The sequence below is a fragment of the Pleurodeles waltl genome, chromosome 3_1, assembly GCF_031143425.1.
Source record: "Pleurodeles waltl isolate 20211129_DDA chromosome 3_1, aPleWal1.hap1.20221129, whole genome shotgun sequence".
Lineage (NCBI taxonomy): Eukaryota > Metazoa > Chordata > Amphibia > Caudata > Salamandridae > Pleurodeles > Pleurodeles waltl.
In genome coordinates this window covers 1,308,037,673-1,308,326,030 of record NC_090440.1, presented here as the reverse complement: position 1 = coordinate 1,308,326,030, position 288,358 = coordinate 1,308,037,673, and positions in this window count along the sequence as shown.

Here is a 288,358-nt window from a genome sequence, read left to right as displayed (position 1 = left end):
CCTCCCATCCAGGATGGAGAACTGAGTCCTCCAAGGAATTACTCTCCAATTTTCTGACAGAGACGATTGTACCACCCTAAGCATCTGACGTTGGGTTGACCCAACCTCTTGGGAAGGGTGCACAGAGCAAATCATTCTTCTCAGGGGTTCCGCTTTGTCTGCCGTTCCTCCCAGTCAATTTCAAACTATTTGTTTGAGGAATGGGTAGTAGTGAACCCCTTGCTCATCCTTGGAAACAATAGAACTTTTTCCAGCATATGTGACAAGAATTTTAGATTATATTGAGGATTCTCCTTTCTCTATCTTTACTACTCCACAAACAGCAGCCAAGCAAAATACATTAAATAAAAATCTACATATCCCAAAAGGCTTTGACCCACACACCAACAATGCACCAATCACATATGGTTTCCTTGTGCAAAACAGAGAGACACCATTTTGATTGCCTCTTTCTTCACAAGATTAACAGTCCAATATAACCACAAAAAAGTCCATAAACAGCAGGAACTGAACCACTGGACCATACAGCGGGATCAACGGAACCTCTCGTAACACTGGAGGCCAACAGCATCAGCAGGAAAGGAGCCTTCCAGAAGACTTAATTCTTGTTTGGGATCAGAGCTTACAATGAGACAAGAAACATGAGTCCAACATTTTTCACAATGGAAAATAGCAAGGGTGGGCAAAAACATGACAGAATGCAGTAATGAACCAAAAAACATCATCAAAGATGACACAACAGTTTACTTGTCCCAGTGGGTTGAATAATACTCGCCTCTGTGTCCCTAATGGAATCTAAATTTCTAGTTGCATATGCTGGAAAAGTTTCTATTCTATGCCAGGACCGGAGGCTTCTGATAGTGCTGATTCAAAACTTACTTATCACAACAGAAAAAAACTGAAAAAGCATGCACAATAGGTTTATAATAAAATGCTTTAAATGCAGAGTCAGATGGCCAACCCGCGGCACATAAAATATCCTCTTTCTGAAGCCTAACACAAAAGCTTTAGAAGCCATAGCACCACAAGCAGAATGAGCTCCATACATAGAGACATCAATAGCAGCTTCAGTCATGACCCAACAGACCCATTGTGCGAGGGTTACAGCTGAGACTGGTCTGAAAGGTTTTTGAGTATCTAGAAGCAAATGACCCAATGGATCTGTTCGGCAAAATACTGTACGATCTTTTAAGCATTTGATTACACATAATTTCTCATTATGAGGAAAAGATGGACAATCAATATATCTGGACATAGTCTTAGTTCTCTTAAATATGATAAAAGAAACACCTTCAGGAGAAAATAACCTACCAGCTAAATCCAGAGCCTTCACATCAGATAGACTCCGACAGGAGACTAAGCAAAGAAGCATGGTCAATTTAGCAGAAAGTTGCTTCAAGGATAAATCTGCATTATTCTGACAGGAATCAAAAAGGGGCAAAACACAATTTACATCCCATAATTGAGCATATCTAGGCTTAAGGGGTGTTTAGCAACTCTAATGCCCTCAAGCAATTTGCACACTAAAGGATGCATACTCACTGGCTTGCCATAAATATGATCATGACCTGCTGATAAAGCTGACCGAAAACTGTTTACTTACCTGTAACATAATCCAGAATACACACTCTGAAAGGCAATTTAGGCTATCTTTCAGGGCTGAGCCAAAGGCATCCACATCCAATTGATGACACCAACCTATCCACTTCTTCCAAGCCGAAGAGTATTGTTTATGGGTGGGTGGAGCCCAAGCCAGTCATCTAAAAGCAGCAGCTGAAGTTGAAATGTCTTCAATCTGCTCAAGTCTCACAATATTTTCCAGACCATGAGAACTAGTTGGCCTTGGAGAAGAAAGGGGTGAGGCGATCCCACCAGATCTGTCAGGAGGTATGGAAATGCTGGAAGAGGAAGAGGAAGTGAGACAGACAATTCCATAAGGGCTGCAAACCAAGGCTGAATCTTCTAAACATGAGTGACCAGAACCCCTGTCACCAATTGCCTGCAGACCTGTGCTGCAACTTTGGGGATCATTGCGAGAGGAGGGAAGGCATAATTCACTTGCTTGTGCCAATCCTGCAAGAAAGCATCCATGGCTAACGCCATGGATGTGGTCTCCAGCCTTAAAACTTGCTTAACTGACAATTCAGTCTGAATACGAAGACAACGATCTGACGCTGGCCAAAAGATTGAAGAATTATTAGAAAAACCTGAGGATGGAGCTTCAAGTCGCTGTAATCCACCAGAAATCTGGAATTCCAATCTGCCACAATGTTGTCTTTGCCCGGAAAATATTCCGCTATGACTGTATCCCTCTGACAAAGACAGGAATGCCAAAACTCCTTAGCGATGTTTGCCAGGAGACGTGACTTGGTTTTTCCCAGACAGTTGAGATGTCCCTGACTGCTGATACATTGTCCATCCAAAAGAGGATGCAACAGTTGCTCATCTTGGGAGAAAGGGACTTTATTGCCAAGGATCCCTCGAGGTGTTCCAAACAATTTATGTGCATACCAACTTTGTGTGAGGACCATCGACCTCCAGTAGAAAAGTCCCCACACTTTGCTCCCCATCCCCAATGACTGGCATCGGGTTCTATGACAATATCCGGGACTGCTCCAAAAAGTGCTCTGCTGTTCCGCGCTTCCATATGCTGAAGCCAACACGAGTTCTTCTTGAGCTATGGGGAATAATGGAACTAGATAATCATACATCAGACCTTTCTGAAAAGTTTATCAGACCCACAATCCGAGCTAAGGAACTCAAAGATACCATCTGATTGCACATAGCCATCTTCCATTCTCTCTTGATAAATTTTAGGCCATATTTATAGGCCCCTAGCGCCATGGAGCGTCACTTTTTGTGATGCTCCTATGGCGCTAAGCACTGCGCTGTATTTACAAGGTGGCGTTAAGCCACTTCTTGTGTCTTAATGCCACCTTGTAAATATGGCCCCTTCCCACGAAGCACTGTGCATGAAGGGGCGTGCAGTGGGTTTTGCTGTGGGCGAGCCACAGCAACACCCATTGCATTTTGACGCTGCCTCAGATTTATGAAATTTTGTCAACCTAAGGCAGCGTCAAAATCTAACGCTGCCCCCAGGGGTGGCGTTAGCAGGGCACAATGAGGAGGAATGCTTGCCATTTTGCTCTTTCTATTGGTGCTGCAGAATGCATCACGCATAGAAAAATAAAGTGCCAGAAATTATTGTTTATGTGCGGGAAGGTGTCCCTTCCTGCACATAAACAATCATTTGAAAATTACACTTTGGCACTTCTGTGTGTGCTGCATTGTGCAGCACACACAGGCATGCCAAAGCGCCATTAGTGATTGTTTATGTGCAGGAAGGGACACCTTCACGCATGCTGCATTGTGCAGCACACACAGACATGCCAAAGCGTCATTAGTGATTGTTTATGTGCAGGAAGGGACACCTCCCCGCACATCAACAATCACACCCCTCAACGCAGGCATCCATGCACAATGGTGCAAGGAGGCCTGTATTGGCACTGGCAGCTAAATTTAGCACCAGCAGAGGGGGAAACTCAGGGGTGCACCGTATTCACTTAAATATTGCGCATCCCTGCATTTCTAAAGTGAAGCAGCACGGCGCTGCCAATTTTGGCGCTGCACCACTTTTCCTTAAATATGGCCCTTCATTTTTGAAGTTGGGAGAAATAACTGTGTCTTAACTGAGTCGATTTAAAACCCTAGGAATTTAATCTGCTGGGACAGGGTCATCATCACTTTTATGGTATTAATCACAAAGCCCAGCTGTTGTAGAATATTTGACATCCAAGATAAAGGCGGGAGAAGCAGAGGCTTCTCTTGCGCCATCAGAAGCATGTCGTTTAAATACATGATCATCCATAACCCATTTCCCTGAGATATTTGACCACTGGTTTAAGAAGTTTTGTGAACGCTCATCGGGCTGAATAAAGGTCAAAGGGAAGACACAGGTATTCAAACCATTTGTTCCAACAGTGGAACTGAAGAAATCTCCGATTGGGGTGGGAGGGGGGAATGGGGATCGAGGGATAGGCATCTTTGAGATCCAGATGCACCATCCAGTTGTTCCCTTGAAGCTGATCTCGAAGCAGATGATTACTTTCCATTATGAAATGGTGGTGCACAACCCACTGATAGAACTGCCTGAGATTGCGAACAAGTCTCAGATCTCCTTTTTTCTGTTCTAGAAAAACATTGTTGAAAAACCTTGTGAATGTGGAAGCACAGGGACAATAGCCGGTTTGATCAGGAGTTCCTCAATTTCTGAGTCTATAAAAATCATATCTTGTAGGGGAAAATTGAGAGGAGGGGGATGATTGAGTTGGACCGGGACCCGTAAAAGTTCAGTGTGATAACCTTGTACAGTTTCCAATACCCACACATCTGAAGAAATCTTGGCCCAATTTTAAACAAAATGACACAGCCTGCCCTCCGAAGGAATGCCAGAAAAGAGGAATTACGTTTGGATTGGACGTTGAAGGCTTGGTCGCCTCTGTTGATGCCTTTATTATAGCTCCCTTTGAATCCCCTGGATCTTGCTGGAAAGAAGCCTTCTTGCGAGGTGTCCTGCCAGCTTCCTCTGAGGCAAAGGCCGTAGCCTTGTTGAGGACCTTAAGGGTTGAAACGGCCAACTGGTCTTCCTCGACCACGGCTAGTCCACCAAAAAATCGGATTAAATACCTTCAAGGAAATTTGAGTTTTATCTAAAGACGCAAAAAGTTTTCATAAATTTGCCAATGTCATTGACGAAGCGATCACCAAATAACTTCCCACCAACTAACAGTCCAGCTTCCGAAGTGGCTAGTTCTACAAGTTAGGATCAATCCATATGAGGACTGATTTGCGATGTACAGAAGCAGGGGACAGGTGGCGTTGCCGAGCAGACAAACTACTCATTGTTCCCACCCCGCCAGGATCTCAGGTTTTGCAGGGGTGCCCATATGCTGAGGATCTAATGCCAATTCTATGATTTTTGCTAAGGGCCCTGATACAACTAACAATTTGTCCTGACATACCCAAAGTGCTGTGTCAGTGCCCTTCTTTTGTTGCTTGGCATATTTCTTAAGAACGTCAGCATGCTAGGATCAATGTACGGAGTTTGCACAGTTTAATTTGGTAGGTCTGACCTAGGGCATTCTGCCCTCAGTCTGGAGCAAACTTCTGCCTCAAAGCTCTTGCAGAGATGTGCCTGCATATACTCTGCCACAGCAGGGTCTGGGACCCAATCTGAGTACTTAGGATGAACAATATCATCAGGATCGAAAGTGAAGGGAGTGTGAGGGAGGGAGTGGGAAAAGGTTGGACAGGAAGAGGAAGATCACTTCTTCTTAGGGGAGTCTGCTATTATCTGACAAGGGAGATGCAGAGGAATCAGTATAAGAATCTGAGGAAGAAAGCTGTGTTTGGGAACGTTGACGTTTGTGCTAAGGGCCTGATTACAATTTTGGAGGAGGTGTTAATCCGTCCCAAATGTGACGGATATACCACCAGCCGTATTACGAGTTCCATAGGATATAATGGACTCGTAATACGGCTGGTGGTATATCCGTCACATTTGGGACGGATTAACACCTTCCTCCAAAGTTGTAATCATGCCCTATATGTGTGTTCCCCAAAAATACCCTAGGACGATTTGGATATAGCATCCAATTGGGGCCATTGGGAAAGTATGGGATCAGGAGGGGTTTGGGAAGAGCCCAAGGGTGTGGAGGGTAGGGGTAGGAACAGGGGCAGAAAGACCAGAAAGTTCCTTAAGGTCCCTAGAAATTGGTTGCAGAACAGAGGAAAGTGTCTTATCTGGGGAGCACTGGACAACGGAATTGATCACTTCCATTAGAGCATCATCATAACAAAAATGTTTATCTTCTGCAGGCCCGTAGGCCTCATAGCCTTGATCTATTGGTTTGTAGTCAGACATCCAGATGTGAGGAGCTAGGCCTCAGCTTTCAAATCCCCAGACGGACGCATGTGTCTACAATCGAGCAGCAAGGCAAATTTAGCCAAAGTCAAAACTATTGCAGCCCAGGAGGACTTTGCCAGACCGGGTCTCAGTGGAAGCTAAAGGAATGGTAAATAGATGAGAAAGTTCCAAAAATCATTTGAGACGCTGTCCACCTAAATGTAGGCTGAATAAATCAGAATTTCAAAGAAGAGTCTGGGAAAATATAAATCTACACATATAGATACATATATATATTAACTGATAAAACAAAGGTTACGGATGTTATAGTTAGGAAATAGAATTTTAAAAAACTTAAAAATTCACTGTAAAAGTTACGTTATAGTTAAGTTCTGAATTTACTCATACAAAACCATAGAAATTCAGCAGTTATTGTTAGAGTTCTTTCAAGTAACTAGAACTTCTGCCCTAAGGTAACTATTACTCGCGCCCTCGTCATGCACAGCTTTTTCTTCAAAAATTTGACTGCTAATGTTTTATTTATAGTTTTAAGAACGTTATAGAAGTTGTCATGATTGCTGTAATGTCTGGAGTAATTAGAATTGCATGGCGAGGGCACGAGATATAGTTCCTTTAGGGTGCAAGTTATAGTTACTTGAAAGAACTCCAATTATAACTACTGAATTTCTATGTTTTTGTGAGAGTAAATTCCTAACTATAACTTTCCTGTAATCTTTGTTTTTTTATTGAAAACAAAATATATATTTTTATATATACACACACTCACGTATATATTTTGAATATTTATATATATATATAATTCTCAACATTGAAAGGAAATGCTCGGACACGTTTGAAATTGCATTTGTTCATTAGTAAGTCTATGCCTCCTACCAACACGTTTCAGCCGTAGCTCTGATCACGGCCGTGAGGCATCATTTTACTAAAGAACAAATGCAATTTCAAACGTGTCCGAGCATTTACTTTCAATGTTGAGGATTTGGTGCGATATTTATGTGGATTTCCGGGTCCACGCTCGGACCGCCACTAAGTTGAGTCTCGGGACTCCGGTACCTGTGTTTGGTGATATATATATTTTTTTATATATATATATATATATATATATATATATATAGATAGATAGATATACATTTATTAAGAAAAACAAAGGTTGCAGGGAAGTTATAGCTAGGAAAGAAATTCACTTTACTTTTGAGTCTCAAAATGGCTGCCAACAGCTCATGGTTGAAATCTTGGCAGCTGATAAGATCTCTGCACGAGATCAGGACTATTTGTAAAGCTTTCGCCCCTCCAGATATACAATATATATTTTTTTTATATTTCAAAAGCTACCGGACAGATTTACACTAATTGACACTAAGCACTTTTTCTTTAACAAGAGCTACCTTTCTGCCAAACTTAGTGTAATTCCGTCCAGCAGTTCAGGCTGTAATCATGTCTAGAATCCCTATGGGAATTAAAATGGGAAATGCACTTTTTTTGACTCCCCTTTTACTCTCCCCCCCCCCCCCCCCCACTTGACCGATCACCCTGAAACTTCCCACGCACAACAAGATTCTCTGGCACACTTTTTAGGGAAAATTTCATGAAGATTTGTCAAACAGCACCAAAGATGTAGGCAAGTCAAAAAATGCATTTTCTATCGTACTAACTATACCAATTTACTTTTCACCCCAGAAGGTGACACTGTGCAGTTACAGTTAGGACCATATTTCCATAGGATTCGTATTTTCTGGTTTGCTTAGAACTTTGGCACCATTTGACAAACTTTCACAAAACTATCCAAATAAAATGGTCCACCTCAGGTCCCCCCAGCAACATTTCGGCATCATCCGTTAAGTGAGGGCTGAGAAAGAGGTGGAGACCCAAAACATGTTTTCCCCATTCATTTTTCCAAAGAAAAATTAGACACAGCTAGAGCCAAAATGGCAGAACGGAGTTACATCAATTTGCGCCAAATTTGGCAGAAAGCAAGATCTTGGTCCAGAAAACGTTCTTATTCTGATTTGGTGTCATTCTGTTTCAGTAGTTTTAGAGAAATTAAAGTTGATACAATATAGATATTTCACACAATGGATGATCCAGGGAGCAGACAGACCTCTAGAAATTATCTGCTTGGCTGCCACCACATCAACAAAGATATGATGACAGCCATTTTATAACTGGGAGACCCAGTCCTCTGTCCTGAGAAAGAGAGTTAAAGTTAAAAACATATATCTAACTGACGCCATCACCATTTACTGTTAATGACCACATTTATTACATTACTAATGACTTGTTCTGTGACATCATTGATAACATCACTGCAACATCTGAAATGAAATTATTGATGACAACACTGTGCATGGCGGGGATGAGATTTATGGTTACTTCAGGGCACGAGTTACAGTTGCTTGATATAAATTTAACTGGGGAATTTCAGTGGTTTTGTTCATTTAAAAACATAATGCATTAACTTACATTTTGCCTAATTATATCATCCGTTCCCAAAGGTGTGATTTCCTATGTTAATAATCACTCAATCAATTAATCTCAGTTGGATAGCCAGGTCTTCAGACCCATTCTGAACTCCTGGAGAGAGAGGGTGAAGTCCGGAGATGGAGGGGAAGGTTGTTCCAGGGCTTTGCGTAAAGGTAGGAGAAGGAGCACACTCTAATGTTGCTTCCGTGAATATGTGAAGTGTGAACAAGGGGGAGGGAGGTGGATTGCAGGCATCTAAAGGTTTGGTGGAATCTCAGGCAGTGCGTGACGTATGCTAGTCCTTGATTGTGCGGGGCTTTCTAGGCGTGAGTCAAAATCTTGAATTGGCATCTTTTGTGGATGGGGAGCCAGTGGAGTTTCTTCAATTGAGGGGTGATATGGGTCTGTCAGGGGAGGTCAAGGATGAGTCTGGCCGCTGAGTTATAAGTAGTCTGCAGTCTCTTCATGGGGTGTGTGGTAATTCCTGCATAGAGTGTATTGCTGTAGTTCAGGTGGCTGGTGATGGGTGCTTGAGTGACCATGCATTTTGTGGAGACTGGGAGGCATTTGAAGATCTTTTGAAGCATGTGCAGCGTGAGGAAGCAGGTGGAGGAGACTGCGTTGATCTGGTTCTTCATAGTGAGTTTGCAGTTCAGCATGATGCCAAGGTTGTGGGTTTGGTCTGTGGGGGTGGGGGAGGGTCCCAGTACAGGAGTCCCCCAGGAGTAATTCTAAGAGGAGGTGTTGTTCCTGAACAGCAATACTTCAGTTGTGTCTGTGTGGAGCTTAAGTTTGTTGATTGGCATCCAGTCAGCGACACTGGTCACGCACAGGTGGAAGTTCGCCATCGTGGTGGAAGGGTCTTCGGATAGGGGGTGGGTGAGGTGGGTGTCATCCATATAGGAGATAATGTTCAGTCCATGGTTTTCTGACAATGTTGGCAGGTCATGTAGGCCTAGAAAAGAGTAGGGCTGAGAGATGAGCCTTGAGGGACACCACAGACAATGTTCTTGGGCTTTGAGGGGAATGGTGGAGTGCAGATTCTCTGTGTTTTTCCTGTGAGGAAGGATGCAATCCATTTGAGGGTCTCCTCTTCAATCCCACTCTTGATGAAGGTGTGGTGGAACACAGTGTTGAAGACCGCTGAGAGGTCGAGGAGGATCAGGGTGCCTGCTTCTCTCTGGTCTAGGAGGGTTCTGAATTTGTCAGTGATTGCTAGTAGGACAGTTTCAGTGCTGTGGTTTGTGTGGAATCTGGATTAGGATGCATCGAGAAGATTGTTGTTCTCCAGGTATTCTGTGAGTTGGCGGTTGATGGCCTTTTTGAGGACTTTGGAGGAGGGGTGTGACTTAAGTGTGTTTCCACTCATCAGGGAAGGTGGCCTCGGTGATGGATGTGTTGAAGATGGTTGTGAGCTTGTTGCTGATGGTCTTATTGCCAAGGTTGTACATGTGGTGGGGACAGGGGTCTGTGCGTGCTCTTGAATTGACGGAATGCATGGTGTCAGTGGTGCTCTGCCAAATTTTCATAGAAAACTTTGCTCACAAATACAGAAAAAAGGTAGAAAGGGATTACACCAAATTTGGCAAAAGGTTAGAACTGTACTCAGAAAGCATGCATTTGTGATTTGGTGTAAGTAGGTTCAACCATTTTTTTAAAATTTGCATTTAAAGTGGGGTCTGGATTGGGCATGAATAAGTTAAAAAGTTTTGTACACATGAACCATTGGAGTCTAGATATGTTCTTACTGGCCAGTTGAAAATGCATAAGACAATCCTGACTGACTTGTCAAAACATGAGCAATATATTGTGCCAGCCATTCCAGAGCTCAAGGACATGGTCTCTGCATTCTGAAAATGAATAAAAATAAACATATGAGGGGGCAGTGGGAGGACATCCTAATCCCCCAGAAGTATGTGGGGATGCACAGAGGGATCCCTCCTTGGTTAGCTGACCACAACATGGACAACATGTGTGGCAGCCATTTCATGACTGGGGAACCTGCTCCCCATTAAAATGCATTGTGGTGAATGCAAGCTTTTGAGGGCCACAAAAAGGAGTTCATATAAAAGAGGGTAACAGTTTGTGGTTTGGGGGGGCACCAAAAAGGAGCTCATACAATTGGTAGGAAACAATTTTAGTAACAAATGTACGTGGTATACTCTTTTTAAGAATTTTTGTAAGTTCTCAGGTGATTATACCTGGTGATAAATGCTGTTTCATGTTTGAGAGAAAACTTTTTTCTTTCACGCTTTTTTCATACAGGTTGTGGAAGGTGTCCCAGAAGCTAAAATAAGAGCATGTTTTCAGTAAATTCACAGTATCTTCCTCAGCTTTGTAAGAATAATATCTGACATACTGTGCAATACATGCACTTCCAACAGCAGCAGTAGCCTTTCAGTTGATTCCCTAGTGTTTTACTGCAGCTTCACCACAGTGTTCTAATGAGCAACTAGAGCGCTTCCATTCTATACTTATAAAAATGTGCGGTACATTTGAATGCCAAAGCTGTCAAACTTACAGCATTTCCTTAAGAAGACAATGATAGGGTTTATTTTTTCATAAAAATTATGGTTAGTGCTATAGAACAGTGGTTTCCAACCTGTGGTCCAGGGACCCCTGGGGGTCCACAAAGCCTCCTCAGGGGGTCCGCGACTGCTTAGAAACTTAACTAATATTAACATATTAGGTCCCCAGCTTTCAGTAATGACTCAGTGGGGGGTCCCTGGATTTAAATTATGATCCATTGGGGGTCCTTGAGTTCCAGTAATGATAACGTGGGGATCTACAGAAGTCAAAAGGTTGGGAACCACTGCTCTAGAAAGCTAAAATGAGGACACATTTACTATGAGTCCCAAATATCTTTCTCATTCATGTTTGTAACACATTTTGACACGCAGACTGACAAATGTATTTCCAACCTCTCTAGTAATCAACTACAGCTTCAACAAAGTGTTCCGAACAAGGGCTGGTGTATAGAGTGAGGCTCAGATTAGCACTACCAGATGCCAGTGAGAGAGCTCAGACATAAAAAATATTTTTAACAATCTACGGTTGTTACTGGACCCTGAGATGATAAATCTTGACGACAAGTGAGAAGGGAAGAAGATGCAAATCTAAACATTTTAATAATCACAATTCTCATAGGCGTTTAGGCCCTCATTACAAACCTGGCGGTCGGTGATAAAGCGGCAGTAATACCGCCAACAGGCCGGCGGTAAACAAAATGTGAATTATGACCACAGCGGAAACCGCCAACACAGACAGCCACTTTAACACTCCTACCACCACGGTGGTAGCAACAAGGACTGTGGCGGTAACCGCCAACAGCCAGGCGGAAGACAATGTACCGCCCACCCTATTACAACAAGCCAATCCGCCAGCTTTTCTGGGGCGGTACCATCACCATCAAAAGCACGGCGGAAACAGATCTCAGAAGGGAAACGACTCACCTATGGACACTCAAGGAAGAATCACGACACCATGGAGCCCGAGTTGCACATCTTCCCCATGCTTGTATACCTCCTCCCACACCAGGAAGACGAATGGCAGTGAAGATGACCACGTTGAGTACAGCAAGCACACAAAAGGGGGGGAGGAAAAAGAGAGTGACACACACACGCAACATGCATCACCCCCACCCCCGCCCCAACACCATACACACAAACAGATGCAACAACATTACATATCCACCCCGTAACCTTCAGGAATAATGCAAGGACAAAAGGAAGTGAGTAAAGTCAGTGTAATAATATAAATTGCGAGAAATACATCCTCAAAGCACAAAACAGAGTATCTACAATATATACAAATGGAGGGACACTGCCCAGTCCAAATTGTCCACAGCTCACAGGGCCATATCACATAGGCCAATGCCCCACTTGACTCCTGCCTCAATATGGAGAGAACACTGCTGGGGCATCAAGTCGAAAAAACACAGGCACCTCAGGGGTATGGGGGGCACCTCAGCTGGAAGATGGTAAAACGGCACTGCTCCTGGAGGGGGCTACATGCCACTGCTTGGTCCTGGGCAGTGCAAAGCCACAGTCTCACAAGTGGGTGGTTTGCCCACTGCTTGCTCCTGGGGTGTGCAAAGCCACAGTCTCTCTAGTGGGTGGTTTGTCCACTGCTTGCTCCTGGGGAGTGCAAAGCCACAGTCTCTCTAGTGGGTGGTTTGTCCACTCCTTGCTCCTGGGGAGTGCAAAGCCACAGTCTCTCTAGTGGGTGGTTTGTCTACTGTTTGCTCCTGAGGAGTGCAAAGCCACAGTCTCTCTAGTGGTAGTTTGTCCACTGCTTGGTCCTGGGGAGTGCAAAGGCACAGTCTCTCTAGTGGGTGGTTTGTCCACTGCTTCGTCCTGGGGAGTGCAAAGCCACAGTCTCTCTAGTGGGTGGTTTGCCCACTGCTTGGTCCTGGGGAGTGCAAAGCCACAGTCACTCTAATAGATGCCTTCTTTCAGTGGTTCTGGAAGGGGCTTTGTGCCCAGTGTGTTACATCCAGGCAAGGAGGGGGTGAGTGGATGCCTTCTTCCACTGGTTCTGGAGGGGGCTTTGTGCCCAGTGTGCTACATCCTGGCAAGGAGGCGGTGAGTGGATGCCTTCTTCCACTGGTTCTGGAGGGGGCTTTGTGCCCAGTGTGCTACATCCTGACAAGGAGGGGGTGAGTGGATGCCTTCTTCCACTGTTCTGGAGGGGGCTTTGTGTCCTGTGATGCAGATCTTGGAGGGTGCAAGGTCACAGTCTCTCACCTTGGTGTCACATCTACAGTTGTTGCAGGGGTCAGGACGCACTACAGCCCATGGAGGCACGACTATACACTACCAGCCAGCAGTCATGGCTGCTCAGTGGTGGCAGTGGCGGTGCTGGTGGTGGTGCTGGTGGTGGTGCTGGCTGTAGTGCTGACAGCTAGGCTGCCTGTGGTGGGGGGAGGCTCCAGCCCTTTCCCCGCAGGCCCGGACGGCTGCCCACTGAGGCTGCTGCTGCTGACAGTGGTGGTGGCAGTGGTGCTGGTGGCGGTGGCAGTGCTGGCGGCTGGGATGCCTGTGGTGGGGGAGGCTCCAGCCCTTCCCCCGCAACCTCGGACGGCTGCCCACAGGGGCTGCTGCTGCTGGCAGTGGTGGTCACAGTGGTGCTGGTGGCGGTGCTGACAGCGGTGCTGGCAGCGGTGCTGGCGGCTGGGCTGCCTGTGGGGGGGGGAGGCTCCAGCCCTTCCCCCACAGCCTTGGACGGCGGAAGTGCCATGGTTGGTGTTGTGTGCCCAGATGCTGCTCCAGCACCAGGCTCCACATACATCCTGGCTGTGGTGTCTGTGCCTGTCTCGTTGTCCTTGGCTGTACCTGTCTCATTGTCCTTGGCAGCTGGTGTACCCTTCCTGTCCTCCCCAGTTGGTGTTCCCTTCCTGTCCTTGCTAGCTGGTGTTCCCTTCCTGTCCTTGCTAGCTGGTGTTCCCTTCCTGCCCTTGACGGCTAGTAGTGTCTCTTTGCTTCTGCCAGCTGGTGGTGCCTCCTTGCTTCTGCCAGCTGGTGGTGCCTCCTTGCTTCTGCCAGCTGGTGGTGCCTCCTTGCACTTGCCAGCTGGTGCCCCCTTTTTGTCCTTGGCAGCTGGTGCAGGCACACTGGCTGTGTGGACGGTTGTCTTTACGGTGCCTCTCACAACAGCAGTGGCTGCAGGAATTATAGTAGCCGTGGACTGGGTGGCTGAGGTGCTAGCCTGGGTCCTGACCAACCTGGCCCGAAGTGAAGGACGGGGGGGGGGGAAGGGCAGGGAATAGGTCAAGGATGGAGAAGAAAAGCTTTTTAGGGACACGGGGCTGGAAGAGGGTGAAAGTTTGGGAGTGGAGGAAGAGGGAGTGGTGGTAGGAGGTGTCTGTTTGCTGTGTTTAGGTGCAGGTGCATGGGCTGGATGCTGTCGTGAGGTGGATGGCTGTTGGGTGTCTGAGTGCTTGCGTTTGTGTACTTTGGGAGGAGGGGGCACAGACACAGTGGGAGAGGACACAGGGGACATGTGCATGGATGTAGGGGTAGTGACTGCCAGTGAGGGGCGTGTAGCGATAGGTGTGATGGTGATGGGGTTGTGGATGAGGATGTAGTGCATGCAGGAGTGAGTGGAGAAGCTACTGGGAGGGAGGTGGACGCGAGGAGGAGGGGGACACAGTGGAGGCATTGGATGTTGGTGTGTCTGCATCTGGATGATGCTTGGGTGAGTGCCTGTGGGATGAAGTGTGGTGCTTATGTTTGCCTGAGCCACTTCTGTGTGTTGATTTGGGTGCATGCTGGTCTGAAGATGTGCTTAGAATAGGCTGGGGTTGAGGGGAACGGGACCGGGTAGAGGAAGTTGGAGGGAGGAGGCTAGAGACAGGGACAATGGCTGCCATCAAGGAGTTGGCCAGAGCCTGGAATAATCTCTGTTGGGCCGCCACGCCAGAGTGAATGCCCTCCAGGAATGCATTTGTTTGTTGCAAATGCCCTGCCAGACCCTGGATGGCATTCAGTATGGTTGACTGCTCAACAGAGATGGATCTCAGGAGGTCAATAGCCTCCTCACTGAGGGCAGCAGGTCTGACTGGGGCAGGGCCTGAGGTGCCTGGGGCGAAGGAGATTCCCACCCTCCTGGGTGAGCAGGCACGGGAAACACGCTGAGGGGCTGCTGGGAGGGCGGTGCTGGTAGGGGGGGTGGCAACTGTACCTGTACTTGTGGTGGCCACAGAGGTGTCCACCACCGCCAGGGAGCTTCTTTCGGAGGAGGTGTCGCTGTCAATACTGTCTCCTCCAGTCTCCGTCGTGGTGCTCCCGTCGCCTTCCGTCCCACTGGTGCCCTCACCATCGGTGGATTCGGACTCATGGGCCATGTGGGATGTAGCTCCTTCCGTCACCTGTGCCTCTGCTCTTCCGCCAGATGATGTTAATGCACACTAGGACAGGATGACAAAACAAAAAGGGGGGAGAGCTGGGGGATACACTTGGTCAATGCCAGCAACAACACCACCGTTGGCGTACACAACACACAGGGAACAGCCCTATGCACTAGGCCATGCACTATCAGTTACAATGCTAGTCCCCAGGCCATGGATAACAATGCCTAATGCCAACAGCAGCAGAGCTGAAACCAACAGGACCCTGCCCAGTAGGAGATGCCCACTAGCATATTTGGGGTTGGAGTGCATCAGACCCTGCCCATCATGGAACCTAACTTGCCATGTTCGTCCTAGCCTGGGGCGCCCACAGACCCACATCCCCCACCCAGATAACAACTCTACACGCACATTTTCTGAATCTGAAACTGTACTAGCCCCCTTGTGGCTGCTGTGATGCCTTCAGGCGCCCATCCAACTCCGGATAGGCCACCACCAGGATGCAGAACATCAGGGGGGTCAGGTTACAACGGGCACCCCTTCCTCGTTGGGAGGCCATCCCCAGCTGGGCCTCCACCGTCTTCCTTTCCCAGCGGTGTAGGTCCTCCCACCGTTTGCGACAGTGGGTGCTCCTCCTGTCAAAGACACCCAGGATCCGCACTTCCTTGGCGATGGCACGCCACATACCCTTTTTCTGATGGATGCTGACCTGCAGAAAAAGATACACAGAAAAAGGTATGAGTCATACTGTCTGGCCTGTTACACTCATGGCCCACCATATCCCTCCCATCCCCTTACGCACATTGACCACCAGACATGCAGCACTCTGCCCAGGACTCCTCAGCCCCCCCCCTTACACGAGGCTTGCACACACAGCACTCCATGCATTCATGCCCCATGCATCGTGCTCACAGTTGGTCGGAGGACCATAAAGTAAACGGTACTGGGGTAGGACCCCATCCACCAGTCTCTCCAACTCCTCTGAAGTGAAGGCAGGGGCCCTTTCCCCAGACACTCGAGCCATGGTCGCTTCCAAACACAGTTCACAGCAGCACTTGCTGTGTAGGTCCTCTCCTGTTGAAGGTCAGGTAGCAAGTGAGTGAACAGATAGAAAATGGTGGTCACGTACACGGCGGTGCATACTGTCACCGTCGGCGTACATCACCATTGGCTACTGGAACCTAGAGGGCCCAATGATAACCAATGAGGTGTTGCACGGCAGTCCTCAACCACCTCCCGCAACAACTCACAACGTGGGCTTACCTCATTTCCACTCTTCCCTCCACACAGGCCATTTCAGCGGGGAACAGGCCATGTCACAGCACACACAGGCACATTAACGGAACTACACGTTCACATACCGTTTCTGTCACAACATGCAAAGCATTTTACTCTGAGTATATGTATAAATATGACCAACTGCTCACCGTTTTTCATCCTAGAGTTCAACCGCTGCAGATGATAGGAGATGGAGACATACCCCTGTGTACAGACCCCTGGTGGACCTGGCAACAATGGAGGACAGGCACAGTATCCTCACCTACAGACTTGATAGGGCCATAATCCAAGAGCTGTGTGCCCAATTGGAGCCAGACCTGCTCAGCTATCCGTCACCCCACTGGGATACCTCCTCCTGTACAAGTCTTCCATTTTTTGGCAAATGGCTCCTTCCAAGCGACAGTGGCCATGGCAGCAGGGATGTCACAGCCTATGTTCTCAAACGTGCTGACCAGAGTGTTGTCTGCCCTGATGAAACACATGTACAGCTACATCGTTTTCCCCCAGGTGGAGGATTTGGCCACAGTGTAGGCTGACTTCTATGCACTGGGACATATCCCCAACATCTTTGGTGCTATTGACGGTACACATATTGCATTTGTGTTCCCCCCCCCGGAGAAATGAACAGGTGTTCAGAAATCGAAAGAGCTTTCACTCTAAGAATGTGCAGATAGTGTGTGCCTGGTGGACCAGTACATCTCCCATGTCAATGCAAAGTATCCTGGGTCTGTGCATGATGCCTATATCCTGAGGAATAGCAGCATCCCGTATGTGATGGCTCAACTCCAGAGGCACCGGGTGTGGATAATAGGTGAGCCCATGGTCCCCACCCAGTGGTTGTTGGTATATGGGTGTGGGGTTGACCCTAAGGGTGAGTGTCTGGCTAACAGGTATCCCTCGGTATTTGCAGGCGACTCTGGCTACCCCAACTCCTCATTGCTACTGACCCCAGTGAGGAATGCCAGGACAAGGGCAGAGGAACGTTACAATGAGGCACATGGGCAAACAAGGAGGATCATTCAGCACACCTTTGGCCTCCTGAAGGCCAGGTTCAGGTGCCTCCATCTGACAAGTGGATCCCTGTGCTACTCACCCAAATAGGTCTACCAGATCATCGTTGCATGTTGCACAACCTGGCCTTGAGACGCCAGGTGCCTTTTCTGCAGGAGGATGAGACTGGAGATGGTCGTGTGGCAGCGGTGGAGCCTGTGGACAGTGACGAAGAGGAGGCAGAGGATGTGGACAACAGAACAACCAGAACAACCATAATTCAACAGTACTTCCAGTGACACACAGGTAAGACACTGTAAGCTCACATTCCATTGCTGTTTTGTGAAGTGAGTTTTTTCTGGGTGGCTGCTGTTCACATTACACAGCCCACTTATTGCACCCGTTAACATGTCTATTTGTAGATATTTGTGCCCTCCAGTGGCTCCTGGTGTATTGACTGCAGCACATTACAGGTCATAACTATGTTTACATCACTGTACTGTCTATATACAATGTCTACAGATTGTTACACAACTACCTCCTTAAATCATTTGACATACTCCATACGTGTTTATTCCAAGGTTGTTTATTTCAGTGCTGAGAAGTAAATGGAGATGTGCAATGGGCTGGGGTGATGTTGGAGGAGAGTCCATGATAGGGTACAGTCTATTGGTATCACAGGTGCATTGTCCAATGGAGCATAGGAAGGGGAGCAATGACAGTTCAAGGTGGACAGGGTGACAGAGTGGGACACAAGGGTGACATTCAGGAGAGTTTTATTCCCTGGCGGGGGTCTTGGCAATGTTCTCTAGCTTCTGCCTGGATGCAGGGACCGTTTGCGGGTGGTTCTCCTTCTGCAGGGGGTGGGGTGCTGGTGGCCTGTTGTTCTTGTGGCGGGGTCTCCTGTCCACTAGCTTTGGCAGAGGTGGAGGGCTGTTCATCGGTGTGGCTAGTGTCAGGGGCCCGGTGATGTGCCACTGCCTCCCTCATGGTGTTGGCCATGTCTGCCAGCACCTCGGCAATGGTGACCAGGGTGGTGTGGATGTCCTTCCGGTCCTCCCTGATCCCCAGGCACTGTACCTCCTGCAGCAGCTGGGTCTCCTGCAACTTCGGTGGTATGCTCCCAGGATGTTGGTGAGTGCCTCGTGGAGGGTCGGTTCCCTTGGCCTGTCCTCCCCCTGTTGCACAGCAGTACTACCAGCTTCCCTGTTGTCCTGTGACTCTGTTCCCTGAACCTTGTGCCCAATGCCACTGACCCCAGGTCCCTGATCGTCCTATGTTTGTGGGGTTGCTTGGGGTCCCTGTAGAGGTGGACACACTGCTGATTGACGTGTCCTGGGGACAGTGGTATGGGCCCGCTGGGTGGGAACTATGCTGGTGTTTCCTGAGGGGGGAGGCTCTGTGGTGGTATGGGACTGTGGTTGGGTAACCGATTGTCCAGAGATCCCAGATGGGCCAGGTTGGTCATAAAGAACCAGGCGTGCAGAGCTGCTGTCATCAATGTGGGCCTCTTCTAGGGAGGGGCTGGATGTTGTCCTGTGGGTATGTAAATTCAGTGTTATTGTTTCTGTGTGTGACATATGGTGCATGGGTGTCTTTCCCTCTATGGTTGTTATTACCAAGGCAGCTTTGGCTTGTGTGAGTTGTAATTTGGTTGGCTAAGTGATTGTCACTACTGTGCATGCTATGGTGATGGGTGTCCATGCAGGTCTGTGATGGGTGTCCATGTATTGGTGTTGCATGCAGGGCCTCGTTGTGGGAGGGGTGGGTTGTGATGGTGGGGTGTGTGGGAGGTGGTGGAGTGATGGTAGTGAGAGTGAGGGTGAAGGTGGGGTTATGTGATGGCATGCAGGTAGGGGGTGAAAGTAGTAAAGATTTGACTTACCAGAGTCCAGTCCTTCTGCTACTCCTGCCAGGCCCTCAGGATGCATAATTGCCAAGACTTGCTCCTCCCATGTTGTTAGTTGTGGGAGAGGAGGTGGGGGTCCACCGCCAGTCCTCTGTACTGCTATCTGGTGTCTTGCATCCACGGAACGCACCTTCCCCTGTAGGTCATTCCACCTCTTCCTGATGTCATCCCTGGTTCTGGGGTGCTGTCCCACGGTGTTGATCCTGTCCACCATTCTCTGCCATAGCTCCATCTTCCTAGCAAACGATGTCTGCTGCACCTGTGATCCGAATAGCTGTGGCTCTACCCGGATGATTTCCTCCGCCATGACCTTTAGCTTTGTCTTTGTGGTGATATGGGTGTAGTGTGTGTGGTGTGTGTGTGTGGGGTGATGTGTTGGGGTGTGTGCTGTGAGGTGCGTGGATGGTGTATGGGTGATGGTGTTCTGTGGCTCTGGTTCTGTAGGTGCTCCTGGCCTGTCTCTCTCTCTGTTGTAAATTGTTGGTTGTGGTAAAGGGGATTGTGGGTAATGTGGGTGAGTGTTTTATAGTGGTGTGGGTGTGGTGTGTGTATGGGTTTCAGGTGTGTGTATTTTGAATTGTCCAATGTGGTGCTGTTTTGTTAGGTTGGTTGTATTTTGAGTGCTGCGCTATGTACCGCCAATGGTCTACCACGGTTGAATGTCCGCTGCGATGATTCGTGGGTCATAATGCTGTGGGCGTATTTCTGTTGGCATAACGGAGTGGATTTTGGTATCGCCATTTTATCACTGATCTTTGGGCTGGCTGACTTGTGTGTGTGGCTGTATAGTGGCGGATTTCTATGTTTGGGTCATAATACGTGTAGCTGTGTACCGTCGCAGTTGCAGTATGTTGGCGGCAGTCAGCATAGCGGTAAGCGTGACTTACCGCCAATGTCATAATGAGGGCCTTAATCTTTAGGAGTCAAAGACAAGAGTTTTAGTTTTAATTTTAGGAGTTTTTATAATCATTTAATTCATAACTCTATTATCCAAGTCAATGCAAATTATAGAAGGAAGCATAGAGCCTGTCCCATAAGATCTGATCCCTAAATAGTCCTGGTTCAGAAAATATTACTCACCAGAAAACCCATAAAGAGTTATAATTTAGGTGTGAGAGCATAAAGTCTAGTGGAGTTTCTAATATAGCGATTCTGGAAGCTTGGGCAAATAGAAATATCAAATTATCAAAGTCAGATAGCTATCAAGGAGCACTTGTCTGGAATAGTAAAAAGAAACAAGTGTCTGAGAGTCAGTCTGATAGCTAATGCTGTTAAATGTCTCTGCTCCTCTCTCTATTTCTGTACCTGGGGACACTTTTATATATTTTTACATTGAAACAAAAGTTAACATTCACACAGATAAAATTATTCCCCGATCCAATGGGAATGCAGGATCTTCATGTGAACAGGACAGCATCCGTCAAGATGGTATTTTTAACAGAGGACACTCTAAATATATAACACATGTAACTAAAACTTAAACAGCATTGCAATATTAAACTTTTCTCAAAGCCTTATAAATCTATGAGAGAAAGAACAGTCATGTAAATACTTGGCTAAAACCTATGCGGTCATTTTCACTCTAACATGTCTCTTTAGCAAAAATCTGTTCATAAAGAAACAAAATTAGGATTAACCTGACACAGCAGTAATTCTTTTACAGGTCAAGCGGCTAAAACACAAAGGCATCAATATTCTTCTTTTGTTAGCATAGAACATTTGCATCATGAAATGTTATGCAAGTGACTATGACTTGGGTCAAAATAAAAACTTGAATGAACTATAACCATTAGGAATTTGCTAAGGGAAACGTCTTTAACAATATGGACGTTTCCCATGCAAGCATAACCACGCATGCCGGAACAATGCATGGCTTTTTCTGTGCCTTAATCACGCATTTGCTAAACTACGCATATGTGTGGTTAAGGCACAGAAAAAGCCATGCGTTGTTCGGGAGAGGATGCAGTGAGGTAAGTGAGGCTGGGGCAGAGTGGGGGTTTGGGTATTTTTTTTTATTTAGGGCTTAGGTTAGGAGACGGGGTAGTTTATTTTTAAAGAGATAGGGAAAGGCTTAAGGAAGGGCAGGAGGAGAGAAGAGGTGGAAGCATCGGGAAAGGATGCGGTAAGGTAAGTGGGCTTGGGGTAGGGTTGGTGGGTAGTTTTTAGCGGTGGGGTAGATTTAGGGCTTAGGGGAACTGGGGTGTCGGGGTAATTTCAATTTTAGGGGCAGGGGTCGGGGGTTCAGGGTAGTTTAGTTTTAGGGGCCAGGGTGGGGGGGTAGGGGTTGTTTATTTTTAGGGCTTAGAGAGAGTGTGGGGGTCGGGGTAGTTTACTTGAGGGGGAAGGTTTAAGGGCTTAGGGTGGGTGGGGAGTGTCGGAGTAGTTTTGTTTTATGGGTCAGGGGTGGGGGGTTTGGTAGTTTTGTTTTTTAGGGTTCAGGGCGGGTGGATCGGGATACTTTAGTTTCTAGAGGCAGGGTGAGGGGTTAGGATAGTTATTTTTAGGGCGCATCGCTGTCGCGCCGCGGCCGTGAGCACGGGCCGCCGCGGCGCAGCACTTTGCTGACACTGCGGCCCGCAAAGAGGCCACGGGGGAAGCCGCGGCTCGAGTCAGGGGTCGCGGCACTCGCCGCACCCCCTTTCTTCATCTGCCGCTTCCAGGGCAGACGCGGCAGGGGAAGAGACTCCGAGTTGGGTCTCAAACCTGCCGCGCATAGCGCATTCAGCGCGCATAACACTCCTTTTAATTTACACATGTTTGGGACACCCAGGTAAACCCTCTTTGCCCTCACTTACCGGTCACACTGGCAAAAGCCGAATGCATGCACATGATTGCCTTTTATGCATGCTTTTCCCTTTCCCAGCATGCTGTTCACATCCTCTCTTCCCTGCATGCATTACTTCTCTTTTCTAGATGCATGTTCTCTATCATTAATCATGACTTTTACCCAATCCAAGATGGTGGTATTTCTACTTCCTGTTTTTCACTTCCTGTCTAGGGGTATATTAGGGGAATCCAGCTTCTTTCTCATTGCGTTGCAACACTCCTGTGGTGGTAGTCACGCTCCGGCTGGTTTCCTCTTGTGAAGCCAGTTATTCTTGACCTGTCTTTCGTCTCCAGTATTCCTGAACTCCAGTATCTTCCGTCCTAACGTCCTTGTGTCCTCCTTCTGTTTCAGGGAGTTCCTGTTGGAGGTTTTTTACCCTTTTTGGGGTTTTTCCTCTGGGACTCCTTCTGGAGGGCACGGACTGTAGTGGCTTACTATTGTCAAACAGCACCGTGGCTACCGGAAGGGGTCACCCCTACCTCGGCCAAAGCGGGACCTGCAGGAACCGGGGCCGTTCACCACCTCTCACCAACCTCGACGGTAAGCCCAGGGTGAATTGTGACAATCGCAGATAGAGGGGTCGGGGTAGTTTAGGTATTAGGGATGGGGTAGTTTTGGGCGTCAGGGCGGGTGAGAGTTGCATGACAGATCCACACGTACCGTTTCACATCCTGCTTTCAAATATGCCTTTACTAGGTATGCTTTTACAAAACTTGTTGAAAAGGCATGCATGGAAACAAAGCTGTCATGGTTTTGACTTGCTTGTTAAGGCATGAGTTTTTCCAGCATGCATGGTTCCATCAAACAACCCCTAGCTAACATAAACGCTTCCTGTCAAGTGCGTGTCGTGCACGTTTAGAATGGAAAACTCTTGTTTGAAATGCAGCGTTTAGTTAGGCCTGTAATTCTTCTGTATAGGTTAATATGTAATGCATTTATCCTATTAAAGAATCTTCAGCACCAGAACGGAAAATAAGCCATACAGCAATGCTCAAAAAAATAACACAACAAGAAGGGAAAAAAGTGGAGACCAGAAAAAAACCTTTAGGCTGTCACGACTTCATTTTGTGCCCTATGTGGGGTGGGCCTCGCTCACTAGGCTAATTTCAACCTTCGCTTGTCCCGCCTCCCTGACCCTAGTACTCCCCGTCATGTTTCCCTTATGGCGCCTTCCAATCTCAATCTCTCTATGATGTCCCTCCCAGGGAGCCTGAAACATTGACCCTCCTGTATTGTTGCTATGCAAGTTCAGGCTAGTTTGCACATGCAGATATAACGTCTATCTGGGATAGTTAAGTTTCCACTGTGAATCATTGAATTGTACCACCATGCACATGGGGTTCTGTTTTACTTGTTTATTGTTGTCAATTACCATCTGTACCTGCCACCTGCTAGCCCTCATATCTGTTGTATTTAACATGTGATCTTCCCCAGATTTATTGGAATATTCCACACTTCTATGTGGGACATAGGCCGTCCTGGAACACTCTGTGCTTCCTATAAAAACACCCCCTCTGAACCTGCATCTTTGCTTGGCCTTGTTCCAGTCCTGCGCAAGCAAGGTCCCTGCACTCACCTCTTGAGTTGTCTTCCTGCATTTCTGTCCATTACAAGCTTCATTCCTGCACTCATCTCCTGAGGTGCCCGGAACTTCCAGCACTGTAGTCTTCCAAGCCTTCCTGATGATTCTGTGATCCAGGAATCTGCAACGCTTCCAGTGTCTGCCTTTGTGAGCCACGAGTTTGTCTCCTTCTGAGTCTCTTGCACTGAGTTTCCAGTTGTTTTGGGATTCCTGTTAAAAGTGCTCTCTTTGCTAAGTTCCTTCCCCTCAGGTTAGTGTGCACTAATTCTTAGGTTAGCAATTGTTTCAAAGACTGTTACCTTTGAAGGCACGAGCACGTTTTCGGATATTGGACATTATTTGAGTGTTTACCATCTTGAGTCCCAGCACTACGGACACTTTCATTGCAACACTCTAAACATTTTTGTACCTGAACTGAAAGTTAGCCTCTCTTTTTTTGACAAATTGTATCTAGTATTTTGGGAGACGTTTCTAGAATTTGAAGCTGTATTCGAGTTTCGAATTGGAATTCTGTATGTTTTGGAGTACCATAAAATCTTGAGTTTATTCTTAAAAGTGTTTTCTGCTTTCTATGTCATGCTACATTTATGATGACGTCTGTAAGTGTATAAATAGTGTAAATAATAGATAGATAATTTTTATCTAAAAAGTATCTATTTTTAATTCGGAACCTATGGGTAACATTATCTATTATTATTTTAGCATATCATACCTGCATTGAGGATACGAGGTACAGGGAGCCCCGATCCTACTAGGCAGTGTACGAGACAGCTGAGCAGTTCCTCAGGGACGCAAGATCATCTTTCTCTTGTTTTATCCCATTCATCTCTTCCCCCTAGAGACAGCAGGTGAACGAAGGCTGGCTTTACCTTTGTTTAGCCCCTGTCTTTGGTGGGATTGGAGGCCTAGCATCGTCCCCGCAGTTGGAACCAGGTGAGTGAGTGACACAGGCTGAGCAGATGACAGGAACAAAAACAGAGTACAAGAAATGGATAATGGAAGAGAGTCCACAGAGTCCAGGGAGCAAACAACAGTACGGAATAATTTGACACAACTGGACTGCACAGTTGAACTTTCTTATATTGTGCACTGCAGGGTATGGGCTAATAGCAAAAGGTTCTGCCATCTTGGATTGGGAAGACTCAAGTGATCAACTGATATTTCAAATAATAAATAAATAATTAAAAACATTTATGTTCGATTACACATAACTGGAAATAGCCTTTTTATTTGTGTAGATTTTTAAATGTAATATTCCCACATACAGTGCATACTGGGAGCCTGTATTCAGGAATTGCAGACTTCCAAAAAGGTGCCAGCTGGGGATGCTACTGCATCCTCAGTCTAAAGCGGTGAGAGTAGAAGCCCCAGAGGGACACTCAGCGTGGCAGCAGAACTCGCAACGACATGAACCCTTTTTAAAAAAAAATATTTTTATTACATTTTTGCTTTAATTCTGCTTCCAACATTTACTAGTCACATTGTACAGGTATATTAAATCAATAACGTTGCTGATACACAGTTTAACACATTAACTTGACAACTTAACTGAGGTCATTCTCGCACATTAAATGAAGAGTACAGAAATGGTTCCTGAACAGTCGCTCGCCAGGATGTAAATAAGGGCACTTTTCCACTACATCAGGTATATACTCTTGTGGAACTGGCGCTTATGTGCTGCGTGGGGGAAGATCTAGAGCGGAGGGGGTGTGCGTGTTGAGTGTGGGGTATATAACTTGCGTTATGATGTGGGAACACAACTCCTCTGTGGGCGATCGTTATGGATCACCCTTGGCATACATTCAGGCGCCGGGAGGTGCCAATCATTCCGGTGATTCTCGTTTAAAGAGTCCCTAGTTGGGCAGGGTGGAAAGCCTTCAGGGCTGACTACTATTTGCAGTTGTTCGTGTGCATTAGTTCAAGGCGGTTTCTCATCGCTTTTGGCGTCTAGTCTATCTATCAGGATCTCCCATGCCTCACTGCCCGTCTGCCGGGGTCCCATTTTTGTGTTCCTTAGCACCATCAACTCTGCGCTGGCCCATCTTAGTGTCGTGTTGTGCCAGGACGTCAGGTCCGGGGCGGTGGCCGACTTCCAATTCATTGCTATCAACCTCTTGTACATTACGAAAGCTAGATCAATAAACTTATGTAGGTGTTTGTGTTTTTTGTCTCTATTTCTCAGGCCTAGTAAACAGGATTTAGGCTCTACTGTGAGTGCCAGGCCCGTCAATTCAGATACCTTTTCCACTATTCCACTCCACTTTACACGTACTAGGGGGCAGTCCCATACCATGTGGTAGAAATGTGCCAGCGGGGCTCGGCACCTTGGGCAAGCTGGGTCCGAGATGGGGAACATACTTTTAATCCTGGCTGGAGAGAGGTACGTTTGGTGAAGATAATTTAGTTGCGTATATCTGAACCTAGGGTTTCTCGATACTCCCTCAGTGTGTAGTAGGGCACTAGGCCATTCCTCCTGTGTGATCGGGAGTGGGAGCACCTCGTTCCACTTAGTTAGTGCCTTCCCCAGTACGGGTACCGTTTCTTTATTCAGTGCTTTGTACAGGTTCGACACTATTTGCAGTTGGCCGTCGTATTGCAACATATGGTGTACTGCAGTGGAGGTCGTGGGTTCCTGTTCTCCCGACCCCCACATCTTCTTTATAGTGTGGCATAGGGCATGATATGTCATAAATTGCCCTGGGTTTACAGCTGTGAGGTCGCGTATTTCTTCAAAGGTCATTAATTTCCCTTCTTCGAAGCAATCGCCAACCTTCTCGATGCCCGCCTCTGCCCACAACGCCAAGGACCTTCCTCTGTCTCCCCCAGCCCAGCCCGGGAGGGCCCCTAGTTGCACTAGAGGGGAGTAGGGGAGCGCTCGGCGTCCACCCTGAATATACCTCTTCCAGCATGCATGCGCCACCTGCAATTGTGGTTTGCCGGCTATTTCCTTCGGGGCTCCGGCTGCCATCCATGCGACCAATGGTGTGCCACTCAGGTTGGCCAACGCCCCTGCCGACTCTGCTAATGTGGGTCTATGTATCCAGTCTAGTACCCACTGGAGCTGGGCAGCCGCATAATAACGCTCAAAGTTAGGGGCACCCATGCCTCCCTCGGCTACTGGGCGCTGTAGGGTGGTGAGGGCGACACGCGTTCTGCCTCCTGACCAGATGAGTTGCAGCAATGCACAGTTTAGTTCACGGAAAAAGCTCTTGGGGACTAGGAGTGGCAATGCAGAAAAATAATATAGGAGCCGGGGGAGTATCAGCATATTTGCTATTGCAACTCTGCCCATTGGTGACAATGGCAGCCTGCCCCAGAAGCGAAGTGATCCCTTAATGGAGGCGAGTGCTCTCCCCAGGTTGCCGTCTCTGAGGTCCTGCGGTTTATGGTATATTTGGACCCCCAGGTATCTAAATGAATCAAAGCACCATCTCAGGCGCCCGGTCAGGGTTGTAGCTCGGTTTGACAGTGTCCGTGCGACAAGGGGAAATACGCCCGATTTTTCCCAGTTTACTACCAGTCCGGACATTGTGCCGAACTCGGCAAGGAGTGTCATTACTGATGGTATTGTCTCACTTCCGTTACGGAGATATATTAAGGCATCATCTGCGTACAGAGATATTATGGCCCGTATTTATACTTTTTTAGCGCCGCATTTGCGTTGTTTTTTGACGCTAAAACGGCGCAAACTTGCAAAATACCTATGTGTTTCGTCCCGTTCCTTAGTATGCCCCATTCCTGCTCCCTCGATCTCAGGCGAGTAGCCAGGGGTTCCATGGCAATAGCAAATAGCAGGGGAGATAGGGGACATCCCTGCCTAGTGCCTCTTGCAATCGGGAAACTTTCGGATACCGTTCCGCCTGTTCTAACACGTGCTTGTGGCCTGGAGTACAATGTCTGCACCCATTGTATACATTTTGGGCCGATTCCCATTTTCCGCATGGTATCGAATAGGAAATCCCACCCCAACGTATCAAAAGCCTTCTCTATGTCCAATGATAGTACCATTTCGTCATGTGCCCCTGGGGGGGTGCTTCCCATCACTCCCAGTAGTCGGCGAGTGTTTAGGAATGTATTGCGCTTGGGAATGAAGCCGTTTTGATCTTCATGTATCAGTGTGTGGATGACAGGTGCCAGCCTGTTGGCCAATATTTTGCCCAGAATTTTACAGTCAGTGTTTAATAATGATAGTGGTCTGTATGATTTGACATCTGTGGGGTCCTGTCCCTGCTTGGGCAGGACAGCTATCACTGCTTCTCTCTGTGTGGGGGGCAGTACCTTGTGTCTCCAGGCCTCTTCGTATACTTTTAATAGATGGGACTTCAGGAGGACCGAATATTTCGCATAGTATTCCATTGGAAGGCCATCCATACCTGGTGCCTTATTTCTTGGCATTTGTGTTAATGCGGCTTCTAGTTCCGCAGCACTCAGTGGGGCTTCTAGTTCTTCGGCGTGTACCTGAGATAATTGTTTTAAATGAGCACCAGATAGGAAAGTTACGAGCTGACCGGGTGTGAAATCCATGCGTTTAGTGTATAGGTTCATGTAGTAGTCCCTGAACACCCTATTTATATCTGCCTGCGTGGAGACCCACTCATTATTGTCTAGTTTTATAGTCCCTATTGGAGTCTGTTGCTGGGTTCCCTTTAGGAGCCAAGCCAGCAGTGTGCCCGACCTGTCCCCCTCAGATTGTTGACGCATTAGATGATACTTATAATCATGTTTGCGGAGGCGGAACTCCGCTTCTTTGTATTTTATGCATGTTTCTTTTAGTGTGGCGTATGGTGCTTCATTACCGGCTATCGCCACTTCGAGTGTTCTCAGTTCCTTCTCCAATTTGCTTATCTCCGAATGTAGGGCGCACCTCACACCCCAAGTGGATGCCATGCAGAACCCTCTTACCTCCCATTCTGCTGCTCTTGTGTTTGCGGAGTCAGAGTTGATTTCCCAGTATTGCTTTAGTGCTGTGCCTAGTCCCTCTGCGTAGGCCTGGTCTTGGAGCGCTTGTGGCTGCAGCCGCCATGTGTAAATTACCTGGCGGGTCCCGCCCCAACCCAGGGTTATTTTGAGCGGGGAGTGGTCCGACAGTGTTGTGGCTAAATATTCTGACACCTTCGTCAGAGCGCATATGTCAGTAGTGCCCCAGAATATATCTATTCTTGTGTGCACCTTGTGTGGCACAGAATAAAATGAGTATTCTCTCTGTCTGGGGTGTTGTATTCGCCAAAGGTCATGGAGTCTCATGTCGTCCGCCCATTTCTGTAGTGGGTTCTTGGTGCTTCTGGATATTACTGCTGATTTAGGAGGAGCTGATCTGTCCAACTCTACGTCAGGAAGACAATTAAAGTCACCCCCCCCCCATATGGTGGGCGCTGCTGGATTGTCTAGTAATGCCGGGGTGAGCGACTCCAAAAATCTCGCATGCGCATTGTTGGGTGCGTATATCCCTATGAGAGCTAATTGTCTCCCATCTAGGTGACCTTCCACTATCACATACCTGCCCCCTGTGTCAATCTTGTGCGAGGTTCTGGCAAACGGGACACCTCTTGCTATCCAAATCAACACCCCCCTGGCATACGCTGAGTGTGTTGTGCCTGTGACCTGCCCACCCCATTTCGTCTGAATCTCTTATAATTCATCTTCCATTAAGTGTGTTTCTTGTAGGATAGCTATGTGGGCCTTTAGGCGCTTGAGGTGTGCATGCACTTGCGCTCTCTTGCTCGGTGTAGACATTCCCCTTACATTCCACGTAATTATCTCATATTGTTGTGCGTGTGCGACAGTTTGTTGAGCCATATTTCCCTGTGTGGTGTCGTGTTCATTTGCTCCCTCTTGGGTCCTATTTCCTTCCAGCTGTCTGCGCATTTTACTAGGTATTTGTCTAGAGCTGGCGAGCGCGTTAGTGTACCCTGCTGGCTGTGTTGACCTTGTCTAACCCTTTTAACTCCCACTATCCCACCTGCCCTGTTTACTAATCTCTCTAACTGATTGCTACCACTCAAACTTAAAGAAAAAAGGAAAAAAAGTAAGAAAAGAACCCCATCTTTGTTGCTTGGTGGGGTCAGTATCTGTTCAGATACTCGTGGGGGGGCACTCATTCGGGTCGGGTGTGTCACCTGTGCGGGGCACACACCCTTCCTCAGACCTGGTCTGTAAATGTGCACGTGCATTGGCGTGAGCACCCCTGGGAGGGCCCTCTCGTTTATCTGTCCCCCCTACCCCCTTTTACTGCCTATTGCGCTTGAACCCCTATGATCACTGGTGAACAGTTTAAAAAGATACTTTTTGGAGCCTATGCGGCTTGTGTTACGATTCCTGCTTCAGCCGCTTCGGGATTCTGGACTCCTAATGTCCTGTCCGGTTTCTGACAGTCTCGCTTTTACTGCATTGTCCAATTCACAGTTCATCCGCTGTTCTTGGAGTGACATCTGGGCCCCTGAGCGCTTCCGTGATTGTTGAGTTTGAGTTGGTCGATTCCGAGTCTGATGCAGATGTAGGGGTCGTCCGGAGTGTCTCAAAGGGGTTTTGCATGAGTATCGGAGTTTCTTTTAGTATTTTCGCTCTTTCTTCTGCCGCCTGCTTCTCACTGGGCTGGCCCCTTGGGGGTCTCTTGCTGCATTTCCTTGTTGCGGTGGTGGTCCATTCCTCCTCTTCAGGTGCACCCTTGTTTGATTGCGCGATGCCTTTGCATGCATCCATGTCCAGGCATCTTCTGGGGAAGCGAACATATGCGTGCGGTCGTCTAGGCTCACCCTCAGTTTAGCTGGGAAGAGGAGAGCATACTTAATGTTGTGCTCCCGGAGTCGTTGTTTGATTTTCACGAAAGAGTTCCGCCTGTTCTGTACTTCTTGAGTGAAGTCCGGGTATGCGTGGATCACTGCATCCTCAAATTGAAATGGACCTTTATTGCGGGAACGCTGTAGTATCAGGTCGCGATCCCGGTAATTCAGGAGTCTCACTATTAGAGATCTAGGAGGCTGACCCGGGAGTGGAGGTCTGCCCGGGATTCTATTTGCTCGTTCTACTGAGAAGAACTTGGAGGGGGAGCCATTCAGTACCTCTTTGATTAGCCATTGCTCTGCTGTTAGTTCCGGGTTTTGTTCAGGGGGGAATTCCGGTATCCCCACTAGGCGAATGTTGTTACGTCTGGATCTGCTGGATGCGGCGTCTTTTTTGAGGGGCTTCTTCGTTTACTGTGCGAGGCATGCCCAATGAGTGATGTGGGATGGCGCTGTGACTCCTGCCGCAGTTATGGAAGGGGGGGTGGGAGGGGGGAAACAGCCCACGCCCCCGGAGACACCCCGGGCCCGCGGGTCTGGCGGGGCACAAGATATTGAGTGTGTGCGCTCCTCGCCCCGTTTGGTGCCCCTCACGATGTCCCCCAATGGGAGGGGGAAACCCAGGGGGTCCGCGCTGTCTGCGTGGGACCGCCTCCGTCCGCTCCCGATTCAAGGACAAGTCTCTGGGTGCACACCTACGTGGAAGGGAGAAGGTGAAGAAAGGTCCGTCCCCGAGTTGAGCACCCCCAGCCGGTCCCCGCTGGGGCCGCGTGCCGTCTCTCGCAATCCCCGCGTGCAGGAGGGGGGGCGGAAAGGGGATGTAGCCGCCCGCCTACGGCAGGCGTGTCGCACTTCACCCTGGTCACAGGTGAGCGCTCCTTATGCCGTGTTCTCCTTTTTACCGGGGCGGCTCCCTCTCACCAGCCCGCGGTCTCCAAACCGAGTGCTGCGGGCCGGCCCAAAACTCCGTAGCCAGTTTCAGCTCCGCGCTTCAATCTGTAGGTAGGGAGGGGGAGCGGCAGGCGGCAGTCGGCAGGAGGAAGCCGAAGAAGTCCGTGCCAGTGTAATGCCATGCTTTGGCAGCGGGCGCGTCGTCAGGGCCGCAGACGCCACCCAAGGAGAGGGGGGGAGAAAGTCCCCCCTCCTCTGCTTGATTTCGCCGATCCTGCTCCCAGCAGGATCGGCCCGAGCTAAGGCGTGGAGCTCCTGCTCCGTTTGTTGCTTGATAGGGAGGGTGGGGGGGGTGGAGCGCCGCCCCCAGCAGCCAAGGGCCCGAGAGGGCCGGACCGGCGCCCTGCCCCCCCGTTTCACCAATGTCCCGGGGTTCCGAGACTTCCAGCCGCCTCGGCCCCCTCCTCACCTGGTCCCGTAGTTGGACTCAGGCGCCACTTCGCCGGGCGCCTCCTTTGTGCCGCTGGAGTCCCGCGACCGGGTCGACGTGACTCCAGCAGTGCTCCGGCAGCGATTCGTCTGTTCCTCGGGTCCGGGGCCGCCCCGGGGGCCGGCACGTACCGCCCTTGTTGATGCCCCCTGCCCGGGGGTGCCCACCAGGATCTGTTAGCCAGGCCCGAGTTGGAGCTCCTTTCTCAAGCGTCCGACTCGGTCGCCATCTTGGCTCCTCCCCCGCAACGGCATAAACCCTTGATGCTGCAGAAGTACACGGCAAGGAGAATTCCTTATGCCCCGCCTCTACTTAGGAGATCCTGATTTATTTGTTTACTTTTTTTCATTGAGGAGAAAGAACTACACTGTAGAAAACTCCAATTGTTACATACATATATAATGCATTATTAAATCAGAAATCACACACCAATAAATTATTACCCCATGTCTTCTAAACCACAAAACCAAATGGAAAAGGGGAAAAAGAAAAGGAGAAGACACAAAAAATGGAAGAAATAAGAGAAAAACGGTCTTAAAAGTACCATAATGTATTTATTTCCCATAGTCCGCAAAAATGCTGTGCCATAACATGACCTCAAACAACAAACTAAACTTCAATATAAACAGTACCTCGTACTAACAGATCGATCAACTGCAAGATTAAGGTTATTCAAGATTTCCTTGTGTCTAACCAATTTGCCACTGGCGTCTATACCATGACTCCCCTGATCCTTGCCCTTTTACCTTTCATTGATACAAACTCCACTCAAAACAGGTACGACAAAAGTCTGGATAGCCAATGATAGCAAGAAGAGGGTTTCGTATTCGACCATGCTGCTGCAATGGATATACAAGCTACTACCACGGCGACAAAAAATGGAAACAGTTTGCACTTGTCCTTTTTATATTGAACATCCACCCCCAATAGCATTAACTGTGGTGTAATGATAATCTGAGTGTTTAGAGTAGATCTCAAGAATTCACTAATTCTGCCCTTTTAAGTGGGTAACTTAATGCAAGTATAGAACACATGGACCAGGAAGGCTTCACTGGCCCCAAAAACGCAGATACTTAGATTTGGATCTTTGCCCTCAACTAAATAACTTCAGAGGGGTATAATATAAGTTGTATATCGTCTAATAATGTTTGCTCTTCAGCCGTGCAGATAGCAAAATCTCCCGCCCTAGGTCCAATGGCTACTGGAAAAATATATTGCATAAAGTAATATCTTGTCTTTTGGCCCAGTTCTCCAACTGCAGATTTAAGTCATCCGTGTTGAGGTCTAAAAGCAGGTTGTATTTTGTCCTCATTTTAGAACCTCCTTCGGAGTCAGGGACAGAACGATCGTGACCTGGCCCAGCTAAAACGTACTCGAGCTCTTGAAAAAAAACACTATTTTGTAAATATTTTTTTTAAACTTTGCTTAGGCAAAGTTCCGTAGGTCTGCAAAGGAGAACATTTAATCAGAAAAAAAATTCCACAGTTTTCCACAAACCTGCCTATTCCCAGACTGCACAGTATTTGTCATGAAACACAAAAGGAAAAAGTGAGGACTGCCAGAGTGGGGCAAGACCAGGCCAGTAAAATCAAAGAATAATTTAATGAACTGGCTGGCCTGGAATCGTATCTTGCCAGTATAATTGTAGAAGTATGGAAGGGCAAGAGGAAGATGAGATTCTCTAAATAAATGCAGCTGCTAAAGTGGGTATCAGTATTTTTAATGCAAGGAGGATTGACCCGAAGCACCAATTGCACAGGGTAGAAAGTTAAAAATATAGTGATAGTGTAGAAAAGCTGTTGGCCTTATGAACACAGCAGAAAGAGTTTCAGAATGCCTATAATGCTATTCAGGACAGGCAAGTGTAGACAGTTAACAATCCAAAGGCTATTATCGGCGTATTTGCTGAATCCTATTATGCACTTTATCAGGAGGATTTGCCCCCAAGGTTGGTCATGATTAAACAATGAGGGTGAACGGGTAGATCTCGATTCACCTCTAACACTGGAGGAACTGAAAGGGGCCTTAGATTCTCTGGCTGGCACATGGAAAGGCAGCAAGCCCAGTTTGGATTCGCTTAGAGTTTTATCGTATATATTTTTCTCTTTTCTTTCTAGGGAGCGGGTCATAACCTTCTTGGATGCTTAGCGAGGATTCTCTCCCCTGCATGTTGGACAACTGCCAACATTGTGGGTTTTTTTTTGTAAAAAATGGAAGCCTCCATTAAATCCTGGCTCTTTAAGATCTTGCTTATTGATAGTGATGCCAAAATAAATTCAAATATCCTGGCAATGCTCTGATTAGGGCCATTGCCAAATTATTCCTCCCATCGCAGCATGGCACTGTTCCAGGTTACAGTATGACAGATCACATTAGGTGGGTAATTACGCTATGTGGTATAGCCGAGATAAGGAAGACTATTGGGCAATTATTCTACTCGATGCCAAAAAGACATTTAATTGGGTCACTTGGATGGACCTCTAGAAGGTCCTTGAAAGGTTGGGGTTGGGGTTTGGGCTTGGTTTCAAAACTGCTATTCAGATGTTATATTGTGGTCGTACGGCTAAATCATCGGAATGGAATCCAACACTATCTCAGTTACTAGAGGTACATGGCAGGCCTGCCCCTTCTTTCCTCTTTTGTTTTCACTTTATATTGACCCCTTGTTGCAAAGATTAGTGAATAATAGCAACTAGTGTGTTGGTAGCCAGTGGATTTACCACCAAGACACAGTCTTCTGCAAATGACATTGCTGTTGTCACTACGGACCCTGAACAAACTATTTCTGAGGAAGAAATGGAGGCTACAGACTTGGCAAAGTCTTGGGCTACTGCTTAAACAAGGGTGCAGCTTAAATTGTGTGCAATGATGATGTTTGCTTTCAAGACAGACAGTGCTGGGAGTGTTGGGAGTTAACATCACAGCCAAGGTAGAGAATATAATTTCATTAAATTGGGATCCCTTATTGATTAAAATTAAGAGAGATCTGGTCTGGATACACAATCTCCAGCTAACATTTATCGGGTGGTGCAATGTTATTAGAATGTTGGTATTAAGGGCTATTCCTTTAGAGTTAGAGCAGGAGTTGAATGTTATTTGTAATAACTTCATCTTGGACTACAAAAAAAGTAACAAGAACACTGGCATATGTAGAGTAGACATTAAATGTAGGGGGTGGTCAGTGGCAAAATTTAAATATTATTATTGTTGGATATCCATGTTTCAACATATGGACTTTGATATCACCTGTCAATGTAGCATGGCACTCAGCCTACATGCACTGCCAACCATACATGAATTAGCACGTGTTATAGAGACTAGAGTGTGTCTGGTACAAGTTCTAGAACCAAGTTATTATTTAAAAGTCAGATTCAAGATGAACAAGGCAGCATGTAACATTTGGGCCAGACTGAAGGGTAAATTGAGTATGGCTCAATATAGTTATTATACCCACCTAGGCACTCCACACTTTATTTTTAATGTTTCATGAGAAAATACTGTGCAGTCTTGGAGGAGCTCCTGGCTCCAGGGAATTTCTGTGACAGAATTGGCTGATTAAATGTGGAGAATGGCCTTGATCTTCTAGTTTCTAAGAGTAGTCACACAGGCTGCAGCCCTTCCAATCAAAAAGATACTGAAGTTTCCTTATGAAATATCGAGAATCACAGATTTTTGGAATTTCATATTCAGGGTGGCCCTCAACAACAGAAGGCTCAGGCTTTTTCTTAACATGAAAGCCCGTTCAACAAGGGTAGGGTTTAAGATGGGACAGTTGAGAGGATGGGTGAATCCTCCATGAGAGAGAAAGTCTCAAACATACGCTACCAAGGTGAGGAAAATTCTGTACGGTTCTAATGTGTAACCTGAGTGCTAACATTCTGTATTTAGGACTTAATTGTGCCACACCTGAACCCTATCTTCACAGAGTCAAAACTATAAAGCACTTCATACAGAGAAGACTGCCTTAATGGAACAAAATGAGGGGGTTCTTTTTGTCATAGAAATTATGGAATAAAATAGTACCAAAAAATATAAAGCTCCAGCTGTGGATGTTTAGTTGTGCCCAATGGGCGGTGGGGGAGCAAAGTCACAAGTTTGGGATGGCCATGTAGGAGTATTGGCCAGATACAGGGACCAAGTTAGGCCCGCTGAACATGAGTAGCTTAAATCCTGGTAGCAGAGTGTTGCAAGATCCTGCATCAAAGATGCAATGCGCAGTCTAGGCAATGTGAGGTTCTGGTGGGCAATGCATCACGCCTGTTCCGGGACCCTGCGAGGCAGCAATGCAAGGTCCTGTGTCATCATCGAAGATGCTGTCGATGAGGGGATTGCGATGCCAAATCCTGCATCGCAATTGCATTATGCACTGGCTAGTTCGGAAGAAGTTGCAGGGCTTGTGGCACAGAGTCCTGCATCTGCATCATCATTGAGGATGCCATTGATGAGTGGCTTGCAAAGCAAAGACTTATATCAAGGATGTGACGCACCGCATCTGTTCCAAGCAGGCTGCAGGCTGTGATGCAAATTCCTGCATGGGGGTGCATCAGGCAGCAGTTTCAATGCAGTTTTGTGAGGCAATGTGTCACTCTGCGGTTCCGATGCAGAGTTTAGGGAGGCAATGCATTGTGCTGCTTTGGTTCTGCTGGAGCCACACCTGAGCTGACAAAGCACATTCAGATCCACTTCCAAGTGTTCAGGACTGGGGTGACACCAATTAGGTGGCAGTCTCACGGCAGACCGAGTGCAGGTGCTGGGTTCAAGTGGGTTGAAGCATGTTCTGTCCCTGAGGATACTGATCAGAAGGCCAGGCAATTGGCCCTTGGTGACAATCTGGTGGTCCTGGGTTCAAGATGGATGTCCAGTCCTTCACTAAGGCAGAAGGGCAACAGAGTAGCAGTCCTTCCTACACAGCAGCAGAGCAGTCCTTCTGCGTCTTCCAAAGGTGTATTGAAGACTTGGGTCTATGGGTCCAATATTTATACCCGGTGCCCACTGTGAAGTAGGAGAAGTTTCTAGAGGTTTGCAACCCCAGCATTGTTTGGAATGTCAAGCCTCCCTGCCCTGGCCCCAAAATGTCTAGACTAGTGTCAAACCCTTTGTGAGTGTACTCAGGCAGAGCAGTTGTAATGTGCAAGTGTGGTAGGTGACAACTTCTCTCCCCATCAAGTCAGAGATGGCCCATCCTGCCAACAACCATGGCCTTTTTGGCTCACTGTCTGGGAGCAAAGACCAATTGCCAGCTACGTCTAGTCATGTGATCCAGGGACAGGCTGCAGGCACTGTTAGACCTGCAGTCCTTGGTGTGGTTTTCCCCCTAATGTTTTGCCTTCAGACCTCAGGTTTTTGCTGACTTCGTTTTTGCTGGCCTCAGGAATCGGCAAACTTTACCATTGCTAACCAGTGATAAAGTTATTGTGCTGTCTCATAGGCCTAGGCGGAACAGGCAGAGCTTCACTCTTCAGAATTCTGCAGAACTCTGTAGAGGGGCGGAGTGGGCAGTTAGCACAAGACTATGCTACAGAGTGGGCAGAAACCACAGCGGGCACCTATAAGTAGGAGCCCATAACTGACAAGGCAGTTGAAGAATTAATGGGGCAAAAAGTGACAGTGGATGACAGCAGGGCAGTCAGCGGAATCCCAGTGGATAACAGTGGGGGCCCTCACAGTGTGCAGAGCAGCAGCACGGCAGCAAAGGGCAATGATGGACAACGCACATGAAATGGAATGTCATCACAGTACAACAGTGATTTTAAAACGTGTGCCTTGCTTTGCAACATAATTGGTTAATTCTCTTGATAAGAGAGCAAGAGAGCTGAAGTGTCGATGTCAGCCAGTGAACCAAGTACACAGGATTAAAGAGTTTGTATAATAAACTGTTTAACTCCTTTAACCTGAGTTTCTTTTTGGAAAAACCTTGGTGACATGTGATTCTATGTCACCTTAGACCAGGGGTCTTCAAACTGGGGAGCAGGCCCCCGTAGGGCGGCATCAAGTGATGCCAAGGGGGCGCCAGGCCCTGGCCAAAAGAAGCATTATGCTATAAACAGGGCTTTGTTTTAAGCTTAAAAAATGAGCAGCACTAAATAGCCTTGTAATGGGCCATCACTAGTATGTTTTGCCATTGATATGCAAGCTGGGAGTGTGTGTCAAAAGGGAAGGGACTCCAAATACTAATTAGCACCCCCACCTTCACTTCTAGGTTAGTAAGGCTTTCCTGGCCAGAATAGTATGTTTGTCATCATGTTTTTGATTGGATTTTTAAAACAGTAGCAGAACTTAACTGCAATAATTAAATACGTGTGGACATATTTAAACATAGAATAAGTGTGAAAAATTCTGAGGGGTCTCCCAACGCGGCGTTAAAATGTTTGAAGACCACTGCCTTAGATCATCTGTGCAAAAACAAGGAGGGACGTAACTAACCCTTGTGTATACCGGTAGGCTCCACTGAATTTAGGCCAAAGGCTGGCAGAAAGAACAAGAGAAAAACGTTTAAAAAAATATGAAGTGAGGGATGTACTGAGGGTGTATGCAGTGCTTTAAATGGGCCGGTACTCACCGGTACTAAGTACCGGCACTTCTGAATTTTCAGCCCTTGAGTACCGGAACTTCTCCATGGCCAAAGAGAGTACCAGTACTCATGGGGCTACAAGGCAACCTCAAAATGGGTGTCTCAGAAAGAAGCGCAAAACTGCAGACAACAAGTCGGCCCGTTTTCGTGCAGCTCTCTGATAATCGAGTGCTAATCTACCCTTAGACTGTGCTAATCAAGCAGCGGCCCCATGCATTTGATTCAGAGCTGCCAGGGAGTTTGGGGGGGCCCAAGTCACGCTGTGACTATTAACACAGTGTCCAGTCAGGCTCAATGGAGTCAATGGCGCTGTAGGTGTGTGAGTAGAGCCATCTAACAGCCATACATCGTAATTGAGGTAAATCTAAGTGAAGGCTTCCTGCTGTACAGCAGAGTAAGCCAGCACTTGTTTGGTGCCATGGTGAGGAAGAAGGTGGTGATAGTAACTCTGTGGCAGAGCGTGTGGGAATCCAGGTTTAATAATGTGGACAGACATCAGCTTATGTGAACATTTCTAAAAACAAAACAACTGAATGCCTGTATGCATGCATGAGTGCTTGCGACTGTGCGTGTTCTTGTATGCGTGAGTGTTGTCTGCAGTGTCCAGCACAGTAACTCTATAGCTGCCAGCCCGAGAAGCCCTGCATTTACACAGTTTGGCTGTGAAGCAAACGTAAAAATGTTCGATTATAGCAAGTGCAACGCCACTCTATCTCTCCAGTGCAGATATGTTTTTTTCTGCAGTGCCTCTACACCACTGTACTTTGTTTTTAATAGTCTGTTTTCTCTTGGGTTAATGGAGTAGCTGGGAGAGGCAGAGATGGGCAACAAACAAATTAACAAGGAGACCCCAGTCAGAGCCGAACCAAGAGTCTGGCTTGGCTTTAAGAGAAATGCAGAAGTCGAGCCTTGAAAACATTAACATTTTAAATACAATTGTAATTTTTAACATGTGGGAGCATTTCACCTTGGTACATAAGCTTATATCCTACCATTGACAGGAGTTTATTAAAAGTGAAAGTAAAGTTAGAAATGGTTGTGCTCCCATCATGATGTCAATCCCACTATTAAAATAAGAAGCAAGGGTGTACATTATATATGGCCTATTTTATTTCCATGAACGAAACTATAGTGGATTAATTCTAACACAAGATGTGATTGTACGGCACACATCGTGAATTTGCGTATTTGAATATACTAGCATGTGAGATAATGAAGAAAAAGGAGGTTGGTGACATGAAATATTTACCTAGGATCACAAAAATTGGGCAAGTGGGGAAAGCTGGGATTGATCCCAGAATTTCTGGTTTCACATTGTGAAACTGAGCCACCAGATGGCTATATTTTAATTTCTCTCATGTTTTATAACAAAGGTCACTGTTTTGTCTTTATAGTTTATACGTACAATTAGAGTTTGAGTGGCAGGCAGATTTTACAGTAGGTAAGGAGCTTTGAAGCAAAGCAATACCATTTAGGAGCAACTTGGTGATGTCTGCTAGGAGGCAGTGAGACAATAGGTTTTACCTTAGATAAACATTTCCAAAAAATGTTATGGATCCAAAAAATGTTATGGAAAATAGCTTGTGCAATTCATATGTAATGTAAGTGTTGTACCATGGGAAGCCCACTTCTATTGTGCTATGCAGCCGTAGGAAAGAAAAATATCTGGAAAATCCAAAGAAGTTCCCATGATAAGGGCCTCTGTTGCCTGCAGAGTTGGGGATGTTAATGCCGACATGTATACTTGGCTTTTTTTCAAAAGATGATGGTGCTTCCTTTCATTGTAGTACTAATTTTCATGCCCAGCGAATATCGCTAAAGGATTTTTCCCTCAATAACAAAATGAACCATGTCAACATTGGGTGATGCCAAGCTTTCAAAGCTAGGATGTGATTACATTCATACAGTGTCCTGAGTAGGCATATCTTTGAAGGCTACAAGTTGGCTTGTGGGATCTGGAACCTGCAGAAGTGAAGGTCGGGTGTGAATTCAGTCACAGACATGTTTTCTTTTTCAATCTGCAATCTAGAAGTAATGTAATAGGAGTTTTCATCAGGCATCCCTTTAAATGTGCCCATTTTGCTGTTTAATGTCCCCTAGAAGTTCGTTCAAAACCAAGGTCTCTTTACTGGAATCTACAACTTCTGTGAAAAAACATCCATTGCCATACTTTGTAAAGGGTGTGATGCTGGTGGGTGTGCAAGAATGAAATTACATTTCATCTTAATGCCAAAAGAGAGGCAATGCCACTGGCTAATGTAAGGGTCATAGAGTGGAGTAACATGCTGAAAGACAACGTGGTTGGTGTAAGGTGATTTGAAGTTTTTTAGCACTGAGTACTATAGATCTATTATAATGCTATTAAACTAAACAGATAAGGCTGTTTTTAAATAGAATGTGATTATGGAGTCTAATTTTCAAGGTTTCTTTCTTAAAAGTGACCAGTGGCGACTGCTATGTATTTAGAGTGGTGGGACGGGCAAAATAAATGTAGCATTCAAATAATAATAATTAAAAAAGGAAATGGCACTTACCTTCTTCACTTGCAATAAACATCCTCCTCACTCTGGTGTCTTCTCTCCTCGAAGCTCTGGACCCAGGAAACTGCATTACTCAGTCCTGGTGCTGCTTTCATGCTGTTAAGCAGCATGAGAGAAGTGTCAGGATTGGAGGGAGTGGACTCTCTCTCAGCACTCTTAAGAGCACTGGAGGCCTGTGCTTTCTCTAACTCAGCGTCTTCAGACAGCTTGGTTAGAGAAGTTTAAAATGCCCATGTCAAACTGGCTGTTGCAAGATGGCCGGCCAAAGGGACATGCACACTTTAAGCATAAGTGCAGAGCTCCCTGCTGCCACTCAGCAGCAATTGCCCTGCCCCGTCCTGAAACTCGGTTCAGGATGGGTTGTTGAAAAATAAAATGGTGATAAATAAACTTTATTACCATTTTATTTTTCAGCTGCTCTGGTGCATTTTTACAGCGGGGTGATGCTCCTCCGCTTTCATAGAGGAGCAGCTCCTGAATGTGACCATACAATACATTACTCCACATAATGTAAACATTCAAAATGTCCTTCATGTGCCTAGCACAGAAGCAATCTATCCACATGTAACATTTGAAAGATAATATTAAATGCACCCTTTTGTATAAAAAATGACAAATGGAATACTCAAAAGATACCAAAAATCCTTCTGTATAATTATGCTCATCTGCACACCAAGAAAATCGCAATCAAATTAAATATGTGCTTCTGGCCACACCCCTTAGAACCACCCATAGCCCCGCCCCCAAGCCCTACCCATAACCCACAACTCAATTTGGTGAGTACCTGCACTTATTTTTTTTCCATTTAAAGCACTGGGTGTATGTATTTTTCAGGAGCGTCAGTACAGCAGCACCGTGAGAAGTTGAACAAGGAATCCCAGTGAAGGCCCTCACTGCCCGCCGGGCACCGGCGTGGGGGCGCGGATGGCGCCGAAGAACAGGCAACACCGCAATACAATACAACAAGTTGCAAGACATTTAGAAAAACCTGAGACAAAAATATTCCTTTCTACTCGAAATGTGGAGATGATTAGCATCATGTTTAGTTTACTCAGTAAAAAAAAAACGTCTATAATAAACACGTTCAGCTAAGCCCATTGGGCGCTTGTAGCCTCTTCACATGTCAAACCTGCACAAAACCTCCTTAGGCCTCTACTTGGCAAATGTGTTCCGCAGCGGGCCTATTCAAGTGGTCCTCGAGCCTGTGAAGTTCCCAGTACTACAAATTATCCCTGCAAATGCTGAGAAAATGTCAAAGCAATTATTTGAGAAAACGCTGCCTCGGCTGTAGATGGACATATTAATGGCAGGTAAGGCACATCCCTGCCGTCCAGTCTGCCTGCTCTCTGTTAGCTCTAAAACCTAGGTACCTCCCTAATCTTTTTATCCGCCTTTAATAATCTCGCAGCCTATTATTCACTGGTCACTATCGCATTCCTTGTGCGCCCAATCATGCAGCTCAGGCGCAGGGCACATGCGGCGCTGTATGTCAATGACCCCAGAAGCACTCAAAAAAATGCGCAAGGGCAATGACCACAACACTTTACTTACAGCAGAGGTTCGTTACTTCAAGTGATGGGTCTTTATTTCTCCAGCAGGTTGGAATGCTTCATCCTCAACGGGTAATGTGGAGCGTTGTTTTCTCGCATGATGATGTCAGAGACAGTACAGGCAAATTGTGGACGCAATCAGTGAAATGAGAATTAACTCCAGGCACCACCGACTTCCTAAGAGTTCCGGGGATTTGTTCTTCTGTATTTTTTGTGCCCTGTGGAGCCTGTTTGGGGAGGGGGTGTATTGCAGATGTTGGGGTCCCAGTGATCTTCGATGATAGCTCTTGTGCTGTTGGGGGCAGTGCTTAATTTGAGCTCGTTGTTTCCGGTGCGGAGCACTGCCACTTATTTTTGAAGGCCAGCCCTTATTTTCTGCCTCAAGCATTTACTGCTAGCAAAGGACACATGGGAAAGACGGAGGGAGAGAAAAACGAAAAAGCGTCACAATGGGAGAAAGCTGCAAGAGACATTTTAAGGGGCAGGCATTGGCTTTAAATGGATTGCAGAGGCCCGAGAAGGCTTTCGGATTACGCTGCCTCAGTATTCAGTGCTCGCACATTTAATTGCAGCAGCCGCCTGTTAAAAAGGATGGCTTTAGGCACCAGCACGTTTTTATTTATAAATTAAGCACTGGTTGGGGGGCATCATTAGTGATGACACTGACAGCCGGGGACTGCCTCGGTGTATCGTCTGCAATAGGCACTGCACGAGTGGGACTTGCAGAAGCCAATTTGACTGGTTGGGGTGGGGTTCTTCTTGGTAGTCTACGTTTTCTTTTCTCATTGTGCTTTTGAAACTGAAAACAAGTGACATTAGCCCGCCCCGGATGCACTTCTCCGCAGAATGTGAGAGGGAGGCCAAAGCTCAAGAACGAGTGAATGAATTTAAATTAGTCTGCTCGTCGAGGCTCCAGGCCCCCGTGTCGAGCAGCAATACAACGTTTATCATTCCCACTTTAATAATAAAGCAGGAAGGAATCAGTGTTTTCTTCTTTTCATACTTGGGTGCCCACTACCCACCCATGGCACACACAGATTTTTATTTTTAAATGGCAGTGCAGGGAGCCTACGTCTGCACGGCCCATGTTTTCTTTTCTGTTTTTTGTTTTGTTTAATTTGAAATGGGTGCCGCAGTCGCACCCGGGGCACCCACAATGTCTATAAGCATTGGCGGCCACAGGTGGAGGCCCATGGCCGCCCGGACTTCCCTGCCACGCACTTCCTGTATTGCTTTGCTCTCACCAGCTGGGATGAGCTTTTGTTTCTCCTCTACTGGCCGACAGCAAAGCTGTGTTCCCTGCACAGGGGACCATGAGCAGGGAGTTTGATTTGTATTCCCTGCCCACATTCTTCTGTGCAGGAAAAAAAATAGTGTCCCCGGGAATGGGGTACATGGGACACTGGCTGACTTTGGACCACAAGGATGGGGACCCCCAGTGCCATGCTGTCCACTAGGGAGGCTGGTCCCAAGCCCCCTCCCCAAATAAGAACTCCTGCCCCGGAGGATGGGGTCTCCAGGGCCACATAATGGTGAGGGAAAGGAATGCTACACTCCCCTTTTCATTTAAAGATTAAATAATGGCTTAAGCCCTGTGGGATGGGTCTCCTAAGAGGCATTATATGACTTGCTGAGGGGACTGCATGCACTTGTCCCCCTAAAAAGATGTTCCTGCCTTTTTTTTAAACATTTCTTTGTGGTAGTACCATCAAAAAGATTTTTAGATTTTAGACCTATATACATATATATATATATATATATATATATATATATATATATATATATATATGTATTGCCAAATTCTTCTGTCTGCACCCAGAAGTATAAAATCAAGTAGCCACATCATTCTACAGTCATAGTGATTTATTTGGGCATGGCTGCAATCCTCAATTCGCCAACTTTAGCTATCTCAAGTAACTGTAACTTATACAGTAAAGTAACTATAACTCGCGCCCCTGCCTTGCATAGTCTTGTCATCAATTATGTAATTTCAGATGTTGCAGTGATGTTATCAATGATGTTATAGAACATGTCAGTTACTTTAGGGCAAAAGTTTTAGATACTTGAGCTATAAATAATGGTGAATTTCCCTGTTGTTGTTAATTTAAAATGGTTTATTTTAACTGACATTTTCACCTAACTATATTGATCCTTTAACCTTTGTTTTTTTTAATAAGGACCTGATTTAGAGTTTGGCGGAGGGGGTTACTCTGTCAAAAATGTGACGGACATTCTGTCCGCCATATTACAATTCCATATTATCGTATAGAAATCATAATATAGCAGATGGGATATCTGTCTCATTAGTGACAGAGTGTCCCATCCGCCAAATTCTAAATCAGACCCTAAATACCTAAGGTTATTTTAAATGCAAAGTAACTTACTATTACATTTCTTAATTATAACATCATTTTAACTTTGGTGTTTTAAGTGAATTTCTATTTTGTACCGTTGGACTGTGCCCAAACCCCACTGGTGCCCAACCCCACCCCCTTCACACAGCTTTTGAGTGTGTGCAACATGAGTTGGGCACAGGGCCTGTTACAATATAAAGGGTGTTATTGTCTGTAAGGCAGACTTACTGAATTTGTCAGAGGGTCTGAACACCAGACTATGAAAGGTGGGCCTATTGGCTTTTTCAAGAGATCAGCATATCAACATAAATAAAGCAAACCTATTGTTTTTGTCATACAAAATCACCAATTAATATAATCGAATGAATATTTCATTAATTCACATATTGCAATCATTAAAAAAGTGTCTGTCGTAAAAAGAGCCACAAAGGGATCCTGCACTATAACTGAAGGGTATAGAGGTCCATATCTGAGTGCTTTAAAAAATATGGCAAGCCCTTCTGGGTTCATGTTTTATTGACCCAAACAACTTAGGCCCATATTTATACTTTTTTTAACACCGCATTTGCACCATTTTTGGGCGCAAAAGCAGCACAAACTTACAAAATACAAATATATTTTTAAAGTTTGCGCCGCTTTTGCGTAAAAAAATGGCACAAATGCGGCGCAAAAAAAATTCTCTAAGAGTTTTGGTAATCTTTCAGCAATACATCCAAGATGCTTTGGCAAGTAAAGTAAGTAAAAAAGCATCAGAGTCAGAGAGTCCTCAAGGAGCAATCATCTTCAAAGAGTGGAAGAACCCGTTTAAGTGTCTGGGTTTCTAAGTCTGCATATTTATGTCTGCTCTACTCTCCCTGGGAACACACATTTATCAGTGGTTTACATTGAAACAAATGTTAAAAGTACTGTAGATGCTCGTCGGTCTTAACCAATAGGAGTTTGAGGTCTTCGTGTGAACGGGGTTGCTTCCATTGAGATGACAAGCTTTAACAAAGAACATTCTAAATACACAGTACATTTAACTAATTTTCTAAACACCAATGAAACAGTTGAGGCTATTCCCATTAGTTCGTGTCCATGTGGAAAGAACGGTTATGTGAGTACAGTATATTTTTTAAATTATATCATTTACATTCTCACACATCTCTCTAGCAAACCTTATTTAGAAGAACCTTTTTTAAGAATAATCTAACATTGGAGTAATTCTTCTCTGAGGTCAAATGTTCATGAAACAAAGCACTAATATTCTCTCTACTCATACACTTGTTACCATAGGACATTTGTGTGATAAAATGTTATACTTATGGTCATGACATGGGTCAGAATCAACAAAAGAGAAAGAGCTAAGGAAATAAGAATTTGCTAACGTTAACATTTTGTCAAGTGCATGTTGTTTTGTAAAATTTGAATGGAAACAAAGTTCAAAGCACAGTGTTTAGTTAGACCTGCAAATCCCTTTGTACATGTTAATATGTAATGCTTTTATTCTTTTTAAAGAATTTCTATCAGTTCCCCCATCTGATTGTTTGGAACCATCACAAACGTTCATTCACATTTTTCTTTCTTTCAATCTTTTATACACTTCCTTAACACGTTCATTAAGTTCTAAATCTCTCTTTAGTCTTGTATTCCACTCACTATTTTTCTTCTTTATTATTGGTATTTTTATTGTCTTGTAAATTGCTAGTGTAGATAGGATGCAGATGACTACTATTAGTACAGGAACTAAGATATATTTTAGAAGTCCTCGTCCTGATGTTTTTATCCAATTACCTTTTTCAGAAACTTCTTTAGTAAATCTCTGTGCTATGCTAGTGGTTTCTAAAGCTTCTAAATCAAGTTTTAAATCAGAAATATTGTATGCATAATCTATAATCTTCTTACGCTTGTCAGGCATGTATATATAGCAATTTTCAATTTCCAGAATCTTGCAGACTCTGCACTTTTCTGTGAGTAAAATGTCTAAAGCATAACGGTTTTGAAGTATCATTGATCCAACTGCTATTAATCTGTTTTTCCACTAATATAGCCCCAGAAGTACTGGTAGCTAATTTGTCTACTACTGTTGAAAGCGTTCTAATTTTCTCATCATTCTGTACTACTTCCACTGCTGGTATAACAGCTACAATATGTCTCCCACTAATTGTGGTGCATCATTTACACTGCATGATTATCTAGTGTAGGTGTCATTGTTAATACATCTAAACCCTGTGTATGATACATTTTAGGAAAAAGCAAACATACATACTTTCCCTTTGTGTCGCTTATCTAATTTTAATCTTGGAACACCCATTTTCGTTCTAAACTCATCTTATTCTCTTCTTCATACATTCTTCAGGATATCTTCATTTTTTGGGGGATTTCATGCAAAGTGTGCATTTCTCTTGTCTCTTGTCTAGCATTAAAATAAAAGCCTTTTCTGGTGGATTCGTTAATCAGGTTAGATTATTTTTACGACCCTTAACAGTGTTTACAGAAAGAAAAAGTTTAAAGTAGTGCAATGCTGTGTCTCTCTCTCATGCTTCTGGATGTAAATTCGCACTTTTCATTAATGGAACTTTTGAAAGAACCATGCCAAAGTTAGATAAAATAGTATTCAAGTGTCTCTGTATATATACTAAGCTTAGCAATATACTGCATGATACAGCATAAGGAAGAGGAATGTGGTGATAGGCTGATTGTTCACCAGCTGAAGAAGGCACATGGCACAGGCATAGCAATCCTTTACTTCAATAGCTCTTGTATACTCTTGTATTAGTCTAGAATAAACATTTGTTGAATAATCTACCTTTTAACTTTTATCTCATCTTCATTGCTATCAAACCTAAATGTTGTGTGTAGTGAATTCAGTTACAGATTTCTCTGTCTCTGGGTGAAATGTATGACTGACAATATTGCTACTTCTAATAAAACTATTATTGTAAACATAACCCCTATAATAATCTTCCATCTATTTCTAGTTAAGCTACACATGTTGGTCTACAGTCAGATCATATAAAAATGATGTGTGTATTACAGCAAAGTTAACATGTATCTTTCAATATGCCATGATTCTTGATTATCTTCTTCTTTTAGGTTAGTTTCTTGCAGCTTTACTTACAGCAGTCTTCGTATATTTGTCTTTAACCCTACTCTGTGTTCTTCTAAAATGTTATCCCTATTCCTCTACTACTGCCTCAGACCTAGGTACTCTCATCTTCTTCTTAATCTTTCTTATTTTGCCATCTTTATTATTTCACTCAGTTCAATTCGCGAATCACTTTCTAATTTCTTGATTTCAAGTATTGTCTCAGCCTGATTTTTGTTTTACTCTCAAGGAGGTTTGTACAGCTCTCTATTCCAATTAAGTAGCTCTAAAACTGGGATGTTTAAGGCTTAACTCACATAATAGGTCCTTTCAGGTGTTGAATATCTTAAGGTATTGTAGGAAGTTGGCTCTGTATGTGCTATTTCAAAGTAAGGAATAGCATGCACAGAGTCCAAGGGTTCCCCTTAGAGGTAAAATAGTGGTAAAAATAGATAATACTAATGCTCTATTTTGTGGTAGTGTGGTCGAGCAGTAGGCTTATCCAAGGAGTAGTGTTAAGCATTTGTTGTACGTACACATAGACAATAAATGAGGTACACACACTCAGAGACAAATCCAGCCAATAGGTTTTTGTTTAGAAAAATATCTTTTCTTAGTTTATTTTAAGAACCACAGGTTCAAATTCTACATGTAATATCTCATTCGAAAGGTATTGCAGGTAAGTACTTTAGGAACTTCAAATCATCAAAATTGCATGTATACTTTTCAAGTTGTTGACAAATAGCTGTTTTAAAAGTGGACACAGTGCAATTTTCACAGTTCCTAGGGGAGGTAAGTTTTGGTTAGTTTTACCAGGTAAGTAAGACACTTACAGGGTTCAGTTCTTGGTCCAAGGTAGCCCACCGTTGGGGGTTCAGAGCAACCCCAAAGTCACCACACCAGCAGCTCAGGGCCGGTCAGGTGCAGAGTTCAAAGTGGTGCCCAAAACACATAGGCTAGAATGGAGAGAAGGGGGTGCCCCGGTTCCGGTCGGCTTGCAGGTAAGTACCCGCGTCTTCGGAGGGCAGACCAGGGGGGTTTTGTAGGGCACCGGGGGGGACACAAGCCCACACAGAAATTTCACCCTCAGCAGCGCGGGGGCGGCCGGGTGCAGTGTAGAAACAGGCGTCGGGTTCGCAATGTTAGTCTATGAGAGATCTCGGGATCTCTTCAGCGCTGCAGGCAGGCAAGGGGGGGATTCCTCGGGGAAACCTCCACTTGGGTAAGGGAGAGGGACTCCTGGGGGTCACTTCTCCAGTGAAAGTCCGGTCCTTCAGGTCCTGGGGGCTGCGGGTGCAGGGTCTCTCCCAGGCGTCGGGACTTTAGGTTCAAAGAGTCGCGGTCAGGGGAAGCCTCGGGATTCCCTCTGCAGGCGGCGCTGTGGGGGCTCAGGGGGGACAGGTTTTGGTACTCACAGTATCAGAGTAGTCCTGGGGTCCCTCCTGAGGTGTCGGATCTCCACCAGCCGAGTCGGGGTCGCCGGGTGCAGTGTTGCAAGTCTCACGCTTCTTGCGGGGAGCTTGCAGGGGTCTTTAAAGCTGCTGGAAACAAAGTTGCAGCTTTTCTTGGAGCAGGTCCGCTGTCCTCGGGAGTTTCTTGTCTTTTCGAAGCAGGGGCAGTCCTCAGAGGATGTCGAGGTCGCTGGTCCCTTTGGAAGGCGTCGCTGGAGCAGGATCTTTGGAAGGCAGGAGACAGGCCGGTGAGTTTCTGGAGCCAAGGCAGTTGTCGTCTTCTGGTCTTCCGCTGCAGGGGTTTTCAGCTAGGCAGTCCTTCTTCTTGTAGTTGCAGGAATCTAATTTTCTAGGGTTCAGGGTAGCCCTTAAATACTAAATTTAAGGGCGTGTTTAGGTCTGGGGGGTTAGTAGCCAATGGCTACTAGCCCTGAGGGTGGGTACACCCTCGTTGTGCCTCCTCCCAAGGGGAGGGGGTCACAATCCTAACCCTATTGGGGGAATCCTCCATCTGCAAGATGGAGGATTTCTAAAAGTTAGAGTCACCTCAGCTCAGGACACCTTAGGGGCTGTCCTGACTGGCCAGTGACTCCTCCTTGTTATTCTCATTATTTTCTCCGGCCTTGCCGCCAAAAGTGGGGCCTGGCCGGAGGGGGCGGGCAACTCCACTAGCTGGAGTGTCCTGCTGGGTTGGCACAAAGGAGGTGAGCCTTTGAGGCTCACCGCCAGGTGTGACAATTCCTGCCTGGGGGAGGTGTTAGCATCCCCACCCAGTGCAGGCTTTGTTACTGGCCTCAGAGTGACAAAGGCACTCTCCCCATGGGGCCAGCAACATGTCTCGGTTTGTGGCAGGCTGCTAAAACTAGTCAGCCTACACAGATAGTCGGTTAAGTTTCAGGGGGCACCTCTAAGGTGCCCTCTGGGGTGTATTTTACAATAAAATGTACACTGGCATCAGTGTGCATTTATTGTGCTGAGAAGTTTGATACCAAACTTCCCAGTTTTCAGTGTAGCCATTATGGTGCTGTGGAGTTCGTGTTTGAAAAACTCCCAGACCATATACTCTTATGGCTACCCTGCACTTACAATGTCTAAGGTTTTGTTTAGACACTGTAGGGGTACCAGGCTCATGCACTGGTACCCTCACCTATGGTATAGTGCACCCTGCCTTAGGGCTGTAAGGCCTGCTAGAGGGGTGTCTTACCTATACTGCATAGGCAGTGAGAGGCTGGCATGGCACCCTGAGGGGAGTGCCATGTCGACTTACTCGTTTTGTCCTCACTAGCACACACAAGCTGGCAAGCAGGGTGTCTGTGCTGAGTGAGAGGTCTCCAGGGTGGCATAAGACATGCTGCAGCCCTTAGAGACCTTCCTTGGCATCAGGGCCCTTGGTACTAGAAGTACCAGTTACAAGGGACTTATCTGGATGCCAGGGTCTGCCAATTGTGGATACAAAAGTACAGGTTAGGGAAAGAACACTGGTGCTGGGGCCTGGTTAGCAGGCCTCAGCACACTTTCAATTGTAAACATAGCATCAGCAAAGGCAAAAAGTCAGGGGGCAACCATGCCAAGGAGGCATTTCCTTACACAACCCCCCCCCAAACGAAAGAGGATGAGACTAACCTTTCCCAAGAGAGTCTTCATTTTCTAAGTGGAAGAACCTGGAAAGGCCATCTGCATTGGCATGGGCAGTCCCAGGTCTGTGTTCCACTATAAAGTCCATTCCCTGTAGGGAGATGGACCACCTCAACAGTTTAGGATTTTCACCTTTCATTTGCATCAGCCATTTGAGAGGTCTGTGGTCAGTTTGAACTAGGAAGTGAGTCCCAAAGAGGTATGGTCTCAGCTTCTTCAGGGACCAAACCACAGCAAAGGCCTCCCTCTCAATGGCACTCCAACGCTGCTCCCTGGGGAGTAACCTCCTGCTAATGAAAGCAACAGGCTGGTCAAGGCCATCATCATTTGTTTGGGACAAAACTGCCCCTATCCCATGTTCAGAGGCATCAGTCTGCACAATGAACTGCTTAGAATAATCTGGAGCTTTGAGAACTGGTGCTGAGCACATTGCTTGTTTCAGGGTGTCAAAAGCCTGTTGGCATTCCACAGTCCAGTTCACTTTCTTGGGCATTTTCTTGGAGGTGAGTTCAGTGAGGGCTGTCACAATGGATCCATATCCCTTCACAAACCTCCTGTAATACCCAGTCAAGCCAAGGAATGCCCTGACTTGAGTCTGGGTTTTTGGAGCTACCCAGTCCAGAATAGTCTGGATCTTGGGTTGGAGTGGCTGAACTTGGCCTCCACCTACAAGGTGTCCCAAGTAAACCACAGTTCCCTGCCCTATCTGGCATTTGGATGCCTTGATAGAGAGGCCTGCAGATTGCAGAGCCTTCAAAACCTTCCTCAGGTGGACCAGGTGATCCTGCCAGGTGGAGCTAAAGACAGCAATATCATCAAGATAAGCTGTGCTAAAGGACTCCAAGCCAGCAAGGACTTGATTCACCAACCTTTGGAAGGTGGCAGGGGCATTCTTTAAACCAAAGGGCATAACAGTAAACTGATAATGCCCATCAGGTGTGGAGAATGCTGTCTTTTCTTTTGCTCCAGGTGCCATTTTTATTTGCCAGTACCCTGCTGTCAAGTCAAAGGTACTTAGAAATTTGGCAGCACCTAATTTATCAATGAGCTCATCAGCTCTTGGAATTGGATGGGCATCTGTCTTGGTGACAGAATTGAGCCCTCTGTAGTCCACACAAAACCTCATCTCTTTCTTTCCATCTTTGGTGTGAGGTTTGGGGACTAAGACCACTGGGCTAGCCCAGGGGCTGTCAGAGCGCTCAATTACTCCCAATTCCAGCATCTTGTGGACTTCCACCTTGATGCTTTCCTTAACATGGTCAGATTGTCTAAAGATTTTGTTCTTGACAGGCATGCTGTCTCCTGTGTCCACATCATGGGTACACAGGTGTGTCTGACCAGGGGTTAAGGAGAAGAGTTCAGGAAACTGTTGTAGGACTCTCCTACAATCAGCTTGCTGTTGGCCAGAGAGGGTGTCTGAGTAGATCACTCCATCTACTGTGCCATCTTTTGGGTCTGATGACAGAAGATCAGGGAGAGGTTCACTCTCTGCCTCCTGATCCTCATCTGTTACCATCAACAGATTGACATCAGCCCTGTCGTGGAAGAGCTTAAGGCGGTTTACATGGATCACCCTCTTGGGGCTCCTGCTTGTGCCCAGGTCCACCAGGTAGGTGACCTGACTCTTCCTTTCTAGTACTGGGTAAGGGCCACTCCATTTGTCCTGGAGTGCCCTGGGAGCCACAGGCTCCAGAACCCAGACTTTCTGCCCTGGTTGGAACTCAACCAGTGCAGCCTTTTGGTCATACCAAAACTTCTGGAGCTGTTGGCTGGCCTCAAGGTTTTTGGTTGCCTTTTCCATGTACTCTGCCATTCTAGAGCGAAGGCCAAGTACATAGTCCACTATGTCTTGTTTTGGCTCATGGAGAGGTCTCTCCCAGCCTTCTTTAACAAGAGCAAGTGGTCCCCTTACAGGATGACCAAACAGAAGTTCAAAGGGTGAGAATCCTACTCCCTTCTGTGGCACCTCTCTGTAAGCGAAAAGCAGACATGGCAAGAGGACATCCCATCTCCTTTTGAGCTTTTCTGGGAGCCCCATGATCATGCCCTTTAATGTCTTGTTGAATCTCTCAACTAAGCCATTAGTTTGTGGATGGTATGGTGTAGTGAATTTATAAGTCACCCCACACTCATTCCACATGTGCTTTAGGTATGCTGACATGAAGTTGGTACCTCTGTCAGACACCACCTCCTTAGGGAAACCCACTCTGGTAAAGATACCAATGAGGGCCTTGGCTACTGCAGGGGCAGTAGTCGACCTAAGGGGAATAGCTTCAGGATACCTGGTAGCATGATCCACTACTACCAGGATATACATATTTCCTGAGGCTGTGGGAGGTTCTAGTGGACCAACTATGTCCACACCCACTCTTTCAAAGGGAACCCCCACCACTGGAAGTGGAATGAGGGGGGCCTTTGGATGCCCACCTGTCTTACCACTGGCTTGACAGGTGGGGCAGGAGAGGCAAAACTCCTTAACCATGTTGGACATATTGGGCCAGTAGAAGTGGTTGACTAACCTCTCCCACGTCTTGGTTTGTCCCAAATGTCCAACAAGGGGAATGTCATGGGCCAATGTTAGGATGAACTTCCTGAACAGCTGAGGCACTACCACTCTCCTAGTGGCACCAGGTTTGGGGTCTCTGGCCTCAGTGTACAGGAGTCCATCTTCCCAATAGACCCTATGCGTTCCATTTTTCTTGCCTTTGGACTCTTCAGCAGCTTGCTGCCTAAGGCCTTCAAGAGAGGGACAGGTTTCTTGTCCCTTACACAGCTCCTCCCTTGAGGGTCCCCCTGGGCCTAAGAGCTCAACCTGATAAGGTTCAAGCTCCAAAGGCTCAGTTCCCTCAGAGGGCAGAACTTCTTCCTGAGAAGAGAGGTTCCCTTTCTTTTGCTGTGTTGCAGTTGGTTTCCCAACTGACTTTCCTGTTCTCTTGGTAGGCTGGGCCATTCTTCCAGACTCCAGCTCTACTTGTTCACCCTGTGCCTTGCATTGTGCTCTTGTTTTCACACACACCAGTTCAGGGATACCCAGCATTGCTGCATGGGTTTTTAGCTCTACCTCAGCCCATGCTGAGGACTCCAGGTCATTTCCAAGCAGACAGTCCACTGGGATATTTGAGGAGACCACCACCTGTTTCAGGCCATTGACCCCTCCCCATTCTAAAGTAACCATTGCCATGGGGTGTACTTTTCTCTGATTGTCAGCGTTGGTGACTGTGTAAGTTTTTCCAGTCAGGTATTGGCCAGGGGAAACCAGTTTCTCTGTCACCATGGTGACACTGGCACCTGTATCCCTCAGGCCCTCTATTCTAGTCCCATTAATTAAGAGTTGCTGTCTGTATTTTTGCATGTTAGGCGGCCAGACAGCTAGTGTGGCTAAATCCACCCCACCCTCAGAAACTAGAGTAGCTTCAGTGTGGACCCTGATTTGCTCTGGGCACACTGTTGATCCCACTTGGAGACTAGCCATACCAGTGTTACCTGGATGGGAGTTTGGAGTGGAACCTTTCTTGGGACAGGCCTTGTCTCCAGTTTGGTGTCCATGCTGTTTACAGCTATGACACCAGGCCTTTTTGGGATCAAAGTTTTTACCCTTGTACCCATTGTTTTGTGAAGAGGCTCTGGGCCCACCCTCCTGTGCAGGTTTTTGGGGGCCTGTAGAAGACTCTTTACTATTTTTAGTTTTGGTTGTCTCATCACCCTTCCCCTGGGGAGTCTTTGTGACCCCTTTCTTTTGGTCACCCCCTGTTGAAGTCTTGGACACCCTTGTCTTGACCCAATGGTCCGCCTTCTTTCCCAATTCTTGGGGAGGAATTGGTCCTAGGTCTACCAGATGCTGATGCAGTTTATCATTGAAACAATTACTTAACAGGTGTTCTTTCACAAATAAATTGTACAGCCCATCATAATTACTTACACCACTGCCTTGAATCCAACCATCTAGTGTTTTCACTGAGTAGTCTACAAAGTCAACCCAGGTCTGGCTCGAGGATTTTTGAGCCCCCCTGAATCTAATCCTATACTCCTCAGTGGAGAATCCAAAGCCCTCAATCAGGGTACCCTTCATGAGGTCATAAGATTCTGCATCTTGTCCAGAGAGTGTGAGGAGTCTATCCCTACACTTTCCTGTGAACATTTCCCAAAGGAGAGCACCCCAGTGAGATCTGTTCACTTTTCTGGTTACACAAGCCCTCTCAAAAGCTGTGAACCATTTGGTGATGTCATCACCATCTTCATATTTAGTTACAATCCCTTTAGGGATTTTCAACATGTCAGGAGAATCTCTGACCCTATTTATGTTGCTGCCACCATTGATGGGTCCTAGGCCCATCTCTTGTCTTTCCCTCTCTATGGCTAGGATCTGTCTTTCCAAAGCCAATCTTTTGGCCATCCTGGCTAACTGGATGTCCTCTTCACTGGGGCTATCCTCAGTGATTTCAGAGGTGTTGGTCTCTCCTGTGAGGGAACCAGCATCTCTGACTATTATTTTAGGAGTCAGGGTTTGAGGGACCCTGTTCTCCCTAGATAGGACTGGTAGGGGGGAATTTTCCTCCAAGTCACTATCCTCTTCCTCTGAGTTGCCACCCTCAGAGGGGTTGGCCTTTTCAAACTCTGCCAAAAGCTCCTGGAGCTGTATTTTGGTAGGTTTGGGGCCCATTGTTATTTTCTTTATTTTACAGAGTGACCTTAGCTCCCTCATCTTAAGATGGAGGTAAGGTGTGGTGTCGAGTTCCACCACAGTCACATCTGTGCTAGACATTTTGCTTCTAAAAGTTGGAATACTTTTTAAGAATCTACAACTGGTTCTAGAATCTAATTCAAACTTTTACAAACTTTTAAACTCTAAAAGAAATGCTAAACAGGATCTAACACAAGGCCCTAGCAGGTCTTTTAAGAATTTAGAAAACTTTTCAAATTGCAAAAATCAATTTCTAATGACAATTTTGGAATTTGTCGTGTGATCAGGTATTGGCTGAGTAGTCCAGCAAATGCAAAGTCTTGTACCCCACCGCTGATCCACCAATGTAGGAAGTTGGCTCTGTATGTGCTATTTCAAAGTAAGGAATAGCATGCACAGAGTCCAAGGGTTCCCCTTAGAGGTAAAATAGTGGTAAAAATAGATAATACTAATGCTCTATTTTGTGGTAGTGTGGTCGAGCAGTAGGCTTATCCAAGGAGTAGTGTTAAGCATTTGTTGTACGTACACATAGACAATAAATGAGGTACACACACTCAGAGACAAATCCAGCCAATAGGTTTTTGTATAGAAAAATATCTTTTCTTAGTTTATTTTAAGAACCACAGGTTCAAATTCTACATGTAATATCTCATTCGAAAGGTATTGCAGGTAAGTACTTTAGGAACTTCAAATCATCAAAATTGCATGTATACTTTTCAAGTTGTTGACAAATAGCTGTTTTAAAAGTGGACACAGTGCAATTTTCACAGTTCCTAGGGGAGGTAAGTTTTGGTTAGTTTTACCAGGTAAGTAAGACACTTACAGGGTTCAGTTCTTGGTCCAAGGTAGCCCACCGTTGGGGGTTCAGAGCAACCCCAAAGTCACCACACCAGCAGCTCAGGGCCGGTCAGGTGCAGAGTTCAAAGTGGTGCCCAAAACACATAGGCTAGAATGGAGAGAAGGGGGTGCCCCGGTTCCGGTCGGCTTGCAGGTAAGTACCCGCGTCTTCGGAGGGCAGACCAGGGGGGTTTTGTAGGGCACCGGGGGGGACACAATCCCACACAGAAATTTCACCCTCAGCAGCGCGGGGGCGGCCGGGTGCAGTGTAGAAACAGGCGTCGGGTTCGCAATGTTAGTCTATGAGAGATCTCGGGATCTCTTCAGCGCTGCAGGCAGGCAAGGGGGGGATTCCTCGGGGAAACCTCCACTTGGGTAAGGGAGAGGGACTCCTGGGGGTCACTTCTCCAGTGAAAGTCCGGTCCTTCAGGTCCTGGGGGCTGCGGGTGCAGGGTCTCTCCCAGGCGTCGGGACTTTAGGTTCAAAGAGTCGCGGTCAGGGGAAGCCTCTGGATTCCCTCTGCAGGCGGCGCTGTGGGGGCTCAGGGGGGACAGGTTTTGGTACTCACAGTATCAGAGTAGTCCTGGGGTCCCTCCTGAGGTGTCGGATCTCCACCAGCCGAGTCGGGGTCGCCGGGTGCAGTGTTGCAAGTCTCACGCTTCTTGCGGGGAGCTTGCAGGGTTCTTTAAAGCTGCTGGAAACAAAGTTGCAGCTTTTCTTGGAGCAGGTCCGCTGTCCTCGGGAGTTTCTTGTCTTTTCGAAGCAGGGGCAGTCCTCAGAGGATGTCGAGGTCGCTGGTCCCTTTGGAAGGCGTCGCTGGAGCAGGATCTTTGGAAGGCAGGAGACAGGCCGGTGAGTTTCTGGAGCCAAGGCAGTTGTCGTCTTCTGGTCTTCCGCTGCAGGGGTTTTCAGCTAGGCAGTCCTTCTTCTTGTAGTTGCAGGAATCTAATTTTCTAGGGTTCAGGGTAGCCCTTAAATACTAAATTTAAGGGCGTGTTTAGGTCTGGGGGGTTAGTAGCCAATGGCTACTAGCCCTGAGGGTGGGTACACCCTCGTTGTGCCTCCTCCCAAGGGGAGGGGGTCACAATCCTAACCCTATTGGGGGAATCCTCCATCTGCAAGATGGAGGATTTCTAAAAGTTAGAGTCACCTCAGCTCAGGACACCTTAGGGGCTGTCCTGACTGGCCAGTGACTCCTCCTTGTTATTCTCATTATTTTCTCCGGCCTTGCCGCCAAAAGTGGGGCCTGGCCGGAGGGGGCGGGCAACTCCACTAGCTGGAGTGTCCTGCTGGGTTGGCACAAAGGAGGTGAGCCTTTGAGGCTCACCGCCAGGTGTGACAATTCCTGCCTGGGGGAGGTGTTAGCATCCCCACCCAGTGCAGGCTTTGTTACTGGCCTCAGAGTGACAAAGGCACTCTCCCCATGGGGCCAGCAACATGTCTCGGTTTGTGGCAGGCTGCTAAAACTAGTCAGCCTACACAGATAGTCGGTTAAGTTTCAGGGGGCACCTCTAAGGTGCCCTCTGGGGTGTATTTTACAATAAAATGTACACTGGCATCAGTGTGCATTTATTGTGCTGAGAAGTTTGATACCAAACTTCCCAGTTTTCAGTGTAGCCATTATGGTGCTGTGGAGTTCGTGTTTGAAAAACTCCCAGACCATATACTCTTATGGCTACCCTGCACTTACAATGTCTAAGGTTTTGTTTAGACACTGTAGGGGTACCAGGCTCATGCACTGGTACCCTCACCTATGGTATAGTGCACCCTGCCTTAGGGCTGTAAGGCCTGCTAGAGGGGTGTCTTACCTATAATGCATAGGCAGTGAGAGGCTGGCATGGCACCCTGAGGGGAGTGCCATGTCGACTTACTCGTTTTGTCCTCACTAGCACACACAAGCTGGCAAGCAGGGTGTCTGTGCTGAGTGAGAGGTCTCCAGGGTGGCATAAGACATGCTGCAGCCCTTAGAGACCTTCCTTGGCATCAGGGCCCTTGGTACTAGAAGTACCAGTTACAAGGGACTTATCTGGATGCCAGGGTCTGCCAATTGTGGATACAAAAGTACAGGTTAGGGAAAGAACACTGGTGCTGGGGCCTGGTTAGCAGGCCTCAGCACACTTTCAATTGTAAACATAGCATCAGCAAAGGCAAAAAGTCAGGGGGCAACCATGCCAAGGAGGCATTTCCTTACAGGTATTCAAACTCTTCTGGATCTTTTGAGAGTTTGTTGTTCTCCTTCTGTGTCACTTACATAATTTGATTCTACTTCTCCTCCACTGTGGTAAGGATCCAACTGACACTATTGATTTCACTTGTTTAGACCATAAGTCTTTGGCCATTTAGCATCACATGCATCTTTCTTTGTTCTTGATTCAGAACTTGTACCGTTTCCTGGATCCTTTTGTCTTTGTGTGGGAATTTCAACTGTCACTCGAGGTTGAGTTCTTGATCTTTTCCCTCTTCCCCAAGAGCTCCAATGCCTCTCTGTGAGATGTCCAAAAATTGTACTTCTTCACAATTTTGCAGATCTTCACCCCTTCCTTCTTGCTGGCTTTGATCACAGACTCTTATCTACTGTATCTGAGTCTGTACAACTTGCGGTGGTGCATTCACCTGTGTTCTCAGTTCTGGCTCATAGAACACTATCTCTTCATAAGTGTCTCTTGTTCTTAGAGTATGAGAAGTATGCACCCAGTCTGGAACTCCAGCACACTTGACATCTGTATTCGTTACCTGCTAGGGGCCTTTCTACCGTGGCTCCAGACCGGACTTTCTCACATGTTTCCTGATCAGCACCCAGTCGCCTGGACTGAGGTCATGGCACTGCCGTTGATACGGATTTGCAGTTACAACTTCAACCTGTGAAGAGATACAATGTATCAGATCAGCGAATCCTTTGTAGTAATCGAGTACCATGTCATCTGTTATGTTCACAAGTGCATTTGCAGGAAAAACAAGTAATCTCATTGCTCTCTTCATGAGCGTTTTGTGGGATGACAAACCAGTATTTCTATCCAGTGTTCTTAACAGACTCAATAACGCAAAAGGTAAATCATTAAGCCATTTCAGTGAACTGGATGCACAATTTTGCGCCAATCCGAATTTAATTGTGCCTCGATTTGTTCAATGAGCCCAGAAGCTTCAGGTCGATAACTGAAGTGTGGCTTTTGTTCAACTTGTAATGCTGCACATAACATTTTAATGATTTCACTGTTAAAGTGAATTCCTCAATTTGACTCCAGGGAAACTAGTATTCTGTACCTTGGAACCAACTCTCTCAACAGTAACCTGTCATTTCTCCTCGCTGAGTAGGCTTCCACTCACATAGAGAAAATGCACACTAGGACCAGGACACATCTCAGCCCCTTAAAAACAGGCATCTCAATTAAGTCTATCTGCATCCTGTTGAAGGGACCTCCTGATCTCCCATCGTAATTTGTATTTTTTTTTCCTACATTCATTTGTTGACATGTTACACATCGATGGCACAGTTGTTCTGCATGTGCTCAACATTTGGGACTAAACCAATTCTGATTAAATGACCTACCTAAATGTGTAGGTCCATGAAAATATCTTGACATTGGGGACAATAGACTGGTAACACTGGTCATCCATCCACAGAAACCCAAATTTTCATCTTTATTCATCCTGCTCTAATCTAGCTCCCTTGCTCTGCTTCAGATACATTTTCCTGCATGGCTTTCAATTCTTCCCAGGTATCAGCTATTTTCATCAGCATAGAAAAGACAGTGTGCTCTTGAGATCCATCTGTGAATGTTCCGTTAAATGTACACGTCACAATCGCATAATAGTATACCACTTCATTTGCATATCTGTTGCCAACTGTGATATAGCCATCGTCGCTCCTGTGTGCTGCACATCAAACAACAGCAATTTCTGTTGGAAGTTGTAAAGCTTCTAGCAATCACCCACCTTGCTCACCGTATCTTATAGGGGAACCTGACGAAGTCATGAAACCCCTTTGTGTACATAACTGACCGAAACCATGGACCTCACCAAAGCCATACTGACTGTCTGTAAATATAGTCACTCTAATTTGTGCTGTCAGGCTGCAAGCTCCAATAAGAACAGTTCTGCAACTTCTGCTGCAGAAAGTCCTTAAAGCCATGACGCTTTTATTATTTCTTGGATGGTAGAGCCAGCATAAACTGCTCTCAAGGAACCTTAATTTGTACTTAAGTATGAAACATCCAAAAAAAGGACATAGTCAGGACTTATCAATGTCACATCCTTTTTGTTGAGTCTTGGCTTGGTGCATAAATTCATGACATCAAGACAGTCATGTTCAAATTAATTAGATACGTCATTTTCTAGAAGAGGGAGCAATGTACTAGGGTTCAAAACTTGACAATGCTTCTTCGTTATATTATTTGAAGCGAGAATCTGCTGCTCATATTTAGTCAATATTGAGTTGGCCATGTACTGGGTTTTTGTACTGGTAAACAAAACCTCAATCGAGAGAAGGACCATAACAGTTAAAGGATGTCCCATCACTATGCTTTAGCATCTCCTGAGACTAGCACTGATAGCAGCCACTGCATTAAGACACCCAGGCAGTGCAGCAGCTACAGGATCAAGAGTGATCTAAAATTAGGCCACTGGCTTTCTGGCATCCCCACACATCTGTGTAAGCACTGAGAGAGTGCAACCCTTCTTCTCACTAACAAACAGCATACAGTTCATTGAATCATCAGGCATTTCCAGTGCTGGGCCACAACAGAGACTTTCTCCCAGCTCTAGGAAAGATTTTATGCATTTGTTGTCCCATGTAATCAGATCAGGCACATCTCTGTGTGTCACTCTCAGTAATTACTTTGCCACCAAGGAAAGGTGGGTATCCACTGTCTACAGTAGCCAACCATTACCAAAAACATCATGACTTCTCTTTGTGTCTTTGGAGGACCCATTCATAAAATGACTTCCACTCTTTCTTGTGACACTTTTCTTGTTCCTTTCACAATGATGTGCCACAAATACTGGACTTCTTTTTGACAATATTGCAACTAGCTTGGGGCCGCTTTATATCCATTCTCAGCCAAGTGGTTTAACAAAGCATTGGTGTCTTGTTTGCAAGATTATCTTGACTCTGAAGCCACTTGTAGATCATCGATGTACTGAACAAGGATTGAAATGCAGGGCATTATCAGTGTTTCCAGATTCTTTTTTAGGATCAGGTTAAATATTGATGGACTTTCCGTATAGCTGTGTGGGCCTCGGCAGCATGCTAATGCGTTCTCTCAAAATGTAAAGGAGAATAAACTATCCTTGTGGAACTGAATCAATAGGAAAGCTTGGCAAAGTTTAGTAAAAGTGAACCATCCTCTGTACATGGAAACTGGTAAAGTATGGTGGCTAGATTCGATACCACAGGACAACATGGTATTAGAATGTTGTTAACCATTCTCAAATCTTCGACAATCCTATATTTTCCCCTGTGCTTTAGTAATCCCATAATCAGTGAGTTGCATTGACTCTCAATTATTTATTTTACGATCCCTATTCGTATCATGTCCTCAATTATTGGCATTACCCCTGTTATTAATTCAGGAGTAATTTGATAAGGTGGGGTTCTCTGAAAAATGACACTCGGTTTGACATTTATTCAGACTGATTCTACTATTTTTATTAGTCCAATATATTTTACAGAGAAACCTCATACGTCTGGATTCACTGTTCCCTTCAAATCTGGTGGTAAATCTTTTGCTGTCATCAGTGGATAATGTCCTACTGTCTCTTGTTGAGCTAATTTTAACTCAACATCCTCATCATGGGTTTAGAACTCAACTCCATGAAGTGTGCAATAGATTGTGCAATTTAGTTTGGACAACAAACCCCTTCCTAAAAGATTCACAGACATTGAATCACAAAGAACAAACTGATGAGTTTCTTCAAATGATCCTATTTTTACAGGAACTTCTTTTGAAACCCGATTTGTGATGTTTATTAGTAACAGTGGAATGGTAGCTACAGTGTCAATCAGAAATGGCACTTGGTGGCCATTTACTTCACCTTCCACAAATTGTCCATTCTGGTCTACCTCTAAGATTGTGCCAAGCACACAACTTGCTTCATCTCTCAGGCATTGTCATTGTCACATGTCTAAGTCCAAGTTCTTGTCATTAAACATGGGAAACTATTGACTCACATTTGATTTTGCATCTGTATTGTATTTTATTTACTTGGGCCAGTTTACTTTGATTAAATTATGTGTTACCTATGTGCTGTTGCACCATAGGCGTATGTGGGACTGGTATCATTTGAGCTTTAGTCTGTATTGGTACCTGCTTCTGTTGTGCAGTCATATCCTGTATCCGCATTTGGTTTCCTCCATGCATTTGATTATTATCTATTATGTTTGGATTACTCCTACAGTTGTACTTCCAGTGGCCCACCCTGTTACAAACATGGCATGGAGTCATTCTCTTCAAGGTGGCAACATCAACACCTGAACTCAGATCAGCAAGGGCTCCTCAACCTCTACCCTATGAAAATGCCATGCCTCCTTGACCACCTTTTTTTCCTACCTGAAATCCAGCTCCTTGCATGCCGCTTTGAACACCTTGTACTGCACCACCATCATCTGCAAATGACGGACTCTGAAAACCTCTCTGTGCCAATGTCGTCTGGGCTAACAGGAACACCTTGCGTTCCTACCTGAAATCCAGCTCCTTGCATGCTTCTTTGAACACCAACACCTTGTACTGCACTACCATTATCTGCAAATGACGGACTCTGAATACCTCTCTGTACCAATTTCGTCTGGAATAACAGGAACTTCTCTCTATGCTTCCTCTGTTTCATCTCCTGCTCATCGCTGCAGTACTTTGCAATTTTTAGTACCTCATCTAAAGATTTAGGGCCTTATTTAGAGTTCAGTAGATGGGTTACTCTGTCACAAACATGACAAATATCCCGTCTGCCATATAACGATTTCCATAGGACATAATGGAATCATAACATGGCAGACGGGACAACTGTCATGTTTGTGACAGAGTAACCCTATCCACCAAACTCTAAATCAGGGCCTAAGTCTGCCAACAAATCACATTATGCTGTATATGCTATCTGATCTTAGGCCTCAGACAGAGCGCAAACTGTGAAGTAAAGAATCCCATGTCCGTAGGTTCAAGATGTATTTGACCTTTATGCTACTGAAATACCTTCAACAATCTCTCTTAATATTCATGCACAGACTTCTTTATTTCCTTCTGAATTCAAATCTACCTCACATGATCTAAATCCTTTGGAGTAATCACCTCATTATACTTAATCATCATAATCATCATAACAGGTGAAGGTGTTCAGCATCGTCAAAGAGTTCTCCAACCCCAGCGCCAGCGCCAACGCCGTCACGCCCTCACAGGATTTGTGCGAATCCCTCGCCACTTTCTTCCATCGCAAGATCAGCGACCTCCACGACAGCTTCGGACACCAGACCCAACCATACACCACTGAACCCGCTTCCCCGGACACCACCCTCAACAACTGGACCCACATCAACACGGAAGAAACCAAATCCATCATGAACTCTATCCACTCCGGCGCCCCTTCGGACCCCTGCCCGCACTTCATCTTTAACAAAGCCGACGACATCATCGCCCCGCACCTCCAGACCGTCATCAACTCTTCTTTTTCTTCTGCTACCTTCCCCGAATGCTGGAAGCACGCTGAAGTCAACGCCCTACTAAAGAAACCTACGGCTGACCCAAGCGACCTGAAAAACTTCCGCCCCATCTCTCTTCTACCTTTCCCAGCCAAGGTAATAGAAAAGACCGTCAACAAACAGCTGACCACCTTCCTGGAAGACAACAACCTGCTCGACCCTTCACAAACCGGATTCCGAACCAACCACAGCACGGAAACCGCCCTCATCTCAGTCACAGACGACATCAGAACCCTGATGGACAACGGTGAAACAGTCGCCCTCATTCTCCTCGACCTCTCAGCTGCCTTTGACACCGTCTGTCACCGCACCCTAATCACCCGCCTACGCTCCACCGGGATCCAAGGCCAGGCCCTGGACTGGATCGCCTCCTTCCTCGCTAACCGCTCCCAAAGAGTTTACCTCCCTCCGTTTCGCTCAGAACCCACCAAGATCATCTGCGGCGTACCTCAAGGCTCATCGCTCAGCCCGACACTCTTCAATGTCTACATGAGCCCCCTCGCCGACATCGTACGCAAGCACGACATCATCATCACCTCCTACGCCGACGACACCCAACTTGTACTCTCCCTCACCAAGGACCCCGCCAGCGCCAAGACCAACCTACAAGAGGGTATGAAGGACGTCGCAGATTGGATGAGGCTCATCCGCCTAAAGCTGAACTCTGAAAAAACGGAAGTCCTCATCCTCGGCAACACCCCGTCCGCCTGGGACGACTCCTGGTGGCCCACGGCCCTCGGCACCGCACCGACCCCCGCAGACCACGCCCGCAACCTCGGCTTCATCTTGGACCCTCTTCTCACCATGACCAAGCAAGTCAACGCCGTGTCCTCTGCCTGCTTCCTCACTCTCCGCATGCTCCGCAAGATCTTCCGCTGGATCCCCGCCGACACCAGAAAAACCGTGACCCACGCCCTTGTCACGAGTCGCCTGGACTACGGCAACACCCTCTACGCCGGGACCACCGCCAAACTCCAAAACCGCCTGCAACGCATCCAAAACGCCTCGGCCCGCCTCATCCTCGACGTACCCCGCAACAGCCACATCTCCGCACACCTGAGACACCTGCATTGGCTCCCAGTCAGCAAAAGGATCACCTTCCGTCTTCTCACCCACGCACACAAAGCCCTCCACAACAAGGGACCGGAATACCTCAACAGACGCCTCAGCTTCTACGTCCCCACCCGCCCCCTCCGCTCCGCTGGCCTCTCACTTGCTGCCGTCCCTCGCACCCGCCGCTCCACGGCGGGTGGGAGATCTTTCTCCTTCCTGGCGGCCAAGACCTGGAACTCCCTCCCCACCAGCCTCAGGACCACCCAGGACCACTCCGCTTTCCGGAGACTCCTAAAGACTTGGCTGTTCGAGCAGCGATAACCCCCCCTTTCCCCCCTAGCGCCTTGAGACCCGCCCGGGTGAGTAGCGCGCTTTATAAATGTTAATGATTTGATTTGATTTGATTTGATTTGTATTGGTATGAGGATCTCTTGCCGGCTCTGAATCTGGCCACTGAACAGCAACCTTACACATGGCCCACAAATCGTTTAGAACAACAATGTCAATGAACGTATTCAGATCAACCCACAACACCTTTGAGATGTCAATAAACCTCTCAACTTGAGTATACCACTGCATTGGGTTCTCTCTCAACTTCAGGATTTTTCTTGTAAATCACGCAAGGTCACCTCTTCTCCAAGGTACATGAACAATGGGTAAGTAGTAGTTCCGTCTTCCCATGGGGGATGTGAAGATTGCTTTCTTTTTACCCCAGCCACCTCTGTCATTTTCTTTTTCTTTTAATGTTTCTGTTACCATTTATTTTCTAATATATCAAATTTGCTCCATCTACATACACATTTTCCCAATTCAGTAATGTGTAATCACATTCCTGATGAACGCTTGTTTTCAACTGATTAATCAGCAAGTTGTAACATGAAACATTTCTGCAATGGGATGGTTTTTGAAAGATCGACTTCATATTTTTCCGCCAATTCAGTTGATTTATCATGTATGCTTATCTTATAATCTCTTTGCACAAATAAATCAATTATATAATTTACATTCTCACACACCTCTCTAACAAAGCCTTATTCATAACAAATATTTTTATCAATCTGATATTGCAGTAATTCTTCTCTCAGGTTAAATGGCCATGAAACAAAGCACAAATATTCTCTCTATTCATTCACTTGTTACCATAGGACATGTGTCACAAAATGTTATATGACAGAGGTCGGAATTAACAAAAGAGAAAGAGCTAAGGAAATAAGAATTAGCTATTTAACATTTTGTCATTTTGCCGGGGCATGTTGTGTAAGCTTGAAATGAAAAATTCACATTTATAAACACAGCTTTTAGTTACGCTTAAAAATCCTTCAGTACAGTTTAATGTATAATACTTTTATTCTTATTAAAGACTCTCTATCACACCCTCCAACATTTTTATGGAAGCCCCCATAATCCCTACTACCCCGCCGGGACACCCTCACCCCTTCCCCCCCCCCACCCAGGTGCAGTGGGAGCTGCCATTACTCTCACTCAACAGTAGACTATTTTCTTCTTGATTCCACCAGGTGGGAGCAATTCAATGTTTCCCAGCCTGCTAGAACGCTTGCAGGGAGAAACATTTGTTTTGCCACCTGCAAAATACTTTCTGCTCCCAATGGGTGTGAGTACAAAAGATTGCTGCGTCTTTGCTCTTGCAGGCAGAGAAAAGACGGTGTCCCAGGGATGGGGCTAGGGGACACTGCAACATGTCGGGCCCCAGGGGATGGGGTCACCTTGGCCGATCACCAGCTCGGAGAGGTGGCTGCATGCCCACTGTCAGGAGATTACCCATTAAATCAAACTTCCACAGGAGCAAATGCCTTTTACCCAACGCCCTCCAACAGATGTGTGCTCAGACTTTACTGATTATCTGAACCCTGCATCCGCTAGGGGAAGGGGGAATGGGAATAGAAAAAGAGAGACCGCCTCCAGATCCAGTTACAGCCTGTGTTTTCCACTTGAAGATAGGATATTCAGTGTGTGCTTCACTAACCTGCACCTTTCTTCTTATTGGGATTTCTTTAAAGGAAGTACCTGCAGTCGGGTGATAAGAGCATAGATAAGTACATTCCTACTGTGCATTCAACTGTTCAGCCATTCACATTCACCCAATTCTATCGTTCTCCTAACATGGATCTTTTGCGAGACTAGCCTCTCTCTAAGAGAACAATGTTAACTTAATATCTTCTTTTCTCCAGAAGTCAGAGGTTATCTAAGGTTCTCTGTAGAACAGTTCAAAGGTTCACAAATATACAATCTACTAATGTCTTTTACAGGAAATGAAAACTCCTTCTGAAGGTTCAGTTTTTTAAATCACAGTCTCTAGGAATAAGTCTGAGCAATGAGGTTTGTTTCTAAGACTGGCAAGTCTGCAAGGTCGAAGAGTTTTTGAATAGATATGTACATACACATATTGGCAACTCTGGAAACCATACAAAAGGATTCCTTACTGCAGTTGCTTGAAGTTCTGTTAAGCCAAAACAAATTCTCCTCAGAAAGCCGACAGCCAGCTGTTGGAAGAAGCATGAAATTCAGCTTCTCCAGAAGGGAAAAAGTAGCTGGTGTGCACACCGTAACAAGAAAAAGAATTAATTACTCAAAACTGGAAAAATTCTCTATGAAACGAAGAGCCTCAGGAACACTGCTCATTCTCCTCAGGGCGACAGTTGAAGTGCACAGCTCCCAGAGAGAAACAGCTGGAGGGAAGCTTTAGCACGAGACTAAGGTAGAAACAATAGAGCGCTGACCTCACAAAGATTTGCGGCCACCATCTTGAGTGGCAGTTAAACCTGAAGAAGCTAGTTCTAAGAGCAGCCTCACCAAGAGCCACCGGGAGAGAGGACGCTGCTGCAACCAACATGGGTACAAGGAAAAGGGGAATCGTTTTTGCTGAGGGAAGAACTTAACAACACTAGCAATAGTTTTACTGACACCCACTCACCTTATTTAAATGTTCCACACTAGGAGCTGGAGTCCTGGAGACACTGCAATAGACAGGGAAGCTGGGCCACCCTCTGTAGGAGGCTGGCCTGGCTTATAGTGGGTACCTTGTGGTACTTACACCTTGTGCCAAGTCCAGTTATCCCTTATTAGTAGATTAGAGGTGTTCTAGCAGCTTAGGCTAATAGAGGTAGCTATAGCAGAGCAGCTTAGGCTGAACTAGGAGACATGCAAAGCTCCTACTATACCACTTATATCATATAGCACTATATCATAAGAAACACAATACTAGAGTTACTAAAAATAAAGGTACTTTATTTTTATGACAATATGCCAAAAGATTCTCAGAGGATATACTCCCTTAGGAGGTAAGTAATATACACAAAATATACACACAAACCAAAATCAGGTAAGTAACCAGTTAGACAAGTAGTGCAAACACTGTAGGACACAATAGAATTCAATAGGAGACAATAGGCCTAGGGGCAACACAAACCATACACTCCAAGAGTGGAATGCGAACCACGAATGGACCCCAGGCCTAGTGTAGTGTGTGGAGGGTCGCTGGGTGTGTAAGAAAACACTAAGGGTGTCCAAGATACCCCACGCCAAGGCCCTGAAAAGTAGGAGTAGGGTACTACTGCCCCAGAAAGACAGTAAAGTCGAGATAGGGGATTCTGCAAGGACAACAACTGATTGCAAAGCACTGAAGACGGACTCCTAGACCTGAGGACCTGTAAAGGAAGGGGACCAAGTCCAAGAGTCACGCAAGTGTCCGGGGGGGGGGGGCAGGAGCCTACTAAACCCCGGATGAAGTTGCAAAATGGCTGCCTCCGGGTGGAAGAAGCCAAAGATTCTGCAACAACGGAAGGTGCCAGGAACTTCTCCTTTGGTCAGAAGATGTCTGTGAGAAAGTAGCCTCTTTCTAGCCTTTTTACCCCCACTTTTGGCCTGTTTGTGAGTATATGTCAGGGTGTTTTCACTGTCTCACTGGGATCCTGCTAGCCAGCGCCCAGTGCTCATAGTGAAAACCCTATGTTGTCAGTATGTTTGTTATGTGTCACTGGAACCCTGCTAGCCAGGACCCCAGTGCTCATATGTTTGTGGCCTATATGTGGTCTCTGTGTGATGCCTGTCTCACTGAGGCTCTGCTAACCAGGACCTCAGTGGTTATTGTAAGAAAGTACCATCTTGCCTGGCATGTTACCCCCATATTTCACTGTATATATGTTGTCTTAGTTGAATGTGTCACTGGGACCCTGCCAGCCAGGGCCCCAGTGCTCATAAGTGTGCCCTGTATGTGTTACCTGTGTTATGACTAACTGTCTCACTGAGGCTCTGCTAATCAGAACCTCAGTGGTTATGCTCTCTCATTTCTTTCCAAATTGTCACTAACAGGCTAGTGACCAATTTTGCCAATTTACATTGGCATACTGGAACACCCTTATAATTCCCTTGTATATGGTACTGAGGTACCCAGGGTATTGGGGTTCCAGGAGATCCCTATGGGCTGCAGCATTTCTTTTGCCACCCATAGGGAGCTCTGACAATTCTTACACAGGCCTGCCACTGCAGCCTGAGTGAAATAACGTCCACGTTATTTCACAGCCATGTTACACTGCACTTAAGTAACTTATAAGTCACCTATATGTCTAACCTTTACCTGGTAAAGGTTGGGTGCTAAGTTACTTAGTGTGTGGGCACCCTGGCACTAGCCAAGGTGCCCCCACATTGTTCAGGGCCAATTCCCCGGACTTTGTGAGTGCGGGGACACCATTACACGCGTGCACTACATATAGGTCACTACCTATGTGTAGCTTCACAATGGTAACTCCGAATATGGCCATGTAACATGTCTAAGATGATGGACTTGCCCCACCAATGCCATCCTGGTATTGGGGAGACAATCCCATGATTCCCCGGGTCTCTAGCACAGACCCGGGTACTGCCAAACTGCCTTTCCCGGGGTTTCACTGCAGCTGCTGCCAACCCCTCAGACAGGTTTCTGCCCTCCTGGGGTCCAGCCAGGCTTGGCCCAGGAAGGCAGAACAAAGGACTTCCTCAGAGAGAGGGTGTTACACCCTCTCCCTTTGGAATAAGGTGTCAGGGCTGGGGAGGAGTAGCCTCCCCCAGCCTCTGGAAATGCTTTGATGGGCACAGATGGTGTCCATCTCTGCATAAGCCAGTCTACACCGGTTCAGGGATCCCTCAGCCCTGCTCTGGCGCGAAACTGGACAAAGGAAAGGGGAGTGACCACTCCCCTGACCTGCACCTCCCCTGGGAGGTGCCCAGAGCTCCTCCAGTGTGCTCCAGACCTCTGCCATCTTGGAAACAGAGGTGCTGCTGGCACACTGGACTGCTCTGAGTGGCCAGGGCCAGCAGGTGATGTCAGAGATTCCTTCTGATAGGCTCCTTCAGGTGTTGCTAGCCTATCCTCTCTCCAAGGTAGCCAAACCTCCTTTTCTGGCTATTTAGGGTCTCTGCTTTGGGGAATTCCTTAGATAACGAATGCAAGAGCTCATCAGAGTTCCTCTGCATCTCTCTCTTCACCTTCTGCCAAGGAATCGACTGCTGACCGCGCTGGAAGCCTGCAAAACTGCAACAAAGTAGCAAAGATGACTACTGCGACACTGTAACGCTGATCCTGCCGCCTTCTCGACTGTTTTCCTGGTGGTGCATGCTGTGGGGGTAGTCTGCCTCCTCTCTGCACTAGAAGCTCCGAAGAAATCTCCCGTGGGTCGACGGAATCTTCCCCCTGCAACCGCAGGCACCAAAGAACTGCATCACCAGTCCTCTGGGTCTCCTCTCAGCACGACGAGCGAGGTCCCTTGAACTCAGCAACTTTGTGCAAGTGACTCCCACAGTCCAGTGACTCTTCAGACCAAGTTTGGTGGAGGTATGTCCTTGCCTCCCCACGCTAGACTGCATTGCTGGGAACCGCATGTTTTGCAGCTACTCCGGCTCCTGTGCACTCACCGAGGATTTCCTTCGTGCACAGCCAAGTCTGGGTCCACGGCACTCTAACCTGCATTGCACGACCTCCTGATTGTCCTCCGGCGGCGTGGGACTCTCTTGTGCAACTCCGGGTGAGTACCGATTCACTCCACTTCGTAGTGCCTGTTCCGGCACTTCTGCGGGTGCTGCTTGCTTCTGAGTGGGCTCCTTCTCTTGCTGGGCGCCCCCTCTGTCTCCTCACGCAATTGGCGACATCCTGGTCCCTCCTGGGCCACAGCAGCATCCAAAAACCCTAACCGCGACCCTTGCAGCTAGCAAGGCTTGTTTGCGGTCTTTCTGGGGGAAAACACTTCTGCACGACTCTTCACGACGTAGGACATCCATCCTAGAAAGGGGAAGTTTTTAGCCCTTGTCGTTCGTGCAGAATCCTCAGCTTCTACCATCCGGTGGCAGCTTCTTTGCATCCACAGCTGGCATTTCCTGGGCATCTGCCCACTCCCGACTTGATCGTGACTTTTGGACTTGGTCCCCTTGTTCCACAGGTACCCTCATCTGGAAATACATCGTTGTTGCATTGCTGGTGTTGGTCTTTCCTGCAGAATTCCCCTATCACAACTTCTGTGCTCTTTGGGGAACTTAGGTGCAATTTGCACCCACTTTTCAGGGTCTTGGGGTGGGCTATTTTTCTAACCCTCACTGTTTTCTTACAGTCCCAGCGACCCTCTACGAGGTCACGTAGGTTTGGGGTCCATTCGTGGTTCGCATTCCACTTCTAGAGTATATGGTTTGTGTTGCCCCTATCCCTATGTGCCCCCATTGCATTCTATTGTGACTATACATTGTTTGCACTGTTTTCTATTGCTATTACTGCATATTTTGGTATTGTGTACATATATCTTGTGTATATTTGCTATCCTCATACTGAGGGTACCCACTGAGATACTTTGGCATATTGTCATAAAAATAAAGTATCTTTATTTTTAGTATATCTGTGTATTGTGTTTTCTTATGATATTGTGCAAGTGACACTAGTGGTACTGTAGGAGCTTCACTCGTCTCCTAGTTCAGCCTAAGCTGCTCTGCTAAGCTACCTTTTCTATCAGCCTAAGCTGCTGACACACCTCTACACTAATAAGGGATACCTGGGCCTGGTGCAAGGTGTAAGTACCCCTTGGAACTCACTACAAGCCAGTCCAGCCTCCTACAGTTATGCTCTCTCTGCTTTCCCAATTTGTCACTAACAGGCTAGTGACTAAATTTACCAATTCACATTGGCATACTGGTACACCCATATAATTCCCTAGTATATGCTACTGAGGTACCCAGGGTATTGGGGTTCCAGGAGATCCCTATGGGCTGCAGCATTTCTTTTGCCACCCATAGGGAGCTCTGACAATTCTTACACAGGCCTGCCACTGCAGCCTGCGTGAAATAACGACCACGTTATTTCACAGCCATTTACCACTGCACTTAAGTAACTTAAAAGTCACCCATATGTCTAACCTTCACCTGGTGAAGGTTGGGTGCAAAGTTACTTAGTGTGTGGCACCCTGAACCGGTGTAGACTGGCTTATGCAGAGATGGGCACCATCTGTGCCCATCAAAGCATTTCCAGAGGCTGGGGGAGGCTACTCCTCCCCAGCCTTCACACCCATTTCCAAAGGGAGAGGGTGTAACACCCTCTCTCAGAGGAAATACTTTGTTCTGCCTTCCTGGGCCAGGGCTGCCTGGAACCCAGGAGGGCAGAAACCTGTCTGAGGGGTTGGCAGCAGCAGCGGTTGCAGTGGAGACCTGGAAAGGCAGTTTGCCAGTACCCAGGTACTGTGCTAGAGACCCAGGGAATCATGGAATTGTCCCCCCAATACCAGAATGGCATTGGGGAGACAATTCCATGATCTTAGACATGTTACATGGCCATGTTCGGAGTTACCATTGTGACGCTATACATAGGTAGTGACCTATGTATAGTGCACGCTTGAAATGGTGTCCCGGCACTCACAGAGTCCGGGGAATTTGCCCTGAACGATGTGGGGGCACCTTGGCTAGTGCCAAGGTGCCCACACACTAAGTAACTTAGCACTCAACCGTTACCAGGTAAAGGTTAGACATATAGGTGACTTATAAGTTACTTAAGTGCAGTGGTAAATGGCTGTGAAATAACGTGGACGTTATTTCACTCAGGCTGCAGTGGCAGGCCTGTGTAAGAATTGTCAGAGCACCCTATGGGTGGCAAAAGAAATGCTGCAGCCCATAGGGATATCCTGGAACCCCAATACCCTGGGTACCTCAGTACCATATACTAGGGAATTATAAGGGTGTTCCAGTATACCAATGTGAATTGGTGAAATTGGTCACTAGCCTGTGACAATTTAGAAAGCAGATAGAGCATAACCACTGACGTTCTGGTTAGCAGAGCCTCAGTGAGACAGTTAGTCCTCACACAGGGAACACATACAGGGCACACTTATGAGCACTGGGGCCCTGGCTGGCAGGGTCCCAGTGACACATACACTAAAACAACATATATATAGTGAAATATGGGGGTAACATGCAAGGCAAGATGGTTCTTTCCTACACAACCCCCCCCAAACGAAGGACAATAAGACTAGCCATGACCTGATGAGTCTTCATTGTCTAAGTGGAAATATCTGGAGAGTCCATCTGCATTGGAGTGGGTACTCCCAGGTCTATGTTCCACTGTATAGTCCATTCCCTGTAGAGATATGGACCACCTCAACAATTTAGGGTTTTCACCTTTCATTTGTTTTAGCCAAAGTAGAGGTTTGTGGTCTGTCTGAACAATGAAGTGAGTGCCAAACAGGTATGGCCTCAACTTCTTCAGTGCCCAGACCACAGCAGAGGCCTCCCTCTCTATGGCAGACCAACGCTTTTCTCTAGGGGTCAACCTCCTGCTGATAAAAGCCACAGGTTGACCCTGGCCCTCAGAATTGAGTTGTGATAAGACTGCCCCTACCCCTAATTCAGATGCATCAGTTTGAACAATAAATTTCTTGGAGTAACATGGGCTTTTTAGGACAGGTGCAGTGCACATGGCCTGTTTCAGCTCCTCAAAAGCTTTCTGATAGCTAGCTGTCCACAATACCTTTTTAAGCATTTTCTTGGAGGTGAGGTCATTAAGTGAGGCTGCAATGGAGCCATAGTTCTTAATGAACCTCCTGTAATACCCAGTGAGGCCTAGGAAGGCTCTCACCTGGGTCTGAGTTGTAGGGGGGAACCCAATCTATGATAGTTTGGATTTTCCCCTGAAGTGGTGCAATCTGTTCTCCACCTACCAGGTGTCCCAGATAAACCACTTTCCCCTGCCCTATCTGGCACTTTGAAGCTTTGATAGTGAGGCCTGCCTTTTGCAGGGCCTCCAAAACTTTCCACAGGTGGACCAGGTGATCATCCCAGGTTGAGCTAAAGACAGCTATATCGTCTAGATATGCTGCACTAAAAGACTTCAACCCCTGCAGGACTGTATTCACCAACCTCTGAAAAGTGGCAGGTGCATTTTTCAAACCAAAGGGCATTACTGTGAATTGGTAGTGCCCTCCAATAGTCGAAAATGCAGTTTTTGCTTTAGCATCCTCTGAAAACTTGATCTGCCAATACCCTGCAGTCAAATCAAAAGTGCTTAGATGCTTGGCAGATGGCAGTGTATCTATGAGCTCATCTGCCCTGGGTATAGGGTGAGCATCAGTTTTAGTTACCTGGTTGAGACCTCTGTAATCTACACAAAACCTCATCTCTCTTTTCCCATCTTTAGAGTGAGGCTTTGGTACAAGCACCACAGGAGAGGCCCATGGGCTTTCAGAATGTTCAACCACTCCCAGTTCAAGCATTTTCTGAACCTCTTGTTTTATGCAGTCCCTGACATGGTCAGGCTGTCTATAGATCTTACTTTTGACAGGCATGCTGTCTCCAGTATCTATAGTGTGCTCACACCAAGAAGTGGTGCCTGGCACAGTAGAAAAGAGTTCAGAAAACTGACCCAGGAGATTTATGCAGTGGTCTTTCTGCTCAGCAGTAAGACAGTCTGCCAAAACTACACCTTCCACTAGAGCATCTTGTTCTGTGGAAGAGAAGAGATCAGGGAGAGGGTCACTCTCTTCTTCCTGTCCTTCATCTGTTGCCATGAGAAGGGTGAGATCAGCCCTGTCATAGTAGGGTTTCAGGCGATTGACATGGAGCACCCTAAGGGGACTCCTGGCAGTGCCCAAGTCAACCAAGTAGGTGACTTCTCCCTTCTTTTCAACAATGATGTGGGGTCCACTCCATTTGTCTTGGAGTGCTCTTGGGGCCACAGGCTCCAAGACCCACACCTTCTGTCCTGGTTGGTACTGAATCAGAACAGCCTTCTGGTCATGCCATTGCTTTTGGAGCTCTTGGCTGGCCTGAAGGTTTTTACTGGCCTTTTTCATGTACTCAGCCATTCTGGATCTTAGGCCGAGTACATAGTCCACTATATCTTGCTTAGGAGCTTTTAAAGGTTGTTCCCAACCCTCCTTTACAAGTGTTAGAGGACCTCTTACAGGGTGCCCAAATAGGAGTTCAAAGGGGCTGAAGCCCACTCCTTTTTGGGGTACCTCCCTGTAAGCAAAAAAAGAGGCAAGGTAACAGGACATCACATCTCCTCCTGAGTTTTTCAGTGAGTCCCATTATCATTCCTTTGAGAGTTTTATTAAACCTCTCTACCAGACCATTTGTTTGTGGATGATAAGGTGTGGTGAATTTGTATGTTACACCACATTCCTTCCACATGGCCTTCAAGTATGCAGACATAAAGTTGCTACCCCTGTCTGATAGCACCTCTTTTGGGAAACCCACCCTGGAAAAGATTCCCAGGAGGGCCTTTGCCACTGCAGGAGCTGTAGTGGTCCTTAGAGGAATTGCTTCAGGATATCTTGTGGCCTGGTCCACTATCACCAAGATAAACCTATTGCCTGAAGCAGTGGGAGGGTCAAGGGGGCCAACTATGTTAACCCCTACCCTTTCAAAGGGAACCTGAGCCAGAGGCAGTGGAATAAGGGGAGCCTTTGGTGTGCCACCAGTCTTGCCACTGGCTTGGCAGGTCACACAGGACTTACAAAAGTCTTTTGTGTCCTCTGACATCCTAGGCTAATGAAACAGGGGGACAATCCCATGTTTTAATTTGACCCAAATGTCCAGCCAAGGGAATGTCGTGTGCCAGAGTTAGGAGGAACTCTCTGTATTGCAGGGGAATGACCAATCTCCTGGGTGCTCCAGGTTTTGGGTCCCTTGCTTCTGTATACAAGAGGTTGTCCTCCCAGTAAACTCTATGTGAGTCACTGACATCTCCATTTTGCTGTTTGACAGCTTGCTGTCTTAGACCCTCTAATGTGGGACAGGATTGCTGTGCCACACTCAGCTCCTCCCTGGCAGGCCCCCCTCCACCCAAAAGCTCAGCAGTGTCTGCTTCCAGCTCCTCTGGTGAAGGTTCTGCACAGGGGGGAAATTCTTCTTCCTCAGAAGTAGAATCATCTGTAGAGGGAGGGGTAGTGGGTAGGGATTTACCCTTACTAACCATAGCTTTAGGGAGCACTTGGTCCATTGTTCCAGGATCCAAGTCGCCCTGTCCTTTTTGCTTTTTGGCCTGAGCCCTGGTTAAAGCAAAAATATGCTCAGGAATGGCCAGCATTGCTGCATGAGCCTCCAACTCCACTTCTGCCCAAGCTGATGTCTCTAAGTCGTTCCCTAGTAGACAGTCTACAGGTAAATCTCAGGCAACCGCAACTTTCTTTGGACCAGTAACCCCCCCCCAGTTGAGATTCACAACAGCCATGGGGTGGCTAAGAGTGTTGTTATGAGCGTCTGTCACTTGGTACTGGTGACCAAGTAGGTGTTGTTCAGGGTGTACCAGTTTCTCTATTACCATGGTAACACTGGCACCTGTGTCCCTGTAGGCCTGAACCTCAACACAATTTATTAGGGGAAGTTGCTTGTACTTATCCATATTAAGGGGACAAGCAACCAAGCTGGCCAAATCAATGGCACCTTCAGAGACTAGCACAGCCTCTGTGGTCTCCCTAAAAAAAACAACCCCAACTAAATTATCAAAAGTGAGCCCAGCTACTCCCTTGGATTGGCTATTAGAAGGTTTGCTCCCACCACCACTTCTATTACTAGGGGCACTAGAGGTTGCAGTAGGGGTTGTGGTAGTGGGAGGCTTGGTGCTTTTCTTTGGATAAGTGGCATCAGTTGTCCAATGGCCTTTTACTTTACATAAATAGCACCATGGTTTCTTTACTTGATTAGAAGAGGATTTGGACCCACCACCCCCACCAGAGTGTTTTTGTGGGCCTGATGAAGACTCATTTTTAGATTTGTCCCCACCCTTGTCTGAAGACTTACCATCCTTCTTCTTGCCATCCTTGTCACCCCCTGTATGAACTTTTCTGTTCACTCTTGTTCTGACCCATTTGTCGGCCTTCTTTCCAAATTCTTGGGGAGAGGTCAGATCTGAGTCCACTAGATATTGGTGTAACAAATCAGACACACAGTTATTCAGAATATGCTCTCTCAGGATCAGATTATACAGGCTTTCATAGTCAGAAACTTTACTGCCATGTAACCACCCCTCCAAGGCCTTCACTGAATAGTCAACAAAGTCTACCCAGTCTTGTGAGGACTCTTTTCTGGTTTCTCTGAACTTAATCCTGTATTGTTCAGTGGTTAAGCCAAATCCATCCAAGAGTGCATTCTTCAAAACTGTAAAATTATTGGCATCACTTTCCTTCACAGTAAGGAGCCTATCCCCACCTTTTCCACTGAAAGATAGCCATAGGATAGCAACCCACTGCCTTTGAGGGACCCCTTGTACCACACAGGCCCTCTCAAGTGCAGCAAACCACTTATTAATGTCATCCCCATCCTTGTAAGGGGGAACTATCTTGTGCAGATTCCTAGAATCATGCTCTTTCACAGGATTACTATCTGGAATACTGCTGCTGCCACCATGGGGTCCAAACCCCAACCTCTGTCTCTCTTTTTCTAAGTCTAGAGATTCCCTGTCTAGAGCCAGCTGTTGCTGTTTAAGCTTCAGCCTGGACTCTTCCACTCTCAATCTATTGAGTTCCCTTTCTAACAGTCTGTCATCAGGGTGGGTGGGCTGGGCATGCTTTGACACAGAAGGATGGTGTGAATGAACAGAGGGAGACCTGTCCCTAACAGATGGCACCCTAACAACTTGGCCTAAAGGAATGACATCCCTACTGTGATGAGAGCTCACATTAGTACCAGCTGTGCTAGGGGGTCTGCTAAGGGGCAGGTTGGAAAGATCTGCCCCTTATTCTGACCAATTTCACCAATTCACATTGGCATACTGGAACACCCTTATAATTCCCTAAGGGTAGGGATAGGCTCCTTTCTGTTAAGGAAAGTGATGCCAATAATTTTACAGTTTTAAAGAATGCACTCCTGGATGGTTATGGCTTAACCACTGAACAATACAGGATTAAGTTCAGAGAAACCAAAAAGGAGTCTTCACAAGACTGGGTAGACTTTGTTGACTATTCAGTGAAGGCCTTGGAGGGGTGGTTACATGGCAGTAAAGTTTCCGACTATGAAAGCCTGTATAACTTGATCCTTAGAGAGCATATTCTGAATAACTGTGTGTCTGATTTGTTACACCAATATCTAGTGGACTCAGATCTGACCTCTCCCCAAGAATTGGGAAAGAAGGCAGACAAATGGGTCAGAACAAGAGTGAACAGAAAAGTTCATACAGGTGGTGACAAGGATGGCAAGAAGAAAGATGGTGAGAAATCTCAGGATAAGCATGGGGATAAGGGTAAAACCAAAGATCCTTCTTCAAATCCTAAACACTCTTCAGGGGGTGGGGATAAAACAAATTCTTCCTCTTCTTCACAACCTGCACACATTAAAAAAGCCTTGGTGCTCTGTGTGTAAAAACAGAGGCCATAGGCCAGGGGATAAGTCCTGTCCAGGTAAACCCCCTGAGCCTACCACCACTGATACATCAAGCTCTAGTGCTCCTAGTAGTAGTGGTAATAGTGGTGGGACTGCTTGCAACAGTCAAACTAAGGGTGTAGTTGGGTTCCCTTATGGGTCCATCATAGAAACTGGGGTAGTCAGTCCCAAGACAGTTTCTGTCACACCTAGTGGCATTGGCCTTGCCACAATGGCTGCTTGTCCCCTTACAATGGATAAATACAGGCAGACAGTTTCAATAAATGGTGTTGAGGCCCAGGCCTACAGGGACACAGGTGCCAGTATCACTTTGGTGACTGAAACCCTAGTGGCTCCTGAACAACACATCATTGGACAACAGTATAAGATTATTGATGTCCATAACTCCACTAAGGGGGTCATTACAACCCTGGCGGACGGTGGAAAAGGTGCAGTAATACCACAAACAGGTCGGCGGACAAAAAAATGGAATCATGACCCTGGCGGAAACCGCCAACAAAGACAGCCACTTTAACACACCGTCCGCCACGGCGGTACAGACAAGCAGCGCAGCGGTTACCGCCAACAGACAGGCGGGAGACAATGTACCGCCCACAGTATTACAACAGGCCAATCCGCCACCTTTTCCGGGGCGGATTCACTGTGGATAAAAACACGGCGGAAACAGCTTTTGCTATGGGAAAACGCTCACCTCAACACATCCCACGAGGAACGACGACTCCATGGACCCGGAACTCCAAATACTACCTGCTCTTGTCTTTCTGCTCGTTTACGACCAACAGCGACATAGGTGCAGAAGATACTGGTGAGTACTGCATCTACGACATGGGGAAGTGAGGAGGCAAAAGTCAGGGGGACACCCATCAAACACCCCCACCCCCACCCTCGCATATTACAACATACCCACCAATGCAGTCAAAACTATCACATTAACAACCCACAATCCCCCGGAAGAATGCAAAGACAATGCAAATTTCGGTCAAACATTGTAAGGTGCCAATATACATGTCATACAAAAATATACAGATATATATCTCTAAATCACTCATAATTATATATACAATACAAGAAGTAGTGCAGATATGTACACAACAATGTCCGTGCACCAACAGTCCAAAAATGCATGGGCAAGGCCCACAATAGATAACTGACCAAAATCCGAGAGAACACTGCTGGGGCATCAGACAGAAATACTACAGGCACCTCAGGGGGAAGGGAAGGGGGGGCACCTCAGCCGGGTGACTGCAAAGCCAAATCCACGACGGGGCCCCATGCCCATTGATGTATCCTGGGGAGTGCAAAGCTACAGTCTCTCAAGTCTCTACAGTGGGTGGTTTGCCCACTGTGCCATCCTGGGGAGTGCAACGCCACAGTCTCACAAGTCTCTACAGTGGGTGGTTTGCCCACTGTGCCATCCTGGGGAGTGCAAAACCACAGTCTCACAAGTCTATACAGTGGGTGGTTTGCCCACTGTGCCATCCTGGGGAGTGCAAAGCCACAGTCTCTCAAGTAGATGCAGGTCTCCACTGGTTCTGGAGGGGGACTGGTGCCCAGACTGGATGAGTCTCCCTGTGAAAGTTCCTGTCCTGTCACTGTCCCAGCTGCACATGGGATAAGGATGCCTGATGTGGCGGTCCATTCATTCCTACACGGTGCATGCCCTGTTCAGCGGTGCTTTGCCATGGCGGTCTTTGCCCTGTTCAGTGGTGCTTTGCCATGGCGGTCTCTGCCCTGTTCAGCTGTGCTTTGCCATGGCGGTCTTTGCCCTGTTCAGCGGTGCTTTGACATGGCGGTTCAGGACTGTTCAGCGGTGCTTTGCCATGGCGGTCTTTGCCCTGTTCAGCGGTGCTTTGACATGGCGGTTGAGGACTGTTCAGCGGTGCTTTGCCATGGCGGTCTTTGCCCTGTTCAGCGGTGCTTTGCCATGGCGGTCTTTGCCCTGTTCAGCGGTGCTTTGCCATGGCGGTCTTTGCCCTGTTCAGCGGTGCTTTGACATGGCGGTTCAGGACTGTTCAGCGGTGCTTTGCCATGGCGGTCTTTGCCCTGTTCAGCTGTGCTTTGACATGGCGGTTGAGGACTGTTCAGCGGTGCTTTACCATGGCGGTCTTTGCCCTGTTCAGCGGTGCTTTGCCATGGCGGTCTCTGCCCCATTCAGCGGTGCTTTGACATGGTGGTCTTTGCCCTGTTCAGCGGTGCTTTGACATGCTGGTTCAGGACTGTTCAGCGGTGCTTTGCCATGGCGGTCTTTGCCCTGTTCATCGGTGCTTTGCCATGGCGGTCTTTGCCCTGTTCAGCGGTGCTTTGCCATGCGGTCTTTGCCCTGTTCAGCAGTGCTTTGCCATGGCGGTCTCTGCCCTGTTCAGCGGTGCTTTGACATGGCGGTCTTTGCCCTGTTCAGCGGTGCTTTGCCATGGCGGTCTTTGCCCTGTTCAGCTGTGCTTTGACATGGCGGTTCAGGACTGTTCAGCGGTGCTTTGCCATGGCGGTTCAGGACTGTTCAGCGGTGCTTTGCCGTGGCGGTCTTTGCCCTGTTCAGCGGTGCTTTGACATGGCAGTTCAGGACTGTTCAGCGGTGCTTTGCCATGGCGGTCTTTGCCCTGTTCAGCGGTGCTTTGACATGGCGGTTGAGGACTGTTCAGCGGTGCTTTGCCATGGCGGTCTTTGCCCTGTTCAGCGGTGCTTTGCCATGGCGGTCTTTGCCCTGTTCAGCGGTGCTTTGACATGGCGGTTCAGGACTGTTCAGCGGTGCTTTGCCATGGTTGTCTTTGCCCTGTTCAGCGGTGCTTTGACATGGCGGTTGAGGACTGTTCAGCAGTGCTTTGCCATGGCGGTCTTTGCCCTGTTCAGCGGTGCTTTGCCATGGCGGTCTCTGCCCTGTTCAGCGGTGCTTTGCCATGGCGGTCTGTGCCCTGTTCAGCGGTGCTTTGACATGGCGGTTCAGGACTGTTCAGCGGTGCTTTGCCATGGCGGTCTTTGCCCTGTTCAGCGGTGCTTTGACATGGCGGTTGAGGACTGTTCAGCGGTGCTTTGCCATGGCGGTCTTTGCCCTGTTCAGCGGTGCTTTGCCATGGCGGTCTCCGCCCTGTTCAGCGGTGCTTTGACATGGTGGTCTTTGCCCTGTTCAGCGGTGCTTTGACATGGCGGTTGAGGACTGTTCAGCGGTGCTTTGCCATGGCGGTCTTTGCCCTGTTCAGCGGTGCTTTGCCATGGCGGTCTCTGCCCTGTTCAGCGGTGCTTTGACATGGTGGTCTTTGCCCTGTTCAGCGGTGCTTTGACATGCTGGTTCAGGACTGTTCAGCGGTGCTTTGCCATGGTGGTCTTTGCCCTGTTCATCGGTGCTTTGCCATGGCGGTCTTTGCCCTGTTCAGCGGTGCTTTGCCATGGCGGTCTTTGCCCTGTTCAGCAGTGCTTTGCCATGGCGGTCTCTGCCCTGTTCAGCGGTGCTTTGACATGGCGGTCTTTGCCCTGTTCAGCTGTGCTTTGCCATGGCGGTCTTTGCCCTGTTCAGCGGTGCTTTGACATGGCGGTTCAGGACTGTTCAGCGGTGCTTTGCCATGGCGGTCTTTGCCCTGTTCAGCGGTGCTTTGACATGGCGGTTGAGGACTGTTCAGCGGTGCTTTGCCATGGCGGTCTTTGCCCTGTTCAGCGGTGCTTTGCCATGGCGGTCTTTGCCCTGTTCAGCGGTGCTTTGCCATGGCGGTCTTTGCCCTGTTCAGCGGTGCTTTGACATGGCGGTTCAGGACTGTTCAGCGGTGCTTTGCCATGGCGGTCTTTGCCCTGTTCAGCTGTGCTTTGACATGGCGGTTGAGGACTGTTCAGCGGTGCTTTGCCATGGCGGTCTTTGCCCTGTTCAGCGGTGCTTTGCCATGGCGGTCTCTGCCCCATTCAGCGGTGCTTTGACATGGTGGTCTTTGCCCTGTTCAGCGGTGCTTTGACATGCTGGTTCAGGACTGTTCAGCGGTGCTTTGCCATGGCGGTCTTTGCCCTGTTCATCGGTGCTTTGCCATGGCGGTCTTTGCCCTGTTCAGCGGTGCTTTGCCATGGCGGTCTTTGCCCTGTTCAGCAGTGCTTTGCCATGGCGGTCTCTGCCCTGTTCAGCGGTGCTTTGACATGGCGGTCTTTGCCCTGTTCAGCGGTGCTTTGCCATGGCGGTCTTTGCCCTGTTCAGCTGTGCTTTGACATGGCGGTTCGGGACTGTTCAGCGGTGCTTTGCCATGGCGGTTCAGGACTGTTCAGCGGTGCTTTGCCGTGGCGGTCTTTGCCCTGTTCAGCGGTGCTTTGACATGGCGGTTCAGGACTGTTCAGCGGTGCTTTGCCATGGCGGTCTTTGCCCTGTTCAGCGGTGCTTTGACATGGCGGTTGAGGACTGTTCAGCGGTGCTTTGCCCTGTTCAGCGGTGCTTTGCCATGGCGGTCTTTGCCCTGTTCAGCGGTGCTTTGACATGGCGGTTCAGGACTGTTCAGCGGTGCTTTGCCATGGTTGTCTTTGCCCTGTTCAGCGGTGCTTTGACATGGCGGTTGAGGACTGTTCAGCGGTGCTTTGCCATGGCGGTCTTTGCCCTGTTCAGCGGTGCTTTGCCATGGCGGTCTCTGCCCTGTTCAGCGGTGCTTTGCCATGGCGGTCTGTGCCCTGTTCAGCGGTGCTTTGACATGGCGGTTCAGGACTGTTCAGCGGTGCTTTGCAATGGCGGTCTTTGCCCTGTTCAGCGGTGCTTTGACATGGCGGTTGAGGACTGTTCAGCGGTGCTTTGCCATGGCGGTCTTTGCCCTGTTCAGCGGTGCTTTGCCATGGCGGTCTCTGCCCTGTTCAGCGGTGCTTTGACATGGTGGTCTTTGCCCTGTTCAGCGGTGCTTTGACATGGCGGTTGAGGACTGTTCAGCGGTGCTTTGCCATGGCGGTCTTTGCCCTGTTCAGCGGTGCTTTGCCATGGCGGTCTCTGCCCTGTTCAGCGGTGCTTTGACATGGTGGTCTTTGCCCTGTTCAGCGGTGCTTTGACATGCTGGTTCAGGACTGTTCAGCGGTGCTTTGCCATGGTGGTCTTTGCCCTGTTCATCGGTGCTTTGCCATGGCGGTCTTTACCCTGTTCAGCGGTGCTTTGCCATGGCGGTCTTTGCCCTGTTCAGCAGTGCTTTGCCATGGCGGTCTCTGCCCTGTTCAGCGGTGCTTTGACATGGCGGTCTTTGCCCTGTTCAGCGGTGCTTTGCCATGGCGGTCTTTGCCCTGTTCAGCGGTGCTTTGACATGGCGGTTCAGGACTGTTCAGCCGTGCTTTGCCATGGCGGTTGAGGACTGTTCAGCGGTGCTTTGCCATGGCGGTCTTTGCCCTGTTCAGCGGTGCTTTGACATGGCGGTTCAGGACTGTTCAGCGGTGCTTTGCCATGGCGGTCTTTGCCCTGTTCAGCGGTGCTTTGACATGGCGGTTGAGGACTGTTCAGCGGTGCTTTGCCATGGCGGTCTTTGCCCTGTTCAGCGGTGCTTTGCCATGGCGGTCTTTGCCCTGTTCAGCGGTGCTTTGACATGGCGGTTCAGGACTGTTCAGCGGTGCTTTGCCATGGTGGTCTTTGCCCTGTTCAGCGGTGCTTTGACATGGCGGTTGAGGACTGTTCAGCGGTGCTTTGCCATGGCCGTCTTTGCCCTGTTCAGCGGTGCTTTGCCATGGCGGTCTCTGCCCTGTTCAGCGGTGCTTTGCCATGGCGGTCTTTGCCCTGTTCAGCAGTGCTTTGACATGGCGGTTGAGGACTGTTCAGCGGTGCTTTGCCATGGCTGTCTTTGCCCTGTTCAGCGGTGCTTTGACATGGCGGTTGAGGACTGTTCAGCGGTGCTTTGCCATGGCGGTCTTTGCCCTGTTCAGCGGTGCTTTGCCATGGCGGTCTCTGCCCTGTTCAGTGGTGCTTTGACATGGTGGTCTTTGCCCTGTTCAGCGGTGCTTTGACATGCTGGTTCAGGACTGTTCAGCGGTGCTTTGCCATGGCGGTCTTTGCCCTGTTCAACGGTGCTTTCCCATGGCGGTCTTTGCCCTGTTCAGCGGTGCTTTGCCATGGCGGTCTTTGCCCTGTTCAGCAGTGCTTTGCCATGGCGGTCTCTGCCCTGTTCAGCGGTGCTTTGACATGGCGGTCTTTGCCCTGTTCAGCGGTGCTTTGCCATGGCGGTCTTTGCCCTGTTCAGCGGTGCTTTGACATGGCGGTTCAGGACTGTTCAGCGGTGCTTTGCCACAGCGGTTCAGGACTGTTCAGCGGTGCTTTGCCATGGCGGTCTTTGCCCTGTTCAGTGGTGCTTTGACATGGCGGTTCAGGACTGTTCAGCGGTGCTTTGCCAGGCGGTCTTTGCCCTGTTCAGCGGTGCTTTGCCATGGCGGTTCAGGACTGTTCAGTGGTGCTTTGACATGGCGGTCTCTGCCCTGTTCAGCGGTGCTTTGCCATGGCAGTTCAGGACTGTTCAGCGGTGCTTTGTCATGGCGGTTCTGATACTGGACATTGGTGTGTGGCATGACGATCTCCACACTGGACATTGGTGTGTGGCATGACGATCTCCACACTGGACATTGGTGTGTGGCATGACGATTTCCATACTGGACATTGGTGTGTGGCATGACGTTCCATCATTGGCCAGCGGGGCTGTGGCATCCTGTCCCCTCCTGGGCTGTGACTCCGGCGGTGGTCTCTGGACCAGTAACGATACTTGGGCCCTCCTGGGCTGTGACTCCGGCGGTGGTCTCTGGACCAGTAACGATACTTGGGACCTCCTGGGCTGTGACTCCGGCGGTGGCGGTGGTCTCCTGACCAGTGACGATACTTGGGCCCTCCTGGGCTGTGACTCTGGCGGTGGTCTCCTGACCAGTGACGATACTTGGGCCCTCCTGGGCTGTGACTCCGGCGGTGGCGGTGGCCTACTGACCAGTGACGATACTTGGGCCCTCCTGGGCTGTGACTCCGTCGGTGGTCTCCTGACCAGTGACGATACTTGGGCCCTCCTGGGCTGTGACTCCGGCGGTGGTCTCTGGACCAGTGACGACGGTGCTGGCGGTTGTGTCTGGACCGCCGGAAATGATGGCGCACTTCTCCGCCGTGACACTCACAACAGGCTGGGGAGACTTCCTCTGGACCTTCCCCACCTTCTTTGGAGTTACAGCTGACTCACCAATCGCCTTGGATCCCATTTCACTTGTTGTCCCACCAGGAGTCTTGACACGGTCCCGTCATCCACTCCCCAATTTCAGAGCCTTTACAGGGGGTGGGCTGCCAGTGCCTTGGCTCCGGGTCCTACTGCCTGCCCTGGTGGACGGTGCACTCCAAAAACCTGGAACACGCACCACTGGTACTGGAGGCTTTTTGGCTGAGGCACTACAACGGGACTGATGAATTGGAGGGGGGGGGGGTGGGTGCAAAAAGGTCAATTTGACATAGGGACAGTTTCTGACGGACACTGGGATGGGTAGCTGGAGGGGCCCTGGGAGTGGAGGAAGGGGAGGTGGTTGTAGGAGGTGTCACTTTAGGTGTTTTGGGTGCAGGTGCAGGTACTGGAGGCTGTCGTGAGGTGGATGGATGTTGGGTGAGTGATTGCCGGCGTTTGTGTACTTTGGGAGGGGGCGTCACAGACACACTGGGAGAGGACACAGGGGACGTGTAAATGGCAGTGGAGGTGGTGAGTGCAGGTGAGCGGCTTGTGGTGCTGGGTGTCCTGGTGCGAGTCCTAGTGCCTGTAGATGTGGTGCATGCAGGTGTGTGTGTAGACGAGACTGGGAGGGAGGAGGGAGAAGAGGAGGGACACAGTGGAGACAGTGGATGTTGCTGTGTCTGTATGTGGGCGAGGCTTGCGTGAGTGCCTGTGGTGTGTGTGGTGCCTATGTTTGCTTGAGCTACTTGTGTGTGTTGACTTGTGTGCATGCTGGTCTGTAGGTGTGCTTGGGATAGGCTGGGGTACAGGGGATTGGGTCTGGGTGGAGGAAGTTGGAGGGGGGAGGCTGGACACAGGGACAATGGCTGCCATCAGTGCTGAGGCCAGAGATTGCAGGGTTCGCTGACCAGAATGAATGCCCTCCAGAAATGCATTACCGTGTTGTAACTCCCTTTCTACACCCTGGATGGCATTCACAATGGTAGACTGCCCAACAGTGAGTGACCTGAGGAGGTCAATGGCCTCCTCACTGAGGGCAGCAGGGGTGACTGGGGCAGGGCCTGAGGTGCCTGGGGCGAAGGTGATGCCCACCCTCCTGGGTGAGCGGGCACGGGGTGAACGCTGAGGGGCTGCTGGGAGGGCGGTGCTGGTAGGGGAGGTGGCAGCTGTACCTGTAGAAGTGGGGCGCACAGATGGTGCCGCCAACACAAGGGAGCTCCCATCGGCGGACGAGTCCATGTCGCTGCTTGGTGATCCGGTGGCCGACGTGAAGCTCCCCTCGCCCTCCGTCCCACTGGTGCATTCAGAGTCTGTGGTGTGGCCCTCCATGGCTATGTGGGATGCAGCTCCCTCGTGCTCCGGTGCCACTGTACCTCCGCCTGATGATGCTGATGTACAAAAGGACAGGGAGAGCAGGAAAAGGGGGGGGGGAGACAGAACAAAGAGAGTTTTAGTGCATGGCATACCGCTACCGTTGGCGGACAAGACAGACGCAGCAGCCCCATGCATTACGCCGTGCTCCTGCCCTCTGCACATGCAATTTCTGGGATATGGCCTACATGGCAATGCTGGAAATCTGCGCACATGGATGCCACAGGGGCAACTATACCTCAACTTGGCACTCTTCTGAGGTGGGGTAGAGTGCCACATGGCACACATTATGGAGGGGCCTTGCCTACCTAACTCGCCCTGGCCTAGGGACACCCACAGCCCACCTCCCCCCACCCAGACCCCTCCACTGCACGCAAAGTCCACAGAATGAGGTTGTACTCACCCCCTTGTGTCTGCTGTGATGTCCTTAAGCGCCCATCCAACTCCGGGTAGGCCACCGCCAGGATCCGGATAATCAGGGGGGTCATAGTGCGACGGGCACCCCTCCCAAGTTGGGAGGCCATCCCCAGCTGAGCCTCCGCCGTCTTCTTGCTGCAGCGGCGAATGTCCTCCCATCTCTTACGGCAGTGGGTGCCCCGTCTGTGGTGGGCCCCCAGGGTCCGGACCTCCTTGGCGATGGCACGCCAAATGTCCCTCTTCTGGTGGGCGCTGACCTACATGACATGCACAAGGAAAGAGGAACAGTCATTACCAACTGCACCGTCGTTGTGAGTGGCCCCCTCCCTACTCTGGCCATGTGGGCCTTTCATTCCCATGCTTTACTGTAGTATCAACTCTGCCCCCTTCCCTCTTCCACCCAGCCCTGTCCACCCCGGCCTAGCCCATACAACGTGCTCCCTGTGTACTAACCTGTTGGTCTGGAGGACCGTAGAGTAGCATGTACTGGGGGAGGACCCCATCCACAAGTTTCTCCAACTCCTGTGCAGTGAAGGCAGGGGCCCTCCCCAGACGCAGCAGCCATTGTCGCTTCCAGACCGAGGTCACAGCAGCACTAGCAGTGTAGGTCCTCTCCTGTCGAAGGTCAGGTATCTAGTGATTGAACAGATAGAAAATGGCGGTGACGTGCGCGGCGATGCACATCATCACCGCCGGCGCACCTGTTCATTGGCTCCTGGGACCCATAGGGTCCAATGTTAACCAATGCAGCATTGCGCCGCGGTCTACGACCGCCTACCGCGACGGTGTGCAACGCCAGTGCTGTTACCCCACAATCCCATTGTCCCAGTTTAGAGGTCAGGCAGCCGCCATTTCAGGGGCCCACATGGCTTCATTTACTACTGCGTCACACATACCGAGGCCTACACTCAACACACATCCAGGAAGGGTTTATTGTCTGGTGTAGTCTTGTGTGTGACTTTGGGTACCTACCTGGAGGAATAGTGACTGTTTATTCGCTGTTGTCCTTCTTAGGCACCATCAGCTGGGACATATGAGAAGATGGCGGAATCCTCCGGTGTACCGACCGCTGGTGGACCTGTTGACAATGGAAGAGAGACATTTAATCGTCACCTACAGGTTTGACCGTGCCACTATCCATGAACTATGTACCCAGTTGGAGCCAGACCTGATGTCACCAATCCGCCATCCGACTGGAATCCCCCCTGACGTGCAGGTGCTGTCAGTGCTCCATTTCCTTGCAAGTGGGTCTTTTCAGACAACTGTGGCCATGGCATCAGGGATGTCCCAGCCTATGTTTTCCAATGTCTTGTCCAGAGTGTTGGCTGCCCTGCTCAAACACGTAAAGAGATACATCATTTTCCCTGAGGTGGAGGATTTGCCTACAGTGAAAGGTGACTTCTATGCTCTTGGACATATCCCCAACGTCATAGGTGCCATTGATGGGACCCATGTAGCTCTGGTCCCCCCGGCAGGAGTGAACAGGTGTACAGAAACCGGAAGAGTTATCATTCGATGAATGTCCAGATGGTCTGTTTGGCAGACCAGTACATCTCGCAGGTAAATGCTATGTTCCCTGGCTCTGTGCATGACGCCTACATCCTGCGCAATAGCAGCATCCCTGATATGATGGGTCAACTCCAGAGGCACCGTGTATGGCTATTGGGGGACTCTGGTTACCCCAACCTTTCCTGGCTACTGACCGCAGTGAGGAATCCCAGGACCAGGGCAGAGGAACGCTACAATGAGGCCCATGGGCGGACTAGGTGGGTGATCGAACGCACCTTCGGCCTCCTGAAGGCCAGGTTCAGGTGCCTCCATATGACAGGTGGTTCCCTATTCTACTCACCGAAGAAGGTGTGCGACATCATCATCGCCTGCTCCATGCTCCATAATTTGGCATTGCGACGCCAGGTGCCTTTTCTACAGGAGGATGATCCAGATGACGGTGTTGTAGCAGCTGTGGAGCCTGTGGAGCCTGTGGACAGTGATGAGGATGAAGCTGAGGAAGAAGAAAACGACAACAGGGAGTCAGTCATACAGCAATATTTCCAGTGAAACACAGGTGAGTACATTTTCAGGTTGAACATTATATTAACTTTCACACATCTACCTCTATCCTGTACCGACATTTCACTAACTATTTGTTAACTGAGTTGTCCCCTTCCATTTCAGTTTCACAAATGTGGTAACCTACGTGTCAACTGCTTGCATCCTTGAAGGGCTTGTGATGTGTGACATTGGTATGTTAGCCTTCCAATGGGTAACCCATTATGACACTGTCATTGATAATACAAAATTACAAATCATAGACTGACTCCATTTTATTTAGTGTTTCAAGGGTGTTTATTTAAGTGCTAAAAAATGAAGGGGGTTGTGAAATGGGGATGGGTGATGGTGAAGGAATGTCCATGGCAGAGTCCAGTCTATTAGTCTCACAGGTACATTGCACATCTGGCCATTGGAAGTGGAGCTGGGGCAGTTCCGATTTGGACAGGGTAACAAAGTGAGACAGTGGGGGGACAATCAGGGTGGTCTTATTTCCTGGTGGGGGTCTTGCCATCTTGCTCTGTCCTGTTCCTGGATCTCAGGGCCTGCTTGCGTGGTGGTTGTCCGTCTGCAGGGGATGGGGTGCTGGTGTGGTGGTCCTGTGGCGGGGCGTCCTGTCCACTAGCGCCAGCGGAGGTGGTGGGCAGTTTGTCGTCCTGACTAGTGTCAGGGGCCCCTTGGAGTGCCACGGTGTCCCTCAAGGTCTTTTGAATGTCCGTCAGCTCCCCTACGATGGTGCCCAGGGCAGAGCCGATGGTCCTGAGCTCCTCCCTGAACCCCAAATACTGCTCCTCCTGCAGACGCAGGGTCTCCTGCAACTTGTCCAGGACCGTCGCCATCGTCTCCTGGGAGTGGTGGTATGCTCCCATGATGGAGGATAGGGCCTCGTGGAGAGTTCGTTCCCTTGGCCTGTCCTCCCTCTGTCGCACAGCAGCCCTCCCAGTTCCCCTGTGTTCCTGTGCCTCCGTCCCCTGGACCGTGTGCCCACTACCACTGCCCCCAGGTCCCTGTTGTTGTTGGGGTGTTGGGTTAGCCTGGGTGCCCTGTAGTGGTGGACACACCGCTGATTGACCTGTCCTGGGTAGGGAGGTTTGGGCCCGCTGGGTGGGTGCTGTGCTGGTGTTACCAGAGGGTGGAAGCTCGGTGTTGGGCTGTGGCTGGGCAAGGGGAACCGACTGTCCTGAGGCCCACGATGGTCTGGGCTGGTCATTAAGATCCAGTAGGGCAGAGCTGCTGTCGTCACTGTGGGCCTCTTCTGGGGGTGGAGTGGTGTTGTCTGGACCCTCTGGTGTGGTGACGTTCCTTCGGGTTCCTGCGGGGGTATAAGTACATGATTATTGCATGTGTGTGTGTGTAATGGTGTGCAATGGTTGGGTGTGCGTGAACCCCAGTGCAGGCATTCCTGTGTGTGGGGTTGTGTGCTGATGGTTGGGGGTGTTCTGGGTATGTGCAGTGGGCATGCTTTAGTGATGGGTGTCCATGCTTAGTTGTGTCATGCAGGTCTTGGGGTTGGGATGTGTAGTTGGAGTTATGGGTACATTAGTGAGGAGTTTGGGTGATAGGGGAGGGTGTGGGGGTGGGTGTGTGTGGTAGCATGCAGTTAGAGTGGGGGATATGATAGTGAAGATTTGACTTACCAGGGTCCGTTCCTCCAATGACTCCTCCGAGGCCCTCAGGATGCAAGATGGACAAGACTCGCTCCTCCCATGTTGTTAGTTGAGGGGGAGGAGGTGGGGGTCCACCCCAGTCCGCTGTACCGCGATGTGGTGCCTGGAGACCGTGGAACGCACCTTCCCCCGTAGGTCGTTCCACCTCTTCCTGATGTCCTCCCTATTTCTTGGGTGCTGTCCCACTGCGTTGACCCTGTCCACTATTCTTTGCCATAGCTCCATCTTCCTGGCTATGGATGTGTGCTGTACCTGTGAGCCAAATAGCTCTGGCTCTACCCGTAGGATTTCCTCCAACATGACCCTGAGCTCCTACTCGGAGAAGCGGGGGTGTCTTTGGCGTGACATGGGGTGTTGTGTGTGATGTGTGGGGTGGTGTATTTGTTGATGAGTGTGGTGAGTATAGTTGTAGGTGGTGTTTTGTGCGTGGATGTTGTGTGGGTGGTGGTGTTGTGTGCCTCTGTGTGATGGGGTTGTCTATTCTGTGCTCTCTCTCTCGCCTTCTCTCTGAATTTTTGGTTGTAGGGGTTTGTGGGTGATGTGGGTGTGTGTTTTATATTGTATTGGATGTGTGGGAGTGGTGTGTGTATGTATATCAGGTATGTGTATTTGTAATTGTCCAATGTGGCGGTGTTTTGTAGATGTGTGTGTATTTTGAGCGCGGCGGTGTGTACCGCCAATGGAATACGGTGGTTGAAAGACCGCCGCATGGATTCGTGGGTTGTAATGGCATGGGCGTGTTTCTGTTGGCGTGGAGGTGGAGGTTTTGTTTCCGCATGTTTATCGCTGACCTTTGGTGTGGCGGGATTGTGTGGGTGTCTGAATTTCGGCGGAATCCGAGATGTGTGTCATAATAGCTGTGGCAGGCTACCGCCGCCGCCGCGGTGTATTGGCGGTCTTCTGCACGGCGGTAAGCGCCTTATACCGCCAATGTTGTAATGACCCCCTAAGTTTCTTCCCTTAGCTATAGTTCAACTTAGTTGGGGTGGAGTTACTGGCCCTAAGCAGGTGGTAGTATCACCTAGCTTACCTGCAGATTGTCTCTTAGGTAATGACCTAGAGGCCTCAGGTTGGGCTGATGTAGAGTTTTATACCCATGCAGCCATGCTGGGTATCCCTGAGGAATTGTTCCCTCTCATTTCTACTGAAATGAAAAAGCAAAGGAGAGAAGGCCTGAAAACTCAAGATCCCTCTCCAACAACAGGTAAAAAGGGTATCACTGTATCCCCTAACCACCTTGCCATTCAGGATACCATTCCTGTGGTGGGAGAAACCTCTCCTGGGGTGGCACCTGTTCCAAGGGAACCATCAGCTAGCATAGCTGTACTCCCTGAGGTGGAAGTACCTCTCTGTGGGATAACTCATATTGGTGAGAAAAAGAGCACCATTTTAGTTAACATGGAGCATCCCTCCAACCCTCCCAGAGAAACTTTAGTGCAGAAACCCTGCACTACCTCACAACACTTAAGACAGCATCCCTGCCCTAGTGTGGAGCTCATAGGACAGCATCCCTGCCCTGCTCCAACCCAAGAGAAACAGCATCCCTGTTCTCTCTTCTAGCCATATGGACAAAGTTTTTGCCCAGCTATGGCTTTTCTGAGACAGAATCCCTGTCTGGCATTCTCATCACTAGACATAGGTTCAGTGGACAAATCCCACTGCTCTAAACTAAAACTTACTGATAGAAACTCAGAAAATATATCTTCACATTGTTGCTTAGCTAAAAAACTTCAAACAGGGTGGTTTACATCCCCACAGGGAAGTAACCATGTAGTGGATGATAAAGGGAGTAACCAGTCTATTGCAGAGCTACTCTCTACTTATCACCACTTAGACAATAAAGTCTCAACTGGCCAAGGTTAGCCTTATTGTCCTTCGTTTGGAGGGTGGGGGTTGTGTGAGAAAGTAGCCTCTTTCTAGCCTTGTTACTCCCACTTTTGGCCTGTTTGTGAGTGTATGTCAGGGTGTTTTCACTGTCTCACTGGGATCCTGCTAGCCAGGGCCCGGTGCTCATAGTGAAAACCCTATGTTTTCAGTATGTTTGTTATGTGTCACTGGGACCCTGCTAGCCAGGACCCCAGTGCTCATAAGTTTGTGGCCTATATGCATGTGTTCCCTGTGTGATGCCTAACTGTCTCACTGAGGCGCTGCTAACCAGAACCTCAGTGGTTATGCTCTCTCTGTACAAATTGTCAATAACAGGCTAGTGACCAATTTCACCAATTCACATTGGCATACTGGAACACCCTTATAATTCCCTAGTATATGGTACTGAGGTACCCAGTGTATTGGGGTTCCAGGAGATCCCTATGGGCTGCAGCATTTGTTTTGCCCCCATAGGGAGCTCTGACAATTCTTACACAGGCCTGCCACATCAGTCTGAGTGAAATAACGTCCACGTTATTTCACAGCCATTTACCACTGCACTTAAGTAACTTATAAGTCACCTATATGTCTAACCTTTACCTGGTAAAGGTTGGGTGCTAAGTTACTTAGTGTGTGGGCACCCTGGCACTAGCCAAGGTTCCCCCACATTGTTCAAGGCAAATTCCCTGGACTTTGTGAGTGCAGGGACACCATTACACGTGTGCACTGTACCTAGGTCACTATGGTAACTCCGAACATGGCCATGTAACATGTCTAAGATCATGGAATTGTCACCCCAATGCCATTCTGGCATTGGGGAGACAATTCCATGATCCCCCGAGTCTCTAGCACAGACCCGGGTACTGCCAAACTACCTTTCCCGGGGTTTCACTGCAGCTACTGCTGCTGCCAACCCCTCAGACAGGTTTCTGCCCTCCTGGGGTCCAGCCAGGCATGGCCCAGGAAGGCAGAACAAAGGACTTCCTTAGAGAGAGGGTGTTACACCCTCTCCCTTTGGAAAAAGGTGTCAGGGCTGGGGAGGAGTACCCTCCCCCAGCCTCTGGAAATGCTTTGATGGGCACAGATGGTGCCCATCTCTGCATAAGCCAGTCTACACCGGTTCAGGGATCCCCAGCCCTGCTCTGGCGCGAAACTGGACAAAGGAAAGGGGAGTGACCACTCCCCTGACCTGCACCTCCCCTGAGAGGTGCCCAGAGCTCCTCCAGTGTGCTCCAGACCTCTGCCATCTTGGAAACAGAGGTGTTGCTGACACACTGGACTGCTCTGAGTGGCCAGTGCCAGCAGGTGACGTCAGAGACTCCTTCTGATAGGCTCTTACCTGTGTTGCTAGCCTATCCTCCTTCCTAGGTAGCCAAACCTCCTTTTCTGGCTATTTAGGGTCTCTGATTGGGGAATTCTTTAGATAACGAATGCAAGAGCTCATCAGAGTTCCTCTGCATCTCTCTCTTCACCTTCTGCCAAGGAATCGACTGCTGACTGCTCTGGACGCCTGCAAAACTGCAACAAAGTAGCAAAGACGACTACTGCAACCTTGTATCTCTGATCCGGCCGCCTTCTCGACTGTTTTCCTGGTGGTGCATGCTGTGGGGGTAGTCTGCCTCCTCTCTGCACTAGAAGCTCCAAAGAAATCTCCCGTTGGTCGACGGAATCTTCCCCCTGCAACCGCAGGCATCAAAAGACTGCATCACCGGTCCTCTGGGTCCCCTCTCAGCACAACGAGCGTGGTCCCTGGAACTCAGCAACTCTGTCCAAGTGACTCCCACAGTCCAGTGACTCTTCAGTCCAAGTTTGGTGGAGGTAAATCCTTGCCTCACCACGCTAGACTGCATTGCTGGGTACCGCGTGATTTGCAGCTGCTCCGCCTCCTGTGCACTCTTCCAGGATTTCCTTTGTGCACAGCCAAGCCTTGGTCCCCGACACTCTAACCTGCAGTGCACAACCTCCTGAGTTGTCCTCCGGCATTGTGGGATCTCCTTTTGTGACTTTGGGTGAGCTCCGGTTCACTCCTCTTCGTAGGGCCTGTTCCGGCACTTCTGCGGGTGCTGCCTGCTTCGGAGAGGGCTCCTTGTCTTGCTGTTTGCCCCCTCTGTCTCCTCACACAATTGGCGACATCCTGGTCCCTCCTGGGCCACAGCAGCATCCAAAGAACCTAACCACGACCCTTGCAGCTAGCAAGTCTTGTTTGCGGTCTTTCTGCGTGGGAACACCTCTGCAAGCTTCTTCACGACGTGGGACATCCTAACTACCATTTTCTATCAGCCAAAGCTGCTAGACACCTCGTCTACACTAATAAGGGATACCTGGACCTGGTGCAGAGTGTAAGTACCCCTTGGTACTCACTACAAACCAGGCCAGCCTCCTACATAGATAAAAGAGAGAAAATGTTTCAGGACTTTTTAGGGAAACTGAAAAAAAACCTTTTTCAACTTTTTAGAAACATTTAGAAAGTTTAGGAGTACTTTTCAGCACTTAGCAGACAGTGTAAGAGAAGAAAAGCAAAACATTTTGGTTTGGTGTACATACACTGAACTTGTTTTGTATATTATTCTCTTATGAAAAGTACAAAATGACAAAGTGGTAAGTAGTTGCAAGTACTTATCTCACCGCTGCACAACCAATGTAGGAGGCTGGCCTGGCTTGTAGTGGGTACCAAGGGGTACTTACACTCTGTGCCAGGTCCAGTTATCCCTTATTAGTGTAGAAGAGGTGTTTCTAGCAGCTTAGGCTGATAGAAGGTAGCTATAGCAGAGCAGCTTAGGCTGAACTAGGAGACATGCAAAGCTCCCACTATACCAATGGTGTCATATGCACAATATCATAAGAAAACACAATACACAGATATACTAAAAATAAAGGTACTTTATTTTTATGACAATATGCCAAAAGTATCTCAGTGAGTACCCTCAGTATGAGGATGCCAAATATACACAAGATATATGTACACAATACCAAAAATATGCAGTAATAGCAAAAGGAAGTAATGCAAGCAATGTAAAGTTACAGTAGATTGCAATAGGAGCACATAGGTATAGGGGCAACACAAACCATATACTCCAAAAGTGGAATGCGAATCACAAATGGACCCCAAACCTATGTGAGCTTGTAGAGGGTCGCTGGGACTGTAAGAAAACAGTGAGGGTTAGAAAAATAGCCCACCCCAAGACCCTGAAAAGTAGGTGTAAAGTGCACCTATATTCCCCAGAGAGCATAGAAGTCGTGATAGGGGAATTCTACAAGGAAGACACCAGCAAAGCAACCAAAGTGGATTTCCAGACTAGAGTACCTGTGGAACAAGGGGACCAAGTCCAAGAGTCGCGACAAAGTCGAGAGTGGGCAGATGCCCAGGAAATGCCAGCTGAAGGTGAAAAGGAGCTGCCACCGGATGGTAGAAGCTGTGGATTCTGCAAGAACGAAGAGGGCTAGAAACTTCCCCTTTGGAGAATGGTTGTCACACGTTGTGTAGAAGCTTGCAGAGGCACGCAGAAAGACCGCAAACAAGCCTTGCTAGCTGCAAGGGTTGCGGTTAGGGTTTTTGGATGCTGCTGTGGCCCAGGAGGGACCAGGATGTCGCCACTTGGATGAGGAGACAGAGGAGGTGCCCAGGAAGTCAGGGAGCCCTCACAGAAGCAGGCACCACCCACAGAAGTAACGGAACAGGCACTTCGAAGAAAAGTGAACCAGAGCTCACCCGAAGACACAAAAGGGAGTCCCACGACACCGGAGGACAACTCAGGAGGTTGTGCACTGCAGGTTAGAGTGTCAGGGACCCAGGCTTGGCTGTGCACGAAGGAAATCCTGGAAGAGTGCACAGGAGCCGGAGCAGCTGCAAATCACGCGGTACCCAGCAATCCAGTCTAGCGTGGGTAGGCAAGGACTTACCTCCACCAAACTTGGACTGAAGAGTCACTGGACTGTGGGAGTCACTTGGAGAGAGTTGCTGAGTTCCAGGAACCACGCTCGTAGTGCTGAGAGGGGACCCAGAGGACCGGTGATGCAGTCTTTTGTTGCCTGCGGTTGGAGGGGTAGGATTCCATTGTCCCACGGGAGATTTCTTCAGAGCTCCTAGTGCAGAGAGGAGGCAGGCTACCCCCAGAGCATGCACCACCAGGAAACAGTCGAGAAGGCTGCAGGATCAGCGATACAAGGTTGCAGTAGTTCGTCTTTGCTACTTTGTTGCGGTTTTGCAGGCGTCCTGAGCAGTCAGCGGTCGATCCTTTGGCAGAAGGTGAAGAGAGAGATGCAGAGGAACTCTGATGAGCTCTTGCATTCGTTATCTAAAGAACTCCCCAAAGCAGAGACCCTAAATAGCCAGAAAAGGAGGTTTGGCTACTTAGGAAGGAGGAGAGCCTATCACGAGGAGTCTCTGACGTCACCTGCTGCCACTGGCCACTCAGAGCAGTCCAGTGTGCCAGCAGCACCTCTGTTTCCAAGATGTCAGAGGTCTGGAGCACACTGGAGGAGCTCTGGGCACCTCTCAGGGGAGGTGCAGGTCAGGGGAGTGGTCACTCCCCTTTCCTTTGTCCAGTTTCGCGCCAGAGCAGGGCTGGGGATCCCTGAACCGGTGTAGACTGGCTTATGCAGAGATGGGCACCATCTGTGCCCATCAAAGCATTTCCAGAGGCTGGGGGAGGGTACTCCTCCCCAGCCCTGACACCTTTTTCCAAAGGGAGAGGGTGTAACACCCTCTCTCTAAGGAAGTCCTTTGTTCTGCCTTCCTGGGCCATGGCTGGCTGGACCCCAGGAGGGCAGAAACCTGTCTGAGGGGTTGGCAGCAGCAGTAGCTGCAGTGAAACCCCGGGAAAGGTAGTTTGGCAGTACCCGGGTCTGTGCTAGAGACTCGGGGATCATGGAATTGTCTCTCCAATGCCAGAATGGCATTGGGGTGACAATTCCATGATCTTAGACATGTTACATGGCCATGTTCGGAGTTACCATTGTGACGCTATACATAGGCAGTGACTTATGTATAGTGCACGCGTGAAATGGTGTCCCCGCACTCACAAAGTCCGGGGAATTTGCCCTGAACGATGTGGGGGCACCTTGGCTAGTGCCAGGGTGCCCACACACTAAGTAACTTAGCACCCAACCTTTACCAGGTAAAGGTTAGACATATAGGTGACTTATAAGTTACTTAAGTGCAGTGGTAAATGGCTGTGAAATAACGTGGACGTTATTTCACTCAGGCTGCAGTGGCAGACCTGTGTAAGAATTGTCAGAGCTCCCTATGGGTGGCAAAAGAAATGCTGCAGCCCATAGGGATCTCCTGGAACCCCAATACCCTGGGTACCTCAGTACCATATACTAGGGAATTATAAGGGTGTTCCAGTATGCCAATGTGAATTGGTGAAATTGGTCACTAGCCTGTTAGTGACAATTTAGAAAGCAGAGAGAGCATAAACACTGAGGTTCTGGTTAGCAGAGCCTCAGTGAGACAGTTAGTCATCACACAGGGAACACATACAGGGCACACTTATGAGCACTGGGGCCCTGGCTGGCAGGGTCCCAGTGACACATACACTAAAACAACATATATACAGTGAAATATGGGGGTAACATGCCAGGAAGATGGTACTTTCCTACAGGGGGTCTCTGATGTCACCTGCTGGCACTGGCCACTCAGAGGTGTCCATTGTGCCCTCACACCTCTGCATCCAAGATGGCAGAGGTCTGGGACACACTGGAGGAGCTCTCGGTCAAGGGAGTGGTCACTTCCCTTTCCTTTGTCCGGTTTCACGCCAGAGCACGGCTGGGGGGATCCCTGAACAGGTGTAGACTGGCTTATGCAAGGAGGGGACCATCTGTGCCGTTCAAAGCATTTCCAGAGGCCAGGAGAGGCTACTCCTCTCAGGCCCTTCACACCTATTTCCAAAGGGAGAGGGTGTAACACCCTCTCTCAGAGGAAATCCTTTGTCTGCCTTCCTGGGACTGGGCTGCCCCAGACAGCCAATGTACCACAACGACCGCGAGGGTAGAAACAACAGCCACACTGGCTGTAGTCGCCTACAGCCAGGCGGAAGTCAAAGTTCCGCCCACCATATTAAGACCCTGCAAACCACCACTTTTTCCTGGGGCGGTACCAACAACATCAAAAGCCTGGCAGAAACAGAGCGCAGAAGAGAAAGGACTCACCATTGGAGACATAGGGAAATAACACGCCGCCATGGAACCCGAACTGCATGTATTTCCGATGATATTCTACGGTCGGCTCCACCACAAACACAAACTCTGGCGAAGATGACAACTGTGAGTACAGCCGCCTAGCACACAGGGATGGGGGGGGAGGAAAAAGAGAGTGACACACTCACGCACCACACACACCCCATACACACAACCAGATGCATAAGTTAATCCCCCTAAATCAGCTGAATAATTCAAGGACAAAACAAATTTACCAAAGTGAGTGTAATAATATCAACACAGTAGAAAAATAACTTAGCCAATGTTACAGATATCTACAAATGTACAGAAAAAGGGACACTGCCCAGTCCTCAGTTCAAGTGGGCCACATGGCCAAAGGGCAAAGTCCAAGGCCCCACTTGTCACCTGCATCAATAGAGAGAGAACACTGCAGGGGCATCAGCTGGCAAATGGGCAGGCACCTCAGGGGGGTGGGCACCTCAGCCAGGGGCGGAAACAAGACCACTGGTTCTGGAGGGGGTAACATGCCCTGTGCTTGGTCCTGGGGAGTACAAGGGCACAGTCTCTCAAGTGGGTGTCTTCCCCACTGGTTCTGGAGGGAGCAACATGCCCTGTGCTTGGCTCTGAGGAGTGCAAGGCCACAGTCTCTAGTGTGGGTGTCTTGCCCACTGGTTCTGGAGGGGGCAACATGCCCTATGCTTGGTCCTGGGGAGTGCAAGGCCACAGTCTCTTGAGTGGGTGTCTTGCCCACTGATAATGGAGGTGGCAACATACCCTGTGCTTGGTCCTGGGGAGTGCAAGGCCACAGTCTCTCGAGTGGGTGTCTTGCCCCCTGGTTCTGAAGGCGGCAACATGCCCTGTGCTTGGTCCTGGGTGTGATGGGCCATAGTCTCTCTAGTGGGTGTCTTGCCATGGAGGCAGGATCACTTAGCGTCTGCTGGTGGTGACATCTGCACTGTGGTGGTGCTGGTGATGGGAGGTGCCTACACATCCTCTGCACCCTTGGATGGATTCACAACCATGCTTGGTGGTGGGGGCTCCGTGACAGCTGCTGGTGCAGGCTACTGTTCCTTCTTGACTGCTGGTGCAGGCTCCTTGCCCTTTCAGGTGGCAGGTGCAGGCTTCTTCACCTTCTTGCCTGCTGGTGCAGACTCCTTGCCCTTTCGAGTGGCAGGTGCAGGCTCCTTCACCTTCTGGTGCAGGCTCCTTGCCCTTTCGAACGGCAGGTGCAGGCTCCTTCACTTTCTTGTCTGCTGGTGTAGGCTCCTTGCCATTTCGGGTGGCAGGTGCAGGCTCCTTCATCTTCTTGCCTGCTGGGGCAGGCTCCTTGCTCTTCTTGCCTGCTGGTGCAGGCTCCTTCCCCTACATTATCTGTGGCCTGGAATTCTCTTCTACCAGGGAATGGAGGATGAGGGAGGGGTTACTGGAGGTGTCTGTTTGCTGGATTTGGGTGCAGGTGTATGGGTTGTATGCTGTTGTGAGGTGGATGGCTGTTGGGTGTGTGAATGCTTGTGTTTATGTAATTTAGGAGGGGGAGACAGACACAGCGGGTGAGGACACAGGGGACGTGTGCATGGATGTTGCGGAGGTGTCTGCCAGTGAGGTCCGTGTTCTGCTTGGTGTGGTGATGACGCTGGTAGTGCATGCTGATGTAGTGCATGCAGGTGTGAGTGTGGACGTGACTGGGAGGGAGGCGGTGGAGGGGGAGGAGGGGAGACAGTGGAGGCAGTGGATGTTGTAGTGTCTGCAACTGGATGGTGTTTGTGTGAGTGCTTGTGGGATGAAGTGTGGTGCTTGTGTATGCCTGTGCCACTCTTGGGTGTTATCCTGTGTGCACGCTCATCTGGCTGTGTGCTTGGGATGGGTTTGGGTAGAGGAGAATGGGACTGGGAAGAGGAAGTTTGAGGTGGGATGGTAGAAACAGAGACACTGGCTGGCATCAGCGAGGAGGCCAGAGCCTGGATCTATCTCTGTTGGGCCGTCAATCCAGAGTGAAGACCCTCCAGGAATGCATTAGATTGTTGCAACTGGGCTGCCACCCCCTGGATGGCATTCACAAAGGTTGACTGCCTACAGAGATGGATCTCAAGAGGTCAATAGCCTCCTCACGCAGGGTAGCAGAGCTAACTGGGGCAGGGCCTGAGGTGCCTGGGGCGAAGGAGATGCTCATCTTCCTAGAATAGCGGGCACAGGCAACTCGATGAGGACGTGCTGGTACGGGGGTGGCGGGTGTACCTGTAGCTGGGGTGGTCACAGAAGTTTCCGCCACCACCAGGGAGCTTCCATCGGAGGAGGTACCTGTGTCTGAATTGTCTCCTCCAGTCTCTGCCGTGGTGCTCCCCTCACCCTCTATCCCACTGGTGACCTCAGCGTCGGTGGACTCTGTCTCCTGGGTCCTGTGGGATGCTGCTCCCTCTGTCGCCGGTGCCCCTGCTCCTCCGTCAGATGATGCTAATGCACATGAGGACAGGATGACAAAACAAGAAAGGGGGGTAGAGAGACAAAGGAGACACTGGGTCAATGACTGCACCACCACCACCGTTGGCGTACACAGCACCCTCACACATAGGGAACAGGCCTACGCACTATGCATGGCACCACCACTGACATTGATAGCCACCAAGGCATGAGGAGGGGCACAACCTACCAACTGTAGCACACCTGGGACCCAGGCAGCCCTGACCAGTAGTGGATGCATTCAAGCTAGGTAGGCAGGATTATCCCTTCAGAACCCTAGCCACCAGAGGACCTACGCTGCTATGTCAGGCCTGTCCTAGAGACACCCACTGACACACATCCACCACCCAGATACCACACAACCAGCCGTAAGTTGTAATGATAGCCACTGTACTCACCCCCTTGTAGCTGCTGTGATGCTCTCAAGCACACATCCAGCTCTGGATAGGCCACCGCCAGTATGTGGGCCATCAGGGGGGTCAGGGTTTGATGGGCACCCCTTCCTCGTTAGGAGGCCATCCCCAGCTGGGTCTCTGCCATCTTCCATGCCCAGCGACTCAGGTACTCCCACCATTTCTGACAGTGTGTGCTCCGCCTGCCATAGACCCCCAGGGTCTGCACCTCCTTGGTGATGGCACACCATATACCCTTCTTTTGATGGGCACTGACCTGCAGAGGCCATACACACAGGAAAACACCATTAGACAAACAGTCCTGCCTGTTACACGTATGGCCCACCATACCCGCTTCCATCACCATTGGCACATAAATAGCCCAGCACACAGTGTGTACACCGCAAAGAGGACATACACCCCACTCACATGAGGCCTACATAGACACAACTCCATGCATTCATGCCACATGCATCGTGCCCACAGTGTACTCACCTGTTGGTCTGGAGGCCCATACAGCAGTCTGTACTGGGGTAGGACCCCATCCACAAGTCTCTCAAACTCCTCCAAAGTGAAGGCTGGGGCCCTTTCCCCAGTCACATGGGCCATGGTAGGTTCCAGAGACAGGTCACAGCAGTACATGCAGTGTAGGCCCTCTCCTATGAAAGGTCAGGTAGCAAGTGAGGAATATGATAGAAAATGGCAGTCACGTCCGGGGTGGTGCATACCGTCACCGCCGGCATAGATCACGATTGGCCACTGTAAACCATAGGGCCCAATATTAACCAATGAGGAGTTGAACGGCAGTTCCCGACCACCTCCCGCCACGGCACACAACGTCAGCGAAATTACCTCACTTCCACCTATCCCTCCAACCAGGACAGGCGGATGCCATTTCAGGGGGGGGCAGCCTTATGGTTTCATGCTGCGTCACAGAAGTAATTGGCACATACTGGACAAATCACACTGGCCCATTACAAGTTAACAGATTGCAAACTCCTGTTGTGGCTCCACTGTTGAGTTTGTGACAGCCTCCTCACTCTTGTGTCCCATAGATACCTACCGCTGCCGATGAATAGGAGATGGAGACATACCCCCGTGTACAGACCCCTGGCGGACTTGGCAACACTGGAGGACAGGCACATTACCCTCACCTATAGACCGGACAGGGCAACTATCACAGAGCTGTGTGCCCAATTGGACCCTGATCTGATATCTGCTATCCGTCACCCCACTGGGACCCCCCCACCTGTGCAAGTGCTATCTGTAGTCCATTTCCTGGCAACTGGTTCTTTCCAAGTGACAGTGGGCTTGGCGGCAGTAACGTCACAGACAATGTTCTCAATAGTGCTGGCAAGAGTCTTGTCTGCCCTGATTAAACACATGTGCAGCTACATTGTTTTCCCCCAGGTTGAGGATTTGGCCACTGTGAAAGCCATGTTTTATGCAATGGGACATATCCCCAACATAATTGGGGCGATTGATGGTATACATATTACATTTGTCCCCCCCCCCTCCGGCAGAATTAACAGGTGTTCAGGAATCGTAAGAGTTTCCACTCCATGAATGTTCAGATGGTGTGTTTGGCAGACCAGTACATCTCCCACGTCAATGCCAAGTATCTTAGATCGGTGCATGATGACTTTGTAGCATTCCAAATGTGATGGGCCAACTACAGAGGCACAGGGTGTGGGTAATAGGTGCGCCCTGGTTCCCACCAGTATATGTTGGTGTATAGGTATGGTGTGGGCCATATAGAATAGTGGGTGGCTAAATGTTGTCCCTCAATATTTGTAGGTGACTCTGATTACCCAAACCTATCGTGGCTGCTGACCCCTGTGAGGAATGCCAGGACAAGGGCAGAAGAACATTATAATGAGGTACATGGGTGAACCAGAAGGATAATTGAAAGGACCTTTGGCCTCCTGAAGGCCAGGTTCCGGTGTCTCCACCTAACATGTGGGTTCCCTGTCCTATTCACCCAAGAAGGTCTGACAGATAGTAGTGGCATGCTGCATGTTGCACAACCTGGCCCTGAGATGCCATGTCCCATTTCTGCAGGAGGAGATGCCCGTATGGCAGCAGTAGATCCTGTGGACAGTGAGGATGAGGAGGCAGAGGATGAGGATGAGGACAACAGAACATCAGTTATACGACCGTACTTCCAATGACACACAGGCAGGACAGTGTAACTTTATATTTCAATGACTTTGGTTGTAATCTGTGTGGCAATGGCACGCTGATATTTCCCACTTCTATGCCCACTTACTGTTCCCTCTGGAAATTCATTTTGCAAATGTTGGTGACTTGACATATACTCCTGGTGTGATCACTACAGCCAGCTACTGGTCATTGATCTATGCTCAATCTATGTACAGTTAATCTGCAATGTTTGTAGTTGTTTCAAATAATACATATTTGATATACATGACATTCTAAATGGACTTTTTCAAAGGGTGTTTATTGAAGTGCTAATATATAGGGGGAAAGTGCAATGGGATGGGGTGAGTGCAATGGGATGGGGTGATGATGGAGGAAAGTCCAAGGTATTGTTCCAGTCTGTTTGTAGCACAGGTGCATTGTCCAACGGGACATAGGAAGGAGAGCAATGGCAGTTCAAGGTGGACAGGGTGACTGAGTGGGAGTCAAGGGGAACAATCAGGAGAGTCTCATTTCCTGACGGGGGTCCTGGCAAGTATCTCTGGCTTCTCTCTGGATTACAGGGAATGTTTGCGGGTTGGTTCAACTTCTGCAGGGGGCGGGTGCTGGTGGCCTGTGAGTCCAGTGGTGGGGCCTCCTGGCCACTAGCTGCAGCAGAACTGGAACGTTTTTCAGATATTGTCAACACCAGGGCAGTGCGCGCTCTATTGGCGACTAGAATGCAAAAAACCAGCATTCTCAAAACAACGTAATTTATGCATTGTGCTGATATGTTGTTGTTTAACCTTTTGCACTGCAGAGTGTAATCCTGAAGACTTATTTTTAAAGTGTTTACAAATACTGTTCATTTGCAATGTATTGCTTCAGGCTTTCAGAGTGTGTTAGGGTGTGGTCCGTTTCCAGGGCCTTCCAGAGACTTTCCCTACAGCATGCCTGAGTGTGGTTGTGGGCTGGGCCAGCTCCAAGTGCTCACTATTTAGAGGTCCCGGTGCAGAACAGCAGCTACTTCCTGAGCTCCTGTCCCGGTGGCCTATTTGATCTTCCAGGCCTCTGCCCTTCATTCTTCATTGGTGATCCTTGTTCTGGGCGGTAAGACGGTGGTTGGGCTGGCCTCCCGACGCCGTTATCGAGAACTTTCATATTCTTGGCTTAATTCTTTAATGATTAACAGATTACTTTGCGTGCTACCATTTCTGGACATTTGTATGGTGGCTTACGAATCGGCAAGACGCACGATTCGTTTCATGCTGATTCAATCTTGTTATTCATTGCGAGCTACCATTCCTTGACATTTGTATGGTGGCTTGCGAATCGGCAAGCCGCGCGATTCGTTTCATGGTGCTTTAACCTTGTTGTTCATTGCACGCTACCATTTCTTGACATTTGCATGGTGGCTTAAGAATCGGTAAGACGCACAATTCGTTTCATGGTGCTTTAATCTTGTTGTTCATTGTGCGCTACCATTTCTTGACATTTACATGGTGGCTTAAGAATCGGCAAAAGACCTGCAATTCGTTTCATTGTACTTTGATCTTGTTATTCATTGTGAGCTGTTATTTCTTGACATTTACATCATGGTTCACGAATCGGCAAGACGCGCGATTCGTTTAATGATGGTTTGACTTTGATATTCCTTGTGTACTACCATTTCTTGGCTTTTTACATGGTGACACTCGAATCGGCAAGACGCACGATTCTCTCCTCGAGTTTAATTCATGTTGTTTATTGTATGCCACTATTCTAAGTTATTTATGATGTAATATTTGAGTTGACAAGTTATGTGATTTGTTTTTCCTGAATCCATATTGTGTTATTCATGGTGCACAATCCTTTTATAGTGTTTACTATATATATATATATATATATATATATATATATATATATATATATATCTCTACAATATGCGCAATTTGTGTTGAAACATTTTAAGAGTACACAGAAGATCAGAGTTTCTAGATGCAATATTGTATGGTCCTAGTATGCATTCTCAAAAAAGGATTTATATGACTGGTTTAAAATTTAGTCAGAATGTTTTTCTGATTCTCATGTAAAGGAAAGTACTTGAATAAGAAAGTTTTCATTTAATCCATCTTGATTCCCTTACAGGTATCCGGCGATCTTGAAACTTAGTCATTTTAAACTTAATTCTTATATTGTTCATGTTTTCAGAATGACTATGCTTAGAATCATAGTCTAGTATTGATTTCAGGAGATATCATTTTCATATTGTGTGTTCTAACCTTTTTCTTACTACAGGTCTCCTTCGTAAGAAGCTGTTTCCCTTCCTAATCCCCTCTTCCCCTCTTGAACTCTCTTAGCCTCTATGATTTATCTATCATGGTCTTGGAGCTGTTCAGTGGTGGACGTGTTGGGAATGTGCGCAGACCCCGAGGATCTGGTTACTTTGACAGATATCTGGCTAGTGGCAGGGGCCCGCTGGTGTGAGACTGCCTCCCTCATAATGTTGGCAATGTCTGCCAGCACTCCTGCTATGGAGATCAGGGTGTTGTTAATGGCCTGCAAGTCCTCCCTGATCCCCTGGGACTGTCCCTCCTGCAGACGCCTGTTCTCCTGCACTTTGTCCAGGATCTGGCCCATCGTGTCCTGGGAATGTTGATAGGCTCCCAGAATCTCTGGGAGTGCATCCTGGAGAGTCAGTTCCCTGGGCCTGTCTTCCCCCTGGTGCACAGCAGTCCTCCCAGTGTCCCTGTTGGCCTGTGCCTCTGTCCCCTGAACCGTGTGCCCACTGCCACTGACCCCAGGTCCCTGATTGTATTGTGTGCGAGGGGTGACCTGGGGTCCCTGTAGAGGTGGACACACTGCTGATTGACGTGTCCTGGGGACAGAGGTGTGGGTACGCTGGGTGGGTGCTGTGGTGGTGTTTCCAGATGGGGGAGGCTCTGTGGTGGTGTGTGTCTGGGCTTGGGTAACCAGCTGTCCAGTGGTCCCGGGTGGGCCAGGTAGGTTGTCCAGATCCTGAAGAGCAGAGTTACTGTCATCACTGTGGGCATCTTCTGTTGGGCGACTGGATAGTGCTGGCACCTCCTCTCCGCTGACATTGGCTGGGGTACCTGTGGGGATGAAAATGATGTGTTATGGTTAATGTGTCTGACATATTGAACATCCGTGGCTTCCCCTCTATGGTCGGGTTTGCCCTGCCAGCTTTCACTTGTGTATGTTAGTGTATGGTGGTATTGTTAGTTCTCTATGCTGTGCATGCTTTGGTGATGAGTGTCCATGCAGGGCTGTGAGGGGTGTTCATGCATTGGTACAGCATGCAGGCCTTGGCATTGGGATTAGTGAGATGTGATGGTGGGGTGTGTAGGATGTAGTGGAATGATGGGAGTGAGGGTGAGGGTATGTGATGGCAAGCAGGTAGGGGGTGATAATAGGGGAGAGTTGACTTACCAGAGTCCAGTCCTCCTCCGACTCCGGCAGGCCCTCAGGATGCAGTATTGCCAAGACTTGCTCCTCCCATGCTGTGAGTTGTGAGGGAGGAGGTGGGGGTCCACCGCCAGTCCTCTGAATAGCAAGCTAGTGTCTTGCTGCTATGGAACGTTCCTTCCCCCGTAGGTCATTCCACCTCTTCCTGATGTCATCCCTAGTTCGCTGTTGACCCTGTCCACGATTCTCCGCCAAAGCTCCATCTTCCTAGCTACAGATATCTGCTGCACCTGTGCTCCAAATAGCTGTGGCTCTACCCTGACAATTTCTTCCACCATGACCCTTTGCTCCTCCTCAGTGAAACGGGGGTGCCTTTGTGGTGTCATGGGTGTTCTGTGAGGTGTGTTGGTGAGGGTGTGTTGGTTAATGTGTTGGGGTATGTGATGTGGAGTGCGTGAGTGGTTTATAGGTGTGAGTTGTGTGTGGCTTTAATTGTGTCAGTGGTCTTGGTGGCAATACTTTGTACTCGTAAAGGGTTATGGGTAATGTGGGTGTGTGTTTTATAGTGGTGTGGGTGTGTGGATGTGGTGTGTGTGTGTGGGTGTTACATGTGTGTTGTTTGAATTGTCCAATGTGGTGTTGTTTTGTTTGTGGGTGTCCATTGTGAGCACAGCGGTGTGTACCGCCAATGGTTTACTGCCGTTGAATGTCTGCTGTGGTGATTCAGGGGTCATAATGTGGTGGGCGTTGTTCTATTGGCGTAACGGTGTGGGTTTTGATACCTCCAGGTTATCACTGACCTTTGGTCTGGCGGATTTGTGTATGTGGCTGTATTCTGTTGGATTGGTGTGTGTGTGTCATAATATGTGGAACAGATATCGGCAGTGGAAAGTTGGCAGCCGTCAGCATGGTGATAAGTGGGATTTACCGCAAATGTCATAATGAGGGCCTCAGTGTTACAAAAATAAAGGCACTTTATTTTAGTGACACAATTACCAAAGATACTAGATAGGCAATAAGTAAACACTCTAAATATGTACACTAATCATCAGAAATAGGACTAAATAGCAATAGAAAGAAGTGCAGTAGCAATAGACAATACTGACCCTAGGAGGAGCCCAAAACATACACTAAGAAAATGAAATGCGAATGCAGGACACCCACCCAGGTAAGTAGAAGCTGTAGAGGGGAGCTGGAGGAACTAGGAACTCCCAAAGGTAAGTACCACAATGCCCCCAAGCGACTAAGAAGAAAGGAGTAATTAACTGGATTTTCTCCAAACTACAAAAAAGGACTGAAAATAAGGATAATGCAACACCCAGACAAGACTGCAAGAAACCAGCAATGGATCTGAAAGAAGGAAGACCTGAAAAAGATGGGGACCAAGTCCAGAACTCAGAGAAGTGTTCGGTGGTGGCAGGAGCCACTACCCACCCATTTGTGGTTGTAGGAGTTGGTCAACAGTAGGACGAAGATGGTCAGTAATGCAGCCCTTGAGTCAGTTAAGAGCTTCTGGAGGATGAAGTCGATGTCCCATGCCGATGGAAGATTTCAGTCTGTCTATGGCATGGAAAAGCCACCAACATCCCTTGGCAAAGGCAAGAGTTATGGTAGATGAAGAGTTGAGCTGCAGGAGACCAGCAATGTCCATGGCGACTCAACCCATTGGGGGAGTCCTAGGGGGCTCTTAGCAAGGCAGAGAGTATGTAGAAGAAAAGGCAGCCCACACAGAAGACCCACTGGAAGAGGGCCCAGGACTCACAGAGGAGCCCATCCAGCACAACTGAAGAAGGATCCCCGCTGCAGGAGAAGCATGGAGAGGGCTGTGCATCGCAGGGAAGAGAACTGGGGGCTGGGGCTACACAGAGCCTGAAAATCCTTTGTAGGAGGTGCCAACAAGCCTTGGTAGCTGCAAGAGATGTGATGCACCGGGGTACTGTCCTGCGTAGGAAGGCAAGGACTTACCTTCACCAAAGTTGGACACCTGGCAGAGAGGACCAAGGGGACCACTCCACACCACCACCTGTGATGAGGGGCCACGCAGCTCAGGATGAGAGGATATCCACGCAGGTGGTCATCATTGCAGTTGGTGCCTGCAGATATAGGGGAGTGACTGCTTCACTCCAAGGGAGATTCCTTCTTCCTTCTCATGTACACTGAAGACTTGCCACCGTTGGAGGATGCACAGATGGGGAAATGTTGCAGAAGCTGGAAGGAGCCGTGGAAACAATGTTGCAGCAGAGTCTTCATTGTGGATGCAGATTGCCAGTTTCTGGAAGGACCAGCTGCAGTTCCAGTGGCCAGAAGTTTAAGTAGATTACTGCTGGAATCTTGCAAGTGAATCTGCGGACCCACCCAAGACAGAGACCCTAAATAGCCCTGGGAGGGGTTTTAGTCTCCTAGCCAGGTGACCACCTATCAGAAGGGGGCTCTGATGTTACCTGCTTGACCTGGCCACTCAGATGCTTCCAGAGGCCTCTTCCAACCTTAGATTGAAGATGGCAGAAACAAGGGACCCTCTGGTGAAGCTCTGGACACCACCTCTCGGGTGGTTATGGACAGGGGAGTTGTCACTCCCCTTTCCATTGTTCAGTTTCATGCTAGAGCAGAGACTGGAGGTCCCTGAACCAGCGCAGACTGGTTTATGCTACGAGGGCACCAAATGTGCTCTTCAAAGCATATCAGTGGCTTGGGGAGGCTACCACTCCCAAGCAATATGACACCTTTTTCCAAAGGGAGAGGGTGTTACCACCCTCTCCCAGAGAAAATCCTTTCCTCTGACTTCCTGAGCTTGAGCTGTTCAAGCAGCAGGAGGGCAGAAACATTTCTTAGGGGTGAAAGTAGCTTGGGCTGCCTGGAAAACCTCAGAAAGCTGGTAGGAGCAATGCTGGGGGTCCTCTAAGAAGCCCCCAGAGTGCATGGAATCATACTTCCAATACTGACAACTGTATTGGGGTATGATTCCAACATGTTTGATACCAAACATGAGTAGGTTCAGAGTTATCATTATGTAGCTGACATGGGTAGTGACCTATGTCCAGTACGCACGTAAAATGGTGTCCCTGCACTCACGAAGTCCATGAAAATGGAGCTGGAGTTCATGGGGGCACATCTGCTCATGCAGGGGTGCCCTCACACACAGGAAACTGCACCCTGCCCTCTGGTCTAAGAGTGTCTACCATAGGGATGGCTTACATTGACCTGGTGCAGTGACCTGTAGTGAAAAGGGTGCATGCACCCTTTCACGCAGGCTGCAATGGCAGGCCTGGAGATACACTTTGCATGGGATCCCCATGGGTGGCATAATACATGCTGCAACCTATGGGGGATTGTCCTGTGCCCACCCTCTGGTAGCTTGGTACTGAGCAGTCAGACTTAACTTAGAAGGCAACGTGTAAAGTATATTTGCAATAAATCATACAGTAACACAGTGGGTAAGCTTCTCCTCCAGCCTAGCGGCTGGCAGGGAGTTCCCTATGGGCTCCTGAGGTTTCCCTGACCTCTGAGGTATCTCAGAGTGGGGGGCAGTAGCCCCAGGGGTTTTACACCCCACCTTTACTCTACCTCCCACCAGTTCAGGGGGTATTCTCACACTGGCTCATCAACCCAGGGTCTGTACCCTGAGGAGGCGCAGGGGTGACTCCTCCCTCACCCTGCCCCTCCATGTGGGACCTTGTACCCTCTGCTTGGGAGTGGTACACCCAGGCCTCAGAACTGGTGGGGCGCCTGTGTCAGCCGCTCCACCCAGCTCTCCTGACAATGTGGAGCTCCCATCAGGGAATGGTCTCTTGGTGCAGACTAGGTTACTCTGCTTGGGTCCCCTGTGGGAACAGTCCAAGTTCTAGGGCTGGAAATAGGGCACCCTGGACCTCTCCTCCTACCTTTAGAAGGGAGATTGATCCTTTTTCCTCTTACCATTCTGGGACCTGTCTGAGTCACTGTGGCCCAGATTTATACTTTGTGTGTGCCAAATTGGCGTCATTTGTTTTTTTTTACACTAATTCGGCGCAAACCTAACTCCATATTTATACTTTGGCGCTAGACCCATCTAGTGACAAAGTTACGGAGTCATTTTTTGCTTGTGGGAAACTAACTTGCATCAATGAGATGCAAGGTAAGCGTCCCTGTGCAAAAATGACGATATGGTCTTAACGCTCCATTTATCCCGCCATGCTAAAATCAGGGGTAGGGTGCTTTAAATAATGGCTCTAAGCTTGTGGGCCTATTTCCATGGTCAGAGACCGTGGAATGGGCCCACAGGTGCCTTTCCCTAGCCCCAGGGACACACCAGAGGGACGCCAGTAGATGAGGGAGCCCCATCCCAGGTGAGACAGGTAAGTTCAGGTGAGTATTTTTTAATTTTTGTTAAAGTGCCATGGGGGCCTAACCTGGGCCCCCCTACATGGCACTGAGCCCAATGGCCATGCCCAGGGGACATATGACCCCTGGGTATGGCCATTGGGGTGGTGGGCATGACTCCTGTCTTAACTATGTTCATGGGAGTGGTGCATCAAAGGATGACGCTAGTCTGGTTAAAGGCATTTTTAAGTTTCTTACTAGACTAGCGTCATCCTTTGACGCACAACCTCCTGTTTCCCCTACGCCTCCCCACCCAGCTAGCATTCCTTTTTCATGACGCTAGCAGGGCCTTACTGCCCATTACTGTCATACCATAAATATGACACCCGGCTGGCATCTTGGGATGGCACTAGCCGGCAGTGTACTTTTTGGTCCGAAACTGCATTGGCGCAGTTTTGCGTGTAAAAGTATAAATATGCCCCTGAGTACCTACTGCTCACTCTGTTGAGGGGAACCTGAACCATCCTCCTTAAGGTCTCTCCCTAATGCCTCTCCAGACACTCTGGTACTCACCCAGAGGTCTGCCTCCTTTGCAAGTTCCCTGGGGTCAGGGAGCTTACCATCAACCAGGTGTTGGTGTAGCCCTGGAAAACAGTGACTGAACATGTGCTCCCTGGCAATCAAATTGTACAGCCCCTCAAAAGTGTTTACCATACTACCCTTCACCCAATTATCCAGTGCCCTGCAAAAGTGCACCACAAAATCCCCCCAGGACTGGGGAGGCAGTTTCCTATTGCCCTTGAATACTAACCTGCACTCCTCTTGGGTGAAGCCATATCTCTTGACAAGGGTCTTCTTCATGGTGGGATACCTCAACCGGTTTCTACCATCTAGGGCCAGAAGGGCATCCCTCCCATTACCAGGTATATGCCTCTATAGGACCGACCCCCAATCCTCCTCAGGGATTCCAAGCGCTATTAGAGTGACCTCATACACCTCAAACCACCTGTCTATGTCATCTCCCTCACTGAAGCCAGGTACCAAATCTCTGGCCCTTTCCCTCAGCACTGGATCTAGTAGTTTTGCTGCCACCACTGGACTCTACTTGATGTACTTTTAAGTCCAATTCCTTTAGACCCAGTTCATGAGCCAATATGATTTTTCTTCCTGCCAAGGCTCTTTCAGCCTCAGCTCTTCTCTCCTCCAACATGGCTTTGTCAGCCTCTGCTCTTCTATACTCTGCAGCCAGTTGAACTAGCTGCAAATTCAGGTCCCTCTCAGTCTGACTGTCCTTCAGTTCCTCAGGGGACAGGGTATGGGAGGAGACACAGCTTCCTGCATATGATCCAGTAGGGGACCACCTCTCTGTGGGCTTCTCTTCTGGAGCCACTGCTAAGTCATTTTGCTCCTCATTATCCTTCTCAGGGCCATCACCCTTTTGGTTCTCTGCCACCTCTCTTAGCCAGTAAGCTTCCTCAAAAGCATATGGGGCATCCTGCAGGTCTGCTTGGTGGACCTCTTTTTCACAGCCAGCCCTCTATCCTTGCAGAAATTCCTCAGCCTAACCCTGCTGAGTACTTCAACGTGGACAAGGTCCATCTCATTGTAGTCTGCTGGGAAGTTGGAATCCATTTCCAATCTTTTAAGATATCTCAGGCGCAACACAAAGTCCCAAGTTTATGAAGGAGAGGTAGGATTCAAATTTGGAAAAATGACCAATGGAGCGAAAAAAGGAGTAAACAATTCATAATGACTTTTAACTGTGAGTGGTAGTGTACACAAGTCACTTTAAGGCACTGCACAAACACAAGTCCTATCCCACCGCTGCCACCAATGTTAGACATGGTGTCTCTAGTTGGTAGAGATATACACCCTTGTCCAAGTAAGGATCACGATCCTAGTCAGGGTAAGTGACACACAGTTTAAATTATCCTGTGCCCACCCTCTGGTAGCTTGGCACTGAGCAGTCAGGGTTAACTTAGAATGCAATGTCTAAAGTATTTCTACAAAAAATCAAACAACATGACAGTGAAAACACCACAAAAATACACCACACAGGTTTAGAAAAATTTATAATATTTATCTGAATACAATAAGGCCAAAACGACAAAGATCCAAATAGCACAAGTTGAAATACACTTTCAAAAGTTTTAACAGAGTCTTAATCCTTAGAAATAAACAGTTGTCTCTTTGTTACACACAGTATCTGAGTTGTGTAAAAAATAACAACGCACTGAGACCGCAGAGGAGGAGATGTATGAAAAAATAGGGTGTTGCGTTGAATGTTCATTTCTTTCCATGCTGCAAGGGGTATGTGTCGTTTTTCGGCACGCAGTCTTGGTTCCTCACTGCGGTGTAGGGATATTTTGATGCCCGGGGATTATGCGGGGAAAATCCTTGATGTGCTGGATGAAGGCACTGGCGCTGCATAGATCCGGTAGGCGATGTGTCTAATTTTCTGTCTCAAGACAGGTGCTGCGTCGAATTTCCAGTCAGGGCTGCGCCGTTCCGGTCAGCTGTGCAGCAATTTCTCGGTTGCAATGCAGGCTTTGCATGGATTCCACCAGGTGGTGCATTCATTTTCGATGCACAAGGAGGTTCCTGAAAAGAAGAAATGTTTTGGCCCTGATACTTCAGAAAACAGGAAGCAAACTCAATCCAAGCCCTTGGAGAGCACATTTGGGGAAGGCAGCGTCCTTCTCAGCAAAGTCAGAAGCCAGCAGGGCAACAGCAGGGCAGAAGTCCTTCTCAGCAAAGCAGTGTAGATGAGTCCTTTAGGTAGACCGGCAGTTCCTTTTGACAGGGTGCAGGTGTAGGTCCAGAATTGTCTGAGTTGGTGGGGTCAGAGACCCAGTTTATGTACCCAAAAATGCCTTTGAAGCGAGGAGACTTCAAAGAATGGTTTTGAAGTGCAGAAGTTCTCCTTTCAGTCCAGCCCTGTCTGACAGGTTCCAAGTGGGGGGTTGGTCAGTCTATTGTGTGAGGCCTTTGTAATGTAAGTGTCAGGCCCTCCACCCTTCTAAACCAGAAAGACCCATTCAATATGCAGAAGAATGCAGATGAGATTGAGTGTCCTGTGTTTGTGGTTGTCTGGGTGAAATGCACAAGGGAGCTGTCAACTAGCACAGACCAGACATTGATTGGAGACAGGCTGTAAGGCGCATATGGTTTTAAGTGTAGAGAAATGCTCACTTTCTAGAAGTGGCATTTCTAACATAATAAAAATACACAAAAGGTGCGGGGTGTAACTGGAGGAAACTGGACTATTAGGCCCTGTTCAGGAAGCACTAGTTGGGCGCATATTCTCCAGGTAGGGATGGATGTAGGTAGTGGCTATGCCTTTGAGGGAGTTCCATTTACGGACTAGGTGGTCCCACACACATTATAGTGTCATGCTTTATCATTTGACCACCTAGCCCCACCCAGGTAAGGTGATACTACCTGGGCGGACTCAACCTTGTTGTTAAAAGAACTGCAGACGGAGTGCTGAAATGAGATCTAGCTGGATAGTACAAGGGAACCAGATAAAGAATTGGTGAATAAAATTACCTTACAAATCACCTGTTTCATTTGGAGATTATTTAATATAGGTGTTTGTAGGTAAGAATAAAGACCAGGGTAAGGACTCTGTTGAGAATGATGACTCAAGGAGTCTAAAAGTAAGGGACCAACATGTTTCTGCCCCCACTAGAAGCTGGTAGGTCTAGGGCATTCCTCAGGGTCGGGGATCCCTATTGGACCAGGAGCATGAAAGCATGCTTGATAATATGAAAAGTACTCAAGTTAAATAAATAAATGTCAGGCCTACCTGAACATTTTGTTTTGGGGGAGGCCCTGCGAGAAAAGGCGGGTAGCCTCTGGTCTGGAAGTTAATGGAGGGGGGTTGCCCTCTATAGTCACACTAACTCCAAAGGGTACAACCGGTGGAAGCACCTATGGTCCTTATTCTAGCCGCACAAAAGTTTCTAACATAGTAATAAAAAAATCCAACCTCACCAATAAGCAGAATTTTCTATTACCATTCTGGCCGTACTAAATATGACCTGGTTACCGCTTTCAGATCAGAATCTACCCTAATGCTAGTCTATGAAAGAAGCAGACCTCATAGTAGTGGAAAACAAATTTAGGAGTTTTCTACTACCAGGAAATATTAAGCACACATATACATGTCCTGCTTTTTACCTAAATAGCACCCTGCCCTATGGGTTACCTAGGGTCTACTTTAGGGGTGACATATGTAGAAAAAGGGATGTTTAAGGCTTGGCAAGTACCTTTAAATGCCAAGTCAAAGTGGCAGTGAAACTGCACACACAGGCCTTGCAATGACAGGCCTGAGACATGGTTAAGGGGCTGCTTATGTGGGTGGCACAAACAGTGCTGCAGGCCCATTAGTAGCATTCCGTTTAAAGGCCCTGGGCACATGTAGTGCCCTTTACTAGGGACTTACAAGTACATTAAATATAACAATTGAGTATGAGACAATGTTACCATGTTTTTAGGGAGAGAACACAAGCACTTTAGCAATGGTTAGCAGTGGTAAAGTGTCCAGAGTCCTAAAGCCAGCAAAAAGGAGGTAGAAAAAGAAGAAAGGGAAGGCAAAATGTTTTGGGGTGACCCTTCAGAGAGGCCATTTCCAACACCTTTCATCTGTTTTAACCATATCAGGGGCTTGTGGTCTGTCTGACTAAGGAAGTGAGTTCTAAACAAATATGGCATCAGCTTCTTCAAAGCCCAATCCACAGCAATTGCCTCCCTTTCTATGGCTGACCAATGCTTTTCCCTGGGGGTTAACCATCTGCATATAAAAGCTACAGGTTGGTCTTGGCCTTCTGTATTAAGTTGTGACAAAACTGCCCCAACCTTTACCTCAGAAGCATCTGTCTGAACTATGAACTGCTAGGAGAAGTCAGGGCTTCTTAAAATAGGTGCAGAGCACATTGCCTGTTTTAGATGCCCAAAAGCTTTTTGGCAGCTAGCTGTCCATAAAACATTCTTGGACATTCTTTTTGAGGTGAGGTCATTGAGAGGGGCTACAATGGAGTCATAGTTCTTAATGAACTTCCTGTAGTATCCAGTGAGGCCTCAAAGGGCTCCAACCTGGGTCTGGGCAGTAGGGGGAGTCCAATCCAAGATGGTTTGAGTCTGCCCCTGTAGTGGTTGAATCTGGCCTCTACCTATCAAGTGGCCCATATATACAACCTTCTCCTAGAGGCCATGATAGTGAAGCCTGCATTCTGCAAAGCCTCCAAAACATTCCATAGGTAGACCAGGTGATCCTCCCATGTGGAACTAAAGACAGCTATATCAACAAGATAAGCTGCACTATAGGCTTCCAATCCTTGGAGGACTGTATTAACCAGTCACTGAAATGTGGCAGGTGAATTTTTCAGACCAAAGGGCGTCACTGTAAAGTGATAGTGCCCTCCAATGGTTGACAATGCTTTTTTGGGTTTAGCATCATTTGAATACTTAATCTGCCATAAGCCAGCAGTTAAGTCAAACGTGCTTAGATATTTGGCAGATGCCAGTGTATCCGTAGCTCATCTGCCCTAGGGATAGAATGCACATCTGTTTTGGTTACTGTGTTGAGCCCTCCATAGTCAGCACAAAACCTAATTTCTCTATTTCTATTTTGGGAGTGAGGTTTTGGGACTAGAGCCACTGGACTAGCCCAGGGGCTGTCTGAGTGCTCAATGACTCCCAGGTCTAGCATCTTCTGAACTTCAGATTTGATGCAGTCTCTGACATGGACAGGTTGCCTGTAAATTTTACTTTTGATTGGAAAACTGTCAATGGAGTGTTCACACCAAGGGGTTTGACAAGGTGTCAATGAGAACAGTTCTGAGAACAGTCCCATGAGATTCATGCGGTCTTTTTTTTGTGACTCAGAGAGGCAGTCAGCAAGGACTACCCCTTCAACGGAGTCATCAGCTGCAGTGTGGGAGAAGAGGTCAGGGAAAGGGTCACTCTCTTCTTCCTGTCCCTCATCAGTGGCCATGAGCAGGGTCATATCAGCTCTGTCATAGTAAGGCTTTAGGCGGGTCACATGAAGCACCCTGAGGGGGCTTCTGGGGGTGCATAGGTCTACCAGGTAGGTAACCTCACCCCTTTTCTTCACTATTGTGTGGGGACCACTCCACTTATCCTGGAGTGCCCTAGGATTCACAGGCTCCAGGACCCAAACTGCCTGTCCTGGCTGGTATACAGTCAGTACAGCCTTCTGGTCATGCTATTGCTTTTGCAGCTCTTGGCTGGCCTGAATGTTTTAGTGACATTCTTCATATATTCAGCCATCCTTGACATGAGGCTAAGAACATAGTCCACTATGTCTTGCTTGGGAGGCCTGGAGGGTTGCTCCCAGCCTTCTATTATAAGGGCAAGGGGGCACCTAACAGGGTGCCCAAACAGATGCTCAAATAATCTGTAGCTCACACCCTTCTGAGAGACCTCTCTGAAGGCAAAGAGGAGGCATGGCAGTAGGACATCCCATCTCCTTCTGGGCTTTTCAGAGAGTCCCATGAACATGCCTTTGAGAGTTTTATTGAACCTCTCTACCAAACCATTAGTTTGGGGGTGGTGAACTTATAAGGGAGGGTCTAGGGGGCAGCCAACAATATCCACCCCAACCCTCTCAAAGGGTACCCCAACTACTGGAAGTGAAATTTAGAGGGACTTTGGGGTCCCACCTGCCTTGCCACTGGCTTGACTGGTGACACAGGACCGACAATGTGTCTTCTGACATATGTGACCAGTGAAAGAGAGGGACAAGTCTATCTCAAGTTTGGCTTTCCCCCAGGTGACCTGCCAGGGGAATGTCATGTGCTAGGCTTAACAAAAAGTATTTGTACTGCAGAGGGACCACCAACCTGGTTTGGGGTAGCTTGGCTCTGAGTACAAGAGGTTGTCTTCCCAATACACTTTGGGGGTGCCACTGACATCCCCTGCCTCTTGAGTGACAACTTGCTGACTCAAGTCCTCCAGTGTGGGACAAGTCTATTGTCTGCATCCAAGAGCTCAGCTGTGTCAACTTGTATCTCGTCTGGTGTAGGTTCTGCCAAGGGAGTGAATTCTTCCCCCTCTAGGGATGAATCCTCACTGAAGGTTGGATTAGAAGGCACCTTTTTGCCCTTCCTACTTTTAGGTTCGGGAAGTTGTTCCATTGTTCCAGGTTCCAAGTTTCCCTGATCTTTTTGCTTCCTGGCCTGTGCTCTAGGCAAGGCACAAATATGCCCTGGGATGCCCAGCATTGCTACATGGTCCTCCAACTCCACTTCAGCCCAAGCTTAAGCATCCAAGTGGTTCCCTATTAGACACTCAACAGGTAGTTGTGGACACCACAACTTTTTTAGGACCAGTTAACCCCCCAGCTGAAATCAACAACTGCCATGGGGTGGCACACAGTGTTATGAGCATCTGTCACTTGGTACTTGATAACACAAGAAGTATGGGGTTCACTTATAAGATGGAACCGTTGGTAAAAGATTTACTTAGTGCTCCTCAGTCTCACACTATGAGTACCATATTGAGTGCAGTTTGAAGTTATGTGGTAAGGGGAGTTTCCTTTACAGACTAGGTGGTCTCACACACTATATAGTGCCTTGCTTCATCATATGACCACCTAGCCCCACCCAGGTAGGACAATGCCACCTGGGCGGACCCAACCTCACAGTTAAAAGAACAGGAGGGAGTGCAGAAATTCAAATTATCTGGAAGTATATGGGATCCAGCTATGCTAGGGAAAATATAAAAACACCTAACCAGTCACCTGTGTAATGATACACCTTTATTCGTGGTGACCGCTGGTGAGGTTAAGAACAGAAAATGGGACACCTATATGAGAGTAAAGACTCGCGGGGTCACCTATCTAATAGTTACTGGCCAACATGTTTCTTACTACTGCTAACAGCCAAAGGCCGGCTGGGGGCATTCTTCAGGGCCTGGGATTCCTCAGTATAATGCACTACAAAAGCAAGAAAGAAGAGACTACTCCACTAGGAGGAGTTCAGATATTATAGAGATAGAGGGCCTACCTGTAGGGAGTTACCCTGTGGAGGCCTAAGGGAAACAAAAATGATAGTACTTTATACATATCCGTGACACACAGCAATGCACAGCACACAAGGAAGTAACACAGCAAGCACAAAGTCATGCAATGTAAACGTGAATAATACGTGTAAAGGGATAAAGAAGGTCTCTTACCCTTATCCTGAAGGGCTAATGGCCCCAGGTCTAAAGGAGGGGGAGTGTCCCCTTATAGTGACACACTAAAATCAGGAAAATAAGGCAAAACAACCTATGAGCTGTATGGAGGGCGGAAGAGGTCAACGTTCTGGTAGCCAAAGGTACTCTACGCTGTTAAAGCAGCATTGGGCCTGGGATGTACTACATTGCTAGAGCCCAATAGGATAAGTAGAAAAATATAGAAGTCATAATTTGGTTAGAGACACAAGCAACCACATCGATGAATGAATGTAAACATATAGAGGTAACAGTTCATGAACACTATCAGGCCTCTGGGGCCAGCAACGCTCAACCATACACCCAGTAAGACAAACACACGAAAGAAATTGAAAGTGTCCAATTCTTATCTGTGCTGGGGCATTGCCGCTGTGCGAGGATTCAGAAAGAACTCACAACTCCAAAGGATGCGCTCGCTGAACACCTACTCCGTTCTCCTCCCAGACCGCTTGTGGTAACGGGTCTAGGGAGTGAATGGTGAATAAAAAGCCCCGTTGCGCGCCCATCCGCCGGCCCGAACCGAATCAAGGGGCGTGGCCTGCGGACGCATGCAGAGCCTAGCCACGCTCAATAAGGGGCAGGGGAGTATGGGAGTTGAAGTCTCCTGCAGAGGGCCCACGTAAAGGGTAGTGTGAACCCAGGTGGAGGGAGGAAGAAAAGGAAGAGAACCGGGGGTGGGGGCAGACAGAAGGGGGAGGGAAAGAAAGGGGAAAGAAGAAAATAAAAAAGGGGGGCGAATGGGGAGAGAAAAGAAAGAAGAACAAGAGAAAAGAAGGGGGAGGGGTGGGAGAGGTGAGTGGGGACAGAGACGGTGGAAAAAATGGGACTAGAAGGGATAAAAAGAAAAAAGAAGAAGAAAAGAAAAGAGAAGAAGACAGTAGATCACAGGACGATCAAACAAGAGATAAAAAGACAAAGAGATAAGAAGGGGGGCAACAGATAGAAAGAACAGAAAAATGGAGAGAGGGGAACATAAATGGGGGAAAGATAAAGAAAGAGAAAAAAGAAAAAAGAGAAAAGAGGAATGAAGAGGACAGGAGAGGAAAAGAACGAAGAACACGGGGAGCAGAGGAGACGAAAGAAAACATAGGGAAAGAATGAGCTAAAAAATAAGAAAATATAAAATTAACAGAATGAAAATCAGAAGGGGAAAAGGAGTACATTGAGGGGGTGGGGGAGGGGAAGGGTTGTGAGGGTGTTGAAGGAGGGAAGGGGAAGAAGTAGAGGATCAAAGATGTGAAAAAACAGAATAAGACAAGAAGACAGAGAAGGGAGTATAAAGATAAAGATAAAGGGGTGGGGTACAAGAGGGTGAGAACAGGGGGCAAAGGGGAATAAAAGGAAAGGGGGATGGGGGTAGGCGGGGAAGGACGGGGGGTTGTGAAGGAAAACACCGCAGGAAAAAATAAATAAGCATTGGTTATTTCAAAGAGTGCTAGATGAGTACTGATCTCACGTCCTAATACCTGGTTAGTAATGACCAGGGTGTTTCGTCATTCAATCCAGTGGTATCTGTATGCAATCTCCAGGCCCATCTTTGTTCATAGTACTGTAGAAACATTTCTGGTTCAAGTCGTTTGTTGTCGGTGGCAGTTTGTCTAAAACTACCCATTCCAACTCATCTGGAGAATGGTTGCTCTTGATGAAGTGGCTGGTGAGTTTGGTGGCGCCCCGTTTGCATCGGATGGTACTCCTATGTTCACAGATGCGTTTTGCCCACCTTTCTGGTTGTCATCCCGATGTACTTTAGTTGACAGGGACACTTGATCATGTAAATCACATTCTTGCTGTTGCAGTTCGTGAGAGATTTCTGTATCTATGGTGTTTTTAGACCTAAGTCTACTGTGGTGGATCTCTGTGTGAACCGGCAAGCACTGCAATTTCCACAGGGATAGTGGCCCGTTGGAGGTGGTAATCGTCACAGTGTTTTCTGATTGTTGGAAGGTGTCTTCATGATGGGTCGTGTGTGGACCACCATGTCTCATATATTCTTGGCCCTCTTGTAAGCATGTAAAGGTTGTGGGAACGGGAGGCCACCAGAGGTCAGAATTTTCCAGTCCGCCCTGATTATTTTCTGAATTTTGTTAGATAGAGGGTTAAATGTTGTCACACACACTATCTGTGCGGTCTTTGGTTTGGTTTGACGAGGTTCTAACAATTGGTCTCTATTGTTAATACATGCCCTTTTGTTTGCTCTCCTGACTAGGTATGCAGGATAGTCTTTCTCCAGCAGTTTTGTGGATAATCTTTGAGTGTGTTTCTTGTAGTCAGAAAGATCCGAGCAATTTCGTCTCAACCACAAAAATTGGTCCACCGGTAAATTCTCACGCACAGACCTCGGTGGAAGGTCTGAAATTGAAGCAGATTATTGCAGTCTGTAGATTTATAAAAGACCTCTGTGGCTAATGTTCCATTTTTCTCATAAATGAGTAGATCAAGAAGAGGCAATTGGTTATTGCCTATTGTCATCGTAAACGTCAGAAAAGGGTTTGCTGTGTTGAGCCAATTAGAGAAAGCCTGGGCTTCGCTCTGGGTACCTGTCCAGTATAGTAGGATGTCATCAATGTAGCGTTTCCACAGCTTGATCTGCCCCAGAAACGGGTTGTCATTGTGGAGTACCACTTGTTTTTCAAAACTATCTACATGAAGACAGGCCAGACTAGGAGCAAACGTGCTACCCGTAGAGGTCCCCTGTATCTGTAGATAAAAGGTTTTTTCAAACTCAAAGTAATTTCTTGTCAGTGCCAAGTGGGCTAGATCTAGTATGATTCTGGAGGTGTCCGTGAGCTACCTCTAGTTTTCTCTAGTTGGTCACAGATGACTCCCAGAGTAGCTTCCTGGGGAATATTAGTATTGAGAGATTCCACATCCAGCGTAATCAGAAGTTCTGTGGTTTTATCGAAGGGCATGGTCTCTAACAGAACTAGGACATCAGTAGTGTCTTTCAAGTAGGTTGGAATCTGTTTAACCAGGGATTGTAAGAAAAAATCACAAAACTGTGAGAGGGGTTTCAAGATGGAGCCGATTCCAGAGACAATTTGTCTCCCCGGGGAGGGGTCTTCCCTTTTTGTACCTTTGGGAGAATGTAAAAGTAAGGCACTTTTGGGTTGGTTTGTATCAGGAAGGCTGCTTCCTGTTTAGTTAGCCAGTCGTTCTCTGATCCTCTCGACACTAGGAAGGCAATTTCTTCCTGGATTTCTTGTGTTGGATCCCTGGATAGGCGTTTAAAATGTGTATTCCCCAACAGGCATTTGCATTCATCTTTATACATTTACTGTGGTAAAATTACAGTTGCCCCACCCTTGTCTGCCGGTTTAATCACAATGGTGGGATCCGATGTCAGACGTTTCAAGGCTGTTAGTTCATCTGAACTCATATTGTGAAATGAGTTATTGGGTAGCTCTATTAGGGCACCAATTTAGCAGGATACTGATTTTTCAAAGGCTAAAATCTCTGGTGGCATTTGCCCTGTCGCAGGACAGAATGTTGATTTGGGTCGTAGTCCTGTATTCTTATCTAGTTCTTGGATGGTTTTCTCCCAGAAGAAAGTTTTAAGTCGGATCTTGTGGAAAAAGTCTGCAAGTTCAGTTCTGGTTTTGAACAATTCTACCTTAAGGGTTGGGACAAAGCTCAGGCCCTTGTTAAGGGCTCTTGACTCAAAGGTGTCAATGGTTCTATTGCTTAGATCTATAATGATGTTGTTTCTAGTTATCATATCTGTAGTTGTTACATCTTGCTCGTGCCTGGGGCATTCTCTCACAATGTCTCGTTCTCTGGAGGTTCCTCTCTTGGTCTCCAATTTACCCCCTTCTTTTTCCCTTTGCCCCTCCCTTGACCTCTGTCTAAAAAAGGAGGCGGAGGGTCGGTGAAAGACCATTGTGCTGGATGTTGTTGGTATATAGGGGCTTGATAGTGAGCTGGCTGTCCATATTGAGTAGGCCAACCCCATTGGTTGTTGAACGGGGGGAAAGGGGACATCATAGGTGGATAGTTCCACCTTCCCCGATATTGGCCACGACGTCCATGGCATTGCCGTGTAATCCCAGAGGAATCACTATTTGAGTCTGTACTGGTGTTCTTTCCTGATGATGTGTCGGACATATTGCTAAACTTAGCTACATAGTCTGTTTTAGTATAGGGTGTGAGAATTTGGTTAGATCTTTTGGGAATTTATAGATTGTTTGTTGAGTCAGATATTCTTTGTACTCATTCATATTTTAATTTGTTTCCTCTAGTTTCTTTTTGAAGGAGAGGGTGCTCAAGCCTGTCTTCAGATTCCTTTCGCTCGTTTTAATCTGTATTAGCAGTGCTTCTGACAGTCTGGTCGCTGTTTTCATTATAAGAATGAGCCAATCTCATGTGCATTTCCATGCAATTAGTGTCCAGTCCTTTCTGAACTCTAATTCTTCAAGAAAAATATGTGGTTCATTGGTGAAAATGAGACTGTTGGGTGAATGTTACTACGTAGATATTCCGTCAGGACTGCTCCATGGAGGATAGTCTTGGCGTGTATACGTTTAAGTTCCACTAATGTGTCCCATTCCCCTAGCTAGGATAGGGTTTTTGACAGAGCTGTTTTTCCGAGTAATGAGGGTGCAGATAAAATTGCGCAGGAGACACCAGTTTTTCAGTCACCAGGGTTACACTGGCACCTGTGTCCCTGTAGGCCTCAGCCTGAACACCATTTATCAGTGGATACTGCCTGTACTTACCCAAGTTAAGGGTACAGGCAGCAAGGATGACAAAGTCAATGCCCCTATCAGAGACTAACACAGTTTCAGTGGTCTCTCTAACCAAACCAGACCCCACTACAGTCCATCAAGTGAGCCCAGCTACACCCTTAGATTGACTACTGTTAGTAGTCCCACCACTACTGTTATTTCTAGGGGCACTCGAAGTAGAAGTGGGGTTGGTAGTGGTGTTTGGCTTTGTGACTTTCTTAGGGCAGTAGCTGTCTCCTGACCTATGGCCATTGTTCTTGCAGATATAGCACCGTGGTTTCTTGAAGTTGGAAGAAGAGGAAGAGGATTCCCCTAGAGGAATTTTGTGGGCCTGATGAAGCCTCTTTGGAATGTTCTTTGTCCCCTCGTTTCTCCTGATGATTACCTGTATCTTTCTTTTTGTGGTCACCTCCTGTATGAGCTTTTCTGCTCTCCCTGGTGCGGACCCATTTGTCTGCCTTCTTTCCCAATTCTTGGGGAGAGGTCAGACCAGAGTCTACCAGGTATTGATGCAATAAATCAGACACACAGTTATTCAAAATATGCTCTCTAAAGATGAGATTGTTCAAGCCCTGATAATCACTGACTTTGATTCCATACAACATCACAAAATAAAATGATGGAAAGAGTGCTGAAACTTTTCAAAATCTCACCCCAGTCACTGATCTGGGTTTAAGCCCTTGATATTTTGCTTGCCACGTCACCCCAGTTCAGACCCAGCCATATATAAACCAGTCTTGACCCTGCTTCCTATGGAAGCAGTCCAGCCCAAACTGCAAAGCCAGGTCTATCCTGGACAGGATTCAAGCTTCCTGGGACCAGTTTCAGGGTATCACCCTTCATGAGCCAGGCTAGCTTGAATCCAGTGGTGCAGCAATCAAGGGACCCACGTCTGGGCATACCCTAGCCACTTGGGGCACACAAGGCCACATCACAAAATAAAATGATGGACGGAGTGTTGAAACTTTTCAAACACTCACCACCCGTCACAGATTTGGGTTTAATCCATCGTTATTTTGCTTGCCACATTACCCCAGTTCAGACCCAACCATATGCAAATCAGTCTTGACCCTGCTCCCTATGGAAGCAGTCCAGCCTGGACTGCTAAGCCAGGTCCTCCCTAGACAGGATTCAAGCATCCTGGGACTGGTTTCAGGGTATCACCTTTCATCAGCCAGACTAGCTTGAATCCAATGGCGCAGCAAGCAAGGGACCTACATCTGGGCATATCCATGCTTCCATGCAACCAGCCTTCCAGAGCTTTCACAGAACAGTCCACAAAATCTATCCAAACTTGGGAGGACTCTTTCCTGGTCTCCCCAAACTTTATCCTGTATTTCTCAGTGGTTAGACCGAACCCATACAGAAGTGCTTCTTTTGAGAACTGAGTAATTGTATCCTGTTCTCTGACAATTAGGAGTCAGTTCCGTCCCTTGTCAGAGAAGGAGAGGCACAAAATAGCATCCCACTGCCTTTGGGGGACCCTCTGTACTTTACAGGCCCTCTCCTAAGCAGTCAATCACTTGTAGGGGGGAACCACCTTGTTCAAGTTTCTGGAGTCAAAAAATCCTCCCTGACCATAGGCTCCCTGAAACTAAAACTGCTGCCACAATGGGGTGCTATCCCCAGACTGCCAAAGCCTCCCTATCTAGGGCTAGTTGCTGCTGTTGTAGCCTCAGCTTGGCATACTCCAGTCTCAGTTGCATTAGCTCGCTGTCCGTGGAATCCTTACCTAAAGTTGAGCAGTGTGTTCCCTCAGATACTGAGGAGACATGAGATTGGGCAGAGGAGGGCCTGTCCCAAGTCTTAGTCACCCTCTCAACCAGCCCTGTGGGCACAAAGGGGAGCCTACTTGTATGTGTCCCCACCCACTACCAGTAGTGCTCCCAGCTGGGCTGGGGGGGGGGGGTTTCTAGGGGCTCTTTGATCTTCTAAGGGACCCTGCTGTCTAGATCCTGTATTTCTAGCACTGGGCGATAAGATTCCGCATCCTCTTCCTCCTCCTGACTGCCTGCATTGTCCTGGTCAGCCTGGAGAAGGAGGCCTAGGAGCAGACTCTTGTTAGGGTTCCTACCTGTCTTCAGTTTCCTATCTGAACACAACTCCCTCAACTCTTGGAAAGTGAGACCCACCTAGTCCATAGCCTCAGCTGTGTTCTCTGCTGGACACATAGGGGCATATTCATAATACCTTAGCACCACATTAACGTAATTATGTTTGATGGTAATGTGTCCCAACGAGGCCGAAATCCCCACGCCGTATTTACCGAGTGGCACAATGCACAATGCAAAGGCATCATGTATACAAAGGGGGCATTAGAGGAGCCGGGAAAATGGCGCAAGGAAATCTATAAGATTTCCTTGCATCATTTTTTACAGCACTTATATTGCCTGCTCACGAACAGGCGTTGAAAGGGGGCTTCCATTCTTTAGAATGGGCCCCTATGTACTCTGCAGGAGAAGCACCAACATTTTGGCGCTACTCCTGCAGATTACATCAATAACATCATGAAAAATGAGGCTATTGTCCCCTACCCTGTGTCATGGTGTGCCGTATTTAAATACAGCGCACACATGGTGGCAGTAGGGAGGTTCTATGGGGTGCAGGGAAAGTGGCGCTGCACTCTGTGCAGCGTCACTTTCCATAAATCTGCCCCTTAGTGTGTTGTTAGAGTGGTGTAGGTGTTCCTAACTACCCTAACTCTCAGTCTCCCTACGGAAGTTTGGAGCAAGGGCTATGCCTAAACTCCTAGCTTAGCCAAACTTGGGGAACTAATTCCCTGACACTAAAAACAGTGTGTACCCCTAGTCAGTAAGCGGTCTTTCCTGTGGAAAGTACCAAGTGACAGAGTGGTAAGGCACTTGCAAGTGCTTATCCTACAGCTGCACCACCAATGAAGGAAGCTGACCTGGTGTGTGGTAGGTACCTATAGTACTTACACCTTATACCAGGCCCAGGCTTCCCCTATTAGTGAAGTGAAGGCAGTGTCTAGAAGCCAGGCTCTTTAAAGGTAGCTGTAGATGAGCAGCCAAGTCTTATCTAGGAGACATGCAAAGCTCATGCAATACCACTGTAGAAATAAAACACTCAGGTTACAAAAATAAAGGTACTTTATTTTAGTGACACAATTACCAAAGATACTAGATAGGCAATAGCCTAATAGGAGGTGAGTAAACACACTAAATATGTACACTAGTAACCAGAAATAGACCTAAATAGCCATAGAAAACATTGCAATAGCAATAGACAATAGTTACCCTAGGGGAGCCCAAACCATATACTAAAAAAATGGAATGCGAATGCAGGACCCCCACCCAGGTAAGCAGAATCTGTAGCGGGGCGCTGGAAGAATTAGGAACCCCAAAAGGTAAGTCCCACAGTGCCCCCAAGCGACCAGGAAGAAAAGGCGTAAGTGTCCGGATTTTCCCCAAACTACCAAAAGGACTGAAATAAGGACAAGGCAACACCCAGACACAACTGCAGAAAAACAGCGGTGGATCCTGAAGAAGGAAGACATGAAAAGGAAGGGGATCAAGTCCAGAACTCGGAGAAGTGTCCCGTGGTGGCAGGAGCTACTACCCACCCGTCAGTAGTTGCAGGAGTTGGTCGACGATAGGACGAAGATGGTCAGCAATGCAGCCCTGGATTTAGTGAAGAGTTCCTGGAGGATGCAGTCAGTATCCCACACTGGATGGAAGATTGCAGTCTGTGGCGTAGAAAAGCCACCAACCAACCTTGGCAAAGGCAAGAGTTAAGGTCGATGAAGAGTGGAGCTGCAGGAGACCAGCAAGGTCCAGCGGGACTCAACTCATGTGGGGAGTCCTAGGGGGCTCTCAGTAAGGCAGAGAGTCCACAGAAGAAAAGGCAGCCCCTACAGAAGACCCGCTTGAAGAGGGCCCAGGAGTTGCAGAGGAGCCCACCCTGCACAACCGAAGAAGGGTCTCAGTCCGCAGGAGAACCACCCAGAGGGCTGTGCATTGCAGGGAAGAGAACTGGGGGCTGGGGCGAAACAGAGCCTGAAGATCCTTTGGAGGAGATGCTAACAAGCCTTGGTAACTACAAGAGACGCGGTGCATGGGGGTACTGTCTTGTGTGGGAAGACAAGAGCTTACCTTCACCAAAGTTGGACAGCTGGCAGAGAGGACCAAGTGGACAACTCCAAACCACCACCTGTGATGCAGGATCCATATAGCTCAGAATGAGAGGAGATCCAGGCAGCTGGTCGTCATTGCAGTTGGTGCCTGCAGATGCAGGGGAGTGACTCCTTCACTCCAAGGGAGATTCCTTCTTCCTTCTTGTGCAGACTGAAGACTTGCCACCCTCAGAGGACGCACAGCTGGGGAAATGTTGCAGAAGCAGGAAGGAGCCGTGGAAACAATGTTGCAGCAGAGTCTTCCAGTGGATGCAGATTGTCAGTTCCTGGAGGGTCCAGTTGCAGTTGCGGTAGCCAGTAGTTGAAGTAGAGGTTGCAGAGGAGTACTGCTAGAATCTTGGAAGCCGAATCTGAGGACCCACTCAAGAGGGAGACCCTAAGTAACCCTGAGAGGGGGATTTGTCACCTAGACAGGTGACCACCTATCAGGAGAGGGCTCTGACGTCACCTGCCCGACCTTATCACTCAAATGCTCCTAGAGGCCTCTGCCCACCTTCGATTCAAGATGGCAGAATCAAGGACTCACTGGAGGGCCTTGGGGTGGCAATGGACAGGGGAGTGGTCACTCCTCTTTCCATTGTCCAGTTTTGCACCAGAGCAGGGACTGGTGGTCCCTGAACTGGTGCAGACTGGTTTATGCAAGGAGGGCACCAAATGTGCCCTTCAAAGCATACCAGTGGCTTGGGGATGCTACCCCTCTCAATCCATGTAACACCTACTTCCAAAGGGAGAGGTCTCCCCTCTCCCGAAGGAAATCCTATGTTCTGCCTTCCTGGGCTTGAGCTAGTCAAGCAGCAGGAGGGCAGAAACCTGTCTGAGGGGTGGCAGCATCACGGGCTGCCTGGAAAACCCCAGAGAGCTGGGAGGAGCAATGCTGGGGGTCCTCTAAGGAGCCCCCAGAGTGTGTGGAATTCTACTTCCAATACTGGCAACAGTATTGGTGTATGATTCCAACATGTTTGATACCAAACATGCCTAGATTGGGATTTACCATTATGTAGCTGGACATAGGTAGCGACCTATGTCCAGTACGCACGTAAACTAGCATCCCGCACTCACAAAGTCCATGGAAACTGACCTGGAGTTCGTGGGGGCACCTCTGCTCATGCAGGGGTGCCCTCACACACAGTTGCCTGCACCATGCCCTCTGGGCTAGGAGGGCGTAACGTAGGGGTGACTTAAAGTGACCCGGTGCAGTGACCTGTCGTGAAAAGGGTGCATGTACCCTTTCACGCAGGCTGCAATGGCAAGCCTGCAGATGCATTTTGCATGGGCTACCCATGGGTAGCATAATACATTGTGCAGTCCATGGGGGACCCGTTGTTCCCCAATGCCCTGAGTACCTGGATACTATATACTAGGGACTTATATGGGGCACCAGTATGCCAAATTGGTGGTGTGTGTGGTCCAAGCAACCAAATTTAAAGGAAGAGAGCATAGTCACTGGGATCCAGGTTAGCAGGAACCTAGTGAACACAGTCAAAACATACTGACAACAGGCAAAAAGTGGGGTTAACCATGCTTGAAAGGGGGTACTTTCCTACACCTGGCCTCACCCAGTCTGAGTCATGAGGATGCCACAAGCTCAGGCAACAAGTTGACACGTGCCCCAGATTCACAAGTTCTAAAACAAGCATTGGCTCAAGTAAACATTTCTCTAAAGCATCAACAATCATTGGCCCATACAAAGGTCGGTGATTTGCTTAGGGGTACCCTTTACTAAATGGGATCTGGAACATATTTGGGTTTGCATGCCCAACATTCAGGTTATATAAATTCTATATGTCTCTTATGTCAAATACATATTATAAAGAATAACGTTTCTAAAATACTATAACATAAACATTCTTTCAAAACTATGATAAACTATGGCATACATAAAACATTGCATTCATCTGTGCACTTTTACTCATATGTATCACTGTGCACCACGTTTTAGTAAAAACTTTTCTTAAATCAAGCAGAAAACAACCAACCTTCCATTTCATGTTTCAAGAGACATAATGGCACATCCAAGCTACTCTCTCTCAGGGTCAATTGGCAATCCATGTTCAACAAGGTAAAGGTTAAGCACAAGTAAGGTGCATATCATAGTATGTTTCAGATTAGAATAGTTCTTAACACCAAAGCCTATTGCCAAAAAACGGTGTGCCCAAAGCTGACAACATGTGCCCATGGTAAACAGTTGTAATACATTGCTGTAGACAAATTTGCAGAACATGTTGATGCATTGAAGATTATTGATCTTGCTGAGTCTCCAAAAAATAAACCTGCTAATGATGAGACACAGAAAGGAGAGCAGTAATGCTTTTATACACAGCTTTGTTGACCAAATTTGTATTTGGCGACATTGTAGGCTAGATGACATGGGTTAGGATATACAATGGAAAATGGTGTTGCAGTTCCTGGAGCAGTCTTCATGAATAGGATGTTCAAGCTGATACTGTATAACATACTACACCGCACATATCTGACACCCAGGGGCCTACAAAACAAATTTGCTTTGGTATCAGAAGCTGAGGTGCCAAGGTGAGAATGCTCCTCTAATTCACATCTTTATGTCTTGCCAGTCTGCACAGCCTTATTGGTTCAGGTTACTCTCACAAGATGTATACAGGTAGCAAAGTATCTCAAACTCCTGAGATGCACATGCAGGGACTGCCAGCAAGTGTTAATTGGTATTAAATAACTTTCAGGTTTACTGACCTTGGCTTAGTCCTGGCAAAACAGCAGTTAGCTATGACATAAATTGGTGATACAATGCTACAAGTACTGTACTGGGAAAGGGAAATTACTAAATGGGCAGAAGCTGAAGAAATTGTGCTGCCCTGACAGCTTAGGTGGAGGTGTAAGTTCAGTCTTGCATAGCACAGTGGGATTAGTTCCTCTTTAAATTAGCCAACCAAGATGATACTAGGCCCTCGTGAAACACAGAGACAGAATAAGCAGGTGGGATGAGAAGGTGGGCTCACACACAGGCAAGTGTTGATCCCACTCCTTATGAACTTCACTAAAAGACCTTGATGCTGCTAGTAGGGAGCCTCAGTGTTGGTGGGCAGGTAAACATTATTGTGCATGGCCAGGTTGCATCAATCAAAGCCACTAGGCATGTCTGTATAATGAGCAGTGGTGTGCCTTTGCCCGGTAATGATGATACAACTGGGTGTAATATGTGCACCATTGGTAATGTGAACGCTGAATTTTTACTAATAAATGTTCATGTATTATGAATTATGAATCTGCATAGAATTTGATTAATATAGAATATAATGTGCAATTTGGAAAATGTGCCCACTTGAGTGACCGTTATTGGTCACAAAGTCTCCTCATTAAATACTTATTAATGTTATTTGAAGTGCTCATGTTTAGATTATTGTAGTAGTGTGTCATATTAATAACTACAAAATATGTATTTGCTTTATTAAATTGTATACCCCAAGTTAGCGAGGTTTTGGCCTAGTTTGCACAGCCTAATGATAAGCTGCACTGTTCAAATATTGCTGAAAGAAATGTTTGCTTGAAGAAATTAATACGTGCATTGTTTTCCACTGCGTTGACCAAACGTTAGCAGATATCTTTAAGTTTCTCATGAGAACTGCTTGCTAGAATATTTTGTAATAGTAGGAGTAACATTCTACAGTTTAGTGCGTGAGAAGGCGATTTTCCCAGGAGCTGACAATCGGATGCACTGACTGGAATATGGATGGATACAAAAACTGTTACCTGACAGCCTGACTGTGGGAACAGGAGAAAAGGAGCCAATCATCAACATGTGAAAGACAGTTGTTTAGTTATATCTTAGATTTAGGAATAAATTCTTAATGGACTAGATGTAAACGTACGATTATTTGACCAACGGAAACGTGGGAAGTTCTTTGGACAATTTTAATTCTGCCCGACTGCCCAGAGAAGAGAGTCATTCTCGCTAATTCTTATTTGCGTTCTCATTATATTCTCTCTGAGGAGCTGCACAGTTCCTGATGATTTATTTCTATCTTTAACTTTATTGCTTAAACTTCTGATGTTGAATCTGATTCCTTAGATATCGCTTTTCCAAATGGTTTTGATAGCTTAAAGTTCCCTGTACCCGAACCATTCCCTTTTATGGTCTGATGCTGATGCTGACTGAACTGATGTCCAACTGATGAAGATAATCGCAGCTTGCTGATCCATATATTGAGGCTAGCTATAACAAAGTGCTATTGTTCTTGTTGTAATTTTGTCTTTATTGTTTCTAGGTACCAACCATTATTTTTTATAAAGCCATAGCTAGATGTTTTCCATCATAATGTTGTCTAAAATTGTTTTGCATGAATCCCAAACATGCTGTTCTAATCAGAAGATTAGTAAGGGAAGTCCTGAAATGTTAACAGGTTGCTAATTAACAAATAATTGACATTGCTGAGTAGTCAAAATTAGATATAAGCTATTTTGATTGTGCAGCTGTTCTTGCTATTGATTTGTACTGTGACTCTTGAATGCGTAGTAATGCATGCATTAGTTAAATTGAGATTCTTTAGAAGATTTGGTTAACCAGTGCTTTCTTATATATGTATCAGATGTTTTTGAGACTAATTTACATGATGTTAGCATTGTTAATATAGGGAAATAAACATTCTAATCTTTACATAAAGGCATGGCTATTCATGGCCAAGGGGTCATGGTGCACAAGATTATTGACTACAAAGAATATTAACATTGTTGATTGATATTGTTAGATGATTTGCATTGAATTTGTAACTTATAGTGGGAATTACTCTAGGCACAGTCAAAAGGCCCCTCAAACCTCTAAGGTGGCCCCTTATAAATTAAAGATAAGAAACCCAATAAGGCCAGACCTGCTAACAGAAATGGTAGCAGAGTAGGATGGTTTGTCTCCTTAAGAGCCCATCACAAGGCCCGATACACGGTTAGCTTCCTTGAGGTGCCATCATAAAGCCTTTGCATAGTTTGTCTCCTTAAGAACCCATCATAAAGCATGTTACATGGCTTGTCTTCTCAAGAGCCGATCACACCTAAGGTGATAACAGAGTAGAATGGTTATATCTCCTTAAGAGGCCACCTTAAAAGTTACCCTTGAGAAATAAGTGAAAGAGTTGCATGATTTGTCACCTTTGAGAGGCCATCACAACATTAAGAGGTTTGTGGTCTTTCCAGAAATGGTAGCGGAGTAGGCACGAAGTCCAAGTTTTTCTAGAAGTAAGTGAAAGAGTTGGATGGGTAGTCTCCTAAGGAAATCAAAATAATTTGCAGATTCGGTGAGAGAAATTGGTAAAGGCTAAGATTTTCAGATTCGATGACACAAATTGGAAATAAATGCTACAGTGACTTTCCCAGAACCTAGAGCTTGCTAATGCTTGTTTGAGGATGTTCTCGGTGTTCTAGTGACAGAATGAATGACATAGTTTTACGCTTGCACAGCTTAAGTAAATCGCAGGTGAATTGTGATGTCTATTAGGTTTAGGGAGTTTGCGTATTCCAAATGAAGTTGCTGAAGGAGTTTGCGTACTCCGAAGTGTGAGAGCACGGAAGCCATCGAACTTCACATGTTTGTGGTGCTTTGTGCTCAAACATTGTCCATGTGGTTGTTGGTATACAGACCCTGCGTGTTCTAAGATTCTGGAGTATTAAATAAGTATATGAGACACTTGGTTTTTGTTGTAATTTGTCTGGTTTAATAGGTCAATCGAGTGTGGTTGACAAACTAGAGGGTGCGTGTTAAAGTGAGTAAAAGGCTTTTCGACTGAGATTTGGCGAGTCCTATGTACACCAGAACAGTCCCGATGACCAGCTGACAGTGAAATTTGTGGGTCGAAATTTGCTTGCAAATTAGGGAAACTAAAAAGAAAGAATCGTTGTTAGAGCAAAAGGCCGTCAGCAAGGTTTCTGAAGCGATTGTGTTACCCTACCGGTAGTAAACAGACAAATTGGGTTCTGATTTTGCTTAGTGCCCGCAATATTTTGCATTAGTTTTGTATGAATTTGAGTTGAGAAGGGCAAGCCGAAAGACTTTGGGGGTCATTCTGACCCCAGCGGGCGGCAGTGCCATTCTGACTTTCCCGCTGGGCCGGCGGGCGCTACCCAAGGTAGCGCCCGCCGGCCCAGCGGGAAGGAGCCCTGCAACACAGAAGCCGGCTCCGAATGGAGCCGGCGGTGTTGCGGGGGTGCGACGGGTGCAGTTGCACCCATCGCGCTTTTCACTGTCTGCTAAGCAGACAGTGAAAAGCTTAATGGGGCCCTGTTAGGGGGCCCCTGCACTGCCCATGCCATTGGCATGGGCAGTGCAGGGGCCCCCAGGGGCCCCTAGACACCCGTTACCGCCAGCCTCTTCCTGGCGGTGACAACCGCCAGAAACAGGCTGGCAGTAAGGGGATCAGAATCCCCATGGCGGTGCTGCTTGCAGCGCCGCCATGGCGGATTCGCCCAGCCGGGGGTAAACCGGCGGGAAACCGCCGGCCCCGGTTTTCTGACCGCAGCTTTACCGCTGCAGTCAGAATGGGCAAGGAAGCACCGCCAGCCTGTTGGCGGTGCTTCCGTCATTCGCGGCCCTGGCGGTCGGAATGACCCCCTTTGTCAGCTACTTTACGTGTGAGTGTGACCTCATTAGAGCTGCACTGGGATAGGTTGGTTAATGAGAAGGGTCGCACAGTGATTGGTGGACAACTGTGAAGCGCAATTGGTTGATAAGGTCGGCAAAAGGGATTTTGGGATGGAAATTCACTTGATGATATGATTGAAAGTAGCATAAATGACCGAAAATTAAAATTTTCAAAGCGTTAAATAGTGCCCTAAGGGGAGACACGTGTATTCCAACAAGAATAGGAGAAGTTATACCACCTGAAGGTGCACCTGCCTATATCATATTTGAAGAGCATGTCTTTGGTTGAAACAATGGTACAAAGAGACAGAGAAAGATAGAAGCTTAGCATTTCCAGCCCATGGAACATTTCATTTGAGGATTTTAGAGAATTTGAGGAGAGTACTGTATGACTTGAAACCTCCTCCTAGACCAGCATAGTTCGGGCAATAGCTATTTGGGGATTGGTAGCCAGACAGCAAAAGCAATTGAAATTTGAGAGAAGAAAGAGAAAAGGTGAGAAGACACTAGTGGAGGCTATATGGGATAGTGATAAAAATTTTGGAGAGTTGAGACCTTACAGGGAATTAACTTGTTTACTGCAATCACACAGGAGAGCAGGAACGAAGCTAGAAAGATCACTAGGAAGGCAGATTCTTACCATTCAGATGAGAGAGAACAGAAATCGACAGAGTTTAGGAAGTCTTTGACACACGATGAAGAGTCAGATGATGATGAGTTCATTTTACAATTACTGAGAAGTCGGCCTCCAACCGTATGTAGTGCATGAGAGAAGCTCAAAGACCAATATAGACCCTACAGCTCCGATATCAGTTGAATCAATCCAGATTCAGATACTGGTTAGCACAGCATTCTGAGTACCTCTGTGATTCAAAGGCCTATGTTGCAGATGGACAAACTGAGAATTTACCCAGATGTGCCTATTGTAGATACCACATCAAACACAGAAGAGCTGACAGGACAGGTTTACCAGAAACCGAGTTTGGTCTGGACCGAGTCAACCCCAGATTTAATGCAAGCACAGACAGTTCCAGGATACACCCCATACCAGGATCCCAGATAGAGATGTCTGCATTGATGAGCCAAAATACAGGAATGATGTACCTGAGAGAGTCGAATGTCGGACCAAGTCCAGATGCAGTGTTAGTACCGGTTACCATAGGTCCAGTCATACCATTGTTCACGCAGGGAAACAACGGGAATAACAAGCAGAAATTCCAGAACCTGAATATAGGGAGGGAAAGATTCGATGAGAATGCTAGAATGATGACCCCAGTGAGACCAACATTCGATGGATCAGGTCCACTAATTGATTTGGGAACCTTTAGGTAATAATGTTACATTACAAGGTCTGACAGCTCATCAGTTAACTGAATGTTTAAAGAAATTGAGTAGCACACGAGGAGATTCTAGTGGAGGAAGTGCCCTGAAATTGACCAGACTTAGACTAGAGGCAGAAGACCTATTTGAGGGAACGATGGGGTTAGACAGGATTGACACATTCAGAGAAGATGAGTTGCACTATTTGTGAAAACTGATTACTAACAAAGCTGGAATAACACATCAGAAATTGGCAGACCTAGCAGAGAAATGTGACGTAAAGATTGAGAAGGCAAAGTACTTAAAGAGGAGTTTCAGGTTAGATTTTGATTCAAAAGATTTTAAAAACATAAGAGTTCCTGAAATGAAAATTCACCTTAGGGAATTCATTCAGAGCATTCAAACATGGCGAACATTCGAATGGGAAGGCAGATGAGTGAAAAAGAGAGAAAAGCGAAAAAGATACTCCGCAAACTGTAGAGGAGTTGTGCATCAAGTTGAGGGCCCAGTGAAAATATTAGCAATGAGAGAGATTCCAGGATGGAATTTTGTCCATGTCCCGTGCAGCAGAATTGACATTCTGTCATTCACAAATGATTATCCCAGGTTGTGAGTGAAGCCAGTAGAGTGGTACCAGCAAACAGACAGGTTTGTGAAGCTTGCAAAATGCCTATAGGAAGATCTAAACACCCTTTTAGAAATAGTAGTTTCAGCACATTTATGGGTCAAGTGTAAGAGGAGCATAGATTGACCAACAAGAGAACTTCGGAGAGATCCAGTAACAGGTGCACCATCTCCAGATGTATTTAAATATTACAATAAGGTGATCGAATTTTTGAAAACAAGAATTTCACCCAAGAGCATTGACTGGCAGAGACTAGAGAGGACAGCTCAGGAAGCAAAAGAATCAATACATGCATACTATGAGAGATTGTTGCAGGCTTTCAAGCATTACAGTGGCACAGAAACAATTGAGCTGAAAGACATGATTCATTTTGTGTTCAGATTTGTTGAAGGATTGAGACCTGAAATTAGCCAGATGATTAAGAGTCATTTGAATTGTTGGCAAGCGAATCCAATTGATGAAGTATTGCAGTATGCAAAATACTGTAATGATGAGATTTCAACAGAGAAAGTTGAAAGAGAAGGCAATGGTGATACAGATTAAGGCAGCAGAAACAGGGATGCAGGGAAGTTTTCCACAACAGTCGCAGCAGGGAAATATGTTGTTTCCAAATTAGGCAGGAGGTAGAGGTCGTGGAGGAACTGGAAACGTGAATCGTAGTCCTGATTTAAATACTGTGGTGGATCCGAATGATGTGCAAGGGATGAAGAGATTGTTGCCATGTCACGCTTGCGGAGGCCTTGGACATTGGAAACAGGAGTGTCTGATGTTAAGTGAGGAAGGTGTCCAGCAAACGCGCAAATTCAATTCCTTCCCAAACATGAGAGGACCGAGAATGAGAGGTCATTATTCGAATTTCCAGAGCAATGTTAATCAGATGCAATGTTTTCAGCCCGTGCAACAAATGCAAATGCCATGACTGCAGATGCCCCAGTCACAGCAAATGCAACCACAAGTTCAAATGGTACCAAGAAGGCAAGTCCAAATACCTCAACCCCAAATGAAGCAGCAACAGGTAATGCTTCCTCAGCAGGCCACAGATCAAAGGTTTAACCAGAGTAATAACACAGTACACCAATTCCTGTTACACAGTGAGAGTTTGGATAAAAAGGAGTGCGTGTTAGGCGCTTCATTAGAAGTAGATCAGAAAGGCCCATATGTGAACGGAAAAGTAATGGGTCACACGGTCTCATTCCTATTCAACACAGGAGCTACACGCTCAACCATGAGACCTGCAGAAGTCCCAAATCTGCCCCTTTCAGGGAAAATGTCCAAATTGTAGGAGTTGCAAATCAGCATTTGACAAACCCAATTACAGAACCAGTCCAGGTTAAAATTGGCAACTTTAGAGTATTACACAGATTTGTGGTTTGTGATTCAAGTGCAGTATCCCTACTGAGGAGAGACTTGTGCAAAACAAGATGTTCAATTACTTGCTCAAACAAAGGACTTGCCATTTAGACCAACAGTGATGACGAAGATGACTTGTCCGCAGAACCAAATTGTGACACAGTGAAAGAGGAGTACCCTTTGATTAGTTTCTTTCCAGTTTTCACAGTGAGAGACCTTCCTTCTGACTTACAGGGAACAGTTAAAATGAAGGAATGGGATTTTACAGGAAAAGGCATTGGTCTAATATAAGGAGCAAAGCCAATTAAGGTCCCAGTACAGCCAAATGTGATTTTTCCCCAGATTCCTCAGTACCACATGACTCAAGAGACGATTGAAAGGATTGCACCTATAATTGCAGAATTTGTTAACCAAGGTGTTCTAAAAGAAGTACTGAGCAGCCCATGTAATCTACCAATAATGGGATTGTGAAAGCCCTGCATGAAATTTCGTATTTTTCAGGATTTGAGGAAAGTAAATTACATCATAATTAATTGTTGTCCGGTAGTGCCAAATCCAGCAGTGATTTTGTTTCAGATCACTTGCGATGCTGAATGGTTCACTGTAGTGGTCCTGTCACAAGCATTCTTTTCTGTGCCTCTTCATGAGGGTAGTCAATTTCTTTTCTGTTTCAAATTTTTGAATCAAGTTTACTGTTGGTGTAGAATTCCCCATGAATTTTCAGAACCACTGTCCATTTTCAAACAGATCTTGAAAAAGAACCTGGAGTCATTGTAAATGCCATTTTTAATCAATGTTAGTCCAGTACATTGATGATTTTTTGGTTGTGTCCAAGACCAAAGAGGCATGTAAGTATGATACTATTGTCTTATTGAATCATATAGGGGAAAATGGACATAAAGTGCCCCCAGCTAAATTACAGTATTGCCAGAGAGAAGTGAGATATTTGGGTCCCCTAATTGAGAAAGGCATTAGGAAAATCTCCAGAAAAAGGTCACAGCCATATTGCAGATGAATCCCCCAGCAACACAGAGATGTCAGGATGTTTTTGGGAATGGTGAGCGATTTTCGCCAGTGGATTCCAAACCTTTCAGTCATTTCAAAGCTATTGCAGAAGCTGACTCACAAGGAAGTTACTGATCCCCTAGTGCTAGATCAAGAATGTATGAAAGCCTTTACGGAGTTGAGAGAAAGTCTGTGCAAAGCCCCGGCTTTGGGAATGCCTGACTACACAAAACCCTTCATCTTGTTCTGTCATGAGCATGATGCATGTTCTTTATCTGTCTTGACTCAAGTGTAAACCACCCAGTAGCATATATTTCAGCTACTTTGGACCCTGTCGCAGCAGCCTTACCAGGTTGTCTGCGTACAGTAGTCACGGTTGGACTGAACCTCACTCAGAGTAAGAGCATTGTGATGGGACATCCTTTAATTCTAATGGTCCCTCACTGTATTAAAGTTTTACTCACCAGAACCAAGACACAGTACCTCACAAATGCCAGGCTGACTCATTATGAAACGGTCATCCTGGGGTCCCCAAATGTATCACTCAAATGGTGTACAGTGGTTGAAACAGCAACCTTACTTCCAAAGAAGAATACTGAAGTTGACAAATTGAATTGAGTTGAACATGACTGCCTAGAAGTAACTGATTTATGCACAAAAACAAGACTTGATATTAGAGATACCCAATTGGAAGAAATTGACAAAATAGTTTTCATTGATAGTTCCTGTTTAAGAGATAGCACAGGAACATTGAGAGCAGGCTATGCAGTGTGCACAATTTCCGGGATACTTGAAGCATCCTGGCTTAGAGGAGTGAATTCTGCGCAAGTGGCGGAATTGGTAGCCCTTACTAAAGCATGCCATGTTTCTGCATGACTTAAAGTAACTATTTATACGGAAGTCCATGACTTTGGCCAGCTGTGGTCGCAGAGAGGTTTCCTAACCACTTCTGGTTCACCAGTGAGAAATGATGAGAGAATTTCCCAGTTGCTACAAGCTGTTCAAATTCCTGAAAAGATTGCTGTGGTGAAATGTAGTGCACACCTGAAATCATAAGATTTTGTGCCAATGGGAAATGGATATGCCGATCAAGTCACAAGGTTTTGCCCTTTGAACTGTATATTATTTAAAGATAAATGGTCATTGTTGTCTGAGGAGGAGGAAAACTGCATGAGTTATGCCTTACATGTAATTGACACTTTGGAAGAATTGAAAGCGTTACGGGATAATGCTGACAGTGAGGAAGAAAAGAACTGAGTGGGATTAAAATGTGTTCAATGTGAAGATGAAATTTGGGTTTCAGGAGATGGTCAATTGGTACTGCCAAATAGTCTGTTGTCTCAAATGGATAGATATTACCATGGTCAAGCATATGTTGGGAGGGACGCCATGGTCCGAACGTTCAAGCAATTTTGGTTCAATTTGAAATGTAGACAGGTTGCCGAAGCAGTTTGCCATTGTTGCGTTGTCTGTCACCAAATACAAGTGGGTAAAGGGACAGTGGTCAATTTGAGCCACATTAGAAGAGCGGGAGGTCCATTTAGTAGAATGCAGATGGATTTAATTGAGATGCCTGTGTGCGGACGTTTGAGATATGTGTTGGTGACTGTTTGCATCTTTAGTCACTGGCTAGAAGCTTACCCTACATGAAGATCTGAAAGCCTCACAGTAGCAAAGTTACTGCTTAGGGAAATGATGCCCTGTTTTTGGTTTCCAGTCTTTTTAGAATCAGATAAAGGAAGTCACTTCAACAATGAAGTAATTAAATTGCTATGTTCAGCTTTAAACTGTGAGCAGACGTTGCATTGTAGTTACCGCCCTGAAACCTCAGGACTTGTGGAATAGATGAATGGTACCATAAAATCAAGAATGACAAAAATTTGTGCGTCCATGAATTTGAAATGGCCCGACACACTGCTGTTAGTTCTGATAACTATGAGAAACACACCCAACAGGAAAAAAGGACTATAGCTGCATGAAATCCTGATGGGCAGAGCAAATTCCTGCCAATGCTTTTGTGAACATGACAAATGATATGGTGGTGGATTTCTGCAAAGATCTGGCTGATGTGGTTTGCTCTTTCTCTCGTCAGGTGGAAACCATCACACTGCAACTGTCTCAAGACCAAGTCCACAACCTGAGAGCAGGAGATTGGGTTGTGATCAGAAAACATGTGAGAAAGATGTGTCTGGAGCCTCAGTAGAAGGGTCCCTACCAAGTAGTACTAGTTACTACTACAGGTGTGAAGTGTTTTGCAGTTTTGAACTAGATCCACGCAAGCCATACTCGGAGAGTACTGTGTCCTCTGGACAATGAAGAAGAGACAGAGACTGAATATGAGCAAACTGAAAGTGGTCAGCCACTCCTGTGAGAGACAAGGGAGAAATACAGGAAAGTGAAAGTGAACCAACCTCAACTGAGGTAGCAGGAGAGTCTAGTCAGGGGCTCTCCCAGCAGCAGACTATCTTGAAAGACAAACAGAGCAAACGACAGACCCTGAAATTGAAGGAGTTGAGGCGGATCAAAGCCAAAATGATCTGACTCTTCCTGAATCAGTCACAGGTACGTCAAGAGAAAATCCTGCAGAAGTTGCAAATTCAGCACAGGAAAGAGCATTGCCAAAAGGCCCACTGAAAGAAGATAAGTGGCTGAAGGCACAAACAAAGAGAAAAGAGGCAGTTACAGTGATGACAAGAGAGGAGGAAGTAGACACGACAAGAAGGGAAGATCTGAGTGATGGAGACCTAAATAGAGATCAAATGTTGAAAAGAAAGGGAATTGGAAATCGAAGTAACGCTGGTCCTGAATGGATGTATGCAACAACAAGTGAATGGCAGAGTGAATTTTTGTCTTTTTGTTTTGATTGAGACATTCCAGGTCAATATTTTGGCATGTGAAGGAGATCAATGAACCAAACTGTTTTAAACCAGTAAACTGAGAAAAGAAATGAAGACAATTGAAAATAACTGGAAAATAACTGGAAAAGACTTTGATAACCTGATTAGGCAAGCTGCTAAACTCATTTTGACAAAGTTACCTATTGTGACAAGGGGTCCTGGAAGACAGACTAAGTGCTGATTATAACTGCTAAAAGAGATTGAAGATTTTGGTTTTAATTTTGATGCATAACAATACCTTTTTCACTTCTACTTTCTTAATGTTTATAGATCATGAGTAACCTTGGCCAACAGGGTGGGAAGACTAGGTTCTGTATATACATGGGTATTGGTTTGGTGATTGTATGCATGATATTGTGTCTGGTGTTGATTGTGGATATGACTTTTCTTGACAAGAGTATGGCCAGTCACACCTCAGCTTTAGAAACAACTACTGCACTCACAGACGTAGATAGCTTTAGGTTAGATGAGAAATATTTACATGTGGATAATGCTCAGGGAGATCTTTCTTCTAAAGGTTTTCTATTGCTTATTGCGTGAATACATTGAGACGATGGATGCGAGAGAGTTTTATGTCTGCACATAGATTCCTTCATTGGTGGAAGAACGAGTTACCATAGCTTGCGGCTTACTTATGGAATAAGTTGCAGTCTGTTACTAGTGAGATTTTATAACCAGGAGTACATTCAGTTCTTCTACCCTAACCATGATATGGTGTTTTTGTTTATCCCTATAATTAAGTACCTGAGTAGATTAGCTAAGGAAAATAACAGAATTAGCGAGAGGATTCTTTGAATCTACATCGACATTTGGCACAGCTTATGCGCACAGGAATAACCTTACCTGCTTGCTCACACCTGTAGAAAAGAGTTTTTAGAACAGACTGATGACAGAAGAAAGGCATTAGAGGAGAAATTAGAAAAGGGATTAGAGAAAATGCATTTAGAAATAATCATGCATTTAGTGACATAAAGACACTAGGGAGGTTAGCTTTAGATGCACAACACGTGGGAAAGCTTTGTCTAAATAGGCCTAAATCTAGAACTGATACCTTGTTTGTGGGAAAGAGTGAATGTAGACATGTGTTTTTGTTTCAGTGTAAGTGGACGTTCATGTTAAATGGACAAGACCCAGCAATTCCAGGAGTTTATCACATCTGTGGACTAAATCCGTATTACCATCTTCCTAGAGGATGGTATGGCACGTGTTACTTGGGGATAGTTTTCCCAAAGATATTTCAACTTAAGAACTTGAGTAAGAAACCTAAATTGACTGAATTACATTCTACTAGATGAAAGCGAGAATCATATTCTGGCATAGTGGGACATATCTTTGGAGACAAACATCCCCAACCACAACTCCCGAACAATGAAGTCATGAACAATGAAAGCGGAACAACCCTTTCATTAGGCATGACTTAGTTGTTCTGTGCCTTAAACACGCATGTGTTGGACAACGCACATGCGTGTAAGGCACAGAAGAAGGGATCCAGCTTCGTCAGAGGACGCAATCAGGTAAGTGGGGCTGGGGCCGTTTTAGGGGCGGGGATGAGGGGTCAGTGCATTTTTAGGCTTTAGGGGCAGGGGTGGGGGCTCAGGGTAGTTTAGGTTTAGAGGCGGGGTTGCTGTAGTTTTAGGGGCAGGGTTGGGGGTTCTGGGTATTTTTCGTTTTTAGGGGCTAGGTGGGGGTGGGGTAGTTTAGGTTTAGGTGAGGGATGGAGGGGTCACTGTAGTTGAAGGGGTGGGGAGGTCAGGGTATTTTTAGTTTTTAGGGGCGGGGTGGGTGGGTCAGGCTAGTTTAGGTTTTGGGGTTGCAGTAGTTTTAGGGGTGGGGGTCAGGGTCGTTTAGGTTTTAAGGGGGTGGGGGATTGCAGTAGTTTTGGGATGCTGTATTTTTAGTTTTTAGGGGATGGGTGGGGGGTCGGGGTAGTTTAGGTTTTGGAGGGGTGGGGGTTGCAGTAGTTTTAGGGGTGGGGGCAGCAAACCGACAGGTTTGTGAAGCTTGCAAAATGCCTATAGGAAGATCTAAACACCCTTTGAGAAATAATAGTTTCAGCACATTTATGGGTCAAGTGTAAGAGGAGCATAGATTGACCAACAAGAGAACTTCGGAGAGATCCAGTAACAGGTGCACCATCTCCAGATGTATTTAAATATTACAATAAGGTGATCGAATTTTTGAAAACAAGAATTTCACCCAAGAGCATTGACTGGCAGAGACTAGAGAGGACAGCTCAGGAAGCAAAAGAATCAATACATGCATACTATGAGAGATTGTTGCAGGCTTTCAAGCATTACAGTGGCACAGAAACAATTGAGCTGAAAGACATGATTCATTTTGTGTTCAGATTTGTTGAAGGATTGAGACCTGAAATTAGCCAGATGATTAAGAGTCATTTGAATTGTTGGCAAGCGAATCCAATTGATGAAGTATTGCAGTATGCAAAATACTGTAATGATGAGATTTCAACAGAGAAAGTTGAAAGAGAAGGCAATGGTGATACAGATTAAGGCAGCAGAAACAGGGATGCAGGGAAGTTTTCCACAACAGTCGCAGCAGGGAAATATGTTGTTTCCAAATTAGGCAGGAGGTAGAGGTCGTGGAGGAACTGGAAACGTGAATCGTAGTCCTGATTTAAATACTGTGGTGGATCCGAATGATGTGCAAGGGATGAAGAGATTGTTGCCATGTCACGCTTGCGGAGGCCTTGGACATTGGAAACAGGAGTGTCTGATGTTAAGTGAGGAAGGTGTCCAGCAAACGTGCAAATTCAATTCCTTCCCAAACATGAGAGGACGAGAATGAGAGGTCATTATTCGAATTTCCAGAGCAATGTTAATCAGATGCAAGGTTTTCAGCCCGTGCAACAAATGCAAATGCCATGACTGCAGATGCCCCAGTCACAGCAAATGCAACCACAAGTTCAAATGGTACCAAGAAGGCAAGTCCAAATACCTCAACCCCAAATGAAGCAGCAACAGTTAATGCTTCCTCAGCAGGCCACAGATCAAAGGTTTAACCAGAGTAATAACACAGTACACCAATTCCTGTTACACAGTGAGAGTTCGGATAAAAAGGAGTGTGTGTTAGGCGCTTCATTAGAAGTAGATCAGAAAGGCCCATATGTGAACCGAAAAGTAATGGGTCACACGGTCTCATTCCTATTCAACACAGGAGCTACACGCTCAACCATGAGACCTGCAGAAGTCCCAAATCTGCCCCTTTCAGGGAAAATGTCCAAATTGTAGGAGTTGCAAATCAGCATTTGACAAACCCAATTACAGACCCAGTCCAGGTTAAAATTGGCAACTTTAGAGTATTACACAGATTTGTGGTTTGTGATTCAAGTACAGTATCCCTACTGAGGAGAGACTTGTGCAAAACGAGATGTTCAATTACTTGCTCAAACAAAGGACTTGCCATTTAGACCAACAGTGATGACGAAGATGACTTGTCCTCAGAACCAAATTGTGACACAGTGAAAGAGGAGTACCCTTTGATTAGTTTCTTTCCAGTTTTCACAGTGAGAGACCTTCCTTCTGACTTACAGGGAACAGTTAAAATGAAGGAATGGGATTTTACAGGAAAAGGCATTGGTCTAATAAAAGGAGCAAAGCCAATTAAGGTCCCAGTACAGCCAAATGTGATTTTTCCCCAGATTCCTCAGTACCACATGACCCAAGAGACGATTGAAAGGATTGCTCCTATAATTGCAGAATTTGTTAACCAAGGTGTTCTAAAAGAAGTACTGAGCAGCCCATGTAATCTACCAATAATGGGATTGTGAAAGCCCTGCAGGAAATTTCGTATTTTTCAGGATTTGAGGAAAGTAAATTACATCATAATTAATTGTTGTCCGGTAGTGCCAAATCCAGCAGTGATTTTGTTTCAGATCACTTGCGATGCTGAATGGTTCACTGTAGTGGTCCTGTCACAAGCATTTTTTTCTGTGCCTCTTCATGAGGGTAGTCAATTTCTTTTCTGTTTCAAATTTTTTAATCAAGTTTACTGTTGGTGTAGAATTCCCCATGAATTTTCAGAATCACTGTCCATTTTCAAACAGATCTTGAAAAAGAACCTGGAGTCATTGGAAATGCCTTTTTAATCAATGTTAGTCCAGTAGATTGATGATTTTTTGGTTGTGTCCAAGACCAAAGAGGCATGTAAGTATGATACTATTGTCTTATTGAATCATTTTTTTATTTTTTTCATTTAACTTTATTTTGGTGTGTAAAAACAAACCATTAAAGTACAATACACAACAAAGAAAGAAAGGACTTCTAAAAGCACGGAGGTAATAATAAAATAAAAAAGGTAAAAGTACAGTTAAAAGGGGCAAGACAGGTTTTAAAAACAAACAAGAAATAAGCAGTCAAATAAACATCACTTAATATAATAAAAAACAATGCTCAAAAATGAAAGAAATTATCTAAATCAGCACTAGTTAAAAAATATAATACACCAATATCTGAATACTGTGGAGCAATCACACATCCGATTTGATAAATATAAATAGATAAGTCTAAAAATTAGTTCCCCACTCTTGCTCCTTGAAATTGCTGAACTCAGATATCATAATAATACAAGAATTTTCCCCTTTTTCCCCCCATTAAAAAAACTGTCTGGTGGATGATTTTCGCTTTAAAATTCTCACGGCATAAAATAAGGGAACAGTTCCATAGGTCTATAAATAATCCATAAGGACCCAAGCCAAGATCCATGTCCTGTGCAAAAAAAGCTACAGTCATTCATCCAAGTCAGATAAATATACATAAATAATACTAGACAATAACTACACCATTTTATCCCTTAAACTTGCTAATCTCAACCTCCAGATAGACTCGAGAAAACTTGCCACTGGTAGAGCTATCTTAATGGACGGGTCGCTTTTTAAAATTCTCTCAGCATGGAGGCAGGATCTAACTCCTAATTGTTTAAAAAGCAGGATGAGCCAAAGTGCTCTTTGTTTGTGATATGCTTGACAGTGGAAGAAAACGTGTGAAACAGTTTCTGCACTTTTACAACCCATCGGGCAACCTTTAGATCTATTAGTTGAACTGGACCATTTGTACGTAAGGCAGCGCAAGGGGAGGGACCCAATCCTAAACCTGATAAAGAGGGCACGAGCAAATGGAGATAACTTTGCATCCAAAAAGGGCTCAAATTCGTAATGGCAAAAAATTGTCGGACATGGACAATGGAATAGAACCAGCAAATTGTCCAACCTGAACATTATGCCAATAAGCATCCTTTAGCAGCTGTGCAGCATTTTTAGGAATAGAAATAGGATCATGCCAATAGGAGCCTAACCCCAGACGGGAAAAAGATTGTTCAACGAATACACACCATTTAGGTTTAATACTAAAATCACGGCCCACCACATTTAGGAGGCCACACCGAAAAGGGGTTAGGGCATCAGTTGTCCACAGCCGAATCCAAAACAGCAGGGGCCTTAGGGCCGCAATCTGTGAGATTGAGAAAAGATTTAGGTCCAGATGAATGGGCAAGGATGGGGTACTAGATGGAACCTTTAGCATCATTTTTAAAAACTTGTTTTCCGCGCTAGCCAGATTCGCCAGATTACAATGGCCCCAAAGTTCGGCTCCGTATAGGGCGGCCCCCCTAGCTTGAGCTTTGTATATTTCCAGTGCAGGAGATATTGCAAATTTCGGGGAACTAGAGGCAAATCTGACAATTCCACCCGCCCTCTGCTTCAGGCATAATAAAGATTTATGGCGCTGGGCATGCCAAAGATGTGAATCTTCCACTTTGATACCTAAATAATCAAAGGTACCCACCCTTTCCAAAGGGACATCATCTAAATATACAGGCCTCTTCATTTTTTCCCTACTATCTCCAAAAACCATGTATTTTGTTTTTGCTGAATTAATTGATAACCCATGGTCAGTGCAAAACTCCAGGAATCTGGAGAGCAGCCTAGAAAGGCCCATAGCAGTGCGTGATAGCAATAGGGTATCATCTGCAAACAGAAGACAGGGGATCTTCTGCCCGCCCAGGCTAGGGGCGTCACTTTGACAGTCTAAGAGATATGGCAAACAGGCATTAATAAACAAGAGAAACAAGGTGGGCGCCAAGACACAGCCTTGCCTCACGCCCGTGTAGTTGGAAAAGCAGGGGTCAGATCGCCAATGGTACCCCAGCGGACTTTAGCACAATTATCAGAATAAAGGCCCTTGATAATATTAATAATGGAACCCGAAACACCGGTGGTACTAAGGACCTCCCAAAGCTTGGCACGCGGGACCAGGTCAAACGCAGACTTCAAGTCAACAAAGGCCACAAATAGGTGGCCTTTGTCTGCATCTACGGTCTTCCACTTGATGGTGGTGAATCGGAAGATCTGATCGATAGTGCTGATCTTGTCCCTAAATCCTACCTGGAGATGGCTTAAGACCTGATTTTTCATTATCCATTGTTTCAATCTAGTTAGCAACTGATACGAAAAGATTTTCTGCAAGTTGTCTAATAGACTGATAGGCCTATAATTCCCAGGGGAGCTCTTGTCTCCTTTCTTATGAACGGGGACAATAATCGCCATCTTCCACGAGAGCGGATAGGATCGAGATGCCATGGCAGTGTTTGATACCCTGTTTATATAACGGGTCCACACAGATAGATCTGATTTGTACAGATCAGAGGGAATACCATCTTGGCCAGGGGCCCTACCAGATCTTTGCGCGCAAATTGCCATCTCTGTTTCTTTTAGGTTGAAGGGCGGCATTTCAGGATGGCACAGTGCATTATCTATGGGAGTATCATAAAGCTCCGTCCAAGAGCCGTACAGTTCACGAAAATAAGAGAGCCAGGTTCCTGGGTCGATATGGCATTCAGTAGTGGATGACAGGCCTGGGTCGCTACGCGCAACCAAAGTCCAAAAGAGCTTGGCGTCGCGAGAGCTAGCAGCCTCCGCCAGACACTCCCATAAATGCTCCTCATATTTGAGTTTTGATAGAGTGAGAGTAGACACAAGGTTCTTTCTCGCATGTGTAATGTCGTCCCGATTCTTTGCCTTTAAGGCTTCAGATAGAAGATACTTGGCCACCCGACACTCTTTGTCAAACCATTTGCACCTAGGAGCAGAAGATTTAGTTTGGGATTTGGAAGGTTTAGTGAAAAGCTCCTTAAGTTCCGCAAAAAACCCCACATGGGCGGACAAAATTTCTGAAGGAGATAATGCAATGGAGTCCTCAAAAAGTTGGTGACGGGTCATCATAATGCCAAGCTTATGGTTTAGTAAGTCAGATTTAAAAAATGAGGGCCACTTTACCGCAAGCTTATTAGTGGAAAGTTTTGACAGAACACTTCGGCCAGCCAAACCAGCGGGTAGATCAAACAGGGCTACGTTATATGCAATTTGCAAGGGGGCGTGGTCACTAGTGCGGGGAAGACCCACCTCTACATTAGTTATGAAATGCCAGACTCGTAAGTCCAAGATGACATAATCCAAGCAGCTACTATAATTACCTCTGAAAAAAGTAGGCCTAGCAGGGTTATCATTTGGAAATCGTCCATTTCCAAAACGGAGGCCATAGGTAAGTGCAAGGTCTATTATCTGAGACACCCTAGGGGAAGGAGTGAGTGGCATAGGATGAAGTTGGAGCGGGGGGATATTCCACACTACGTCCTCATCCTGAGTGGACTCAGCAAAGGTTGAGCCAAACTCAATTTGGGCGTTAAGATCACCAGCAATAATAACTCGATATTTAGAATGGAATTCCGAAAGAACATTATGCAAGCGATAAAAGGTATCAGACTGTTGGTTAAGGGAGCCTGGTTGATTATAGATATTAATACACAGCACAGGGGTACTAGACCTAGGCTGTATTACTATGGCTAAAATATCACAAGAATCAACAGCAATTTCCTTGACCCTAACCATCTCAGACATCTTGACCCAGATACATAGACCCCCAACCGCCCTTCCCCTGGGGGATTGAGTTGCCTTTTTTATAAAAGAACGATAACCTTGCCTATACATGCCACCCATTGTCCAAGTTTCCTGGAACATGCAGATAGAGTAAGATTCCACAAAAGCCCCCCACTCCGGATCAGGCAGTTTGCTCTTAATACCCGCCACATTCCATGACAGCAAATACCCTTCAGAAGTTGGAGTGTTACAAGTAAGCGTACCAAAATCTGTATCCGTAATTAGTTTAGAATTAACTATAGGAGTACAGAAAGAAGCACTTGGGTTAGGACCACCTGGGCTGATTAAAGGTCTTTGAGACAGTACAAATGGACCACAAGGCATGCAATGATTAGGGAAGAGTAGTCAGTCAACAGCAGATGTATCCCCTATAGTAACGGGGTCTTGAGTACCACTATGTTTAGGATTATGAACCAAAGCAGCCCCATCAACCGGGAAAGGCAACAAGCCAGACTTAGGAGCAGGAACTGGAACACTGCAGGGGCTTCCCTTGGGCCTAAGAGGATGTGCAGGCAAGATCTTTTGGCCAATGGCAGGCAGGCGTTCACGGAAATGTATATCAAAATCAGATCTTAGCGTATTGCGGGCTTCCATCTGCAAAAGTCCCCTAACTAATTCGGGGTTAGTGAGGTTAATTTTGATGGTATCACGGCCACCTGGACAACCACGTACTCGAGAAGCAAAAACAATGTCAGAATGAATGATAGAAGCACAGCCCCTGGTATGACGAATCCAATATGACACCTTGTTGACAAGGGAGAAGGTGTCTTCACTGATATGGGATGTAAGAGGAGGAACATTGCACAAATAAATACAATTTGAATTAGCCACGTGAGTAGAAGGGGCCACAACTTGACCAAAGTCAAAATCATTTAGGGGAAAATGGACATAAAGTGCCCCCAGCTAAATTACAGTATTGCCAGAGAGAAGTGAGATATTTGGGTCACCTAATTGAGAAAGGCATTAGGAAAATCTCCAGGAAAAGGTCACAGCCATATTGCAGATGAATCCCCCAGTAACACAGAGATGTCAGGATGTTTTTGGGAATGGTGAGCGATTGTCGCCAGTGGATTCCAAACCTTTCAGTCATTTCAAAGCAAATGCAGAAGCTGACTCACAAGGAAGTTACTGATCCCCTAGTGCTAGATCAAGCTTGTATGAAAGCCTTTACGGAGTTGAGAGTAAGTCTGTGCAAAGCCCCAGCTTTGGGAATGCCTGACTACACAAAACCCTTCATGTTGTTCTGTCATGAGCATGATGCATGTTCTTTATCTGTCTTGACTCAAGTGTAAACCACCCAGTAGCATATATTTCAGCTACTTTGGACCCTGTCTCAGCAGCCTTACCAGGTTGTCTGCGTACAGTAGCCGCGGTTGGACTGAACCTCACTCAGAGTAAGAGCATTGTGATGGGACATCCTTTAATTCTAATGGTCCCTCACTGTATTAAAGTTTTACTCACCAGAACCAAGACACAGTACCTCACAAATGCCAGGCTGACTCATTATGAAACGGTCATCCTGGGGTCCCCAAATGTATCACTCAAACGGTGTACAGTGGTTGAAACAGCAACCTTACTTCCAAAGAAAAATACTGAAGTTGACAAATTGAATAGAGATGAACATGACTGCCTGGAAGTAACTGATTTATGCACAAAAACAAGACTTGATATTAGAGATACCCAATTGGAAGAAATTTACGAAATTGTTTTCATTGATAGTTCCTGTTTAAGAGATACCACAGGAACATTGAGAGCAGGCTATACAGTGTGCACAATTTCCGGGATACTTGAAGCATCCTGGCTTAGAGGAGTGAATTCTGCGCAAGTGGCGGAATTGGTAGCCCTTACTAAAGCATGCCATGTTTCTGCATGACTTAAAGTAACTATTTATACGGAAGTCCATGACTTTGGCCAGCTGTGGTCGCAGAGAGGTTTCCTAACCACTTCTGGTTCACCAGTGAGAAATGATGAGAGAATTTCCCAGTTGCTACAAGCTGTTCAAATGCCTGAAAAGATTGCTGTGGTGAAATGTAGTGCACACCTGAAATCATAAGATTTTGTGCCAATGGGAAATGGATATGGGGATCGAGTCACAAGGTTTTGCGCTTTGAACTGTACAGTATTTAAAGATAAATGGTAATTGTTGTCTGAGGAGGAGGAAAACTGCATGAGTTATGCCTTACATGTAATTGACACTTTGGAAGAACTGAAAGCGTTACAGGATAATGCTGACAGTGAGGAAGAAAAGAAATTAGTGGGGTTAAAATGTGTTCAATGTGAAGATTAAATTTGGGTTTCAGGAGAGGGTCAATTGGTACTGCCAAATAGTCTGTTGTCTCAAATGGATAGATATTACCATGGTCAAGCATATGTTGGGAGGGACACCATGGTCCGAACGTTCAAGCAATTTTGGTTCAATTTGAAATGTAGACAGGTTGCCGAAGCAGTTTGCCATTGTTGCGTTGTCTGTCACCAAATACAAGTGGGTAAAGGGACAGTGGTCAATTTGAGCCACATTAGAAGAGCGGGAGGTCCATTTAGTAGAATGCAGATGGATTTAATTGAGATGCCTGTGTGCGGATGTTTGAGATATGTGTTGGTGTCTTTGCATCTTTAGTCACTGGCTAGAAGCTTACCCTACATGAAGATCTGAAAGCCTCACAGTGGCAAAGTTACTGCTTAGGGAACTGATGCCCTGTTTTTGGTTTCCAGTCTTTTTAGAATCAGATAAAGGAAGTCACTTCAACAATGAAGTAATTAAATTGCTATGTTCAGCTTTAAACTGTGAGCAGACGTTGCATTGTAGTTACCGCCCTGAAACCTCAGGACTTGTGGAATAGATGAATGGTACCATAAAATCAAGAATGACAAAAATGTGTGCGTCCACAAATTTGAAATGGCCCGACACACTGCTGTTAGTTCTGATAACTATGAGAAACACACCCAACAGGAAAAAAGGACTATCGCTGCATGAAATCCTCATGGGCAGAGCAAATTCCTGCCAATGCTTTTGTGAACATGACAAATGATATGGTGGTGGATTTCTGCAAAGATCTGGCTGATACGGTTTGCTTTTTCTCTCATCAGGTGGAAACCATCACACTGCAACTGTCTCAAGACCAAGTCCACAACCTGAGAGCAGGAGATTGGGTTGTGATCAGAAAACATGTGAGAAAGATGTGTCTGGAGCCTCAGTAGAAGGATCCCTACCAAGGAGTACTAGTTACTACTACAGGTGTGAAGTGTTTTGGAGTTTCGAACTAGATCCACGCAAGCCATACTCGGAGAGTACTGTGTCCTCTGGACAATGAAGAAGAGACAGAGACTGAATATGAGCAAACTGAAAGTGGTCAGCCACTCCTGTGAGAGACAAGGGAGAAATACAGGAAAGTGAAAGTGAACCAACCTCAACTGAGGTAGCACAACAGTCTAGTCAGGGGCTCTCCCAGCAGCAGACTATCTTGAAAGACAAACAGAGCAAACGACAGACCCTGAAATTGAAGGAGTTGAGGCGGATCAAAGCCAAAATGATCTGACTCTTCCTGAATCAGTCACAGGTACGTCAAGAGAAAATCCTGCAGAAGTTGCAAATTCAGCACAGGAAAGAGCATTGCCAAAAGGCCCACTGAAAGAAGATAAGTGGCCGAAGGCACAAACAAAGAGAAAAGAGGCAGTTACAGTGATGACAAGAGAGGAGGAAGTAGACACGACAAGAAGGGAAGATCTGAGTGATGGAGACCTAAATAGAGATCAAATGTTGAAAAGAAAGGGAATTGGAAATCGAAGTAACGCTGGTCCTGAATGGATGTATGCAACAACAAGTGAATGGCAGAGTGAATTTTTGTCTTTTTGTTTTGATTGAGACATTCCAGGTCAATATTTTGGCATGTGAAGGAGATCAATGAACCAAACTGTTTTAAACCAGTAAACTGAGAAAAGAAATGAAGACAATTGAAAATAACTGGAAAATAACTGGAAAAGACTTTGATAACCTGATTAGGCAAGCTGCTAAACTCATTTTGACAAAGTTACCTATTGTGACAAGGGGTCCTGGAAGACAGACTAAGTGCTGATTATAACTGCTAAAAGAGATTGAAGATTTTGGTTTTAATTTTGATGCATAACAATACCTTTTTCACTTCTACTTTCTTAATGTTTATAGATCATGAGTAACCTTGGCCAACAGGGTGGGAAGACTAGGTTCTGTATATACATGGGTATTGGTTTGGTGATTGTATGCATGATATTGTGTCTGGTGTTGATTGTGGATATGACTTTTCTTGACAAGAGTATGGCCAGTCATACCTCAGCTTTAGAAACAACTACTGCACTCACAGACGTAGATAGCTTTAGGTTAGATGAGAAATATTTACATGTGGATAATGCTCAGGGAGATCTTTCTTCTAAAGGTTTTCTATTGCTTATTGCGTGAATACATTGAGACGATGGATGCGAGAGAGTTTTATGTCTGCACATAGATTCCTTCATTGGTGGAAGAACGAGTTACCATAGCTTGCGGCTTACTTATGGAATAAGTTGCAGTCTGTTACTAGTGAGATTTTATAACCAGGAGTACATTCAGTTCTTCTACCCTAACCATGATATGGTGTTTTTGTTTATCCCTATAATTAAGTACCTGAGTAGATTAGCTAAGGAAAATAACAGAATTAGCGAGAGGATTCTTTGAATCTACATCGACATTTGGCACAGCTTATGCGCACAGGAATAACCTTACCTGCTTGCTCACACCTGTAGAAAAGAGTTTTTAGAACAGACTGATGACAGAAGAAAGGCATTAGAGGAGAAATTAGAAAAGAGATTAGAGAAAATGCATTTAGAAATAATCATGCATTTAGTGACATAAAGACACTAGGGAGGTTAGCTTTAGATGCACAACACGTGGGAAAGCTTTGTCTAAATAGGCCTAAATCTAGAACTGATACGTTGTTTGTGGGAAGGAGTGAATGTAGACATGTGTTTTTGTTTCAGTGTAAGTGGACGTTCATGTTAAATGGACAAGACCCAGCAATTCCAGGAGTTTATCACATCTGTGGACTAAATCCGTATTACCATCTTCCTAGAGGATGGTATGGCACGTGTTACTTGGGGATAGTTTTCCCAAAGATATTTCAACTTAAGAACTTGAGTAAGAAACCTAAATTGACTGAATTACATTCTACTAGATGAAAGCGAGAATCATATTCTGGCATAGTGGGACATATCTTTGGAGACAAACATCCCCAACCACAACTCCCGAACAATGAAGTCATGAACAATGAAAGCGGAATAACCCTTTCATTAGGCATGACTTAGTTGTTCTGTGCCTTAAACACGCATGTGTTGAACAACGCACATGCGTGTAAGGCACAGAAGAAGGGATCCAGCTTCGTCAGAGGACGCAATCAGGTAAGTGGGGCTGGGGCCGTTTTAGGGGCGGGGATGAGGGGTCAGTGCATTTTTAGGCTTTAGGGGCAGGGGTGGGGGCTCAGGGTAGTTTAGGTTTAGAGGCGGGGTTGCTGTAGTTTTAGGGGCAGGGTTGGGGGTTCTGGGTATTTTTAGTTTTTAGGGGCTAGGTGGGGGGTGGGGTAGTTTAGGTTTAGGTGAGGGATGGAGGGGTCACTGTAGTTGAAGGGGTGGGGAGGTCAGGGTATTTTTAGTTTTTAGGGGCGGGGTGGGTGGGTCAGGCTAGTTTAGGTTTTGGGGTTGCAGTAGTTTTAGGGGTGGGGGTCAGGGTCGTTTAGGTTTTAAGGGGGTGGGGGATTGCAGTAGTTTTGGGACGCTGTATTTTTAGTTTTTAGGGGATGGGTCGGGGGTCGGGGTAGTTTAGGTTTTGGAGGGGTGGGGGTTGCAGTAGTTTTAGGGGTGGGGCAGCAAACAGACAGGTTTGTGAAGCTTGCAAAATGCCTATAGGAAGATCTAAACACCCTTTGAGAAATAATAGTTTCAGCACATTTATGGGTCAAGTGTAAGAGGAGCATAGATTGACCAACAAGAGAACTTCGGAGAGATCCAGTAACAGGTGCACCATCTCCAGATGTATTTAAACATTACAATAAGGTGATCGAATTTTTGAAAACAAGAATTTCACCCAAGAGCATTGACTGGCAGAGACTAGAGAGGACAGCTCAGGAAGCAAAAGAATCAATACATGCATACTATGAGAGATTGTTGCAGGCTTTCAAGCATTACAGTGGCACAGAAACAATTGAGCTGAAAGACATGATTCATTTTGTGTTCAGATTTGTTGAAGGATTGAGACCTGAAATTAGCCAGATGATTAAGAGTCATTTGAATTGTTGGCAAGCGAATCCAATTGATGAAGTATTGCAGTATGCAAAATACTGTAATGATGAGATTTCAACAGAGAAAGTTGAAAGAGAAGGCAATGGTGATACAGATTAAGGCAGCAGAAACAGGGATGCAGGGAAGTTTTCCACAACAGTCGCAGCAGGGAAATATGTTGTTTCCAAATTAGGCAGGAGGTAGAGGTCGTGGAGGAACTGGAAACGTGAATCGTAGTCCTGATTTAAATACTGTGGTGGATCCGAATGATGTGCAAGGGATGAAGAGATTGTTGCCATGTCACGCTTGCGGAGGCCTTGGACATTGGAAACAGGAGTGTCTGATGTTAAGTGAGGAAGGTGTCCAGCAAACGTGCAAATTCAATTCCTTCCCAAACATGAGAGGACGAGAATGAGAGGTCATTATTCGAATTTCCAGAGCAATGTTAATCAGATGCAAGGTTTTCAGCCCGTGCAACAAATGCAAATGCCATGACTGCAGATGCCCCAGTCACAGCAAATGCAACCACAAGTTCAAATGGTACCAAGAAGGCAAGTCCAAATACCTCAACCCCAAATGAAGCAGCAACAGGTAATGCTTCCTCAGCAGGCCACAGATCAAAGGTTTAACCAGAGTAATAACACAGTACACCAATTCCTGTTACACAGTGAGAGTTCGGATAAAAAGGAGTGTGTGTTAGGCGCTTCATTAGAAGTAGATCAGAAAGGCCCATATGTGAACCGAAAAGTAATGGGTCACACGGTCTCATTCCTATTCAACACAGGAGCTACACGCTCAACCATGAGACCTGCAGAAGTCCCAAATCTGCCCCTTTCAGGGAAAATGTCCAAATTGTAGGAGTTGCAAATCAGCATTTGACAAACCCAATTACAGACCCAGTCCAGGTTAAAATTGGCAACTTTAGAGTATTACACAGATTTGTGGTTTGTGATTCAAGTACAGTATCCCTACTGAGGAGAGACTTGTGCAAAACGAGATGTTCAATTACTTGCTCAAACAAAGGACTTGCCATTTAGACCAACAGTGATGACGAAGATGACTTGTCCTCAGAACCAAATTGTGACACAGTGAAAGAGGAGTACCCTTTGATTAGTTTCTTTCCAGTTTTCACAGTGAGAGACCTTCCTTCTGACTTACAGGGAACAGTTAAAATGAAGGAATGGGATTTTACAGGAAAAGGCATTGGTCTAATAAAAGGAGCAAAGCCAATTAAGGTCCCAGTACAGCCAAATGTGATTTTTCCCCAGATTCCTCAGTACCACATGACCCAAGAGACGATTGAAAGGATTGCTCCTATAATTGCAGAATTTGTTAACCAAGGTGTTCTAAAAGAAGTACTGAGCAGCCCATGTAATCTACCAATAATGGGATTGTGAAAGCCCTGCAGGAAATTTCGTATTTTTCAGGATTTGAGGAAAGTAAATTACATCATAATTAATTGTTGTCCGGTAGTGCCAAATCCAGCAGTGATTTTGTTTCAGATCACTTGCGATGCTGAATGGTTCACTGTAGTGGTCCTGTCACAAGCATTTTTTTCTGTGCCTCTTCATGAGGGTAGTCAATTTCTTTTCTGTTTCAAATTTTTTAATCAAGTTTACTGTTGGTGTAGAATTCCCCATGAATTTTCAGAATCACTGTCCATTTTCAAACAGATCTTGAAAAAGAACCTGGAGTCATTGGAAATGCCTTTTTAATCAATGTTAGTCCAGTAGATTGATGATTTTTTGGTTGTGTCCAAGACCAAAGAGGCATGTAAGTATGATACTATTGTCTTATTGAATCATTTTTTTATTTTTTTCATTTAACTTTATTTCGGTGTGTAAAAACAAACCATTAAAGTACAATACACAACAAAGAAAGAAAGGACTTCTAAAAGCACGGAGGTAATAATAAAATAAAAAAGGTAAAAGTACAGTTAAAAGGGGCAAGACAGGTTTTAAAAACAAACAAGAAATAAGCAGTCAAATAAACATCACTTAATATAATAAAAAACAATGCTCAAAAATGAAAGAAATTATCTAAATCAGCACTAGTTAAAAAATATAATACACCAATATCGGAATACTGTGGAGCAATCACACATCCGATTTGATAAATATAAATAGATAAGTCTAAAAATTAGTTCACCACTCTTGCTCCTTGAAATTGCTGAACTCAGATATCATAATAATACAAGAATTTTCCCCTTTTTCCCCCCATTAAAAAAACTGTCTGAGTGGATGATTTTCGCTTTAAAATTCTCACGGCATAAAATAAGGGAACAGTTCCATAGGTCTAAATAATCCATAAGGACCCAAGCCAAGATCCATGTCCTGTGCAAAAAAAGCTACAGTCATTCATCCAAGTCAGATAAATATACATAAATAATACTAGACAATAACTACACCATTTTATCCCTTAAACTTGCTAATCTCAACCTCCAGATAGACTCGAGAAAACTTGCCACTGGTAGAGCTATCTTAATGGACGGGTCGCTTTTTAAAATTCTCTCAGCATGGAGGCAGGATCTAACTCCTAATTGTTTAAAAAGCGGGATGAGCCAAAGTGCTCTTTGTTTGTGATATGCTTGACAGTGGAAGAAAACGTGTGAAACAGTTTCTGCACTTTTACAACCCATCGGGCAACCTTTAGATCTATTGGTTGAACTGGACCATTTGTACGTAAGGCAGCGCAAGGGGAGGGACCCAATCCTAAACCTGATAAAGAGGGCACGAGCAAATGGAGATAACTTTGCATCCAAAAAGGGCTCAAATTCGTAATGGCAAAAAATTGTCGGACATGGACAATGGAATAGAACCAGCAAATTGTCCAACCTGAACATTATGCCAATAAGCATCCTTTAGCAGCTGTGCAGCATTTTTAGGAATAGAAATAGGATCATGCCAATAGGAGCCTAACCCCAGATGGGAAAAAGATTGTTCAACGAATACACACCATTTAGGTTTAATACTAAAATCACGGCCCACCACATTTAGGAGGCCACACCGAAAAGGGGTTAGGGCATCAGTTGTCCACAGCCGAATCCAAAACAGCAGGGGCCTTAGGGCCGCAATCTGTGAGATTGAGAAAAGATTTAGGTCCAGATGAATGGGCAAGGATGGGGTACTAGATGGAACCTTTAGCATCATTTTTAAAAACTTGTTTTCCGCGCTAGCCAGATTCGCCAGATTACAATGGCCCCAAAGTTCGGCTCCGTATAGGGCGGCCCCCCTAGCTTGAGCTTTGTATATTTCCAGTGCAGGAGATATTGCAAATTTCGGGGAACTAGAGGCAAATCTGACAATTCCACCCGCCCTCTGCTTCAGGCATAATAAAGATTTATGGCGCTGGGCATGCCAAAGATGTGAATCTTCCACTTTGATACCTAAATAATCAAAGGTACCCACCCTTTCCAAAGGGACATCATCTAAATATACAGGCCTCTTCATTTTTTCCCTACTATCTCCAAAAACCATGTATTTTGTTTTTGCTGAATTAATTGATAACCCATGGTCAGTGCAAAACTCCAGGAATCTGGAGAGCAGCCTAGAAAGGCCCATAGCAGTGCGTGATAGCAATAGGGTATCATCTGCAAACAGAAGACAGGGGATCTTCTGCCCGCCCAGGCTAGGGGCGTCACTTTGACAGTCTAAGAGATATGGCAAACAGGCATTAATAAACAAGAGAAACAAGGTGGGCGCCAAGACACAGCCTTGCCTCACGCCCGTGTAGTTGGAAAAGCAGGGGTCAGATCGCCAATGGTACCCCAGCGGACTTTAGCACAATTATCAGAATAAAGGCCCTTGATAATATTAATAATGGAACCCGAAACACCGGTGGTACTAAGGACCTCCCAAAGCTTGGCACGCGGGACCAGGTCAAACGCAGACTTCAAGTCAACAAAGGCCACAAATAGGTGGCCTTTGTCTGCATCTACGGTCTTCCACTTGATGGTGGTGAATCGGAAGATCTGATCGATAGTGCTGATCTTGTCCCTAAATCCTGCCTGGAGATGGCTTAAGACCTGATTTTTCATTATCCATTGTTTCAATCTAGTTAGCAACTGATACGAAAAGATTTTCTGCAAGTTGTCTAATAGACTGATAGGCCTATAATTCCCAGGGGAGCTCTTGTCTCCTTTCTTATGAACGGGGACAATAATCGCCATCTTCCACAAGAGCGGATAGGATCGAGATGCCATGGCAGTGTTTGATACCCTGTTTATATAACGGGTCCACACAGATAGATCTGATTTGTACAGATCAGAGGGAATACCATCTTGGCCAGGGGCCCTACCAGATCTTTGCGCGCAAATTGCCATCTCTGTTTCTTTTAGGTTGAAGGGCGGCATTTCAGGATGGCACAGTGCATTATCTATGGGAGTATCATAAAGCTCCGTCCAAGAGCCGTACAGTTCACGAAAATAAGAGAGCCAGGTTCCTGGGTCGATATGGCATTCAGTAGTGGATGACAGGCCTGGGTCGCTACGCGCAACCAAAGTCCAAAAGAGCTTGGCGTCGCGAGAGCTAGCAGCCTCCGCCAGACACTCCCATAAATGCTCCTCATATTTGAGTTTTGATAGAGTGAGAGAAGACACAAGGTTCTTTCTCGCATGTGTAATGTCGTCCCGATTCTTTGCCTTTAAGGCTTCAGATAGAAGATACTTGGCCACCCGACACTCTTTGTCAAACCATTTGCACCTAGGAGCAGAAGATTTAGTTTGGGATTTGGAAGGTTTAGTGAAAAGCTCCTTAAGTTCCGCAAAAAACCCCACATGGGCGGACAAAATTTCTGAAGGAGATAATGCAATGGAGTCCTCAAAAAGTTGGTGACGGGTCATCATAATGCCAAGCTTATGGTTTAGTAAGTCAGATTTAAAAAATGAGGGCCACTTTACCGCAAGCTTATTAGTGGAAAGTTTTGACAGAACACTTCGGCCAGCCAAACCAGCGGGTAGATCAAACAGGGCTACGTTATATGCAATTTGCAAGGGGGCGTGGTCACTAGTGCGGGGAAGACCCACCTCTACATTAGTTATGAAATGCCAGACTCGTAAGTCCAAGATGACATAATCCAAGCAGCTACTATAATTACCTCTGAAAAAAGTAGGCCTAGCAGGGTTATCATTTGGAAATCGTCCATTTCCAAAACGGAGGCCATAGGTAAGTGCAAGGTCTATTATCTGAGACACCCTAGGGGAAGGAGTGAGTGGCATAGGATGAAGTTGGAGCGGGGGGATATTCCACACTACGTCCTCATCCTGAGTGGACTCAGCAAAGGTTGAGCCAAACTCAATTTGGGCGTTAAGATCACCAGCAATAATAACTCGATATTTAGAATGGAATTCCGAAAGAACATTATGCAAGCGATAAATGGTATCAGACTGTTGGTTAAGGGAGCCTGGTTGATTATAGATATTAATACACAGCACAGGGGTACTAGACCTAGGCTGTATTACTATGGCTAAAATATCACAAGAATCAACAGCAATTTCCTTGACCCTAACCATCTCAGACATCTTGACCCAGATACATAGACCCCCAACCGCCCTTCCCCTGGGGGATTGAGTTGCCTTTTTTTATAAAAGAACGATAACCTTGCCTATACATGCCACCCATTGTCCAAGTTTCCTGGAACATGCAGATAGAGTAAGATTCCACAAAAGCCCCCCACTCCGGATCAGGCAGTTTGCTCTTAATACCCGCCACATTCCATGACAGCAAATACCCTTCAGAAGTTGGAGTGTTACAAGTAAGCGTACCAAAATCAGTATCCGTAATTAGTTTAGAATTAACTATAGGAGTACAGAAAGAAGCACTTGGGTTAGGACCACCTGGGCTGATTAAAGGTCTTTGAGACAGTACAAATGGACCACAAGGTATGCAATGATTAGGGAAGAGTAGTCAGTCAACATCAGATGTATCCCCTATAGTAACGGGGTCTTGAGTACCACTATGTTTAGGATTATGAACCAAAGCAGCCCCATCAACCGGGAAAGGCAACAAGCCAGACTTAGGAGCAGGAACTGGAACACTGCAGGGGCTTCCCTTGGGCCTAAGAGGATGTGCAGGCAAGATCTTTTGGCCAATGGCAGGCAGGCGTTCACGGAAATGTATATCAAAATCAGATCTTAGCGTATTGCGGGCTTCCATCTGCAAAAGTCCCCTAACTAATTCGGGGTTAGTGAGGTTAATTTTGATGGTATCACGGCCACCTGGACAACCACGTACTCGAGAAGCAAAAACAATGTCAGAATGAATGATAGAAGCACAGCCCCTGGTATGACGAATCCAATATGACACCTTGTTGACAAGGGAGAAGGTGTCTTCACTGATATGGGATGTAAGAGGAGGAACATTGCACAAATAAATACAATTTGAATTAGCCACGTGAGTAGAAGGGGCCACAACTTGACCAAAGTCAAAATCATTTAGGGGAAAATGGACATAAAGTGCTCCCAGCTAAATTACAGTATTGCCAGAGAGAAGTGAGATATTTGGGTCACCTAATTGAGAAAGGCATTAGGAAAATCTCCAGGAAAAGGTCACAGCCATATTGCAGATGAATCCCCCAGTAACACAGAGATGTCAGGATGTTTTTGGGAATGGTGAGCGATTGTCGCCAGTGGATTCCAAACCTTTCAGTCATTTCAAAGCAAATGCAGAAGCTGACTCACAAGGAAGTTACTGATCCCCTAGTGCTAGATCAAGCTTGTATGAAAGCCTTTACGGAGTTGAGAGTAAGTCTGTGCAAAGCCCCAGCTTTGGGAATGCCTGACTACACAAAACCCTTCATGTTGTTCTGTCATGAGCATGATGCATGTTCTTTATCTGTCTTGACTCAAGTGTAAACCACCCAGTAGCATATATTTCAGCTACTTTGGACCCTGTCGCAGCAGCCTTACCAGGTTGTCTGCGTACAGTAGCCGCGGTTGGACTGAACCTCACTCAGAGTAAGAGCATTGTGATGGGACATCCTTTAATTCTAATGGTCCCTCACTGTATTAAAGTTTTACTCACCAGAACCAAGACACAGTACCTCACAAATGCCAGGCTGACTCATTATGAAACGGTCATCCTGGGGTCCCCAAATGTATCACTCAAACGGTGTACAGTGGTTGAAACAGCAACCTTACTTCCAAAGAAAAATACTGAAGTTGACAAATTGAATAGAGATGAACATGACTGCCTGGAAGTAACTGATTTATGCACAAAAACAAGACTTGATATTAGACATACCCAATTGGAAGAAATTGACGAAATTGTTTTCATTGATAGTTCCTGTTTAAGAGATACCACAGGAACATTGAGAGCAGGCTATACAGTGTGCACAATTTCCGGGATACTTGAAGCATCCTGGCTTAGAGGAGTGAATTCTGCGCAAGTGGCGGAATTGGTAGCCCTTACTAAAGCATGCCATGTTTCTGCATGACTTAAAGTAACTATTTATACGGAAGTCCATGACTTTGGCCAGCTGTGGTCGCAGAGAGGTTTCCTAACCACTTCTGGTTCACCAGTGAGAAATGATGAGAGAATTTCCCAGTTGCTACAAGCTGTTCAAATGCCTGAAAAGATTGCTGTGGTGAAATGTAGTGCACACCTGAAATCATAAGATTTTGTGCCAATGGGAAATGGATATGCGGATCGAGTCACAAGGTTTTGCGCTTTGAACTGTACAGTATTTAAAGATAAATGGTAATTGTTGTCTGAGGAGGAGGAAAACTGCATGAGTTATGCCTTACATGTAATTGACACTTTGGAAGAACTGAAAGCGTTACAGGATAATGCTGACAGTGAGGAAGAAAAGAAATGAGTGGGGTTAAAATGTGTTCAATGTGAAGATTAAATTTGGGTTTCAGGAGAGGGTCAATTGGTACTGCCAAATAGTCTGTTGTCTCAAATGGATAGATATTACCATGGTCAAGCATATGTTGGGAGGGACACCATGGTCCGAACGTTCAAGCAATTTTGGTTCAATTTGAAATGTAGACAGGTTGCCGAAGCAGTTTGCCATTGTTGCGTTGTCTGTCACCAAATACAAGTGGGTAAAGGGACAGTGGTCAATTTGAGCCACATTAGAAGAGCGGGAGGTCCATTTAGTAGAATGCAGATGGATTTAATTGAGATGCCTGTGTGCGGATGTTTGAGATATGTGTTGGTGTCTTTGCATCTTTAGTCACTGGCTAGAACCTTACCCTACATGAAGATCTGAAAGCCTCACAGTGGCAAAGTTACTGATTAGGGAACTGATGCCCTGTTTTTGGTTTCCAGTCTTTTTAGAATCAGATAAAGGAAGTCACTTCAACAATGAAGTAATTAAATTGCTATGTTCAGCTTTAAACTGTGAGCAGACGTTGCATTGTAGTTACCGCCCTGAAACCTCAGGACTTGTGGAATAGATGAATGGTACCATAAAATCAAGAATGACAAAAATGTGTGCGTCCACAAATTTGAAATGGCCCGACACACTGCTGTTAGTTCTGATAACTATGAGAAACACACCCAACAGGAAAAAAGGACTATCGCTGCATGAAATCCTCATGGGCAGAGCAAATTCCTGCCAATGCTTTTGTGAACATGACAAATGATATGGTGGTGGAATTCTGCAAAGATCTGGCTTATGCGGTTTGCTTTTTCTCTCATCAGGTGGAAACCATCACACTGCAACTGTCTCAAGACCAAGTCCACAACCTGAGAGCAGGAGATTGGGTTGTGATCAGAAAACATGTGAGAAAGATGTGTCTGGAGCCTCAGTAGAAGGATCCCTACCAAGGAGTACTAGTTACTACTACAGGTGTGAAGTGTTTTGGAGTTTCGAACTAGATCCACGCAAGCCATACTCGGAGAGTACTGTGTCCTCTGGACAATGAAGAAGAGACAGAGACTGAATATGAGCAAACTGAAAGTGGTCAGCCACTCCTGTGAGAGACAAGGGAGAAATACAGGAAAGTGAAAGTGAACCAACCTCAACTGAGGTAGCACAACAGTCTAGTCAGGGGCTCTCCCAGCAGCAGACTATCTTGAAAGACAAACAGAGCAAACAACAGACCCTGAAATTGAAGGAGTTGAGGCGGATCAAAGCCAAAATTATCTGACTCCTCCTGAATCAGCCACAGGTACGGCAAGAGAAAATCCTGCAGAAGTTGCAAATTCAGCACAGGAAAGAGCATTGCCAAAAGGCCCACTGAAAGAAGATAAGTGGCCGAAGGCACAAACAAAGAGAAAAGAGGCAGTTACAGTGATGACAAGAGAGGAGGAAGTAGACACGACAAGAAGGGAAGATCTGAGTGATGGAGACCTAAATAGAGATCAAAGGTTGAAAAGAAAGGGAATTGGAAATCGAAGTAACGCTGGTCCTGAATGGATGTATGCAACAACAAGTGAATGGCAGAGTGAATTTTTGTCTTTTTGTTTTGATTGAGACATTCCAGGTCAATATTTTGGCATGTGAAGGAGATCAATGAACCAAACTGTTTTAAACCAGTAAACTGAGAAAAGAAATGAAGACAATTGAAAATAACTGGAAAATAACTGGAAAAGACTTTGATAACCTGATTAGGCAAGCTGCTAAACTCATTTTGACAAAGTTACCTATTGTGACAAGGGGTCCTGGAAGACAGACTAAGTGCTGATTATAACTGCTAAAAGAGATTGAAGATTTTGGTTTTGATTTTGATGCATAACAATACCTTTTTCACTTCTACTTTCTGAATGTTTATAGATCATGAGTAACCTTGGCCAACAGGGTGGGAAGACTAGGTTCTGTATATACATGGGTATTGGTTTGGCGATTGTATGCATGATATTGTGTCTGGTGTTGATTGTGGATATGACTTTTCTTGACAAGAGTATGGCCAGTCATACCTCAGCTTTAGAAACAACTACTGCACTCACAGACGTAGATAGCTTTGGGTTAGATGAGAAATATTTACATGTGGATAATGCTCTGGGAGATCTTTCTTCTGAAGGTTTTCTATTGCTTATTGCGTGAATACATTGAGACGATGGATGCGAGGAAGTTTTATGTCTGCACATTGATTCCTTCATTGGTGGAAGAACGAGTTACCATAGCTTGTGGCTTACTTATGGAATAAGTTGCAGTCTGTTACTAGTGAGATTTTATAACCAGGAGTACATTCAGTTCTTCTACCCTAACCATGATATGGTGTTTTTGTTTATCCCTATAATTAAGTACCTGAGTAGATTAGCTAAGGAAAATAACAGAATTAGCGAGAGGATTCTTTGAATCTACATCGACATTTGGCACAGCTTATGCGCACAGGAATAACCTTACCTGCTTGCTCACACCTGTAGAAAAGAGTTTTTAGAACAGACTGATGACAGAAGAAAGGCATTAGAGGAGAAATTAGAAAAGGGATTAGAGAAAAGGCATTTAGAAATAATCATGCATTTAGTGACATAAAGACACTAGGGAGGTTAGCTTTAGATGCACAACACGTGGGAAAGCTTTGTCTAAATAGGCCTAAATCTAGAACTGATACGTTGTTTGTGGGAAAGAGTGAATGTAGACATGTGTTTTTGTTTCAGTGTAAGTGGACGTTCATGTTAAATGGACAAGACCCAGCAATTCCAGGAGTTTATTACATCTGTGGACTAAATCCGTATTACCATCTTCCTAGAGGATGGTATGGCACGTGTTACTTGGGGATAGTTTTCCCAAAGATATTTCAACTTAAGAACTTGAGTAAGAAACCTAAATTGACTGAATTACATCCTACTAGATGAAAGCGAGAATCATATTCTGGCATAGTAGGACATATCTTTGGAGACAAACATCCCAAACCACAACTCCCGAACAATGAAGTCATGAACAATGAAAGCGGAACAACCCTTTCGTTAGGCATGACTTAGTTGTTCTGTGCCTTAAACACGCATGTGTTGAACAACGCACATGCGTGTAAGGCACAGAAGAAGGGATCCGGCTTCGTCAGAGGACGCAATCAGGTAAGTGGGGCTGGGGCCGTTTTAGGGGCGGGGATGAGGGGTCAGTGCATTTTTAGGCTTTAGGGGCAGGGGTGGGGACTCAGGGTAGTTTAGGTTTAGAGGCGGGAGTTGCTGTAGTTTTAGGGGCAGGGTTGGGGGTTCTGGGTATTTTTCGTTTTTAGGGGCTAGGTGGGGGGTGGGGTAGTTTAGGTTTAGGTGAGGGATGGAGGGGTCACTGTAGTTGAAGGGGTGGGGAGGTCAGGGTATTTTTAGTTTTTAGGGGCGGGGTGGGTGGGTCAGGCTAGTTTAGGTTTTGGGGGTTGCAGTAGTTTTAGGGGTGGGGGTCAGGGTCGTTTAGGTTTTAAGGGGGTGGGGAATTGCAGTAGTTTTGGGACGCTGTATTTTTAGTTTTTAGGGGCTGGGTGGGGGGTCGGGGTAGTTTAGGTTTTGGAGGGGTGGGGGTTGCAGTAGTTTTAGGGGTGGGGTCAGCAAACAGACAGGTTTGTGAAGCTTGCAAAATGCCTATAGGAAGATCTAAACACCCTTTTAGAAATAGTAGTTTCAGCACATTTATGGGTCAAGTGTAAGAGGAGCATAGATTGACCAACAAGAGAACTTCAGAGAGATCCAGTAACAGGTGCACCATCTCCAGATGTATTTAAATATTACAATAAGGTGATCGAATTTTTGAAAACAAGAATTTCACCCAAGAGCATTGACTGGCAGAGACTAGAGAGGACAGCTCAGGAAGCAAAATAATCAATACATGCATACTATGAGAGATTGTTGCAGGCTTTCAAGCATTACAGTGGCACAGAAACAATTGAGCTGAAAGACATGATTCATTTTGTGTTCAGATTTGTTGAAGGATTGAGACCTGAAATTAGCCAGATGATTAAGAGTCATTTGAATTGTTGGCAAGCGAATCCAATTGATGAAGTATTGTAGTATGCAAAATACTGTAATGATGAGATTTCAACAGAGAAAGTTGAAAGAGAAGGCAATGGTGATACAGATTAAGGCAGCAGAAACAGGGATGCAGGGAAGTTTTCCACAACAGTCGCAGCAGGGAAATATGTTGTTTCCAAATTAGGCAGGAGGTAGAGGTCGTGGAGGAACTGGAAACGTGAATCGTAGTCCTGATTTAAATACTGTGGTGGATCCGAATGATGTGCAAGGGATGAAGAGATTGGTGCCATGTCACGCTTGCGGAGGACTTGGAGGCCTTGGACATTGGAAACAGGAGTGTCTGATGTTAAATGAGGAAGGTGTCCATCAAACGCGCAAATTCAATTCCTTCCCAAACATGAGAGGACCGAGAGTGAGAGGTCATTATTCGAATTTCCAGAGCAATGTTAATCAGATGCAAGGTTTTCAGCCCGTGCAACAAATGCAAATGCCATGACTGCAGATGCCCCAGTCACAGCAAATGCAACCACAAATTCAAATGGTACCAAGAAGGCAAGTCCAAATACCTCAACCCCAAATGAATCAGCAACAGGTAATGCTTCCTCAGCAGGCCACAGATCAAAGGTTTAATCAGAGTAATAACACAGTACACCAATTCCTGTTACACAGTGAGAGTTCGGATAAAAAGGACTGCGTGTTAGGCGCTTCATTAGAAGTAGATCAGAAAGGCCCATATGTGAATGGAAAAGTAATGGGTCACACGGTCTCATTCCTATTCAACACAGGAGCTACACGCTCAACCATGAGACCTGCAGAAGTCCCAAATCTGCCCCTTTCAGGGAAAATGTCCAAATTGTAGGAGTTGCAAATCAGCATTTGACAAACCCAATTACAGAACCAGTCCAGGTTAAAATTGGCAACTTTAGAGTATTACACAGATTTGTGGTTTGTGATTCAAGTACAGTATCCCTACTGAGGAGAGACTTGTGCAAAACGAGATGTTCAATTACTTGCTCAAACAAAGGACTTTCCATTTAGACCAACAGTGATGACGAAGATGACTTGTCCTCAGAACCAAATTGTGACACAGTGAAAGAGGAGTACCCTTTGATTAGTTTCTTTCCAGTTTTCACAGTGAGAGACCTTCCTTCTGACTTTCAGGGAACAGTTAAAATGAAGGAATGGGATTTTACAGGAAAAGGCATTGGTCTAATAAAAGGAGCAAAGCCAATTAAGGTCCCAGTACAGCCAAATGTGATTTTTCCCCAGATTCCTCAGTACCACATGACCCAAGAGATGATTGAAAGGATTGCACCTATAATTGCAGAATTTGTTAACCAAGGTGTTCTAAAAGAAGTACTGAGCAGCCCATGTAATCTACCAATAATGGGATTGTGAAAGCCCTGCAGGAAATTTCGTATTTTTCAGGATTTGAGGAAAGTAAATTACATCATAATTAATTGTTGTCCGGTAATGCCAAATCCAGCAGTGATTTTGTTTCAGATCACTTGCGATGCTGAGTGGTTCACTGTAGTGGTCCTGTCACAAGCATTCGTTTCTGTGCCTCTTCATGAAGGTAGTCAATTTCTTTTCTGTTTCAAATTTTTGAATCAAGTTTACTGTTGGTGTAGAATTCCCCATGAATTTTCAGAATCACTGTCCATTTTCAAACAGATCTTGAAAAAGAACCTGGAGTCATTGGAAATGCCTTTTTAATCAATGTTATTCCAGTACATTGATGATTTTTTGGTTGTGTCCAAGACCAAAGAGGCATGTAAGTATGATACTATTGTCTTATTGAATCATTTAGGAGAAAATGGACATAAAGTGCCCCCAGCTAAATTACAGTATTGCCAGAGAGAAGTGAGATATTTGGGTCACCTAATTGAGAAAGGCATTAGGAAAATCTCCAGAAAAAGGTCACAGCCATATTGCAGATGAATCCCCCAGTAACACAGAGATGTCAGGATGTTTTTGGGAATGGTGAGCGATTGTCACCAGTGGATTCCAAACCTTTCAGTCATTTCAAAGCAAATGCAGAAGATGACTCACAAGGACGTTACTGATCCCCTAGTGCTAGATCAAGCCTGTATGAAAGCCTGTACGGAGTTGAGAGAAAGTCTGTGCAAAGCCCCGGCTTTGGGAATGCCTGACTACACAAAACCCTTCATGTTGTTCTGTCATGAGCATGATGCATGTTCTTTATCTGTCTTGACTCAAGTGTAAACCACCCAGTAGCATATATTTCAGCTACTTTGGACCCTGTTGCAGCAGCCTTACCAGGTTGTCTGCGTACAGTAGCCGCGGTTGGACTGAACCTCACTCAGAGTAAGAGCATTGTGATGGGACATCCTTTAATTCTAATGGTCCCTCACTGTATTAAAGTTTTACTCTCCAGAACCAAGACACAGTACCTCACAAATGCCAGGCTGACTCATTATGAAACGGTCATCCTGGGGTCCCCAAATGTATCACTCAAACGGTGTACAGTGGTTGAAACAGCAACCTTACTTCCAAAGAAAAATACTGAAGTTGACAAATTGAATAGAGATGAACATGACTGCCTGGAAGTAACTGATTTATGCACAAAAACAAGACTTGATATTAGAGATACCCAATTGGAAGAAATTGACGAAATTGTTTTCATTGATAGTTCCTGTTTAAGAGATAGCACAGGAACATTGAGAGCAGGCTATGCAGTGTGCACAATTTCCGTGAAACTTGAAGCATCCTGGCTTAGAGGAGTGAATTCTGCGCAAGTGGCGGAATTGGTAGCCCTTACTAAAGCATGCCCTGTTTCTGCATGACTTAAAGTAACTATTTATACGGAAGTCCATGACTTTGGCCAGCTGTGGTCGCAGAGAGGTTTCCTAACCACTTCTGGTTCACCAGTGAGAAATGATGAGAGAATTTCCCAGTTGCTACAATCTGTTCAAATGCCTGAAAAGATTGCTGTGGTGAAATGTAGTGCACACCTGAAATCATAAGATTTTGTGCCAATGGGAAATGGATATGCGGATCGAGTCACAAGGTTTTGCGCTTTGAACTGTACAGTATTTACAGATAAATGGTAATTGTTGTCTGAGGAGGAGGAAAACTGCATGAGTTATGCCTTACATGTAATTGACACTTTGGAAGAACTGAAAGCGTTACAGGATAATGCTGACAGTGAGGAAGAAAAGAACTGAGTGGGATTAAAATGTGTTCAATGTGAAGATTAAATTTGGGTTTCAGGAGAGGGTCAATTGGTACTGCCAAATAGTCTGTTGTCTCAAATGGATAGATATTACCATGGTCAAGCATATGTTGGGAGGGACGCCATGGTCCGAACGTTCAAGCAATTTTGGTTCAATTTGAAATGTAGACAGGTTGCCGAAGCAGTTTGCCATTGTTGCGTTGTCTGTCACCAAATACAAGTGGGTAAAGGGACAGTGGTCAATTTGAGCCACATTAGAAGAGCGGGAGGTCCATTTAGTAGAATGCAGATGGATTTAATTGAGATGCCTGTGTGCGGATGTTTGAGATATGTGTTGGTGACTTTGCATCTTTAGTCACTGGCTAGAAGCTTACCCTACATGAAGATCTGAAAGCCTCACAGTAGCAAAGTTACTGCTTAGGGAACTGATGCCCTGTTTTTGGTATCCAGTCTTTTTAGAATCAGATAAAGGAAGTCACTTCAACAATGAAGTAATTAAATTGCTATGTTCAGCTTTAAACTGTGAGCAGACGTTGCATTGTAGTTACCGCCCTGAAACCTCAGGACTTGTGGAATAGATGAATGGTACCATAAAATCAAGAATGACAAAAATGTGTGCGTCCACGAATTTGAAATGGCCCGACACACTGCTGTTAGTTCTGATAACTATGAGAAACACACCCAACAGGAAAAAAGGACTATCGCTGCATGAAATCCTCATGGGCAGAGCAAATTCCTGCCAATGCTTTTGTGAACATGACAAATGATATGGTGGTGGATTTCTGCAAAGATCTGGCTGATGCGGTTTGCTTTTTCTCTCATCAGGTGGAAACCATCACACTGCAACTGTCTCAAGACCAAGTCCACAACCTGAGAGCAGGAGATTGGGTTGTGATCAGAAAACATGTGAGAAAGATGTGTCTGGAGCCTCAGTAGAAGGATCCCTACCAAGGAGTACTAGTTACTACTACAGGTGTGAAGTGTTTTGGAGTTTCGAACTAGATCCACGCAAGCCATACTCGGAGAGTACTGTGTCCTCTGGACAATGAAGAAGAGACAGAGACTGAATATGAGCAAACTGAAAGTGGTCAGCCACTCCTGTGAGAGACAAGGGAGAAATACAGGAAAGTGAAAGTGAACCAACCTCAACTGAGGTAGCAGAAGAGTCTAGTCAGGGGCTCTCCCAGCAGCAGACTATCTTGAAAGACAAACAGAGCAAACAACAGACCCTAAAATTGAAGGAGTTGAGGCGGATCAAAGCCAAAATTATCTGACTCCTCCTGAATCAGCCACAGGTACGTCAAGAGAAAATCCTGCAGAAGTAGCAAATTCAGCACAGGAAAGAGCATTGCCAAAAGGCCCACTGAAAGAAGATAAGTGGACGAAGGCACAAACAAAGAGAAAAGAGGCAGTTACAGTGATGACAAGAGAGGAGGAAGTAGACACGACAAGAAGGGAAGATCTGAGTGATGGAGACCTAAATAGAGATCAAAGGTTGAAAAGAAGGGGAATTGGAAATCGAAGTAACGCTGGTCCTGAATGGATGTATGTAACAACAAGTGAATGGCAGAGTGAATTTTTGTCTTTTTGTTTTGATTGAGACATTCCAGGTCAATATTTTGGCATGTGAAGGAGATCAATGAACCAAACTGTTTTAAACCAGTAAACTGAGAAAAGAAATGAAGAAAATTGAAAATAACTGGAAAATAACTGGAAAAGACTTTGATAACCTGATTAGGCAAGCTGCTAAACTCATTTTGACAAAGTTACCTATTGTGACAAGGGGTCCTGGAAGACAGACTAAGTGCTGATTATAACTGCTAAAAGAGATTGAAGATTTTGGTTTTGATTTTGATGCATAACAATACCTTTTTCACTTCTACTTTCTGAATGTTTATAGATCATGTGTAACCTTGGCCAACAGGGTGGGAAGACTAGGTTCTGCATATACATGGGTATTGGTTTGGCGATTGTATGCATGATATTGTGTCTGGTGTTGATTGTGGATATGACTTTTCTTGACAAGAGTATGGCCAGTCATACCTCAGCTTTAGAAACAACTACTGCACTCACAGACGTAGATAGCTTTAGGTTAGATGAGAAATATTTACATGTGGATAATGCTCAGGGAGATCTTTCTTCTAAAGGTTTTCTATTGCTTATTGCATGAATACATTGAGACGATGGATGCGAGAGAGTTTTATGTCTGCACATAGATTCCTTCATTGGTGGAAGAACGAGTTACCATAGCTTGCGGCTTACTTATGGAATAAGTTGCAGTCTGTTACTAGTGAGATTTTATAACCAGGAGTACATTCAGTTCTTCTACCCTAACCATGATATGGTGTTTTTGTTTATCCCTATAATTAAGTACCTGAGTAGATTAGCTAAGGAAAATAACAGAATTAGCGAGAGGATTCTTTGAATCTACATCGACATTTGGCACAGCTTATGCGCACAGGAATAACCTTACCTGCTTGCTCACACCTGTAGAAAAGTGTTTTTAGAACAGACTGATGACCGAAGAAATGCATTAGAGGAGAAATTAGAAAAGGGATAAGAGAAAAGGCATTTAGAAATAATCATGCATTTAGTGACATAAAGACACTAGGGAGGTTAACTTTAGATGCACAACACGTGGGAAAGCTTTGTCTAAATAGGCCTAAATCTAGAACTGATACGTTGTTTGTGGGAAAGAGTGAATGTAGACATGTGTTTTTGTTTCAGTGTAAGTGGACGTTCATGTTAAATGGACAAGACCCAGCAATTCCAGGAGATTATCACATCTGTGGACTAAATCTGTATTACCATCTTCCTAGAGGATGGTATGGCACGTGTTACTTGGGGATAGTTTTCCCAAAGATATTTCAACTTATGAACTTGAGTAAGAAACCTAAATTGACTGAATTACATCCTACTAGATGAAAGCGAGAATCATATTCTGGCATAGTGGGACATATCTTTGGAGACAAACATCCCCAACCACAACTCCCGATCAATGAAGTCATGAACAATGAAGGCGGAACAACCCTTTCGTTAGGCATGACTTAGTTGTTCTGTGCCTTAAACACGCATGTGTTGAACAACGCACATGCGTGTAAGGCACAGAAGAAGGGATCCGGCTTTGTCAGAGGACGCAATCAGGTAAGTGGGGCTGGGGCCGTTTTAGGGGCGGGGATGAGGGGTCAGTGCATTTTTAGGCTTTAGGGGCAGGGGTGGGGGCTCAGGGTAGTTTAGGTTTAGAGGCGGGGGTTGCTGTAGTTTTAGGGGCAGGGTTGGGGGTTCTGGGTATTTTTCATTTTTAGGGGCTAGGTGGGGGGTGGGGTAGTTTAGGTTTAGGTGAGGGATGGAGGGGTCACTGTAGTTGAAGGGGTGGGGAGGTCAGGGTATTTTTAGTTTTTAGGGGCGGGGTGGGTGGGTCAGGCTAGTTTAGGTTTTGGGGGTTGCAGTAGTTTTAGGGGTGGGGGTCAGGATCGTTTAGGTTTTAAGGGGTGGGGGATTGCAGTAGTTTTGGGACGCTGTATTTTTAGTTTTCAGGGGCGGGGTCGGGGTAGTTTAGGTTTTGGAGGGGTGGGGGTTGCAGTAGTTTTAGGGGTGGGGGCAGCAAACAGACAGGTTTGTGAAGCTTGCAAAATGCCTATAGGAAGATCTAAACACCCTTTTAGAAATAGTAGTTTTAGCACATTTATGGGTCAAGTGTAAGAGGAGCATAGATTGACCAACAAGTGAACTTCGGAGAGATCCAGTAACAGGTGCACCATCTCCAGATGTATTTAAATATTACAATAAGGTGATCGAATTTTTGAAAACAAGAATTTCACCCAAGAGCATTGACTGGCAGAGACTAGAGAGGACAGCTCAGGAAGCAAAATAATCAATACATGCATACTATGAGAGATTGTTGCAGGCTTTCAAGCATTACAGTGGCACAGAAACAATTGAGCTGAAAGACATGATTCATTTTGTGTTCAGATTTGTTGAAGGATTGAGAACTGAAATTAGCCAGATGATTAAGAGTCATTTGAATTGTTGGCAAGCGAATCCAATTGATGAAGTATTGCAGTATGCAAAATACTGTAATGATGAGATTTCAACAGAGAAAGTTGAAAGAGAAGGCAATGGTGATACAGATTAAGGTAGCAGAAACAGGGATGCAGGGAAGTTTTCTACAACAGTCGCAGCAGGGAAATATGTTGTTTCCAAATTAGGCAGGAGGTAGAGGTCGTGGAGGAACTGGAAACGTGAATCGTAGTCCTGATTTAAATACTGTGGTGGATCCGAATGATGTGCAAGGGATGAAGATATTGTTGCCATGTCACGCTGGCGGAGGCCTTGGACATTGGAAACAGGAGTGTCTGATGTTAAGTGAGGAAGGTGTCCAGCAAACGCGCAAATTCAATTCCTTCCAAAACATGAGAGGACCGAGAATGAGAGGTCATTATTCGAATTTCCAGAGCAATGTTAATCAGATGCAAGGTTTTCAGCCCGTGCAACAAATGCAAATGCCATGACTGCAGATGCCCCAGTCACAGCAAATGCAACCACAAATTCAAATGGTACCAAGAAGGCAAGTCCAAATACCTCAACCCCAAATGAATCAGCAACAGGTAATGCTTCCTCAGCAGGCCACAGATCAAAGGTTTAACCAGAGTAATAACACAGTACACCAATTCCTGTTACACAGTGAGAGTTTGGATAAAAAGGACTGCGTGTTAGGCGCTTTGTTAGAAGTAGATCAGAAAGGCCCATATGTGAACGGAAAAGTAATGGGTCACACGATCTCATTCCTATTCAACACAGGAGCTACACGCTCAACCATGAGACCTGCAGAAGTCCCAAATCTGCCCCTTTCAGGGAAAATGTCCAAATTGTAGGAGTTGCAAATCAGCATTTGACAAACCCAATTACAGAACCAGTCCAGGTTAAAATTGGCAACTTTAGAGTATTACACAGATTTGTGGTTTGTGATTCAAGTACAGTATCCCTACTGAGGAGAGACTTGTGCAAAACGAGATGTTCAATTACTTGCTCAAACAAAGGACTTGCCATTTAGACCAACAGTGATGACGAAGATGACTTGTCCTCAGAACCAAATTGTGACACAGTGAAAGAGGAGTACCCTTTGATTAGTTTCTTTCCAGTTTTCACAGTGAGAGATCTTCCTTCTGACTTACAGGGAATAGTTAAAATGAAGGAATGGGATTTTCCAGGAAAAGGCATTGGTCTAATATAAGGAGCAAAGCCAATTAAGGTCCCAGTACAGCCAAATGTGATTTTTCCCCAGATTCCTCAGTACCACATGACCCAAGAGACGATTGAAAGGATTGCACCTATAATTGCAGAATTTGTTAACCAAGGTGTTCTAAAAGAAGTACTGAGCAGCCCATGTAATCTACCAATAATGGGATTGTGAAAGCCCTGCAGGAAATTTCGTATTTTTCAGGATTTGAGGAAAGTAAATTACATCATAATTAATTGTTGTCCGGTAGTGCCAAATCCAGCAGTGATTTTGTTTCAGATCACTTGCGATGCTGAATGGTTCACTGTAGTGGTCCTGTCACAAGCATTCTTTTCTGTGCCTCTTCATGAGGGTAGTCAATTTCTTTTCTGTTTCAAATTTTTGAATCAAGTTTACTGTTGGTGTAGAATTCCCCATGAATTTTCAGAATCACTGTCCATTTTCAAACAGATCTTGAAAAAGAACCTGGAGTCATTGGAAATGCCTTTTTAATCAATGTTAGTCCAGTACATTGATGATTTTTTGGTTGTGTCCAAGACCAAAGAGGCATGTAAGTATGATACTATTGTCTTATTGAATCATTTAGGGGAAAATGGACATAAAGTGCCCCCAGCTAAATTACAGTATTGCCAGAGAGAAGTGAGATATTTGGGTCACCTAATTGAGAAAGGCATTAGGAAAATCTCCAGAAAAAGGTCACAGCCATATTGCAGATGAATCCCCCAGCAACACAGAGATGTCAGGATGTTTTTGGGAATAGTGAGCGATTGTCGCCAGTGGATTCCAAACCTTTCAGTCATTTCAAAGCTATTGCAAAAGCTGACTCACAAGGAAGTTACTGATCCCCTAGTGCTAGATCAAGCCTGTATGAAAGCCTTTACGGAGTTGAGAGAAAGTCTGTGCAAAGCCCCGGCTTTGGGAATGCCTGACTACACAAAACCCTTCATGTTGTTCTGTCATGAGCATGATGCATGTTCTTTATCTGTCTTGACTCAAGTGTAAACCACCCAGTAGCATATATTTCAGCTACTTTGGACCCTGTCGCAGCAGCCTTACCAGGTTGTCTGCGTACAGTAGCCGCGGTTGGACTGAACCTCACTCAGAGTAAGAGCATTGTGATGGGACATCCTTTAATTCTAATGGTCCCTCACTGTATTAAAGTTTTACTCACCAGAACCAAGACACAGTACCTCACAAATGCCAGGCTGACTCATTATGAAACGGTCATCCTGGGGTCCCCAAATGTATCACTCAAACGGTGTACAGTGGTTGAAACAGCAACCTTACTTCCAAAGAAGAATACTGAAGTTGACAAATTGAATTGAGTTGAACATGACTGCCTGGAAGTAACTGATTTATGCACAAAAACAAGACTTGATATTAGAGATACCCAATTGGAAGAAATTGACGAAATTGTTTTCATTGATAGTTCCTGTTTAAGAGATAGCACAGGAACATTGAGAGCAGGCTATGCAGTGTGCACAATTTCCGTGAAACTTGAAGCATCCTGGCTTAGAGGAGTGAATTCTGCGCAAGTGGCGGAATTGGTAGCCCTTACTAAAGCATGCCATGTTTCTGCATGACTTAAAGTAACTATTTATACGGAAGTCCATGACTTTGGCCAGCTGTGGTCGCAGAGAGGTTTCCTAACCACTTCTGGTTCACCAGTGAGAAATGATGAGAGAATTTCCCAGTTGCTACAAGCTGTTCAAATGCCTGAAAAGATTGCTGTGTGAAATGTAGTGCACACCTGAAATCATAAGATTTTGTGCCAATGGGAAATGGATATGCGGATCAAGTCACAAGGTTTTGCGCTTTGAACTGTATATTATTTAAAGATAAATGGTAATTGTTGTCTGAGGAGGACGAAAACTGCATGAGTTATGCCTTACATGTAATTGACACTTTGGAAGAATTGAAAGCGTTACAGGATAATGCTGACAGAGAGGAAGAAAAGAACTGAGTGGGATTAAAATGTGTTCAATGTGAAGATTAAATTTGGGTTTCAGGAGAGGGTCAATTGGTACTGCCAAATAGTCTGTTGTCTCAAATGGATAGATATTACCATGGTAAGCATATGTTGGGAGGGACGCCATGGTCCGAACGTTCAAGCAATTTTGGTTCAATTTGAAATGTAGACAGGTTGCCGAAGCAGTTTGCCATTGTTGCGTTGTCTGTCGCCAAATACAAGTGGGTAAAGGGACAGTGGTCAATTTGAGCCACATTAGAAGAGCGGGAGGTCCATTTAGTAGAATGCAGATGGATTTAATTGAGATGCCTGTGTGCGGATGTTTGAGATATGTGTTGGTGACTGTTTGCATCTTTAGTCACTGGCTAGAAGCTTACCCTACATGAAGATCTGAAAGCCTCACAGTAGCAAAGTTACTGCTTAGGGAACTGATGCCCTGTTTTTGGTTTCCAGTCTTTTTAGAATCAGATAAAGGAAGTCACTTCAACAATGAAGTAATTAAATTGCTATGTTCAGCTTTAAACTGTGAGCAGACGTTTGCATTGTAGTTACCGCCCTGAAACCTCAGGACTTGTGGAATAGATGAATGGTACCATAAAATCAAGAATGACAAAAATGTGTGCGTCCACGAATTTGAAATGACCCGACACACTGCTGTTAGTTCTGATAACTATGAGAAACACACCCAACAGGAAAAAAGGACTATCGCTGCATGAAATCCTCATGGGCAGAGCAAATTCCTGCCAATGCTTTTGTGAACATGACAAATGATATGGTGGTGGATTTCTGCAAAGATCTGGCTGATGCAGTTTGCTTTTTCTCTCATCAGGTGGAAACCATCACACTGCAACTGTCTCAAGACCTAGTCCACAACCTGAGAGCAGGAGATTGGGTTGTGATCAGAAAACATGTGAGAAAGATGTGTCTGGAGCCTCAGTAGAAGGGTGCCTACCAAGTAGTACTAGTTAGTACTACAGGTGTGAAGTGTTTTGGAGTTTCGAACTAGATCCACGCAAGCCATACTCGGAGAGTACTGTGTCCTCTGGACAATGAAGAAGAGACAGAGACTGAATATGAGCAAACTGAAAGTGGTCAGCCACTCCTGTGAGAGACAAGGGAGAAATACAGGAAAGTGAAAGTGAACCAACCTCAACTGAGGTAGCAGGAGAGTCTAGTCAGGGGCTCTCCCAGCAGCAGACTATCTTGAAAGACAAACAGAGCAAACAACAGACCCTGAAATTGAAGGAGTTGAGGCGGATCAAAGCCAAAATGATCTGACTTCTCCTGAATCAGTTACAGGTACGTCAAGAGAAAATCCTGCAGAAGTTGCAAATTCAGCACAGGAAAGAGCATTGCCAAAAGGCCCACTGAAAGAAGATAAGTGGCCGAAGGCACAAACAAAGAGAAAAGAGGCAGTTACAGTGATGACAAGAGAGGAGGAAGTAGACACGACAAGAAGGGAAGATCTGAGTGATGGAGACCTAAATAGAGATCAAAGGTTGAAAAGAAAGGGAATTGGAAATCGAAGTAACGCTGGTCCTGAATGGATGTATGCAACAACAAGTGAATGGCAGAGTGAATTTTTGTCTTTTTGTTTTGATTGAGACATTCCAGGTCAATATTTTGGCATGTGAAGGAGATCAATGAACCAAACTGTTTTAAACCAGTAAACTGAGAAAAGAAATGAAGACAATTGAAAATAACTGGAAAATAACTGGAAAAGACTTTGATAACCTGATTAGGCAAGCTGCTAAACTCATTTTGACAAAGTTACCTATTGTGACAAGGGGTCCTGGAAGACAGACTAATGCGGTCATTCTGACCGCGGCGGTCGCCGCCCGCCAAGCGGTTCCCGCCGAAAGACCGCGACGGCCATTCCGGCTTTCCCGCTGGGCCGGCGGGCGACCGCCAGAAGACCACCGGCCGGCCCAGCGGGAAAGCCCCTTCAACAATGAAGCCGGCTCGGAATGGAGCCGGCGGAGTTGCAGGGGTGCGACGGGTGCAGAGGCACCCGTCGCGATTTTCACTGTCTGCACAGCAGACAGTGAAAGTCTTTGTGGGGCCCTGTTAGGGGGCCCCTGCACTGCCCATGCCAGTGACATGGGCAGTGCAGGGGCCCCCAGGGGCCCCACGGCACCCGTTCCTGCCATCCTGGTTCTGGCGGTGGACACCGCCAGAAACAGGCTGGCGGGAAGGCGGTCGGAATCCCCATGGCGGTGCTGCAAGCAGCGCCGCCATGGCGGATTCCCTGGGCCAGCGGGAAACCGGCGGGAAACCGCCGGCTCCCCTTTTCTGACCGCGGCTTTACCGCCGCGGTCAGAATTGCCCAGGAAGCACCGCCAGCCTGTTGGCGGTGCATCCGCCGCCCTCCGCCATGGCGGTCATGGACCGTCAGGGTCAGAATGACCCCCCAAGTGCTGATTATAACTGCTAAAAGAGATTGAAGATTTTGGTTTTGATTTTGATGCATAACAATACCTTTTTCACTTCTACTTTCTGAATGTTTATAGATCATGAGTAACCTTGGCCAACAGGGTGGGAAGCCTAGGTTCTGTATATACATGGGTATTGGTTTGGTGATTGTATGCATGATATTGTGTCTGGTGTTGATTGTGGATATGACTTTTCTTGACAAGAGTATGGCCAGTCATACCTCAGCTTTAGAAATAACTACTGCACTCACAGACGTAGATAGCTTTAGGTTAGATGAGAAATATTTACATGTGGATAATGCTCAGGGAGATCTTTCTTCTAAAGGTTTTCTATTGCTTATTGCGTGAATACATTGAGACGATGGATGCGAGAGAGTTTTATGTCTGCACATAGATTCCTTCATTGGTGGAAGAACGAGTTACCATAGCTTGCGGCTCACTTATGGAATAAGTTGCAGTCTGTTACTAGTGAGATTTTATAACCAGGAGTACATTCAGTTCTTCTACCCTAACCATGATATGGTGTTTTTGTTTATCCCTATAATTAAGTACCTGAGTAGATTAGCTAAGGAAAATAACAGAATTAGCGAGAGGATTCTTTGAATCTACATCGACATTTGGCACAGCTTATGCGCACAGGAATAACCTAACCTGCTTGCTCACACCTGTAGAAAAGAGATTTTAGAACAGACTGATGACAGAAGAAAGGCATTAGAGGAGAAATTAGAAAAGGGATTAGAGAAAAGTCATTTAGAAATAATCATGCATTTAGTGACATAAAGACACTAGGGAGGTTAGCTTTAGATGCACAACACGTGGGAAAGCTTTGTCTAAATAGGCCTAAATCTAGAACTGATACGTTGTTTGTGGGAAAGAGTGAATGTAGACATGTGTTTTTGTTTCAGTGTAAGTGGACGTTCATGTTAAATGGACAAGACCCAGCAATTCCAGGAGTTTATTACATCTGTGGACTAAATCCGTATTACCATCTTCCTAGAGGATGGTATGGCACGTGTTACTTGGGGATAGTTTTCCCAAAGATATTTCAACTTAAGAACTTGAGTAAGAAACCTAAATTGACTGAATTACATCCTACTAGATGAAAGCGAGAATCATATTCTGGCATAGTGGGACATATCTTTGGAGACAAACATCCCCAACCACAACTCCCGAACAATGAAGTCATGAACAATGAAAGCGGAACAACCCTTTCGTTAGGCATGACTTAGTTGTTCTGTGCCTTAAACACGCATGTGTTGAACCACGCACATGCGTGTAAGGCACAGAAGAAGGGATCCGGCTTCGTCAGAGGACGCAATCAGGTAAGTGGGGCTGGGGCCGTTTTAGGGGCAGGGATGAGGGGTCAGTGCATTTTTAGGCTTTAGGGGCAGGGGTGGGGGCTCAGAGTAGTTTAGGTTTAGAGGCGGGGGTTGCTGTAGTTTTAGGGGCAGGGTTGGGGGTTCTGGGTATTTTTCATTTTTAGGGGCTAGGTGGGGGTGGGGTAGTTTAGGTTTAGGTGAGGGATGGAGGGGTCACTGTAGTTGAAGGGGTGGGGAGGTCAGGGTATTTTTAGTTTTTAGGGGCGGGGTGGGTGGGTCAGGCTAGTTTAGGTTTTGGGGGTTGCAGTAGTTTTAGGGGTGGGGGGTCAGGGTCGTTTAGGTTTTAAGGGGGTGGGGGATTGCAGTAGTTTTGGGATGCTGTATTTTTAGTTTTTAGGGGCTGGGTGGGGGGTCGGGGTAGTTTAGGTTTTGGAGGGGTGGGGGTTGCAGTAGTTTTAGGGGTGGGGCAGCAAACAGACAGGTTTGTGAAGCTTGCAAAATGCCTATAGGAAGATCTAAACACCCTTTTAGAAATAGTAGTTTCAGCACATTTATGGGTCAAGTGTAAGAGGAGCATAGATTGACCAACAAGTGAACTTCGGAGAGATCCAGTAACAGGTGCACCATCTCCAGATGTATTTAAATATTACAATAAGGTGATCGAATTTTTGAAAACAAGAATTTCACCCAAGAGCATTGACTGGCAGAGACTAGAGAGGAAAGCTCAGGAAGCAAAAGAATCAATACATGCATGCTATGAGAGATTGTTGCAGGCTTTCAAGCATTACAGTGGCACAGAAACAGTTGAGCTGAAAGACATGATTCATTTTGTGTTCAGATTTGTTGAAGGATTGAGAACTGAAATTAGCCAGATGATTAAGAGTCATTTGAATTGTTGGCAAGCGAATCCAATTGATGAAGTATTGCAGTATGCAAAATACTGTAATGATGAGATTTCAACAGAGAAAGTTGAAAGAGAAGGCAATGGTGATACAGATTAAGGCAGCAGAAACAGGGATGCAGGGAAGTTTTCCACAACAGTCGCAGCAGGGAAATATGTTGTTTCCAAATTAGGCAGGAGGTAGAGGTCGTGGAGGAACTGGAAACGTGAATCGTAGTCCTGATTTAAATACTGTGGTGGATCTGAATGATGTGCAAGGGATGAAGAGATTGTTGCCATGTCACGCTGGCGGAGGCCTTGGACATTGGAAACAGGAGTGTCTGATGTTAAGTGAGGAAGGTGTCCAGCAAACGCGCAAATTCAATTCCTTCCAAAACATGAGAGGACCGAGAATGAGAGGTCATTATTCGAATTTCCAGAGCAATGTTAATCAGATGCAAGGTTTTCAGCCCGTGCAACAAATGCAAATGCCATGACTGCATATGCCCCAGTCACAGAAAATGCAACCACAAATTCAAATGGTACCTTGAAGGCAAGTCCAAATACCTCAACCCCAAATGAAGCAGCAACAGGTAATGCTTCCTCAGCAGGCCACAGATCAAAGGTTTAACCAGAGTAATAACACAGTACACCAATTCCTGTTACACAGTGAGAGTTCGGATAAAAAGGACTGCGTGTTAGGCGCTTCATTAGAAGTAGATCAGAAAGGCCCATATGTGAACCGAAAAGTAATGGGTCACACAGTCTCATTCCTATTCAACACAGGAGCTACACGCTCAACCATGAGACCTGCAGAAGTCCCAAATCTGCCCCTTTCAGGGAAAATGTCCAAATTGTAGGAGTTGCAAATCAGCATTTGACAAACCCAATTACAGAACCAGTCCAGGTTAAAATTGGCCACTTTAGAGTATTACACAGATTTGTGGTTTGTGATTCAAGTACAGTATCTCTACTGAGGAAAGACTTGTGCAAAACGAGATGTTCAATTACTTGCTCAAACAAAGGACTTGCCATTTAGACCAACAGTGATGACGAAGATGACTTGTCCTCAGAACCAAATTGTGACACAGTGAAAGAGGAGTACCCTTTGATTAGTTTCTTTCCAGTTTTCACAGTGAGAGACCTTCCTTCTGACTTACAGGGAACAGTTAAAATGAAGGAATGGGATTTTACAGGAAAAGGCATTGGTCTAATAAAAGGAGCAAAGCCAATTAAGGTCCCAGTACAGCTAAATGTGATTTTTCCCCAGATTCCTCAGTACCACATGACCCAAGAGACGATTGAAAGGATTGCACCTATAATTGCAGAATTTGTTAACCAAGGTGTTCTAAAAGAAGTACTGAGCAGCCCATGTAATCTACCAATAATGGGATTGTGAAAGCCCTGTAGGAAATTTCGTATTTTTCAGGATTTGAGGAAAGTAAATTACATCATAATTAATTGTTGTCCGGTAGTGCCAAATCCAGCAGTGATTTTGTTTCAGATCACTTGCGATGCTGAATGGTTCACTGTAGTGGTCCTGTCACAAGCATTCTTTTCTGTGCCTCTTCATGAGGGTAGTCAATTTCTTTTCTGTTTCAAATTTTTGAATCAAGTTTACTGTTGGTGTAGAATTCCCCATGAATTTTCAGAATCACTGTCCATTTTCAAACAGATCTTGAAAAAGAACCTGGAGTCATTGGAAATGCCTTTTTAATCAATGTTAGTCCAGTACATTGATGATTTTTTGGTTGTGTCCAAGACCAAAGAGGCATGTAAGTATGATACTATTGTCTTATTGAATCATTTAGGGGAAAATGGACATAAAGTGCCCCCAGCTAAATTACAGTATTGCCAGAGAGAAGTGAGATATTTGGGTCACCTAATTGAGAAAGGCATTAGGAAAATCTCCAGAAAAAGGTCACAGCCATATTGCAGATGAATCCCCCAGCAACACAGAGATGTCAGGATGTTTTTGGGAATGGTGAGCGATTGTCGCCAGTGGATTCCAAACCTTTCAGTCATTTCAAAGCTATTGCAAAAGCTGACTCACAAGGAAGTAACTGATCCCCTAGTGCTAGATCAAGCCTGTATGAAAGCCTTTACGGATTTGAGAGAAAGTCTGTTCAAAGCCCCGGCTTTGGGAATGCCTGACTACACAAAACCCTTCATGTTGTTCTATCATGAGCATGATGCATGTTCTTTATCTGTCTTGACTCAAGTGTAAACCACCCAGTAGCATATATTTCAGCTACTTTGGACCCTGCCGCAGCAGCCTTACCAGGTTGTCTGCGTACAGTAGCCGCGGTTGGACTGAACCTCACTCAGAGTAAGAGCATTGTGATGGGACATCCTTTAATTCTAATGGTCCCTCACTGTATTAAAGTTTTACTCACCAGAACCAAGACACAGTACCTCACAAATGCCAGGCTGACTCATTATGAAACGGTCATCCTGGGGTCCCCAAATGTATCACTCAAACGGTGTACAGTGGTTGAAACAGCAACCTTACTTCCAAAGAAGAATACTGAAGTTGACAAATTGAATTGAGTTGAACATGACTGCCTGGAAGTAACTGATTTATGCACAAAAACAAGACTTGATATTAGAGATACCCAATTGGAAGAAATTGACGAAATTGTTTTCATTGATAGTTCCTGTTTAAGAGATAGCACAGGAACATTGAGAGCAGGCTATGCAGTGTGCACAATTTCCGTGAAACTTGAAGCATCCTGGCTTAGAGGAGTGAATTCTGCGCAAGTGGCGGAATTGGTAGCCCTTACTAAAGCATGCCATGTTTCTGTATGACTTAAAGTAACTATTTATACGGAAGTCCATGACTTTGGCCAGCTGTGGTCGCAGAGAGGTTTCCTAACCACTTCTGGTTCACCAGTGAGAAATGATGAGAGAATTTCCCAGTTGCTACAAGCTGTTCAAATGCCTGAAAAGATTGCTGTGTGAAATGTAGTGCACACCTGAAATCATAAGATTTTGTGCCAATGGGAAATGGATATGCGGATCAAGTCACAAGGTTTTGCGCTTTGAACTGTATATTATTTAGAGATAAATGGTAATTGTTGTCTGAGGAGGAGGAAAACTGCATGAGTTATGCCTTACATGTAATTGACACTTTGGAAGAATTGAAAGCGTTACAGGATAATGCTGACAGTGAGGAAGAAAAGAACTGAGTGGGATTAAAATGTGTTCAATGTGAAGATTAAATTTGGGTTTCAGGAGAGGGTCAATTGGTACTGCCAAATAGTCTGTTGTCTCAAATGGATAGATATTACCATGGTAAGCATATGTTGGGAGGGACGCCATGGTCCGAACGTTCAAGCAATTTTGGTTCAATTTGAAATGTAGACAGGTTGCCGAAGCAGTTTGCCATTGTTGCGTTGTCTGTCACCAAATACAAGTGGGTAAAGGGACAGTGGTCAATTTGAGCCACATTAGAAGAGCGGGAGGTCCATTTAGTAGAATGCAGATGGATTTAATTGAGATGCCTGTGTGCGGATGTTTGAGATATGTGTTGGTGACTGTTTGCATCTTTAGTCACTGGCTAGAAGCTTACCCTACATGAAGATCTGAAAGCCTCACAGTAGCAAAGTTACTGCTTAGGGAACTGATGCCCTGTTTTTGGTTTCCAGTCTTTTTAGAATCAGGTAAAGGAAGTCACTTCAACAATGAAGTAATTAAATTGCTATGTTCAGCTTTAAACTGTGAGCAGACGTTTGCATTGTAGTTACCGCCCTGAAACCTCAGGACTTGTGGAATAGATGAATGGTACCATAAAATGAAGAATGACAAAAATGTGTGCGTCCACGAATTTGAAATGACCCGACACACTGCTGTTAGTTCTGATAACTTTGAGAAACACACCCAACAGGAAAAAAGGACTATCGCTGCATGAAATCCTCATGGGCAGAGCAAATTCCTGCCAATGCTTTTGTGAACATGACAAATGATATGGTGGTGGATTTCTGCAAAGATCTGGCTGATGCAGTTAGCTTTTTCTCTCATCAGGTGGAAACCATCACACTGCAACTGTCTCAAGACCAAGTCCACAACCTGAGAGCAGGAGATTGGGTTGTGATCAGAAAACATGTGAGAAAGATGTGTCTGGAGCCTCAGTAGAAGGGTCCCTACCAAGTAGTACTAGTTACGACTACAGGTGTGAAGTGTTTTGGAGTTTCAAACTAGATCCACGCAAGCCATACTCGGAGAGTACTGTGTCCTCTGGAGAATGAAGAAGAGACAGATACTGAATATGAGCAAACTGAAAGTGGTCAGCCACTCCTGTGAGAGACAAGGGAGAAATACAGGAAAGTGAAAGTGAACCAACCTCAACTGAGGTAGCAGGAGAGTCTAGTCAGGGGCTCTCCCAGCAGCAGACTATCTTGAAAGACAAACAGAGCAAACAACAGACCCTGAAATTGAAGGAGTTGAGGCGGATCAAAGCCAAAATGATCTGACTCCTCCTGATTCAGTCACAGGTACGTCAAGAGAAAATCCTGCAGAAGTTACAAATTCAGCACAGGAAAGAGCATTGCCAAAAGGCCCACTGAAAGAAGATAAGTGGCCGAAGGCACAAACAAAGAGAAAAGAGGCAGTTACAGTGATGACAAGAGAGGAGGAAGTAGACACGACAAGAAGGGAAGATCTGAGTGATGGAGACCTAAATAGAGATCAAAGGTTGAAAAGAAAGGGAATTGGAAATCGAAGTAACGCTGGTCCTGAATGGATGTATGCAACAACAAGTGAATGGCAGAGTGAATTTTTGTCTTTTTGTTTTGATTGAGACATTCCAGGTCAATATTTTGGCATGTGAAGAGATCAATGAACCAAACTGTTTTAAACCAGTAAACTGAGAAAAGAAATGAAGACAATTGAAAATAACTGGAAAATAACTGGAAAAGACTTTGATAACCTGATTAGGCAAGCTGCTAAACTCATTTTGACAAAGTTACCTATTGTGACAAGGGGTCCTGGAAGTCAGACTAAGGGCCTGATTCTAAGCTTGGCGGGCGGAGGGAGCCGCCCGCCAAGCGGGAACCGCCAGAAGACCGTCCCGCGGTCAAAAGACCGCGGCGGTCATTCTGGGTTTCCCACTGGGCTGGCGGGCAACCGCCAAAAGTCCGCCCGCCAGCCCAGTGGGAAACACCCTTCCCACGAGGAAGCCGGCTCCGAATGGAGCCGGCGGAGTGGGAAGGTGCGACGGGTGCAGTTGCACCCGTCGCGAATTTCAGTGTCTGCAAAGCAGACACTGAAATTCTTTGTGGGGCCCTCTTACGGGGGCCCCTGCAGTGCCCATGCCATTGCACATGGCATGGGCACTGCAGGGGCCCCCAGGGGCCCCACGACACCCCATACCGCCATCCTGTTCCTGGCGGGCGACCCGCCAGGAACAGGATGGTGGTATGGGGTGTCAGAATCCACATGGCCCATGGCGGATTCCTATGGGCAGCGGAAAGTCGGCGGTACACCGCCGGCTTTCCGCTTCTGGACGCGGGTCAGAATGCCCGGCGGAGCACCGCCAGCTTGTTGGCGGTGTTACCGCCAACCCCCGCCCACCAGGGTCAGAATGACCCCCAAAGTGCTGATTATAACTGCTAAAAGAGATTGAAGATTTTGGTTTTGATTTTGATGCATAACAATACCTTTTTCACTTCTACTTTCTGAATGTTTATAGATCATGAGTAACCTTGGCCAACAGGGTGGGAAGACTAGGTTCTGTATATACATGGGTATTGGTTTGGCGATTGTATGCATGATATTGTGTCTGGTGTTGATTGTGGATATGACTTTTCTTGACAAGAGTATGGCCAGTCATACCTCAGCTTTAGAAACAACTACTGCACTCACAGACGTAGATAGCTTTAGGTTAGATGAGAAATATTTACATGTGGATAATGCTCAGGGAGATCTTTCTTCTAAAGGTTTTCTATTGCTTATTGCGTGAATACATTGAGACGATGGATGCGAGAGAGTTTTATTTCTGCACATAGATTCCTTCATTGGTGGAAGAACGAGTTACCATAGCTTGCGGCTTACTTATGGAATAAGTTGCAGTCTGTTACTAGTGAGATTTTATAACCAGGAGTACATTCAGTTCTTCTACCCTAACCATGATATGGTGTTTTGTTTATCCCTATAATTAAGTACCTGAGTAGATTAGCTAAAGAAAATAACAGAATTAGTGAGAGGATTCTTTTGAATCTACATCGACATTTGGCACAGCTTATGCGCACAGGAATAACCTTACCTGCTTGCTCACACCTGTAGAAAAGAGTTTTTAGAACAGACTGATGACAGAAGAAAGGCATTAGAGGAGAAATTAGAAAAGGGATTAGAGAAAAGGCATTTAGAAATAATCATGCATTTAGTGACATAAAGACACTGGGGAGGTTAGCTTTAGATGCACAACACGTGGGAAAGCTTTGTCTAAATAGGCCTAAATCTAGAACTGATACGTTGTTTGTGGGAAAGAGTGAATGTAGACATGTGTTTTTGTTTCAGTGTAAGTGGACGTTCATGTTAAATGGACAAGACCCAGCAATTCCAGGAGTTTATTACATCTGTGGACTAAATCCGTATTACCATCTTCCTAGAGGATGGTATGGCACGTGTTACTTGGGGATAGTTTTCCCAAAGATATTTCAGCTTAAGAACTTGAGTAAGAAACCTAAATTGACTGAATTACATCCTACTAGATGAAAGCGATAATCATATTCTGGCATACTGGGACATATCTTTGGAGACAAACGTCCCCAACCACAACTCCCGAACAATGAAGTCATGAACAATGAAAGTGGAACAACCCTTTTGTTAGGCATGACTTAGTTGTTCTGTGCCTTAAACACACATGTGTTGAACAACGCACATGCGTGTAAGGCACAGAAGAAGGGATCCGGCTTCGTCAGAGGACGCAATCAGGTTAGTGGGGCTGGGGCCGTTTTAGGGGCGGGGATGAGGGGTCAATGCATTTTTAGGCTTTAGTGGCAGGGGTGGGGGCTCAGGGTAGTTTAGGTTTAGAGGCGGGGGTTGCTGTAGTTTTAGGGGCAGGGTTGGGGGTTCTGGGGCTAGGTGGGGGGTGGGGTGGTTTAGGTTTAGGTGAGGGATGGAGGGGTCGCTGTAGTTGAAGGGGTGGGGAGGTCAGGGTATTTTTCGTTTTTAGGGGCGGGTGGGTGGGTCAGGCTAGTTTAGGTTTTGGGGGTTGCAGTAGTTTTAGGGGTGGGGGTCAGGGTTGTTTAGGTTTTAAGGGGGTGGGGGATTGCAGTAGTTTTGGGACGCTGTATTTTTAGTTTTTAGGGGCTGGGTGGGGGGTCGGGGTAGTTTAGGTTTTGGAGGGGTGGGGGCTGCAGTAGTTTTAGGGGTGGGGGCAGGGTATTTTTAGTTTTTAAGGGTGGGGTTGGGGTAGTTTAGGTTTTAGGGGGTTGGGGTCGCTTTGTTTTACAGGCGAGGGTGGCGGGTTGGGGTATTTTTAATTTTTAGGGGCGGGGCGGGGGGGTCGAGGTAGTTTAGGTTTTAGGGGTGGGGGTTTCGGTAGTTTTAGGGGTGGGGGTTGGGGTAGTTTAGGTTTTAGGGGCGTGGGGGTCACGGTAGTATTAAGGGCGGAGGTGGGGGTTGTTGTAGTTTTAGTTTTTAGGGGTGGGGGTGGGGGTGGGGGTTGGGGTAGTTAAAGTTTTGGAATAGGTGGGGGTTGCAGTAGTTTTAGGGGTGGGGTCTCAGGGTATTTTTAGTTTTTAGGGGTGGGGTGGGTGGGTCAGGCTAGTTTAGGTTTTGGGGGTTGCAGTAGTTTTAGGGGTGGGGGGTCAGGGTCGTTTAGGTTTTAAGGGGGTGGGTGATTGCAGTAGTTTTGGGATGCTGTATTTTTAGTTTTTAGGGGCTGGGTGGGGGGTCGGGTAGTTTAGGTTTTGGAGGGGTGGAGGTTGCAGTAGTTTTAGGGGTGGGGCAGCAAACAGACAGGTTTGTGAAGCTTGCAAAATGCCTATAGGAAGATCTAAACACCCTTTTAGAAATAGTAGTTTCAGCACATTTATGGGTCAAGTGTAAGAGGAGCATAGATTGACCAACAAGTGAACTTCGGAGAGATCCAGTAACAGGTGCACCATCTCCAGATGTATTTAAATATTACAATAAGGTGATCGAATTTTTGAAAACAAGAATTTCACCCAAGAGCATTGACTGGCAGAGACTAGAGAGGAAAGCTCAGGAAGCAAAAGAATCAATACATGCATACTATGAGAGATTGTTGCAGGCTTTCAAGCATTACAGTGGCACAGAAACAATTGAGCTGAAAGACATGATTCATTTTGTGTTCAGATTTGTTGAAGGATTGAGAACTGAAATTAGCCAGATGATTAAGAGTCATTTGAATTGTTGGCAAGCGAATCCAATTGATGAAGTATTGCAGTATGCAAAATACTGTAAGGATGAGATTTCAACAGAGAAAGTTGAAAGAGAAGGCAATGGTGATACAGATTAAGGCAGCAGAAACAGGGATGCAGGGAAGTTTTCCACAACAGTCGCAGCAGGGAAATATGTTGTTTCCAAATTAGGCAGGAGGTAGAGGTCGTGGAGGAACTGGAAACGTGAATCGTAGTCCTGATTTAAATACTGTGGTGGATCTGAATGATGTGCAAGGGATGAAGAGATTGTTGCCATGTCACGCTGGCGGAGGCCTTGGACATTGGAAACAGGAGTGTCTGATGTTAAGTGAGGAAGGTGTCCAGCAAACGCGCAAATTCAATTCCTTCCAAAACATGAGAGGACCGAGAATGAGAGGTCATTATTCGAATTTCCAGAGCAATGTTAATCAGATGCAAGGTTTTCAGCCCGTGCAACAAATGCAAATGCCATGACTGCATATGCCCCAGTCACAGAAAATGCAACCACAAATTCAAATGGTACCTTGAAGGCAAGTCCAAATACCTCAACCCCAAATGAAGCAGCAACAGGTAATGCTTCCTCAGCAGGCCACAGATCAAAGGTTTAACCAGAGTAATAACACAGTACACCAATTCCTGTTACACAGTGAGAGTTCGGATAAAAAGGACTGCGTGTTAGGCGCTTCATTAGAAGTAGATCAGAAAGGCCCATATGTGAACCGAAAAGAAATGGGTCACACAGTCTCATTCCTATTCAACACAGGAGCTACACGCTCAACCATGAGACCTGCAGAAGTCCCAAATCTGCCCCTTTCAGGGAAAATGTCCAAATTGTAGGAGTTGCAAATCAGCATTTGACAAACCCAATTACAGAACCAGTCCAGGTTAAAATTGGCCACTTTAGAGTATTACACAGATTTGTGGTTTGTGATTCAAGTACAGTATCTCTACTGAGGAAAGACTTGTGCAAAACGAGATGTTCAATTACTTGCTCAAACAAAGGACTTGCCATTTAGACCAACAGTGATGACGAAGATGACTTGTCCTCAGAACCAAATTGTGACACAGTGAAAGAGGAGTACCCTTTGATTAGTTTCTTTCCAGTTTTCACAGTGAGAGACCTTCCTTCTGACTTACAGGGAACAGTTAAAATGAAGGAATGGGATTTTACAGGAAAAGGCATTGGTCTAATAAAAGGAGCAAAGCCAATTAAGGTCCCAGTACAGCTAAATGTGATTTTTCCCCAGATTCCTCAGTACCACATGACCCAAGAGACGATTGAAAGGATTGCACCTATAATTGCAGAATTTGTTAACCAAGGTGTTCTAAAAGAAGTACTGAGCAGCCCATGTAATCTACCAATAATGGGATTGTGAAAGCCCTGTAGGAAATTTCGTATTTTTCAGGATTTGAGGAAAGTAAATTACATCATAATTAATTGTTGTCCGGTAGTGCCAAATCCAGCAGTGATTTTGTTTCGGATCACTTGCGATGCTGAATGGTTCACTGTAGTGGTCCTGTCACAAGCATTCTTTTCTGTGCCTCTTCATGAGGGTAGTCAATTTCTTTTCTGTTTCAAATTTTTGAATCAAGTTTACTGTTGGTGTAGAATTCCCCATGAATTTTCAGAATCACTGTCCATTTTCAAACAGATCTTGAAAAAGAACCTGGAGTCATTGGAAATGCCTTTTTAATCAATGTTAGTCCAGTACATTGATGATTTGTTGGTTGTGTCCAAGACCAAAGAGGCATGTAAGTATGATACTATTGTCTTATTGAATCATTTAGGGGAAAATGGACATAAAGTGCCCCCAGCTAAATTACAGTATTGCTAGAGAGAAGTGAGATATTTGGGTCACCTAATTGAGAAAGGCATTAGGAAAATCTCCAGAAAAAGGTCACAGCCATATTGCAGATGAATCCCCCAGCAACACAGAGATGTCAGGATGTTTTTGGGAATGGTGAGCGATTGTCGCCAGTGGATTCCAAACCTTTCAGTCATTTCAAAGCTATTGCAAAAGCTGACTCACAAGGAAGTAACTGATCCCCTAGTGCTAGATCAAGCCTGTATGAAAGCCTTTACGGAGTTGAGAGAAAGTCTGTTCAAAGCCCCGGCTTTGGGAATGCCTGACTACACAAAACCCTTCATGTTGTTCTATCATGAGCATGATGCATGTTCTTTATCTGTCTTGACTCAAGTGTAAACCACCCAGTAGCATATATTTCAGCTACTTTGGACCCTGCCGCAGCAGCCTTACCAGGTTGTCTGCGTACAGTAGCCGCGGTTGGACTGAACCTCACTCAGAGTAAGAGCATTGTGATGGGACATCCTTTAATTCTAATGGTCCCTCACTGTATTAAAGTTTTACTCACCAGAACCAAGACACAGTACCTCACAAATGCCAGGCTGACTCATTATGAAACGGTTATCCTGGGGTCCCCAAATGTATCACTCAAACGGTGTACAGTGGTTGAAACAGCAACCTTACTTCCAAAGAAGAATACTGAAGTTGACAAATTGAATTGAACATGACTGCCTGGAAGTAACTGATTTATGCACAAAAACAAGACTTGATATTAGAGATACCCAATTAGAAGAAATTGACGAAATTGTTTTCATTGATAGTTCCTGTTTAAGAGATAGCACAGGAACATTGAGAGCAGGCTATGCAGTGTGCACAATTTCCGTGAAACTTGAAGCATCCTGGCTTAGAGGAGTGAATTCTGCGCAAGTGGCGGAATTGGTAGCCCTTACTAAAGCATGCCATGTTTCTGTATGACTTAAAGTAACTATTTATACGGAAGTCCATGACTTTGGCCAGCTGTGGTCGCAGAGAGGTTTCCTAACCACTTCTGGTTCACCAGTGAGAAATGATGAGAGAATTTCCCAGTTGCTGCAAGCTGTTCAAATGCCTGAAAAGATTGCTGTGTGAAATGTAGTGCACACCTGAAATCATAAGATTTTGTGCCAATGGGAAATGGATATGCGGATCAAGTCACAAGGTTTTGCGCTTTGAACTGTATATTATTTAGAGATAAATGGTAATTGTTGTCTGAGGAGGAGGAAAACTGCATGAGTTATGCCTTACATGTAATTGACACTTTGGAAGAATTGAAAGCGTTACAGGATAATGCTGACAGTGAGGAAGAAAAGAACTGAGTGGGATTAAAATGTGTTCAATGTGAAGATTAAATTTGGGTTTCAGGAGAGGGTCAATTGGTACTGCCAAATAGTCTGTTGTCTCAAATGGATAGATATTACCATGGTAAGCATATGTTGGGAGGGACGCCATGGTCCGAACGTTCAAGCAATTTTGGTTCAATTTGAAATGTAGACAGGTTGCCGAAGCAGTTTGCCATTGTTGCGTTGTCTGTCACCAAATACAAGTGGGTAAAGGGACAGTGGTCAATTTGAGCCACATTAGAAGAGCGGGAGGTCCATTTAGTAGAATGCAGATGGATTTAATTGAGATGCCTGTGTGCGGATGTTTGAGATATGTGTTGGTGACTGTTTGCATCTTTAGTCACTGGCTAGAAGCTTACCCTACATGAAGATCTGAAAGCCTCACAGTAGCAAAGTTACTGCTTAGGGAACTGATGCCCTGTTTTTGGTTTCCAGTCTTTATAGAATCAGGTAAAGGAAGTCACTTCAACAATGAAGTAATTAAATTGCTATGTTCAGCTTTAAACTGTGAGCAGACGTTTGCATTGTAGTTACCGCCCTGAAACCTCAGGACTTGTGGAATAGATGAATGGTACCATAAAATGAAGAATGACAAAAATGTGTGCGTCCACGAATTTGAAATGACCCGACACACTGCTGTTAGTTCTGATAACTATGAGAAACACACCCAACAGGAAAAAAGGACTATCGCTGCATGAAATCCTCATGGGCAGAGCAAATTCCTGCCAATGCTTTTGTGAACATGACAAATGATATGGTGGTGGATTTCTGCAAAGATCTGGCTGATGCGGTTAGCTTTTTCTCTCATCAGGTGGAAACCATCACACTGCAACTGTCTCAAGACCAAGTCCACAACCTGAGAGCAGGAGATTGGGTTGTGATCAGAAAACATGTGAGAAAGATGTGTCTGGAGCCTCAGTAGAAGGGTCCCTACCAAGTAGTACTAGTTACGACTACAGGTGTGAAGTGTTTTGGAGTTTCGAACTAGATCCACGCAAGCCATACTCGGAGAGTACTGTGTCCTCTGGAGAATGAAGAAGAGACAGATACTGAATATGAGCAAACTGAAAGTGGTCAGCCACTCCTGTGAGAGACAAGGGAGAAATACAGGAAAGTGAAAGTGAACCAACCTCAACTGAGGTAGCAGGAGAGTCTAGTCAGGGGCTCTCCCAGCAGCAGACTATCTTGAAAGACAAACAGAGCAAACAACAGACCCTGAAATTGAAGGAGTTGAGGCGGATCAAAGCCAAAATTATCTGACTCCTCCTGAATCAGCCACAGGTACGGCAAGAGAAAATCCTGCAGAAGTTGCAAATTCAGCACAGGAAAGAGCATTGCCAAAAGGCCCACTGAAAGAAGATAAGTGGCCGAAGGCACAAACAAAGAGAAAAGAGGCAGTTACAGTGATGACAAGAGAGGAGGAAGTAGACACGACAAGAAGGGAAGATCTGAGTGATGGAGACCTAAATAGAGATCAAAGGTTGAAAAGAAAGGGAATTGGAAATCGAAGTAACGCTGGTCCTGAATGGATGTATGCAACAACAAGTGAATGGCAGAGTGAATTTTTGTCTTTTTGTTTTGATTGAGACATTCCAGGTCAATATTTTGGCATGTGAAGGAGATCAATGAACCAAACTGTTTTAAACCAGTAAACTGAGAAAAGAAATGAAGACAATTGAAAATAACTGGAAAATAACTGGAAAAGACTTTGATAACCTGATTAGGCAAGCTGCTAAACTCATTTTGACAAAGTTACCTATTGTGACAAGGGGTCCTGGAAGTCAGACTAAGGGCCTGATTCTAAGCTTGGCGGGCGGAGGGAGCCGCCCACCAAGCGGGAACCGCCAGAAGACCGTCCCGCGGTCAAAAGACCGCGGCGGTCATTCTGGGTTTCCCACTGGGCTGGCGGGCAACCGCCAAAAGTCCGCCCGCCAGCCCAGTGGGAAACACCCTTCCCACGAGGAAGCCGGCTCCGAATGGAGCCGGCGGAGTGGGAAGGTGCGACGGGTGCAGTTGCACCCGTCGCGAATTTCAGTGTCTGCAAAGCAGACACTGAAATTCTTTGTGGGGCCCTCTTACGGGGGCCCCTGCAGTGCCCATGCCATTGCACATGGCATGGGCACTGCAGGGGCCCCCAGGGGCCCCACGACACCCCATACCGCCATCCTGTTCCTGGCGGGCGACCCGCCAGGAACAGGATGGTGGTATGGGGTGTCAGAATCCACATGGCCCATGGCGGATTCCCATGGGCAGCGGAAAGTCGGCGGTACACCGCCGGCTTTCCGCTTCTGGACGCGGGTCAGAATGCCCGGCGGAGCACCGCCAGCTTGTTGGCGGTGCTACCGCCAACCCCCGCCCACCAGGGTCAGAATGACCCCCAAAGTGCTGATTATAACTTCTAAAAGAGATTGAAGATTTTGGTTTTGATTTTGATGCATAACAATACCTTTTTCACTTCTACTTTCTGAATGTTTATAGATCATGAGTAACCTTGGCCAACAGGGTGGGAAGACTAGGTTCTGTATATACATGGGTATTGGTTTGGCGATTGTATGCATGATATTGTGTCTGGTGTTGATTGTGGATATGACTTTTCTTGACAAGAGTATGGCCAGTCATACCTCAGCTTTAGAAACAACTACTGCACTCACAGACGTAGATAGCTTTAGGTTAGATGAGAAATATTTACATGTGGATAATGCTCAGGGAGATCTTTCTTCTAAAGGTTTTCTATTGCTTATTGCGTGAATACATTGAGACGATGGATGCGAGAGAGTTTTATTTCTGCACATAGATTCCTTCATTGGTGGAAGAACGAGTTACCATAGCTTGCGGCTTACTTATGGATAAGTTGCAGTCTGTTACTAGTGAGATTTTATAACCAGGAGTACATTCAGTTCTTCTACCCTAACCATGATATGGTGTTTTGTTTATCCCTATAATTAAGTACCTGAGTAGATTAGCTAAAGAAAATAACAGAATTAGTGAGAGGATTCTTTTGAATCTACATCGACATTTGGCACAGCTTATGCGCACAGGAATAACCTTACCTGCTTGCTCACACCTGTAGAAAAGAGTTTTTAGAACAGACTGATGACAGAAGAAAGGCATTAGAGGAGAAATTAGAAAAGGGATTAGAGAAAAGGCATTTAGAAATAATCATGCATTTAGTGACATAAAGACACTGGGGAGGTTAGCTTTAGATGCACAACACGTGGGAAAGCTTTGTCTAAATAGGCCTAAATCTAGAACTGATACGTTGTTTGTGGGAAAGAGTGAATGTAGACATGTGTTTTTGTTTCAGTGTAAGTGGACGTTCATGTTAAATGGACAAGACCCAGCAATTCCAGGAGTTTATTACATCTGTGGACTAAATCCGTATTACCATCTTCCTAGAGGATGGTATGGCACGTGTTACTTGGGGATAGTTTTCCCAAAGATATTTCAGCTTAAGAACTTGAGTAAGAAACCTAAATTGACTGAATTACATCCTACTAGATGAAAGCGAGAATCATATTCTGGCATACTGGGACATATCTTTGGAGACAAACATCCCCAACCACAACTCCCGAACAATGAAGTCATGAACAATGAAAGTGGAACAACCCTTTTGTTAGGCATGACTTAGTTGTTCTGTGCCTTAAACACACATGTGTTGAACAACGCACATGCGTGTAAGGCACAGAAGAAGGGATCCGGCTTCGTCAGAGGACGCAATCAGGTTAGTGGGGCTGGGGCCGTTTTAGGGGCGGGGATGAGGGGTCAATGCATTTTTAGGCTTTAGGGGCAGGGGTGGGGGCTCAGGGTAGTTTAGGTTTAGAGGCGGGGGTTGCTGTAGTTTTAGGGGCAGGGTTGGGGGTTCTGGGGCTAGGTGGGGGTGGGGTGGTTTAGGTTTAGGTGAGGGATGGAGGGGTCGCTGTAGTTGAAGGGGTGGGGAGGTCAGGGTATTTTTCGTTTTTAGGGGCGGGTGTGTGGGTCAGGCTAGTTTAGGTTTTGGGGGTTGCAGTAGTTTTAGGGGTGGGGGTCAGGGTTGTTTAGGTTTTAAGGGGGTGGGGGATTGCAGTAGTTTTGGGACGCTGTATTTTTAGTTTTTAGGGGCTGGGTGGGGGGTCGGGGTAGTTTAGGTTTTGGAGGGGTGGGGGCTGCAGTAGTTTTAGGGGTGGGGGCAGGGTATTTTTAGTTTTTAAGGGTGGGGTTGGGGTAGTTTAGGTTTTAGGGGGTTGGGGTCGCTTTGTTTTACAGGCGAGGGTGGCGGGTTGGGGTATTTTTAATTTTTAGGGGCGGGGCGGGGGGTCGAGGTAGTTTAGGTTTTAGGGGTGGGGGTTTCGGTAGTTTTAGGGGTGGGGGTTGGGGTAGTTTAGGTTTTAGGGGCGTGGGGGTCACGGTAGTATTAAGGGCGGAGGTGGGGGTTGTTGTAGTTTTAGTTTTTAGGGGTGGGGGTGGGGGTTGGGGTAGTTAAAGTTTTGGAATAGGTGGGGGTTGCAGTAGTTTTAGGGGTGGGGTCTCAGGGTATTTTTAGTTTTTAGGGGTGGGGTTGGGGGTTCAGGATAGTTTAAGTTTTAGAGGGGTTGGGGTTGCAGTAGTTTTAGGGACGAGGGTGGGTGGGTTGCTGTAGTTTTAGAGGAGGGGTGGGGAGTTGGGGTCTTTTTTGTTTTTAGGTGCAGGGTATTTTCAGGGGTAGGAGTGGGGTGGTCGGATATTTTAAATTTTTAGGGGTTGGGGGTTGCAGTAGTTTTAGGGGCAGGTAGTTTAAGTTTTAGGGGTGGGGGTTGAGGTAGTGGTAGAATTGTTTTTAGAGATGGAGTGGGGGGATGGGGTACGATTGTTTGAAGCGTGGGGGAGGTTGGGGTGGGGGAGTCGCATGCTGGGACCACGCATGCTGTTCACTCATGCCTTTACCAAATTTTAGGGGAGCAAACATTTGTGTGGGAAGATGTTAGTGTGGTGACATTTTTAGTCATCAGAGAAGGGATTGTGAACCCTGATTTTTTACTAATAAATGTTCATGTATTATTAATTAGGAATTTGCATAGCATTTGATTAATATAGAAAATAATGCGTGATTTGGAAAAAGTGCCCACTTGAGTGGCCACCATTAGCCACAAAGTCTTCTGATTAAATGCTTATTAATGATAATTGAAATGCTCATGTTTAGGTTATTGTAGTAGTGTGTCATACTAATAACTACAAAATATGTATTTGCTTTATTAAATTGTAGGCCCCAAGTTAGCAAGGTTAAGCTGCACTGCTCAAATATTGCTGAAAGAAATGTATGCTTGAAGAAATTAATACATGCATTGTTTTCCGCTGCGTTGTGTCAGGAATAAGGACATGCGCGGTCCAGGTCCCACCCGAAACTCCGCTGCGCAGCTCTGCGGCGCTTTATGCGCACCATTTGTCATCCCCTCTTGTTCCAAAGGTGGCCATCAGTGTTGTCTGCCCTGTGGCAAAGCTTATAGAGCTGCTGGTGGACAAGATTCACTCATCAGTGCTATTCCATGAAGGGACTGCAATTACCATGTTTTTAGAGGCAGCAGCAAAGCCATTTTGGGGTGTTGCAGCCCTATAAAGCCAAGCCAAACCCGAGCACATTGCTCACTATTTTGAAGACTTCGATGCAGTCAGACCTCGTGGGGGTTCCTCTGAAGAAGAGCAGATTTCCTGCATGGCAGATGGACGGCAAATCGGAGTACCTTTGTTTCCATAGTGAATTCAGACACAAGTAGGTCGTACTCGTAGCGGTATGGTCTAACTGAGCCAAATCTTGAAGGGAGTTGTATTTCCAAAAGGTAAAACGCTCCTTAGCACAACAAGCAAAGCGTTTTCAGTCCCCATGAGTAAAGCGCCCTTGGCACAACAGTTAAAGCGCTTAAGTCCACATGAGTAAAGCGCCCTTGGCACAACAGTTAAAGCGCTACATTCCACATGAGTAAAGCACCCTTGGCACAGCAATCAAAGTGCTCCAGTACACATGAGTAAAGCGCTCTTGGCGCGGCAATCAAAGCGCTTCAGTCCACATGAGGAAAGCGCCCTTGGCACAGCTATGAAAGCGCTTCAATCCACATGCATAAAAAGCCCTTGGCACATCAATCAAAGTGATCCAGGCCACATGTGTAAGGCGCCTCTTAGCATAACGACAGGAGCGTAGTGCTTCTGATGAAACAAATGAAAGTGAAGCACTTCAAGTTCAATGAGTAAAAACTTTCCGGCTTTTATAGTTGTGAATGTGAAAGTATTTTTGGAGATAAGCAAACCATAGTTTTCATTGTTTTTGGAAAGCATAATATGTGATATACATATTTACTTCTTTGAGATTTTCTAGGTCATGATCAAAGGTTTATGTTATGAATGAATAGATGTTACAGTATTGATATTCAGAGTATGATCATAGTCCAAAGCTCTTGCCATCTCTTGGTTCTGAGGTTGTAGTTTGTTCTTGTTCCATGATTCAAAGAAGGGGCTTTGCCCTCACTTCAACAGGGGTCTCCATCTGATATCACGGAGACGCATTTAGTCAAGAGTCTATTGATGAGTTATACTGCTTTGAATGAGTAAGTGCATATTTGTTCTAACCTTTGCTGTTCAGATCTCTCTCCCTGCTGTTCCCTACTCTAAATCCCTTCCCCCGACTGGCTTCATCATAACTCTGTGCTATAATAGCTTTCTGAGTTGGTGACGCCGGGAGGTGGGCCTTTTGTTCAGCAACGTGCAGATCCTGATGAAAGGACACTGTGACAGAATAGTGAGCCTACAGGTTTATACTTTCCTCTTGGTCTGTACGTGAGCTGTGCAAAATAGCCACCCTAGATACCCTTATGCAAGTAGCCACTCAGATACAAAGGGTTTTGACAGACTCAAAAAATGTTACAGCTGATATAGTTACTAAAGTAACTCAGTTACAGAGTAAGGTGGATGGTTTGAAATCTGAGTCTAGTCCTACGCCTTCCGCACCTACTAACATAGCTGTGAATGTGCCGACACAGATTCCTTTAGCTGCACCAGAGAGGTTTTCTGGGGACCCCTATAAGGTTCAAATTTTTCTCACACAGGTGGAACTACATTTTACGTGTCTGCCCAGTGCCTTTCCGGACGCATCTAGAATTGCATTCCTTATATCATATCTGAATGGTGATGCAGCTACTTGGGCAGTGCCATTAGTCTGATTGGACAGTCCTCTTTTATATAACTGGTGTCATTTTGTAGAAGAATTTGTAAAGGTATTTGACAGACGCGCAATAACTATGTCTGCAGACAAAGAGCTACTAGAATTACGTCAAGGAAATAAAGATTTGATAACATATTTGTCACACCTCAACCGGTTAGTAGTGGAAACCGCTTGGCCTGAGGAAAAAAGGTCAACTGTATTTTATGAAGGGCTAAAAGACGAACTAAAAGATGTATTTGTCCAAGTTGAACCACAACCAGAAACTTGCACTGGTTTAATTAATCTAACCCTAAGGATAGATCACAGACTCTGTGAAAGAAAAGGAGTAAGGAAAAAATGGGAAAAACCCAACTGGCGAATGGAAAGGTCCAGACACCCTCAATTGTCTTCAGATCTTATGATAGAACCGATGGATATCAGAACTGTTTGTCCATCATTGACCAAAGAGGAGAAAGACATGCGACAAAAAAATGGTCAGTGTTTGTACTGTGGAAAAAAGGGTCATTTCGTAAAAAAATGTCAAAAGAAACCCAAAAGTAAAATTGATCCAACATTTGTGACAAAGAAAAAGGTAGAGGTTGCTTTGGAAAATTCACAGGAAAACTAAAGTGCCCAAGAAAAAATGAAGGGGACCTCTTGGGCAAACTGACAATTCCTTCAGTGTGCTCTTGCACAATTCGTTACGTCAAACATTTTCAAATTTTAGTACAAATGACTGTGCAGGGAAAAAGACATAGGTGGTCATTGCAACCCTGGCGGTCGGTGTTAAAGCGGCGGTAAGACCACCAACAGGCCGGCGGTAAAAAATTAGCAATTACAACCGTGGCGGAAACCGCCAACAAAGACAGTCACTTTAACACTCCGACCGCCACGGCGGCACAAACAAAACAGCGCAGCGGTCACAGCCAACAGACAGGCGGGTGACAATGTACCGCCCACACTATTATGACAGGCCAATCCGCCACCTTTTCCGGGGCGGATTCACCCTGATAAAAACACTGCGGAAACAGGAATCCCAAAGGAAAAACGCTCACCTCTACACACCCCACGGGGACGCCATGGATCTGGAACTCCAAATTCTACCTGCAATAGTCTTCCTGCTCCTCTACCAGGAGCACGAACGCCGGCGGCGAAGACCACAGTAAGTACTGCACCTACGACACAGGGGAGGGGGGAGGGAAAAAACAGGGACACACAACATGCAACACCCCCACCCTCACCCACTACAACACACACACTAATGCATATTTATACATCACAGTTACACCCCCCAAGCCCCCCGGAAGAATGCAAAGACCATAGAAAATGAGTGTAACCATTGTAATATATTAAAAGCAAGTAGGCAGAAACATATATATATATACACCATGTACAAAATATATACCAAGAACAGTAGTCCAGGTAGTGCTCTAATAAAGTCTGTGGAACACTGGGACCACACGGTATGGGCGAGGCCCACACAAGATCCCCAACCATGACGGAGAGAACACTGCAGGGGCATCAGAGAGCAACTAAACAGGCACCTCAGGGGGAGGGAAAGGGGGGCACCTCAGCCGCTTGTGCGCACAACGCCAAATCCACAAGGGGGCCACATGCCCACTGTTCAATCCTGGGGAGTGCAAAGCCACAGTCACACAAGTCTCTACAGTGGGTGGTTTGCCCACTGTTCAATCCTGGGCTGTTCAATCCTGGGGAGTGCAAAGCCACAGTCTCACAAGTCTTTACAGTGGGTGGTTTGCCCACTGTTCAATCCTAGGTAGTGCAAAGCCACAGTCTCTCAAGTCAGTCTCTACAGTTGGTGGTTTGCCCACTGTTCAATCCTGGGGAGTGCAAAGCCACAGTCTTACAAGTCTCTACAGTGTGTGATTTGCCCACTGTTCAATCCTGGGGAGTGCAAAGCCACAGTCTCTCAAGTGGATGACAGTCTCCACTGGTTCTGGAGGGGGCTTGTGCCCAGAGTGCTTCATCCTGCCAAGGACTGAGGTAGTGGATGTGATACTCCACTGGTTCTGGAGGGGGCATGGTGCCCAGGGTGCTTCATCCTGCTAAGGACAGAGGTAGTGGATGACAGTCTCCACTGGTTCTGGAGGTGGAATGGTGCCCAGAGTGCTTCATCCTGCTAAGGACAGAGGTAGTGGATGACAGTCTCCACTGGTTCTGGAGGGGGCATGGTGCCCAGAGTGCATCATTCACCCTGTGACGGACTCAGTTGCGTCAGTGCCCTTGCCGCTCATGGGCCAGCGGTGCTTGAGATGGCGGTGCCCTGTTCAGCGTTGCTTGAGACGGCAGTGCCCTGTTCAGCGGTGCATGAGATGGCGGTGCCCTGTTCAGCGGTGCTTGAGACGGCGGTGCCCTGTTCAGCGGTGCCCTGTTCAGCGGTGCTTGAGATGGCGGTGCCCTGTTCAGTGGTGCTTGAGAAAGCGGTGCCCTGTTCAGCGGTGCTTGAGATGGCGGTGCCCTGTGCAGCGGTGCTTGAGGCGGCGGTCTCCATTGCAGGGACTCAGCTGCTGGTGGTCCTTCATGGCCCAGCGGGCTTTTGCTGGCGGTGGCCTCCTGGGCAGATGGGCTTGTGCGGGCGGTCCTGTCCTGGGCAGCTGGGCTTGTGCTGGCGGTCCTGTCCTGGGCAGCTGGGCTTGTGCTGGCGGTCCTGTCCTGGGCAGCTGGGCTTGTGCTGGCGGTCCTGTCCTGGGCAGGTGGGCTTGTGCTGGCGGTCCTGTTCTGGGCAGGTGGGCTTGTGCTGGCGGTCCTGTCCTGGGCAGCTGGGCTTGTGCTGGCGGTCCTGTCCTGGGCAGGTGGGCTTGTGCTGGTGGTCCTTACCTGGGCAGGTGGGCTTGTGCTGGCAGTCCTGTCCTGGGCAGCTGGTCTGGTGCTGGTTGTGGCCTCCTGGGCAGCGGGGTTGATGGCGATCTTCTCCGCCGTACTGCTCTTCCCAGACTTTCCTGGTTTCTTGTGGCCCTTCCCCACCTTGGAGGGAGTCACAGCTGAGTCCACACTCCCACCGGGACCCCTGGGAGCGGCTTTGGTGGCTGGAGTCTTCCCCCTCTCCCGTCGGGCACTTGCCAACTTCTGATGCTTGACAGGTGGGGGACTGTCTGTGCTGTGGCTCCGTGCCACACTGGCTGCCCTGGTGGCCGGTGCACTCCAGATTCCGGTGACTTCAGGCACCATTGGTCCCGGAGATGTTGTGGCTGAGGTGCTAGTTCGGGCCCTAGGAGATGGACGGGGTGAGGGAGGTGTGGGAAAGAGGTCAAGGTTGGACAGGAAAAGTTTTTGGGAGACACTGGGACGGGTAGCAGGAGGGGGTTTGGGAGTGGAGGAAGAGGTGGTGGTTGTAGGAGGTGTTCGTTTGCTGACTTTGGGGGAAGGTGCATGCGCTGGAGGCTGTCGTGAGGTGGATGGCTGTTAGGTGGGTGTGTGCCTGCGTTTTTGTATCTTGGGAGGGGGCGTCACAGACACACTGGGAGAGGAAACAGGGGACGTGTGAATGGTAGTGGGGGTGGTGACTGCACGTGAGCTGGAGGTGGTGGGTGGCTGTAGAGGTAGTGCATGTAGGTGTGAGTGTAGATGAGACTGGGAGGGAGGAGGGAGATGAGGAGGAGGGGGACACAGTGGAGGCAGTGGATGTTGGTGTGTCTGCATGTGTGTGATGCTTGTGTGAGTGCCTGTGGGATGTGCAGTGCTTATGTTTGCCTGAGCTTCCCTTGTGTGTTGAGGTGTGTGCATACTGGTCTGTAGGTGTGCTTGGGATAGGCTGAGGTACAGGGGATTGGGTCGGGGTGGAAGAAGTTGGAGGAGGGAGGCTAGAGACAGGGACAATGGCTGCCATCAGTGCTGAGGCCAGAGTCTGAAAAGCTCGTTGAAGGGCCACCTGACAAGAATGAATGCCCTCCAGGAATGCATTTGTTTGTTGCAACTGCCCTTCTACACCCTGGATGGCATTCAAAATGGTAGACTGCCCAACAGTGAGGGACCTGAGGAGGTCAATGGCCTCCTCACTGAGGGCTGCAGGGGTGACTGGGGCAGGGCCTGAGGTGCCTGGGGCGAAGGTGATGCCCACCCTCCCAGGTGAGCAGGCATGGGGCGAAGGCTGAGGGACTGCTGGGAGGGCGGTGCTGGAAGGGGGGGTGGCGGCTGTACCTGTAGATGGGGGGGGCACAGATGTTGCCGCCACCACAAGGGAGCTCCCATCAGAGGATGAGTCCGTGTCACTGGTCTCAGCTCCTGTCCCCGCCGTGGAGCTCCCCTCGCCCTCTGTCCCACTGGTGAAGTCTGAGTCCGTAGTGTGGCCCTCCATGGCCATGTGGGATGCAGCCCCCTGGTGCTCCGGTGCCACTGCTCCTCCGCCTGATGATGCTAATGCACACAAGAACAGGGATACCACAAAAAGGGGGGGATGACAGAAGAAAGACATTTTGAGTGCATGCATTACCGCTACCGTTGTCGGACACGACAGACACAGAAGCCCCCTGCACTACGCCGTGCTCTTGGGCTCCACTGTTCAATTCCTGGGAAATGCCCTACAAGGCTATGGACGACATCTGCACACATAGATGACACAGGGGCATGACTAGGTGTACTTGGCACTCTACAGAGGTGGTGTGTGGTGCCACATGGCCTGCCTTACGGAAGGACCTTGCCTACGGAACTCGCCCTGGCCTAGGGAAACCCACAGCCCCCACCCAGACCCCTCCACTGCGCGCAAAGTCAGCAGAATGAGAGTGTACTCACCCCCTTGTTGCTGCTGTGATGCCCTCAAGCGCCCATCCAACTCCAGGTAGGCCACCGCCAGGATTCTGAACATCAGGGGGGTCATGTTGCGACGGGCACCCCTCCCACGTTGGGAGGCCATCCCCAGCTGAGCCTCTGCCATCTTCTTGCTCCAGCGGCGAATGTCCTCCCATCTTTTCGGCAGTGGGTGCTCCGTCTGTGGTAGACCCCCAGGGTCCGGACATCCTTTGCGATGGCACACCAAATATGTTTTTCTGGTGAGTGCTGACCTACGTGAAATGTACAGGGGGAAGAGTAAGTTATTACCAACTGCACCGTCAAAGTGATTGGCCCTCATCCCTACCCTTGCCATGTGGCATATGCATTCACCGTCGTTTCTTGCACGCCGCACTCTCCCCTCTTCCTTCTTACATCCAGCCCTCTCCACACAGGCATAGCCCACACAGCATGCTCCCAGTGTACTTACCTGTTTGTCTGGAGGACCGTAGAGTAGCGTGTACTGGGGGAGGACCCCATCCACGAGTTTCTCCAACTCCTCCGATGTGAAGGCAGGGGCCCTTTCCCCAGACACTCGAGCCATTGTCTCTTCCAGACCGAGGTCACAGCAGCACTTGCAGTGTAGGTCCTCTCCTGTCAAAGATCAGGTATTGAATGATTGAACAGATAGAAAATGGCGGTCACGTCCGCGGCGGTGCGTACTGTCACCGCCAGCGTACATCGTCATTAGCTCCTGGGACCCATAGGGTCCAATGCTAACCAATGCAGCATTGCGCTGCGGTCTTCGAACACCTACAGCGACGGTGTACAACGCCAGCGCAGTTACCTCACATCCCATTGTCCCCTTTAGAGGTCAGGCAGCCGCCATTTCAGGGGCCCACATGGATTAATTTTCAACTGCGTCACACATACCTAGGCCTAGACTCAACACACATACAGGCCACCTTTTGTGTATGAATGGTGTTCTGTGTAAACTGTGGGTACGTACCTCTGAGTTGTTTGACTCTGTGCTCGCTGTTGTCCTTCATAGGCACCGTCCGCTGGGACATGTGAGGAGATGGCGGCATCCACTGGTGTACCGACCGTTGGTGGACCTGTCGACAATGGAGGAGCGACATGTGATTATCACATACAGGCTTGACCGTGCCACAATCCAGGAACTGTGTACCCAGTTGGAGCCAGACCTGATGTCAGCAATCCGCCATCCCACAGGAATCCCCCCTCAAGTGCAGGTGCTGTCAGTGCTCCATTTCCTTGCAAGTGGGTCATTTCAAACAACAGTGGCCATAGCATCAGGGATGTCCCAGCCTATGTTTTCCAACGTGTTGTCCAGAGTGTTGTCTGCCCTTCTGAAACACATGCGGAGCTACATCCTTTTCCCTTAGGTGGAGGATTTTCCTACAGTGAAAGGTGATTTCTATGCCCTGGGACATATCCCCAACATCATAGGTGCCATTGATGGGACCCATGTGGCTTTGGTCCCCCCCACAGGAGTGAACAGGTGTACAGAAACAGGAAGAGTTATCATTCAATGAATGTACAGATGGTATGTTTGGCTGACCAGTACATCTCCCATGTGAATGCCATGTTCCCTGGCTCAGTGCATGACGCCTACATCCTGCGAAATAGCAGCATCCCTTATGTGATGGGGCAACTCCAGAGGCACCGTGTGTGGCTATTAGGTGAGCACCTACTAGCAAGACAGTGGGAATGGTTGTCTGGGTCTGGGGATATCCCTACAGGTTAGTACGTGTCTAACAGTTGTCCCTCGCCATTTGCAGGTGACTCTGGTTACCCCAACCTGTCATGGCTACTGACTCCAGGGAGGAATCCCAGGACAAGGGCAGAGGAACGCTACAATGAGGCCCATGGGCGAACTAGGAGGGTGATCGAGCGGACCTTAGGCCTCCTGAAGGCCAGGTTCCGGTGCCTCCATATGACAGGTGGATCCCTATTCTACTCACCAAGGAAGGTGTGCCAGATCATCGTGGCCTGCTGTATGCTTCACAACTTGGCTTTGCGATGACAGGTGCTTTTTCTGCAGGAGAATGGTCCAGATGGAGGTGTTGTGGCAGCTGTGGAGCCTGTGGACAGTGAAGACAAGGAAGCAGAGGAAGAAGACATGAACAACAGGGACTCAGTGTTCCAGCAATATTTCCAGTGAGACACAGGTAAGAGTACAGTCCTGCCTACTACATGTGCTTCAACACTACTACCTCTCTACTGTCTGTCCTTTTCACCCAGTGTGTTGGCACTGAGTTGTCACTTTCCCTTACGATTTCACAGATATGGGTCCCACTGTGTGACATCTGCTTAGATTCCTCTTGGACTAGAGCTGTGTGACATAGGTATGTTGACATTACAATTGTAAGAGCATTTTGTCACTGTAAATGCTAATACAATATTTTGAAACCACAGACAGACTCCAGATTGTTTTGTGCTTTAAGTGTTTTTATTTAAGTGCTCAATATTGGAGGGGGTAGTAAAATGGTGAGGGGTGATAGCGGAGGAATGTCCATGGCAGAGTCCAGTCTATTAGTCTCACAGGTGCATTGCCCATATGGGCATAGGTAGTGGAGCTGGGGCAGTTTAAGTATGGACAGGGTGACAAATTGGGACAGTAGGATGACAATCAGGGTGGTCTCATCTCTTGGCGGGTGTCTTGGCATCGTGCTCTGTCTTTGACCTGGATCTCAGGGACCGTTTGCAGGGTGGTTCTCCCTCTGCAGGGGGTGGGGTGCTGGTGTGGTGGTCCTGTGGCGGGGCGTCTTGTCCACAAGTGCTGGCGGAGGTGGTGGGCAGTTCATCGTCTATGCTAGTGTCAGGGGCCCCTTGTAGTGCCACAGTGTCCCTACTGGTGTTCACGAGTTCCTTCAGCACCCCTACGAAGGTGCCCAGGGTGGAGCTGATGGTTCTGAGTTCCTCCCTGAAGCCCATATACTGTTCCTCCTGCAGGCGCTGGGTCTCCTGAAACTTGGCCAGTACTGTTGCCATCGTCTCCTGGGAGTGGTGGTAGGCTCCCATGATGGAGGAGAGGGCCTTGTGGAGAGTAGGTTCCCTTGGCCTGTCCGCCCCCTGTCGCACAGCAGCCCTCCCAGTTCCCCTCGACCATGTGCCCACTGCCCCCAGGTCCCTGTTGTTGTTGGGGTGGTGGGTAGGCCTGGGTTCCATGTAGTGGTGGACACACTGCTGTTTGACGTGTCCTGGGGACGGAGGTATGGGCCCGCTGGGTGGGTGCTGTGCTGGTGTTTCCAGAGGGGGGAAGGTCTGTAGTGGCTTGTGACTGTGTGAGGGGAACCGACTGTCCAGAGGTCCCCGATGGGCCGGGCTGGTCATCTGGATCCAGTTGGACAGAGCTGCTGTCATCACTGTGGGCCTCTTCTGTTGGTGGTGTGGACATGTGTGCACCCTCCTGTCCGGTGACGTTGGGTAGGGGTCCTGCAGGGGTATAAAAGGATGTTTATTACATCTGTGTGTTGCATGGCGTGCAATGGGTGGCTGACCGTGTACCCCAGTGCTTGCATTCCTGTGTGGGACCTTGTGTGATGATGGTTTAGGGGGTTGTATGGGTATGTGCGGTGGGCATGCTTTGGTGATGGGTGTCCATGCTTTGTTGTTGCATGCAGGAGTGGTGTTAGGATGTGTGGTTTGTGATGTAGGAACATTTGTGAGGAGTTAGAGAGATGGGATGAGGGTGGGGGTATGTGCTGTCATGCAGGTAGGGTGGGGGATGTAATAGTTAAGATTTGACTTACCAGAGTCCATTCCTCCACCTACTCCTGCGAGGCCCTCAGGATGCAGAATCGCCAAAACCTGCTCCTCCCATGTTGTTATTTGTGGGAGATGAGGTGGGGGTCCGCCGCCAGTCCGCTGAACCGCCAGGTGGTGTCTTGAGACCACTGAACGCACCTTCCCCCGTAGGTCGCTCCATCTCTTCCTGATGTCCTCCCGATTTCTTGGGTGCCGTCCCACTGCGTTGACCCTGTCCACGATTCTTCGCCATAGCTCCATCTTCCTTGCAATTGAGGTGTGCTGCACCTGTGATCCAAATAGCTGTGGCTCTACCTGGACGATTTCCTCCACCATGACACTGAGCTCCTCCTCTGAGAACCTGGGGTATCTTTGCCGTGCCATGGGGTGGTGTAGTTGATGTGTGGGGTGGAGTGTGTGGTGATAAGTGTGCTGTTATGTATTGGTGTGTTGTGTGAGGTGCGTGGAAGTTCTGTGGGTGATGGTGTTGTGTGCCTGTGGATGCTGTTGTTCTTGCTGGTGCTGTCTCTGTCTGGCCTTCTTTCGGAATTTTTGGTAGTATGGGTTTGTGGGTGATGTGGGTGTGTGTTTTATATTGTATTGGGTTTGTGGGAGTGGTGTGTGTATGTGTATCAGGTGTGTACATTTCGAATTGTCCAATGAGGCTGTGTTTTGGAGATGTGTTTGTATTTTGAGCGCGGCGGTGTGTACCGCTAATGGAATACCGCGGTTGAAAGACCGCCACATGGATTCGTGGGTCGTGATAGTGTGGGCATATTTCTGTTGGTGTGACAGTGGAGGTTTTGGTATCGCCAGTTTATCATTGACCTTTGGTGTGGCAGACTTGTGTGGGTGTCAGAATTTTGGCGGATTCCGAACTGTGGGTCATAATAGCTGTGGCGGAATTCCGTGGCCACGGCGGTGTGTTGGCGGTCTTCTGCCCGGCGGTAAGCGGCTTTTACCGCCAATGTTGTGATGAGGGCCATAATGTACAAGTTCTAATTGATTCAGGGGCAACAGGAAATTTTGTGGACCAACAAACTGCACTAAACTTGCATACACCCAGTGTCAAGAAGAAGGTTCCAGAAGTTGTTTATGCAGTTGATGGTAGTGAGTTGGCATGAGGTCCCGTCACTAAACAAACATCACGAATACAAATGATTTGCAAAGATGATGAGAATCAGAACCACTGTGAGATAATTCGCTTTGATATAATCCAAGCACCCCAACACGGTTTTATCTTAGAAATGCCGTGGTTAATGTTACACAATCCATGCATAGACTTGTGCAACCAGGTTTTGCGTTTTCCTTTTTGTGCAAATTTTTTTTTCAATGAAGATGAAACAAAGAAGGAAATCTCCAACACTCTATTGCTGCTGCAGTTGAGAAGGAAATTGACCTGCCATCACAGTATTCAGAATATACTGACGTTTTCTGTGAAAAGAAAGCGAGCTCCTTACCACCTCACAGGCCGTACGATTGTCAGATCGACCTTGTACCTGGTGCCCATATACCAAATTGTAGAATATATCCACTATCAGAGAAAGAAAATCAAGTCCTACGAGAATACCTTGATCAATGTTTAGCCAACAAGCTAATTCGGCCATCACGTTCTCCAATGGCTTCTCCACTGATTTTTGTACCCAAAGCTAATGGCGATTTGAGGCCTTGTATTGACTTTAGAGCGATAAATAAGATCACAGTTAAAAATAAGTATCCACTACCTCTCATAACAGTCTTGTTAGACCAGGTAAAATCCGCTGTTATTTATACCAAACTTGACTTACAAAGTGCCTATCACCTAGTTCAAATTCGAGAGGGAGATGAGTGGAAAACAGCTTTTAAGACTCGTTATGGCCTCTTTGAGTATCTAGTGATGCCGTTTGGTCTATGTAATGCCCCAGCAGCCTTTCAATATTTCCTAAACGATGTTCTGAGAGAATATCCAGACATCTTTGTCATTGTTTATATTGATGATATATTGATTTATTCAAGCTCTGAAGATATACATGAAGAACATGTTAAAAAGGTAGTACAAACTCTACAAAAACATAATTTGTTTTGCAAATTAAGTGAATGCGAGTTCCATACCAAAGAAGTTGAATTTCTAGGAGTCATTTTAACATCTGATGGCATGCAAATGACTGAAAGAAAAATTCAAGCTGTATCCGAATGGCCCACACCAAAATCAGTATGTGATATTCAATGTTTTTGGGGTTTTGTGAATTTTTATCGACGTTTCATCCATCACGTCTCCCAAAGGTGGCACCAATCACCAAATTACCAAGGAAAAAGGCCGCCTTCAACTGGTCCCAAGAGACAGCGGAAGCATTTCAAGATTTAAAAAAAGCCTTTACTACCGCTCCCATTCTAGCTCACCCCAATGTGGAGGAATCATTCATCGTGGAAGCCGATGCATCCGATGTTGCGGTTGGGGCCATCCTGTCCCAACGTCATCGAGAAACTGGACAATCACACCCAACAGCATATGTGTCAAGAAAATTGAATGAAGCGGAACAGAATTACACCATAGCAGAAAAATAATTACTAGCAATTCGTAATGCTTTTAAACAATGGAGACATTATCTATTGGGAGCAAAACACACCATAACTGTATATTCTGATCATAGAAATTTACAATTTATGAGTTCTGTCAGACTACTAACTCCTAGACAACTAAGATGGGTGTTTTTCTTTGCAGAATTTGATTTCATAGTGACTTTTAGACCAGGAGTAGATAATCGTAAGGCTGATGCATTGTCTAGACAAGATTCTTCAATCACACGTACTGAACAAAAACCCATGCCTATTATAACGCCTTCAAAAGGGTTGTGTTTCATAGCAGCCGAGAAATTCTTTGATCTCATTCGTAATCATTTTCACATCACCAAGTGGCAAGAGTGGTTACAACAAGACACCAAACGGTCTATTCAACAAGGCTTACCTCTACATGAATTTCAGAAATTCATGCCTACTGAGGAGTTAAGAGAGACAGCTTTTCATTGGTTAGACAGTCATCCTCTGACAGGTCACCCAGGTTCTCAAAAAACAATAGAACTCATGAAAATGTATTTTTGGTGGCCTACATTCGTTCACGACCTTAAGCAAATGCTACAATCATGTGAAGTATGTGCAAGATGTAAAAGTGAACATAGCAAGCCCAAAGGTCTACTGATACCTCTACCCATTCCCAATCATCCATGGGAACATATCTCTATGGATTTTATTACTGGTCTTCCTCAAATAAAACAATTTACAACCATTATAGTAGTGGTGGACAGTCTTACCAGGTATGCTCACTTCATTGCCTGTAAAGGGCTCCCAACCTCTGACACCTTAGCAACTATCATCTTAGAAAATATAGTTCGCCTTCACGGACTTCAAGAGTTATCCTCTCTGATAGAGGAACACAATTTTCTGCACCTTTTTGGCAACAATGGTGCAAGGCTTTATGAATTGATTCAACTTTATCTACTAGTTATCATCCACAAGCGGATGGTCAAATGAAGAGACTAAACCAAACTCTGAAACAATATTTAAGATGTTATGCAACAAAATCTCCTAAAACCTGGCTGGATCTTTTGTGGTTTGCAGAACTGACTTATAATAACTCTCACCACTCTTCAATAAACTCAACTCCTTTCTATGGTTTATATGGGCGTCATCTGCACATTTTGCCAGTTACATTACCTGCCTCTGCTCAAACCACTCCAGCAGTCATGGACATGTTAACTCACATGAAAAAAGTACATTCAGAATTGCAAACAAATCTTCATCAATCAAAGAAAAAATATAAAATGAAATATGTCAAAAAAACACAAGCCTGGTCCTCTGTATACAAACAAAGATAGAGTTTGGTTATCCACAAAGAACTTTGTATTCAAAAATAAAAATGTGTTTCATCCAAAATTCATAGGGCCCTATGAAGTACTATGACAAGTAAACCCAGTAACATATAAACTAAAATTACCATCGTCTTTGAAAATTGATCCGTTGTTTCACACTTCGCTTCTTAAACCTGCTTCGCCCTCAAGCGTCACACAACCTGCTCCTCTATTAGTCCAAGGTCATTGGGAGTATGAGGTGCGACCTATTTTAGACTCTAGATATAGGGGGTCTTACCTTTGGTACTTGGTGTCCTGGAAAGGATACGGACTGGAAAATGACTCTTGGGAACCTGCAAGACATTTTCATGCACCACGTTTCGTGCGACGATTTCACCTCCTCCATCCTGATAAACTGGGCCCTGGACTGCGCTTGGGAGAGGGGTTTAATGTCAGGAATAAGGCCATGCGCGGTCCAGGTCCCGTCCGAAACTCCGCTGCGCGGCTCTGCAGTGCTTTATGCGCACCACTTGTCATCCCCTCTTGTTCCAAAGGTGGCCATCAGCGTCGTCTGCCCTGTGGCAAAGCTCATAGAGCTGCAGGTTCAGGACATTGGTGGACAAGATGCACTTATCAGTGCTATTCCATGAAGGGACTACAATTCCCATGTTTTTAGAGGCAGCAGCCAAGCCATCTTGGGGTGTGGCAGGCCGATAAAGCCCAGCCACACCCAAGCACGTTGCTCACTATTTTGAAGACTTCGATGCAGTCAGACCTCGTGGGGTTCCTCTGAAGAAGGGCAGATTTCCTGCATGGCAGATGGACGGCAAATCGGAGTACCTTTGTTTCCATGGTGAATTCAGACACGAGTAGGTTGTACTCGTAGCGGTAAGGTCTAGCTGAGCCAAATCTTGAAGGGAGTTGTATTTCCAAAAGGTTAAACGCCCCTTAGCACAACGAGCAAAGCGTTTTCAGTCTTCAGAGTAAAGCAGTCTTGGTGCAACGATTAAAGCGCTTCAGAGCACAGAAGTAAAGCGCCCCTTAGTACAACAAGCAAAGCGCTTCAGTCCACATTAGGAAAGCAGTCTTGGCACGGTAAGTAAAGCGCTTCAGTCCCCATGAGTAAAGTGTCCTTGGCACAATAGTTAAAGCGCTTCAGTCCACATGAGTAAAGCGGCCTTGGCACAACAGTTAAAGAGCTTCAGTCCACATGAATAAAGCGCCCTTGTCACAACAATTAAAGCGCTTCAGTCCAAATGAGTAAAGTGCCCTTAGCACAACAGTTAAAGCGCTTCAGTCCACATGAGTAAAGCGCCCTTGGCACAACAGTTAAAGCGATTCAGTCCACATGAGTAAAGCGCCCGTGGCATAGCAATCAAAGCGCTCCAGTCCACATGAGTAAAGCGCTCTTGGAGCAGCAATCAAATCGCTTCAGTCCACATGAGGAAAGCGCCCTTGGCACACCATTCAAAGCGCTTCAATCCACATGCATAAAAAGCCCTTGGCACAACAATCAAAGTGGTCCAGGCCTCATGAGTAGGGCGCCTCTTGGCATAACGAGAGGAGCGTAGCGCTTCAGATGAAACAAATGAAAGTGAAACGCTTCAAGTTCAATGAGTAAAAACTTTCCAGCTTTTATAGTTGTGAATGTGAAAGTATTTTTGGAGATAAGCAAACCATAGTTTTCATTGTTTTTGGAAAGCATAATATGTGATATGAGATTTTCTAGGTCATGATCAAAGGTTTATGATATGAATGCATAGATGTTACAATATTGATATTCAGAGTATGATCATAGTCCAAAGCTCTTGCCATCTCTTGGTTCTGAGGTTGTAGTTTGTTCTTGTTCCATGATTCAAAGAAGGGACTTTGCCCTCACTTCAACAGGGGTCTCCATCTGATATCACGGAGACGCATTTAGTAAAGAGTCTATTGATGAGTTATACTGCTATGAATGAGTAAGTTCATATTTGTTCTAACCTTTGCTTTTCAGATTTCTCTCCCTACTGTTCCCTACCCTAATTCCCTTCCCCCAACTCGCTTCATCATAACTCTGTGCTATAATAGCTTTCTGAGTTGGTGATGCTGGGAGATGGGCCTTTTGTTCAGCAACGTGCAGATCCCGAGGAAAGGACACTGTGACACGTTGACCAAACGTTAGTAGATATCTTTAACTTTCTCAAGAGAACTGCTTGCTAGAATATTTTGTAATAGTAGGAGCAACATTGTATAGTTAAGTGCGTGAGAAGGCAATGTTCCCAGGAGCTGACAATGAATTCACTGACTGGAATACAGATGGATACAAAAACTGTTACCTGACAAGCCTGACGTGGGAACAGGAGAAGAGGAGCCAATCATTGACATGTGAAAGACAGTTTAATTATATCTTTGATTTAGAAATACATTTTTATTGGATTAAATGTAAACATACGATTCTTTGTCCAATGGAAACATGGGAAGTTCTTTGGACAATTTTAACTTAGTCCGACTGCACAGAGAAGAAGAGAGTCATTCTCGCTCATTGACTCCAAAGAATATTCACATTGTTGATTGATATTGTTAGATGATTTGCATTGAATTTGTAATTTATGGTGGGAATTACTCTACGCAGTCAAACGGTCCATGGAACCTCTAACGCAACTCGTCCTAAATTAAAGATAAGAAACCAAATAAGGTCAGACGTGCTAACAGTAACTTCGCACCGCTACAGCTGTTGAATGGAATGATGGGGTCCAGCCAAGTGCTAGCTTTATCAATGTACCAGCCTCTCATGATGCATCACGTTGAAGTTACACTACTGGCATTATCGCTACAGTTTATTTGCCACGTGTTTGTGCTTGAAAATATTAATACAAATAAATGTATCCACGAAAATGTAGGCGGAGAAGACGACAAAATTTGTTTTCTCCTGGTATGTACCTCGTATCTGGAATCCCATCTCTATGCAAATTACACTAGCTCCTTCCCTTCCCCAGAGCCGAAATCTCTTAATTTCAAGGACATTTCCACTACATAGGCACAGATTTCCCTCACTTCCGCCCCTTACTTTATTTAATGTGTCACTTTGAGCCACGCGAGCAGTGCTTTAGCTCTCCGTGTTGCTTGGTAGAGTACAACGTTCCTTAAAGGTGAGCTCCGAGTCTTTATATGCACCTACAGTCGTTCGTTTACTTTGTTATTATATAAATCTCTGTTTTCCAGTGGGCTGGAACAAATACGGTTTCCATTTCGAAGCCATTTCATAATGCCCTATTTCTCACACTAGTAGCACAAAAAAGCCTCTGTTTAAAAGTTATTTTTATGAACACTTTTCATTCAGAATTAATGTGTGGAGAGAAACGTCATATGCCAAGATCGTGCTAGTTATGCAATGTTTTTTTTTCATTTCGGTTGACATTTCCTAGATAATCACCCTTTGCCATACAATATCCAGTAATAACATTGCAAAATAAACTAAGTATTTTTACACTAATCTGTTTGAATATATCGAGATGAAAGAGTCTGTGGAAAATATCATACACCCCATTTCTCAGAACCTGGTGTTTTACTTCTCAAGCTTACAAGAAAAACTTTGACAAGCCAAACAGCTCTAGTCATCAAGTCCCCAAAATGGCCATTGGTCTTTTGGGCAACACTGCAGGGCTATAGGAAACAAATGGCAAGAAAGATGTAGTAGAAGTGTCTACACTTATTTGACGTCCACAGCAAAAACAATATACCATATGCATTTGATTTGTTAATTGTGTAAGGTATTTCAATATTTTTTATGCGGACTCTGGAATTTAGTTAGAAATTACCTAAATTAAAAAGAGGTGCTAAGTGTAGTGTTTTGTGAGTGTGGATTATAAACCCTCGTGGCTCCTGAAACACTCTGCAGAATGAGGAAGTGTTAAAAAATGGTGAGCTGAATGCTTGTGTAGAATGTTAAATTTGCGCTGAAACACAGAAGAATAAAGATGTGTAATAAATACCTCTGTGTGCAGCGTAATCATTACTGGCTACCCAGGCTGGGAAGGACGCTATGACTGGCAATGAGATAGGGGATAAGTAACCCAAAGATCGACAACACTCTCCGAAAGAGTCTGCTGTAGCCCAAGCAAACTGCTTGTGCATGCCAGCCTAAAAATATGACAATTCAGATACACAAAAAGGTAATCTGCTTATCAGAACCTGGTTAAAGAGAGCCATCATACTGCTCCCGAAGGAGACTCCAAGAGAAGTGTCGGGTCGAGCTTATGAGTTGTCTATTCCTGCAGCGATGAGAGACCCAGCAGAAGTCCGTTCAGCCAATGGAGACCATAAAAGATGACCCAGAGGCCAGCACCTCACAAGACCTCAAAGATGGTGTGCATAAACCAATTCACCAAGACCACTAGGTGGAGTCAGAAAGAGCCAAAGTCGCAGTGTCAATCAATCCCGTGAACAGTTACAATGCTGCCGCTTTCCTGAAACCACTGCCTCCCTTCTATATTTTCAAAAAGCAAAATATCAGTGATAGATTGACTGCATGGATAGAGACATTTGATGATTTTATTGATGCACTAGAAGAGACAGATAAAAAGATTGTCAAATACCACAAGAATATTCCTGGTGATGGTGTAAAAGAAGTCATAAAGAAAATGCAGCGAGCTGATGAAGTTACATACTGTCAAAGTAAAGAATCCTTGAATTCATAGTTCAATCCAGTGCAGAATGTAGATTATGAAAGGTACACGTTCAGTCAAGAACAACAAAGAGTTGGGGTAACCATAGATTAATTTGTTGAGAGAGTGGATACGCTCATAAAGCACTGCAGATTCAATGAATTTAATGATGAAGAAGCAATACATCTCAAAGATATTGACAGATGCCTGTCCGATTAATTCAGATGATGAATCCTGAAAGAAACTCTTAGGGGCAGACTTAAGAGCCCCTCGCGCCTCCTTGCGCCACATTAGTGTCTTTTTTTTCTCGCTAATGTGGCCCAACGAGGTCAAAATCGCCACAGCAAATTTAAAAACTGCCACAATGCATACATTGCGCCACTTTGTAACCCTTTGCACTACATTATGCCTACGCCAGGCATAATATATGCAAAGGGGGTTTTTCCTCATTAGGGGGGTTTAAAAATGGCACAAAGAAATCAAAGAGATTTCTTTGTATAATTTTTTTCTCCACTCTTAACACCTGCTAAGAGCAGGTATTATAAGGAGACACACCATTTTTTACAAAAGTCCTCAATGGGCTTTGCAGAATTAGCATAAAAAATTTTGACGCTAATACTGCAAAGCTCCGAACTAGTGTCAAAAAGTTTGATGCTAGTTCCCCTAACTACTGCCATGGTGCGCCATATCTTAGACATGCGGCACACATAGTGGCATTGGGGGCCGCTAAGGGGTGCAGTCTGGAGCGAATTTTCACGGTGATAGTTTTGAAATGCATGCTGATCGACAAGCTGCTGAGATGGAGGCCACAGGTGCCCAAAGTGAGTTAGTCATGAACATGAAAAGTAAGCAGAAACATAAAACTGAAGGACACAAGGTGATGTCTCCATGGTAAAAGAAGCTGTTTTGTAGAAAAGTAGCCTCTTTCTAGCTTGGGTACCCCCACTTTTGGCCGCTTTGTCAGTGTGTTTGACTGTGTCTACTGGGATCCTGCTAATCAGGACCCCATTAGTTATGCTCTCTCCCTTAAAAAGGACAGTGAAGGAGCTGCACGCATTGGCGAAAAGCGAACAAGGCAATTTAAAGAGAACGACTTCCAGGTCTGCATATTTCTGACCTGAGAACACAATTGTATGGTGCGAAGGACTTCTCTCATCTTGATTTAAATAAAGGATATCATCAGTTGGAACTCAAGGAGAATTGCAGGTACATTACAAACTTTTCTACACATATTGGTCTGTTTCGATACAAAGACTAAGGGGGTCATTACAACATTGGCGGTAAAAGCCGCTTACCGCCGTGCAGAAGACTGCCAACACACCGCCGCAGCCATGGAATTCCGCCACAGTCATCATGACCCACAGCTCGGAATCCGCCAAAATTCAGACACCCACACAAGTCCGCCACCCCAAAGGTCAGTGATAAACTGGCGAAAACAAAACCTCCACCGTCACGCCAACAGGAATACGCCCACACTATCACGACCCACAAATCCACGCGGTGGTCTTTCAATCGCGGTATTCCATTGGCGGTACACACCGCCGCGCTCAAAATACACACACATTTACAAAACACATCCACATTGGACAATTCAAAATACACACACCTGATACACATACACACACCACTCCCACACACCCAATACAATATAAAACACACAACCACATCACCCACAAACCCCTAGGACCAAAATCCAGAAAGAAGGCCAGAGAGAGACACTACAATCTACAACCAAGCATCCACAGGCACACAACACCATTACCCACATAACATCCACGCACCCCACACAACACACCACTAAATATCACTACCTGCATGCTATCACATACCCCCACCCTCGCCCTCACCCCCATCACTTCAACTCCTCACAGATGTCCCACTATCACAAACCACACATCCCAACACCAAGCCCTGCATTCAACACCAAAGCATGGACACCCATCACCAATGCATGGCAACGGCACATACCCATACACCCCCTAAACCATCATCACACAAGGTCCCACACAGGAATGCAAGCACTGGGGTACACCGTCACCCACCCATTGCACACCATGGTACACACAGATGCAATAATCATGCTTTTACACCACTGCAGGACCCCTACCTAACGTCACCGCACAGGAGGGTCCACACACGTCCACACCACCAACAGAAGAGGCCCACAGAGATGACAGCAGCTCTGTCCAACTGGATCTAGACGACCAGCCCGGCCCATGTTGGACCTCGGGACAGTCGGTTCCCCTCACACAGTCACAGGCCACCACAGAGCTTCCCCCCTCTGGAAACACCAGCACAGCACCCACCCAGCCGGCCCATACCTCTGTCCCCAGGACACGTCAATCAGCAGTGTGTCCACCACTACAGGGAACCCAGGCTAACCCACCACCCCAACAACAACAGGGACCTGGGGGCAGTGGCAGTGGGCACACTGTTCAGGAGACAGAGGCCCAGGAACACAGGGGAACTGGGAGGGCTGCTGTGCGACAGGGGGAGGACAGGTCCAGGGAACCCACTCTCCACGAGGCCCTCTCCAACATCATGGGAGCATACCATCATTCCCAGGAGACAACGGCAACGGTACTGGCCAAGTTTCAGGAGACCCAGCGGCTGCAGGAGGAACAGTATTTGGGCTTCAGGGAGGAACTCAGATCCATCAATTCCACTCTGGCCACCATCGTAGGGGTGCTGAAGGAAGACCTCAACACCAGGAGGGACACTGTGGCACAACAAGGGGGCCCTGACACTAGCCTGGACTATGAACTGCCCACCACCTCCACCGGCGCTAGTGGACAGGAGGCACCGCTACAGGACCACCACACCAGCACCCCACCCCCTGCAGATGGAGAACCACCCCGCAAACGGTCCCTGACATCAGGACAAAGACAGAGAACGATGCCAAGACCCCCGCCAAGAAATGAGACTGCCCTTAATGTCATCCTTTTGTTCCACCTTGTCACCCTGTCCATCCTCAAACTGCCCCAGCTCCACTTCCCATGCCCCTTTGGACAATGCACCTGTGAGACTAAAAGACTGGACTCTGCCATGGACATTCATCCACCAACACCCCTCCCCTTTTTACAGCACCCTCCAATATTGAGCACTTAAATAAACACCCTTAAAGCACAAAACAATCTGGAGTCTGTCAGTGATTTCGAAAAAATGTATTAGCAATTACAGTGACAAAATGCTCTTTCAATTGTAATGTCAACCTATGTCACACAGCTCTAGTCCATGGGGAAACAAAGCAGATGTCACACAGTGGGACCCACATCTGTTAAATCGTAAGGGAAAGTGACAACTCCGTGACCATACACTGGGTGAAAAGGACAGACAGTAGAGAGGTAGTACTGTAGTAGGCAGGTTTGTTTTCTTACCTGTGTCTCACTGGAAGTATTGCAGGATAACCGAGTTCCTGTTGTCGATGTCCTCTTCTTCTGCTTCCTCGTCTTCACTGTCCACAGGCTCCACAGCTGCCACAACACCTCCATCTGGACCATCCTCCTGCAGAAAAGGCACCTATCGTCGCAAAGCTAAGTTGTGAAGCATACAGCAGGTCACAATGAGCTGGCATACCTTATTTGGTGAGTAGAATATGAAACCACCTGTCATATGGAGGCGCCTGAACATGGCCTTCAGGAGGCCGAAGGTCCTCTCTATAATCCTCCTAGTTCGCCCATGGGCCTCATTGTAGCGTTCCTCTGCCCTTGTCCTGGGATTCCTCACTAGTGTCAGTAGCCATGACAGGTTGGGGTAACCAGAGTCACCTGAAAAAGGCGAGGGACAACTGTTAGACACACCCTAACCTGTAGGGATATCCCCAGACAACTATTCCCACTGACTTGCTTCCAGGTGCTCACCTAATAGCCACACACGGTGCCTCTGGAGTTGACCCATCACATAAAGGATGCTGCTATTCCGCAGGATGTAAGCGTCATGCACTGAGCCAGGGAATTTGGCATTCACATGGGAGATTTACTGGTCTGCCAAGCACACCATCTGCACATTCATCAAATGATAACTCTTCCGGTTTCTGTACACCTGTTCACTCCTGCGGGGGGGCCAAGACCACATGTGTCCCATCAACGGCACCTATGATATTGGGGATATGTCAAATCCTCCACCTGAGGGAAAATGATGTAGCTCTGCATGTGTTTCAGCAGGGCAGACAACACTCTGGCAACAAGTTGGAAAACATAGGCTGGGGCATCCCTGATGCTATGGCCACTGTTGTTTGAAATGACCCACTTGCAAGGAAATGGAGTACTGACAGCACCTGGACTTGAGGGGGGATTCCTGTGGGATAGCGGATAGCTGACATCAGGTCTGGCTCCAACTGGGCACATAGTTCCAGGATTATGGCACGATCAAGCCTGTAGGTGATGATTATATGTCTTTCCTCCATTGTCGACAGGTCCACCAGCGGTCTGTACACCGGAGGATGCAGCCATCTCCTCACATGTCCCAGCGGACGGTGCCTATGAAGGACAACAGCGAGCACAGAGTCAACCAACTCAGAGGTATGTACACACAACGTACACAGAACACGATTCATAATCCAAAATTTGCATGTGTGAGTGTTGAGGCAAGGCCTAGTTATGTGTGACGTAGTTAAAAATAAAGCCACGTGGGGCCCTGAAATGGCGGTTGCCTGACCTGTAAAGTGGAACAATGGGATGTGAGGTAACTGCGCTGGCGTTGTACACCGTCGCGGTAGGCGGTCGAAGACCGCAGCACAATTCTGCATTGGTTAACATTGGACCCTATGGGTCCCAGGAGCCAATGACGATGCACGCCGGCGGTGACGGTACGCACCTCCACGGACGTGACCGCCATTTTCTATCTGTTCAATCACTCGATACCTGATCTTCGACAGGAGAGGACCTACACTACAAGTGCTGCTGTGACCTCAGTCTGGAAGAGACAATGGCTCATGCATCTGGTGAAAGGGCCCCTGCCTTCACATCGGAGGAGTTGGAGAAACTCGTGGATGGGGTCCTCCCCCAGTACACACTACTCTACGGTCCTCCAGACAAACAGGTAAGTACACTGGGAGCATGCTGTATGGGCTATGCCTGTGTGGAGTGGGGTGGATGAAAGATGGGGGGGGGAGAATGAGGTGTGCATGAAACGACGGTGGGTGCATGTGCACATGGCAAGGGTAGGGATGCAGGCCAATGACTGTGACGGTGCAGTTGGTAATAACTTCTCTTTTTCCCCTGTACAATTCCTGTAGGTCAGCGCCCACCAGAAGACAGATATTTGGCGTGCCATCGCCAAGGACGTCCGGACCCTGGGGCTCTATCACAGACAGAGCACCCACTGCCATAAGAGATGGGAAGACATTCACCGCTGGAGCAAGAAGACGGCGGAGGCCCAGCTGGGGATGGCCTCCCAATGTGGGAGGTTTGCCAGTCGCACCATGACTCCCCTGATGTTCAGGATCCTGGCGGTAGCATGCCCGGAGTTGGATGGGCGCTTGAGGGCATCACAGCAGCAGCAAGGGGGTGAGAACACACTCTCATTCTGCTGATTCAGCGTGCAGTGGAGGTGTTTGGGTGGGGGAGGTGGGCTGTGGGTTTCCCTAGGCCAGGGCGAGTGTGCTAGTTAGGTCCCCTTTTTCAGGCAGACCCTGTGGCACCCCACCCCACCTGTGTACAGTGCCAACTACACCTAGTCAGGCTCCTGTGACATCCATGTGTGCAGATGTCGGCCATAGCCTTGTAGGTCATGTCTGAGGGATTGAATAGTGGACCCCAAGTGTGTGGCATAGTGCAGGGGGCTTCTGTGTCTGTCGTGTCCGCCAACGGTAGCGGTAATGCCTGCACTCAACATGTCTTTCTTCTGTCGTCCCCCCCCTTTTTGTGGTCTCCCTGTTCTTGTGTGCATTAGCATCATCAGGCGGAGGAGCAGTAGCACCGGAGCAGGAGGGAGCTGCATCCAACTTGGCCCTGGAGGGCGACACTAAGGAGTCTGATTTCACCAGTGGGACGAAGGGTAAGGGGAACTCCACGGCGGGGAGAGGAGCTGACACCAGTGATATGGACTCGTCCTCTGATGGGAGTTCCCTTGTGGCCCATCTGTGCCCCCCCCATCTACAGGTACAACTGCCACCCCCCCCACCAGCACCGCCCTCCCAGCAGCCCCTCAGCCTTTGCCCTGTGCCCGCTCACCCAGGAGGGTGGGCATCTCCTTCGCCCCAGGCACCTCAGGCCCTGCCCCAGTCACCCCTGCTGCCCTCAGTGAGGAGGCCATTGACCTCCTCAGGTCCCTCACTGTTGGGCAGTCTACCATTTTGAATGCCATCCAGGGTGTAGAGAGGCAGTTGCAACAAACCAATGCATTCCTGGAGGGCATTCATTCTAGTCAGGCAGCCCTTCAGCAGGCTTTTCAGACTCTGGCCTCAGCACTGATGGCAGCCATTTTCCCTGTCTCTAGCCTCCCCCCTCCAACTTCCTCCACCCAGACCCACACCCCTGTACCTCAGCCTACCCCAAGCACACCATCAGACCAGCATGCACACACCTCAACACACAAAGGAAGCTCAGGTGAATATAAGCACCACACATCCCACAGGCACTCACGCAAACATCACACACATGCAGACATAGCAACATCCACTGCCTCCACTGTCTCCCCCTCCTCCTTGTCTCCCTCCTCCCTCCCAGTCTAGTCTCCACTCACACCTGCATGCACTACATCTTCAGCCACTACTTCCATCACCAGCACACCCACCACCACACCCCGTTCACGTGCAGTCAACACCCCCAATGCCATTCACACATCCCCTGTGTCCTCTTCCAGTGTGTCTGTGACGCCACCTCCCAAGGTACACAAACGCAGGCACACTCCCCCCCAACAGCCATCCACCTCACAACAGCCTCCAGCGCATGCACCTTCACCCAAAGTCACCAAACGTACACCTCCTACAACCACAACCTCTTCCTCCACTCCCAAACCCCCTCCATCTACCCATCCCAGTGTTCCCAAGAAACTTTTCCTGTCCACCCTTGACCTCTTTCCCTCACCTCCCCCACCCTGTCAGTCTCCTAGGGCCCGACTCTCCAGGTCCCAACCTAGCACCCCAGCCACGACATCGGTGGGATCAGTGGTGCCAGTAATCACTGGATTCTGGAGTGCACCAGGCAGCAGGGCAGCCAGTGTGGCAAGGAGCCACAGCATGGACAGTCCCCCACCTGTCAAGCATCAAAAGTTGGCCAGTGCCCGGCGGGAGAGGGTGAAGACACCAGCTACCAAAGCCGCTCCCAGGGGTACAGGTGGGAGTGTGGAGTCAACTGCGGCACCTTCCAAGGTGGGGAAGGGGCACAAGAAACCCGACAAGTCTGGGAAGATCAGCACGGTGGAGAAGACCGCGACCAGCCCCGCTGCCCAGGAGACAACTGCCATCAGCCCCGCTGCCCAGGAGACGACCGCCATCAGCTCTGCTGCCCAGGAGACAACCGCCATCAGGCCCGCTGCCCAGGAGATGACCGCCATCAGCCCCGCTGCCCAGGAGACGACCGCCATCAGCCCCGCTGCCCAGGAGGCGACCGCCATCAGCCAGGAGGCGACCGCCAGCACCAGCCCCGCTGGCCCAGACAGGACCGCCAGCACCAGCCCCGCTGACCCAGACAGGACCGCCAGCACCAGCCCCGCTGGCCCAGACAGGACTGCCAGCACCAGCCCCACTGGCCAGGAGGCGACCACCAGCACCAGCCCTGCTGGCCCAGACAGGACCGCCAGCACCAGCCCCGCTGGCCCAGACAGGACCACCAGCACCAGCCCCGCTGGCCCAGAGAGGACCGCCAGCAGCAGCCCCACAGGCCCAGACAGGACCGCCAGCAGCTGAGTCGCTGCCAAGGACACCGCCGCAACAAGCACCGCTGAACAGGACACCGCCACCACAAGCACCGCTGCCAAGGACACCTCCACCACAAGCACTGCTGCAAAGGACACCGCCGCAACAAGCACCGCTGGCCCATGAGCGCCAAGAGCACTGACGCTACTGAGTCTGCCAAGAGCAGGATGAAGCACTCTGGGCACAAAGCCCCCTCCAGAACCAGTGGAGAAAGACATCCACTACCTCTGTCCTTGGAAGGATGAAGCACTCTGGGCACAAAGCCCTCTCCAGAACCAGTGGAGATTTACATCCACTACCTCTGTCCTTGGCAGGATGAAGCACTCTGGGCACAAAGCCCCCTCCAGAACCAGTGGAAAAAGGCATCCACTACCTCAGTCCGTGGCAGGATGAAGCACTCTGGGCACAAAGCCCCCTCCAGAACCAGTGGAGATTTACATCCACTACCTCTGTCCTTCGCAGGATGAAGCACTCTGGGCACCAAGCCCCCTCCAGAACCAGTGAAGAAAGGCATCCACTACCTCAGTCCTTGGCAGGATGAAGCACTCTGGGCACAAAGCCCCCTCTAGAACCAGTGGAGATTTACATTCACTACCTCTGTCCTTGGCAGGATGAAGCACTCTGGGCACAAAGCCCCCTCCAGAACTGGTGGAGATTTACATCCACTACCTCTGTCCTTGGCAGGATGAAGCACTCTGGGCACCAAGCCCCCTCCAGAACCAGTAGAGAAAGGCATCCACTACCCCTGTCCTTGGCAGGATGAAGCACTCTGGGCACCAAGCCCCCTCCAGAACCAGTAGAGAAAGGCATCCACTACCTCAGTCCTTGGCAGGATGAAGCAGTCTGGGCACAAAGCCCCCTCCAGAACCAGTGGAGACTGTTATCCACTTCTGAGACTGTGGGTTTGCACTCCCCAGGATTGAACAGTGGGCAACCCACCCACTGTAGAGACTTGAGAGACTGTGGCTTTGCACTCTCCAGGATATAGCAGTGGGCAAACCACCCACTGTAGAGACTTGTGAGACTGTGGCTTTGCACTCCCCAGGATTGAACAGTGGGCATGTGGCCCCCTCGTGGATTTGGCGTTGTGCACTCAACCGGCGGAGGTGCCCTCCCTTTCCCTTCCCCCTGAGGTGCCTGTTTTATTTCTATCTGATGCCCCTGCAGTGTTCTCTCCGTCATGTTCGGGTACCTTGTGTGGGCCTCGACCATGCAGTTTGGGCCCAGTGTTCCACTGACTTAAATGGAGCAATACTTGGACTTCTATTCATGGTGTATATATTTGTTAATAGTGTATATATATTTTTGCGTAGTGGATTTTAATAGATTACAATGGTTACACTCATTTGCTTTTGTCTTTGCATTCTTTCACGAGGGGGTTGGGTGGGTGTGACTGTAATGTATCAATATGTATTAGTGTGTGTGTTGTCATGGGTGAGGGTGGGGGTTGGGGTGTTGCGTGTGTGTGTCCTTGTTTTTCCCTCCCCTGTGTCGTAGGTGCAGTACTCACCGTGGTCTTCGCCGCCGGCGTTCGTGCTCCTGGTAGAGGAGCAAGAAGATAAAGCCTGTAAAAATGTGAAGCTCTGGTTCCATGGCGTCCTGGTTCCTCGTGGGGTGTGTAAAAGGTGAGTGTTTTCCCTTGGATGTCCGGTTTCCGCCGTGTTTTTGTTCGCTGAATCCGTCCTGGAAAAGGTGGCGGATTGGTAGGTTGTGATACTGTGGGCGGTACATTGTCCTCCGCCTGTCTGTTGGCGGTGACCGCCGCGCTGTTTGTTTGTACCGCCGTGGCGCCCGGAGTGTTAAAGTGGCTGTCTTTGTCGGCGGTTTCCGCCACGGTCATAATTTCAGTTTTTTTACCGCCGGCCTGGTTGGTGGTCTTACCGCCGCTTTAACACCGGCCACCAGGGTTGTAATGACCACCTAAGTTTCGGTGTGTTATAGCTGCAAAGCTTTTTTAAAGATGTCATTAAAAGTATCATACAATCTGTTGTAAATGCTTTCAACTATAGCAATGATTTTAAAAATGTCCTTCTCTACGGGGTCACCCCCAAACGTTTTGCCTTCCTCCTCCTACTATTTCTGGATTTTAAATTTGTTGGTCTTAGGACTCTGTGGACTTTACCACTGCTAACCCGTTCTAAAGTGCTTTTGCCCGTCCCCTGAAATATGGTTTGATTGGCATTTACCTGATTGGCATATTTGATTTACATGTAAGCCTCTTAGAGAGTGGTATACCATATACCAAGGGCCAGTAAATTGAATGCTACTAGTGGGCCTGCAGCACTGTTTGTGCCACCCAATAAAGTAGCATTTGAAAACATGTCCCAGGCCTGCCATTGCAGCCTGAAGGCGGTGTCCCACTGCCATGTCGAGCTGGCATTTGAAACCCCTCCCCTTTTAATACATATGTAATTCCTAAGATAGACCCTAGGTAGCCCATAGGGCACTATGATATGTAAGTAAAAGGTAGGACCTGCACTTTTTAGTTTTATATGTCCTAATAGTGAAAAACTCTCAAATTCTTTTTTCACTACTGCGAGGCATACTCCTACCATAGGATAACATTGGGGATCCTGTGTTATATTTAATAAGCTGCAATTTCTAAACCACAGGTGGTAGATATGTCATGTTTAATATCTATGAACCCATAATGATAAATCCTCTTTAGTGGTAAAGTCAAATTTATAATTACAAGCTTGAAAACGCCACTTTTAGATGGTTGGCATTTTCCTGCCCTTAGCCCTTTGTGCTGGCAGCCTGTCTTCGCTCACATGACTGGGTGTAACTAACAGTTTGGACTTTGTGAATTCCCCCTTAGGCAGTCACACAATACTGGGATCAGCAGAGCCTAAATGGGCCATTAATCGACTTGATGGGGGGGCGAAGCTATGCACAGCCCAACTTGCACCTGAATAGGTTGTGGGAAACGTCTCCCAGCTTCAAGGAGCAGGGCACCAGGACAAAAAATAGGGCTTCCAGGCCCACTCTTCAGTTCACTACTGGACCTGTGGAAGGATTCTCAGAGGACTACAAGCTGCTGTGACCTGTTGTGCACTCTACCATACTGCTGCTGTACCTGGAAGGACTGCTTTGTGGCCTGGAGCCTTTGTTGAACCTTCAGAGGCCAGCCATGCTGTAGAGCCAAGCATCTTCATCTACACCCAGGACTTCAGAAGTGACTCCAGGCGCTAGTTTTGCTGGCCTCTTGTTCAGAGCCAGAGGGACATAACAGGCTCCCACCATTTTGAACCCTCACCTGGACGCAGCCGGAGTGAGTCCTGAACCCCAAAGCGGTCTTCATCTAATCCTAGACCCTTGGTTGTGGTGCTAAAGGTGCCTGAATGGTCATTTCCTAAAACTGAGGACTTGCTATTTCGAACCTTAAACTTTAGAAATTCATAACTCCGGTTTTAGTAATTAAATTGTGGTGGCTTGGTATCAAATAGTTAATTAACATTTTCTCTATTTTCTTAAATTGGCTGGTTTGGTCTTTTTATTGCAATATATTTTCACTGTGTTACTGTTTGAGTATTGCATAAATACTTAATGCAGTGGCTCCAAAATTAGCCTAACTATTTTTTGTGCCAAGCGACCCAGGGTTAAGCACAGGCTAAATTAGTGACTTTTTGTGGTTGACCCTGCAAAGGATGCAGCTGTTGCTTGACTAGGGCTTACACCCCAGTCAACTAACAACCAAATTTATCACACATTACACATTATATTCAGAGCTACAGAAAAGGAACAAGACAAAGCTGCAAGACAAGTGTGTTGTTTACGTATTGTTTCAGATATAACGCTAAAAGATGAGAAATGTGAATTCAATAAGATAAAGCTAAAATTATTTTGCCATACCTTTTCTAATGGGGGCATGACACCCAATCCAGCTCAAGTACAAGCATTGCCAACTGACAGTCCCCCACAATATGTTTCCATGTTACGTTAATTATTTGGCATGGCCAGGTATTGTTCCAGATATATGCAAGACTTTGCCACTGTGAGTGCTCCGCTGAGAGAGCTGAACACCACATTTTCTGCTCATAAACGTTCATGCAACTCACCACATAGGTCTGGACAGTCATGGATTAAAGGGTAGAAGTCATGGCTATTCATATTATTTGTCCTTTTCCAGCTGTCAAAATGAACACCATCTAAAGAATAAACCCTCTCACAAATTTCCAACACTTTAACATCAGAAACCCCTCTGAACGACATTAAACAGAAAAAAGTTGCCAATTTCTGTGAAATTTGTCTTAAGGAAAGATAACAATTATTTAGCCATGAGTCAAAAAGTTTGAAAACTACATTAACATCGAAAGGGAAGTATAAGGAGGTTTAAGGGGCCTTTTGATTCGAATACTCTTCAACACCATGCAAATTAGATGGTCAATCCCATTTGTGTTGTCACCCATTAAGGCGCGACTGGCTGAAATTGTTCTGTAAGGAGCCTCCATGGGATCCACATCCCTTTCCATGCACCATTTACGTTATTTGCACCAAACTCCCCTATATCTTCTCCTAGTTACTGGTGCCCATGACTCATCCAGTAAATCCTTAGCCTTTCCTGAAAGACCTGAGAATCCTGCAGAACCCCTGACATTCTGCAAACAAGAATGTCCAGATTCCCTTCTACCACTAAAGGATGTTCTTCTCCATCTGGACTATCAGCAAACCCTGCTGTACTGGGATAAGACGCAGTTCCTGCATTGCTAACTCCATCACCCCTAGAAACCAAACCTGTGAACTCCAAAAGGGGGTGACTAGCACTAATTTGCATTTCTCTTTCTGAACTTCCTGAATTCCAATCCTGGACAAACACATCTACTGCCATAGCTTCTGGGCCCAGTCTCCAGCTGAAATATCTGGGTACCTGATGTGTGAGCCTCCTGGCAAAAAGATCCAAATCTATTGGACCCCAAGGTTTCTGTTTCTATTGCTTCCGCCAACTGCCTTGATCTCAAACCCCCTAGGCGATTGATATAGGAGACTGCTGAGAAATGGTCCATGCGATTATGGTCCACACTGTTTGCAAAATGAACTTTGAAGCTCCTTAAACCATTCAGACCTGCCATCAACTCTAAACAGTTTATGCGTAAGGAACTCTCTAAACTTGACCAACAACCACCTGTTTCTAATTTGTTCAGACAGGCTCCCCAGCCCAAAGAATTGGCATCTGTCTCCAAGGTAAACTCTAGAACATTCCCAAAAATTGCTTTGCCTTTCCAAGACTCTAGACTGTTCAACCACCATTCCAGATCTGAACAAGCCTCTGGGGATAACTCTAGTCGATCTGCATACCAAAGACCCTTGTGTGCAAGCCATATGCCTTCAGTATCAGGAGAGCCCTGTAATGTGGGTGACCTGGTGAAATAGCCTGAATTGAGGAGGACAGAAGACCAATGATCCTTGCTAAATCCCTGACAGTCACAATCACTTTGCCTAGAAAACGTCTCACCTCCTTTCTTATTTTGTTTATCTTTTTCTGAGGTGAAAGCAGTTGAGCTTGTAGAGTCTCTACCTGAAAACCCAGAAATTCCAGGGACTGACTTGGAACCAGAACTGATCTTTCTACATTAATAATGAATCACAGGCTCTCCATGAATTCCCTTTTCAAATAGAAACAATCCAGAAGATCTGTCTTTATCTGACTCATCAACAGAATGTTGTCCAAATAAATTATCAATCAAATTCCTCTTTCCCTTAAAAAGGCAACCACAGGCCTCAAGACTTTGTAAAACACCATGGAGCAGAGGAAAGACCAAAGGGAAGGCAACAGAACTGGTACAACACTCCCCTCCATCTGAAGCGGGGATACCTCTGTGAACTCTCTGCCACAGGAATGGCAAAATATGTGTTCTTTAAGTATAGTTTCACTAGCCAATCCCTTTCCTGCACAACATCCTGTAACGGCTGGATCCCTTCCATCTTGAAGTGATGGTAGACCAGATATTTGCTTAGTTCTCCTTAGTTTCCACTGGGTGCCATGCCTTGTCTTTCTTTTTTAATAAAAATATTGGGCTCAGAAAACCATTGTGTGAGTCTGCTACTTTCACTATTGCACCCATTTGCAACATTTGGGAAACCTCCACATCTACTAGATCCATTCTCTCTTTGTGGAAGACAATTTCTCCGGGTTGTGTCATCTGAAAAGGAACCTTCCAGAAATTTTTGGTGAAGCTTGATACGGTTTCTAAAACCCAGGGATCATATGTTATATCTCTCCATCTGTAAATAACATTTTTCAATCTTCTGGCAACCTTTGCTGGTGAGAACCAGTGCAAATTGTTCCACCTACCTCCAGAGATTGATTCATGCAAACTCGTCTTTCCTCCTCTAAACCTCAATCTTGTCCTTTGCAAGTAAAAACCTGGTGAGGTCTGGAAGCCTCTGAAACCTTGCCTGTACTGGCTTCGTGCGTAGAATTAGACCCTGTTGAGACCTTGGCTCGCAGCCAGTACCCTCCTGTCGGCCTTTCCAAAAACACGTGCCTCAAACACACGTCTTAAATTATACTGGTTTTTGCTTAAAGTCGTCAAGGTGGATACATACTTGCTCAAGAATTTAATAAAGTCCTTCCCAAATTGGAGGCCTCCAAAGTCACCTTTTGCTTCCTTACTAGCCACCTTTGTGACTTTGGGGGCTAATGCGCATAAGGATGGCCTTCTTTCTTTCAGCTATGAGGGCTGCATTGGCATTCCACAACATACAAACTGCCCTCTGGCTCCAACCCATGAGGCGATCCAGAACTATCTCAGAGTCATTCATATGTGCCTCCTCGGCCATACTTATAATTTGAGTCAAGGGACCCATAAGATCTAGGAGACGGTCAAGACATAATTTTAGGCACCATTCTAGGCCCTTCCTTGGGCCCTTGCCTGATTGAAATAGGAATGTAATTAGTTCTGGATCCAAGTTTGGCATTTTACATGCTTTGTCATCAATGACTGGTCTTCGGCATTCAGCCTTCATTAAGTTTCTCTGCTGCCTCTCAAAGGGTGTCCTAACCCCCTACTTAATAAATCTCACCACATGCGTAACTGACTGCCACTCGGAACTGAAAGGGTGTTTTATGGAATCTGGGGTAAACATTTCATTACCCAAAAGGTCTTCAACAGGTTTAGTAGAAGAGGTGCCCTGCAAATCATTGTCTTAAGTGCCCATAGTGTCTGGGTCCTCTCCAATGCCAAAGACAAATTCATTGAAGCCCTTCTCATTGTCATTAGCATCTAACATATCCAGGCTAAATGAATCCTGGCTGTCTATTGTGCCATGAAGGACACCATAATCTCTTGTGCCACAATGACCCCAATGTCTTTTGTAGCACGTGGCTGTGGCTTCCTTGGTCTCTTGTAGTGCTCAGGCTACCATACATTGAGGAGAGGGTGCCATCTCGCTGTGGCCTCGACCCAGTGTCTTTCAGTCTGTCAAGATGTCTTGTCTTACATAGGACTTTACTGCGTCTTTTGGGGTTAACGGGTCTTTCGTCATCATAACTAGAAAAGTACTTCTCCTCTTAATGGGTACTCCTATTCCTCTTGGTTTCCTTGATGGAGCTTTCCATCCCCTCTCCAAAATATTTTTTAAACATCTCTTTCCCAAGCTCCCTCTGAGGTAAACCATTCTTCTCAGCAATAGTATTAAATTGATTAGAAACCTTATAATACAATAAATATAATGATATTCCTTTTAACTATCCGATTGATTAGAAATCTTAAAATAAAACTAGTTACTATATTCTCCCCTGTTTAGTTTACACTTAGTCAAATGGGATTGGGGTATTGAGAAAAAAGCAACCAATACTTATGTGAGGAAAAGAGGTTACACCAACGGGTGATGTGTTATGTCAAAAGACTGTGCAACTATGGCAAGCAGCGGTATAAACAAATGTACAATATAATAGTCCTCCCTTGCTTTCCACCACCATGCTTGGGAAGTGTCTCCCAAATCATGCATCTGATCTCGCTCTCCATTCCCACAAGTGCTTTCCAAACAAGAACAAGCATTTGTAATGCAATAGGGTCTCACATTTCTCCCAATTACAGCTATTAACAGTTGTAAACTCCCAACCAGATTTTTTTTGCCACATTGAATGGAAAAAGCAGCGCGATCGCGCTGCTACAGTTCATTCGTAGTGAAATCGGCAAAAGTGCAATTATCTACGTAACTGGCAAAAGTGCAAGTATCTACGTAACCGGCAAAAGAGCAATTAACTATGTAACACGGTCGAACAAAAGATAAAAAGTAGTCCACAAACCTGACGGGAAACAGCGAGCCTCGCATGTTTTCAGTACTTGGTCTCTGTGCTCGAGGAGGGCTAACCACTGGAAAAGGCATGACATATGCGTGCCTTCCACTAATGAAAGCATACAGATTTTAACAGGCAAGCCCACGAACCAATGAAAGACACTAACGTGACATGGATGGGGCTCCGAGCCCTTTTCTAACTTCTAAAGCCTCTCGCAAGTGAAACGCATGCGCAAGCGCATCAGACGCAGGCTCGACCCTAAAAAAGGATCACCGCCGAGGCCAGGCACACAGCAGGAGCCTCTGCTGATCTGTGGCAGTCATTGCCCTCACCAGGCTGCGGTAGGTGCAAGCAGACTGTTCGGGGCCTGAAAGCGGATCGCGATGCACTGTCAGTGCTGCAGAGACTAACTTCTCTCGGTCAAGTATTCGTGCACCAGGAAGCCCGTCGGGAGTTGGAGGTCACGCAGACGAGGTGTGCGGCAGAGACTCACCTTATCCTCCCGGTCAGTTCCCCATGTACCTGGAGGCCCATCAGGAGTTTGAGGCCACGCAGGGATTTAAACAAAGGAAATATTAAAACGGCAGGCCATTAGTGCAGAACAGTGCATTTAAAAAAAAACAATGGTTGTGCAAGATAGCAAACCCTTCACGAGTAATTAGAAGAAAAACGCCAGATTCACACTAAGAGTTTCTTAGTAATAGGCAACAAATTATAAGGCATAATGATAGGGAAAACTATAAGAATAAAGTACATACTATGAAGTAATAAGAAAAACTAAAATAGATGAAACAAAAACTAAGAGCTTATTCCATAAATTGGAATAGTTCCTTCAACATGTATGTTTTTTTTAAACAATACACATAATCACCAAAAACCTATATAAATAAACAGAGACAAACTATTCAGAGGATAGAAATTGAGTACTTATCTGTATGTGTGAGCAGCTAATAAAAGAGGAAAATGATTGTTGCTTTGGTTATATATGCTGTACCAGGGTTCCACAATGCAATATTTCTGCCTTTATGATGATGTCTGTTCTTTCAAGGGCTGCATGTTGGGGCAGAAATAAAGGATTTATGCACAATGATAGTCTCCGCTCTTGTAATGAAATTAAAAAAGTTATTGAAAAAGTGAATGAAATGGCATATTTTGATCCAAAACTTAATACAGAAGTTGCTGTTCACATTAGCCCAATCGGGTTAGGGACTATCCATGCACAACATAGCGGACAGCCGGATGCTCGAAGAAATATTTTGGAATATGCACGTAAAGGTTTGCCTCAGACTGAACATGCCTACTCACAACTTGAAAAGGAAAGTTTAGCAGTGAAGTGGGCTTGTGAACATTTCCACGTTTTTCCTGTATGGAAAATCTTTCACGCTGGTGACAGATCATCAAGCATTGCTGACTATCTTTGCAATTTAAAGGCCAAGTTGCCTCCATGCATTGTTCATCTGAGTCTACGATTTCAAGAATAAAATCTACACAATTGTGCATCATCCAGGGAAAGTGCCTATACAGTGTGAAGGTACCCATCTAAGACTGCTGAAGCATACATACAAGTCATTGTGAAATCAAACACAACAGCTGCCATTTCGTTGGAACAAATTATCACTGCCATGAATTAAGATAGTGGCAGGTTAAAACTAAAAGTCATTATTACACATCAGTCATGGAATCGACATGCTCGAAATCTTACTAGTGACAGTGAGTACCAGAAGTATACAAATGTCAAAGATTAACTTTCTATGACACATCAGTCATGGAATCAACATACTCGACCTTTTACTAGAGACAATGAGTACCAGAAGTATAAAAATGTCAAAGATGAACTGTCCATGACACAAGAAGGAATTATCCTGAGGGTTTCAAGAATTGTCATTCCAGAGAGGCTGCAACAGCAGGTAATTTAAGTGGCCCATAAAGGACATCATTATATTGTTTCCACTAAATAAGCTCTCAGATTTCAAGTCTGGTTTCCTCATCTTGATGAACGAGTTGAAAGAGAGATGAAGACATGTCACCTATGCCATTGCCTGTCATCAAAAAGACTCAACATCCCTTAAGTGTGTCAGAGTTGCCAAAGCTTGCCTGGGAAAGGATTCCTCTTGAATGTTCGGTCCACTTGACAATAGACATGACCTGATGATAGTGAGGGTGGACAAATACTCTTGCTTCCCAATAAGTGAAGGTCTATTGTCTACCTTTCAATAGTAGAGAATTCAGAGACTTTCTCAGTCTACTTATTGTGAAGCATCAGAAGAGCGTGCCTCTTTGGCCACAGGCTAATGGCCTCGTTTTATGAGTACTTTAACGGAAACTGTTCAGCGTGCTGCATTAGAGAAGCTCAACTTAAAGACTGTTTGAATTCTACCTTACAAGCTTACAGTTCAACTCCTAACTTGACCACAGGTGAAAGCCCTGCAACTTTGAAGTTCAGGAGAGTCAAGACAGCCAAGTTACCTCAGTGCACCAACACCAGATCCAAAACTGATAAAGAGACACAATCAACAGACTTGAGTCATAAACAAAAAAAGAAGGCCTATGCTGACCAAAAATGACATGCAAAGAACATTTTCTTCACACAGAGAGATCAAGACCCATATTTATACTTTTTTAGTGCCTCATTTGCGTCATTTTTTGATGCAAAATCGGCGCAAACGTACAAAATACAATTACTAAATACTGAAATACTAAAAAGTATAAATACAGACCCAAGTGCTCGTCTGTCAGTCACGAAGATGTACATCTGATGCTCCTTTTGATGCTGAACCATTTCACTTTGTAACCAGCAAAGGGAACATGGTGATTGACCAACATCCATGAAAATCTATAACACGAGATTCCTCGCACTTCAAACATGTGGCTCAAAGCTCGTCTGATACTGATGTCAAAGTAGAGACTGTCTCAGAGAGGAAAATTGGAGGATCCCAGACTGCTATTGCTCCTTCATTGCCAAAGCAGATAATGCACACTCTGATTATTGATTCTCCATTTCCAAAGACATGGCTGGGACAAGTTATCAAAGCACCAAGAAGACTCATTGAAGAGTTATAATGTATTTATGTTGTACTTTTTTTACATTTTTTATTTAACAGAGGGGGAGATGTATTGTCCTGTGAGGTTGTATGATGGAACCCTCTTGGCTACTGAAAGACTCCTTAGAATGATGACAGAAATGTTAGAATATGGAAAAGTGAATGCAGGTTTAGAATGTTTGCGGTTACACACTGAAGAATAAAGGTGTGTAATACGTAGCTCCCTGTGTGGCATATTCATTGGCGGGTAACCAGGCTGAGTAGGACTCTATAGTAAAAAATATGAGCAGTGTTTATTTGAGCTTTTCTCCTAGTTATCTGCGAGCTGCCTTGATCAATAGGGAATATATATCATGTCTAGTAGTGCCAGTGCCTTAGGGAACTTCTTGTCTGCCACTCTTGATTCTAAAATGATAACTTGATTCATTCAGCGCTTTATACCACACTTCTTCAGTTTCTTACCACTATAAATAACGTGTTACGAAAACACGGATTATTTACAATTATATTACTAGTTTACTTTTATCTAATTTATTGGTCGTCACTTATGAACCTCGGAAGAATGAAATGCTGAGTTGGCTTTGTCAAGCTCCGCAGTTATGACCATCAGATCATTTCATATGTCAGCAGAAATACAGTTTAAAGGTGTCTACTGTGCACAGCACAAGTTTTAGGGGCAGCACAAAAAACTATAGGCTAGCCTGACCTCTGTGGACTCTCCTCCACATGTCTATAGCCCCCTTGGGGAGGGCTACCTTGGAGTGAAGCTTTGCTTCCCTTTTGCCTACAGGAACCCGTGACATATTGAAATGGGGTGTAAACTGCGTGAGAAAATCAATTCTTCAAGTTACAAAGAGAAATCTGTACAGCTTTTGGTTCATCCAGGATTCTCATATTTGCCCTTCCCACACAAAGGGAGCAATGAGCAGTGCTTCACTCAGCTCCTGAGAAGGAAATGGATGGGGTGGAATGTTCTGCATCAATCAGTCAGCTGTCACACTGAACCAGGGATAACAAGCCCAATAAAAAAATGAGGGACCCCAGAACTCTGGAGCCAACACATGAGGGGCTCCCTTTGATGATTTGATGGGAAAGGCCCTGGAACTGATGTCAGCAAGGGGTGGAGCTGAGGCCCCCAGAGCACATGTGACTAGTGACTCCTGAGTGACACTATTCTGAAATGTCTCAGCAGGCTGTGCAGGAAAGTTGGGACATGGGCGGAGAGGTGGTTTGACACCCAGGGATAGGCTCAAGGTTCCTCAATTCTGGAACATTCCACCTCCAATTAAAAGGTCTTGCACAAGGAGGAGAGCTATCTCTTGGTTGTAATTTTTCTTCTGGACACTATGATGAAAAGTGACAGTCATGAACAACTGCAGGGAGGAACCCCTTGACATCCATCTGGAATAAGGACTCTGACTACAGTTGCCCTCAGAACATTTTGTAAATGCTTTATTGAAATTCTACTGTGGGTAGTAACTATTGCTCGAAGTGCATCTGCTTTATTTACATTAATAAGTGCATTCACATGTTATGTGTGATTACTGTGTTTACTCCTAAAATTATGATGTTTTGACCTGTGATTTGCTGCGCTTAAACCTTTGACCAAATCACTGTACTTACCTGATGTGACTGTATGGGCTCTTAAGGGGGGTCAGTTCCATCCAAAGGTATTTCCATCAGCCTTATGTAGATTTGTCATAACAGCACAGTATTGAGTAGTGTGTGTATAAAAATGCATTTTCCCTTTTTCAAACCCAAAAGCACAGACTGGACAATCATTTAATGAGTGTTTATATTGCATGCCAGCAAATGGTGATTACAAGTCCACAAAACCTCCCTTGAGCATTACTTGGACTGCTCAGCTTCCCTACTCTGAGAGGGTCAAGCACTGCAATAGGGTGTTTGGTTCCCAGTAGAGAGTAAACGTGGAACCATTACATGTGCACGATGACCACATAATAACCTCTTTCCTTAGACTGGCTAACCCCATTTCCCTGAATCACCACATCTCATTTCCATACCTAAAATGTTTACCTAATAAACACAAGATCAGCACTAAAGTACAACCTTGACATAAATGACCTAAATCTATATGTTACATAGCTGGTCTGACATAGACATGGTTTGGAGATAACACTGTTGCGTCCGTCAATGATGTTGTTCTTTCTGGACACAAACGATGAGGATAGAGTAGGTAAGCCAATGGTATGACTATTGGTAGCCTACAACACTGAGCTCTCCTGCTTAACAGTTCAGAGTATAGAGGCTCACTGCACAAGTAACCTTACAGTTCTTTCATTGCAGCAGTGGTCTCCCTCTTTCCACCTCGTTACAACTTCCCATTCGGGAATAGTTCCTTGAACTTATACCCCACCTACAGAACAAAGAATACAACATTCTGAATATGAGAGACTTCAACTTGCCAAACCTGCTATTAACCTACTTCGCAATATAAAAGTTATCTGCTATAATCAAGTATTGAGTAGCCACAAACAAACAGCCAAGCACAACCTCAACTTGTGTCCACATACAATAATGACATTTCTAACCAGCAGTCCAAACTCAAATATCATTGGGCCAATCTTAAGCCCATCAGCCACTGAAACCTAGCCTACAAATCCTCCACCTGTCACTGTAACCACACGCTCATCCTCATTAGACATTTTAGGAACTCAAGCACACAGGTTTGTCGCATTGGCTCTCATTGTACCAATGAGACTGCTGGATTTGGGAGGCATCACCTGAATTGTTGGGAACTGAGGTTGATTTCACACCATGTGACTACTGTCGGCCTAATCTGTTTCTGGCCAGCTAGCAGCACCTCACCCATGCTCAAGATCCAGGGTGATTTATTGCAACTGGGCGCTTGACATTGTGAATTCTAAGGGAAATCGTGGTGGATCAAATCTCATCCTTTTCCCTCAGTTACATTCATCTCACACATGTAAAGACAAACAGAAGCAAAGAATGGTTCAATAAGATTTCTTGAATCAGCTGTGTTTTATATAAAATAACATGAAATGCAATAATTAGGATGATGAAACTTACTAGAAGCAAAATAGTGACAGGAAAAGTGAAACAAATGAAAAGTACCACCATACTGTCACTATGCAAGAGGTGTGATTCCTACCTATGTTACTAATGTTCTATGTTAGAGCACAGCAGGATAAGACCTAATCCACCCTTCAGGACCCCCCCCCCCGGGAAGGCATCATCCCCATACCTGAGTATGACAGTAGTGAAGGAACCTCCCTCTAATGTGCAGGGGGCAAGGAGATGTTTTTATAATAAAACAGCCAGTGTTCTAAGAAAAGTGTCCCCACGTAAAAATACGTATCTTTCTGTGAAATGTTAGAGACGCAGTTTACCACTTGTGCCAGTAATCCTATCTTGTTGCAGGCTTGAAGAAAGCATGGAGTGAGAGAATGTTGTGCTAAGAAATGGGAATGCTTTCCTAGGCAAAAGGACAGCAAGATAAAGGAAAATAAAACATCACTGAAAATGTGGCCATTTCTAACAGAATGAAATAAAATGAAACGTTACTAGGCTAAGGGGGACAGGCAGCAGGTCTATTTGCTAAAATAACGTGCCCACAGGCATCACTAAAATGGCTCCACAACAGGTTTTTAAATCAACCTATAGTCTCAACAAAAACAGCCATCTATCATCAACTGATGCGAATACTTATCAACCATCGCTACCTCAATGCATATTTTAGATTCAAGGAGTGCTTCAGTAGGGATCTTGCTAAGCAGAAATACCACAACCAACACCTGTAACAGAAATTAAGTATGTCTGTTAGACATGACATCCTGTGCATATTTACCCAAACCTTTTGCTTTCACTCCTCTACTTTACTCATTTTTGTGGACATTAGACCTCTGTGTACTTCATCCCTACAAAGCCAGTGCTAAAGTGCTTTTGCTCTCTCTTTAAAACATGATAAACTAAGCCTACATATAATGGGCACATTTAATTTACTGGTAAGTCCCTAGTAAACGGTACTATCTGTACCCATGGCCTGCAAATAAATGCTACTAATGGGCAGCAGCACTCATTGTGCCACTCACTATATAGTTCTTTAAACATGTCTCAGACATGCCACTGAGGTTTGTAGGGCATTTGAAATATATGAAATATGAAAGACATTCATGAGGCACTCAGTCAGATGAAGGAAATCTTCCATATCTATGAGGATCTGACTAACCCAGAGTGACCATTACACATTCCAAAAAAATATTGCAAAGACCTCCTTGAGTTTGTCAAGGCCAAGTTCACCAAAATCCATGAATCCATAATCAACACTCTAGAAGTGGTCCTTTACTTCCCCGTCTATTCAGCATAACAATCCTCCTTCACCTCGGTAGCAATGAAAACTGTGTACATTCTGAGTATGGCCAACAAAATAAAAGTGGCCACATCTCCTATAAACCAATGTTCTGCTTAATGCCTCAAACATTTTTTCCTCCCTCTCGCAACTAACTTGACCAATGTCTGTTCTCAGTTTGGCTCAGTTCTCTGCCATCTGAAGCTCTACATCATCACTCCCCTGCTTCAATTTATTTTTTCTGAGCAATCAATCCTGGCCAACTACTTGCTTACCTTGCATTCCTCAGGAAAATCGTAGAAATGGGAAGTGTTGAGAAATTAGGCACCTTCTCCACAACCACAGTCGGAATTCTGCCCTTCTGGGACACCGAAACTGCCTTGACCAACATGAGGGAAGAGCTTCTCCTCTTCTTGGAGGAAGACAGCAAAACGTTCCTTGTACTCCTTAACCTTTCCTCTACCTTTCACTTTGTCCACAACCCAATCCTGTTGGAGGCACTTGAACAGCAGACAGTAATATCCAGACCTGTGCTGCAATAAGTCCAAATATTTCTCACCAATCGCAGGCTAAATGTCAGGACAGGATCACTCTATTCATGCACAAACCCAGTTATTAAGGATCACCACTCTTGTGCCTTCTCTTCAGCATTTACATATGGCCATTATCTCAGCTCCTATAACAATATTAAGTGAGCTAAAAAGAGTTAATCTACAACACACAAATTCACTTCCATTTAGAAAATAGGCCTGAAGCCTTACCATGATGCTTGAACCACATGTTCAAGCTTCATGGTAGGGTGAAGGAAAGCTTCTCACACATGAATGATGCTAAGACTGTGATCTTAGTAACCAGAGATACCAGCCTGGTTCATAACCATTTTACTGGACCTGAAGCTTGTAATGCTGCAGTCCACGTTTTCAAAAATTAGGGACAATGATATTCCTTTCTTTGCTGACCTCTCTTTTAGGTCCCACGACAACAGTACAGGAAAGAGGATAGTCTAGATTGACCAAGGAGATGAGTTGACAAGAGCCTTTTCCTAGCACGACTCAACTATTGAAATATCATCTTCCCTGACCTCCTCAAGAAGTTCATATATATTGTCTTAAGCTTTGCAAATAGGACCATATCAAACCTGACCTTAAAGCACTCTATTGGCTTCTTATCAATGCCAGGGCTAAAGCTAAGGTATTGTGCACCATTGATAAAGCATACTGTGAAAATGGCCTTTTATGACATTCCATTGTACTGTAATTACATGTGTATCTGCAGAAACTGACACCTCATTATGTCCCAAGCAGAGCCATTCACTTAACTTATCCATTGTTCATTCAAAAGAATAAAACACAGAAAGGGATTACTGGACGTGAAAGAAACTAGACTCTGGAAAGACCTGGCTGACCTTGACATCTGAATCCAAATGCATGTGGTTTACGTAACGTTGTAAAAATAACTGTGCAGACAACTTTAAATTAACAAAGTACAGATGCTGCAAAATAGGAATTTTTGATTTGGTTAATCAACCATCCGTGGACACAGCTTCTTAGTTTTATAAAACATCTTAACAGCCCAAATTTGAAATGCCTGTTCCTATGATGTATAACATTACTGTTATATGATATTCGGCTGGTCTAAAAAAGATTTATGGATTCAAGGTAACCTTTCTTGAAATCCTAGCATTGGTAAATCTAGCCATTTACACTCAAATCTAATTTGTGAGCACAAATGGCTTTGTTAAATTTACACAAACTGTCTATATATTAAACGGTATTTGCTGATATCTGATATACAAAACTGCATTTAACATTGAAGAATTTTAATGCATAACTTACTTTGACCATGTAGGAAAAACAATTTCTGGTTAGAACACTATAAATATACATACAATGGTTTGATTTAAATCAACCTTCAGGGCTAATTTTAAATTATTTCACTAGTTTGTAGGCCAAAGGGACAGGGTCGACTATCATTTCCATTCATATTTCTGGGACATACTAGTTTCCCAGATAGTAAAATCAAAACTCTCACCCCACAATCATATCATTACTGATATAGTTCCAGGTCAATATAATGTGTGTGAATTGATATGTGTTAGAAATCAGGTTGTTGTTTGACTGGGGTGTAAGCCCTGGTCAAGCAGCAAATACAAACCTGGCCAGGGTAAGTGTCAGGCAAACCCTAAATTAACGTGCTCATCTTCTGGTACCTTGGCACAGAGCAGTCAGGCTAAACGTAGAGGCTGTGTATAGAGGCTGTGTGCAAAGTATCTGTGCAACACTTCAAACAGTAAAAAAATGAAAACACCACATGAAAAGATTCCACACAAGATGAGAAAAATAGATCTGAAGTAAATAAATGAAACAAGACCAAAACAACACAAATCTGATATGTAGAACTTGAGATATGATTCTTTGAACAATAAACTGTAAAATAGTGCTTAGAAGCAACAAGTGCAACTGGGGATAACTGGTCATGCTAGACCGGGACAAAGTCAAAAGTTCAGGCCAGCCGTGATGGAGTGCAGGCCGGCTACAGGGACACTGAACCAAAGTACCGTAAATCCTGGTTGCGGACATTGCATCAGTTCCAAACCATGCAGTAGAGGGGATATGCAGGATTTTTCCATGCCACATCGGTGATGTGTTAGTTCTGAAATGCCGCAGAGTTAAGGTGCGAGCTCTTGCTGCATCGAAGTCGAGGACCCAGGCACTGGGGCGTGCGATGCGAAGACTGGTGTGGAGGATGCATTATGCAGTTGAAGCAATGTGCCGGTTTTCGATGAGCGCAGAGACTGCAATGAGGAGATTCATTGTCAAAGCTTCAGTTGAGGGTGCGAGAATCTTGCAGTGAGAAAAGCATCACAGTGGCGGTTCCAAAGGCAATGCATTGGTTCAGTCCCATGCAACAATAGTGATGCGTCAATTCTGCTCCCACAGCAGAGGATGCATTGGTTCCGCTTCAGGAGGCCAGCCAGTTTAGCCCTTGGAGTCACTCTGGGTTCAAATGATGCAGGTTCAGTCCTTCTCACCTATGCAGGGTAACAGCAGGTAGCAGGGCAGCACAGTAAGGCAAGAGTCCAGCAAAGCAGCAATCCAGCAGAGTGGCAGTCTTTCAGCAACACCCCAGTTCTTCTTCCTTGTAGAGCATTTGCAGGTCAAAGAGTATACTGAATTGGTGGTGTCAAAGGTCTAGTACATATACCCAATTGGGTCTTTGAAGAGGAGGAGTCTTCAAACACAAGACTTTGAAGTGTACAGAGGTCTGTCCTTCCTGTCCTTCCTCCAGACTCACTACAGGGGGTTATGCAGCCCTTCGTGTCTGGACAGGACACAGCCTATTCCAGTGTAAGTGAGGTTGTGTTCAGCCCCTCCCTCCCATCCTGCCAGGATGGCCCATCAAGTCACACTTACGCTCCCATTGTGTGTGGCTGTCGAGGGGGAATACAGAAAGCCCAGCCAGTAAATCAATATTATTAATCCAGTCTTTTCAAATCTTTGTCCATTAAACAATTTTTCACAATATTTTCATCAGTAATTTTTGGAGACATGATGGTTCCAATATTCAAATTCATATAAGGTGGCACTTCAGGCTTATTGTTGCAGCATATAATGGTTCATAATTCATTTCCAGTAACCATGATGAAATAAACCCAATGAATTTCAGGACTGCATCCTTTATCAGGGGTAACTGTAGTATCAAAAGTTTGAAAAAGAAAAAGTCAGAACCAGCAATAGACTACATGCCTTCAATCAACTATACTTAATAGGTTGCTCAATTCCAACCTTCCAGTATCAGTTGTGTAACATTCATTACTAAATGTCAACACGTGACCCTCCACCAAAACATTCAATTGACATGATAAACTCGAGTTCAGTAAATGCCAATATAAGACAACTATCAAGATAAACATTAAAACATAAAGAACAAAAAAACCTGAATGACTTACACTAAGTGACTGTGCCTAAATCCCCATAGTAAATAATGTGCCCCATGCATGTCAATTTACAAAATCCCATACTGCTTTCAACCAAAACCCAAGAGAAAAAGAAACTCTATCAAGAGTAAACAAACACTAAGCTCACTGTGTGTTCGGCATAAAAGAACCAGTAGTGAACTCCATGTCTGAATGAAACTCGGGCAGTGCTTGCCCTTTACAACACCAATGTATTGAACCAGATTCTATAAAATAAATCACATAACAAAATCACATAACAATTGAACTGCTGCTCTGGACTCCAAAAACGTATTGTGCAAATTACGATAAAAAGTGTTCAGTTTACCCGAAATAAATGGACTGGCCACTAACGGTTGGCCCATCAGTGAAAGCTTCCCCAACCAAAGACAATGCTTTAATGTGTGCCTAATGTTAAACCGTGTAACATGACCCAGAACTAGCCCAAAAGAAACAATCATTTGCAATGCAACAGGTCTCACATTTGCTTGAGTTAGAGCTATTGGCAATGTAAATTCATAACTGGACTTTTCTTGCCATATAAATTTGTCAGCCCTGCCTCATAATTTCGTCTCCTCCTGTTATATAATTCCAGTGGCCCTGCATATCACTAAAGCACTTCCATTTACCTTCTTCGTCTAGCTGCAGCAAAAAATGAAAATGTTGCCATTTAGCATCCTAATTTAAATCTGCCATTCTAATTCCAATAGAATACCACTTTCCCCACCCCTCCATCAGAGTTGCTAGCTGGCTAACACGATCCCCACAAAAAAGACACAAGTCAGCCACAGAGGAGAAATAAACTAGAAAGGTCACTCAAACATATTAAGGCCCATATTTATACTTTTTGACGCTAAACTGCGCTAACGCAGTTTAGCGTCAAAAAGTTTTGCGCCGGCTAACGCCATTCTGAAGCGCCATGCGGGCGCCGTATTTATTGAATGGCGTTAGCCGGCGCAAGCAGACCGGCGCTGCCTGGTGTGCGCGAGAAAAACCACGTACACCAGGCAGCGCCGGCGTAGGGGGAAAATGGCGCATGGGCGTCTTAAAATGGGGCAAGTCAGGTTACGTCGAAAAAATCGTCGTAACCCGACTTGCGCCATTTATTTTCGACGCCCATCCCCCATCAACATGACTCCTATCATTGTAAAGATAGGAGTCATGCCCCCTTGCCCAATGGCCATGCCCAGGGACTTCTGTCCCCTGGGCATGGTCATTGGGCATAGTGGCATGTAGGGGGGCACAAATCAGGCCCCCCTATGCCAAAAAAAATTATTAAAAAAAAATAAAAAAATACTTACCTGAATGTCCCTGGGGTGGGTCCCTCCAGCCTTGGGTGTCCTCCTGGGGTGGGCAAGGGTGGCAGGGGGGGTCCCTGGGGGCAGGGGAGGGCACTCTGGGCTCATTTTGAGCCCACTTGTCCCTTAACGCCATGCCTGACCCAGGCGTTAAAAAGCGGCGCAAATGCGCCGTTTTTAGCCACGCCCACTCCCGGGCGTCTCTTTTGCCCGGGAGTATAAATACCACGTAAAGGCCTGGGAGTCATTTTTTAGACGGGAACGCCTCCCTTGCATATCATTAACGCAAGGAAGGGGTTCACGCTAAAAAATGACGCACATTCCGGGAACTTTGGCGCTATTCGCCTCTAACGCCATAGTATAAATATGGCGTTAGTTGGCGTTAGTTTAGCGTCGAATTTGCGTCGAAAAAAACGACGCAAATTCGGCGCAAACGGAGTATAAATACGGCCCTAAGTGTGTTCAAACAGTCACAGTATAATAAGGATGTTACGTTGGCCTGGATTATGGTTAGAATTGTAAAAAGGAGAGATTATTAAACATATTCAATTATCATATGAACTTTTATCAGAAATAAACTATTGGCATTACACTGTAATGCTCAAAACAGCCCCTAGACGGCACCATAACAAATATATCATTTGTAAGAAACATGGTCATGTAATCATATGGTAGGCCCATAGAGGGGATAACTCCATGAAAAAACAACAAAAGAAAGTAATGCAGTGTAACCATATACTTAGCCCCTAGAGAGCGTTTTTAGAGCTAGCAGGCCTAATACAATGATATTACACACAAGGGGGTTAAAACAAACCTTCCCCAGCTGTAAAACAAAAATTGTAGCCATGAGAAAGCTTATAAGACACCAAATGGTGGGAGGGTTTATTATTTTGGGGTCTTATCTAACCTAGTGTGGGGATCCAGAGATGATGTAGACAGAAAGAGTGTTTTTAAGGTGGTCTCATCGTCCTAGGACCACCGCAGGCTGAGTTATGAGCCCAGAGAGGACACCACAATAAATCAGCATTTGGAAGAAAGATGATCATGTAACTACACAGTTAGCCCTTAGAGAGCATAACTACATGCAAAAAGAATGGGATAAAATAATGCAGTGTAACCATATATTTATACCCTAGAGAGCATAGTGTATTATATATTTTCATGGCTACCAGGACTATTGCAATAATATCACATAAAACTTAACTTCTCCCAGCTACAAAACAAACATTCCAGCCTTGAGAAAGCGTAAAAAGATAATAAATGGTGGTAGGAGTTATTATTTTGGAGTCCCCACTAACATGGTGTGAGATTATGCAAACAGAAAGAGCACATGGTGTTCAATGTTTTAAAGGTGGTTCCATTGTCCTAGGACCACCACAGGCTGTGTTATGAGCAAGCATGTTTTGTAAAAACAATGCCCTGCAAAGCATTAGTGCCAAGAATATTTTAATATGTTGATGACTATAATGCTTAGAACAGCCCCTAGAGAACAATACAATGAAACATTGTCATATGACTATTTAGTAAGCCCCTAGGGGGCATAACCACACAAAAAGAAAATGGCAATAGATAATTAAGTGTAAGCATATATTTAACCTATAGAGAATATAGTGAATTACATATTTTCAAAGGTAGCAGGCCTATAGCAATGATATTACAAAGAAGGTCCTTAAAACACAAAGGTGGTCATTACAACCCTGGCGGACGGTGTTAAAGCTACGGTAATACCGCTAACAGGCCGGCGGACAAAAAAAGGGAATTATGACCGTGGCGGAAACCGCCAACATAGACAGCCACTTTAACACTCCGACCGCCACGGCGGGACAGACAAGCAGCGCGGCGGTCACCGCCAACAGACAGGCGGAAGACAATGTACTGCCCACAGTATCACAACCCGCCAATCCGCTACCTTTTCCGGGGCGGATTCACCGTGGATAAAAACACGGTGGAAACAGCTTTTGCAATGGGAAAACGCTCACCTTAACACACTCCACGAGGAAGGAGGCCACCATGGAGCCCGAACTACAAATACTCCCTGCGCTTGTCTTTCTGCTCCTCTACAATCACCATCTACATAGGCGCCGAAGACAACGGTGAGTACTGCACCTATGACATGGGGGAGGGAGGAGGCAAAAGTCAGGGGGACACACAAGCAACATCCCCACCCCCACCCCAACCCTCACCCACTACAACACACACACCAATGCATGTCCAACACCCCCCCCCCCGGAAGAATGCAAAGACAAAAGGAAATCAGTTCAAACATTGTAATGTATCAAACCACAGTTACCAGATATATACAGATATTTACACATTCCATAATTTTTACATTACGATTAGTAGTGCAGGTATGCACATATCAATGTCCGTGCACCACTGGGCCCAAAATGCATGGGCGAGGCCCACACTAGATACCTGTCCACAAACGGAGAGAACACTGCAGGGGCATCAGATAGAAATACAACAGGCACCTCAGGGGGAAGCGAAGGGGGGGGCACCTCAGCCGGATTACAGCACCACGCCAGATCCACGACGGGGCTCCATGCCCATTGATGTATCCTGGGGAGTGCAAAGCCACAGTCTCTCAAGTCTCTACAGTGGGTGGGTTGCCCACTGCATTATCCTGGGGAGTGCAAAGCCACAGTCTCTCAAGTCTTTACAGTGGGTGGCTTGCCCACTGTACCATCCTGGGGAGTACAGAGCCACAGTCTCTCAAGTCTCTACAGTGGGTGGCTTGCCGACTGTTCCATCCTGGGGAGTCCAAGGCCACAGTCTCTCAAATCTCTACAGTGGGTGGGTTGCACACTGCCATATCCTGGGGAGTGCAAAGCCACAGTCTCTCAAGTCTCTACAGTGGGTGGCCTGCCCACTGTACCATCCTGGGGAGTGCAAAGCCACAGTCTCTCAAGTCTCTACAGTGGGTGGCTTGCCCACTGCATTATCCTGGGGAGTGCAAAGCCACAGTCTCTCAAGTCTCTACAGTGGGTGGCTTGCCCACTGTACCATCCTAGGGAGTGCAAAGCCACAGTCTCTCAAGTCTCTACGTTGGGTGGCTTGCCCACTGCTGCATCCTGGGGAGTGCAAAGCCACAGTCTCTCAAGTCTCTACAGTGGATGCGTTGCCCACTGTACCATCCTGGGGAGTGCAAAGCCACAGTCTCTCAAGTCTCTACAGTGGGTGGGTTGCCCACTGTACCATCCTGGGGAGTGCAAAGCCACAGTCTCTCAAGTGGATAACAGTCTTCACTGGTTCTGGAGGGGGACTGGTGCCCAGACTGTATCAGGCTCCCCGTGACGGTTCCTGTTCCGTCACTGTCCCAGCTGCACATGGGCTAACGATGCTTGATTTGGTGGTCTGTTCCCTGTCCAGCGGTGCTTTGCCATGTCGGTCTTATCCCTGTCCAGCGGTGCTTTGCCATGTCGGTCTTTGCCCTGTTCAGCGGTGCTTTGCCCTGTTCAGCGGTCTTCACCATGGCGGTCTTTTCTCTGTTCAGCTGTGTATTGCCATGGCGGTCTGTGCCCTGTTCAGCGGTCTTCACCATGGCGGTTTTTTCCCTGTTCAGCGGTGCATTGCCATGGCGGTCTCTGACCTGTTCAGCGGTGCTTGCCTTTGCTGTCTGACCTGTGCATTGGTGTGTGGCATGACAGTCCCTCATTGCCCAGCGGGGCTGTGGCTGCCAGGGCCCTCCAGGGCACTGACGCTGGCGGTGCTCTCCGGACCAGTGACTACATTGCTGCCCTCCAGGGCACTGACTCTGGCGGTGGTCTCCTGACCAGTGACGATTGTGCTGTCCTCCTGGACACTGACTCTGGCGGTGGTCTCCTGACCAGTGACGATTGTGCTGCCCTCCTGGGCACTGACTCTGGCGGTGGTCTCCGGACTAGTGACGACATTGCTGGCAGTGGCTTCCCGGCCACCGGGGAGGATGGCGCCCTTCTCCGCTGTGCTGCTCTTCCCAGACTGTGCAGACTTCTTCTGGCCCTTCACCACCTTTGGAGGAGTCACAGCTGACTCAGCACTCCCCCCGGGACCCTTGTGAGCTGTTTTGCCGCCAGGAGTCTTCACCCTGTCCCGTCGGCCACTTTCCAACTTAAGGTGCTTTACAGGGGGTGGACTGGCAGTGCTTTGGCTCCGTGTCACACTGGCTGCCCTGGTGGCCAGTGCACTCCACACACCTTTAACACGCACCACTGGTACTGGACTTTTTTTGGCTGAGGTGCTACTACGGGACCTATCAATTGGAGGGGTGGGGGTGGTGGCAAAGAGGTCAACGTTGCTGAGGAAGAGTTGCTGACGAAAACTTGGATGGGTAGCTGGAGGGGGTCTGGGAGTGGAGGAAGAGGAGGTGGTTGTAGGAGGTGTAACTTTAGGTGATTTGGGTGCAGGTGCAGGCACTGGAGGCTGTCGTGAGGTGGATGGATGTTGGGTGTGTGGGTGCCCGCGTTTCTGTACTTTGGGAGGGGGCGTCACAGACACACTGGGAGTGGACACAGGGGACGTGTAAATGGTAGCGGGGTGGTGAGTGCAGGTGAGCGGGGTGTGGTGCTGGGTGTTCTGGTGCGAGTCCTAGTGCCTGTAGATGTAGTGCATGCAGGTGAGAGTGTAGACGACAGTAGGAGGGAGGAAGGAGAAGACGAGGAGGGGGACACAGTGGAGGCAGTGGATGTTGTTGTGTCTGTATGTGGGTGATGCTTGTTTGAGTGCCTGTGGGTTGTGTGGTGCTTATGTTTGTCTGAGCTACTTTTGTGTGTTGAGGTGTATGCATGCTTGTCTGATGGTGTGCTTGGGATAGGCTGGGGTACAGGGGACTGGGTCTGGGTGGAGGAAGTTGGAGGGGGGAGGCTAGACACAGGGACAATGGCTGCCATCAGTGCTGAGGCCAGAGATTGCAGGGTTCGATGAAGGGCAGCCTGACCAGAATGAATGCCCTCCAGGAATGCATTACCGTGTTGCAACTCCCTTTCTATACCCTGGATGGCATTCACAATGGTAGACTGCCCAACAGTGAGTGACCTGAGGAGGTCAATGGCCTCCTCACTGAGGGCAGCAGGGGTGACAGGGGCAGGGGCTAAGGTTCCTGGGGCGAAGGTGATGCCCACCCTCCTGGGCGAGCGGGCATGGGGCGAACGCTGAGGGGCTGCTGGTAGGTCGGTGCTGGTAGGGGAGGTGGCGGCTGTACCTATAGAAGTGGGGGGCACAGATGGTGCCGCCACCACAAGGGAGCTTCCATCGGCGGCCGAGTCCGTGTCGCTGTTTGGTGATCCGGTGACTGACGTGGAGCTCCCCTCGCCCTCCGTCCCACTGGTGTATTCAGAGTCTGTGGTGTGGCCCTCCATGGCCATGTGGGATGCAGCTCCCTCATGCTCCGGTGACACTGTACCTCCGCCTGATGATGCTGATGCACACAAGAACAGGGAGAGCTCAAAAGGGGGGGGGGGGGGCGACAGAAGAAAGACAGGTTGAGTGCATGGCTTACCGCTACCGTTGGCGGACAATACAGACACAGCAGCCCCCTGCACTACACCGTGCTATTGGCCTCTACAGATGCAATTCCTGGGATCTGCCCTACATGGCTATGGTGGTCATCTGCACACATAGATGACACAGGGGCATGTATACCTGTACTTGGCACTCTACAGAGGTGGGGTGGTTTGCCACATGGCCTGCATTACGGAGGGGCCTAGCCTACGGAACTCGCCCTGGCCTAGGGAAACCCACAACCCTCCTCGCCCCACCCAGACCCCTCCACTGCGCGCAAAGTCCGCAGAATGAGAGTGTACTTACCCCCTTGTGTCTGCTGTGATGCCCTCAAGCGCCCATCCACATCAGGGTAGGCCACCGCCAGGATCCGGAACATCAGGGGGGTCATGGTTCGACGGGCACCCCTCCCACGTTGGGAGGCCATCCCCAGCTGAGCCTCCGCCGTCTTCTTGCTTCAGCGGCGAATGTCCTCCCATCTTTTTCGGCAGTGGGTCCCCCGTCTCTGGTGGACCCCAGGGTCCGGATGTCCTTGGCGATGGCACGCCAAATGTCCTTCTTCTTGTGGGCTCTGACCTACATGACATGTACAGGGGATGAAGAGAAGTCATTAACAACAGCACCGTCGAAGTGGGTGGCCCCCATCCCTACCCTTGCCATGTGGCACATGCATTCACAGTCCTTCATGTTCCCTGACCTCTGCCCACTTACTACTGACACCCAGCCCTCTACACCCAGGCATAGCCCATACAACGTGCTCCCTGTGTACTTACCTGTTGGTCTGGAGGACCGTAGAGTAGCGTGTACTGGGGAAGGACCCCGTCGACTAGCTTCTCCAACTCCTGAGCAGTGAAGGCAGGGGCCCTTTCCCCAGACGCAGCAGCCATTGTCTCTTACAGAGCGAGGTCACAGCAGCACTTGCAGTGCAGGTCCTCTCCTGTCGAAGATCAGGTATCGAGTGATTAATTAAACAGATAGAAAATGGCGGTCACGTCAGCGGCGGTGACGTTCGCGGCGGTGCGTATCATCACCGCCGGCGCACTTCATCATTGGCTCCTGGGACCCATAGGGTCCAATGTTAACCAATGCAGCATTGCGCCGCGGTCTACGACCGCCTACCGCAACGGTGTACAATGCCAGCACAGATACCTCACATCCCAGTGTCCCAGTTTAGAGGTCAGGCAGCCGCCATTTCAGGGGCCCACATGGCTTCATTTACAACTGCGTCACACATACCTAGGCCTACACTCAACACACATACAGGAAGAGTTTTGTATTTGGTGTCGTGTTCTGTGTAGCTATGGGTACATACCTGGGAATTTGTTGACTCTGTGGTCGCTGTTGTCCTTACTAGGCACCGTCAGCTGGGACATGTGAGGAGATGGCGGAATCCTCCGGTGTGTCGACCGCTGGTGGACCTGTTGACAATGGAGGAGCGACATTTAATCATCACATACAGGTTTGACCATGCCACAATCCAGGAACAGTTGGAGCCAGACCTGATGTCACCAATCCGCCATCCCACAGGAATCCCCCCTGACGTGCAGGTGCTATCAGTGCTCCATTTCCTTGCAAGTGGGTCTTTTCAGCAACAGTGGCCATGGCATCAGGGATGTCCCAGCCTATGTTTTCCAACGTGTTGTCAAGAGTGTTGTCTGCCCTTCTGAAACACGTAAGGAGCTACATCGTTTTCCCTCAGGTGGAGGATTTGGCTACCATGAAAGGTGACTTCTATGCCCTTGGACATATCCCCAACATCATAGGTGCTATTGATGGGACCCATGTAGCTCTGGTCCCCCCCGCAGGAGCGAACAGGTGTACAGGAACCGGAAGAGTTATCATTCCATGAATGTACAGATGCTATGTTTGGCAGACCAGTACATCTCCCAGGTAAATGCTATGTTCCTTGGCTCTGTGCATGACGCCTACATCCTGCGGAATAGCAGTATCCCGTATGTGATGGGTCAACTCCAGAGGCACCGGGTGTGGCTATTAGGGGACTCTGGTTACCCCAACCTGTCATGGCTACTGACCCCAGTGAGGAATCCCAGGACCAGGGCAGAGGAACGCTACAATGAGGCCCATGGGCAGACTAGGAGCGTGATCGAACGCACCTTCGGCCTCCTGAAGGCCAGGTTCAGGTGCCTCCATATGACAGGTGGTTCCCTATTCTACTCACCAAAGAAGGTGTGCCAGATCATCATCGCCTGCTCGATGCTTCCCAATCTTGCTTTGCGACGCCAGGTGCCTTTTCTGCAGGAGGATGGTCCAGATGGCGGTATTGTGGCAGCTGTGGAGCCTGTGGACCCTGTGGACAGTGATGAGGAGGAAGCTGAGGAAGAAGACATAGACAACAGGGAGTCAGTCATACAGCAATATTTCCAGTGACACACAGGTGAGAACATTTATTTTTACTATTACTTTCACTTTCACACTTCTACCTCTATCCTGTCTGTCATTTAGTAGCAGTATTTGGTAACTGAGTTGTACCTTTCCATTACGGTTTCACAGGTGTGGTTACCAACATGTGTCATCTGCTTGCATCCTTCATGGACTTGTTATGTGTGACCTAGGTATGTTGGCATTACAATTGAAAACGCATTTTGACACTGTCATTGATAATACAAATTTACCAAATCACAGACTGACTCCAGATTGTTTTGTGCTTCAAGGGTGTTTATTTAAGTGCTCAAAAATGGAGGGGGATTGTAATATGGGGGATGGTGGAGGAATGTCCATGGCAGAGTCCAGTCTATTCGTCTCACAGGTGCTTTGCCCATATGGGCATAGGAAGTGGAGCTGGGGCAGTTCCAATCTGGACAGAGTAACAAAGTGGGACAGTGGGAGGACAATCAGGGTGATCTCATTTCCTGGCGGGGGTCTTGCCATCTTGCTCTGTCCTGTTCCTGGATCTCAGGGACCGCTTGCAGGGTGGTTGTCCGTCTGCAGGGAGTGGGGTGCTGGTGTGGTGGTCCTGTGGCAGGGCGTCCTGTCCACTTGCGCTGGCGGAGGTGGTGGGCAGTTCATCGTCCATGCTAGTGTCAGGGGCCCCTTGGAGTGCCACGGTGTCCCTCATGGTCTTTTGTATGTCCTTCAGCACCCCTAAGATGGTGCCCAGTGTGGAGCTGATAGTTCCAAGCTCCTCCCTGAACCCCAAATACTGCTCTTTCTGCAGGCACTGGGTCTCCTGAAACTTGTCCAGGACTGTCGCCATCGTCTCCTGGGAGTGGTGGTATGCTCCCATGATGGAGGAGAGGGCCTCGTGGAGAGTGGGTTCCCTTGACCTGTCCGCCCCCTGTCGCACAGCAGCCCTCCCAGTTCCCCTGTGTTCCTGTGCCTCCGTGCCCTGGACCGTGTGCCCACTACCACTGCCCCCAGGTCCCTGTTGTTGTTGGGGTGGTGGATTATCCTGGGTTCCCTGTAGTGGTGGATACACCGCTGATTGACGTGTCCTGGGGACGGAGGTATGGGCCCGCTGAGTGGGTGCTGTGCTGGTGTTACCAGAGGGTGGAAGATCAGTGTTGGGCTGTGCCTGTGCGAGGGGAACCGACTGTCCCGAGGCCCACGATGGTCCGGGCTGGTCATCTGGATCAAATTGGCCAGAGCTGCTGTCGTCACTGTGGGCCTCTTCTGTGGGTGGAGTGGAGATGTCTGGACCCTCCTGTGTGGTGACGTTCCATAGTGGTCCTGCAGGGGTATAAGAGCATGATTATTGCATGTGTGTGTGTCATGGTGTGCAATGGGTGGGTGTGTGTGTACCCCAGTGCAAGCATTCCTGTATGAGGGTTTGTGTGATGATGGTTAGGGGGTTGTTATGGGTATGTGCAGTGAGCATGCTTTAGTGAGGGGTGACCATGCTTAGTTGTGTCATGCAGGGCTTGGTGTTGGGATGGGTGGTTTGTGTTATTAGTACATTAGTGAGGAGTTGGAGTGATAGGGGAGGGGGTGAGGGTGGGGGTGTGTGATAGCATGCAGGTAGGGTGGGGGATATGATAGTTAATATTTGACTTACCAGTGTCCATTCCTCCACCGACTCCTCCGAGGCCCTCTGGATGCATGATGGTCAAGACTTGCTCCTCCCATGTTGTTAGTTGTGGGGGAGGTGGTGGGGGTCCGCCGCCAGTCCGCTGTACCGCGATGTTGTGCCTGGAGACCACAGAACGCACCTTCCCCCTTAGATTGTTCCACCTCTTCCTGATGTCCTCCCGATTTCTTGGATGCTGTCCCACAGCGTTGACCCTGTCCACGATTCTGCGCCATAGCTCCATCTTCCTGGCTATGGAGGTGTGCTGCACCTGTGAGCCAAATAGCTGTGGCTCTACCCGGAGGATTTCCTCCACCATGACCCTGAGCTCCTCCTTGGAAAACCTGGGGTGTCTTTGGCGTGACATGGGGTGGTGTGGGTGATGTGTGGGGTGGTGTATGTGTTGATGTGTGTGGTGATGTCTAGTGGTGTGTGGTGTTTTGTGGGTGGAATGTTGCATGGGTGATGGTGTTGTGTGCCTCTGTGTGGTGGGGTTCTCAATTGCTGTGCTCTCTGTCTCTCGGTTTCCTCAAAATTTCTGGTTGTAGGGGTTTGTGGGTGATGTGGGTGTGTGTTTTATATTGTGTTGGGTGTGTGGGAGTGGTGTTTGTATGTGTATCAGGTGTGTGTATTTGAATTGTCCAATGTGGCAGTGTTTTGGAGATGTGTGTGTATTTTGAGCGCGGCGGTGTGTACCGCCAATGGAATACCGCGTTTGAAAGACCACCACGTGGATTCGTGGGTCGTGATAGCATGGGCGTGTTTCTGTTGGCGTGACGGTGGAGGTTTTGTTTTCGCCAGTTTATCACTGACCTTTGGTGTGGCGGACTTGTGTGGGTGTCTGAATTTCGTCGGATTCCGAGATGTGTGTCATAATAGCTGTGGTGGAATTCCGCGGCCGCGGTGGTGTATTGGCGGTTGTTGGACCTGGCTTTTTGACAGGGACATCCCCAAACTTTTTGCCTCCTTCCTCCTATTTTTTCTGACCTGTTGTTGTTGGCTTTTGACCTCTGGGCACTTTACCACTGCTAACCAGTGCTAAAGTGCATATGCTCTCTGGGTAAATTGTACTACTGATTGGTTTATCCATGATTGACTATTTAATTTACTTGTAAGTCCCTGGTAGAGTGCACTACATGTGCCTAGGGCAGGTAGATTAAATGCTACTAGTGGGCCTGCAGCACTGGTTGTGCCACCCACCTCAGTAGCCCCTTAACCCTGTCTCAGGCCTGCCATTGCAAGGCCTGTGTGTGCAGTTTCACTGCCACTTCGACTTGGCATTTAAAAGTACTTGCCAAGCCTAGAACTCCCCTTTTACTACATATAAGTCATCCATAATGTGTGCCCTAGGTAACCCCTAGAGCAGGGTGCTGTGTAGGTAAAAGGCAGGACATGTACCTGTGTAGTTATAGGTCCTGGTAGTGTGAAACTCCTAAATTCGTTTTTACACTACTGTGAGGCCTGCTTCTTTCATAGGCTAACATTGGGGCTGCCCTCATACACTGTTGAAGTGGCAGCTGCTGATCTGAAAGGAGCAGGAAGGTCATATTTAGTATGGCCAGAATGGTAAAACAAAATCCTGCTGACTGGTGAAGTCGGATTTAATATTACTATTCTAGAAATGCCACTTTTAGAAAGTGAGCATTTCTTTGCACTAAAATCTTGTTGTGTCCTTCAATCCACGTCTGGCTAGGTTTAGTTGACAGCTCCTTGTGCATTCACTCAGACACACCCCAAACACAGGGTACTCAGCCTCACTTGCATACATCTGCATTTTGAATGGGTCTTCCTGGGCTGGGAGGGTGGAGGGCCTGCCCTCACACAAAGGACTGCCACACCCCCTACTGGGACTCTGGCAGACAGGATTGAGCTGAAAGGGAACTTGGTGCATTTCTTAGAGACTCTTTGAAGTCACCCCCACTTCAAAGGCACAACTTAGTATAAAACAGGGCCTCTGCCCTACCTCATCAGACACTTGCTGGAGAAGAAACCTGAACCAGAAACTACATCCTGCCAAGAAGAACTGCCTGGCTGCTCAAAGGACTCACCTGTCTGCTTTTCTACAAAGGACTGCTGCCTTGCTGTTGGCCTGCTGCCTTGCTGAACTCTTGCCTGGCTGTAAAAGTGCTCTCCAAGGGCTTGGATAGAGCTTGCCTCCTGTTCCCTGAAGTCTCAGGACCAAAAAGACTTCACTCTTCCTCTTGGACGCTCCGTGCGCCGAACTTTTCGACGCACAGCTTGTTCCGCGGCAAGAAAAACGCCGCACACCGACGCTGATCAATGCGACGCCTTCGGGACAACCTAAACTTTGACGCACGGCCTCGCAAGGACAACGCCGCCCGACTCCGCAGGAGAAATCGACGCGACGCCTGCCATGAGATCAAAACTTCGACGCACGGCCTCGCAAGGACAACGCCGCCCGACTCCGCAGGAGAAATCGACGCGACGCCTGCCGTGAGATCGAAACTTCGACGCGCAGCCCCGCAGAACGACGCGCAGCCGGAAAACAAGCAGGAAAATCCACGCGCAGACCCGGGACATCTGGTAATCCCCGCGACCCACAGAAAGAGACTGTCCGCGCGCCGGAAAACGACGCCCGACTTCCCCGCGTGGAAAATAACGACGCAAGTCCGTGTGTGCTGGGGAGAAATCGACGCACACACCCTTTTTCCACGCACCTCTTCCTTTGTGGCCCTCTGAGGAGATTTTCCACCAGAAACCAGGTACTTTGTGTTTGAAAGAGACTCTGTTTACTTTCTAAAGACTTAAGACACTTTATATCACTTTTCAGTGATATCTTTACAAATTCATATTGCAACTTTGATCGTTTTGACCTGAAGATACCCAGATAAATATTATATATTTTTCTAAATACTGTGTGGTGTATTTTTGTGGTGTTATGCTATGGTGTTGTATGATTTATTGCACAAATGCTTTACACATTGCCTTCTAAGTTAAGCCTGACTGCTCGTGCCAAGCTACCGGAGGGTGAGCACAGGCTGATTTTGGATTGTGTGTGACTTACCCTGACTAGAGTGAGGGTTCTTGCTTGGACAGAGGGCAACCTAACTGCCAACCAAAAACCCCATTTCTAACAGCGGTCTTCTGCACGGCGGTAAGCGGCTTTTACCGCCAATGTTGTAATGACCCCCAAAGTATTCCCAGGTGTAAAACAAAATTTCCACCCATGAGAAAGCTTAAACAGACACTGAATGGTGGGAGCGGTTATTATTTTGGGGTCCCCACTAGCCTTGTGCGGGGACCCATAGATGATGTAGACATAAAGTGCACGTTGTTGTTGACGTTGTTGTGGTGGTCCCACTGTCCTAGGACCACCACAGGCTAAGTTATGAGCAAAAATGTTTTGGAAAAGTAATGCCCTGTAAAGCATTATAGAGCAAGTTTGTAGTATGTTGATATGACTGTAATGCTTATAACAGCCCCTAAAAAACTCGACAATGAAAATAGCATTTTTAGGAAACATGGTCATGTAAATATATAGTTGAACCCTAGAAGGCATAACCAGACAAAAAGAAAATTTCATTAAATAATATAGTATTACCATATATTTAGCCCCTAGAGCACATAATACATTACACATTTTCAAGAGAAGCAAATCTACAACAATGATATTACAAACAAGGCCCTTAAATCATTAACTACTCTCAGCTAGAAAATAAAAGTTACAGCCATGAGAGCACCTTAAAAGATACTGAATGGTGGGAGGGGGTATTATTTTGGGGTCCCCACTTACATAATGTGGGGACCCAGAGATGATGTAGACAGAACGAGCACATCATGCTGAACGTTTTGGTGGTGATCCCATAGGCTGAGTTGTGGGCAAAAATGTTTTGTAAAAGTAATGCCCTGCAAAGCATTCTGGGGTGAGTTTCCCGAATGCAGTGAATATTGTAGTATCGGCTATCCCGCTGTGCTGGGAGAGCTGCTTTAACTTTGACGATATCTGTTTTATGTAAAGCATTTACCAATTTCAAGGGTGTTAAAGAGAGAGGTACAAGAAATGTGATAGCTATGAACGATGTGTCCAGCACTTCAATAATGCTGATCGAGTTCACGCTGCTGTACCTGTTCGCACTGTGAGCACCATGACCACCATGCAGCATGAAGAGGAGAGACAAAAGAAAAAAAAATTGTTTGCCCATGCTGAAGTATATCGGCAATCATGCAATAATCCACGTAACAGGGACAGTCTGCAAGGCATGAAAAACAGCCTCAAGGCGGGACAAATGTGAAGCATTTACCAATGATGTCACATGATTTTTAAAAGGCAAGCGAGTGAAAGTGATTGGAGTGAAATGGACATTGTTAAAAACCCACAACACTTACAACAGGTCGAAGCGCTGTGAAATTGCAAGAATTATGCAGTCAGTGTTGAATTAATGGCTGACAATAACAGGGCCATTTCATCCAATAACGGATCCCCTTCACCTATATGACTGGGAAGAAGGTTAACTAAGCACTGGCAGATGCATAAAAGGGGACAACTTCTATATCAGAAAATGTGGAGAATGAGGAGGAAGTCCAGTAGTCATCAGCAAGCTACATCTGCTATTAGTTGATTGAAGATTTTTTGGTATATATAATGGACAAGCTGGATTTTACCACATTGCAAAGACCAATATTCCACCATATACAGGTTTTCATGAACCCTGTTCTTCTGCTTCATTCTATATAATCAGATTTCATTTTTAAGACACTTAAAGAAGCCAGCAAAGTCAAGTATTTCAATGTTTTTGTGCAAGATGTACTCTGCACATTAGTTTGAGGATGAATTTGTAACTGTAGTGAAGTGGGCACTCTTCTTCCTTAATGTAGTGCTAGTATGCCAGTGGCCTCTGAGTTACCCAGCACCCCAGAATACAATAAGATTGTACTTCTTAAAGGTTAACCTTGGCCACAGTGATAACTTGCTTCTCCTCTTTTTGGATGCCAAGTTGTTCATGTACCAAGTTGCATACGTGGCGAAACAGGTAATTAAAGGCTAAAAGGTGGCTTTTAATGTGTGTGAAAGCTGACCACTCACTTGGTTAAATGATACAGCTGAAGAAGTCTTCAAGACCGGTTCTTGCTCATCCTTCTAGAGGATTGCACAGAGGGAGAACCATGGGTAGACACTCTACTTCAGGTCCAGCTTCAAGCTCCTCAGCCCAGACCCTCTTCTCCACCTCATGGATCTTGACCTGTACTCTTTAACTCACAATTCCAGTATGTTTGCACATGCTTTCTCGCTGGTCTCCTGATTATTAGGACTAGAATGTTTTGATCCAAATAACAATGACCCTGGTAATCTTCCTCCACTCTAATAGTGGATGGAGATGCCCAGTCTGTGTTGGTGTGTGCCCATCAGCCTTCACTCAGACTGGCAATCACAATGGACTAACCAGAAAGAAATAGGGATTGACTATGGTCTTAGAGGCCACATACAAAGCACTTTGCCATTTAACATGGAGAGAACTCTTAGCAGTACTTAGTGTGCATTTAGGCTTTTTCCACAGGCAGGCATAGTGTGAAGAGGACAACCTAGTAGTCAGGTGATATATGATTCACCAAGTTTGCATAAAGGCCCGCATTTGAATCCAATTTTTGTTCTCACTGGACACAAATGTGCTGCCTATGACAACAGGCCGCATACATTTCGAGGTGGAAGATATTTGAATTAATACCATAGTGTTTTCAATATAACATTGGGGTGTCACGGCGTCTCTTGGTTCATGGAGATCTGTTTTTGGTTGGATCATCGATGGCAGTTTAACTAAGTCTCCAGAGAAAATCTTTCTCTTATGAACAAAGAGAGACAATAAAAAGTAGACTAACATGGAAGTCATGAAAAAAGCTCTGCACTATTACACAGTTCTGCCAGAATACACCTAGATTCTTCAAATATAAAATGTGAAATATTAAATATTCAAACTAAAATGATCTCCAATACCTCCTGTTTCAATGTTCTCCCATATGAATAAGATGTCTATATTGTAAAATTCAAACTCATGGAAAATGAGAAAATTAGCAAATTAGAATAAACATTCAAACATGCAATCTGCCAAAATAAATCTCTACAAATACTTACTTGGGACGTTACAGACCCATGAGAGTATTGCTTAATGTGGGGAATGTGTCCAAACTTCTGATGCAGTCAGCCATGCAAAAGACATTACTGAAAAAATCAAAGAACATATCTCAGTACTAAGAAAAATTTAACTGACGTAGTGACTTTCCGTCAGGTTTCACCTCCATCATACGACGGTAGACTACAGTAATATGACCCAATAATCGCCCCTGGTGGAGACCAACAGGCAGCTATAATTTTTTATATCTGCTTATGATACAATTAAGTATTCAGCACCACGACTTATTCATTCATGCAAATGCTGTCAGAAGGTAATGTGCCTTGAGTAACCACAGACAAGGCTAACAACAGCGGTACATACCATTTATGGCACTTGGTGGGAGACTACTTTGTGGTCCCGAGATACTAACTGCTGCAGACACTGGCCAACAGTCATCTCAAATGCCACATTCTTTTTAGTTAGGAATTTTAGGCAAAGTTTGTATTTCAGGTGGGACTCAGGAATGTCCGACATCACGCCAGCTCACACATTCCTGAACTGCAATATTATTGTTGGAAGCATCAACTCATATTTTGCAAGTTTAGTATAAAGATGATTGGGGAAAAGATACTGCAAACACTCTTAACTCATTTTAAGTTTTCTGAAAAGAGTTGGGGAGCTGTTAGCTGTGTATAACATTTTCGGAAGGTATAATCACAAAAGGGATCCCAGATGAATTATTATGACTCAGTGGTGACGGAACATAAACTGAATATTTTTACATTACATTTAATATTGGACAACGTGTTTAGATGTTTACATTCATTACTGGTGCATTGCTATTACATTACACTTATGACTTGACATGCAATATACCTTTCTATCATAACATCTAATATCCTTCAATAAATACATTTGCAGAGATGGGTGTGTTTCCTCTTTACATGAAATCGGGGTGAACTGAGAGAAGAAATCTATTGTTTATTAACACCCTTCAGCAAGCTTCCTTCAAAATACTCCTTCATGCCTTAAAACTATTCCATTCAAATTTACATTCTTAAACTTAAGAGTGGTAAGGTGATAGAGTTCGCTAAATCATTCTTTAAAATCTAAATACTTCAACTTGAGCACTCCTTGCTATAGTCTGGCACACTGTTTTCTTCATAGATCAAGTCTTCTATGTTGCAGAGAAATTAATTAAAAGAGTCAGAGCAAATTCCATTCTGTCCCTCAAGGCTTGATGATAATTGTAAGCTCATATTCATAAAAGCAGGGTACATTGTGAGCTGCATTTTGTTAGAAGTGTGCAATTTAGGCACTTAAGCTTTGTAACCCGCAAACAGTATTGAACTGTAAGCTACTGGAATGTCACCTTACTTTTGAATCTACATAATTTCAGCATATTGCCATCACATTTGTCTTCAGCTAATCAGTTTCTTCTGTACAAGAACATTTAAATTTGTTGAAGTGAGTTAAAAAACAGCACAGGAAACTGTCGAAAAAGCATAAACTACATACTTGCGATATGCTGATCACAATAAGCCCTTAGACATAAACACATTGCGGGGAATGGTTAATTGCTGTAAAATTACATTCGGAAAAATCTTCCAAGTGGCAATCAAAATGTATTAATCTATTTCAAACTGAGCACATTGTGAATCATGTTAACATACTTTCAAAATTGACCTAGAACATCATGGGCCATATTTATACTTTTTGACGCAAAACTGCGCCTACGCAGTTTTGCGCCAAAAAAATTAGCGCCGGCTAACGCCATTCTGAAGCGACATGCGGGCGCCGTATTTATTCAATGACGTTAGCCGGCGTTAGCCGCCGGCGCTGTCTGGTGTGCGTTGAAAAAAACAACGTACACCAGCCAGCGCCGGCGTAGGGGGAAAATGGCATATGGGCGTCCACAAATGGTGCAAGTCAGGCTGAGGCAAAAAAATCGCCACAACCCGATTTGCGCCATTTTTTTACGACGCCCATCCCCCATTGAAATGACTCCTGTCTTAGCAAAGACAGGAGTCATGCCCCCTTGCCCAATGGCCATGCCCAGGGGACTTCTGTCCCCTGGGCATGGTCATTGGGCATAGTGGCATGTAGGGGGGCACAAATCAGGCCCCCCTATGCCACAATTTTTTTTAAAAAAAAATACTTACCTGGACTTACCTTAATGTCCCTGGGGTGGGTCCCTCCATCCTTGGGTGTCCTCCTGGGGTGGGCAAGGGTGGCAGGGGGTGTCCCTGGGGGCAGGGGAGGGCACCTCTGGGCTCATTCTGAGCCCACAGGTCCCTTAATGCCTGCCCTGACCCAGGCGCTAAAATCCGGCGCTAATGCGGGTTTTTTAGACCCGCCCACTCCTGGGTGTCATTTTTGCCCGGGAGTATAAATACGACGCATATGCATCGGAGTAATTTTTTAAGACGGGAACGCCTACCTTGCATATCATTAACGCAAGGAAGGTGTTCACGCAAAAAAAATGACGCTAACTCCATGAACTTTGGCGCTAGACGCGTCTAACGCCAAAGTATAAATATGGAGTTAGTTTTGCGTCGAATTTGCGTAAAAAAAACGACGCAAATTCGGCGCAAACGGAGTATAAATATGCCCCCATATATCTTTGTGAAACCACATTCTGCACAGACAAGTGTAGGAGGCTGGACTGGCTTGTAGTGAGTACCTAGGGGTACTTGCACCTTGCACCAGGCCCAGTTATCCCTTATTAGTGTATAGGGTGTCTAGCAGCTTAGGCTGATAGATAATGGTAGCTTAGCAGAGCAGCTTAGGCTGAACTAGGAGACGAGTGAAGCTCCTACAGTACCACTAGTGTCATATGCACAACATCATAAGAAAACACAATACACAGATATACTAAAAATAAAGGTACTTTATTTTTATGACAATATGCCAAAAGTATCTCAGTGAGTACCCTCAGTATGAGGATAGCAAATATACATAAGATATATGTACACAATACGAAAATATGCAGTAATAGTATTAGAAAACAGTGCAAACAATGTATAGTTACAATAGGATGCAATGGGGACACATAGGGATAGGGGCAACACAAACCATATACTCCAAAAGTGGAATGCAAACCACGAATGGACCCCAAACCTATGTGACCTTGTAGAGGGTCGCTGGGACTGTAAGAAAACAGTTAGGGTTAGAAAAATAGCCCACCCCAAGACCCTGAAAAGTGAGTGCAAAGTGCACTAAAGTTCCCCAAAGGACATAGAAGTCGTGATAGGGGAATTCTGCAGGAAAGACACAAACCAGCAATGCAACAACGATGGATTTCCAGTCGAGGGTACCTGTGGAACAAGGGGACCAAGTCCAAAAGTCACAAGCAAGTCAGAGATGGGCAGATGCCCAGGAAATGCCAGCTGTGGATGCAAAGAAGCTGCTACTGGACAGTAGAAGCTGAGGATTCTGCAGGAACGAAAGGGCTAGAGACTTCCCCTTTAGAGGACGGATCCCCCACGCCGTGGAGAGTCGTGCAGAAGTATTTTCCTGAAGAAAGACCGCCAACAAGCCTTGCTAGCTGCAAATCGTGCAGTTAGGGTTTTTGGATGCTGCTGTGGCCCAGGAGGGACCAGGATGTCGCCAATTGCGTCTGGGGACAGAGGGGGCGTCGAGCAAGACAAGGAGCCCTCTCAGAAGCAGGCAGCACCTGCAGAAGTGCTGGAACAGGCACTACAAAGTGGAGTGAAACAGTGCTCACCCGAAGGTGCACAAAGGAGTCCCACGCCGCCGGAGGACAACTCAGGAGGTCGTGCAATGCAGGTTAGAGTGCCGTGGACCCAGGCTGGACTGTGCACAAAGGATTTCCGCCGGAAGTGCACGGAGGCCGGAGTAGCTGCAAAAGTTGCAGTTCCCAGCAATGCAGTCTGGCGTAGGGAGGCAAGGACTTACCTCCACCAAACTTGGACTGAAGAGTCACTGGACTGTGGGAGTCACTTGGACAGAGTTGGTGGATTCAAGGGACCTCGCTCGTTGTGCTGAGAGGAGACCCAGGGTACCGGTGATGCAGTTCTTTGGTGCCTGCGGTTGCAGGGGGACGATTCCGTCGACCCACGGGAGATTTCTTCGGAGCTTCTAGTGCAGAGAGGAGGCAGACTACCCCCACAGCATGCACCACCAGGAAAGCAGTCGAGAAGGCGGCAGGATCAGCGTTACAGAGTTTCAGTAGTCGTCTTTGCTACTTTGTTGCAGTTATGCAGGCTTCCAGCGCGGTCAGCAGTCGATTCCTTGGCAGAAGGTGAAGAGAGAGATGCAGAGGAACTCGGATGAGCTCTTGCATTCGTTATCTACGGAATCCCCAAAGACAGAGACCCTAAATAGCCAGAAAAGAGGGTTTGGCTACCTAGGAGAGAGGATAGGCTAGCAACACCTGAAGGAGCCTATCAGAAGGAGTCTCTGACGTCACCTGCTGGCACTGGCCACTCAGAGCAGTCCAGTGTGCCAGCAGCACCTCTGTTTCCAAGATGGCAGAGGTCTGGAGCACACTGGAGGAGCTCTGGGCACCTCCCAGGGGAGGTGCAGGTCAGGGGAGTGGTCACTCCCCTTTCCTTTGTCCAGTTTCGCGCCAGAGCAGGGCTGAGGGGTCCCTGAACCGGTGTAGACTGGCTTATGCAGAAATGGGCACCATCTGTGCCCATGAAAGCATTTCCAGAGGCTGGGGGAGGCTACTCCTCCCCAGCCCTAACACCATTTTCCAAAGGGAGAGGGTGTAACACCCTCTCTCTGAGGAAGTCCTTTGTTCTGCCTTCCTGGGCCAGGCCTGGCTGGACCCCAGGAGGGCAGAAACCTGTCTGAGGGGTTGGCAGCAGCTGCAGTGAAACCCCGGGAAAGGCAGTTTGACAGTGCCAGGGTCTGTGCTAGAGACCCGTGGGATCATGGGATTGCACCAACAATGCCAGGATGGCATAGAGGGGGCAATTCCATGATCTTAGACATGTTACATGGCCATATTCGGATTTACCATTGTGAAGCTACACATAGGTAGTGACCTATATGTAGTGCACGCGTGTAATGGTGTCCCCGCACTCACAAAGTCCGGGGAATTGGCCCTGAACAATGTGGGGGCACCTTGGCTAGTGCCAGGGTGCCCACACACTAAGTAACTTAGCACCCAACCTTTACCAGGTAAAGGTTAGACATATAGGTGACTTATAAGTTACTTAAGTGCAGTGTAAAATGGCTGTGAAATAACGTGGCGTTATTTCACTCAGGCTGCAGTGGCAGGCCTGTGTAAGAATTGTCAGAGCTCCCTATGGGTGGCAAAAGAAATACTGCAGCCCATAGGGATCTCCTGGAACCCCAATACCCTGGGTACCTCAGTACCATATACTAGGGAATTATAAGGGTGTTACAGTATGCCAATGTAAATTGGTAAAATTGGTCACTAGCCTGTTAGTGACAATTTGAAAGAAATGAGAGAGCATAACCACTGAGGTTCTGATTAGCAGAGCCTCAGTGAGACAGTTAGTCATAACACAGGTAACACATTCAGGCACATTTATGAGCACTGGGGCCCTGGCTGGCAGGGTCCCAGTGACACATACAACTAAAACAACATATATACAGTGAAAAATGGGGGTAACATGCCAGGCAAGATGGTACTTTCCTACAACAAGTCTTGCTCCAAATTCTGTGCCAGTTCAGGTGAATGCTGAAAAAGAATATGAAGTGCATAGGATTTGGAATTTGTAGAAGACAACTGCAATATGTGGTAGACTGATGGGGGTTTAGCCCTGAAAAGTAATCATGGGAACTGGCTTGCAAATGGGATTCTCCACATTTGTTAGGTGACTTTTATATTAAGAGTCCAGGCAAACCAAGAGGTCCATCAGCGAGGTGATGTTTTGGTGGGAGCTGGGATGAGACACTATCGTGATTTGATGATTTGTGCTATAACCTTACCCTTCCTGATCTGTGGGTGCTCAAGTTCATATGTGATAAACTTATTCAGGGGAAGGAAAAGCTGATAATGCACTGGAAAGTTAGCACCAGGTGGTGAAAGGCTATATGTCTCTGGAAGGAAAGGTGCACTGTGCATAGGCAGCTGAATGCAAGCTCACAAATCTGCATTTCCCATGAAATCACAGAACTCTCACAATCTTTTGGATGTGGAGGCAGCCATTTTGAAGATACTGATTATAAATTTCCTCATGGTTTAATGCTGACTTGCTAGGCAATCCATATACCTATTTGCTGTAGCCAGAAACGTTTTGGGAGACTTCATGATAACCTTGGCAACTGTTTTCTTTCTGGATGCATTTTTAAAATTGGAGCTGAATAAATAGAAGTATTGCAAGGAGATTAATTATGTAGTGCAAGCAAACTGAATTTTTTAAAATTTGCTGTTTCAGGGACAACAACCTTAAAAGAGTATAAACTATATTTTTGTTCCATATTTGGATATTAAGGTATCGAGGAACTGGGATAATCCTCATCCCCTTTGAAGTCTGCTGATATTTCGCAGGAAGCACATATTGTATTCTAGTTAAATAAACAACCTTGAAAGTATGAGATCCAGGGAATGTGTACTCACAAAAGGCAGAGTTTCCAGGAATGTCAGAGTTCCACCAACAACTCAGAGAGTCTAGGGCATAGAAATTGTAGGAAACTGGACTTCTTTGCCGATGTCCTCCCACTTTTTGCTCACTTTAGAAATACTAGATGCTGGATTTTGACTCTCAGAGTACCCTGGGCTTGCTAATAAGATCTGAGTGACAGTGCTCTTTCCCTTAGAACAAGTTAAGTCTAACTCAACTAGCAAGGCCTTTAGCACCCCTGTAAGTACCAAGTAAATGGCACCCCTGGTACCTAAGGCAAGGGTAATAAAGTGAGTCCTTAAGGGCTGAAGCATCTCTTATGCCACCCCAAGGGACCCACACACAAAATTACATACAGACTGCCATCACAGGCTGTGTGACATGCTGAAAGCCATGTTTGAAAACATGATAAGGCACACTCTAGTGTGCCATGGCAAAGACACTGCACGGGCTATATGCAAGTCACCCTTACAGTAGGCCTTGGAGCCGTAAGGCAGGGTGCATTATGCTATGTGTGTGGACATATGTGCATGAGCAGAGATGCCACTGTGATGTCTGAGTCAATTCTTAGACATTGCAAGTGAACAGGAAAGCTTCTTAAGGTATGTAGTAGAAACTGGTCAAAACAAGTTTCCCAGCTACATAATGGCTTCACCAAAACCTACGGTGTTTGGTATCAAACACCTCATATTAATAACCTCACACTGATTCCAGTGAAGGATTTACTAATACATGCACCAAGAGGATACCTTAGAGGTACCCCCTGAATCATACTAGTCCTCTAGTGTGCTAGCTGATAGTACAGTCCAGCCTGCCAGCAGAGACAAGTTTCAGATCCACTGCAAGTGAGAGCCCGTGCTCTCAGAGGCCCAAAACAATGCCTGCTCTGGAGGAAAGTGTTCAGCAGAATGGCTATTGATTTAGCATACCAAGGCCAGGGACTTCAAAGTTCCTGCTGCCTTTGATATGTAACCCCGGCTTCACCCAGTCCTGGGAGATGCAACTGTCGCGTGAGCTCTCATTATCCTAAATGAGACTACTGGATTTCTAGGCAGCAGGATCGTTCATGGTGTGGGGGACTGAGTCGGACCCACTTGGAAAGACCTCTGTCACCCTAAACCCGGTTTTGCTCCGGCTAACTAGCAGTGCCTCATTTCTCCAAAAGGGAAGAGATGATTAGGCAGCCGAGCGCATGACATCTTTGGAACTTCTCAGGGAAGTCGTGGTCACTCAGATCCAAACCAACTCTCTCATTTACAATAGGAGCTCATATACAAATGACAAAGGCAGTGTAAGATTTATATAATGTTTTAATAAAACGACTGCATTTTAGATATTAAGGCGTGAGCCGCAATAACCAGAACCATACAACACAGTAGGATTGAAATAGTCACGAGGAGAGTGAAACATGAGAACAAAGCTATCATGGTGTTTACCAATTTCTACTCTCTCTCAGCTCGTTCTATTTCGAGCACAGCATGTTAAGCTTCTAACTTGCCTTTCTGAATCCCTGGGGAGACATCAGCCCTCATGCCTGGGCAAAGGCCTGTGATCTGGTTCAGCATCTGCAACGAGGCAGTCCGCGTCTAGTTGTGGTTCCCTGGTCGGAATCTCCCTCTTGCATGTATTGGGACAAGGAAGTGTTTTTATAACTAACATGTCAGCATGATCACAAAATGTCCCTACGCAGGAATGCCAAAGACTAAACTCCTACCACGTCTATCGGCAATGTACCAGACTGTATCCGTGACTAAAGCACAGAGTGAACAGGAATGTGTTATGGAGAACTCCAGTGCCGAAGTAGGCTAAACAGTGTGATATAAAAAATAAAACAAGACCGTACAACTGGTTATTTGAAAAATAACAGTACGAAGCCGAATAAAAGCATTTAGAGCAAAGTGCACAGAGGCTCTAAGCTGCGAGCAAAGGAATAAAATACACCCAGGGCAAAATGCACAAAGGCCTAAAGCCTGAAGCTAATGCACAAAGGATACGTAAAACTGACCACACTACACCCTCCCCTTGTCGGTAGTAAGTGGTTCCTATAATATAAAAGTATGCCCTAGATATAAACAATACATCAAAATATATATTTCGACAAGGTCAGAGGACAACAAAGTCATAAATTTGGGAAGCATGTGACGATAAAGCCAAATTCAATATAATGTCAATTTCTGTTTTATTCAAAAAATCCAATTGTCAGACAGAAGCTATGGCAAGCAGTTCCTCCACCTCGATATATGTCAATATCGGAATATCCTCGCCAAAAGGTATCATGGAGCAGGTGTGTTCCAAAGCCCCAAAACCATCCACGGCGGCACCCCGTGCAGGGCCTATGAATGAGACAATACCCTTATCCTCCAGGAAGGGAATCTCATAAACTGCCTCACGAAGCAAACGCAACCGCAGTTCACAAGTCTGGGAATGAGCCCTAATCGGGACCATCAACAGATCAGTATCGACCACTGAGGGGCGCTGCAGTGAGAGACAGAGAGCCAGTGCATGTTCAAACGAGCACCAAAGGCACCGAAACACGGGTTGCACACAATCCAAAACCGGTCGGAATGACAGAGACCAGTCACATTCCAATTGTCCTAGGAGTGTCGCTCCAAAATGCTGCATCATGCGTTCACGACACAGCTGCGCTGACGGGAGCGCCAATATGGGACCTCGTCGCGGCAGGACAGCCATTGCGGAAGAACAGCAGCAACAGCAAAACCCCAGCCAATAAAGCCAAAGTAATCGGGAATCCCCCCAAAATGCTTCCGAAAATAGAGTGAATAGCCGAAGGTATTAAACCAAATATAGAAGAGAAGGTGTGAGCAAAACCAACACCAACGGCTTTAAAAAAATGTGCAATTCCAGCAGTGCTGGACGCATTAAATATACGTCCCACGAGTTCACCAAAGTGACTCGGAAAGTTAGTATTCAAAAGGGACTGTATTTCCGCCGATGACCTTGCCACCTGAAGTGCGTAGGTCTCGCTAGCAGATGTAAGGGCCACATGCTTTTGAAACAATAGAGCCTTTAGTCGACTCAACTTGTCGAAATTCACCTTGGAAGTAGCAATATGAGGCCAGATGTCTGCTACCTCCCTAATTTGAGTGGGGGGAAACAACACATTCCCGCAGCACGTAACGGCCTTGGTGACAACGACTACGTAAACTATTCCGGCACGCATGCCACAACAGGGTTCACTGTTAAGAAAGACGTAACTGCCGTTTGAAAGCACCTGGAAAGTGTTTTTAATTACTGGGACTGGAATTCCCTTAAGATAACAAGCTAAGTTAGCAATCGAGGCATTACACGCCCCATGCAAGGACAGCTGTTTACAAACCATAGAATGGCTCACAGAAGTTTCGCAGTCGCTACCGCTAAGAAAAACCTCCCTCAAACCATTAATACATCTGTATAGAAAGGGAAGCTCCCACACCTCGTGTATGTAACTGTCTCCCAACCGTTCATATCTACCCACCGGAATGTGCTTTAAACAAGAAGTAAATTGCAGAGTGGAGATAGGCAAATTAATAATCCCATGAACCAACCACTCAGCTGACGGAATCTCAGCAACAGTAAAAGGCAATTTCTCCAACTTTTCAATATTCAACATAACATATGTCGCTTCCTTCTTAGCCATCAGCTGTTGTTGACGAGTCAAATTAAAGGAAATAAATATCTCTCTGGCACGAATGTGCTGCCACGGAACGCGACCTGCCCTCAATGTCTGTAGAGTCCAACCCAGCTGCATGATGGACCGTGTTTGACTCTGCCCATGATATAAAGAAGACATATCCGATTTAATAATTTCTATAGCAGAGGAAACGATGTTGTCTATTGTGTAAACACGGTCTGAAAGGGTATGCATCCCATTATCCACAACAGACAAAGCCTGTATAAAATTTTCCTGATCAATTTGTCTCAATCGGGCCGCTGCCTCTTGTTGTGAAAGCTTCCAAATCTCATTATATACTTTGGGCGCCATGTCGCGTGAGCTCTCATTATCCTAAATGAGACTACTGGATTTCTAGGCAGCAGGATCGTTCACGGTGTGGGGGACTGAGTCGGACCCACTTGGAAAGACCTCTGTCACCCTAAACCTGGTTTTGCTCCGGCTAACTAGCAGTGCCTCATTTCTCCAAAAGGGAAGAGATGATTAGGCAGCCGAGCGCATGACATCTTTGGAACTTCTCAGGGAAGTCGTCGTCACTCAGATCCAAACCAACTCTCTCATTTACAATAGGAGCTCATATACAAATGACAAAGTCAGTGTAAGTTTTATATAATGTTTTAATAAAACAACTGCATTTTAGATATTAAGGCATGAGCCGCAATAACCAGAACCATACAACACAGTAGGATTGAAATAGTTACGAGGAGAGTAAAACATAAGAACAAAGCTATCATGGTGTTTACCAATTTCTACTCTCTCTCAGCTAGTTCTATTTCGAGCACAGCATATTAAGCTTCTAACTTGCCTTTCTGAATCCCTGGGGAGACATCAGCCCTCATACCTGAGCAAAGGCCTGTGATCTGGTTCAGCATCTGCAATGAGGCAGTCAGTGTCTAGTTGTGGTTCCCTGGTCGGAATCTCCCTCTTGCATGTATTGGGACAAGGAAGTGTTTTTATAACTAACATGTCAGCGTGATCACAAAATGTCCCTACGCAGGAATGCCAAAGACTAAACTCCTACCACGTCTATCGGCAATGTACCAGACTGTATCCTTGACTAAAGCACAGAGTGAACAGGAATGTGTTATGAAGAACTCCAGTGCCGAAGTAGGCTAAACAGTGTGATATAAAAAATAAGACCGTAGAACTGGTTATTTGAAAAATAACAGTACGAAGCCGAATAAAAGCATTTAGAGCAAAGTGCACAGAGGCTCTAAGCTGCGAGCAAAGGAATAAAATACATCCATGGCAAAATGCACAAAGGCCTAAAGCCTGAAGCTAATGCGCAAAGCATACGTAAAACTGACCACACTACACAACCCTCTGCCCTGAAGCCCATTTGGCACAAGGCAGGTGGGAAATTAGATAGCCAGGGTGCATGTTACACTCCCAGGCTAGTCACACCCCTAGGGTGAGTTACCTGAAGTAAACACAAAAGTAGGCATTCCATCATCTTGTGTATGGTGGAATTAGACACTCTGGGACAGGGTTATGCCCACTTCCCTCGGGAAGTGGTCGTATTGGGGGTGTTGTGACCCCAAGGGTAAGTGGCCCATTGGCTACTACCCTTGACTTCCCTCAACGCCCCTAAATTCAGTGTTTAGGTAGCTCCCTGACACCAGGAACTCAGATTTCTTGGACCAAAGAAGATGTAGGACACCAAAGAGCCGCAAGAAGCAAGAACTTAAGAGCAGCAACTGAATTGGCACCAACCCTGCCGGCCTGCCTGCTGTCCTCGACAATTGCACCAAAGACGACTCGCCCTGCAGCTGATCAGCCTCCAAAAGCCTGGGAAGGCTACCAGCACTTTAAGAAGCAACCAGCATCTTCCTTGGAGCAGAAGAGCTGCTACCCTGCACATTTGCAGGCACCAAAGACCAACATGAGAGTTGCTGCAGGTGTGACCCAATTGGACAAAGCACCACTGCACCAGAGCCCCACAGCCCAAGGAGGAGTGAAACGATGGTGCCCAAGAGATCGAGTGACACTCCAGAGCTCAGCACCCTTTGGGTTTAGCCAGGCTGGATCCCAAGTCCCTGCCTGAAGCCTCTTTGTGCAGGGCATCAAAACCACAAGAGCCTTGGACCACGTAAACCCAACACCAGAAAGCAGCACTGCAACCGAGCACCACAGCCCGAGTCAAAGCGGGCCAAGGGTACCAACAAGGTCCCAAGGGCCAGATGTAGCAAGCAGTTTTGCCCATTCTGTGTCTATGGGAAAATGTGTTCGTACATATGGCCCCAAGACCCTTAAATCTTAGCCCCGCTTTTGCTTCAACCAGACTGGTCACCCAGTACCTACTTGCAGTCTCTTTTTCCCAGGACCATTTCCTATTAAAGTGAATGGGACACCCTATGCTGTAAAGCACCTCTGCATCTGGAAACCCCAGTGCCTCCCGAAGTGACCTGCTGGTGATGCCTTGGACCTTGCCCCCTAATTACCTTAACTCCAGAAGAGTAGTCCTGTAAGTTGTTGCCAAGTACCCACATGGAGTATATGCTTCTTTCCCATAGGATAACATTAGGGCACCTGATGCTGAAAACATCTCTGCACCGGATGCCCCAGAGCCGACCTAGGTGACCTGTTGGTACTGCCTTGGACCTTGCCCCATACGTACCTTAACTCCACAAGAACAGTTCTGTAAGTCGTTGCCAAGTACCCATATGCAGTATATGTATATTATTGCATTAAAGTCAGTGCAAATGTATTTGCTGTGTACTTCAAAACTGCTAACTTAAAAAGTACTTTCCCAATAATGATGTTCTTGGTGTTAACAAATACATAAAACTACATGTTATTTTTCCAAATTGGTGTGAATCTCCTTATTAAGTGTTTGTGTGTGTCATTTTGTGACTGTGTGTATGCAGCAAATGTCTAACACTCCACTTTGATTGGCCTAAGCTGGTGGACCACCCTACCACAAATAGAGCACTTTGGATTTTTATAGAAAGCCCTGTCCACATCTAAGAGGATACCTTGACTCCTTACACAGCATATCTCTTTTTGGTATACTATATAAAGAGCCAACTTCCTACAGACATATTCTCAAACTTTCCATAATAACACAATAAATGCAAGCATCCAGCACAGTGATGAGTCATAGTGGTGATGTTCAGTATCTCTGCTTCCTCGCTTATCCCACTCCCCTTTCCCTATTGCTTGCCAACATATTTTTTGTATATAGTTGGCTCTGGATATGGAGAAGTGTTCAAATGTTCATAACTTAATTTGGACCAGGAATTCAGGTTAGCACATTCTGACAGACTACCTAGACTACATTATCATCCTACCTGAGCAATGAATCCCAATACCACTGAAGCTCAAATTTTAGATAAAGCAACTGTACTATGCTCATCCATACCCAACTGCGTCGTCCATTACTCCCATAGTGTCTCTTAAGAGATTTTTAGGGGAACCCAAGAAGCTTTTCCTCAAACATAGTCACTAATATTATTATACAAACCTATGATATTTCACATGATCAACCTAAAGTAGCTTTTGTTTTTTGTCATAATTATGCAAACATTTTCCTAACTCAAGTGTTCCATCCATTGGAAAGATGATCCATTCTTATATATCTTTTCTCTGGCTAGAGAATTATTAAGTTTTAAATAGTGCCTCAGGAATTTATTGAGTTATAATACTTCATTTAATTGTTCATTGGCTGAGGCTGGTTGGCCCAAAAGTAAATATTGCCATTATTTTATCATGAGCTACAAAGTGAATTCATAGATGTACTGCAAAGGTGGTAAATCCTCCTACTGAGTGTGCAGAGTGTATAGATTTGCTAGTGCAATTAGATTATCTTTTAGCTGAACTCTGATCAGAGAAAACAAAGACAGAGACTAGGGTACTAGTAGTATGTCTCAAGTTAGAAGAAAGTTAAAACTCAGAAATTTCCAAGCCTATAAAATTAGGCAATGTAAAAGATCCTATCACAAAAGTGGAAAGAGAAAGAAGACAGATTTTATATTTCTATTGTTTGTGGTTGGCTGTGGATACAGAGAAGTGAGAAAATATTAATTGCTCTAGACGGATCTGGTATCCAAGGATCTGGTATTCAGGTTAGTCCATTTTGATACTTAAAGAATGTAGTGGTATGGTCAATGCCTGCATGGAACCTACATTTAGGATTTGATTTTGGCTTCCACAAGGAACCATTGGACAGTTAGGGCAGTTTGGAATTGGAATGTGTTAAGTTTCAGCTACAGAGAGTTTTAGCTGTTTATTGGAGACATATTGGACTTTGGGTCAACACCTTAGTCGTGATTGGATGGCTTTATTATCTATCTCCATTTTGTGCCTCTGATATAACTATTTTGTTCCTTAGTCCTATGTTTGTCCCACCCAGGAGCATTTTGGGCTTGTAGAGTCTTGATTGGTTGTGATCTCAGTAAAAGGCCCTTTAAAACGTTAGTTGACCATTTCAAGATACCCACCTGTGCAGGCACATGCCCATAGGGGTGCAGCAGTCATCTTTCAATTTTAATATTTTCTTTTTTACCAATCTGATTCATCTGTCATAGATTTTTTCACATACATGGCATCTGCCTTTAATGCTTTTTTCTAAAAATGAACTTGGAGTTTTTTTAAAGGGTTTTGTAAAAATAAAATGACATTCTTTCAGAGATAGCCACAGGCTCATCCGTTGTGGACTTATTCCATAAAATAAAAAACATTGATAAAATTAATAGGTTTCCTCTGCCAAGACCCATTGGCTTTCCCAGTGCTAGTGAAGAACTGCGTACACCACACCTCAATATTGTAGTCAGACAATGATTAATGATCTGGTGAGTTCCACTCAATGATCTATACAAAGGTGTGGTTGAGCTTTGCAAAGCAATTGGATGTTTTACAACAGCATTTATCTTGCAAATGAAAGAACAAGGCTTATGACATGCAGTCATTTGAGAGAGACAACTACGAGGTGTGATCTTTGTCTTTTTACACTGAAGGAAAGGCACTTTGGATAATCCTAAGTGGGGCTCGCCATACCTCTTTATCAGATATAAATTTTAATAAAAGGGTTCACTCGCAGGGGTTATAGGTCTGAACACTTTACAAAGAAGGTTGGAAGGTCATGCTGGTCCGAGGACAAATCTACATTGTAAAATGGCTAAACCTTGATAGCATCCATCCCTCCCAGATCAGGACTGTCAGGGTTTGGCCAAGAGGCTGATGGATTAGTCAGCACATACCAAAAGCTCTTGCCTCACCTCTCAAAAATAAAATTTTAAAAACCTAATCCCTCAAGCAACCTGCAACATGCAAAGAAAGAAATTAATCTCTCAACCATTTAGCATTTTAGGGTGGGCCACCTCTAGTTTTCTGAGAGATCCTCCACAAGTGATATGCTCCCACCCCTGTCCTTCACTTACTGATCTCTGAGTCCTGTGGTTGAGATACTGATATTGTGAGCTGTGCTTGGAAGGCTGGTGCAAGGAGGCCCATCCTCATAAGTTGGAGTTATCTTCACTCATTTTAGGAGGACCAGCACTTGGTACCCTTCCTCTCCCTGAGTTTTTGTAACTTATGAGGTGCCTGATTCAGTGAGGTAGGCAGCTGGTTGTGGTAAGCAGTGGGATAATCCATCATCTAGGAAGCACCTAGTTTAAACTTCTGCCACTCACCACATGGATTATTCAGTTGCTGTCTGTAAGATCACCAACTCATTCAGTGTACTTTTTCTGGGGAGGGCTACCCAGCATGCAAGTGCAAGCATACAAACATCCAGAACAATGTGAAACACAAAGATCCAGAACAAGGCAAATTATTCCATGCCTGTAGAAAAACACATGTGTGCTGGCTTTCACAAATCTAAAAGTTGGCTGTTGCTACCTGTATTAGTGTGGTCTTCTTTTGAACACAAAGATTCCTGTGAATGGCAATCCTCTTCTTCAATTGTCCTTCAGGAGAGACTTGAAGTCCTGGCTTTTCTCTTGCTGATGGTTTTAGGGGATCTTTGCTTTTGCCTTCATGCAGTTGGTCTTGTGGGGTTGCTGTCTTAGGGAAAGCACTGGAAAGCCCTATTGTCTGTGCAGCTATGTGCGTATAAAACAGTTAACATAACATAAAAATAGGACCGTTAGGGACCAAGCAGGCTCTGGATATCTCAGCACCCTCTCCCTTGAGCCAACTCTTTCTCTCTAATTTGACATGAAGGAGATGAGGAATGATAAAAAAGAAAAGAAAGAAACCATCAGAACAGCATCCATGCCTAGGACCGTTAAAATTATTTAACAGTTGATCCATCCAAAAATATTAATAAGTGACATATATTTAAACTATTTGGCTGTATAAGAGTTGGAGATCTATGCACTGCTCTACTACCAGAACTAGTAGGCCCTTTCACTCTCAAGAGTAGCTTTTCAGGTGATCACGGGAACCTCATAAATATTCTGTGATTAGTGAGGTGATCCTACACCTTCCGATGTAACACCCCCTCTATTGATATTCACTGTGACCTCTCCACTGGCTCTCAGCACAGGGTAGGCATAAAGAATATCAACTATAACCACTCAAAACTTATTGGAGACCAGGTACTGCACGAAAGCTGAGGAGGATCTCACTCGGAGACAAGATTGTTGGTAAACTGACACCAGCCCAGGCATGATCATGTGTTGCAGAGGTTAAGGTAGCAGCTTAGCAATGTGGCAAATGCTCCAAACACAGTGCATCAATTAACATTTCAGAAATTAGTGTTAACGCTACTTAACATATATGGATTAACCACAATCTAAGTATAATAACACTCACTCCAAACTAACACTGACAATGCCACTAAATTTAGAAGGAAAATGAATAAAAGAAACATGATCAATCAATTGATAATCAGTGTTGCGATAGATGCTTTGCAAAGGGACAAAGAAGCACTGATTATCATGACTAAATCTTGTGCTCTATGTGCAATGGGTATTGCTCACTAGCCTCATGTTATTCCCTCCCCTGTGGTGCCTTTCTGCCTCAAGTGCTCCATGTCTCCCCCCTCCTTCAAGTGCTGAACTGTTGGACCTTCAATTCCATGGCTATGCAAGTTTAGGCTAATTAGCACCTCCGGATATCATGTGTCTATCTTGGATGGTCACGTTTCCACTGTGAACCATTGGACTGTACCATCATGAACTTGTGTTCTCTTGTACTTGTTGTAAATTGCCAGTTGCACCTGTTGCCTGTTAGGCCTCATATCTGTTGTATGTATACATGAATTTCCCCAGGATCACTGGAGGATTCCACATGGGACACATGCCTTTCTGGAACATTCCTGTCTTCCTGTGTAAATAACCCCTTGGAACCTGAATCGGTATTGGACTCGTACCCGTACCTGGACAAGTACCTGGGCCCATCTCAGTCCTGCACAAGATCCTTTCCTGCTCTCACCTCTTCAGTAGCCCGGATCTTCCTGTGTTCGTGTTCTGCGCCACCTCGTCCCTGCACTCATCTCCCGAGTCATACGGAAACTTCCTGTGCTTTAGTCTTCCAAGCCTTTTCTGAAAACTCAGAGATCCTGATTTCGGTGACACTTCCAGTGTCTTCCTCCATGAGCTACGATTCCACCTTTTCTTGAAAGTCTTACACCGACCCGCCTGCGTGTTCGAACTCAAGTTAAAGTACTAGCCCGGGGCTAAGTACAAGTTAGTGCACACTAATTCTTAGCAGTAGTTGCAGTCCTGCTTGTCATTCCCTTCAAGACTCTTCAGCCGTCCTTGCTTGTCCTGGCTTCAGACCCTCTCTCCATTCCTTTGCTCCTGAACTGTGTTGTCCATGGACTAGAGACTGTCTCCTGAATAAACCTTGTAACTCCCTCCAGTGTACTGAGTGTTACCTTGTTTTCTAGCATATCGTGGGAGTGTCCCCGACTTCATCCTATATACCGAGTGTAACCTTGTTTTCTAGTATATCTTGGAAGTGTCCCTGACTCCAACCTTGTGCCAAGAGTAACCTTGTTTTTGAGTTTAGCCTTGTTCCTGAGTCTAGCCAATGTACTAAGTACAACCTTGAGAGTGTCAGTAACTCCAGCCTTGTGCCAAGTACAGTCTTATTATGAGTACTACCCAGTTCCGAGTGTAGCCTATGCACTGAGAGTAACCTATTTCCAAGAGTAACCTGTACTGTAGCATACAAGTTCTTCTTTGAGAGTTCCAGAAAATGTTCAACCAAGTACCGGTTTGTTCTGTTTGTATGTTAGGATTATGAAGAAACCTGTAAGTGTAGATAATTGAAGTATTGTATTGGAACTGGTGTAGAGGAGTTGATGTATTGATGGTAATTGCTTCTTCTTCTTGTTCTTAATGTATTGCGTCTTCAAAAAAAACAGAAGTGATGATCCCGTAAACACCCAACTTTCCATAACCAAAAGGTCCCAGGAGTGATTATCCAGTTAAGCAGAGTAGTACCATTGCTGAGCAGAACCAGTACTGCAAGCGTTCTTTTATTATTTTGTTCCTTCCCCTCTTCCCCCTCCGGAAGTCACCTGGAATCTAGGAGTACTGTCCCTGGGTCCAGCTTTTTCCTGGGAGGGAGTGGGGGGATCCAACATCGGCTCCACTGTCAACTCCGCAGGTATAATCAGGTGAGTGCGTGACACTGGTCACACTGAGATGCATTGTCGATACAAAATTCCAAGGAACCACACTGGCTGCTGGAAATATATTCACACGTAAAAATGGCCAAAGATTAAGAATCAGAACAATGTTTTCTTCACACTATATATGTTTCTGCAGATTTATTGGAACTTACCTCTCCGGAACAATATTTTACAACCATATAATAGGAGGCTATTATATAAGGACTGTCAATGATGAAAGCAAAAAGACATAGAAAACATTCTGAAGGAGTTTGGGGACTCGGGAGCCACTACAAACCGCTAGAAGTCTCTCAAATAATTTTGTAGCACAACCAAATGAATACAAAGCACAACACTTCAAAGTACACAACCATGAAATAGAATGTGCAGACAGCATATTTAACACAGGCCTTGCAACGAAGATAAATTCTAGTAAATTTAACGAATTATTGTAGCAACGTGTCATATTCACTGAAATACTTCTACTGTAGTCATTACAAAGGTACATGCAATACCAGCCTACAATATCTGGCCCCCACAAACTGTCTATCGCTTTTTTTCAGCTACACATAGTGAAAATGTTAAACACATCCTTGATTCCAACAATGTAAACTCCAACTAATTCTTTTAAAGATATACATTATTTATTTTGAATAGTAAGAGAGATTTCTGCTTTACAAATATCAACTTCAAGGAGTGAGGAAAATATACCAACTCCCATCCAGGACAGATTTTCCTATTTGGCATGTTGTGCCTAAGACTGATCATATGGCCCCTTGCAGACCAGTATGTAAATCACCTCCTTTCCTCTTTTTTCAGATGATCATGCGTGTGTATCCTATAGTACGCCTAGGGTGGGAGCCTTGCCAAACTGACGCATGAAAAGAATAATGAGAAGGTCACGAAGAGTAACTACTCACTTGCTCCTGATTTCCATTGGTCTTCTTTTCCATTTTGGGAATGGTTTCTCTCGGAACTGCTGGGCGTGGTGCTCATCTTCTTTGTCATTCTCTCCTTGAGTAGTTGCGCCACTTAGGCCCCCATTTTAATTAGGTCGGTAAACACAATAGGGTTTGTGCCCAAATCAGCTTGTCAAGATGTGCAATAATTCCACACTTTTTCCCTATACGAAACTTGAGTGGTTGGACCTGGTGGCCCCACTTAAAAGCTACATGGTACTGAAGGCGTGGTAAATCTGCACCATGCAGAAGCACCTTACCAATACAGCACAGTTATGAGTTTAACCCCACGGAATGGGGAATGACTGTGAGGACCCTGGGGCTGGGGAGGAGGAATGATTGTGAAGAGGGTGAGTGTGGTCAGAGGAGACTGTAGTCTGGCAGGGGTGAGGGTTACTTCTCCCAAGCCAAGGATGTGGTTGGGCAGGGGCAGAATAGCAGCTGCACCTGCGGCTGCAATAAAATGATTTTACCCGCTGCATTAAACGTACAGTAATATCAGGTCCATTGTTCCTGCAACAGTAAAACCCAGGGGGCATATTTATGGAAAAGACCCCCAGTGCACACAGCGAGTCACCTTGCTGCTCTTAACTGTGTGACAGGGAAAGGGCAGGAATGTGCCGTATTCAACTTAATAATGCACATTTCTGCCTTTTCCCCTGCACTCACACTTTTGGCTTCCTAGCACTAAAGCAGGCAAGCACATAGTGCAAGGGTGCTTCGGCGGCATGCAGAAAAAGGCCCCCCTTCCTGCACAAAAACAATTCTGAGAGGAATGCTCCTCTTTCTATGTGTGCTGCAGTGATGAAAAGTAACAAAGGTGTTTCTATTCATTATGCCTCCCCGGAAGGTGTAGCATTTTGATGGAGTCCCAAGTTTACCAGTTCTGGTAAATCTGGGAATGTGTCAGAATCCATGGGAGTTGCATGGGAACACCCACACAATGCCCATGAATGGAATGCCATCCCAGGGCAGAATAAGGCAACTCAGTGACAACCTGCAGTTGCGCGACCCAGTAATACAAATATACTGTACATTGTGTAGTGCAAACACATTGCAAACCCCCTCATCAGTATGGCCAAAGAGTGTGAACTACTTCCCACTAATGATTAAGCTTCTTTGTTTTCCTTGCTCTGTCTCTCTACTTTCACTCATCCATTCACTCTCTCTCACTCGTGTCTCTCTCTCTCTCATCTCTCACTCTCTCCCCATCCCTCTCTCCTCCAATATCTCTTTTTTATCTTGAATAGTGCCTTCTTCCCTTAGGGGCATATTTATCATTAAATCATGCAGGGCAGGAATTCACCTTGCTGTCCTGTTCGATGTGACTTGGAAAGGGGAGGAATGCCTTGTACTTAATATTGTATGGCACATTCCTGGCTTTTCCCAGCACTAGCGCACAATGCCCTTCCTAGTGCCAATGCAGGCATTCTTGCACCATGATGCAAGGGTGCCTGCGTGGTATGCAGGATTATTTTGTGTGGGAAGGAACACCTGAAACAAAAACAATCCTGAGAGGCATTTTCCTCTTTCTATGTGTGCTGCAGAATGCCTTTCTTGAGGAGGTGTAGGTTTTCAGTGCATTCACATGTCTACCAGTAATGGTAAATCTGGGAATACACCACAATACATGGGTGGATGGCTGCGAACACCTATGCTCTACCCATCGAACACCTTTCCAGGGCAGAATAACACAATGCAGCGATGTGGACTGCGCTGCATTACTCTAGATTTATCGAGCCAGGCAAGACCAAGGAAAGCGGCCTTGCCTGACTTGATGAATCTAACTTAAGAATTGCATCACTCTTGCACCATGTTGCTTCGTACAAGAGCGATGCAATTCTCTGATAAATATGCCCCTTAATCTTGGGGAGCTAGGAAAGTTGACAAAGGCAGCAGCAGCAGCCCTGAACTTTCAGAGCTGGCCTCCAATGGTCACAGTTCACAGGAGAAATGCCTAATGGAATACAAGTCCACTCGAGTCCTATTGTTATAGACCTGGTGAGGTATTACTTCCCACAACAAAGGGGCACCTCAGAAGGAGGCCCTCAAAGGGTTAGGTCTATCAGCAGTTATGGTGTTCATATTTTGCGACAACATTGAGGGTAGGTTCATGTATTTATCTAGTCATGCAAGGGAGTTGCCAGAAATTTAAATTAACCCCCCACACACTTTGAACTGAAGCTCTCATGGTAGCAAGCAAGCAATTCAAACCTCCCTAACAGACGTCCCTTGTCTCTTCCATCCAAGCACCTATCCATTCATCCTTTCCCTCCTACATCTACCCAAAAGATATCCACTATTTCATTTTTGCATTCTGTCATCCATTCATTCTTTCATCTGTCATTCAGTCTTTCACCATTCCATCAATCCACTGGATATCCTATCTAACCTTCCATCCATCAGTCCAATCACACATCCATCGTTTATGCAGGGATCCATCTGTACATAAATCAACCCATCATTAGACATGCCCATCCATAAATAAAGGTTTTCATCCATCAATTGATCTTTTTGTCCATCCATCAACCATCCATTCATCTATCCGTTCATCCATCCATCCATTTATCTATCCATCCATCCACCCATCCTCTCAGATATCCATTTACACTGCTCTCCTTTCAACAACCCACCCGCCTTCCCAGATTTCCATTTATTCTGCCATTCTTTTATCCTCCCATCTATCCATTCATCAATCCATCCTCTAAGATTTCCATTTACTCTGCCATCCTTTCACCCACTCATTCATCCCTCCATCCTCTCAGATTTACATTAACTCTGCTATTCTTTCACCCATGCCTTCTTCCATTCTCTCAGACTTATATTTAATACACCATCTTTTCACCCACCCGTCCATACTTCTTCTCAGATTTCCAATTACTCTGCCATACTTTCAATTATCCATCCATCCATCCTTTCACCTTCACATCCACCCTACAATCCTCTTAGATTTTCATTTACTCTCCCACATTTTCACCCACCCACCTATTCTCTCTCTGCCATCATTACACCCACCTATTCTCACCCACTCGTGATTTCACCTACCCACTCATCCACCCATCCACTCAACCACTCATCTATACTTTCACCTACACATTCATCCTTTCACCCATCCATCCATGCTTTCACCCACCCATCCATCCTTTCACCCATCCTTGCACCCACTTGTCAAACCATCCTTTTACCCACCCATCTTTTACCCATCTATTCATGCATCTTTTCACTCCCATCATTTCACCCACCTATCCTTTCACACAAGCACCCCTGCATCATTTCACCCACCATTCTGACACCCACTCATCCAAATTTCCTTTCACCCACCTATCTTTTCATCCAGCTATCATTTCACCCACTCATCCAGCCATCCTTTCACCCACCCATTCTTTCACCCACTCATCCATTTATCCTCCATTTCCTTCTCTATTAACCAATGTTTTGTTCTTTTTATAGCATTATTGTTGCTACTTTATCTGTAATCTGCAGGCAAAAGAGACCCATAAAGAGTCCCATCCACGGTGTACCTGCTAGACTGTGTGTGTGTGTGTGTGTATGAGGGTTTACTGTTCATGTGTTTAAAGCGTTCTGCTTTGCTTCAAGCTAAGAGGAAATGTGGCTAAAGAATACAGCAGTCTTAGTCTGAGTAATTAATTTATTAAGGCACTTCTCAGAGTTCAAACAGGATTATACAGATGTCAGGAGTTCAGAGGAACGAGGGTTATACTTACAGGTGGAGCTATGGGAGGCAGAGCAGTTCACTGACCAGATTTAGGGTTCTGTGTGGGAAAGCGAAGCCTAAGTACTGTTACCCTCAAAGCTGGCAGCACACACTATATTCTCTAGCACTTGTAACAGAAAACAAGCATTTGCAATGCAATGGGCCTCGCATTTGCTTGAGTTAGAGCTGTTAGCGCTGTAAATTCCTAACAGGACTTTTCTTGTCACATTAATTGAAATGAAAAGTAAAACAGTTGACATAAGCGAGCCAATTCAAAGCACCATGAGCACGAAGGAAAGAAACAAAAGGAAAAAGAAG